Here is a 288358-nt window from a genome sequence, read left to right as displayed (position 1 = left end):
AGATCTTGAGGGCCATCGCAGCTGAAATTGGGAGCCATTACCCGAAGACATTCGAGGACACCCTAAATGGGGCAGTAATTGGCTCGGGTATTGAGACACTCTTATGGAAACTTGAAAACTGTGTTAACAACCAACGAAGGCCAAGCTCTGAGCAGCCACATCAGTTCGAACCGGACGATGAACTGGACTTGCGCGTCAAACGAGTGAAGATTCAGAGAGACTCGTATGGGTGTGTGGCATGGCAACCAAAGCGCCCATCTGACGAGACCGCTGACTCACAGGAGAAGAAAAAAGACGACTTGCTGTCGCAGTTCAGGCTTGCGTTTCCAGAAGAGACCATGGTTGCACAGCTCATGTCAGAGACTTATGCACCACAACGTCAGCTTATCAATGCATCCAAAAATATTCGAGACATTGAGCGAAGCTGGCCATTTCTGTTTCAGGCAAAGCACCTGACCAACCACGTACATCTTGCTAGGCTCAAATGTTGCACAGACTTTCGATGACTGACTAAAGACTGCTGGACGGCAAGTTTTTCGTTACGCACACAGCCAAGTAAAAAAGAGTGTGCGAAGTCTTGTCTCCAAGAAATAGAAGCTGCCAAAACTAACAGGAAGTCAATGGCAGTTGAATACGAAGCCATGCCACTACTACTGCTCGCAATCTTCGGAGAAGACAGAGCTGTTCTACATGCTAACAGAGGTAAAAACTGACAAATTTAGTTTGCATCATTTCCTTGCAGTCGTCGCACGTTAATGCACAATGTGAAGTGCCCCATTAATTTATTCCTCCCAATAACCAAGTCAGCACTGCCTTTTATAACAGTAGTGCAGTGAATGTTTTACCCACGTCTCAAACATTTGTACTGAGATAACAGAAAAATCTGGAAGTTTTATGTCAACCTTGCCCATAAACAAAAATTTATCCTCCAAGCCAGCAGACTTGCTGCCGTGTGTTTTAGCATGCGACGCAATGGTAGCTCATATTAAGTGAAATGGCGTCTGTGTTGAGGACTTAAGGCGAAATTTTTCTTTTATTACATGCCATTGACTGATCCTAACTCTAATGCACATGTGAATTGGATTTTTCATATAAGGAGACGGCCAGCGACGATGACTTGGGGGATCTGCTTAGCTGTCCTTTCATCTGCGCGATAGGTAAGATACTGATGACTGACTAAAGAGGCAGTTCATAAAAAAATTGCTGAAAAATGCACTAAATGATGCTACCTTGTCCAAAATGCAAATCTTTATTATATTAGACAAATGTATGCAATTTATTAAAAGACACTTCCCGCTGATTGAAATGCTTAATGAGTATTGCTGGCTCGATGTGCCTATCATATATAGGCCAATGCAATCTTCGTCGTTATCCCTTCCTCGTTTTTCACTTATCCTCCTAAACCAAATGGTGATGGACCCACCCCTCTGAATAAAGAGACTTTACATGTAACTGAAAGACATAATGAAAACAGAGGGACAAAGCGAATAATAATTTTTCCTTCCAATTCTTTTCCAGGATGGACTTTTCTCACTGCTAATTCATACACAATCTGCGTGGACACCCATCCAGTGCTTCATGCATCGAAGCCAGACGAGGCCTTCAAGCTGCTGTTCTTTGCCCATTTTGCTTTTAACATCCAGTACCAGAAGGGGACGAGCCTGTGCTTGGAATTCCCACAGAGGTAAGAACTGAAGCCAATGTTCACTCACTTGTACACTTGCCTGACGTCACAGCACGCCCTGTGCAAATGCATACTGCAGTCTGCCAATCTTCCAAAACTTTATTTAGAAAAGCGGTTACTACGCTGCTAAACTGAGTGTACGCGAAGAAAATGCACTTGAAGTCTAGAGTCTGACGGAAACCCGTCTGGTCGGGATGGTACATGACGAAAGAAGAAGGCGCGGACCAAAAGAAAAGATGGGATGACGTTTCAGCTCCCCCACGAGAGCCTTGTCAACAAAATTTGTGAACAAGGCTCCCGTGGGGGAGCCGAAACGTCATCCCATCTTTTCTTTTGGTCGGCGCCTTCTTCTTTTGTCAGAAAATGCACTTCAACTGAAAAGCTTTTTGAACAATGTGCGTGTTCATCGTGAATATCATGCGGTCAATGAAGTTTGCTTAAAGAGGTGAAAGTTGGCATTTCTTCAGTTTGGCATTGAACTAGCACTGGGACGCAATAACGCTAAAGATATTTGGTAGTGTGCTGTAGTATAGGAGCAGCAGCGAAGAAAATTTAAGGTAGGGAGTTTTAGCAACATTGTAGTACAAGAAATTAATAATTGATTTACCATTGACTGACGTAATAACATGCCCTCATTATCCAGTCTCATTTTTGAAAATATGTGTCAAACAGCGAGACGTCATAAAGAAACCTTTTATCTCTATAGTTAACAGTACAGCAGCAGCTTGGGATCACGCCTGTGTGCTGTCTATTAGTTCTGCTGGGAGGCTAATGCAAGAGCATACAGACAAGGATGCATTCTAGTAAAAGTGAAGGTCTGAGATCAGGTATTTGGTTTGTTTTGTTATAATAAAGCGCAACACCAAAAACAAAGCAAGTGACAAGCACGCAACTGTATTATAAACGTTAATTTTTTTTAACCTTTGCAGCCTTCTATTTTAAAAAGTGTGAGAAATGCGCCGGTGCTTTCTATTGTGCTGGATTGTACTGCAAAGTGAACATTATGTACCTCATAAGGATGCATAATTAGACGATTAAACAGCTTAAATTAGCTAACAAACTTTACTATTTCTGCTTTAAAGGGAAGGTTGTATTGCAAAATTTATCTGTCAACATCGAATGTTAGGCTTATTTTTAAATTTTGTTACTCGGCAATGTATTTCGAAGTATCGAAGGAAAGCTTGTTCAATTGGCTGGCCCACTTTACCTAACTATACAATGCCGTAACCGCACATCGTATTCCCGCCAAAATCTAGTTAACTTATACATCATAAAAATACACTAACTGCGCCAGTACTTGCTGCATGCATTAGAAGTGCGAGAAGCAATTTTTCTATGAGTATGCAATGGTGGAAAGCTGACTCAACCAGCTTTCGTATGTGTATTTTTGTTGGTCGATGTCTGGAATGACTGCCATTAAGGAGTATTTAAAAACAGCTCATATTCAAAGTTGACGACCATCAATTTTGCAACATAACCTTCCTTGCTTCTGAGATGAAAAATAGAAAAGTCAGTCAAAGTTAATTATGTAACTACAGATACATTTGAGGTACCTAATGTCTGCCTTGCTGTACAGTCCAGCTCAGAAGACCACACCGACGTAGCTAAGTATTTAAAACAAATATCTTCAAAAGTGACAAAAATCACCCTGTATATAAAATATCAATCGGAAGGAAAAAAATGTCTCTCCCGCTCTTTTTCTGCCGCATCTCACACACACACACTTAATGTAATGGAATCGGGGTACGGATTTCAGGCTGTTTTTTTATGAGAGACGGGTGCGTCCTGACATGGCAAACCGTTGTAGCAAGGTAGGCAAAAGAGACCTAACATTTTATTAAAGCACGTTTCTCCTTGTTTTATCCGTTCAATCCTCCTCATTCATAGGGCCACATGTACTGTAGTGGCTATGAGTTCCTAAGGCGCATAAGCTACGAACGAGTCCGACACTTTTATCATTACCCACTGGATCAAAGCCTCACTTGTGGAGATGAAAGTCGATCTCAAGTAATTCAATATGTGGTAGTAAAATGAGGTGATCACTGAGAAGCAAGGTACTTAAATGACTTCAGTAGCATCCTAGATACTTGTGTTTCCAATGGTACCTGTATGACCGGAAACTCCAACACATGCCTCGTAAACAATGACATTGTAGAAGCATCGTATGCTCTTTCCACCCAGCACTGCCTGTGAGTCATGCTGATGTGTGGTTGTTGATAAAACGGATCTTGCTGCTTTATCGCTATGAGGAGCTTGAAAAGAAGGTTTGAGCAGCAAAGTGACGCCTCACAAAGCTAGAGTTTTATTTCTGGGTAGGAACAGGTAAGATATTAGTGCTTTTTTTACTTAGCTTTTACCCCTCTTACGTAGCGGATCATATATGAGACCTGATTTTTTTAACACATCCGCCCTTGTCAGAGTGGTTGTGCAAGTGCAGAACGAATATATTTTTGTCTTTCAACTATAAAAATTAAGTTTTTGTGCCTGGTCGTTAGTGATAGCTCGTGGCTCTTTGTTTCTGGGCTATTGCAGGTATTAATCCTGCAAGAGGATCCCAAGGTGCAAAAGAATGGCGGGAAGCAGCACTGCCTGTCATCAAGAGTGGCGGCACTCGTAACGGCTTTGAAAGATTATGACTTTTAGATTTTTAGTTTCTGTTGCTTGTGTTGTATAACATTTTATTATGTCGGGCTCAGAAGTAGTTTTCGAGCTATAGAAGACTGCTGATGTGACTTTCGATTTAATAAAGTGTTCATTCATATCAAGCTGCTTGGCTTTTGGTTCTCAGGCAATGCTATACTGATGAAAATCAGTGTGTTGTGCAAACGTTTCATATTTAGATATTCTGAAATTACTACACGCAACTTCCCTCGAGCAACGCATTATGTAATATCACACTTTCATTGGTATAACCGACGCAAAGATCGTATTTGTAATTTAATGAGCCCTTGTGCTTGCACAGAAACCGTATTTTGTGCGGGGAAAAAATGGAATAAAAGAACAACTAATAGGAAACAGAACTTTGCAGGAATGTCAAATATATTTTCTGCAAACCAAAAAGAAAATTGTGTGTAAATTAACAGAGCAGCCAAAAACAGACAACTAAACTCAATTTCCAGTCAGATTTTCTGGTTGGTTGGTTTTTTGGGGGGAAAGGAAATGGCGCAGTATCTGTCTCATATATCGTTGGACACCTGAACCGCGCCGTAAGGGAAGGGTAAAGGAGGGAGTGAAAGAAGAAAAGAAGAGAGAGGTGCCGTAGTGGAGGGCTCCGGAATAATTTCGACCACCTGGGGATCTTTAACGTGCACTGACATCGCACAGCACACGGGCGTCTTAGCGTTTTTCCTCCATAAAAACACAGCCGCCGCGGTCGGGTTCGAACCCGGGAACTCCGGATCAGTAGTCGAGCGCCCTAACCACTGAGCCACCGCGGCGGGTTCAGATTTTCTGTACATGATAGAAAATAAACACTGTAAAATAACAGAATAACTGAAAACAGAAAAGTGAATTTCACAGATTTTCTGTACATGACAGAAAAGAAACACTGTAAAATAACAATCACTGAAAACAGAAAAGTGAATTTCAAAGACATTATACAAGCTTTCAGTAAATAATGAGAAAGAAAAAACCTGAAAATCACAGACTTGCTTCGAAACAGAAAATGAAATTTCACAGAAATTTTACAGGGATTTTCGGTAAATGATAAAAAATATACATTGTAAAATAACCGAAAAACGGAAAACAGAACTGTACAGACATTTTCTGGCAGGACAGCTGCCAGAATGTCTTTTTTTCGAAAAAAAATTTTTACAGTGTAGGGGGAAGCCCTTTACAGGAAAGTATCAAGTGTTCAGCCGTTTCCTCCTCCTCTCCACACGCAACGCCCAACGTGTCTATCGGTCTATCTCGGGGTACCTGACTCTATATGTCTTCGCAAAACTCCCGCCCTGGCCTCAAACAACAAAGACCTTCCCTACAATTATCATAGATATTTTCTTTGCCAATTTCCTGCTTAAAAATCCTGTCTGTTCCCAGTGCTGATTTCGTCAGCATCCCTGTTTTCCACAAAGCTCTCTGTTTCTATAACCTTTTTCTTAAGCGATAATTGCTGGTTTGCCCCCTACAGCTGTCCAGGTATTTGCTTGTGAATTTTCTAGTCCGCTTTCTCCATTTCGTATCAACATTCCTTATATACAGGTATCTGAAAACTTTCCTAGCCCACTGCTTTCCCCCATTTTTCTCAATCGCTCCTCAAATGCGATCTTACTGCAAGCTTCTCTGCTCTCGAACGACTCCCATCCCATATCACCCTGTACCCCGATTTGGTGTACTGCCATGTGCTCCCAAAGCTAGCCTCCCTACGCCACATTGTTTAATTTCTAACCTTCCTTGAACATCTGGTCTCATGCACAGGACCGCATTACCGAAAGTCAGGCTAGGAACCATCACCCCTTTCCAGATCCCTCTAACCACTTCATACCTATTGTAATTCCACAGTGCCCTATGTTTCATGACAGCTGCATTCCTACTAGCTTTATTAATTACATACTTTCATTCATTCATTACATAGAGGGTCATCTGACAGCGCCGCCATACGGCGGACGCGCGTTCTACGGTGGACAGAAATACCCCTGACGCTTCAGGCATGTTCTTCAGTAGGCATGGCCAAGCCAAAGCCACCTAGAATTTTATCAAGGCCTGCGCGCTCTGTCCGTGACGTCACGTACCTTGCCCGACCCCGCCGGAGTGCGCCTGCTTGCTTCCGTCCGTTCGCCTTTGAACCGAAGTGAAATGGGAGCGTCGAAAAATTTCAATGCATGCCCAGTATTTAGTGTCAATTTCTTTCTGATAGCAGCACGAAGTTTTCTTTAAAGGTATGCGGTCAAAAACCAATATTTAATGGAGTCATGCCGTCATGCAAGCAACAAGAGAGTGGGCGACAGCAGCATTAAGGAAAAAATGTTTATTTTCCAATACTAGCACTGTTTAAAAAAAACACTGAACAATACACTGACAGATTTCCTTCAAATGCACACTGAAGAACGAAAAGGGAGTCCTCACAAACACTAAAGGCACACACTACAACACACTGACTACAAACAATAAAAACAAACTCTTGAACCAACCAACCTGTCTGTATTACGAAAGCATTTTGAGCCTTCTTTGCTGTTTCTTTTTTGATAGTTCAGTGTTTAAGAGGTCTGTCATCATTTGGACATAGTTTTTAAGCAATGTGTTCGCTGCTGCCCACAGTATATTGTGATAGACAACATCAGGATGATGACCTTGAGAACAGATATCGAATTTTTCATCGTCTATTACTTCTTGTGTCAAACTAATCAGCAATTCCCTCTGATGTCTGGAAGCGTGAAACTGCAGAAAACTTTCTTGTGCAGTCAATTTCTCAAGAACTAGCTGCATTCGCAGCCCGGCATCCATGACTACAGGCCTCGGGAACTTCAAGCCACCCCTGGAGAAGTTCTCAATTATTATGTTGCGATCCAGCTCCATTTCTCTTTCCTGGGCAGTAAGGTTTTCTGCGCAAGCTGTGCAAGGAACCTTTTTTAGAGCTACATGTGCACAAACTCCTGCTATGTATGCAATAGCTGGCAAGCTCGACTCTTTGCTTTTAATGTCTTCTTGTGTTATTTTTATTTTGCAGTCTTCTATGAGGCGGCTGGCATCTAATGTTTTGTTGCTAGATTTCCACAGGTCTCTCATTTCAGGGAAGATAAGCGTGTTTTGCAGCCTTAGCTTCGTTTCAGCCTCATATATTTGCTGTATGGAGAAATGATAGTTTGTCCCACAAAGGCGACGGTATCTTCCAAACCTTTCTTCGGGGCTGTCAGTTTGGAATTTTCCAAGCAAGACATCCTCCAAGTGAAGCTCGTCAAAGCAATAGCGGCAGATCTCAATTAGGGAATAAGCTGTGAGCCTGAGTGCAGCATGCGTATCAGTTGTCAGCGCTCCGGTGTCCATTCTCACCTCTTTCCATACATCTAACCAGCTGACAAAAGAACTTCGGAACTGCACTTGAACGCCAGACAAGCTCGTCACTGGTTCTTGATAGGGATCTCTTAGCCGACGGCCTTTCTTAGGCGTTTTTACGTTGACAATGTGCCACCACTTGAGTATCACACTGATAAAGTGTGCCGTTCCTTCAGCATAGGACCGGCTAAGTTTCGCTCTGAGTGACTTCAGGGCTTCAATAACGAATGGACTGAAAACTTTCAGTGCTAGTTTTACGTTCTGTCTTTCTATGTTGGATGGGTGGAGAGCTTTGTATGTGAGCCCATAGCCAAACTTTGAGAGACTTTTTCTTTCAAATTCGTGTATGTCGCGCAGTGCCTGAAAAGAAGCTCCATTAATGCGAACTAATGATGATGCACTTGAAAACTCCGGATAGAAAATGCATGTTCCAGGATTTTGCTCATTAAGCCAATTGTTCCTCACACATTTCAATAAATGAACAGGATCCACTACATAAAATAGGGGCCAAGATTTGTAAGCAGGGTGAGGGTAAACTATATCCAACCTGTTATTTGGTGAAAACATGGACATCACTTTTCAGTTTATTGCAGTGTTGTCTGTTTATGACAGCAATAACTGTTAGTCCTGCCTTCTCAAGCTCCAAGATCACTTTTTTGAGTACACCGTGCAACTGCCTCGTTTCGATACTAAAAACCGGCAAGATATGTGCAACATCCTTGTGCCCTGACAGCAAACTCTGAGTCATGAAAAGATGAGCAGTTTTTGCTGCATCAGAACAGTTTGCTGCTGTACCAGTCCATGAGCCACCTTTGTAATCGAAGTACTGCGTCAAGTGAATTTCGTCCATCATGAGAATGACTTTTTCATGTTGCTTTAGATAATTTGTCCTTCTTTTGATGTAGCTTAAGAAATGTTTATCTGTATGTTCGTGTGCAGGACTAGCTTGATACTCGCCACAAATCCTCATCACTCTAGAAGGGTGTGGCAAAGTTATTTTGCTAGTAGTGCAGACGAACCTATAGGCATGTGGGGAAATGGTATAAACGATGCTTGAAAATATCATAAGCTCTGCTGGATACCTCAAAGCACTTTTATCCTTAAGGAGCAAGCGCAACTGTTTCGTTAAAAATTTAGCTGTTTCTAACTTTTCTTGTGGCAAAAGATCATCGTTCGCAATGTCATCAAGAAGTGAGCACAGTAGCTGAGAAGACGCCTTCACTTTTTCATCTGCGTGACAAACAGATGGTGCTTTGAACATTTTTACGCTTTCTAACAGAGACTCAAGAGTGCACGTAATATCTAGCTTGCTAGACATAGTTACATCATCAGAAGAGAGTTTTGCCTTACTCCAGAAGGCCATAATCTCCATAAGGTCACTCACTATAACAAAGCATTCCACCTCTGGTTCTCCTAAATCCCCTGCAATGTGCGCCGCGGTGGCTCTGTGGTTAGGGCGCTCGACTACTGATCCGGAGTTCCCGGGTTCGAACCCGACCGCGGCGGCTGCGTTTTTATGGAAGAAAAACGCTAAGGCGCCCGTGTGCTGTGCGATGTCAGTGCACGTTAAAGATCCCCAGGTGGTCGAAATTATTCCGGAGCCCTCCACTATGGCACCTCATTCTTCCTTTTTTCTTTCACTCCCTCCTTTATCCCTTCCCTTACGGCGTGGTTCAGGTGTCCAACGATATAAGAGACAGATACTGCGCCATTTCCTTTCCAAAAAACCAATTATTATTATGTGCACGAAAAACACAGCGTTTTGAAGTCTTCACCATCCAGAAATCGCACACCTGAATATCTGGAAGCCGTGAAAGCAGATTATCATATGATGCCAGCTTGTTCCTGTGCTCTTCTTCAGCATGTGCTAACTGCAGGCTTCCAGTGATAACTGCACGGCTTCCTCCAGATGGGATGCTTCAAGGCGCCTTCGTTTTTCTTCTGGTGCCTCACGCACTGGAGCAAAGTGTGATAGGTAGGCAGGGCTATTAGGCAAAATGGTTGGCACAGCCGCTTTTGCCAGACGTGTAAGTCCCATCGGTGCTTCCACTGTCCTCCCATAAGAAGCTGTATAGCTAGAGGTGGTCTTGAGAAACTCTGGCTTGAAATGTAGCTCGCAAACCTTCACAGCAAAAGAAAAGTTCAATTATTAAGATTTGGGTTCGTTCACAATCTCCACCGGTATTTTTGTTTTCATAGATAACGCGCAGTATAGATTCGTCAGCAAATTGTAATCAAGCATGGCAGTGTCAAGTGTGAGATCAGAGGTTCGGCATCAAGAAGCACTCCAGACAAGTACAGAAGGCACAAGTTGCTCACCAAAACTTTAAATTCGAAAGTTCAATATTTCTGCCAGAAATGCAGACAGTAGCGAACTCTAATTAATATGCGACTAGCTCAATCGATTTCAGCACGAAGCTAGCAGGCAGCACAGGAACCAAAGGAAATCTTTTTCGCCATTTTTACACAGTAAACAAAATGTCCCCGTAAAAAAAAAAGATGCATTGATTCAAGAAACGATAGACATTGCTTTAAAACTTGACGCCTACGGAAGAGAACATGTGGGCGTATACATACCTTGGGATCGCGTAAGGTGCCGATGTCGACGTCACGACGGATGGCTCTCACCCACTGCTCTTTGCGGGCAGCGTCACGCGGCAACGAAAACAGCCTAACTTTGGGACCGTTGTCGTAATTTCCGCGGCAGTTGGGTACGCAGAAGCGACCCATCGCTGCTCTCAACGCACGCAGAACCTTGCAGATCGTCGTCCGACACCGCAGGCGTAGGCATAACTGATTCCTGTCTGGTCGTCAGCTTTACGACCAGTGTCAACGTTATTTGGAAACTTCCCCACACCAACACTCCACTTAAAAGACTATATATTCGTGCAGTCTGCACGCGATGTGCTGCACTGTAATCACAAAACAGTTCAAGAAATACAACATTCAAGCGTAAGTGTGCGCATCCGCCGGTCAACAAAGGTAAAAAGAAAAAAAACGCGCTGTTGACCGGCAGTGCCACCTATCGGAAAGCCGAGAAAGCTAGGCCCACTTCGGCTAGGGCCATTACCCCATGAAATGCTAGGGCCAGGTGTAGTGACGTCACACCCGCGAAAGACGGGAGTGCGGTGAAAAATTCTAGATGGCGCTGGCCAAACTCGTGAGGCTATTGAGCTAAGATACGTGGTGATGGAAGTCAACTGGGAAGTGTACGAGGTTAGGCCCCACCGTTTTGCACAGGATGGCATCCACTACGGTGGTGCCACTGGCTAGAGGGTGGGTAGTAGGATAGGTCGCCAGGCAACAGCTTTTTTGGGGGGACCCAGAGCTCTGAAGGAACCAGTGTAGATAAGGAAGAATTAAGATCAAATGGACAATGGAACCATAGGGGAAGAAAGAGACGCAAGCGCCAGGGCCAAGTTAATTCAGATATAGGTTTCATTAACATGCAAGGTGGCAGAAATAGACTGAAATGGTAGGAAATAAAAGAACAGTTAAGGCAGGAGGAATTAATGGTATATGGTTTAATGGAAACACATCTTAGAGACATGGAGCAACCACCCTGTAACCCAGACTACGCATGGGAATATTGCAATAGAATAGAGGGCAGCAGAAAGGGAGGTGGAATTGGGGCATTCATTCATAAAAGTATGAATTTTCAAAGGGTTAGACTGGGATGCAAGGAACATATATGGCTAAAAGGAACAGTGGCAGGCAAGCAAACACTCCTTGGCTTTGTATACCTGTGGACAGGGGCTAATGCCAAAGCGAAAAACAGGAAAATGTTAGAATGTATTGCAAGCGACATTGATGAGCTAGGAGGGCAGGGCGAGATAATTATATTAGGCGACATGAATGCACACGTAGCAGACCTGGACGGGTACACGGATTCGACAGGAAGCATGCTGTAGGACATGTGTGACAGGCATGATTTAGTTGTATGCAACAGCACCGAGAAGTGTGAAGGGCTCATAACATGGGAGGCGGGTAGTCTGCACTCGACGATATATTATGCACTAATGCCACAGAGGATGTATAATAGATTAGGGGTAATGAACATAGATGAAGATGGTTCCAGAAGTCTAGGTAGTGACCACAAGCGTATCAAGTTGAGCTTCAGAAGAAAAAGCAAAGTAGGTCTGAAGCGAGATGAACAATCAGAGGGGAATTTTTACTCAGGAAAGCAATTGGAAGCAGCAGCCAAACAAATCGAGAAAGTAATTTTTGAGGATAGTGAAACAGAATGGACTTATACCAAATTAACTCGATTACTGGAGCTAGAGCTAGCTAAGGTGCGAGTAAAGCTAAAAGGGAAAAGATGCAAACCCAAGAGTTGGTGGGATGAGGAGGTCAAGAGGGCAATAGAGAAGCGCCAGGAAGCGTCCAGGGAACACAGATATTCCAAGCAGAGGGGGGAACCAAAATCCGAAGTAGACAGAAAATGGGTTACCTTCATAAAGTGTAGAAGGGAAGCATCCTATTTGATTAATGAGAAAATTAGAAGAAAGGGTGCCCAATGGATGTTAAAAGTAAATAAAAAGAATAGAAAAGCAGCCCAAAAGTTCTGGAAACATCTAAATGCAATGAGTAATAAGACTAGGCTAGAACAAAGGTTTATTGTTACAGATGAGGGTATTCGACTAGAAGGGGATGAAGTAATAAAACACATAGGAACAAGGATGACGGAAAAATTTATAGCAAAGCACGTGGTACATAATTTATCGAAGGAGGATAGACCGGTTACAGCAATAGCTTCACTTGAGCAAGGAGAGTGGGAAAGGGCAGAGAAAAAGGTTCCTAGTGGCCCATCAACAAGACCAGATGGTATCCCGATTATGTTGATAAAGAAGTTAGGACCAAAATCTAAGCAAACATTAATACAGGCAGTGAACAAAATGATAGTGGATGAGAAAGTCCCCGATGAATGGCGATGAAGTAGAATGAACATGATATATAAGGGAAAGGAGGACAAAGCAGACGTAAGTAACTATCGTCCCATAACAGTGACATCTGTGGTTTACAGGGTGGTGATGCAGATTATAAAGGATAGACTGCAGGCTTGGGTGGAGAACGAGGGGGTGTTAGGGGAACTACAGAATGGGTTCTGGAAACGAAGGAGGTTGGAGGACAATCTATTTTTATTGACACAGTGTATAGAAATTGCGGAAAAGGAACACAGGCCCTTATGGCTAGCATTTCTGGATATTAGAGGACCCTATAACAACGTTACTCAGGAGAATTTGTGGGACATACTGGGCACATTGGATGTGGAAAATGGAGTAATTAATCTTTTAAAAGATATATATAGAGGTAACAGAGTGCTCATAAAATGGGAAAATAAGTATCGTATCAGGACCGGTAGAGATACAGCGGGGGCTTAGGCAAGGATGTCCTCTGTCCCCTTTGTTGTTCATGTTGTACCTGCAATGGTTGGAGACACAGCTAGAGGGAAGCGGACTAGGCTTCAACCTGTCTTTTTTCAAGCAAGGGGAATAGATTAAACAGACATTACCGGGACTAATATACGCGGACGAAATAGTGATAATGGCTGACAACAAGGAAGACCTGCAGCAGTTGTTAGACATATGCAGTACAGAGGGAGATAGATTAGGCTTCAAATATAGTAAGGAAAAATCTGCAGTCATGATATTTAATAAAGAGGGCGGCGAGCATAGAATACAGGAGTTCGTGCTAAATGTAGTGAATGAGTACAAGTATCTTGGGGTGTGGATAAATAACAGTGCGGAGTATCTGACAGAGCATGAAAAATATGTAATGAATAAAGCTAGTAGGAATGCAGCTGTCATGAAAAATAGGGCACTGTGGAATTACAATAGGTATGAAGTGGTAAGAGGGATCTGGAAAGGGGTGATGGTCCCTAGCCTGACCTTCGGTAATGCGGTCCTGTGTATGAGGCCAGATGTTCAAGCAAGGCTAGAAATTAAACAACGGGGAGTAGGGAGGTTAGCTTTGGGAGCACATGGCAATACACCAGATCAGGGGGTACAGGATGATATGAGATGGGCGTCTTTCGAGAGCAGAGAGGCTAGCAGTAAGATAGCATTTGAGGAACGATTGAGAAAAATGGAGGAAAAGCAGTGGGCTAGGAAAGTGTTCAGATACCTGTATATAAAGAATGTTGACACGAAATGCAGAAAGCGAACTAGAAAATTGACAAGCAAATATCTGGACAGCAGTAAGGGGGCAAATCAGCAATTATCGGTTAATAAAAAGGTTAAAGAAACAGGTAGAGCTCTGTGGAAAACAGGGATGCTGACGGAATCAGCACTGTGAACATATGGTGTCTTCGGCTGAGCCGCACTGCCTCCTTGCGGTTCTTAGGAAGTGACGTCAAATACTACACGATCGGCACGTCCACTTGCACCTCAGCCGAACGTGCAAAACATTCTCAGAGTGCCGTTACTCTTATTTCTGCGCTCTGTTCACCGTGGCCTCTATCTCAGAGGCCATTTTTACGAGCGGCCGACGCCAACGACTGCAGTCAGCAATTTGTACAGTTAGCAACAACCTCTTCAGTAACAGCGCGCAGGACCGGCGTTCATAGCGACGGTGGGCAATGCAGGAACCACGACCATGCTCATGAAATACTGCGACTGTGCTTGTGCAGGTTTGTCAGACCCACCACGGCGTTATGCTTGCTGGTTTTGATGCATACGCTTTAGAGCAGCTAGAGTGACTTCCGAAAATATCTGCCGACGATTATCAATCCTATCTCAGCTGCCCACATTGTCACTGTATTGGTATATCTTTTAACCTAAGCTCACGTTGACAAATAGTATGATAAAGTGCAGGCTTGCCAGATGAACCGCATTTGCCGTTCGCCGCACTAAAAATATTGACGAACCTTTAATTTTTTCAAACGGTCAAGGCACAGCGCTCGCCGGCCGGTGGCCGCATGATTGCAGCGCGAATAAATGCATATTGCAGCCGCTACAATATTCAACGTTTCTTTAAAATATGCCCACTTGTGATGCTTCGTGTTTTTTACTCTTCGTCGATGCTTCCTATCGGCCACTGGTCTGCGCCTACAGCATCGTCCGCCCGCGACGTCTGCTAGCGCGAGCTGCACGACGGGATTGCACCGCGCTCCACCACAGTCGGTCTCCACGGTGGCGTGGCGCGCTCTCGTGTCGTGCTCGTCCCAGCCAAACATAAGGCACTGCACGAGTGGCATCCCACCGAACGTGGGGCACCGCACGAGTCCGTGGAAAACACCACGAGTGCCGTCAGCCGAAGACACCAACACAGAATTTTAAGCAGGAAATTTCCAAAGAAAATATCTATGATAATTGTAGGGGAAGCTCTTTGTTGTTTGAGGCCAGGGCGGGAGTTTTGCGGACTAAGACATATACATGGTTTGCATGTAACGTCACGTCCGGCGGCGCGCGCTGCGGCGGACATGTTGGTGCAGTCTGTGCGGAGTCGGTGGAGTGCGGGTCGCACGCGTTTCCTCGCTAGTGGTAACACGTGCAATTTTGTTGCCTTTTGTGTGGCATGCCGCCGCTTCTCAGTAAGCAGCCTTTAGACGCTACCTACCGCTTAGATCTTACGGGGTCGGAGCGCGTTCGGTATGCGGAAAAAGTGCGTCTCTGCGATAATATCGACCCCTTCATGCTGCGGCCCGAAACAGACACAACAAGCGATGTCGACATATTTCCAGAGATTTGTTGCGGTGACATCGTCAATTACCTTGTTTTTTCTGCAAGCTTTCTGACCCTTGAAGAAATGAAGGCGCATAATTATTTCACTAGCGGCTGGGTGAAGGGACTGTCGGCAAAACAGCTGCAAGGGGACAAGGTGCTTCTACTTGGAGAGGTAAGCCACAGGACATTGATCTTTGTAAGGATTAGAGTAATGAAATAACGGTTATTAAATCCACAAGTGACTGAGTGTAAGCAATCACTCAGTAAAGTTTTAAAAAGAACTGTTTACAAACTGTCAGACTAGTGATTCATTTCTTCATATGTACTGAACCTGGACGACTTCAGATTAAATCACGAGTTATTCTATTTTTATGGGCATATGAAAGGAACCGTTGCTGGTTTATCTTAGTTTGGAAACCCAACAAGGTATTGCGCAAAAAAGAAACGGTCATGCGTGGAGAGATTGTTATCGCTCGCTACAGATTTGTCGACCAACAATTTAGGTCTCGCCTGTCGCGTCGCGCATTATGGCCCGCATTAACTGATCAAGCTCATCGCTGTTGCCGTTTTCGACGGTCCGGTAGCGCGACAAGATCGACAGGGACGTGCGCCTGTGCAGAGATGTGCCCAATGTTAATTTGGACTTTGCCATATTTTCCTTGCAGGTGAACCATTCGCAAATGTTGCGAGACCAGCCTCTACGTGTATGGATTCTCTGTAAAAAAAGTGGGGCTGTGCTCACAGCCCACTGCACGTGTATGGCAGGAGCAGGAGAGGCCTGTTCTCATGTTGGAGCCTGCCTTTATGCAGTTGAGACCGGTGTCATAATGAAAAACGCCACCAGCTGCACCTCACAGAGCAACATCTGGCTTCCTGCCTACGTCGAGAAGGTACAATTCAAGAGGCTGAAAGATATCGACTTCACTTCGTCCAGGGACAAAAAGCGAAAGCTGAATGATGCAATCTGCAGCAGCACTTCAACTGAGACTAAAGCAAAGAAACGAATGGATATCCCACCACCAACAGAAGAAGAACTTGGAGAACTTTACAGCGCTTTCGAAAACACAGACGTTGTACCTGCGCTATTTTCTGTGCTGCCAGAATATTTCGAACGTTTTCAGGAGCCCGTACGTACACAACCTGCTCATTTAAGAAAGTTATACTCTCAGGAGAACTTGGCTAATGATTTTGATGTGCTTTTGGAGAAGGCCAACAACTTTCTGTCCACATTTTCAGTCGGAGAGGACACAGTTAAATAAGTTGAGGGTGCAACAAGACACCAGAGCAACTCACCGGACTGGTTCCTCTACAGAGCTGGCAGAGTGACAGCTTCAGTAATGAAAAGGTTGTGTCAAACAAGTGTTGACAGCCCCAGCGTGTCATTGCTGAAGTTGATATGTTACCCTGAACAAAATTCTGTCAATGTGCCTGCTGTTATGTGGGGTCGGAAACATGAGCAGGATGCTTTTGAGGCTTACAAAACTAAAGAAGCCATAAAGCACCACGACTTCCAATGCCGAAGGTCAGGGCTGCACCTGAGCACTGCTTACCCATTTGTTGGCGCATCACCGGATGCCATAGTCTCATGCAGCTGCTGTGGGAGAGGTGTTGTAGAGTTTAAGTGCCCATTTTCGTTGAAATATGGTGAGGAGATCACCACCAAGTGTTTGAGTAATATTAAAGGAACACTTAAGCTTGACACAAGTCATGCTTACTACTACCAAATCCAGACTCAGATGAAAGTGTGCCAGGTTGAATTCTGTGACTTCGTGGTGTGGGGAGGGAATGTGATACACATTGAGAGATTAAGGTGTGATGAGCAGTTTTGCACTGACATATTTGCTCGTGCAAGGCAGTTTTTTCAGAAAGCAATTTTACCTGAACTGTTCAACAGCTATTACACAAGGCTTTTAACAAAACAGTCTAGAGGACAAGCCGTCCGACGGTGCAGAATACTGTTTCTACCGTGGACCGGACACTGGAAAAATGGTTGCTTGTGACAGTGCGTCATGCCAGTACAAGTGGTTCCACTTCTCCTGTGTTGGACTGAAACGCAAGCCGAGAGCAAAAAAAATGGTTTTGCCCTGAGTGCAAAGAAAACAAGACTGATTAGTCTTTTTTTCTCACTCTTTATTCTTAAGTGCTGCTCAGGCTTCCAGTTTTTGTTGCCAATACAAAGAAAATATACCCTGTGTAAGACTGGACACGGGCTTTAGAATCTTCAGACGCTGGTGCTCAGCGAAGAAGACGACGAGAAGCGCCGAACACTCCGAAGCTCGAGCGCCGAACGCTCGTGCGTGCTCTGGACTGAACGCGGTCTCTGATCTGTGCCTGTACGGTTCCGCTGGTTGTTCGTGACGCTGTGCTTATTACTGTGCTGTGGTGTGCTGTATTAGTAGTGTGCTGTGTTCTTATTACAAGTGGTGGAGGTGCGAACGATCCCTCGCCCTGGAGCTTCGCACCCGCGCATTGCCTACCACCTCTGCAATGCCCGAGACCGTCACCCAAACCACTTCACAGCTTCCGTTGGCTGTCTTCTGTTCCGGCGCCGCGTGGCAGCGTGACCCGAACATCTTCAGCGCCACAGATGACATGGATGTGGAGGATTGGTTGGCCTCCTATGAACGCGTAAGCGCATACAACAAGTGGGACGATAGCGTCAAGCTCACCAACGTTATCTTTTATCTGAGCGACGTAGCCAATCTCTGGTTTCGAAACCATGAGGCTGACATCTCAACCTGGGCAGCTCTAAAAACCAGTCCGACAGAAGTCTTTGGCCGTCCCACAGTGAGAAAGCTTCGCGCCGAGCAAACGCTTGCGAAGTCGGGCCCAGCAAACCGGTGAAAACTTCACCAGTTATATAGAAGATGTCGTCGACCTCTGAAAGCGTGTCAACCCTTCTATGAGCGAGGCCGACAAGATCATACACATTATGAAAGGCATTGAGGATGATGCCTTCCAGATGCTCGTCGCCAAAGATCCCCAGACTGTCTCCGGTGTCATCGGCTACTGCCAAAGCTTCGATGAGCTGCGCAAACAGTGCCTTTCTACCCGGCGTGCAGGCTTTCAGGAGGCCGCACTTTGCAGCTTGGCTCTCCCAGGGGACGGTGCTCTGGACCAACAGTCGCTCCTCCAGAGCATCCAGCAGTTTGTACGTGAGGAAGTCGCACGCCAGCTATCTTTGTCTACCTGCCCGCCTACGCCTGCGCCGTCGCTCACTCCCAACCTACAGCGTATTATCGAGGAGCAGGTCGCTGAAGTCCTGCCACCTCCTTCTCAGCCACCCCTGATCGCGGCTCCTCTGACGTACGCCGATGCCGTGGTGCGGTCGCGGCTCTCACCTGCTGCCCCTGTCTACAGGCCACCTACCCGGCAGTTAGAACCCCAGCGACCTGCAACCCCGCCTTACCGTCCGGTTGCCCGCCCCTGATCACAGCCGCAGCCACTCAACCACTGGCGCACAAAAGACAACCGCCTTATTTGCTACGCCTGTGGCGTCGCTGGTCACGTGGCTCGTTTGTGTCGCAGTCGTGACCACCGTCCCTACGATTATAGGCGTGAGCCGACGTACGACCTTCCGCCGTCGTCCTCGCCTGCGTCACACTTGCCGCCTCCGGATTCTTCTCCTAGTTACCAACCCTGCACCCACCGCTCGCCGTCTCCTTGCCATCGTTCCCGTTCTCCAATGCTCTGTCGCCAACCCGCCGTCCACGCGGAAAACTAACCACCGCAGTTCCGGAGGCAAGAACTGCGTCACCAGCGGCTCACTCAAGACCTGTTTCTGCGCCTGCCAATATTATTACCATTTTCTTTGAAGGAGTCGCCGTCGAAGCACTTGTTGACACTGGCGCAGCCGTTTCGGTTCTCAGTCACACCCTCTGTCGCAGTCTCAAAAAAGTGACGACGCCCCTTCCTCCCGTTTCTCTCTGCACCGCCAGCGCTTAGGACATTCGACCGTTAGCCGCCTGCACCGCCCGCCTGCTCATCGGGAACGTTCCCTACACGATCGAGTTTATCGTCCTCGCCCACTCCTCTCACGACGTTATCCTTGGTTGGGAGGACTTCCTCTCCTCACATCACGCCGTTATTGACTGCGCCCGTGCTCAGCTTGACTTGTAGCCCTACAGTGACGCCCCCTTGGACGTAACCGGTGCTGCTGCCGCTACTGTGGTCGTCTCAGAGGACACAGACGTTCCACCTTTCTCTTCAGTGCAGGTGCCTCTTTCTTGTGCTGCTCTCAGATGCAACTGTCACTTATACCCCCACTTTACGATGCGCTGACCAGAAGTCTGTTTTGCTGCCTCATGCTGTGCTGACAATTGTTCGTGGCTCCAGCACTATTTATGTGGCCAGCCCGTTCTCCTGCCCTACCACTTTACTCCGTGGCCAATCGCTTGGTAACGTTGCCGTTCTCGATCCCGCCTCCGCATACCCCCTCGTCGATAGCGCGGCCGGCCTTCACGTCAGCGCCATTACGCCTGTTCCCATCACGAATCAGTCGTCTGTAGATATTTTTCACCCTTCCGTCGACGCCGCCCTGAAGTCTACCCAACGAGACTAGCTTGTAGCCGTTCTGCAGCGTTTTCAAGCTTCGTTTGACTACCAGCAACTTTCCTTGGGCCGCGCCACCACCGTTACCCACTGTATTGACACTGGAACCCATGCCCCTTTGCGCCAACGTCCGTACCGCGTGTCAGCCGCTGAGCGCAGCATCATTGACGCCCAGGTGATTGACATGCTCCAGCGTCACGTGATACAACCGTCGCACAGCCCGTGGGCGTCGAGAGTGGTTCTGGTCAAGAAAAAAAAGACGGTTCCATTCGTTCCTGCGTGGACTACCGTCGTCTGATTAAGATTACACGCAAGGACGACTACCCTCTCCGCCGTATCGACGATGCCCTTGACTGCCTGCAGGGCTCTGAGTTCTTTTCTTCATTGGACTTGCGCTCCGGTTACTGGCAGGTGCCGATGGCGGAGGCCGATCGCCCAAAAACTGCATTCGTCACACCCGACGGGCTCTATGAATTTAATGTCATGCCCTTCGGCCTCTGCAATGCACCCGCCACATTCGAGAGCATGATGGACAACATACTCCGAGGGCTCAAATGGCACACATGCCTTTCTTATCTAGACGACGTTGTAATCTTTTCCCCGGACTTTCCGTCTCACCTCCAGTGCCTTGAGACATTTCTTCGCTGCCTGGCCGACGCTGGCCTCCAACTTAATTTGAAAAAGTGCCGCTTTGGAGCTCGGCAGCTCACCATTCTCGGACATGTCGTGTCGAAGGATGGCGTTCTTCCGGACCCGGCCAAGTTGCGAGCTGTGGCCGAATTTCCAAAGCCCACTTCTGTAAAAGACCTCCGCAGCTTCGTCGGCCCCTGCTCCTACTTCCGCCGCTTTGTCCGCAATTTTGCCACTATCGCTGACCCCCTGAACAAGCACCTTTCCAGCCACGACCTTTCGGCCTAGTAGCCAGCCTGTGATGAAGCGTTTACGACACTCCGTCGCCTCCTCACCACTCCACCAATTCTGCGTCTCTTCGACCCTCGTTCTCCGACGGAACTCCACACCAATGCCAGCGGCGTCGGCCTCGGTGCAGTACTCGCTCAACGCAAGCAAGGCTTTGACGAATACGTTATCGCTTATGCTAGCCGGACACTCACAAAAGCTGAAGCCAACTATTCTGTCACCGAGAAGGAGTGTTCAGCCATCCTTTATGAGATCGTCAAATTTCGCCCCTACCTGTACGGGCGCCATTTTGACGTTGTCATCGATTACCACGCCCTCTGCTGGCTGTCCTCATTGAAAGATTCCTCTCGTCGACTGGCGCGATGGGCTCTGTGACTCCAAGAGTACGACATTCGCGCTATCTATCGTTCCGGCCACAAACATGCCGATGCTGATGCCCTCTCACGTTCGCCTGTACCATCTGAGGCAGCGCCTTGTATATCCGCCCTGCTTTCTTTGAAGTTTGAGTTCGCTGATATGGCTTCCGAGCAACGCAAAGACCCGTGGATCACTTGCCTTTTTGATCTCCTATCTGGCCAATCGTCTCGACCTCCTTCCCGTGCTCTCCGTCGTCAGTCCCACCATTTCGCCTTCCGAGACAAGCTCCTTTACCGCCGCAACTATCTCCCGGATGGTCGGAAGTGGCTTCTCGTCATTCCGACACATCTGCACTCCTTCATTTGCTCTTCCTACCACGATGATCCCCAGTGTGCCCATGCCGGATTCTTGAAGAATTTCACCCGCCTACGACAGCGGTACTACTGGCGTGGGATGGCCCGTTACGTCCGCCAGTTCGTTCAGAGCACCGCATGCCAGCGACGAAAACATCCACCTCGCCGACCCGCCGCTCCTATGCAGCCGCTGCCTTGCGCAGTACAGCCCTTCGAGCGTGTTGGCATCGACCTCCACGGCCCTCTTCCCAGCACATCAACCGGGAACCGCTGGATCATCGTTGTCATCGACCACCTTACACGTTACGCTGAAACATCGCCTTTACCATCCGCTACAGCCCACGACATTGCATCCTTCATTCTCCATCGCATCATTCTTCGCCATGGTGCGCCCAAAGAGCTACTTAGTGATAGAGGTCCGCCTTCCTCTCAGAAGTTGTAGAAGCTCTAATTCAGGAATGCAACGTTGTTCACCGCACCAGCTCCGCCTACCATCCCCAGACAAATGGCATGGTTGAGCGTTTTAATGGCACCCTCGGCGACATGCTGGCCATGTATGTTGCTTCCGACCATTGTAACTGGGACTGCGTTCTCCCTATTGTCACATACTCTTATAACTCTGCTGCTCAAGCCACCACCGGATTGTCTCCGTACTTCCTCCTGTACGGCCGTGAGCCTTCTTGCAAAATGGACACCATTCTACTTTACCGCCCTGATGCTTCCGAATTTACAACTATTTCTCAAGTCGCAACTTATGCCGAAGCATGCCGACAGCTTGCCCGGTCCTTCACTTCTCACGCCCAGCAGCAGCAGAAAAGCACCCGTGATCCCCCTGCACTTCCTCCCGCTTACCTTCCTGACTCTGTGGTCTGGCTCTGGGTACCCTCCTCAGGTCCCGGCCTTTCCTCCAAACTTGTTAGCAAGTACCAGGGACCCTACCATATTCTTCAGCAGACATACCACGTAAATTACCTCATCGAACCCCTTACACCATCTCCTGATCATCGCCGCCGAGGCCGCGAAATTGTCCACACGACCCGCCTCAAACCTTACTACGACCCCGCCGTCGTCACATCGCCCTAGGCCGCGAGGATGGCGCCCTTTCGCCCGGGGGGAATTGTAAGACTGGACACATGCTTTAGAATCTTCAGAGGCTGGCGCTCAACGAAGACGACGAGAAGCGCCGAACACTACGAAGCTCGAGCGCCGAACGCTCGGTCGCTCGTGCGTGCTCTGGACTGAAAGCCGTCTCTGATCTGTGCCTGGACGATTCCGCTGGTTGTTCGTGACGCTATGCTCTTATTACTGTGGTGTGCTGTGTGTGCTGTATTAGTAGTGTGCTGTGTTCTTATTACACCTGGCTTCTTCAATCCCTCTGTGTCATGGTGCTATGCATCTTTACACATTTGCATCAATGACAACAATGAACAAAACATACAACTGACAATTGCAGGAATACAAAAATGTGTTGAAGTTGCATTGTAAAAGCACTTTATTGGCATCCATCTACGACCCTAATCAAATCCGAAAAATGTATACATCTCAGCTAGAGATACAACTAGATACAATTAGAGATATGGCAGTGGAATTGCCGGAGCTACAGGCGTAAGCAAGGGCTCTTACAGCAATTCATTAACACTAGACGGAACCCACCAGATCTAATACTTCTACAAGAGACAAATTGCACCCCAATTCTAAAAGGATACTCATGTCAGGAGAACGGGAGAACAGCAACTCTCAATAGCAACAAAATCACAACCATAGCTCATAAGGAGTTTGAAGACACACAGCTAGAACACATAATAACTGAAGTGATTCCCAAGAGAAAAAAAGCTAAATGCACTTTTATAGTAAATTTGTACAGCCTACCTAAAAATAAAGGAGACTTCATTAAGCTTTTTGCGGAAGCAAAGAAGCTTGCAGGGCAGAATACCCTAATAAGAGCAGGGGATTTTAATGCGAAAAGCCCACAATGGGGCATCAGGTTCGAAGATAAAAAGGGGCGCGGCATCTGCACAGCAGCTGAAAACATAGGCTGCGATTTACTCACAGATGAAAGTCAGCCTACTAGACAGGGTAATAACGTAAGCGTGGACACATGTCCCGACCTAACCTTTGTCAGGGGCGCTAAGCAAGTCGAATGGGAGAACCTGCAAGAAAATCTCGACAGCGACCACTACATCATTAGGGTCAGCACAGAGGCAGAAAGCATCAAAAGAAAGATCGGCAAGACAAACCTAACTGACTGGGATGCCTTCCGCACCCACTGCAAACAACTTAAGGAAGACATAACTTCGGCAGAAGATTGGAGCCAACAGCTTAGCCAAATCAGGGATTTCTACACTAAAGAAGTAGATCGAACAGAACAAGCACCAGAAGTGGACAAGCGACTCCTCAGGCTCTGGGAGGCAAGACGAGGCCTGACCAAGCGGTGGAAGCGCCAAAAGCTAAACAGAAAGCTAAAGAAGATTGCCGAAATCACCAGGCAAGCAGAGGAATATGCAACGCAGCTGGCAAGACAAGAGTGGCAGCAGTTTAGTACCTCGCTGAATGGCACCCTCAGCACGGCTAGAACGTGGCAGATCCTCAGAACACTCATGGATCCAAGCAAAAGCAAGGCGGAAAGTAGCAAATCCATCCAAAGGCTAATTCATCAGTACGAAGGTACAGAAGAACAGCTGCTCCAGGCAGTACGAGAGAAATGCTACGGGAAGGACCAGGTAGCCGGCTACCAAGGCGACTACCAGGGCGAAGAAAACCCAACCACGGACTGACCCATCACAAGAGAAGAGGTCGTCGAGGCCATAAGGGCGACATCGAAAAATACAGCAGCAGGGGCGGGCAAGATTCATAACTCGTTAATCCGAAATTTAAGCGACGAAGCAATCAGCCAACTCACTCTATATCTAAACAAACAATGGGAAGAAGGGACGGTCCCAGCGGAGTGGAAACACGCCGTAGTCGTCACGATCCCTAAGCCCGGCAAGAAACTCCAAATTTAAAACCTCAGACCGATTTCGATAACATCATGCCTAGGCAAGCGGTACGAGAGAATAGTTACCCGACGAATACAAACGCATCTAGAAGACGGAGAATGGTACCCCAACACCATATTCGGATTCAGGGCAAATTTATCAACCCAAGACATCTTGCTACAACTAAAAGAAGAGGTACTCGAAACAATGCAAAAGAACGGGGAGAACGTTGTCATGGCCATCGATATTAAAAGGGCCTTTGACAACGTATCCCATGCCGCCATTATGGAAGGACTTAACACAACCAACTGCGGGAAGAAGGTCCATGACTACGTTAGAAGCATCCTCACGGACAGCACAGCGACGGTAGGCCTAGGAGACCTGCGGAGTGACACCTTTCAAACGCCATGCAAGGGCACTCCGAAAGGCTCAGTAATCTCGCTAATACTCTTTAACATAGCGATGGTCAACCTCGCCAAGAAACTCAGCCAAGTCCAGGGGATTAGTCATGCAATGTATGCAGACGATATCACCATCTGGACCACCCAAGGCTCACTGGGGGAGAAGTAGGAGGCGCTACAAGAGGCTGCCACCTGCATTGAAGAATACACAAAACGAAGAGGACTTAAATGCTCCACGGAGTGGGTAGGAACCCTACGGATACTCCACTCGAAATAAAACTAGAGGGCCAGAACATCCCGGAACAAAAGATGATCAGAATCCTCGGCATGTGGCTGCAAGGAAGCCGGAAGTGCAGTCATACACTCAGCCTGCTAAGCAAAGCGGCAGGACAAGTAGGCTGGATGATCAGCAGAGTAGCGCACAAGAGGTACGGCATGAAAGAGGAGGACACACTCAGGCTAGTCAACAGCCTAGTGATCAGCCGGGTAACATATTCATTACTGTACCATGTGACTATCAAAGCAGAGAAGGAGCAAGCGGAGACAATACTCCGGAAGGCATACAAAACAGCTCTTCATATCCCAATTAATACATCCAACGACAAGCTCAAGCAACTCGGAATCAGCAACACCTTCGAAGAATTAAGAGAATGCCAGCTCAAGGCACAAATACGAAGACTTAGCAACACAACGACTGGAAGGGCGCTCCTGACAAAGCTAGGTCGGGAAATAGAAAAGCCACAAAATAGTAGGGCCGCAATACCAGACCCGCTAAGAAAGAAGCTATGCATACAACCTATCCCCCGAAACATGGATCCCAACCTCCATGCTAACAGGAGACAGGTTAGGGCAGAATTTAATGAGAGGAACATGGTGCATCAGTCTACACTGATGCCTCCCTATACCCCAAACACACAAAAATAGCGCGGTAGCAGTAGTTGTAAATTACCACGGAGAACACATCACAAGCTTCACAGCCGAAGTAACTCACATAACGGAGGCAGAGAAGATTGCTGTCGCCCTGGCAGCGAATGAAGGATATAGGACAGGGATATCCCTTAACATCTTAATAGATTCACAAGAGGCGTGCCGGAACTATACTAAAGGCAGAATTAGCAGCACGGCACTCAAGATCCTCAGTAGAGCTCTGCTCCCTGAGGGACGACCAGTACACAACATAACCTGGATACCCAGTCACGCAGGGATCACGGGCCACGAAGGGGCAGACAACCTAGCTCGAGGAATGACCAGCCGAGCAGGAACGGTCATTAACCCCGGAGGGGCCCCAGATTAATTGCGGGGACAGCTATTCAGAATTATTAAACCTATATAAGGGGCTAAGATTCGAATACCCCCACCACATAAAGCATTATCCAAGGAGGAAGCCACAGGATGGCGAAGACTGCAAACAGGCTCCTTCCCAAATTTATACATATTAAACAAGATGTTCCCCACATAGTATAGCGCCAACTGTCCGTGGTGCGGAGCAGAACCAACACTATATCATGGCACATGGGAGTGCGGAAGAAATCAAGCATTCCAAAAACACAAAACACCAAGTGCGGAGCAATGGGAGAGCCGGCTCACCAGCTGCGAGCTAGGGGTCCAAAGGGCCCTCATAGCACACGCAAGCGAGGTGGCCCGACTCAGTGGAGCCCTGGACTAGGGGCCCACCCACGGCCAAGGAGGACCCAAGCTTCAAGACGAAGACTTCGTCCTCTACCGCTACTACTTCCTAAAGCAACCAATAAAGTTTTTCATTCATTCATTCATACATCTCAAGATGTTACAATACGTGTAGTGGTAAAAGCATAACACAGATTCCTATGTGCAAGAGGTGTATATATTCAATGCAGGCCACAGAGCATGGTGTACCTAAGACAAGATAGGAAGAAAGGGACAATGTCGATTGTGCCCCTTTTCTTTACTGTTGCTGGTTAACGGGAATATTTCATCTTTGCCATGCTGAGACTGCAAATGTACCCATTCCAAAGACAAATGGAGCAGAAACAGCGCAACATTGACAAAAATCTGAGGGGCAACCACACTGATGGTACAAAGCTATGCAAGACATATAGTGCCGTGGATAGCTTTGCACCTAAATAATCTGCGATTCGCTGATGACATTGCCTTGCTGAGTCCCTCAGGAGGTGAACTGCAAATCACGATCAATGAGTTAGACAGGCAGAGCAGAACGGTGGATCTAATAATTAGCATGCAGAAAACCAAAGTAATGTTCAACAGTTCAACAGTCGAGCAAGGGAACAGCTGTTCACATTTGGCACCGAGGTGCTGGATGCGTTAAAGGTCTACTTAGGGCAGGTAGCGACTGCTGATCTGGATCATGAGCGGGAAGTAACTAGAAGGATAAGAATGGGGTGGAGCTCATATGGCAGGTTCTCTCAGATCATGAATGGCAGTTTACTAATATCCCTCAAGAGAAAAGCATACAACTTCATCTTACCGGCACTCACCTGCGGGGCAGAAACGCGGAGGCTAACGAGAAGGGTTCAGCTTAAGTTAAGGACAACGCAGCGAACCATAGAAAGAAAAATGATAGGTGTAACGTTAAGATACCGGAAGCGGGCAGAGTGGGTTAGGGAACAAACACGAGTTAATGACATTCTAGTCGAAATGAAGAGGAAGAAATGGGCTTGGGCAGGGCATGCAATGCGAAGGCAAGATAACTGCTGCTCCTTAAGTGTAATGGAGTAGATTCCAAGAGAAGGCAAGAGCAGCAGGGGGTGGCAGAAGGTTAGGTGGGCGGACAAAATTAAAAAGTTTACAGGCACAGCGTGGGCGCAGATGGCAAAGGACAGGGATAATTGGAGAGACATGGGAGAAGCCTTTGACCTGCTGTGGGTGCAGTCAGGCTGATGATGGCGAAAGACTAATGCAGCACACTTACTTGAATGCAGCCCCTAAGGTGAAATTACATGTAAAAAAAAGTTTCTTGGTGGGATTGAAACCTAAAAATTCCATTATCATTCCCCAGCCAAGAGAGGCACCTGTTCTTCATTGTACTGTTTTAGTGATGCTACTATTGAAGGACATAGGTTAGAAAGGGCACAGCAGACAGTAACAATCTTGTCGAGAGGTGTGAAATCATCTCCAGATCTGCAAACAACATAGTCAATAGGCAGTGTCGCTTTCATAATAACATACTTATTTCTGATAAGCCCGATAACTCTCTCAACGTGGATCCTTACATTTGCTAGTTTCCTTGTGGTCAGAACGTCTGCTGCGGACAGTTGCTTCTTTCCTTTTGTGTATGCCGGTACATGAACTCTAGCGCAGTAAAACCCGACACTTTCAGACACATTGAACCCTCGGTCTGCAAAGACTACATCACCTGGAAGTAAGTTATCTAGAAGTCCACAGTGCTCGGTTATGTGCCTGTCGGTACAGCGCCCTCCCCAGCCTTCGGAGATGAAGTTGACAATTCCTTGTGGTGCAATGCCAATTAAATACTTTGCTGTATTGCTGCCTTTATACTGACACCATGTCTCACTTCTGGGCAAATACGAAGATGGTCTCTCTATCTTCATTTCAAAGCAGTCGATTATCACGGCATTTTCCCCAAAAGAATCATAAAATGCTTGTGGCATTGTCCGGTGCAGAACACTTCGTTCTGGCCACAGTATTTGAGACTTTAGACGGGAGTAGGCAGTATGCAGCCATTTGTCGAATATGCGTGACACTGTGGCATCCGACACAGTAAACCTGAAAGCGAGGTCAGTGACGTGCAGATTCAGTTTCAACTTCATCATGAATAGCAGGAACTCCTGGAACTTCAGCAAACAGTTGTTTGTATTGTGTGATACAAACCTCTCTAGAACGTTGAAGAGTGCATACAGAATTCTGAAGTTTGCCATGCCAGTGTAGAACACAACCTTAGCGTCGCTACATTTGAGGGCATCTTCTGTCAACTCCAGAAGCTTATTTTCATTCCTTGAAGCGTAGAGATGCTCATTGAGTGTCACACATTCGTTCTCCAGTGCTTCAATGTCGCCCATTTTAAGGTCAGTCTGGACTGCAATCCCTGCAACAAAATTAATTTTGTTATGTAGATCATGTGCTGCAAAAAAAAATTAACCTGAGATGTTGGGGGAGGGGGGCAGCATTGTAGTAGAGCGTGGGGGATAGGAGGCTAGCAAAGAAGCAGGAGGGTGACATCTGGGGCGCCCCACATAAGTGAAAAGAAAAACTAAGTCCCTTCTCCACTCCAATTTTGTGCTTAGCCGCACCCGGCCCCAAACGCACAAAATAAAAAAGACGTTCACCTGTTTCGAAGCCTTCTACGCCGACGTTGGGCTCAGCTCGCGGCGAGGACCACGGAGAAGCGGAAACGACGTCCGGATTCGTAGCCTCCATTGTTCCCGACTCCTCAGCCTGACACTCCGCTTGAGCCGCGCGTTTCTGGGTCCGTCGTCTTACCGCGCGAGCGTGGCGACCGGGATCACCATGTTTTGCGCTGTAGCCGAGCAAAAGCGTAGGGGCCCAGTCCGGGTCCGTCTCCTCCCACAGTTTTGATGGTCTGCCTACAAAATGCAAGAAAAATTTGTTTAAAATGAGATTTTCCGCTATGCTTGTACGTCACGCACCTAAATAAACATTGTGCGTATGCAACGGACTTACCTTTTACGAAGTGGGCGCCGCAAACACGTACGCCCGTCCTTTCGGTGTTGAGATCGGTACGTTTTATACGAGCCAGCCACACCTCCCGTCGCTTCGCGCATAAAGCTTTCGTACGGTCACCTTGATGCTCGATGACCTTTGGAAGACGAAAAAAGTTAGTGTTTGTTGATTTCGCCCAACAAGTGCGGTTGGAGCATCCAATAACAGCGCAGATAACCATCGCAACGCCGTCAAAGTACACCGTACGCGCGAATTGCATCAAGTGCACCACGGCCGCTGCGACTGCACCAACATGGCGGAACAGTATCCCAGGGTTCCCAGCTACGACGTCAGTGCAAGCCATGTATAACATGGTTTGCATGTGACGTCACGTCCGCCGGCGCGCGCTGCGGCGGACATGTTGGTGCAGTCTGTGCGGAGTCGGTGGAGTGCGGGTCGCACGCGTTTCCTCGCTAGTGGTAACACGTGCAATTTTGTTGCCTTTTGTGTGGCATGCTGCCGCTTCTCAGCAAGCAGCCTTTAGACGCTACCTACCGCTTAGATCTTACGGGGTCGGAGCGCGTTCGGTATGCGGAAAAAGTGCGTCTCTGCGATAATGTCGACCCGTTCATGCTGCGGCCCGGAACAGACACAACAAGCGATGTCGACATATTTCCAGAGATTTGTTACGGTGACATCGTCAATTACCTTGTTTTTTCTGCAAGCTTTCTGACCCTTGAAGAAATGAGGCGCATAATTATTTCACTAGCGGCTGGGTGAAGGGACTGTCGGCAAAACAGCTGCAAGGGGACTAGGTGCTTCTACTTGGAGAGGTAAGCCACAGGACATTGATCTTTGTAAGGATTAGAGTAAAGAAATAACGGTTATTATATCCACAAGTGACTGAGTGTAAGCAATCGCTCAGTAAAGTTTTAAAAAGAACTGTTTACAAACTGTCAGGCTCGTGATTCATTTCTTCATATGTACTGAACCTGGACGACTTCAGATTAAATCACGAGTTATTCTATTTTTATGGGCATATGAAAGGAACCGTTGCTGGTTTATCATAGTTTGGAAACCCAACAAGGTATTGCGCCAAAAAGAAACGGTCATGCGTGGAGAGATTGTTATCGCTCGCTACAGATTTGTCGACCAACAATTTAGGTCTCGCCTGTCGCGTCGCGCATTATGGCCCGCATTAACTGATCAAGCTCATCGCTGTTGCCGTTTTCGACGGTCCGGTAGCGCGACAAGATCGACAGTGACGTGCGCCTGTGCAGAGATGTGCCCAATGTTAATTTGGACTTTGCCATATTTTCCTTGCAGGTGAACCATTCACAAAGGTTGCGAGACCAGCCTCTACGTGTATGGATTCTCTGTAAAAAAAGTGGGGCTGTGCTCACAGCCCACTGCACGTGTATGGCAGGAGCTGGAGAGGCCTGTTCTCATGTTGGAGCCTGCCTTTATGCAGTTGAGACCGGTGTCATAATGAAAAACGCCACCAGCTGCACCTCACAGAGCAACATCTGGTTTCCTGCCTACGTCGAGAAGGTACAATTCAAGAGGCTGAAAGATATCGACTTCACTTCGTCCAGCGTGAAAAAGCGAAAGCTGGATGATGCAATCTGCAGCAGCAGTTCAACTCAGACTAAAGCAAAGAAACGAATGGATATCCCACCATCAACAGAAGAACTTGGAGAACTTTACAGCGCTTTCGAAAACACAGACGTTGTACCTGCGCTATTTTCTGTGCTGCCAGAATATTTCGAACGTTTTCAGGAGCCCGTACGGACACAACCTGCCCATTTAAGAAAGTTATACTCTCAGGAGAACTTGGCTAATGATTTTGATGTGCTTTTGGAGAAGGCCAACAACTTTCTGTCCACATTTTCAGTCGGAGAGGACACAGTTAAATCAGTTGAGGCTGCAACAAGACACCAGAGCAACTCACCGGACTGGTTCCTCTACAGAGCTGGCAGAGTGACAGCTTCAGTAATGAAAAGGGTGTGTCAAACCCACACACCCCACAGTGCGAAAGCTTCGCGCCGAGCAAACGCTTGCGAAGTCGGGCCCAGCAAACCGGTGAAAACTTCACCAGTTATATAGAAGATGTCGTCGACCTCTGCAAGCGTGTCAACCCTTCTATGAGCGAGGCCGACAAGATCATACACATTATGAAAGGCATTGAGGATGATGCCTTCCAGATGCTCGTCGCCAAAGATCCCCAGACTGTCTCCGGTGTCATCGGCTACTGCCAAAGCTTCGATGAGCAGCGCAAACAGTGCCTTTCTACCCGGCGTGCAGTCTTTCAGGAGGCCGCACTTTGCAGCTTGGCTCTCCCAGGGGACGGTGCTCTGGACCAACAGTCGCTCCTCCAGAGCATCCAGCAGTTTGTACGTGAGGAAGTCGCACGCCAGCTATCTTTGTCTACCTGCCCGCCTACGCCTGCGCCATCGCTCACTCCCAACCTACAGCGTATTATCGAGGAGCAGGTCGCTGAAGTCCTGCCACCTCCTTCTCAGCCACCCCTGATCGCGGCTCCTCTGACGTACGCCGATGCCGTGGTGCGGTCGCGGCCCTCACCTGCTGCCCCTGTCTACAGGCCACCTACCCGGCAGTTAGAACCCCAGCGACCTGCAACCCCGCCTTACCGTCCGGTTGCCCGCCCCCGATCACAGCCGCAGCCACTCAACCCCTGGCGCACAAAAGACAACCGCCCTATTTGCTACGCCTGTGGCGTCGCTGGTCACGTGGCTCGTTTGTGTCGCAGTCGTGACCACCGTCCCTATGATTATAGGCGTGAGCCGACGTACGACCTTCCGCCGTCGTCCTCGCCTGCGTCACACTTGCCGCCTCCGGATTCTTCTCCTAGTTACCATCCCTGCACCCACCGCTCGCCGTCTCCTGGCCATCGTTCCCGTTCTCCAATGCTCTGTCACCAACCCGCCGTCCACGCGGAAAACTAACCACCGCAGTTCCGGAGGCAAGAACTGCGTCACCAGCGGCTCACTCAAGACCTGTTTCTGCGCCTGCCAATATTATTACCATTTTCGTTGAAGGAGTCGCCGTCGAAGCACTTGTTGACACTGGCGCAGCCGTTTCGGTTCTCAGTCACACCCTCTGTCGCAGTCTCAAAAAAGTGACGACGCCCCTTCCTCCCGTTTCTCTCCGCACCGCCAGCGCTTAGGACATTCGACCGTTAGCCGCCTGCACCGCCCGCCTGCTCATCGGGAACGTTCCCTACACGATCGAGTTCATCGTCCTCGCCCACTCCTCTCACGACGTTATCCTTGGTTGGGAGGACTTCCTCTCCTCACATCACGCCGTTATTGACTGCGCCCGTGCTCAGCTTGACTTGTAGCCCTACAGTGACGCCCCCTTGGACGTAACCGGTGCTGCTGCCGCTACTGTGGTCGTCTCAGAGGACACAGACGTTCCACCTTTCTCTTCAGTGCAGGTGCCTCTTTCTTGTGCTGCTCTCAGATGCAACTGTCACTTATACCCCCACTTTACGATGCGCTGACCAGAAGTCTGTTTTGCTGCCTCATGCTGTGCTGACAATTGTTCGTGGCTCCAGCACTATTTATGTGGCCAACCCGTTCTCCTGCCCTACCACTTTACTCCGTGGCCAATCGCTTGGTAACGTTGCCGTTCTCGATCCCGCCTCCGCATACCCCCTCGTCGATAGCGCGGCCGGCCTTCACGTCAGCGCCATTACGCCTGTTCCCATCACGAATCAGTCGTCTGTAGATATTTTTCACCCTTCCATCGACGCCGCCCTGAAGTCTACCCAACGAGACTAGCTTGTAGCCGTTCTGCAGCGTTTTCAAGCTTCGTTTGACTACCAGCAACTTTCCTTGGGCCGCGCCACCACCGTTACCCACTGTATTGACACTGGAACCCATGCCCCTTTGCGCCAACGTCCGTACCGCGTGTCAGCCGCTGAGCGCAGCATCATTGACGCCCAGGTGATTGACATGCTCCAGCGTCACGTGATACAACCGTCGCACAGCCCGTGGGCGTCGAGAGTGGTTCTGGTCAAGAAAAAAAAGACGGTTCCATTCGTTCCTGCGTGGACTACCGTCGTCTGATTAAGATTACACGCAAGGACGACTACCCTCTCCGCCGTATCGACGATGCCCTTGACTGCCTGCAGGGCTCTGAGTTCTTTTCTTCATTGGACTTGCGCTCCGGTTACTGGCAGGTGCCGATGGCGGAGGCCGATCGCCCAAAAACTGCATTCGTCACACCCGACGGGCTCTATGAATTTAATGTCATGCCCTTCGGCCTCTGCAATGCACCCGCCACATTCGAGAGCATGATGGACAACATACTCCGAGGGCTCAAATGGCACACATGCCTTTCTTATCTAGACGACGTTGTAATCTTTTCCCCGGACTTTCCGTCTCACCTCCAGTGCCTTGAGACATTTCTTCGCTGCCTGGCCGACGCTGGCCTCCAACTTAATTTGAAAAAGTGCCGCTTTGGAGCTCGGCAGCTCACCATTCTCGGACATGTCGTGTCGAAGGATGGCGTTCTTCCGGACCCGGCCAAGTTGCGAGCTGTGGCCGAATTTCCAAAGCCCACTTCTGTAAAAGACCTCCGCAGCTTCGTCGGCCCCTGCTCCTACTTCCGCCGCTTTGTCCGCAATTTTGCCACTATCGCTGACCCCCTGAACAAGCACCTTTCCAGCCACGACCTTTCGGCCTAGTCGCCAGCCTGTGATGAAGCGTTTACGACACTCCGTCGCCTCCTCACCACTCCACCAATTCTGCGTCTCTTCGACCCTCGTTCTCCGACGGAACTCCACACCAATGCCAGCGGCGTCGGCCTCGGTGCAGTACTCGCTCAACGCAAGCAAGGCTTTGACGAATACGTTATCGCTTATGCTAGCCGGACACTCACAAAAGCTGAAGCCAACTATTCTGTCACCGAGAAGGAGTGTTCAGCCATCCTTTATGAGATCGTCAAATTTCGCCCCTACCTGTACGGGCGCCATTTTGACGTTGTCATCGATTACCACGCCCTCTGCTGGCTGTCCTCATTGAAAGATTCCTCTCGTCGACTGGCGCGATGGGCTCTGTGACTCCAAGAGTACGACATTCGCGCTATCTATCGTTCCGGCCACAAACATGCCGATGCTGATGCCCTCTCACGTTCGCCTGTACCATCTGAGGCAGCGCCTTGTATATCCGCCCTGCTTTCTTTGAAGTTTGAGTTCGCTGATATGGCTTCCGAGCAACGCAAAGACCCGTGGATCACTTGCCTTTTTGATCTCCTATCTGGCCAATCGTCTCGACCTCCTTCCCGTGCTCTCCGTCGTCAGTCCCACCATTTCGCCATCCGCGACAAGCTCCTTTACCGCCGCAACTATCTCCCGAATGGTCGGAAGTGGCTTCTCGTCATTCCGACACATCTGCACTCCTTCATTTGCTCTTCCTACCACGATGATCCCCAGTGTGCCCATGCCGGATTCTTGAAGAATTTCACCCGCCTACGACAGCGGTACTACTGGCGTGGCATCGCCCGTTACGTCCGCCAGTTCGTTCAGAGCACCGCATGCCAGCGACGAAAACATCCACCTCGCCGACCCGCCGCTCCTATGCAGCCGCTGCCTTGCGCAGTACAGCCCTTCGAGCGTGTTGGCATCGACCTCCACGGCCCTCTTCCCAGCACATCAACCGGGAACCGCTGGATCATCGTTGTCATCGACCACCTTACACGTTACGCTGAAACATCGCCTTTACCATCCGCTACAGCCCACGACATTGCATCCTTCATTCTCCATCGCATCATTCTTCGCCATGGTGCGCCCAAAGAGCTACTTAGTGATAGAGGTCCGCCTTCCTCTCAGAAGTTGTAGAAGCTCTAATTCAGGAATGCAACGTTGTTCACCGCACCAGCTCCGCCTACCATCCCCAGACAAATGGCATGGTTGAGCGTTTTAATGGCACCCTCGGCGACATGCTGGCCATGTATGTTGCTTCCGACCATTGTAACTGGGACTGCGTTCTCCCTTTTGTCACATACTCTTATAACTCTGCTGCTCAAGCCACCACCGGATTGTCTCCGTACTTCCTCCTGTACGGCCGTGAGCCTTCTTGCAAAATGGACACCATTCTACTTTACCGCCCTGATGCTTCCGAATTTACAACTATTTCTCAAGTCGCAACTTATGCCGAAGCATGCCGACAGCTTGCCCGGTCCTTCACTTCTCACGCCCAGCAGCAGCAGAAAAGCACCCGTGATCCCCCTGCACTTCCTCCCGCTTACCTTCCTGACTCTGTGGTCTGGCTCTGGGTACCCTCCTCAGGTCCCGGCCTTTCCTCCAAACTTGTTAGCAAGTACCAGGGACCCTACCATATTCTTCAGCAGACATACCACGTAAATTACCTCATCGAACCCCTTACACCATCTCCTGATCATCGCCGCCGAGGCCGCGAAATTGTCCACACGACCCGCCTCAAACCTTACTACGACCCCGCCGTCGTCACATCGCCCTAGGCCGCGAGGATGGCGCCCTTTCGCCCGGGGGGAATTGTAAGACTGGACACATGCTTTAGAATCTTCAGAGGCTGGCGCTCAACGAAGACGACGAGAAGCGCCGAACACTACGAAGCTCAAGCGCCGAACGCTCGGTCGCTCGTGCGTGCTCTGGACTGAAAGCCGTCTCTGATCTGTGCCTGGACGATTCCGCTGGTTGTTCGTGACGCTATGCTCTTATTACTGTGGTGTGCTGTGTGTGCTGTATTAGTAGTGTGCTGTGTTCTTATTACACCTGGCTTCTTCAATCCCTCTGTGCCATGGTGCTATGCATCTTTACACATTTGCATCAATGACAACAATGAACAAAACATACAACTGACAATTGCAGGAATACAAAAATGTGTTGAAGTTGCATTGTAAAAGCACTTTATTGGCATCCATCTACGACCCTAATCAAATCAGAAAAATGTATACATCTCAGCTAGAGATACAACTAGATACAATTAGAGATATGGCAGTGGAATTGCCGGAGCTACAGGCGTAAGCAAGGGCTCTTACAGCAATTCATTAACACTAGACGGAACCCACCAGATCTAATACTTCTACAAGAGACAAATTGCACCCCAACCCCAAAAAGGATACTCGTGTCAGGAGAACGGAAGAACAGCAACTCTCATTAGCAACAAAATCACAACCATAGCTCATAAGGAGTTTGAAGACACACAGCTAAAACACATAATAACTGAAGTGATTCCCAAGAGAAAAAGAAAAGCTAAATGTACTTTTATAGTAAATTTGTACAGCCTACCTAAAAATAAAGGAGACTTCATTAAGCTTTTTGCGGAAGCAAAGAAGCTTTCAGGGCAGAATACCCTAATAATAGCAGGCGATTTTAATGCGAAAAGCCCACAATGGGGCATCAGGATCGAAGATAAAAAGGGACGCGGCATCTGCACAGCAGCTGAAAACATAGGCTGCGATTTACTCACAGATGAAAGTCAGCCTACTAGACAGGGTAATAGCGTAAGCGTGGACACATGTCCCGACCTAACCTTTGTCAGGGGCGCTAAGCAAGTCGAATGGGAGAACCTGCAAGAAAATCTCGACAGCGACCACTACATCATTAGGGTCAGCACAGAGGCAGAAAGCATCAAAAGAAAGATCGGCAAGACAAACCTAACTGACTGGGATGCCTTCCGCACCCACTGCAAACAACTTAAGGAAGACATAACTTCGGCAGAAGATTGGAGCCAACAGCTTAGACAAATCAGGGATCTCTACACTATAGAAGTGGATCGAACAGAACAAGCACCGGAAGTGGACAAGCGACTCCTCAGGCTCTGGGAGGCAAGACGAGGCCTGACCAAGCGGTGGAAGCGCCAAAAGCTAAACAGAAAGCTAAAGAAGAAGATTGCCGAAATCACCAGGCAAGCAGAGGAATATGCAACGCAGCTGGCAAGACAAAGGTGGCAGCAGTTTAGTACCTCGCTGAGTGGCACCCTCAGCACGGCTAGAACGTGGCAGATCCTCAGAACACTCATGGATCCAAGCAAAAGCAAGGCGGAAAGCAGCAAATCCATCCAAAGGCTAATTCATCACTACGAAGGTACAGAAGAACAGCTGCTCCAGGCAGTACGAGAGAAATGCTACGGGAAGGACCAGGTAGACGGCTACCAAGGCGACTACCAGGGCGAAGAAAACCCAAACACGGACTGACCCATCACAAGAGAAGAGGTCGTCGAGGCCGTAAGGGCAACAACGAAAAATACGGCAGCAGGGGCGGACAAGATTCATAACTCGTTAATCCGAAATTTAAGCGACGAAGCAATTAGCCTACTCACCCTATATCTAAACAAACAATGGGAAGAACGGACGGTCCCAGCGGAGTGGTAACACGCCGTAGTCGTCATGATCCCTAAGCCCGGCAAGAAACTCCAAATTGAAAACCTCAGACCGATCTCGCTAACATCATGCCTAGGCAAGCTGTACGAGAGAATAGTTACCCGACGAATACAAACGCATCTAGAAGACGGAGAATGGCACCCCAACACCATGTTCGGATTCAGGGCAAATTTATCACCCCAAGACATCTTGCTACAACTAAAAGAAGAGTTACTCGAAACAATGCCAAAGAACGGGGAGAACGTTGTCATGGCCATCGATATTAAAGGGGCCTTTGACAACATATCCCATGCCGCCATTATGGAAGGACTTAACACAACCAACTGCGGGAAGAAGGTCCATGACTACGTTAGAAGCTTCCTCACGGACAGCACAGCGACGGTAGGCCTAGGAGACCTGCGGAGTGACACCTTTCAAACGCCATGCAAGGGCACTCCGAAAGGCTCAGTAATCTCGCTAATACTCTTTAACATAGCGATGGTCAACCTCGCCAAGAAACTCAGCCAAGTCCAGAGGATTAGTCATGCAATGTATGCAGACGATATCACCATCTGGACCACCCAAGGCTCACTGGGGGAGAAGTAGGAGGTGCTACAAGAGGTTGCCACCTGCATTGAAGAATACACAAAACAAAGAGGACTTAAATGCTCCACGGAGTGGAAAGGAACCCTACGGATGTTCCACTCGAAAAAAAACTAGAGGGCCAGAACATCCCGGAACAAAAGATGATCAGAATCCTCGGCATGTGGCTGCAAGGAAGCCGGAAGTGCAGTCATACACTCAGCCTGCTAAGCAAAGCGGCAGGACAAGTAGGCCGGATGATCAGCAGAGTAGCGCACAAGAGGTACGGTATGAAGGAGGAGGACACACTCAGGCTAGTCAACAGCCTAGTGATCAGCCGGGTAACGTATTCATTACCGTACCATGTGACTATCAAAGCAGAGAAGGAGCAAGCGGAGACACTACTCCGGAAGGCATACAAAACAGCTCTTCATATCCCAATTAATACATCCAACGACAAGCTCATGCAACTCGGAATCAGCAAAACCTTCGAAGAATTAAGAGAATGCCAGCTCAAGGCACAAATACGAAGACTTAGCAACACAACGACTTGAAGGGCGCTCCTGACAAAGCTAGGTCGGGAAATAGAAAAGCCACAAAATAGCAGGGCCGCAATACAAGACAAGCTAAGAAAGAAGCTATGCATACAACCTATCCCCTGAAACATGGATCCAAACCTCCATGCTAACAGGAGATAGGTTAGGGCAGAATTTTATGAGAGGAACATGGTGCATCAGTCTACACCGATGCCACCCTATACCCCCAAACACACAAAAATAGCGTGGTAGCAGTAGTTGTAAATTACCACGGAGAACACATCACAAGCCTCACAGCCGAAGTATCTCACATAACGGAGGCAGAGGAGATTGCTGTCGCCCTGGCAGCGAATGAAGGATATAGGACAGGGAGATCCCTTAACATCTTAACAGATTCACAAGAGGCGTGCCGGAACTATACTAAAGGCAGAATTAGCAGCACGGCACTCAAGATCCTCAGTAGAGCTCTGCTCCCTGAGGGACGACCAGTACACAACATAACCTGGATACCGAATCACGCAGGGATCAGGGGCAACGAAGGGGCAGACAACCTAGCTCGAGGAATGACCAGCCGAGCAGGAACGGTCATTAACCCCGGAGGGGCCCCAGATTAATTGCGGGGACAGCTATTCAGAATTATTAAACCTATATAAGGGGCTAAGATTCGAATACCCCCACCACATAAAGAATTTTCCAAGGAGGAAGCCACAGGATGGCGAATACTGCAAACAGGCTCCTTCCCAAATTTATACATATTAAACAAGATGTTCCCCACATAGTATAGCGCCAACTGTCCGTGGTGCGGAGCAAAACCAACACTATATCATGTCACATGAGAGTGCGGAAGAAATCAAGCATTCCACAAACACAAAACACCAAGTGCGGAGCAATGGCAGAGCCGGCTCACCAGCTGCGAGCTAGAGGTCCAAAGGGCCCTCATAGCACACGCAAGCAAGGTGGCCCGACTCAGTAGAGCCCTGGACTAGGGGCCCACCCACGGCCAAGGAGGACTCAAGCTTCAAGACGAAGACTTCGTCCTCTACCGCTACTACTTCCTAAAGGAACCAATAAAGTTTTTCATTCATTCATTCATACATCTAGAGATGTTACAATATGTGTAGTGGTAAAGGCCTAACACAGATTCGTATGTGCAAGAGGTGTATATATTCAATGCAGGCCACAGAGCATGGTGTACCTAAGACAAGATAGGAAGAAAGGGACAATGTCGATTGTGCCCCTTTTATTTACTGTTGCTGGTTAACGGGAATATTTTATCTTTGCCATGCTGAGACTGCAAATGTACCCATTCCAAAGACAAATGGAGCAGAAACAGCGCAACATTGACAAAAATCTGAGGGGCAACCACACTGATGGTACAAAGGTATGCAAGACATAGTGCCGTGGATAGCTTTGCACCTAAATAATCTGCGATTCGCTGATGACATTGCCTTGCTGAGTCACTCAGGAGGTGAACTGCAAATCACAATCAATGAGTTAGACAGGCAGAGCAGAACGGTGGGTCTAATAATTAGCATGCAGAAAACCAAAGTAATGTTCAACAGTCGAGCAAGGGAACAGCTGTTCACATTTGGCACAGAGGTGCTGGATGTGTTAAAGGTCTACTTAGGGCAGGTAGCGACTGCTGATCTGGATCATGAGCGGGAAGTAACTAGAAGGATAAGAATAGGGTGGAGCGCATATGGCAGGTTCTCTCAGATCATGAATGGCAGTTTACTAATATCCCTCAAGAGAAAAGCATACAACTTCATCTTACCGGCACTCACCTGCGGGGCAGAAACGCGGAGGCTAACGAGAAGGGTTCAGCTTAAGTTAAGGACAACACAGCGAACCATAGAAAGAAAAATGATAGGTGTAACGTTAAGATACCGGAAGCGGGCAGAGTGGGTTAGGGAACAAACACGAGTTAATGACATTCTAGTCGAAATGAAGAGGAAGAAATGGGCTTGGGCAGGGCATGCAATGCGAAGGCAAGATAACTGCTGCTCCTTAAGTGTAATGGAGTAGATTCCAAGAGAAGGCAAGAGCAGCAGGGGGTGGCAGAAGGTTAGGTGGGCGGACAAAATTAAAAAGTTTACAGGCACAGCGTGGGCGCAGATGGCAAAGGACAGGGATAATTGGAGAGACATGGGAGAAGCCTTTGACCTGCTGTGGGTGCAGTCAGGCTGATGATGGCGAAAGACTAATGCAGCACACTTACTTGAATGCAGCCCCTAAGGTGAAATTACATGTAAAAAAAAGTTTCTTGGTGGGATTGAAACCTAAAAATTCCATTATCATTCCCCAGCCAAGAGAGGCACCTGTTCTTCATTGTACTGTTTTAGTGATGCTACTATTGAAGGACATAGGTTAGAAAGGGCACAGCAGACAGTAACAATCTTGTCGAGAGGTGTGAAATCATCTCCAGATCTGCAAACAACATAGTCAATAGGCAGTGTCGCTTTCATAATAACATACTTATTTCTGATAAGCCCGATAACTCTCTCAACGTGGATCCTTACATTTGCTAGTTTCTTCGTGGTCAGAACGTCTGCTGCGGACAGTTGCTTCTTTCCTTTTGTGAATGCCGGTACATGAAGTCTAGCGCAGTAAAACCCGACACTTTCAGACACATTGAACCCTCGGTCTGCAAGGACTACATCACCTGGAAGTAAGTTATCTAGAAGTCCACAGTGCTCGGTTATGTGCTTGTTGCTACAGCGCCCTCCCCAGCCTTCGGAGATGAAGTTGACAATTCCTTGTGGTGCAATGCCAATTAAATACTTTGCTGTATTGCTGCCTTTATACTGAAACCATGTCTCACTTCTGGGCAAATACGAAGATGGTCTCTCTATCTTTATTTCAAGGCAGTCGATTATCACGGCAACATTTTCCCCAAAAGAATCATAAAATGCTTGTGGCATTGTCCGGTGCAGAACACTTCGTTGTGGCCACAATATTTGAGACTTTAGACGGGAGTAGGCAGTATGCAGCCATTTGTCGAATATGCGTGACACTGTGGCATCCGACACAGTAAACCTGAAAGCGAGGTCAGTGACGTGCAGATTCAGTTTCAACTTCATCATGAATAGCAGGAACTCCTGCAACTTCAGCAAACAGTTGTTTGTATTGTGTGATACAAACCTCTCTAGAACATTGAAGAGTGCATACAGAATTCTGAAGTTTGCCATGCCAGTGTAGAACACAACCTTAGCGTCGCTACATTTGAGGGCATCTTCTGTCAACTCCAGAAGCTTATTTTCATTCCTTGAAGCGTAGAGACGCTCATTGAGTGCCACACATTCGTTCTCCAGTGCTTCAATGTCGCCCATTTTAAGGTCAGTCTGGACTGCAATCCCTGAAACAAAATGAATTTTGTTATGTAGTTCATGTGCTGCAAAAAAAATTAACTTGAGATGTTGGGGGGGGGGGGGCAGCATTGTAGTAGAGCGTGGGGGATAGGAGGCTAGCAAAGAAGCAGGAGGGTGGCATCTGGGGCGCCCCACATAAATGAAAAAAAACTAAGTCCCTTCTCCACTCCAATTTTGTGCTTGGCCGCACCCGGCCCCAAACGCACAAAATAAAAAAGACGTTCACCTGTTTCGCAGTCTTCTACGCCGACGTTGTGCTCAGCTCGCGGCGAGGACGACGGAGAAGCGGGAACGACGTCCGGATTCGTAGCCTCCATTGTTCCCGACTCCTCAGCCTGACACTCCACTTGAGCCGCGCGTTTCTGGGTCCGTCGTCTTGCCGCGCGAGCGTGGCGACCGGGATCACCATGTTTTGCGCTGCAGCCGAGCAAAAGCGTAGGGGCCCAGTCCGGGTCCGTCTCCTCCCACAGTTTTGACGGTCTGCCTACAAAATGCAAGAAAATTTTGTTTGAAATGAGATTTTCCGCTATGCTTGTACGTCGTGCACCTAAATAAACATTGTGCATATGCAACGGACTTACCTTTTACGAAGTGGGCGCCGCAAACACGTATGCCCGTCCCTTCGGTGTTGAGATCGGCACGTTTTATACGAGCCAGCCACACCTCCCGTCGCTTCGCGCATAAAGCTTTCGTACGGTCACCTTGATGCTCGATGACCTTTGGAAGACGAAAAAAGTTTGTTTTTGTTGATTTCGCCCAACAAGTGCGGTTGGAGCATCCAACAACAGCGCAGATAACCATCGCAACGCCGTCGAAGCACACCGTACGCGCGAATTGCATCAATTGCACCACGGCCGCTGCGACTGCACCAACATGGCGGAACAGTATCCCAGGGTTCCCAGCTACGACGTCATTGCAAGCCGTGTATGGACCTCCTGCATGTTTGTAAACAAACGAGGTGGCGCTGCAGTCGCTAGCGAGCTCGTGGTAGGCAAAAGGTCGGGGAGTGGCGTCGCGGATAGGTGTTGAGCGCGGGTTTTCAAGGCTTGTAGGCGCGTTTCCAGTTTCTGCGAATCATAGCAATGGTCGATGCTTCCAACTTAGTAATTTGTCGAAGTACACGAGCTGGCGTTGGCCACGTGCGGCCTATAAAGAGAAATAGTTTGCCACTGTGTATTGTATATATGGTTAGTAGTAAACATGTAGAAAGCGTTCCTGCCTTTTTTTTATGCGCTAGGCATTGAATAAAACAAGTTTTGACACTCTGCACTAGCCGGAATGATTTTACTTCGGGACAGTAGTGAGGGGAAGTGCTGGCGTTGTTTCGTCGGAGCAGACATGCGCTCATCGTCTGCTGACATACGTACGTGTCGCGCTGCGCGAAAAGTGGGGACAGCGTCGTGTCCCCGATCTCCTGTCTCGCTTAGCGCTGTTTTTAGCCGCATGACCACGCACCAGCCAGGCCGACTTGTCCTCTTGTTAAGCTGGTCGATTTGGTGAAAATTTTTGATTTCTAGAATTATTTTCTTTCCTAGCCCTGAAGTCTAGTTTCGTGACGAAAAATTATGGCAAAATATTCAGTACAAATTTATAAATTACGCTTTTTAGAAGTGTGGTCGTCAAAAATTGTGAGGTAATTTCTTTGATTTCAGTGCCGCATTTCTTTGACCAAAGCGAAAGCGAAGATGCCATAAACGAGGGAATAAACTTTAAGGTTTTTCTGACCTCTCACATTTTCTGCGACTGGATCACTCACCTTCGTAATTCGCATGAAAATCAAATGATTCAATTTGTCGCAATCTATTCCTGAGACGTTGAGGAGCGTAATAAATCTCTCGATTTTTTTCCCTACAGGTGCAGTATTGTGTTAGTTATTTTTTGTAAGAAACGTTTTCATGTAACTATGCATGCATAAGTACTGATCATATAGAAAAAGAACTAATCGCGTCATCATACAGAACAGGGCTTTATGTACATGCTGGCATAAAAAACTGCGCACTATCTACTCAATTATTTGAGACCTTGTGGGGACTTGACGACGGTGTCAATTATAATTGCCCAGAACTGCACCAGGTATAGCTATAAATAAAAGGAATGACTGAAACTAGCGTAGGAATTTTATATTTGCACCAAGTTTAGTTACATATCGCATGCATGAATAACGAAAATACTTTTCATGCCGCGTCCCCTCTCAATCTCGCCACGTGTCTGTTAGTAGCACGCCTGCGGCTGCTTCTTTCCAAACAAGCTTCGCGATCATGTATTACCTCATGAAACATGACACATGCATGATACAATGAAAAAGCATATGGCGTTTAGCACACTTAAGGTACGTGCTATTCTAAGCACACCAACGCGACCGCGCTAGATTGCCACAACTTACCAGACTTCTTTCTACTCGAATTAAATAATTACGTCGTCATATCAAGAAACAGTTTGAAGCAAATATTAAATGTCACAAAACGCGCCATTAAAACATGGTATGCTATTAACAAAAAAAATTGGAGGCTTATCAAGGTTAAGCCCAGTGGATGCGAAGCATGTTAAGCAGCTGCCTCAGTGTGGATGGGGCTAAGTAACGGAGACGTGGTTTTAGGTTAATCGTCGTACTTTATTCTTTGCAGCCCGATAAACACACTCTTATGGTCCGTAAATGCATGACTCTTGGTTTGCACGTCGCACCGACAAAAGAATGTTAGTCTGCACGGGAGACTTCAATATGGTTTCCATGGCACGTCTCTGCCGTTTAGTGGCATTCCAGCGCTCCGAACTGGTAGAAATGCTGACGGAGTCGCCGATTCCGCTAGTTGAATCACTGGTTGAGGCTTCACTTACACCCTCGGAGCGTTGTCGTCGAGCCGCATATTGAGCGCGCCGCTTGGCTAGGCGTTCTTCGCGTTCTTCATCGGTTTCCGTAGCACGCTGCAGCCTTCGTTTTGCATTCCTATTATTAACGTCGTTAGCGTTTGGAGGCATCTTGACCGCATACACGCCCGGCGCAAAGACGCTGGCGCGGGCACAGAGACTGACGCGACGGCGGGCGCGCGCCGCTTCATCCCTGGCGTGACGTCACATATCACGTGATGCAGCGATGGTGGCGCCGCCGCCGCGTCGCGCGCGACGGCGCGAACCGAAGCGTGGAGGCCTCCGCCGGGCGACGTCCGACGGCGCGATATGAGGCAACACCCTCTCAATGCTAAGGCCTCTCCACCGGCCGCGTGACGTCACGCCAAGGGACCGTGCAGGCCCCGCGCTCCGCGATTTCAGCGCGCCGCGCCCGTCTGCACTATTCGGGTACTGCCGTACGTAGCTGCCTTATAAGTGATTCCTTCATTTTCATTTTTGTCGTTGCTGCAGAAAAGAAATTCGCTAGTTTGTGCGCGCCTTAGGCTATCATTTTATCTGCTTTATATATTTTTTTTATTGCAGAACACCTTATTGTCAAGAAAGTTCGAGCTGCTAATACAGTTTTTTATAATAAACAATTTAGCATACGGCCGCCAATTTCGCATTATTGGTCATTATAATAAAAAATTGATTAGTTAATTTCAATTAATCATCTAATTATTAGGTTCTATCACGTACATGATGTCTGCCGTGCGGTAAAATCCATCCGCACAGACCGCACATGCGTATATCTAGTTGTTAAAGTAGAAGTTCGTGAACATTGAAAAAAAAAACACCGTCTACTGCGCATTGTGTTAGTTTTATTCTGTATTGTGTTTTGCTTAAAGCTTTCACACACAGCAATAATGACACTCACAATAATGTTGCGCTGTTGAGTATTTGTACAGCTAATCTGACCCTTACAATAAAAAACGACGAGACACCAGCAATGAAGTGTGCGCAAAGCATTTTTATTGCTTGGGAATAAAACTTACTTCTTCTTAAGCGTTGCTGCTTTCCGGGCTGCGGCCTTCTGCTGCGCATTGTCTTGTATGGCATCATTTCTTAGTTTGCAAAAGTTGTTTAGAACAACGTTGGTTGCAACGCGTACTACCAAGCGCAGGAGAGTTTGTGCAGTGTGGCCATTTTCACATGTCTCAATGTCGTGTTCGTCCAGGAGGGAAATCGTCTGTGAAATCACGACACCACGTTGATTTCTACAGGAGAGAAAATCTTCCGCGGTTGCTCCAAAAGACAACTTCTCTGCAACTAGTTTAGTCATCAGTACCATGTGAACTGTGCATGGCTGGGGAAACTTCAGCCCTCCTCTCGACAGGTTAGCTATCATGGCAGTATTTTCCGCTTCGATCTCTCGATTTTCAATCACCAATGTGCTGAAGCAAGCAGAACATGAAAGCTTCTTTAAAGCAGCATGAGCAGCGTATCCTGCAATGTAGACAATAGCATCCATGTCAGAGTGGGCGTGTGTAATATCGTCGTCGCTGACAGCCACAGAAAAGTTGCATGGGACAAGATCCTCACTTACGTCTTCAAACTCTGTTTCCTCGCGTGGAAATGTCAAAAGTTTTTGAAGACGAAGCTTCTTCTCACATTCGTAGAGCTGACGCACGGAAATGTGGTACTGTGATCCTGCCAGCTGGCGGTAACGGCCGAACCGGTCTTCTAGCGCATCCGTCTGAAATTTGCCCAGCAGTACGTACTTGAAGTGAAGTTCTTCTAAGCAGTAGCGCGAGAGTTCTACCAGAGAATAGCATGTCAGTCGCAAAGCACTGTGAGTCTCTTTCGTCAGCGAGCCACTGGTGATGTTTATTCTTGCCCAAGCGTCCAACCAGTCCACAACGCCGCTCAGGAAAGCTAACTGTGTGTCATCAACAGACCTTACAGGGTCTTGCATGCTGTCCCTTAGCCTCTGGCCTTTGCAAGGGGTCTTAACATTGACTATTTGCCACCATGTGAGGATAACGTCAATGAAAAGAGCAGTCGACTCAGCTTGAGGAATCTTGAACGCGGAACCATGTGTCCTGAGGGCATTTGAAACAAACTGATTAATGACGTCGAGAGCGAGCTTTACATTTTGCCGCTCCATTGAGGTTGGATTCACGGCTTTTGCGTTCAGTCTGTAAGCAGCCTTCACAAGCGACGTCTTCTCTGAAGAATAAAGCTGCCGCACAGCTGCGAAAGAAGCAGCTTTCATACGAGGAGGCCCTTCGGGCATTGCTCCACTCAAGTCCATTTCAGGGAAATAGAGGCATGTTCCAGGGTTTTTCTGGTTAATCCAATTGTTCCTAATGCACTTCAAGAGATGCACAGGATCGACCACGTAGAAAAGAGGGCGAGCGTTATCGGCTGGATGGGGATAGACAATGCTCACCTGAGGACTTGTAGCAAATAACGACATCATCTTGCGGTTCAGAGCATTGTTGTCCGTTATCACAGCGATAATTTTGAGCCCCATTTTCTCAACATTAATGATTATGTTCTTAGCATGCTCGTGCAAAATTTCTGCGCTCAGTTTGCTCACAGGTAATATGTGAATGACGTCCTTGTTTGCAGAAAGGAGTGATTGTACCATGAACACATGGGCTGTTGTTGCTGGTTCCGTTGAATGAACCGACGATCCTACTATTGTGCCCCCTTTGTAGTCGAAGTATGGTTTTATGTGGATCTCATCGATCATCAGGGTCACTGTCTTCTCGTGGTCTTTCATTGATTTGACTCGTTCTCGGATGTAGGAGAGACAGTGCGGTTGATTTTGCTCCACAAGAGGGTCAGCTTTGTAATTTGAGCAAACACGGCGCAGTGTGGAAGGATGGGGCAGAATGATTCTTGATGCAGCTCTTGTGAAGTGATATGCGTGAGGAGAAATTGAATTCAAAATACTGGCGAATACCAGCAGCTCTGCGCTATACACATGCTGTTTCGCGAGGAGAAGCTCTATCTGCTCAACCAGAAATTTCAGCAAAGAAGACTGTTCTTTCGTCGTATCACTGTCCTCAATGAGGTCTGCAAGCAGTGAACCGACAAACTGCAATACTTTAGTATGTTTCGACTCTTTCGTCACCTCAGGTATATTATGCAAGCCTATCTCGAGTTCTTCTAGCAGCAAGGACAGGCTGGAGGTGTCGCATACTTGAGCTGGCAGAATCCTGCCTGAAGGAAGCGACAGAAGCTTCACTCCATTCAAGAAAACAGAAAGTGACAGATCAGGGAGAACTACCAAGGCGCATTTCACATTAGGTGAAGGATCATTCTCGATGAGAAGGAACCTAACGCACTGCTCATCGACAGAAACGGTCCAGAATTTCGTGTTGCAGATTCCAGGCAACTTAGATTTGAACTCCTCGTAAGATGAAACTTTGTTTCTTTTCTGTTCAAGCTCATTAGACTGAAGTGACTTCCTCATAGCCTCCTGCAAAGCAGCGTTTTCCCTTCTTGCTTTTTTCGTCTCTGGCGATTCACTCCGTCCAGGCGTTGAGGACAAGTATTTTGGGCAGTTTGGAAAAACAGAAGGCGCAGCATCAATCTTCAACTGTAGCCTGTCACGCTTCACCTCTATTATTTTCCCTGTCAGTTCATCTTGGTGTGACAACGTCGTAATGAAGTCGCCTGCGTGGAAGTGCAGTTCACACACCTGCACGAGAAAATGAAGCAAGGCCATTCGCCATGACTCTCCATTGCCTAAAACACTAAGTAAAAAGAGTCTGAATAGTGAACAGCTTTTACATATTTACACAGCTTTTACACAAGCCTTATGCACATCCACAGAACTAAATGCTTCCTGGACAATTCATACATAAGTGTAAGAAGTGATATCATTGCCTACAAAGACAGCATGCCTTTCCGGGAGCGACAGCTCACAACTAAGATAATTACCAGCGCCTATTAAGCAATATTTCAGAGTCTTACCCTCGAATGCTCTGTAGGTGTGAAATCCTTCCGTGGAATGGCTCGCAACCAGGCTTTTCTTCGTACTTCGTCTCTTGGGAAGCAATAAACACGTACTTTGGGACCATTCTGGTAGTTCCCGCGGCACCCGGGAACACAGCACCGGCCCATGTTTCACGAAGTTGCACTCGCTACACGGCAGGCAATCAGTTTCCCATTCGTGCGCTAGCACAGGTACGCACGCCACACAAGAAACGGCCACACGAAACAGACACAGCCGTGCGAGGAGCGAACGGAAATGCACCCAACGCCAGGCTGAAAGACTCAAGCAGCAGCTAGACGCTCACTGCAAGACTGCGTTCGTGTCTGTGCTTGCCCGGGCAAGCGCGAGCACATCGAGGGAGACAACCGAGCGGAGCGGAGCCGCGCTTGGTGAGCAGCCTGACCGGACACTTGGCGTGACGTAGCGCGTGTGGAAAGGAGGGCCTGGAGAGGCCTGAAGAAAGTATTTAGAGGGTGTTGTATGAGGCCCCATCTGCAGCCGGTGTGACGTCATCACGTGACGTCACATCATGTGATCTCACTTCAGGGTCAATGGTGGCCACCGCCGGGAGGCGACCGACGGCGCGATATGAGGCCCCATCTGCAGCCGGTGTGACGTCATCACGTGACGCCATGTCACGTGACCTACTTGAAGGTCACTTGAAGGTCAATGGTGGCCACCGCCGGGAGGCGACCGACGGCGCGATATGAGGCCCCATCTGCAGCCTGTGTGACGTCATCACGTGACGTCACGTGACCCCACTTCAGGGTCAATGGTGGCCACCGCCGGGCGTCGCGCGAAGGCCCGAAACCTACGTTAATATGCTTCGCATAAAAAACGCATTCCTTGGGGGCGAGTGAACCTGTCGGCGCCCCGTGCAACCCGGCTCAAGGTGATAAGTATGTGTGCAGCTACATATGTCTTTTTTTCCTTGAGCAATTATCAGCCTATACTATCCTGAAGTTCAGGTGAATGAACGCAGTAACTTGCATGCTATTAAGTGCATTGAGTGGCAGTGCCTATCGACTCCCAGACTTCGCGTTTTACTACCGTGGCCCAATGCCTGTTAGCCAGTTTCCGAATGCGGCATTTATGCGCGAGAAACCTATCGAGGCTAATTTAATATTTTTTATGCTACTACGCGGATCCAGCAGTGACGCAGCTGGTCAATACATGCTGCTTCTGCAGTGCACAGGCTTGAAGCAGCCGCCGGTAGCTGCGGTAGGCACGGGCAAGCGGAACCTGTTTTGCCTACCATGCGAAAGTCGCTGCTAACATCAGCGCCACCGCATCTTCGTGACGTCGCGGGGTGAAGGAGGTCCATAGAGTCAGGTAGCGTATTTCCGTTTGCTAGCCGTTGCAGACAAGCCCAATGTTGCCCATGCCCGTTCCCGACAAGTGCAATGTTGCCATAACAGACGCTGCAGCTAAGTTCAGTGTTGCCTACGCCCGTTCCCGACAAGTGCAATGTTGCCAAAACAGACGCTGCAGCCAAGTGCAGTGTTGCCCACGTCCGTTCCCGACAAATGCAAGCGTCTGCCAGGCCCAAGTTGTATTGCAGTAACGCTAGCCTGGCCTGCATTTGTGCGAATAGGTGAGTGTCACAGGCAGTGTGTAAAATTCCTGGCCTTTCACAATAAGAAAGCCAACATTCTTTCTGGCACTTTTGTTTCATTGTCGGTGATTTTTCTGCGTAACCGTCGCTTTGTTGAGTCTTTTCTCTTAGCGGGGCTGCTGTAATGTCCCTGCTGGAGTGGTTTTTGTATGATGTAGGTTTTCAGCGTATATTTTCGTGGTTTACTGCAAAAATCGTCACTACAGTCCATACTCATTTTGCCCATTCTTCGTCTTGGGTTGTGGCACATTTTTTTCAAATTGCTGAATCGTCAAACGTTCATATCTATCTCACACCTCTCATGAAAGCTGCGCGCGGTTACGGGTGACGTTGTCGCATGATTGATTAGGCGAAACTGAAATAAAGGAGCTTGTGTCAATTGTGTCAGGTAACCTAGAACAGTGTATTGGGCTGTAAGATCATTTCCTTAATTTAGACATTGTTGGAAACAGTTTCATGATGGCATACTTATCTTAACATTGGGCACAGGAAGGGAAAAATCCCACTAAGCACAACCTCCCCTAAATAAACTGTGCAAACAGTAGTCATTATTAATATTGCATCCACTGCTCTGTGTCTAATCTGAGCTCGATGTGGCATCCACATATCTTCTGCAATCTATGATCTGGTAGGTCCTAAACATAAGTGATATTGCTTCTGAAAGTGCAAGCTTCTCTCACTTAGAGACCTGCTTTCCATGCGTGGTTTATGTGCTTGCTCCTTTTATCCAATGCATAACGACTCTTTTGATGTTGTGTAGTGAGCCCCCCTTTGATGGCTAGGAGCTTATCTAGTGTCCTCAGAATAATAAAAAAAAACGGTGGCTACTTCTCTGAACATCAATATATTTTTTTAATAGTTACTTGTACCACCCCATAGCATCCAAGGAGTTAAAAATGTTGAAAAAGAAAACAGTCTACTCATTGAAATCATGGAAGAAAGCACCATTGGATAATATATGAACAGTACTTGACACTAAGATGTTCTACTCTAGGATAGGTAAAAAACAGAAGAATGGAAAACATCACCCTTTAAGGAAAGCTCTTTTACCTTGAAATTCTTGAATATGTAATTAAGTTGTTGGTTGAGTATATTTCTCACAGTTTACAGCAGTTTTAGCAAGTAAATATTGTAGAAAGATTTTAATCAAACATTTTTCCCGTGGTCGTTGTGCTCCTGTTTCTATTTCAGTTTGCATTTGCTCTGTCATTCTGAGTTACTGTCTTTAATTTCCCGGTGGAAATCAAGCAGCACTGTTGTGAATTTTTTTCAATTTACTTATAAGTGGCCATGTATGCAAGTCCCAACAAACAAATCCATACTCAAGTATAGGTCAGACTTGAGTATCAGCTGTATTCTGAAATCACTTTGCAAATGACCGAATCTCTACTGTAATAAACCCGGAGCTGATGGCTGCCTCGTTCCAAATGTAATTCACATGCTTAATCCAATGCCTGAGATAAAAAGCACTCCTAAACATAAATTTCTTGCTTGTTCTTAAAGTAATAAGATTAACTCTGTACCTATCGAAGTGGTTACAACACTTTCTTGTAAAGGTGATGTGGACAGTTTGCAAAGCTTTTAGCAAAGTAGGTGAATCATACACAATTTGTGAATTACACTGGAGGAATATCATCAGGACCAAATACCTTGGCCTAATTAACATCTTGGAATAATATACCAATCCCTTTAACTCAAAATCTGACCTTCAGCATGCGATCTAGCTTAGCAGGCGGTGTGAATCTAACAGTATGTGAGCAAGGCGGCATACAGGTGACGAATAACCACTGCAAAGTTTTGTTTGACATACATTATTGTTTATTCAAGAACTAGTGCAGGCATGAGGTAAATAAATTAGTAGAGGAGGAGGCCCTGAGTAGAAACTGTCAGGGGGACCTCCTGTTATTAATTGTATATATGACACATATTAAACATATGGCAGATAGCAACTACATATCGGAAAACAGGTGCAGCAGGAATTAACAACCACAACAAAAAATTAGATTAAGCATGCTCAATTTTGCAAACTCATTAAGGAACATGGCAAAAAGAGAACACAATACTATACAAAAGCACTCAAGCAATAAAAGCCATACACAATAAATACAGGGTTCATTGGCATGGCAAATGAAGGTAATTAAAAAGTATACACTTTTTCAACCTTTTATAGAATGATGCTTCTGTACTAGATGATGTGATGATTGTTAGTAGAGAGTTGCAGACAGTGATTGCTGAGAACAATGAATAAAAACGAAACTCTAGAATATCATCACTTTTCAAGCCAGGTAGAGAGCTGTTGTGCGCACCAAAAAAAAATTTCCGGGCGTAGTGTACAGTATACCGTGCAGAGACTGTAAAACCATGTGCATGTGGGTGAAAGTGGAAACTTCGTTGAAAGGTTGAAACAACACCAGTATGATGTTGCAAACAAGAAAGCTTCGTCAAATGCACTCGTCGAAAATTCTGAAAGCAAGCAGCATCATATAGATTGAGCCACGCGTGCATTTTGAAAACAGAAAAGAATCTCCAGAGCTGTCTATATCTAGAATCCTTAATGATTCAGACAACCAAACACACTCTTAATCGCACTGACGGGGCACTTCCTAGTGCATACGCCCGCTGCCTAGGGCACATTTTCAAGCTTAAATAGCCAGCCTTACACGTCTGCACCTGTTTGTGAACAAGGCTCCCGTGTGGGAGCTGAAACATCATTTAGGAGTTCATTTTATTTTGCTCGGTGTTCTGCCTTTTCAACGTACAGCCCCGACCAGACAGGTTTCCGTCCAACCCTCGACTTCATGCAGCAAGGATATAGTTTCTAGAAAGCCCAACAGGGAACCTAAACTCAAACGTCAGCATGTGTTAGTTCATGCTCTAGGTCATCCTGCTAGGCTTGCAGCCACGGCAAAAAAAATGTGAAGTTGATTCCATGCATGTTGCACAAAGCATTATCTAACATTGTCTCTAATCCTAAGTTTCAGTGTGCTCCAAAAATGCAGAAAGATGACCCTGAGAAACTGCCAGAAAGCACATGTTAGGTCCAACAGGTTTGCAGCATAAGAATCCAGTTGTCTAAAAGCTTCCTGCTACATTTTATTCCATTGCAAGGAATGTAACTTCAAACACTCTGTGGACTGCAGTTACTAGCCTGCTAAATATACCTATTAACTGAAACAGGTGCAATCAGACTCCACAGCCTTGGCAAAAGAAGAATAGGAAATTGGAAAGGGGTAGGTAATGCAGGCAGCACTGCAGCAAAAACACTCTTATAACCAAAGAGTAGACATGAAGGTTCATCGTGACAGGCACTGAATGGAACTGTAAAGTGAGAGTGCGATTGATTTTTGTCCCAAGTCTGTGTACACAATGCTGTATCAAAAACATCATTACAATAGGATGCATATATTCTTAAATACTGAATAGAAAATTCCTGTTGACAGTGTCAGCATGGAGCCTCTTGTTTTGTTTTGAGTTTCAGATTGCTAACTGTTTTAGGGCAAGGATAATATTGGGGAATGGAAGATGCTCTTGGAATGCACATTCAGAATGTAGTCCAAAGTGTTTAAGGGAAACACTGGAGGTGAAATGCATTTCAATTAGGCTGTAATTACTCATGAGTTTCTACTTGATCGCAGTTATACGGTTGCAGAGCAAAGCTAGACAGCTTTCTCAGAAGCTTTGCAGCTGAAGGAAAATTCGTCTTAGTCTGGGGATAAAACCAGAGACCACTGCTGCTTGCCTGGGCAGTCACTCTACATTTAAGCTAACCAGGATGCCTAGCAGATGTCATGGTGAGGTCAAATTGATCAACAACCTGAAACAAGAACGGTGTTAGTCTCGCTCTGAGCTGTTGATCAATTAGCTCTCTTTACCTAAATGGTTTGAAGCTTCTGACACCATGAGACACTACGCAGGAAATAGTTCGGGATAGCTCTTGGCCTTTTGCTTCTGACATGCTTGAAATTAATCCGGAGCCCTCCACTAAGGCGATCCTTCTAGCCGGCGGGTTGTTTTTGGATGTTAAACCCTACAATTTACAAATTTTCCACGTGCGGTACGCTGGTGCCGTAGATGGGGCAGAGAGAAAGTCAAGAAGAGAGGCAGTCCAGTGATCTTTACGCTGCTCAGAAGTCATGTCGCAGGTGTTGAACAAAGGCGCAGCGGATTCGAGGGCAGAGAGGCTGGCAAGCTCGGCCAGTAGCGGCGAGCGGGACAAGGCATCAGCATCATGGTGCTTGCGGCCCGACCGATATACGACACGTATGTTATATTCTTGTAGATGGAGAGTCCATCGAGCCATGGCAGGCGACTGGAGGGATCTTTTAGCGAAGAAAGCCTGCATAGGGCGTGGTGGTTGGTGACCACATCAAAAGGACGGCCATTATGATAAAGTCGAAACTTGCCAAGGCCCCAGACAATGGCCAAGCTAGGCCACTTTAGCCAAGCACTCTTTAGTATACTTCATACATTATCTGGCGACTGACTAGCGAGGTGGAGCTGCAATAAACGTTTTTCCATGAACTCTCGTCCCGCAAACTTTTGTGTCCGATAGTACATATGTGAATAGTGGCGTGTCGCGTCCGCGAAATATGGGGTGCGGCACTGCTGTATTCTTGTAAAGGCGGCTTATCTCAGCCTAAAATCTTTACCTGTCCAATTGTGAAACGAGATATGACGCCTCGAGAAAAGGGGTTGAGACTGCATAATTATAATAGCTTCGCCATATCTTCCATGTACCTCCATGAATGCCAGCACCTCCGTTCAGCCGCTGCTGTGGTTATTGTGCTCGGTTCCTGACCCGAAAGACGCGGGTTCGATCCCGCGGCGGCTGTCGCATTTCGATGGAGGCGTTAATGCTAGAGGCCCGTGTACTGTCTGATGGCAGTGCACGCTATTGAACCGAAACCAATGTTGTTTCGGTTACGAGAGAGCATTTGATTCGCGAAAGAGTATCTAGACCTACGGTGTACATATGTAGCTTGTAAATTTCTGCTTGAAATACTTCTCATGCCTGGCAGATCTGCCGCTGCCGTGACGCAGGCGCTGTCGCGACTCTGACAGGAAAAAAATGGTGCCGGTTTTAGGAATAACATTTTCACGCCTCAAAATTGAGACTCAAGTTGGTGCAGCTGTAGGTCAACACGCTTCGATGACAAAAAAAAATGGTGAAGTTGCCTTCCGAGTGCATTCCTTGCAGAGTTTCGGTTTTGATTTTACGGTTGGCAGTTTTGTCTAAAATCTGTACTTTCATTATTTTTGCTGTCAGCTTTCATTGTTTTTATGGTGCTATTGTGGTGTCATTTCTTAAAAATCGTGAGCCATGTTTCCAGCGCATTTCGTATCAGTTGCAGAAAAAGTTCATTTCGTAGGTCGCGTTGTAGCGCCATCTGCCTGGGACGACCTGCCCATCGACATCAGCATCGTCCTGCGTGCCGCGGGTCGTTTGTATCTGTGGCTGGATTGGTGCTGTTCTTGCGTTTTTTGTAACACTGAGTGCATCTTTAAGCGCAAGCAAAAAAGTTATGCTGCAGTGTTCAAGTATGACACGTTGGAGCCAGTTCAGGTGAGCTTTCCGTGCTGCGCGGCTACCTACACGGCCTTCGTTAGTACTGTACTAATTTTTGGGAAAACAGTAGTTGAGGTACCTTATGGTCACTTTTCTTTTCGGAGGCTTTTACTGCTGCGTAATCCTATCGGACAGAGTCGAGTTCATACCGCGTAAATGTATGTACCACCAGCAGCAAAAGTTATTGGGGTGCGTGTTCTCTGGGAAGAAAAGTTATTGTGGGGCTTCATCGCGACCTAGTGCTTTAAAAATGCTACCAGCGTGTGGCGAATGAAAGTCCCCTCGTTCAGACATTTCGAGCGATTGGCTTGGGTGGCGCTTGGCTACTGTGCCAGAGTTCCCGGGTTTGAATCCGACTGCGGCGGCCGCGTTATCGATGGAGGCCAAACGCAAAGACGCCCGTGTGCTGTGCGATGTGAGTGCACGTTATACATCCCTAGGCGGTCGAAATTATTCCGGAGCCATATATTACGGCACATCTTTCTTCCTTTCTTCTCTCAGTCCCTCCTTTACCCCTTCCCTTACGGCACGGTTCAGTTGTCCGCCAAGATGCGAGACAGATACTGCGCCATTTCTTTTCCCCAAAAACCAATCTTCTTCTTCCCCGTACACTCCCACCTCGTAAATGTTGCCTGCCGATAGTACCTCCGTGTGACGTGATTCGAAATTGGTCACTTCAGGCCTGACCTGTTCAATTAAGCGAGTTCACACAGTTAATTTTCTTAGAAATACTGAGCGCAGTGCGCGAGCTTAGCCACTGTGACCCTGTATAGTAAACGGGTACCGCACAAGGGGAGGGGGGGGGGGGGAATGGTAGGGTTTTATCGTAGTTAAACCGAGTGTATGTGTGAAAGCACGTGTTTAGCCTGGTTGTCTCATGATTTTGCTTTGCTAGGTCGTCGGCACTTCTGGCGACGTGATTAGTTCTAGAGTAGTTTTAGTTGATGGAAGATGACGACATGCAATGCACAGCGCGAGCGTGTGTTTCAGTTTAACGCGAGCCGAGGTCGTCTGCGGCAGCAGCATAGTGCTCTCGTGCACAGGCCAGCGAAATTGATCTGCTCGCGCCGCCGCGGGCTCGAATCCCAGTTGCGGCAATATTTATTTTATTATGTTTGCCAAGGTCATCCTCAAGGTCAAGCTTCACACTAACTCTGTGAGCCAGTTAGACCTCGTGAAGTAGTACTTTCACACTAAAATATTAGTCCTCCTGAGCCAAAATGACAGTGACAATGTTTACAATTGCTGTACAGTTGATGCCTTCATAACCGTATAAAGACACTCCATAAGCACATTTCTGACCAGTCCAGCTCGATTCAGCACCTCAAATGAGTGTGAACGCGGCTACCAGTTCAGATTTACATAACTAGTGTTAACAAAGGTCATCAACATGCTTCATCAAAGCATCTGTATTTGATAGCCTCTTCTCTCTCTTTTTTTTTACTGTGAGTGTTTTTCACTACCACTGCCTGTTCATAATGACAAATGCTACAACTGGTTAACATGCCTTGTATTTGGCAACAGCATGGCAAGACAGCCTAATACATTTGTAGCGGAGTCTGCCAAACAAGTTTTGGTACTATGTATTGCTGAACTTGGCATGACTGTATGCTGATATTGTGAAATAACATTGAGTGGCCATTATGTCTTGCGTTTTTCTCAGATCTGTCTGCTGTAGGCCAAAGTTTGGGCACGAGCGCAAAACAGATTTGTTGAAAATACTTTTCATGAAAACAGTTACTTATGGTACTGAGTACTGTGTAACAAGAAAGTATCTGCTGAGACTATGTTCAACTGTAAAAAATGTCTGAACAGTGAATCATTCATAGTGTCGTGGCACAGGGGTTCACTCGAACCCGGGCTCCGTTGGGTAACGTGTCCGCGCCTTCGGGTTGAAGAAATATGGAACTTCAAGCTTGGGAAAACGAAAAACAAACCGGTTTACTGGCACTTTTCATGAAACTTGATTACATAATTTAAAAGGAAAGAGAAAGAGCAAACAGTCAAGAATTAAAAGTTAATAGCGTCGAGCAACTGGATGAGCCTTGTCGTCAGGGCCCAGAGCGATCGTTCGTACTCGGGACACTCGTTAAATACACTGAGGCTCCGCCGCTTTCACCACACGATTCACAGATCGGAAGAGTCGCCGCACATAGCACGCTGAGCCCTGTGGGAATGGGCGATGAGGATACGGAGGTCCGCTGCTACTTAGTCCTCGGGAATGCGCTTCTGCCCGCTTCCTTTCGTCATCTTGTCTATCGTCGGTCGCGTCTCACGGTCCGACACAAGGGGAGCGTGCGTGGGAGATTCCACGGGTAGTTTCCCCGATACATCTTTTTTCTTTTTCGTAAGGTCAACGAGGGGTCAAACAACGTGTCCCTAGGAGGGTTGTAACAATAGTTAACAGCAAATTGAGAATAATAAAAGGAGCATTACAAAAAACCTGTTTACTTATAAGAACAGATAACACAGTGTACCCAAAAATATCTGGGAGGAATGTATGCAAAAGGACCTAGCAAACATGTTTGAAGTTTTCTGCCAGCATCTCGCCTCCCCCCCCCCCCTCTTCCCAGAAAAAACAAACTTGAAGCATGTTAAGAATGTTAAGCATGTTAAGAATGGGTAGAAGTGTTTAAGATCATTCTAAATATAGATTTTTTAAAGTATTTGCAAGATACCAAGTTTTCATGAGAAGCACTGAATATAGAATATTCAATCTGTGGTAGAAGAAGCACCAAAAGATATTGACAGAAGAACTAGGGGGTTGTGCTGATCCTGTGTCATTGTCTTGTGGTGCTGCTGTTGCCATGGTATACCAACAACTCACCAATGTACGGTTCTCCTCTGTTGTATGTTAGCTATGTGCATGTTTGACAGAGTTTTCCATGGCCACTTTTGTTAAATCCTATCATCCAGAAATCTTGAGTCATAGTCATGACCTTGTGCTGCACTGCTATCTTCTGTTTTGTCAGCCTCAAAGGTTAGCAGAATGTGGCTGTGTAGGAAAAACTTCGTTGGTGTGCTGGTGCCTTGTGTACCAGTTGCCTGGCATTATGCCAGTGAATGGAGCGTGCATGTTCCCTCATGATTGCCTTGGAAATGTTGCTATGGGTTATGGCACATGTATATGGGTTTTTCTGCGCACCCAAATTTCGTTGAGTTTTGTCAAGATCATACATGTCAGAAGGGCTAGTAGTTATTATATCAGAGCAGTGTGAATGTGAAAAAACATACTGCAGTGGGTAAATGAAAACTAAAAAGACTGGTACGATGTAAAGCTGCTGAAACCGCTCACCAGTTCTTGAAAAAGTGAACATATCACCACTAAATTAAAGCTTCTGTTTGGGCGAGTTTGTAATGATCCATTTGCTTCAGTGGTTTTGTTGCTTGTCTTCCTTTCATGTGTCCCATCTTCCTGCACTCTTTAACAATCACATCACTACTACGATTCACAATTTTTTACCTAATGTGTTTGTCTTTGGTGGCTTGCAAAAATGGCTCAAGCTTGCAGATCTGCAATGTCAACAGGACGGCATATCAAGGTCCACAGAATGTTAAATTACTGAATAACTTGGACGGTGATCTGCGTGCATTGCTAAATAATCAATTTCAAAAAACACTGCCTAACTATGTTATTGACATTGTTGTAATGAATCGCTGTGTAGCCCACCCCTGTTATGCCTCTAAGAGAAGAGACAGCAGTATGTGTAAATAAATAAAAAATACTTGAATGCTTCCTTCCCAAAAAATTGATGCCATGCAATGACACCATTTTTTAGACATCAACTGATAATCCTTATCGCATGCTTTGTAGCATTTCCAGCCTTTGTAGCGTTTCCAGCAGTTAGCCTGTCTGTAAAGGCGTTTTTTGTTATTGTTTCAGCAATGTAGGTGCTGATTAAACCAAGGTGCATTGTTAGTGCATGAATCTGTCAATAAGAACAGCATGTTTATTACTGTTTATCAACGTGTACTGTACGCGTTAAGTTGCATATGAACCAAGTCACTCACACATGGATAATCTAGTCCGCAGAAAATGTTCCTTATTTCGCACGAAACGCGACCACAGAATGGAAAAAGCCAATTCAGCAGCAAGAAAAGGTAATCGATGTGTTGCGAGTGTGAAAAATGAGATCTATGCATGGGGACAGAATGCCGAAAAAAACTCCGGACCATAATCAGCTCGGCATTCTTTCCGGCTTTCCTCAGCAGCGCCTCGCGGAAAGTCAACTTCACGCGACCGCATGTTCCTTTAACAGTGTACCATACTGTACAGAAAACTAACATCCACATCAGTGTGACGCTGCATGTGACCGAAGGTGTGGTTTGACTGCCAATTTATGTGAACTGGAAGGAATACATCACTCGTCTGACATCCGCACTGTGCAGAAAGTTGTGTGGACTCTGTTGTGCAGCTCCTTAACTTATGTTTCGAAGAGAAAACTCGCAGTGCCTTGGTGCGAAGTACACTGTAGGAAATGGCTTGTTTGATGAGAAGGGGCCTGGTCTTGCAGCGTCAGTAATCATAATTTTTATTTTTGGTTAAGTACACAGACAATGAATACAGGGGAAAGGATGATGCACTGCTGCTGCTGCTTGCCATTTACTGTTCGCACTCTTGCACAGACTTATGCAGTAAAGAGTGCTGGCACTGTGAATGAATGAGAATCACCATCATGACGGCAGGTTTCTGCAGTAAAATGTCGGCCGGAGTCGATGTGCAGTTTTCTCTTTTCAGACTATGTATTATTTCTGTTCAGACAATTTCTCAGGTTATCAGATATGCTTCTTCCCGTTACAATATGTCAAAGATATGTTGGCATCTGCATACTCTGCAATGAAAGCTGAGGAAACCACCTTTCTCTGACTTTTACATTTTTGCAATGCTCGTGAAAACAATCATTCAAACGTACCCCAGTCTGCAGTTAAAGAAACCGTACCTAAGACAGCGGGGTCCAATGTACAATTAATCCTGTGCACTGAAAAAATCCGATGTTATGTTGTTGTTTTTTTTCGCATTCTATTCGTGCAAGAAATGGTTGGCCTAGTCATCTGGCAGAACGATTGCAGCTCGTTTGGCACAGAAAACAACCACTTTGACATTGAATCATTGAATCGCTGTCCGATTTTCTCTTGGCTATATATATGGCAGTTTGGTTGCTCTGAAGAGCAATGAGGAGACAGTGCCTTTGTTAAAGGACTGCTTCCATACAATTCATTCCACCGTAAACTTGTCAAGACAGCTATCGTGAAAACATCTCTTCAATGTCATGTTCACACAATGTTGGCATCAGGTCCTTAAAGAATGCACATTTAGCAGAAGCACAGTATGTCAACTGTGTTTTGGCATATGTTGCTGAAGGGTTATGGGGGCTTAACGTCCCAAAGCGACTCAGGCTATGAGGGACGCCGTAGTGAAGGTCTCCGGAAATTTCGACCACCTAGGGTTCTTTAACGTGCACTGACATCGCACAGTACACTTGCCTCTAGAATTTCGCATCCATCGAAATTCAGCCGCCACGGCCGGGATTGAACCCGCGTCTTTCGGGCCAGCAGCCGAGCGCCATAACCACTGAGCCACCGCGGCGGGTGTTGCTGAAGGCTTCATGGTATAGTCTCCAGGGCATTTCAGCTGTTGCATAGCTTGAAAATCAGGCAGCAAACTAATGTGAGTGTTTTTTTTCTTCACAGCACTTGTTGCATTACTTTGTAGGATGAGGGCAACCACTTCTGGGAAAAAAGTGTACAAAGAAATATGTAAGGAAAAAATTCCACTGCACAATATTCAGTGTATTAGACCCTGCTGTCATCGGGCAGGTGTTCAGAAGGGCACACTGGGGTACATATGTTTCCCGCTCCTCACGCCACAGTTTCATCTGAGGCTGCAGGATGTGAAAATAAATAAATATTCAAATGACCACCTCCATAAGCATTTCAACATTGTAAAGAAAAGAATGGAAGCTCCGTCAACCTTTGTTGCGCCAACCTGCGCCTGCAAAGAGAACAAAGCCACTCAAAAAATAATGAAAACAAAGCTGTTCACTTGCATTGTGATGACCACTCGGGAAAAAAAGCACACAAGAAAAACAGTTGCGGTGAAAATTAAGCGGTATTTGGTCTTGAGATATGACTGCGTAAGTGCAGAGGAACTGAGCTTAACAGCAGTTCAAAGCTCTAAATTTACAAGTATAAGCAGCAAGAACAATTTAATTTAGTCCAACCAGTGAGGAATGAAACCGAAATTAAACTTTGGGAGTTAGACAGGTTCAACACTGTACCTCAGCTTTGACGCACAGACTCTAGCATCGATACTGCCAGATTCGGGAACGGCTCAACTCAGCAGTGCAGTGTCTGCCATTGTGGAGACATCCTGCACAAGAATTAGAATTTCGTTAGGGAACATGCAAATGGTGCTAACATGAACACAGAAACATATGCAAACAGATAGGTGAACCAGGGAACCTATAACTCCAGTACAAAAGGTGCAAACGCACACAGAGACCTGGAAGGATTCTGCATAGCCAACAAAGCCCACATATACATTGGCTTACCATCGTTGCTACAGAGAAGCCAAGAAACCGCATTCCTCACAGGGAGGTCACAGGCAAATGAATGTGCGCATCAATGACATCCTCCTCGTGAGTCTTCAGGAATGCCTGCAGCTGATGCAGTAGACCAGGAAGTGATGAACAACTGGTGAACAAGCAAGTCGTCTACAGGGCCACTGTGGATACAACAGCAAACACAGAATCGGACACCCAGTGCGAATCTTGCCATCATGTCTGTCACGGCCTGTGAGGCATTTCGCACCGCAGTATAACTTTTGCGACCGGAAAAATGTTTAAGTTTCTAAGATTATAATTTGCTATTCACTGCTTGTTGTTATGCAGAAAAGCGCACTGTAATCTCAGTGTATATATCTGAATAAATGTCTTCTTTTTATTTTGCTTCCCAATTTGTTATGGACAGTTTTGACGGGGGACGAAAGTACCATATTAACGAGGCATGCCTCTATAACCATGCAGTATTCGAAAAACACCACCTGGCTTCGCATGATATGCATGGCCTTCCTAAAGAACGTCCCTCATCCCTGCTACGACAAAAAAAAATACAGAAATGGTAGGGCAGTAAGTTGAGCACACAGAAAAGGTATTATGCAAAACTTTCTGAAGTAAACAGCAGCCAGCCAAACAAGCTTCAGTGTTCATTTTGAGAGTCCTTTCAATGTTCCTGTTATGAGGAAGCCCACTAACTTTGCATGCATCTTCTAATGTGGCTGTATCAAAGGACAAACAGCATGATAAACACTGCCAGTATAGTGGGAGTGATGCATAGGGAGACTCTTTGGATACAAATGATGGCAGGGGGTCACCTTTATCTCGGCCATGGAAGAACAGATGTGGTAACTTGCAGACAGTGGCTACATACAGAGTGCTACAACATGGAGTTTCTGGAGTGCACCCATGGCAATAAACAGTCTCACAGTATAAAGTATTCCTGCATCATGGTCGGCTGCTGAAGTGTCAAGCAAGAGTGATTTCTGCATATTTCCAACCAGTCTGCTGGCACTCAGTGATTGCCAAATGGCCATTACTTCAAACAACATTTCTGGTCATGTGCCACTCTGTGTCAAAAAGAGGTGGCACCTTGCCCATTTTCAAAGTTCACTCGCACTTGACAAGTAAATGCGAGAACCAGTCAGAAAGGCAATGCAGCAAGCAATACGGCACTTGATGAAAACAATAGGATTCCAAGTCAGCATGATATGTCCGGCAGTCTGTCCCCCACCTCCATTTCAGAAGGGACGCAACTTTCAACAAAATTTAGTTTATTTCTAGCTGTATTTACATGACATTTCTTGAGCAATTTAAAAATAATTTTATGACTGCTCTCATCAAATGTCACTGTTTTATGTGCAGAACTTTATTTTCCGATATATATTTTTCTTGAAACCTGCAAAGCTAAGAAAATATGGCAGAAGGCTAGTTCAACATTCATTGTTCTTGCAGGGTGAAGTCATTCTTGTAATTCTTTTTGTTTTGTAAAGCTCAAATTTTTATTTTGAATTTTTGAGATTCAGTGTTCGTTGACATATTAAAGTGAGAAGACAATTTCAGACAAGAAATTTAAAATTCATAACTTTGAAAAAAAACAGTTTTCTAGACCTGCGCTGCGGTTCTAGGAGTGCAACGAAACAAGTGGTCCAGAAAACATAAAACTGTTGGGGACAAGTATGCTCCATAAGGCATGTATCTAGGCAGAAAACCTTAAGAGAAAATTGCCCGTTTCTTGAATGTTTCGTCACTATTCACAGCCGCCGAGGTTCATGAAAATTTTTTTACAGTACTTCCCAGTCGATTTAAAGAATTAAATTTGGGGACAGCAGAGTCATTCCACGCGAAAAAAGATGCACCGAATTCTTGGTATTTTAGATTTTGCTCAGAAAATTCATAGAAGACCAGTCCCAACAGAAGTGTAGAGACCTTCTTTCAAAGAAAAAAATTTTTGCTCCATATATCATGCTCCAAAGTGTAAGACATCACCTTCATCTGGGCATTTTGCAAGAATTATTGTTCAGGAACTGGTCCTTGTTGGCAAAGTTTATCTCCGCATGTAGTCAGGTATCGAGGTGCCCTGTCATGCCTCAAAAAATAAACTGCGGATGATGCCATTTTGGTTTAAAATGGAAGTGCTTAACAGGAGAAAAATTTGAAGATTTCCGCATTTTTTAAACTAAACTTGGAGTCTAAATTTAAGCAAACTTTTTTGGAGTTTTGCCTGAAACCTTGATCTAGCACTGTTTGAATTAAACTTGAACCTTGCATTGTTCTGTAATTTAATAAAAAGTACATAGATTTCTGCGGAAACGGCCACATTGAGGACCAGAAAATGCTATGTGGGCAACGGTGCTAGACAAAAAAATTTGCCAAATGGTCAACCCATTTAGTTTCGCATATTAAAAAAACTACAAAAATATTTTTGTTGGCGAGAAATAAATTTTTATAAAGGAGTTCCAGTGATGTGGTGCCAGCACCTGTTATGGTGCGTCCGGTAAAACGCTGCTTTTATTTCCGGCCTTGCTAAACTCTAGCAATTGCCATTATCATTGGACATATTGTGAGAAGATGGCGCAACGGAGCCATTTCAGTGTTTTCATTTATTCTTAAAGAATATGTTTGGGTGGAATACTCAAGGTATACAGTGTGTGCCATGTTATTCCCTATAGATACGACCTAAACGCAGGATTTAAAAAGCCAATCTGAAAGTGTTAGTTGTATAAGCATTTATTATTTACATTGCACTTGACTGAGGCATCAGCCTCACTGATTATTCAACTTCCAAAGCTGTGGTGTACATCAAATGCAATGTTTAATAAACCATTTGTATTGAATTAAATCGGACACGTTGCATATGCACAAAGTATGAAGGGAGACTGCATACTACAGCAAAAAAGGGCTATAACATCATGTGGCCTGAATTGAGAACAGCTGGGGATAAGAGTTAATGGAGAATACCTAAATAATCTGTGATTTGCTGATGACATTGTCTTGCTGAGTCACTCACGAGATGAATTGCAAAGCATGATCAATGATTTAGACAGGCAGAGCAGAACGGTGGGTCTAAATATTAAAATGCAGAAAGCCAAAGTAATGTTCAATAGCCTAGCAAGGGAACAGCAGTTCACAATTGGAAGTGAGATGCTGGAAGTGGTAAGGGAATATGTCTACTTAGGGCAGGCAGAGACCTGATCCGGATCATTTGAGGGATATACCTAGAAGGATAAGAAGGGTGGAGCGTATATGGCAGGTTCTCTCAGATCATGAATAGCAGTTTACCAATGTCCCTCAACAGAAAAGTGCACAACAGCTGTATCTTGCCGGTACTCGCCTATGGGGCAGAAACGTAGAGGCTAACGAAAAGGGTTCAGTTTAAGTTAAGGACAACACAACGAGCCATGGAAAGAAAAATGTTAGGTGTAACGTTATGAGACCGGAAGCGGGCAGAGTGGGTGAGGGAACAAACACGGGTTAATGGCATCCTAGTCGAAATTAAGAGGAAGAAATGGGTTTGGGCAGGGCATGTAATGCGAAGGCAAAACAACCATAGGTCCTTAGGGGTAACGGAGTGGATTCCAAGAGAAGGCAACAGTAGCAGGGGACAGCAGAAAGTTTAGTGGGCGGATGAGATTAGGAAGTTTACGGGGATATGGTGGCTGCAGCTGGCAAAGGACAGGGCTAATGGGAGGGACATGGGAGAGGCCTTTGCCCTGCAGTGGGCGCAGTCATGCTGATGATGATAATGATGAAGATAGATGGCGGGCTCATATACTTTTGTCGGCATTCTTAGCGATATGAAAGCCTCAGTTACCTTCCTTTCAGCTTTACCTCTTGCCTTTGCAAAGAACACTGTGTTTTCAAGGGCAGGGCAGCAGCCATATGTTTCTTGCATTTACAGGCCGCCATTGGAATCTGAACTTGGCAACGTTTAACGCTAGAACTTTAGCTAGTGAGGCTAGCCTAGCAGTGCTGTTTGAGGAACTAGCGGGAATTAAATGGGATGTGATAGGGCTTAGCGAAGTTAGGAGGACAGGTGAGGCGTATACAGTACTAAAGGACGGACACATACTGTGCTATCGCGGGTTAGAGGATAGACGAGAACTAGGTGTGGGATTCCTCATTAATAAGGATATAGCTGGCAACGTAGAGGAGTTCTACAGTATTAACGAGAGGGTAGCAGCTATAGTAATTAGGCTGAATAGGAGGTACAAGCTGAAAGTGGTGCAGGCCTACGCACCCACATCCAGCCATGATGACCAGACCGTTGAAAGTTTCTATGAGGACGTAGAATCGGCAATGAATAAAGTAAAATCGCAGTACACTGTATTGATGGGCGACTTCAATGCGAAGGTGGGCAAGAAGCATGCTGACGACCACGCGGTAGGTGACTATGGGATAGGCTCTAGAAATAGCAGGGGAGAGTTATTAGTCGAATTCGCGGATAGAAATAATTTACGGATCATGAATACCTTCTTCCGCAAACGAGAAAGCAGGAAATGGACCTGGAAGAGCCCCAATGGTGAGATTAAAAATGAAATCGACTTCATACTATGCGCTAAACCTGGCATCATTCAGGATGTGGCCGTCCTCGGAAAGGTGCGCTGTAGCGACCACAGAATGGTAAGGTCTAGAATAAGCTTAGACTTGAAGAGGGAACGGAAGAAGCTAGTGAAGAGGAAGACCATTAACGAGTTAGCCGTAAGAGGGAAAGCACAGGAGTTTAGGATAGCGCTGCAAAACCGATATTCGGCTTTAACTGAGGAAGATGATCTTGATGTTCATTCAATGCATGATAATCTGACATCAATAATTACGGAGTGCGCAGTAGAAGTAGGCGGCAGGACAGTTCGAAAGGATACCGGGAAGCTATCTCAGGTGACGAAAGATCTGATTAAGAAGCGCCAAAACATGAAGGCATCTAACCCTACCGATAGAATAGAACTAAAGGAGATATCAAAGTTAATAAATAAGCGCAAGGTAGCCGACATAAGGAAGTTTAATATGGAGAGAATCGAGCATGCTATAAAGAGCGGAGGTAGCCTAAAAACAGTGAGGAGGAAACTAGGCATAGGTAAAAACCAGATGTATGCATTAAGAGACAAGCAGGGCAATGTCATTAACAATATGGATAAGATAGTTAACGTAGCCGAAGAGTTCTACACAGACCTGTACAATAGCCAATGTAATCAGAGCGCTAATGAGAAAGACAGCAGTGCACAGCAATGCGTCATCCCGCCAGTAACGAAAGATGAAGTAAAGAAAGCCTTAGAAGCAATGAAAAGGGGAAAAGCAGCTGGGGAAGATCAGGTAACAGCAGATCTGTTGAAGGATGGAGGGGACGTGCTTGAAAAACTAGCCACCCTGTATATGCAATGCCTTATGACCTCGACTGTACCAGAAGCTTGGAAGAATGCAAACATTATCTTAATTCATAAGAAGGGAGACGCCAAGGACTTGAAAAATTACAGGCCGATCAGCTTACTATCCGTTGCCTACAAAGTATTTACTAAGGTAATCGCTAATAGAGTCAGGGCAACGTTAGACTTTAATCAACCAAATGATCAGGCAGGCTTTCGTAAAAGATATTCCACAATAGATCATATTCACACTATCAATCAGGTGATAGAGAAATGCGCAGAATATACCGAACCTCTATATATAGCTTTCATTGATTACGAGAAAGCATTCGACTCAGTGGAAACCTCAGCAGTCATACAGGCATTGCGTAATCAGGGGGTAGAAGAGCCTTATGTCCAAATACTGGAAGATATATATAGCAACTGCACAGCTACTATAGTCCTCCATAAAGTCAGCAATAAAATTCCAATAAGGAAAGGCGTCAGGCAAGGAGACACGATCTCGCCAATGCTGTTCACCGCATGTTTACAGGAGGTATTTCGAGGCCTGAATTGGGAACAGTTGGGAATAAGAATAAATGGAGAATACCTAAATAATCTGCGATTTGCTGATGACATTGCCTTGCTGAGTCACTCAGGAGGTGAACTGCAAATCATGATCAATGAGTTAGACAGGCAGAGCAGATCGATGGGTCTAAAAATTAACATGCAGAAAACCAAGGTAATGTTCAACAGCCTAGCAAGGGAACAACAGTTTACAATTGGCAGCGAGAGCCTAGAAATAGTGACGGAATACGTCTACTTAGGGCAGGTAGTGACAGCTGATCCGGATCATGAGAGGGAGATAACTAGAAGGATAAGAATGGGGTGGAGCGCATATGGCAAATTCTCGCAGATCATGAGTGGCAGTTTACCAATTTCCCTCAAGAGGAAAGTGTACAACAGCATAATCTTACCGGTATTCACCTACGGGGCAGAAACGTGGAGGCTAACGAAAAGAGTTCAGCTTAAGTTAAGGACAACGCAGCGAGCCATGGAAAGAAAAATGATAGATGTAACGTTAAGAGATCGGAAGCGGGCAGAGTGGGTGAGGGAACAAACACGAGTTAATGACATTCTAGTCGAAATGAAGAGGAAGAAATGGGCTTGGGCAGGGCATGCAATGCGAAGGCAAGATAACCGCTGGTCCTTAAGGGTAACGGAGTGGATTCCAAGAGAAAGTAAGCGTAGCAGGGGGCGGCAGAAAGTTAGGTGGGCGGATGAGATTAAGAAGTTCGCAGGCAAAGGGTGGATGCAGCTGGCAAAGGATAGGGTTAATTGGAGAGACATGGGAGAGGCCTTTGCCCTGCAGTGGATGTAGTAAGGCTGATGATGATGATAATGATTGCCAAATGGACATACTCCCACACGGTAGGCGAATCTCGGCCTGTATTCCAATTTGTGTCCCTGTTGAAAATGTCCCTTTCAGCGACACCTAATTGGCCAAAATGCCAGAAGCAGATGTGCATCTACTTCCGCTATTTGGGGCAGTCAGGTGTCACCGAATGGAATTTTGAAAAAAGACTGCGCAAAACCAACAACACAGGAGAAAGACAGACGAAACGACTGCAACTCTGCAACTGTGTATTCACTTGGAAAGCGAGTGAATAGATCAGCAAAAAGGCAAGACCAGGCTTCAACAAGCTGGCTATCCTACTCTGCTCAGTTGCCAAAGTGTTACTGAAAAAGGTTAAAAAAAGAAAAGTGTAATAACAGAGCAAAAAACGATGTTGCCAAACAGAAAACTAAACCTGTGATAATTCCTTATATTCATAAGATGGCACACAGTCTGAAACATGTTGAGGCAAAGTTTAAAGTTCGTGTAGTTTTTCCACCCCCAAGAAGCTGTTCTCCTTGTGTGGCAAAATGGATTCAAACAAACCGAATAAAGCAGAATGCCAGAAAAAGCATGTGACGCCGTTTGTGAAATGTGCAGTGGGCGTAGTTTATCAGGTCCCGCTGACGTGTGGGAAATCTTACATTGACCAAACGGGCTGATGTATTAATGATAGCCTTGCTGACCATAATCACGCATTAAAGAACAGCACGGGTTCTTTCTTACCACATTACTGTAAAGCCTGCAGGGAAAAAGAAGAAAAAATGCCAGGCGAAGCTGAAGGAAACAAAAATCCTAAGCAGGGGCAAAGATACTACAGCCCGTGAACTTATAAAGGCGTTCTACATCAACAAAGGCAGAAGAGATTATGTAAGCACACCCTCGCTTACAATTGACAGAAAAGAAAGTGTCTCTTAGATATGTGCTGTGACACATTTTTTTTCTATAGCCATTTGTTACCTTATTGTTTCTGCTTGTGCGCATGTGTAGGTCCCTCTCCGCTCTTGCCTTTTTGTCTATATATTCACTTGCTTCAATAGGTGAATAAACAGTTGCACTTGTTTCGTCTGTCTTCCCCCAGCGTTGTCTGCTTTGCGCGTCTGTTTTCAAAACCATGCACCAACTTAGCCCCCAGAGAGTATTACCGAATGGGATGTTTTTGAATGAGCCGCAAGTTGGAATAAAGGGCCGTGTTGATGGCCTTGAGGCGCATTGTGGTTGCTTATGTCTTTTTTTATTAACTCTTTCAGCTCTTAATCTTTTGCTCAACCTTGGGTACACCTTGGCAAGCTTACGAGAGGAGGTCTAAAATTTGTGGCCGTTAGTTGATGGAACGAAAGACAAAGGTTGTACCAAAAGAGTATTCATTCAAACATCTCTCAACATATTTGCCATTGATGTCAGTGTGTTTCTTGTTCTGGCAGATTTGTTTTTCCTAATATGCTTTGAAATTATTCCTTTGTAGCTTTTGCAATTCACTGTTCCGAGTGGCAGTGGTCTCATTTCTGGAAATAAACAGTGGTCCTAGATGAATCTTCATTAACAAAATGCTGTTGGAACTCAACAAATCAATAGGTGGGTCTGAGCTCATAGTGAAAATGGTGCAGTATCCGTGTTCATTTTTGTTCTTTCAAGAATGTCGCCGTTGTCTTTACACCATCTCCACATTTTTCTCATATTTATAGTCAGTATGTGTATTTGGAAAAGCACCATGAAGCAGTTATGCCTCTAAAACGACATAGGAACGCCACTCTAAGCTTGACAAGACAGAACATTCATGCAGCAAAATGTATTGCCAAAGTCCACAAAAATTTGGAGCTCCTCGCATAAATGGCACCAAAAACATAGGCTTACTCGTTACCTGCCTGCAGCTTTCTTGACGTGAAAAACATAATGCAGGTAAGGCAAGGAACACACTCGCTACCTCTCTTCATTGCTCTTCAAATTCTGTGTGTGTGTGTGTGTGTGTAGTTCTCATTCCTCCTCCTTCCTTTCTTGCTTTTTCACTTTTTTTTACAGGACTATACCCACACCAAATCTTTGCTTGCGTGTTTTCTTGTTTGAAACGATGCTTTAGACATTAGTATATATGGATCACCCCATACACATCAGTGGCTAAATAATTTACAATCGAATTTCCTCTTGATGCTGTTTTGATTCCAGCAGCTAGGAGATGGTTGTGATATCAAAGGTCGGTGCACGCCACATGCGGCATAAAATAAACTACAATATAACTGCTCCTTCTTTGTCTTCATTAACTGCAATGCTAAAACCAGCCTGTCTCAAGAGTGAGAATGACTACAAATGAAGAAGCAGTGACCTATACTGACCTTTGATGTCATAGCCATTGTCTGGCTGTCTAAACCGAAACAGCATGAGAAAATAAATTGAATTTTAAATCACATAGCAGGCCTAGCTAAATACCATGTGGTGATCCATGTATTCTAATATCCTATGCTTCACTGCAGAGAAGACAAGATGTAACTAAAATTAGGTGTCATTTTCGAAATTGAGTGACAGTATGACATTTACTGTGGCCTCCCTTTATTCTTGTTTAACCATGTTCACAATACATCAACCGTTTCATGCAGTTCAAATTATAGTAACTGCATGAAGCTTATCTATGTAATAAAGTACACTACTTCCGCAATGTATGAAAGAACTCTGACTGGCACCTACAAAATGTGCCAACTTTCTTATTCTGTCATGAGCATGTTTGCAATTCGTAACGGTTGGAGAAAGCTTAGCTAGCAGCACAAGCGGCCACCTCAGCAAGAATGAAACTATTAATGACCTCACTGACGCCATGTCTGGCCTCTTTTTTTAAATGCATATAATTTCATACATGTAGAATTGCAAGGGAAATTAAAATTAGCACAGCTCAAAACGGGACTAAGCCTTTGCAAGTTTGTTCAGCATTACACTATGTGTATGACCCTTTGAAATGTTGAGAACTGGAAGTGATTTCCTCACTAAATTCCCTTCAGATATAGTTTCATGCACCTACATTTCGAGCAATCTATCTCGAGTCAACATACACTGAAGCTGGGTGCAACACTAATGAGGTGTATATTTCAGTGTTTGCCGTTCAGAAACTTTGTGCGCCACAGCTCTCTGGAATATAAAATTGCACATATGAAAGATCTGTTTTTAGATGGACCAGCTTATTATTAGTCATTATACAACCTCACACAGCTTTAGACCCTTTATCTAAAAGCAATCTTTGTACAACGTACAGTTATGAGCAGGTTTTATTGCTCTCTCAGTGCATAGCAATCGTGAACCTCATGTTAACTAAATTATTTAAGGATGAAGTGCACTTTTGAGAGTAATTTTAAAGTTTTCTGAAAAATTTCAGCCCCCAAATGAATGCTGGATAACTACACACAATATAAGCTTCAGTTATGACTGGGCACAAATTAAACAAAACTTAAAAGAACATTGAGGATAAATTAAAGTTGACCTGCTACTCGACAGACTATGATATTCTAATGTCAAAGGAACTGCTGTCACCGAAAACTGAGCTTTAATAAGAACGAAAACACCAAAAGGTGAACTATAGGTGTTGTCATCACCAGCTGATTTTGCAAGTAAACTGCGTGCTTGCGTAGGCACCAAATTTTGGGCATATACAAAAAAAAAAGCCAGAAAATACCAGAAGTTTCTAAAACATTTACATGATTGAACAAGATGAAAATAGCCCACGTTGTGACAAATTTCTAACAAAAAAAAAGCATTACCTAGAATATTTACCTGTACCATTCACGGCTTTTAAAGCCAGAAAATACCAGGAGGTTCTAAAACATTTGCATGATTGAACAAGATGAATATAGCCCAAGTTGTGGAAAATTTCTGATAAAAAAGAACATTACCTAGAATATTTACCTGTACCATTCACGGTACCTTGTTCTTCACAACTTCTTTCTGTTCCTCTCTAAGAAGAAAGTCCACGGGGTAAACTGTTCCGTGGTCGTGGAACGCAGCCATTTGCACATACATTGAATTAAGCTTGCCCAAACGGCACTCTTTTACGCCATGTATTCATGCAGTCTCTTACGCACTAAAAAAAAAAACTGGGACAGCCCAATGCCCCAGATAAATTGGCCAAACGGCACTCTTTTACGCAATGTATTCATTTAGTCTCTTACGCGCTAAGAAAAACTGGGACAGCACAGTTGTTCCAGATAAATTGCTCACCTTCATTAAACTTATCCCATACCACCCCTACGGCAAAAATCGTTGCTTCACCGCCTCACCGGCGTCGATGCAAAGAATGAAAGCGAACAAAATACCCACCTTGCATTAAGCTTGTCCAAACGGCACTCTCATAGTCTGATAGTCGCCGCAAGCGGCAGTCATCGTTGCTGTCATCGAAAAGCACGAACACCCAGAGGCGGCAGGGTGCCGCCATTTGCAATCCGCCTTTTTCATTTTCCTGTGCTGCCACCTCGCGTACAACGCTGGAAGCTCACTGGTAGGGTACTGCGCGCCCAACCCGGCCGAACTGAGTGCCGCTGCGGAGCACGTTTTGTTGGAATCTATCAACGATGGCGTGTCCTGGGCAGCACCTGGTACCTGGAGGATTTCTAGGGTTGACTGATGGCTTGGTGCGAAGTCCGAGGCAGGCTGTAGTGCCCACCGAAGAGCAAATTCTTCAGTATCTCCGATCATCTGGCATGCGATGCGAACACCAGCTAGCAAGGGCCGCCGCTTCAGAGATGAAGGCTACATTAGGAACATAATGTTCAATGAAATATCCCCGATCAGTGAGGTTGGCGTTTTCCGCTGTATATGCCTGCCATTCATGAAAGGTGGATACTACATCGTGCACGCCGTAGTACAGAAAACGACTGGGGACAACAGTTTCCACAAGCAATCGTTGTGCTCAAGCGCTGCCGAATAGCTACACGAGCTATAAAAGCCCAAGCGTACTCGCAACAAAGCAGCTCTGCAAGCATTTCACTGTATTTTCCCACAACACACCGCTGCATAGGTTAAACAAGCATGCGCGTCCATAAAGACGAGCGCGAGAGGTGCACATTAATCCATTCCGGCGATACCACGCAGAGCTCTTCATCATGGATATGATTCGAACACACGCATAACGCACCTTCTTCTTCTGCTTCTTAATACATGGCACATGGCCACACGGGGGGATTGGCCAGGGTGTAGTGGCATAAACAAGGAAATTTCCATAGGAGACTATGACATGAGGATTCATAGCGCACAGAATACACAGGACACAACACAAGCGCTTACTTCCACTGAATGGTCTTTATTTGGCGCTGACAGCCTTATAAAGGTCAGGTATTGCGCACGTACAAACAACTAACAATGATTATCTTGTCAAGGTCATGATGTGTCAAGGAAAGAAGAAAACCAAAACAATAAAAATATTTAAAAAATAAAAATAAAAAATACAAAACAATAAAAACCTACCAAACAGTGCACAAGTTTCACACTTTCGCCCTCTGCCTTGCACCTAAGAAAGCTAAGTCTTTCATTGATAAAAACACCGAAGGATCACTGATACAATTGTATCAGTGATCCTTCGGTGTTTTTATCAATGAAGGACTTAGCTTTCTTAGGTGCAAGGCAGAGGGCGAAAGTGTGAAACTTGTGCACTGTTTGGTAGGTTTTTATTGTTTTGTATTTTTTATTTTTTTTAAATGTTTTTTATTGTTTTGGTTTTCTTCTTTCCTTGACACATCACGACCTTGACAAGATAATCATTGTTAGTTGTTTGTACGTGCGCAATACCTGACCTTTATAAGGCTGTCAGTGCCAAATAAAGACCATTCAGTGGAAGTAAGCGCTTGTGTTGTGTCCTGTGTATTCTGTGCGCTATGAATCCTCATGCTGATTACCCACTAGCCCGAACCCTGACCCTTCTACGAGATTATGACAAAATTTTAGCACCATGCGTGAATGCTCTCGTAGCTTCTTTTTCGTTGCCCGCTCCATCGCGCGTTGAAAGCGGCTCACAGCATGCACTTGCCCATTCGGCCTTCTTGCTTGAGAAAGCAAAAAGCGTCGGAACGAAGTCTGGGTGCCGCGGTGACATTCGAGGCCTTCCTGCCCATGAATAAAACACTTCGTGATAGACTGCACACGCATTTAAACACAGTACCTCGTCCGCACCTGTCACAAAGGGATTCCCGCACAGTCTTGACGTGCTTGACGGTGCCCCAGGGCGGCACGATCGTCGAGCCGGCGAACTGCTTTTATCCACGCTTCGCGTCGAAGGCTGTCCCGGGAAGCGCTCGGAAAGCGAAAAAATCCGAGTTTACTTCCCTTTACATATTGGGCATTGCTGCCGTATGCAACACATTTCGTAGGTATCGCCAAATGCGTCGCGCTGAACGCCCGACGGCTGCAGCAACGCACCCCGCGTAGGAAGCCGGTTTGTTTACACTTCCACGACCGGTCTCGAGTGGAGCGAGCGACCCTTCCAATATGTTTCGCGACACCGCCGCCAGGGGATGGGCGCGTGCGCACTCGCGTCGTGAAAAAGGCGGATTCATCCAGACGCGGCGGCGCTGCTGTCGGCTCCGAGACGCTCCCCGCGCGCGCGCGCGCCCGTAGCAGCCGCTTTCTGTCGTAGCTATTTCAGGATACCGCGCGGATTACAACAAAGGCTAGTTGGCACACTTTTCTGACGGCTCGAAGCAAAGCGGGTGTAGGCGCTGAAAACCATGTTTGAACTTGCTTCCCTGTATATTCGCTGCGTGCGCCGCTGGCAACCCGAAGCGCTGGAAGGTGGCGAATCGAATGACTTGCCATGAGTTTGTCACCGAAACAACGTCCGTGCAGTTTCGATTTGATGCTGCAGTGTTATCCATGACGTCTCAATTCAAGTAGAAGCATTAGAAACCATACTTGAACGCTTTATTTTGATGACTTCATCGAAAAGCAAGGTCTAGCAAGACATTTATTTTGACACACACAATTAAACGTCAAAAACACCATCAAAAGAAAATGAACAGAAAATACGCATCAATGTAGGTGATAACTGCAAGTTATACAAAAACTGAGCTAAAAAGTAAACAAGGCAAGTAAAAAGAAGTCAATATGCAATGCTAAAATAGGCATACACACATGGCATTCAGATTTGATTGGCAAACACAGATGCAGTCATAAACCAGCTTACAAAAATTGATTTCTACCTGTGTCAAACACAGCCAAATTGTGACATCAAATTTACTAATGGGACCTTTGTAACAATGCGAATAAGACATTACTAAAAAGTCACAACAGAGGACACAATGTGGGTAATGTACAATACCATGAAAAAAGAAAACTTGTTGGCTGTGTTAACATTATGAAAGTTATGTAGTACATCTCAACTTCAAGAACTTCATCTTTTCTCTCTTTTTTTGGTTGCACGCATTTTCTCCAGCAACAAGAAAATGCATCCTTGTCAATGTGAAGAAGCGAATGATTTGATTCGTCACTTCCACTTTGTGCTGCTCACAGCCGACCATAGTTAACCTCTTCACAGACAGGCAAGAGATGAGGTCCATGATGCTATCAGTTTTCAACTTGTTGAAACTGAAGCAGTAAGTAAAAGCATCCTCCATAGCTTTGACCAGGTCTGCTAGGGACTCAGACGGGTACAGGAGGCCACCCCTATTAATGTAACGTGCGAGGCACTACTCTGCCGGAAGCAAGCTCGAGTCCTCCGTGTGAAGCAACAGCCTGCTACATTCGCTGCACTTCGTCTTTTTCAACATCTTCCGGGCCACATAGCCACTGACGTAATAAGTGATTCGGGGGTCACTTTTGCGTCCAACGATTTCAGCGTGCTCAGGGAGTGCTTCACATGCCACAATCATTTCATGAACTTCGTTGAGACGTCCCACATCTAGGAGCTCATCCAGCTTATTCTGTAGTTTCATGGGATTAGTGTGAGCGCCCGGACTTAGAAGGCTGCTCAGGACTGCTGAAGGAATGTTGCCACTGGAGGGTGACTGCGCTAAGCTGTAAAAACTGAGGCAATTCAGAGATATCAAAAATTATGTCGGTGCAGGGTGATCGTTAGAGCCAGACATTTGCCTCAGTATCCCGAAGAGGTTTTCAAGCGCGTCTTGGCTCAAACGAGAAGTCATCAAGTACTTAAACCCCACGGTTTTCGTGACATAGAGCAGGATGGAAAGTGTGCTGGTACGAGTAACACGGAGTCCTTCGGCTGTTGATTCGCTCAAGAACCCACCCTGCTTAGGCAAAGTTTTTTCCCAGGTCGCTAAAAACTCCAGAAAGCATTTGATGCTTGCTACTTCTTTACTGTCTGGTCTTAAACCTCGCTTTGAGTATCTCGATGTCATGGCATCGATGAAGTCTCTCACCATAGAGACAAATGCAGAAGTAGCCTTGGTACAGCCATTGCCATAGCAGTGTTCCACTTGGCTGTTGTAGACATACAGGCCCCTTAAAACTTCATCACTGAAGAAGGTGAACGCCAAGTTGACCCGCATTTTTTTGAAGCCATTAGGCTGACAAACAGCCATGGTGACGTGTGGCATTGCCCTGAGTGTCACTGAACTTGAAGTGTCGCATTTGCAGGCCTCCTTTACATATTCGTTGCCAACTCGACCATCTGGTGTTAACAGCCCTTTGGAGGTTACAGCGTTACGCACACATTTCACCAGGTGGGGGAAATCTGACAAAAAATGCAAATACCGGCTTGGATCCACTGGGTGCTTTACTTTGCACACTGTCTTTTCGAGCTTCCCACTTACGCCAATAATTTTCCACATGCTGCGGTTCCACACAGCCCCGTCGCATGCCACAAAATCCACGAAGAGCCCCGATTTCTCGGCACAAATCACAGCGTCAACAATGATTTTGGCCAGAACATCTGCCTTTACATTGCTTCGTGCACCAAACGCACCGAGAATTTGTTTCCATGTGCCTGTGAATGGCTGAAAGAAAATTACAAGGCCATGGTCACATTGAGCACCTTCTTGCCCTGGTGAGGTGTACTTGCCGAGGTCAACGAACCCTTGGACTTGCCCTTTGCTGTCTACAGTCAAGTTTTCAGACAGTTTCATTTCATCCACGAGTATGCCGCCGTGTCGGTGATACAGATCAATAGTGCGTGCTTTCTCTGCAACAGCCGTGAGCACTTCTTCATTAAAGCCAAAACCACTTCTATATTTGCGGACATAAGTACGCAGGCACGAAGGGCTTGGCACAACCATGATCTTGAGCTTACGAATGTGCTCGTAAAGACGGGGGCTTTTCATATTCATCACAATGCATTCAAGGATCCACTCTTGCTGAAATACCATTCCATTGGTTTTTCTCCTTTTAGATGCTTCAAAGCATTCACGTACCTGCACTTGCTGCTTTTTTGGCAGGCTTTGCAACTTCTCTTCAAAACTAGAGCTGCTTATAGCTTCGTTGTCCTGCTTCATCTTTTCCATGGTCTCACTCAACTTTGCAATGCTGCGCTTTTGCCATCACAGCTGCGCATTTTTTCGCGTTAGCTTCTGTGTGAGGTTACCTCTTGCCTTTCTCGCTCTTGTACGCTTATAGTATGCCTGATTTATCAACAGCTTACGAAGGTATTTGCACTGCAAGCATCGGCTTCTATTTTGCACTGTCCCACAACACGTGAGGCTGTGCAGCTTGCCTCCATGGAGTCTGTGCTTTGTTTTTATTTGCCCACTTTGCATTCCTGTTTCCATTTCAAACCCCTCGCAAGGAATCATGGCATCCATTTCGAACAGGAGGTCCTTAACATCACTAATGCTGTCGACATCCACTGTTTTTACAAGAACACCCTGTACATATGCCGAGCAATGAAAGGTTGAGGCATTACTTGAACACAAAAGTAACTTTTCAAAGCACAGAGTTCCACCACTTGAAGCACACACTGAGAACGCCACAACGTCCGTATCGTTTGGGATTACGTGTTTCGCCCAGTACTTACTTGGAAGGTCGTCTTGCGTCATACCCTCCAAGATATTGTAGCCGCCGCTACAGTTCGAACTTGACAGAACGTCGGTTTCAGCACTCAGCGGTTCGTCGTGAATGGAGTCAACCTTTCTTCGCTTTGAAGTTGCCCGTCCATTGGACGACACTGTCTTTCTTTTTAGAGGCAGCTTTTTTGTGAGGTAAGCAGGCACATTTGGAAATATCGTGGGAATCGCATCGTCTGCCAGTGTTCCACAGACTCGCCGTTGACGACATGCTTGAAGCTACGGACGATGAATCTCTCGTTGAAATGAGCCTCGCACACAACGCAGTTCTTCTCCAACGGCTTCTCAGCTTGAGGAATTGCGCGCTCCCAGGCCCTGCGTCGTTCATCGTCGACGGGAACAGCGAAGAGAGACGCCTTCTTCCCTTGTTTGCGGGCCGAAACATACCCTGCTTTGCATCCAGGTGCGAAACAGTGTCTTTGTTGTTTGGACATCACTGTGGCATGGCCACGTCGGTGCGTAGCAATCCCAAACAATTTAAAACCAGCACACCGCAGACGCTGCGGGAACACGTGCCTGTACCTGCCTGTAGGCGACGAAACGTGCGGCGACGGTGGCTGGCGGGTGCTCTCGACGGATCTGGATGGATGGATGGATGGATGGATGGATGGATGGATGGATGGATGGATGGATGGATGGATGGATGGATGGATGGATGGATGGATGGATGGATGGATGGATGGATGGATGGATGGATGGATGGATGGATGGATGGATGGATACGGCTGAACCCTTTACATCGGGCGGTGGCTCAAGCCACCTAGCCATGTCTTGTGAAATTTTACTCCTGTCTTGCTTTTAGCCACCAATCAGATAACCTTCGCTTGGTTACTTCTAACCTCTTAAAATCCACTTTCCCTTCACTATCCCTAAACCCCAATGCCTTGGGTAAGTCAGCCCCGCTGCCTTCCACTGTAGGGCGAAGCCCTTTACAGAAAAGTATCAAGTGTTCAGCTGTTTCCTCCTCCTCTCCGCACGCAATGCACAAAGTGTCTATCTCCTGGTACCTGACTCTATACGTCTTCTATACGTCTCTCCTTCTAGCCACCATAATACCGCTGCAGACAAGCCGAATGTATGGTGGTTAGAAGGAGAGGTTTCACAAGCGATTGCGGGTCGGTAGGCTGGAAACGCTGATTGGCCCAAAAAAGTGACGTCACGCCTCTAACGTCATGGTCACGTGATTTTTAATGACGTCATGTCCGGTTGGGGACCGACACATTTTCCCTAGAATTTTCTCAGAATTCCCCACGTTTGTGACAACGTGCGCGGGATAAAGAAGCGCATCTTTACCTCCACCCCACCCAGTTCGACCACTTTGCCGAGCGGGGTGCAGTTGAAGAACCCTTGCCTAATTGCTCCCGCCATTCACGTTTACCCCCCGCCTCCCCCCCCCCCGACACTTTCCCGAACTCGGATGTTTTGTCGCCTTTTTTATTTTTATTTTTTGTGTTTGCATGCAGAGTGCACATGTCTCTACCTAAGCTAACTGCGCCGCTGATTCCGCATTGACTATTCCTGCCGAAGATGCTCCAGGGAAGTGTCCTGCCATGTCTGCGCTTTATTCTGTTTTTTTTTTACTCGATTTGGCCAGGGGCACGCGAGTACACGCATCTCCGCGAATCCGCCACCGTGTGTTTCTGTACTCGCCGCCGCTCTGCCTTGAGGGGCGACCATTCTTCCCTCCCGCTCCTCGTTTTCCTTTAATTCTTTCTCTTTTTTTTCTGCACGCTCCCAGCGGCTTTTCGGTGGACAGGGAGCGACAGCGCGTATTCTCTTTCTATTTGTTACTCTTTCTCCCTTTTCTAGTATTTTTCTATTCTGTCCATCTTCTTTCCAGCACCCGCTTGCTTGTTGCTATTTTCATGTGGCGGACATGTGTGCCAATTACAACTCCTCAAGAACGGGAGGAAGATCGCTGTAACTTCAGTCTTGAGAAAGGACAGCCTCTGTCCGAAATGTCGACTCCAAATAAATCTGTCTAAATGAAGCGTCTCTCAACTTTGCATATATATATTTAGTTACCCTTGATGTAGTGTCTCTGTACACAAACATACCGTATGATGATGGCATCCGATTCTGGTCGCATCCTATGGAAAACACAAAAATGATGATGCTCCTAGCCAAAGTACCATCGCTGCACTTACTGATCTGGTCCTCAAGCTCCACTTTATTGAATTCAACAACTCCTTTTACCTACAAACGAGTGGTACCGCTATGGGAACGAAAATGGCCCCAAACTATGCCAACATATATATGCATAGCATTGAATCGGAGTTTATCCGCTCATACCCAACAAAAACGGCTTTTTACAAACGCTTCCTAGACAACATATTCATGGTATGGACGAAAACAGAAGACCAATTCATCCAGTTTATTTCAGCATTTAACAACGTACATCCAAACATCTGTTTCACACACCCTTACTCCACCAGTCCAATTAATTTCTTGCTTGGACGTCTCAATTCGAATGGAGAAGGGTACCTTAATCACCAGTGTCTATAGAAAGCCCACGGCTAGGCAACAGTACCTTCATTAGAAGAGCTGCCACCCACGCCACTTCAAAACTTCAATTCCATATTCCCAAGCCATCAGATTCAAACGGATCTGCTCACGACCAGAAGACTTCGAAAAAAATTCTAGCCGTATGCGGGAGGTTCTGAGGGACCAATGCTATCCGGCCTCCATTATTGATGATGCCGTTACGAAAGCGGGAGCAACAGATCGTAATGAAATGTTTGGGGATCCCCCATCAGCAACCGCAAATGAACACCGCTCTAATCTCGTCTTAACCTTCGCAAACAACCTTCCTAATGTCAACAAAACTCTAAAAAAACATTTCAACATAATCGAACAAAACGATCGACTGTCAAAAAAATTTTCCAACAGTTCTACAGGTTACCTACAGACTACCAAAAAACATGCAGAATTATGTAGTTCACTCTACTGTCAATAAGTAAAACCCTGTGGTTTGCCTACCTTGCAGGAAGAATCGCTGTCAAGTTTGCCAGCACATGCGGACAACAACACTAGCTCAAAGCACACACTCTAACTTCAAACACTCCATCCGTGAAAACTTGAACTGTGACAGTAGTAACGTAGTATGCATGCTCGAGTGTGGCGATTGTCAGATGCAATACATTGGCCAAACAGAGAATTCCTTCCGAATTAGATTCAACAACCACCGCGCGCACACCAGATCTCTTTCTCTCCTCCCCCTGTCGAAACATCTTTCCCAGGAAGGTCACGAGTTTCACAAACTAAAAGTTACGCTGCTACAGAGCGGCTTCCAAAATACCCGTGAGCGTGAGCAACGAGAGTCATACTTTATATATCAGTTTAATACTGTGCAGGCCGGTATAAATGAAAACCCTGGTACTCTCTCCACACTTCAGAGATAATAGTCCTAGCCCTACTGAAATTCACAGCACCCGGACTGCATCGCCTGAGGTCATGCCAATTTGCGTGCTTGCTTCCACACGCCGCCCTTCTCCTCCCCCGTGCCAGTCTTTCTTGCTCATGACCAGAGAAAACAGTTATGAGAGCAAAGCATATTGCCTATTCCCCCCCCCCCAACTTTTTATATTTTTATATATTTTATTTATTTATTTTTTCCTGCTTTGCAGATAATAGAGCGTGATGCTCCTTATAGGGCAGTAACCCATTGCAATAACACACTTGGGAGATTTCGCGCCTTCGTTCCCCATTTTCTTTCTGTTTCCCCTCTCTCTCAGTTTTTAGGAAGGAGCCCTCTTTTTGTCTCCGCGACGGAAGGCGGGCGGAGGCACCTTCGACGCATCTTCGCGTTTCGTAACTTCACTTAATTGAGGTCTCCTTCGTTTTAAAATTGCGCTCGTGGCGGGAGGCGTTCCGGAACGACGCTGACCTCCGACGCCGCGCGATTGCAGAAGCATCTATAGCTTTGTGCCGGAATGCAGGAAACTCAGGCGCCAGACGCCTCTAAGTAGGTAGAAAACAGTGCCTTCCACTGGTTCCATGGTATTGGTGGCTGATCCGGGGTTTTCAGGAATGTACGAGGGGGCGTAAGATCCCTTGAAACTCATAGTAAAGATTTACCTCGTCGGCACGTTGTTGTATTGTAGATGCAAGATCGAACGACACACCGGAGCGAGCGATGTCATGCTGACGCCAAGGTTCCTCCGACCCCCCCCCCCCTCTACTTTTCCTGCGTCACGTATACGCGGTGTCAAGCAACATGCATGTGACTGAAACTGAAACTCTGAAGAAGAGAAACTGAAAGTAAGAGAATTGAAATTGAAAATAAGAGAAGAGAAACTGAAACTGCCGCACAGTTCATTACCTGATGGACACAACAGTATCACGTATTGCTTAACGTCTTCATAAAACCACTGTTTGTTCGTCTATAACATTAGCAGCATTAGCATATGTTTGCTATTAATGACACCCAGGTAAAGAACGTGATTTACCAACTTAAGTACTGTTGGTTCTGGTGTAACGCACGAATAATTTATATACATGCCTTTGTGTATACGCCAGAAATTAAATTGTGAAGCAAGCCTTGAAACTGCCTACCTGATGGACACAACAGTATCACGTATTACTTACCGTCTTCATAAAACCGCTGTTTGTTCGTCTATAACATTAGCAGCATTATCATATGTTTGCTATTAAAGACACCCAGGTCATGAACATGATTTACCAACTTAAGTAGTGCTGGTTCTGGTGTAACGCACGAATTATTTATAGACATGATTTTGTGTATACGCCAGAAATTAAATTGTGAAGCAAGCCTTGAAACTGCCTGTGCATTTCTCATAAAAAAGGAAAAAAAAATTATCTTGCTTTCATAGCATGCGTGCCATCTATATCAGATGTGATTGTAATCTTGAGCTATAACTTGAAATGACCCATGCTGGCTGCCATGAAAAATCACTTTTTTAATTGTTCAACAAACCACATAACTCGTTTATGTCACGAAAGGAATGAAATGCTTCACTTATGTCTCATTGCTTTGGTACAGTCATGGTTCATTATGCAATGTAAAATCTGATTTAGGAATATTTTTGTTACTTGTTGCACGGTTTGTTCCTGAAATTCAGCACATCCACCAGTGTTGCGTTACCGCGTGGTTTTCTTTTTTGTTAATTGAGTACAGATGAATAGCCACCCGATTCTTCGCCGATCGCCCAGTGTGGGTATGTGCGATCTTTTGATAGGCTAACAACAACAGCAACATTGGCCAGGCTATCAGCTTCCGCAAGTTAGGTTCACGCAAGCTCCGCTTCAGGTTGATCTGATCTCCTTGCAACGAGTTGCTGATACGCAGGCTGACCCCGTTTTCTATTACGACCATATTTACCCGTTCCATGCGAAACATATGCCCGCAAATATCCTAAATGGTCTTCTTTCTGAACACCTACACAATTTTCCTCATCATACTGTTCTCTCCACTGATGCCTCCGGCAGCTGTCAGAAGGCGGCGATTGGGATATATTCGCAGGATCTGGCTTGGAGCTATTCCGTTCGTATCCCTGATTATACTTCTAAATTCTTCGTAGAGTTTTTGGCTATTGGTTTGGTTCTTCTCAAAATTCCCAGACATGTAGCACGGGTTCTTATTCTTGCAGACTGCCTTTCAGTTTTAGGCTCTCTCCAAAACTCCGGAAAATCTTTATTGAATCGGCCGCTTAGGTTTTTTGTTCCGTGCACAGTGCGTGAGATCCGCTTGATCCGGGTACTTGCAGGCATTCGGGTGTCTATTTTAACGAGGTGGGTGATTTATTGGCAAGGTCAGCTCTCAGCGCTCCTGTAATCTTAATCTATCCCGTCCCTCACCTAATTCTGTTGGAAACTTCACGTTTCCAGTGGTTCCAACATATTTCAGCCAGCTTGAGTGATCCGTTGCTCAATACCGTGGATTTTCACCACTTAAAGTACCCATGGGATGTCCGGTGGTGTAAATCAAGGCGTTTTGAGGTGTCAATGACGCTTCTGCGATGCAGAATCCCTCACTTAAATTTGTACTTACGCAGATACGGGTTCCCAGCGACAAACCTTTGTGTCTCATGTGGGCAAGTTGAAACATTAGACCATTTTCTCCTCTCTTGCCGGCGGTTGTTCAAGGAAATCAGTATTTGGAGGTCCCTCTTCCAGTCTCTTCCAGTTCTTCTCTCTTTCGGTGCGAGCGCCAAGGAATTCCCGTTAAGCAGTGTTTGTGGCTACCTTCATGATTACATAAGTGCAACTGATCGGTTACCTTGTTAGCTGTATACAAAATTCTGTCCGAAATGCTTGTTTCTATTCCTGGTAATTCATATTTCTTAAATTTAATTGAATTTTCCTATCTTTATCTTGATTCAGTCTTCTACGCCGCCGCCTCGCGTCTTTTTTCCGGTGCAGATACTTCATTGGCAAATCTCCACTGTACCTTGGCCAATCCCCCCGCGTGGGTATGTGCCATATTTACTGAGGTGAAGAAGAAGAGTGTGGACTACAAATACTATCTGTACTTGTGCTCAGTTGAGTTTCCCCTTCCGGTGGCGATGAGAGGAAACTACTTGATGATGAAATCGGGGTTTCTTGATGACCCGGTGGTTCTACTCGCAATCATTCACATTACTCAAGGAAAGGAGAAGGTTAACTATTTATTTGCAACATAGGTAAAAAACGAGAAGAAACAAAGCAAGGAGAAAACTATTTACATGACTAAATCGTGGATCAGACGAATTCAGCCCCCGCTCAACCCAGAGCGCTTGGTTTTAAACCCTGTGTCTCCGCCCTTAGCGGGGACAGCAACCAATAAGATGACAAACGACCCATCTCGCCAATGAGTGGTTAGGGAAAGGAAAATAAGGTCCGCCCACTGATCAGAGATTAGGGAAAAAGTTCTGATTAAAACATTTGGGAAGGAGGTTTCAAATAACCACACAAACAACACAAATGCGACTTCCGTTCCCCACGCCACCCACGGCACCACAGATGCTAGAAACATGTGCCGACGAGGCGATGACTCAGGTTGTTGACAGCAACAAAGAGAATACAGTCGTTAAGGGAAGTAGACAGTCGTTACAGGAATAGTGGGTTTCCGGTCACCCGGCTAATACTCAGCCGTATCACGTGCGCCCTCGAAACCTCGTTGGCTTCAGGCCTCTTAAGACAAGCTATGCCCGTGACGGCGCGGAGAAAACAAGGACGTCCGCCGCACGAAGGGGAGGCAGGAACGGGACGGGCCCCTTTGTTGGGGACTTCCGACCCCACTGGAACGGCCTTCCTTGCGAACACAAGATCAACGAGTTCGCGGAAAGGTCAGCGAACTCCACACCTCCCAACCAAGAATGTCACGCGGACACTTGCTGTCAGTGTGACATCAAAGTTCAGTCACAATTTGCCGGAACACAAAAAAATCACACAACCGTGCACACACACACGCATATTGTGGTTAATTCAATCCGCACACAGGGGTAGAACACCAGTCTGCACATTCCAGAACCTGCCATGTCCGTTCTCTGAAGGCTAACTGCCAAACTGGTCCCTAGCCTCCACTTCCCACATTACATCTACTGGTTACTTGCGCATGCAAACATTGAGCACTCGGAGAGCTCGCATGCTTTAAACTCTTCAGCCGCGCCTGGCTGGAACGCTGTCTCACTGGTGCCGACCGGTCACAAAAAAGGACAACTCCCGCACCCCCTTTGCAAGCGGTTCTGCGTTTCGGTAATAAACCTATAAAGGCCCGGCAGCGTGGGGATGGTCGAACGGTCCGGCCGTACAAAGACTCTGAAATGACAGCGCCGTTGCGTGTCAAGTTTTTCCCCTTTGGCAGCAATCGGCATTCTGGCGCGCCCGATGAGCATTTTTGCTTTCTAATGCGTGGCGCGCGACCAGTTAGCCCTGACTGTCGCCTGCCAGGTACTCTCCGTTTGGGGCGGCGCTCCAGCCTTTTCTGAAATCTCTTACGTCGTGATTTCGCTCGCCCCTCTTTTTCCGTGCAAACTGCTGTTCCCACTGAATAATGTGCTACGCCACTTCCCGCCTGCCGCTGCCTATCCCCAACGGGAACGCCTCTTGCGGCCGAGAAGCACGCCTTCACCTTGCCCTTCCTATTGCTACCGTCCGAGCCACCCGCAGGCGTAGTCCGAGAGGACTCGGCTTTCTTGCGCTTAGGGTACACTTGGCGGCGAGGACTCTTTTTAGGTGTCCGATGGTTTTCTGCGTGCGCTTCCTTTATTCCAGGATCATAAATAGGAACCATCGCTGAATCCTCACGCAGCTCTTTGCTGTCGCCCGGCGCGCTCAACGTGTCTGCCAATACCACTGTCCTAGTTAGCGCAACCTGCGTTCTTTGTATCGACAGCTCGACCGACACGAGCGGCGCGTCCTCAGCTGCCGGTGATGGCCCACAGGACACCTCGGCGACATTTTCATTAGAACCTGCTGTCACCTTTAAAGTTTGTCGTGCGCTTTCGCAGTTCTGGGGAACTAATCTGCCAGGGACAGCTATGTCAGACTCAGAATTAACATCTCTTAATTCCGGCCTCGCTCTCTGTGTTTCCAGTACCTGTGCTTTTTCTGTCTCGCTGGCTTTTTGTCGTGCTATACGCTCCGAACGAAGACGAAACGTTTCGCGCCTCAGTTCTAGCGATTCCCTCTCTACTTCTGCGATCTCCAACCGCAGTTGCAGTATCGCTAACCGCGTCGATGTCGCCTCTAGTGCGGCGCTCTTCTGACCTCCGCCCGTATGGCCCGCGGGCGCCAATGGGTCCTTTTCTGGCATAGGAGCCAGTACCGTTTTCAACTCATTTGCATAATCGCCCAACCGATCTTGATGTGCATCCGCCAGTGGCGGAAGCTGCATTTGCATTAATTTTATTTCTTTAAGCTCAATTTGGAGCTTCAACTTTTCCATTTCAAATATTTGAGCCCTGCGCTCCTTTTCTTTCCACAAAGCTTGCGTCATGTTTCCTAGTGCCTGCTCTGTTGACGCGAGTTGCTCGATAGGCTATAGAACATTCCACCCTGCGGCATCCATCCCCGCATCAGCCACTTCAATGCTACCGTATAGCGTACGACTATTACACAGACATGGCAAATTCGGAGAAAGCAGGAAGGTGTCCTACCTCTTTCGATGCTCCGACGACCGCAGCACTGTCGATCTCAGCGTGATGACAGCTGGCTCCCGGCAAGGTAGACGCCCACGAGTTGATCCTGGTTCCTCAGCAGATCAGCGCTTCGGACCTCGCTTCACCTGGTCGCCTGGTTACTTTTCAGCAGCTAGCTGACTCGAACCCTTTCGAGGTGGACGCCTGGTTCTTTTTCAGCAGTTCGCTGACTCGAACCCTCGATGGCTTGTCGTTGCCCGGCTCCTTCAGCTCCTCGCTGACTTGAGCCTCCGACGTCCTCTCGAACTCGACCCGTGATCCTGAAGCTCTCGACGTCGTCTTTCGACGCAGCTTCACGTTTTCTCCTTTAGGACAAACAGCTTGTCCACCGACTTGTTCTTCTCACCTTCCGTCTAATGCCTTGGGTAGAAAGAAGTTGCGATCCTGTGTCGACTGCGCCAGTTGAGTTTCCCCTTCCGGTGGCGATGAGAGGAAACTACTTGATGATGAAATCGGGGTTTCTTGATGACCCGGTGGTTCTACTCGCAAGCATTCACATTACTCAAGGAAAGGAGAAGGTTAACTATTTATTTGCAACATAGGTAAAAAACGAGAAGAAACAAAGCAAGGAGAAAACTATTTACATGACTAAATCGTGGATCAGACGAATTCAGCCCCCGCTCAACCCAGAGCGCTTGGTTTTAAACCCTCTGTCTCCACCCTTAGCGGGGACAGCAACCAATAAGATAACAAACGACCCATCTCGCCAATCAGTGGTTAGGGAAAGGAAAATAAGGTCCGCCCACTGATCAGAGATTGGGGAAAAAGTTCTGATTAAAACATTTGGGAAGGAGGTTTCAAATAACCACACAAACAACACAAATGCGACTTCCGTTCCCCACGCCACCCACGGCACCACAGATGCTAGAAACATGTGCCGACGAGGCGATGACTCAGGTTGTTGACAGCAACAAAGAGAATACAGTCGTTAAGGGAAGTAGACAGTCGTTACAGGAATAGTGGGTTTCCGGTCACCCGGCTAATACTCAGCCGTATCACGTGCGCCCTCGAAACCTCGTTGGCTTCAGGCCTCTTAAGACGGGCTATGCCCGTGACGGCGCGGAGAAAACAAGGACGTCCGCCGCACGAAGGGGAGGCAGGAACGGGACGGGCCCCTTTGTTGGGGACTTCCGACCCCACTGGAGCGGCCTTCCTTGCGAACACAAGATCAACGAGTTCGCGGAAAGGTCAGCGAACTCCACATGCTCTATGTGTTTTTTTTTGTCTGTTTGCAATGTAAGTCATTACTAGGGGGAAAGGCATGCACGTAATGGACATACCCTGTGCATATGAATGCGGAAAGCTGGCCATGGTTGTCCAAGCATTGCCAACAAAGCAACGGGACCTTCAAGAAACAGGATAGGGTTGTGACCCCTCACATGCAATGATTTTCATACAAATTGAAAATGTGGCAATTTACAGCAGTCCCGTGGTTATATTGTTGCAAAACAAGCCAGCACATTTAGGCGGAAACATTTTTAGTCTGCCAAAAAGGAACATGTCAAAAAGTTACACATAGCATCCTGTTTCATTGATGTTGTTTATATGTGTGGTAAACGATATGAACAAGCATCTCTTTGTTGGTTAACTGCATGCTTTGCTATCCACGCACTATCATGAAGTACATACACAATCACAGTTCAGTGACTGCAGAGCGGTCTGCAACCAGTAACTTGCAACTATACTATGCAGCAAGCTTCTTTGCACGGTACTAGGTGGAAAGGCATGCACGTAATGGACATACCCTATGCACATGAATGCGGAAAGCTGGCCATGGTTGGCCAAGCATTGCCAACAAAGCAACGGGACCTTCAAGAAACAGGATAGGGTTGTCACCCCTCACATGCAATGATTTTCATACAATTTGAAAATGTGGCAATTTACAGCAGTCCCGTGGTTATATTGTTGCAAAACAAGCCAGCTCATTTAGGCGGAAACATTTTTAGAGGCTGCCAAAAAGGAACATGTCAAAAAGTTACACATAGCATCCTGTTTCATTGATGTTGTTTATATGTGTGGTAAACGATATGAACAAGCATCTCTTTGTTGGTTAACTGCATGCTTTGCTATCCACGCACTGTCATGCATTACATACACAATCACAGTTCAGTGACTGCAGAGCGGTCTGCAACCAGTAACTTGCAACTATACTATGCAGCAAGCTTCTTTGCACGGTATTTGTTATATTTATCGAACGATGAGATGGAATTGGTATGGCTATTTATACACAGTGCATTTCCTAAAGACTCCTCTCTGCCATACTGTACTTTTTACCCAAAAAGCATCCTACAGAGTCATTTAAATTGCTACGTATAAAGATGTTTGTAGCAGGTGTGTGAGCCCGAACAAAAAAATGTTTTAATTTTCCTTAATTCTTCAGTATTCCTGATTATCACGACATGGGCATCTATATGTTGGTACAACTTTTTTCAGGCATTACAACTGATGTACCGATGTGTTTGGTACAAATTCATCTTCAGACCTTTCATGTCTGTTGGGTAAAAAAAATACGAAATAATAGTTGGCTGCAATAGTTTTCACTGAGATAACTAGCATCACACAGCATGCTCTTGAAATTCCTCTAGCTGTCTGTAATTGGCTTCATTGTATAGCTTCATACTTGTTTAATTTAAACTCTGCACACTGCTCTTTTCACCGCACATGGCGACATGGCACGCGGAGCCCCGTGGGAATGGGCGAGGAGGATTCAGAGGTCGGCTGCTACTTCCCTGGAATCCAAACACAGCTATAGGCACCTGCAAGTCACAGTTAATTTCGGAAAGGCAGCTTTCCCCGCTCCCTTTCGTCGTCTTGTCCGTCGCGTGTCGCGGCGAACCCGACAAAGGGGAGGCCATCAACCCCCTTCCCCTCCCCCTCCCCTCCTGAAGCAGAGGAAAGATCCCGCAAATAGTTTCCTAGAGAGGTCCTTTTTTTTCCGTGCGGTCAACGAGGGGTCAAACGACAGGCCCAAGCAGTGTGAGGCAACGTTCTCTGTTCATTCTAGAGACGCAAGCTTACACTGCAAAATGAAACCTTGTCTTTCTCTTCCAAATGCAATTTCATTTCATTTTTACAAAATGCAAGTTACATACTACAGAGATGCAAGGGCTAAAAGCTGCTAAAAAGCAGCTTGACTGGGCCCAAGCGCCTCTGAAATGGCAGTACACGACAAACGCACTTCAAGCAAAAAAAAAATGTTTACATATACGTATAAAAAGCATTAAAAAATGTTTACGTGCTCTTAACGCAGCGCTATCCACGTTCTTTTATTGATGACGCCATAAGCAGAGCTTCAAATCTGAACCGTAGTCAAATACTCCAGGGGCACCGAAGAGATAACCGAAATGATTACACTACAAACCTTATTCTCACATTTAACAGTAATGCACCGAACTTAAACAGAATTCTTAATAAGCACTTTAATATTCTCCAGCAAAGTCAACGACTATCGAAAATATTTGCATGCGCACCCCGCGTGATTTACAGGCGTGCCAAAAACATTCAGAACCATCTAGTCCACTCCAAGGAACACAAAACCCCAAAATATGGATGCCAGCCCTGTAGTAAAGATCGCTGCAAAGTTTGCAAGCACATGAAGACTACGTGTTCCGCCACTAGTACGAGGTCAGTTTTCCAGCATTCAAACAACGGCAAGTTTGACTGCGACTCATCAAACATTATTTACCTTCTTGAATGCACTGTGTGTAACCAGCAATACATAGGAGAGACAAACACTGCATTCCGCATTCGATTCAACAACCACCGAGCACACACCAAGTCTCTCCCCAATCTTCCCCTATCCAAGCATGTAAACTCAGAAGGACACCCATTTGACCAACTAAAAGTAACAATTATTCAAGGGGGCTTCAAAAACAGGCGAGAACGTGAACAACGTGAATTCTATTTTATCCACAAGTTTAATACTATTCAAGAATGTCTTAACGAAAAGCCTGGTATCCTTTCTTTTATTCACGACCTCCAAACAAAATAATACTGCACCTCTCGTTAATTGGCTAACTCAGATATACCCTTTATAACTCCTAGTGTATATCCCAGGCAATCATACCCCTCCTTACTTACACTATCCTGCCTCGTGCAGTATTAATAAGCTTTGACGTTCTTTCCTTACTTTTTTCCGACAATTTGAAATCTTTGTACACAGCTAGCCCAGCCCTCCTCCACTACAACCAAGTATTCCCGACGAAGTCGGTTCAACGACCCGCCCAGGGAGAGGGGTGCACCGTTCAGTGAAACCCAGACCTCCTGAGTAAGTTCTTACACATGTGCTCGTTAACGTAGCCCACTCCTTCCTTAACGTTCTAGCCCTCGGCTCACCGGAAATTAGTGAGACCCCCCACAAGGCGCCTGGTTTGGCCTGTTCGTCGCTGCCAGTGTCATTTGCGCAGCGGCGCCTCTTTGGCCACGCATCTGCAGCGGCGCCCATCTTTGTGTTTGTGCAGTTTGTTTGTGTCTTGTTTGCACGTTTTGCTTTCGTACGCCTGTAGTTGCCGCGCTGCCCATATCGCGGGCACCGTCTTCCTCTCCCTTTCTCTCGTTTCGCCATCTCCTTTTTTTACCCCGTCCTTCCTTACTAGAATAGTTCCCCCCTTTTTTTTCTTTTCTTTCTATTCTTTGCTTCCTCCCCCAATCTTGTCCCTGTCTGCTCCCCACACCCCTATCTTTATTTTTTTTACTTTTTTGTTCAATTTTTTGAACTGCAATGAAAACAATGAGCATGTATGTTCACTAACAATAGTTTACAGACGCATGAAAACAAAGAGAAGACCCGAGAAAAATATAGAGAAAAGAAACACTCAATAGGCATACATGGCACCGGCAGACAACAAAGGAACATTAAATGCAACCTGGCTATATATTAACAAAATACATTTTTAACTCGCTTGGTTTAACACTATCCAAAACTTTGTGCTTATTAGGAGTGGTCGGTAAATTGTGTTCAAGCGTTTGTAGTTTATAATTAATTAGAAAATATGGAATATACCAGAGATCGGTATTTCAGGTGTAGAGTCGATTCGAAGCGGTCCTTAAATGTGTAGTACGTATTAAGAAATCTCTATAAGCAGGAGAAGAATGGTAAAAGAACCTCAAAATGCGAAAAACATATATATGTTCAAAACGAATGATGTTATAATTTCTAAAAGCAGTTTGCGTTGGAGAGACAGATAAGGAAGGTTTGCAATGTACCGGATCATTTTCTTCTGCAGAACCTGTATTTTTATCACATTTGTTTTTGTGGTGTTGCCCAAACAGAGTTACGGAACCGAAAAGAGCATGATAAATTTGAATTTTCACGTGAGTGGGAAGGAGCCATCGACATCGTGTTAGAACACCTGCTACTGAAGAGAGCTTTTTGCGAATATTTTCCACATGTCGATCCTACCTGAGATGCGACGAGAAAGTAACTTCAAGGATTTTGTGGCTGTCTACAATTTGAATTTCTTGACCTGCGTATTTAGGAGCGCGTTGTAGTTCGACTGGGTTGTTCTTTGCACGGAAAATCATTACCTTAGTCTTTGTAGGGTTTATTTGTAGGCAATTAGAAGAGGACCAGTTCTCTAGTTTCGTAAGGATTACGTTGCACTCTTCAATTAACTTGTTTATGTCGTGACCAGGGATTAGTAAACTGCTATCATCGGCGTATATAAAATATCGCTTTGTCATAAATATGACCAATGTCATTTATATAGATGTTAAAAAGCATCGGGCCCAGAATGCTGCCTTGAGGCACACCATTTCGTACCGCCAGAAAAAAAGACTGATGGTTGTGGATATAGACAGATTGTTTTCGATTTTGCAGGTATGATTTCATGAGGTCTAAAGGTGTTCCACGAACTCCGTTTTGAGAAAGTTTATGAGTTAAAATTTGATGGTTTAGGGAATGGAAAGCCTTACTAAAATCAATGAATAGTCCGACAGTGAGAATACCTGCTTCAGTGTTTTGCAGGATACATTCCTTAAGTGATAACAAAGCCGTTTCCGTCGACTTTCCCCTTCGGAAGCCAAATTGAGCATCAGACAGGATTTGTTTTGCATTAAAAAAGTTCACTACACGGGAAAAGATTACTTTTTCCAAGCCCTTTGAAAAGACTGGAATCACAGATATTGGTCTATAATTGGACACTACATCTTTATCTCCCCCTTTAAACACAACTGTCACTCTTGCTTTCTTCATTTATTCCGGGTAAACTCCCGTTTCAATTAACAAATTGAAGATGTATGCAAGCACAGGTGCTATATATGATAGTACATATTTGACTGGTTTTATCTGAATATTGTCAACATCTAAGGCTTTGCTATTATTCAAATTCATAAAGGTCTCATTGGTGGGCTCAAGGAAAAGGCTTTCGAAAGGGCTACAAGGTGAAGGAACTTCAGGTAGATGCATCATAGGTAAATGGGTAGTTAAAAAATTGCTGTTTAAATGGCCAGCACGAGCCTGACCGGATAATTCAGAGCCCATATAGATTATTCGTTCAGCTGGCGCATTTTTCGTATTGCGACATAACAAGTTATCTACAACTTTCCACACAGTGTGAATTTTTCATTCTAACATCAGAGAACAGTTTTTGATGGTACACAGTCTTAGCACGCTTAAGCTCAGCATTTAGATTATTTCTTGTTTTTTTTTTTAATAAGAGATTCAGGAGAGCGATTATTTAAAAAGGCATGGTACTTGTTTTTGCTCTTTATCATTCTTCTGAGCTCTGGCGTGATTCATGGTTCTCTTATTCGTTTAGACTGCTTAATGTTCTTTATATATTTCTACAAAAACCTTGATAAACGCTGAATATGCATTATTTGAGTCCTATATAGAATAACTAGGACTCCCGCCCAAAACCATTTCAGCCTATCTGGGTACCTCCAACCTTTTTTATTTGCGTGTAACTCCAGCCCCTCTTCATCTTTGTTATTGTAGCCGCTATTGTTTCTCAAGTACCATCTTGATATTAGCGGTTCCTAATTCAAGCCTTCTGCAGGGTTTGAAGGACCTATTTAATTGGAAATGAGAACACGTGCACAGGGTGGAAAGCGTGTGATCTGCCAGGAAACACTGAGGCGGCCCCGAGAAGGGCCTTTATTAAGGTTGACAGCCGTTTTGTGCCTCTTCACTTGTCAGCGACGACACAGCGTGTGCGGTCCCCATGGTTTTGCCCCAGCTGTCGAAGCAAACCTCGGGCACGACCTTCGACATCTGATGTTTTTATTTAAAAAACACATGGACCAAAGTCGTGCTGTATGCAGTGCGATCGCCATGTGGTTCCACTGAAGGCGAACAATCATCCACCTAGCCCGGCTCTTTGGACAGATTCAGGAAACGACTGAAAGGAACAAAAGTAACGAGCAAACAAGTTAGAACGCAAAGAAACGAAGGCGCTCTGCGCTAATGCTGTAGCGAGGCCTAATATGTAAAATTTTACGGCTGGCGTCGATTTCTACAAAGCGCGGGTAGTCGCTACGGAAATAAACAAAGGCGCACTGGAGCTGGGTAAGTCTGCAGCTACAAGCACGAGTTTTTTGTCTCTACCGCCGATTTCCACACCGCGCGATCGTCATAACTTTTCTTGGACTTGCTGTTGAAGCTGACAGCGATCATAAAAATTAAGGCCGCCGACTGTAGTGACAGAGGCTTGCCATTGAAAGGAACAAAGCCGTGCACTTTGTCAACCAGGCAACGAGGCCTAGCACGAGTTTTAGATCCGACTTGGACAAAGCGCGAGACGGCGAGCGCTTCTAACGCTTGCCGACGCAAAGAAACAAAGGCGCGCTGCGCTGGGATAATGCTGTAGCGAGGTCTAATATGTAAATTTTCACGGCTGCCGTCGATTTCGACAAAGCGCGAGAAGTCTCTAAGGAATTAAACAAAGCTGCACTGCACTGGGTGAATGCTGGACACTTAGGCCAGGCGCGATTTCCACAATGCGCGAGTCGGAACTTCTGGACTTACCGTTACAGCTGATAGCGATCCTAAAGGGCAGATTGTAGTGGCAGAATTATCGTGGCCACTTTTACCCTGGACTTGCCACTGCAAAGGAACAAAGGCGCACTGGGGTCGATGTCCTGACGTCTCGCCACGTGGTATCGGTCCGCGGCAAATAAGGACAGCATCGGCTCGCCAGAAGCATCCAGGAAACGATGCTGCAAAAAAAAGTTACAAGCGCCGCAATTTGGCGAGTTCTGCACGAGAAAACTTGCGAAAACGTTGTTCAACCCTTACCTCGTGATTGAGAACGTGCACGCCCGACAAGCGCTTCATCGTGGCTGTCAGACGGCGGTTCAGATGGCGACGCCGGCGGTCCTCAAACCGCACCTTATGTGGGTCGTCGTAATGGAGTTGCAAAATTTTGAACACCAGCACGACGTGCTCCTGCAGCAGGAAAACGAGGTCCTGGAATGCGTAAGGCATGTAGGTAAGCGGTACAGCACTTCATGAAGCGAAATTTGAGATAAAATGCGTACCTTTATGTCGCTGGCGATTTCTCGCGGGTCAGCGCCTTTTGGGGGTCGTCGCAATGTCGTGGAAGCAAGAACTGTACAGAAATTTCAGCTGGCTGCGCCGACGAGCGCACCACGCAAAAAAAAAAAAAAAGCCATACCTGGACAGCTTCCAAAACACGCGCGCCGCCCCCTACGCTCACGAAGAGAATGCCCGCAGACCACGCACGCCCGGCGGCCGGCCGGCCGGCCCTAGCGATTCCCTAGGCACTCTAGGGACAGGCCGAGACATGCGTGGCGACCCCACATCCGGTTGAGAATGAGGGCGAAGCGAAAAAACGTCACGCAGAAACGCATCCCACCGACCAATCGGCGTTTCCAGCCCACCGACCCGCAAACGCTTCTGAGGTTTCAGTAGTTTCAGCATCGTTGCGGTCGCGCCGTGTTCGGAGGCGCGCTGGTACTTCATGCCGCGGCGGGGCGGCGCGCCCGTCGCTACCGAGATCCGACGAGAGCACCCGCCAGCCACCATACCGCCGTCGCCGCACGTTTCGTCACCCTAGGGATTTATCTCCAGATCTAGAGATTTTCTCTTCGCTTTAGGGATTTAGCATCTTTTTGTAAAATCTAGGGATTTTGAGGCCTTATAATTCGTATCTGATTATACTGCGCTTCGAACAGTAAAAACTATGTAAAATCCTAGTTACTGCTCCTCTATTTTTGGTGTTGTGCCAAGCCGATAGATGGCGACAGCAGTTCTGCAACGCGAAATAATCGGCTGCTGCACAGAGAGGAGAAACGAAACCCCGCCGCGGTGGCTCAGTGGTTAGGGCGCTCGACTACTGATCCGGAGTTCCCGCGTTCGAACCCGACCGCGGCGGCTGCGTTTTTATGGAGGAAAAACGCTAAGGCGCCCGTGTGCTGTGCGATGTCAGTGCACGTTAAAGATCCGGAGCCCTCCACTACGGCACCTATTCTTCCTTTCTTCTTTCACTCCCTCCTTTATCCCATCCCTTACGGCGCGGTTCAGGTGTCCAAAGATATATGAGACAGATACTGCGCCATTTCCTTTCCCCCAAAAACCAATTATTATTATTATAAACCATATGACTTTCAATCTGTTCAATCGTGCGTGTCATCACTGGAGCTACGAGTGACTGCTGCTCTACGAAAGAAAAAAGTTGAGTTTTGACTTGTGTTGTCTGGATAAACGCGCTACGTTTACACTCACCGCGTACCTTATCCGTTCAAACGTGCTGCATGTCAGATGGCAACTTCTGGACCGGGAGACTTTGAGGAAGGTGAGCCAAGCAAAAATAAACCGAAAGCATACGACCAAAAATATTTGACAAAATGGGAGGCGGATCCAAAGTTCGGAGGCTGGTTGTCAGCCAGTAAAAAAGGGCCCTTGTTCTTTTCCTGCAAAGCATGCATATCCGATTACAAAGGGGGAAAATCCGAAGTTGACCGCCACCTTGCGAGCTCCAAACACAAAAAAAGCGCTGCGTGCTTGCAATCGACCCGCGCGCTGACTTCCATGCCTTCAATAAGTGGGCAAACTCAAGTAGACAAATCTGTCAAAGAGGCTGAAATAAGACTTGCGGCGTTTATCACGGAACACAATCTACCCTTTAATGCCATGGGGCATTTAGTTGATGTTGTCAAAGCGTCGTGTGACGACTCGCAGATTGCAAAGAACTTAAGTTGCCGCCGGACAAAGTGCGCTGCCATCATAAAGAATGTGCTTGGAGAGGTGAGTCGCGAAGCGCTCTGTGAGCTTTTGCGCAAACAGAAGTTTTCCCTTCTAGTCGACGAATCCACTGACAAGGCAACGGTGAAGCATCTGTCCCTCGTCTCCCGAGTAATGAACGTCGACGGCGGCATAATGGATGCGTTTTTGGACTTAGTACCACTCAGTGATGCGACTGCCAGCTCTCTCTGCACTAGCCTGAAGGCAGTGTTCTGTGCTGCTAAAATTCCGTAGGACAAAAATTTGATTGATTCTGCAGCCGACGGTGCGAACGTGATGATGGGTGCACATCATTCCGTCGCGTCGCTGCTACAGGCAGAAATTCCAGGCCTCTTAATTCATTATGAATTGCGTTTGTCTTTAGTTCCATCTGTGCGCCTCGTATGCATGTAAAACACTTCCGAGAGGAGTTGAGGATCTGGCACGCGATGTTTTCAACTATTTTTTGTCGCCGAAGCAGACATCTGCCTTCCAAGAATTCCAGAAGCTTGCAGATCGAGGTGAAACCACACAAGCTGTTGAACCCAACCCCAACCAGGTGGCTGACTCTACAAGTTGTTGTGACACGCTTACTTGAGCAGATGCCTGCCCTGATTTTGTTTTTCAAAAAAGCCGCCACTGACGACCGCCTGCTTGCTGCAGAAGCCATTCTGGAAAAACTGATTGACCCGTCAACGAAACTGTGCCTCGAGTTCTTTGAGTATTTCCTGCCTTTTTTCACTAACCTAAATAAGGAAATGCAGTCGGAAGAAACTAGAATCCACTTGCTCCATGAAAAAGTTTCGGCCATGCTGAAATGCATACTTGAATGCTACATCAAGCGGGACTACTTGGAGGCCACAGCGTTGTCCGATGTGCGGTACAAAGACCCAGCCAAGTTCCTGCCATTGGAAGAAATTTACCTGGGAGCAAAGCCAACTGCCGCACAAGCCGGTAACACGCACGGCTTAAACGATAATCAGGATCACAACTTTCGGCTGCGGTGTTTAGAGTTTTTTATTGAAGCAGCTCATCAGATCTACCTGTGGTTCCTCTAAAAAGTGAACAGATGAAACACCTTCGAGTCGTAGACCCGAAAGTTGTCCTGGGAAAGACAGTGCCATCATCGCGTCGCTTGCGGTCTCCTTTCCTCTGATAGTGAAAGAAAACGAAGTGAATGAACTGGACAGGGAATGGCGACTTCTCCGCAACATGGAGCTGAGCGACTACGCTGACTTGACTGCGAGCCAGTTCTGGCACAAATTTCTCAAATGAAAAAAGGAGACGGTTCACAAGAGTACCCCCTGCTGTCAAGTTTTATGAAGAACCTTTTGTGCCTGCCACACTCCATCGCCGCTGTCGAACGCGTGTTTTCGCAAGTCAACTTGCTGAAAACCAAGCAGAGAAACAGATTGTCAACAGAAGCGTTGTGCGGTTTGCTGCACGCAAAAAGAGCCTTGATGGACAGCTGCTGTTACAAGTTCAAGATCACTCCTTCTCATTTGAAGAGGATGAACAAAGATATGTACGATGATTAAGAATTTAAGATTGTGTGCGCGTCTAATTCCTTGTTCGTGTGCCATATAATAATTCTAGAGAGTTAAGAAAGATATATCTTAAAGCGTCAGCATCGACACTGCACGCGCGATTACGTTATTTCTGAATACAGTATCATCTGCATCGTACGTGTTTTTATGTTATTGAAGAAAGTGCTTCGATCTGTGCAGCTTGTTTTTTTAAAGAAAAGCATTCTCCACGTTTGCTAGACAGCTTCGTTTCAACGTGCTGCTAAATTCCAAAACAACATATATATTCTCAGTTTTAAGGAATCATTTTCTGATTTTGTAATTACCAACTCTACGTCTGAATCACTGCTATCACTACTTGCAAGACTACATTTTTGAGGATGTCAAGTCATCGTGATGTCATTTCTTAGTCGCTCCAACTATACTGTTTGACAATCTTTGATTGAAACTTTGATAAATAAAGTACTGGGCGGTGAGGTACGCCATTTCACCGCTTCTGAGTGTTCTGTTTGAGGCGAGAAGGGAACTTTCACGAAGTCAAACGTGTTCGTCTTTCTGTCTGCATCTTAAAAAGACTGTTAATGTTGTCTGAACAAAATACTTTGATGCGTTAAGGGGGCTTAGCAAACAATGCCAGCTCTTTCAACTTGGGATGAACTCTATGCTATTTACAAAGGGCTGCAAGCGTTCTGTGCGCGTAAAGATGAGTCTGCTGAAGGAACAGCTCAAAAGGCGGTGCGGTGAAACAGGAGTCGTTTGCTCGAATTTTACTTCAGATAGAGGGGGAGTCAGGAGAGCGTCGTTGCTGACTCCCCCTTTAGGGAGCCTACATACATGCCGCCTGCCGCCTGGCTTAGGGTGGTGACATCTCTCCCAGTGTTGCCGAAAACGGCCGCTAAACATGACGGGCAGCCATGTTGTTCCCCTTGAAGAGAGCATCCCCGGCTTTCAGTGGCGTGGTCGCTGGGGCGATCTACAACATTAGTTTATATTCTAGTTTATCGGCGTTTCTTTCGAAGTTAGTACCAACAGATGACGCCGTTCCGACGACATAGAGCAGTTCTCAGCGACGGTGCATTACACTCCGAACGGGTCTCTCCTCTGCGCGCGTCATCGCGCCAAAAGGCAGCGCTTATCAATTACGTAAAAAGGGTTCCTCCTCACGATGAGCACTAACCGAGCTTAGGTGTTGGGCGTTCAGAATTTAATGTTATGACGGTAATCAAAAGATTACGCAGGCCCACTTTTTAATGCTTATCAATTACTTGGTTCATGCGCGGCCTGTACAGAATGTGGCCGTAGTGGCTGTGTAGCTTATGTCGGGCATAATCGCCGCAAGTGTTCTATCGTTGGATAGCTTATGTCGAGTATAATTGCACCGGACTATTTGTAGGTCTCAATTAATTACCGGTAAATAGTTAATTATAATGTAATTGAAATTTACGCTACATCACTAAGTCGCTGGATAGCTTATGTTGAGTACAATTGCACTGAACTAATCTTGTCTTACCGACCATTAATTAGATAACCGTGATTAAAAATCAATCGTTATGCTCCATCATCAAGCTATATATCGTTGGATAGCTTATGTCGAGTATAATTCCACCGGAGTAATCGCAGGTCTTAATTACCATTAATTATTTATTTGATTTAAAATTGAACCTAATGCTATAGCATCGTCATATATCGTTGAAAGGTCTCGATGAGTAGAATCGAAAATGTAACGGTAAACCGAGCTAACGCTGGTCTATGTAGGTTCAAAATAAAACCACGCAACAGAAGCAAAACAGTAGCACCTAATGCTTATGCATTCACAGCACTGGAAGAGACTTAAGTGCCCCAGTAGTTCTATTACCGACATCACAATGGCATTTGCGTGTGCAATGTACCATTAGTTTGTGCATTTTGCTCTTCTGTGAGCAATTACACATGCTCTACGCAATGAGCTATGCAACCCCATACTAGCACACTGTAGCTTCAGCAAAAGGTATAAACATACTTAAAAAAATTTAGGGAATCTTGAGGCTGATGTTAACAAATTAAGATCGAGTGTTGTAAGCGTCTTAGTTTTGTACAGATTGCCATTGAGTTAACATTAAAGCAGTGCTTCATTTCACATTGCCTACTATTTTTCCACGTGTGCTGAGAAACTAACTTACACAGGGTGTTCAGTAGGAGGCTCAAATGTTCAGAGTGTAACATGAGACTTGCTGGAATGGAATCAGAGAAAGAGGAGCAATACAAACAATGGGACAAGTGAGAAAACCTAAAATCAAGAAACCAAATGACATTTTCAGATGCCTTCGTGTAAACATTCAAGAAGCTTCTTTTATTGCCGACACACTTCTGGCAACTGTCAATTAAAGGGAAGGTGCTCATATTCTTTCTCAAGCAAACTGACAGAATATATAAGCATCCGCAGCCAGCTAAAGTGCATATGAAATTACATTCTTCCATTATCAGCATCTGTGAAACCAGTGAAATTTTTGTACACATATCAGTCACTCCTGTAAAACATATCTGGTGCGCACACTGATGGTGTAATTGCAAACAGGCTTATTATTTTTAAACATTGACAGAAGTAAAGCAGCTTCGTTGCTCAATGAACACTTCTACATAAAACAAAATATACTGATAGCCATGAACAAATTGCATGAGTGCAGTACAGAGGACACAATAAATGGGCTAAATTAGCAGGACTAGTAATGCAAACAACTCAAATGATAATGAGAAACACCACGGCAACTCTGTGGGAGCGTATGTTTTACAGCCCCTAAATAATGCAAGGCATGGTAGTGATGCTCCAGCCACAAAAATAAGACTGTTACGCACTTCACAAAAGACTTGAAACAGTGGTTTACACATTTGCATCTAGTTCCAACACTTGCTCTAAAAAAACTTCACCTTTGATGAACACACTAGTGGCACGCACTGTAAATCAGTTTGCTATTTCCAAATGCTGACTGAAGCAAAGCAGCTTCATTGGTTAGTGCACACAATCTGCAAGCAACAGCTTGCTACAGAGAGGTGACATAAAAATATGCTGAAAGATGTGAACAATTTACAGGCGAGCAAAGTACACACGACATACACAGTGAAAGTGTCAGAGTGCTATATTCGGGTACAACCCAAGGAAGTAGTGGCAGATGCCCCCCGACCGTTTCCCTCCAGCCAATAGCAGTGACCGATTTTCATGACAACGCGGTCAATCCGATTAAGCCACGGTTAACTGCCGTTCATCTGCCACTCCCAGCGATGCAACTTCCCAGCATTAAACATGGTGTCATGAAAATCGGTTGGCGCCATTGGCTGGATAGAATTCTTTAAGGACATCTCCCCTATTTTCTTGAGTTGTGTCAAACTATAGAAAAACAACGAAAGCAAGGCCAAATCATTAACTAGCTGACTGCAAGCATCTAAGCATATGATGTTACCATCCTTCTCAGAGTTCAGACCAGGTTTGTTGCGGCACATGTTTTGCTAGACATTCCATCCACCCTCTGTGCATGCTGCTGTCGTAGATGGATCCTCAGTCTTGTCCTCACATATTTTGTCAGGAGGACCTTCCCTGCCTGAGCATGATGTGTTTCACAGCAACCTAAGTTCAACTTGACAGCCTGGCACAGGGCATTCAGAATGCTAGCAAATGGGGTTTTGAGCACCATGATTTCCTTCATATCTGCAAAAGTCTTAAACTGCTCCTCACATTCTATAAGGACATTAATCACTGCTTGCGTTGGATAAATGAGGTTCTCAGAATTTTTCACGTACTCTTTAAGCTTAATAAGATTGCTATACTGATTTGTAGCATCTCCAACAAGGGCATTTTTGCAGTCACTACAGTTACCAATGGACTTCATGACAGACTTTACCAGGAATCCTCCTAGATAAGCAAGAATGTCACATTCTGCTTCTGTGAGAGCACACACAAACAGGTTTTCTAGCTCTTCAGGCTCTTGGTTTTGTCCTTCATGTCTCTGGATAGTTGGGTCAAGGAGGTCAGCTAGATGCAAGCTGTCATCAACCTCGTAGCTAGAATTTGTAGGTGTGTGCATGAACTGTCCAACACAAATCAGCTTCAGTGCACACTTAACGTCGTATGCACTAGGGACCGGCTTCTTGAGTCTCAACACAGAGAATATGTTTTCGAGACAATCTTGTACGAGCCGGCCAAGAAGCACATACTTGTAGCTTTGGTTGTCCAAGAGGTCTTGCGACAGGCTGAGAGCAACAGTGGTCGATGCCAGAAGGCCAGCTTGTGAAGGCTTCCAATGTGCCGTTGCTCCCATTTTCATTTGACGGAAAGTGCTGCACGTCAGTTCCAAAAGCGCAGTGGCCTCTTTATGCTTTGAAGGATCTATATCGCTCAGAGCAACAACCGGATGTCTGGCCGACATAAGGGTGTACCACCTGCTCACGAGGTTAAAAAACCACGCTGTAGCCTCTGCTTCGGGGGGCAAAATTTTTTGTTGGATTAAATATCGGATAGCAGCAGGAGCCTCACGGAACAATTGCACAGCAATGTTCACTTTCATGGTAGTGAAATGTCCACTGCTGATGTGGATTTCCGACAGCCTATTTGCAATCTTCAGCTCACTTTGACAGTCGTACTTCAACACTGCTTCAACATGCTCCACCTTGACAGTGCCAGAAGGAAGACTTTGTTCCTAAACAGTTTCTTCATCCAGAGTGAATTCTCCCACTCGGAGTAGTTGGGCACGGATGTTCTTCAAGACGTGGGCGGGGTCAGCCATAAAGAATAGTTGCCTGCCACGGAGGTGCGGGTGCGGAATACAGCAGACAGTCTGTGAGTTTCTGTGGTTGGACAAGCCAAGCAGGCGCCAAACTGCACGGTTGGCAGCTCCCATGTCACTTGTGACAACAAGCACTCTAAGCGAGATTTGAAAACAAAGCTCAATCAAGTGGAACACAATGTCCTTCAAAATAGAGCCATCTATCGACCTTCCAGTGAAGTGATAGGCGATAACCTGTTTCCATCTCGTGTTCACGCCACCAACCATGAACACAAGAGCATGGTTGGCAACATCTGTAGCGGACTCCGGCAATGTAGTGCTCCCAAAAAAGCAATCAAGCGAGCGATCGTGGTCAAATCCTTGGGAGATTTCCATCTCATCCATGAAGAGCACACAGTCTTTTTCTATGTCTTGCATTGTGGCTACTTTGGATTTCAGGACATTAAAAACTTCATGAAGAACTCCAGGCAAAAATTTAATATTTTGAAGCCTTCGTATTAATGTCCTATTGCATGGCAGTGGATATGATAATGATCTTAATAATTCATAGCCTGCTGTTCCACATGCGTGCTTTATTTGAAGGGCCTCTCGAATAGTCTTCTCAGACCACTTAAGGCCCTTCGTAGTTTTCACCGTCAAAGCCCTTCTCTGGTCGTGTTTGAGGAACGGTAATTGTTCCAAGGTTATCATTTTTTGTTGTGGCGACTGTGACTTCTTTACAAGACTGCGCAGTTTTCTCTTTGTTTGCTCGTGAAGCCTCTGTAGGTTTCTGTACTTTTGGGCCAAGTCCTTATTTCTCTTTCTCAGCTCAGCATTCTGTCTTTGAAGAGACAAGTCAGTTGAAGCCGTACTTGAACCAAGTGTGAATGCAGCTTGAGGTATTTCTTTACTTGATCGCTCATTACTATGCTGTGACCTTTCAGCGCTTAAGGATTCGGCCTCCATGGGTGAAGCTGCGGGCAGAGGAAGTCGACTTGCATCAGTGGAATCTTCCCCACTGGCTTTATCTGTTCTCAGAAAGGAATGGGCAACGCTGTCTGCATAGATAACAGTGTCGACAGCTTTGGGCGGCAGCAAGGTGGTTGTTAAAGGTAGATCATACCCTGGTACCTGAGCACATTGTAGTGGACTGACAGTGTCCTGGGAACTCATGCTGTCACTCACAGCCGAGTCTTGTGTTTGTTTGGCTGTTGATGCGAAGACAGGCTCTAGAGCAGCACTACCACATGGTTCATTTCCGGTGGGGTCAAGTACTGGGCTTTGCGTTGGCGTGGCCGGACGAAAGCAAGACTGCTTCTTCGGAGGCTTCCGGTGTTTCGGGATGGCTGAAATAAAAAATTCAGTCAATAGGGTAGCACTACACTCAAGAACTGCAGAAATTCTGCATTTACAGAAGAGCAACCTAGTACCTGCATAAAACTTCCAAATAAACTTCAGGAGTAGTAATATCAGTTGGGTTTTAAGATCCCAAAGCTGTACTGGGGGGCTTTAGATTTCTTACCGCCAGTGCATATTTAACAGCGTCGGAAAGCATGCTACAACTGGCAATGATTCAGTCGTGCAAAATTGTGCTCAACAGCAGGTTGTGTTAGCAGCTGAGGTACCATTGATGCAACTAGAATTACTAATCGTCCTGAATTTTGCCATTTTAGCTTCTGTGCCAGGTGACATAGAACAAATGAGACAGCACAGTATGCAGTCTGCTTTAGGATATTTGTTTGATTCTAGACGCCCCCTTTCTCGCAGGCGTCGGGTGAATTATAAAGAAAAAACGATGCTATACAAAGTATAAACACACTATAGGTGGCCTTGTGCTCTTTGAATACAAGGCTATATCTGTGTGTTACGTTTTGGATCTTAGTATCATATATATGAGTGCATTCAATGTGTAGAGAAGATAAACAGTAGTCCCTTAGGGAAGCAGTGGGTGTTCAAGAAAAGCAAATATAGTAGGGGTAGGCAGAGAGTTAGGTGGCAAAAGTTTTGTTTAGTGCCATACTTTATACCTTTATGGCTTACACGAAAGATTTCAATTGTCATTCATTCATTTTTTTTTCAATCTACAGTGAAAAATGAGCCAGAGGTAATGCAGAAGCCGTTAATACACGGCTTAAGGTGATTTTATGTTTGAAGGTGCTGTTCGAATGCATGATCCTACAATAACGTGCAATATACATATTTTTTTATGCCCGCGATTTAGTTTTACAAGAAATGAATTGCATGGATCCCAACAAATTTCTAGCTAGGGATCTAGATGCTGATGCAAACATGTGCTGTAGGAATGCTTGGATATAAAAGCCATATCAATAGACCAAGAAGTTTGTGTGGATAATGTGGCCACAGATGGCACAGGAACCGGTTAAAGGGAAGTCAGTAGGATAGGCTTCGTCCTGCTATGGACCTTGAAATGCTGATGGTGATGAACCTTTCTTTGCAGCCTTCTAAAAGCAGATGAGCGCACATTTTTGAGCTTGCACAAAGCAACCACAGCACTACCGTAGACGTGTAGACAAATTTCTTTGCAAACATTTCATATGAATGAGGCAGAGTTGTATTTAAGAGATGGATCAAAATTAGAAGCTTACCTCGATAAGTAAAAAGTGTGGGAACCGCATCTGGCCTTAGCTTCTTTAAGCCATCCTGTCTGTTTTGCTCGAAACTTGTTTCTTCAAAATGTGCCTGAAATGAATGGCAGCAAGTACTTCATAAGCATCAAGAAGTATATTCATACCTGCACATAACTGTGACAAATGCTGCAAACCGGAACATGACTAGCGTTACAACTACAGAGCTGTTTCTACCTGCTGTAATGTTTTCACATGCTGTCTTTTACCAGGCTATAGTGCCAAGCTAAAAAAACTGGATAAGGGCTTCCTAAAGGCTTCATATGCATGCCAGTAACCGGGCATATACAAAATGTGTTCTTTTAGTCTGATCTTGGGTTTCCAATCTTTTTCTACCGAATAGCGTCGTACAGCAGAACGGTGCCTAGATAACCAGACCTGACTGAAAATAAGTTCCTCCGACCACAGCGCTCACGAAACAGCGAACGCGTACAATGTCAGAGAGATGTAGAAATTTATTTTCACTACCTCAGTCATGTTCTCTGACATGAGTCTTGGCGCATGTATTACAGCGCAAACAAGGAAGCGGGCGCCAATATATCGTGAGTGCACTCGCGTGAGAATTACAGTCAGCGAGGGCGAATGCGAACCGTTGCTTCTCGCCCTTGGTGCTCGAGACACGCCGCCAGCGCATCTAAAAACTAACGAGAAGATTGCACCCACGCCCGCAATGCGTAGCCTGTTATCAAACCCACGCCGCGCACGCCGTTCGAGGCGGCCGTGGTTTAATTATCGTAAACGTGAAGCACAGTACACCAAACATAACAAGCGAGCAGGTAACAAAAGAGAAAAAGGTACGGTACTCACAGAACATATGCGAGAAGCAGCAGTGGGTTCCCAGCAGTCTCGCTTTACTTGTGCCAGCCAACGTTTTCTTCGGTTGGAGTCAGCCGGGAAACGAAACATCCGTGTGCCCTTCCTGCAGTGGCTCGAGCACTGCGGAACGCAACACCCGGGCATTGCTGCTGCGTAAGCTTCCTGGCGCACTTAGTGCAACAACCGACAACATATGACTGTCCCACTCAACGATGAACGGCGATGAAGACGCAACTGCTGCAGCAGCTAATGCGCGCCTATGCACGGCGGGGAACAAGATGGCGCGGCGTCTTCCCGTAACCATGACAACACACGCGCTGGCAACATGGGTCTTAGCGGGAGGCGGCATGTGCTGTGTCAAAGGAAGTCACCACCCTAAGCCGGGAGGGGGCGCGACATGTAGGCTCCCTAGCTGCAGCAGCTAATGCGCGCCTATGCACGGCGGGGAACAAGATGGCGCGGCGTCTTCCCGTAACCATGACAACACACGCGCTGGCAACATGGGTCTTAGCGGGAGGCGGCATGTGCTGTGTCAAAGGAAGTCACCACCCTAAGCCGGGAGGGGGCGCGACATGTAGGCTCCCTACTCCCCCTTTATCTGGTGGTGCCTTCTGTGGACCTTCTATGCAAGGTAACTCTACAAAAAATTAAGAACAAAGCGACAGTTGCGGCTAACACACAGTTATTTATCTCTGATGAAATGTACAAGACATGTAATAAAGCGTGAACAGCGTGGAGACTTTGTTAAAGCTGTAATCGCCACATTAACGTTCTAAAAGCTAGGGATTTTTCTTCAATCTAGAGATTTTTCGGGGTTCATTTTAGGGATAAAACGTTGACCTGAGTTGGCATCACTGCGTCGCCTACAGGCAGGTACAGGCACGTGTTCCCGCAGCGTCTGTGGTGTGCTGGTTTTAAATTGTTTGGGATTGCTACGCACCGACGTGGCCATGCCACAGTGATGTCCAAACAACAAAGACACTGTTTCGCACCTGGATGCAAAGCAGGGTATGTTTCGGCCCGCAAACAAGGGAAGAAGGCGTCTCTCTTCGCTGTTCCCGTCGACGATGAACGACGCAGGGCCTGGGAGCGCGCAATTCCTCGTGCTGAGAAGCCGTTGGAGAAGAACTGCGTTGTGTGCGAGGCTCATTTCAACGAGAGATTCATCGTCCGTAGCTTCAAGCATGTCGTCAACGGCGAGTCTGTGGAACACTGGCAGACGATGCGATTCCCACGATATTTCCAAATGTGCCTGCTTACCTCACAAAAAAGCTGCCTCTAAAAAGAAAGACAGTGTCGTCCAATGGACGGGCAACTTCAAAGCGAAGAAAGGTTGACTCCATTCACGACGAACCGCTGAGTGCTGAAACCGACGTTCTGTCAAGTTCGAACTGTAGCGGCGGCTACAATATCTTGGAGGGTATGACGCAAGACGACCTTCCAAGTAAGTACTGGGCGAAACACGTAATCCCAAACGATACGGACGTTGTGGCGTTCTCAGTGTGTGCTTCAAGTGGTGGAACTCTGTGCTTTGAAAAGTTACTTTTGTGTTCAAGTAATGCCTCAACCTTTCATTGCTCGGCATATGTACAGGGTGTTCTTGTAAAAACAGTGGATGTCGACAGCATTAGTGATGTTAAGGACCTCCTGTTCGAAATGGATGCCATGATTCCTTGCGAGGGGTTTGAAATGGAAACAGGAATGCAAAGTGGGCAAATAAAAACAAAGCACAGACTCCATGGAGGCAAGCTGCACAGCCTCACGTGTTGTGGGACAGTGCAAAATAGAAGCCGATGCTTGCAGTGCAAATACCTTCGTAAGCTGTTGATAAATCAGGCATACTATAAGCGTACAAGAGCGAGAAAGGCAAGAGGTAACCTCACACAGAAGCTAACGCGAAAAAATGCGCAGCTGTGATGGCAAAAGCGCAGCATTGCAAAGTTGAGTGAGACCATGGAAAAGATGAAGCAGGACAACGAAGCTATAAGCAGCTCTAGTTTTGAAGAGAAGTTGCAAAGCCTGCCAAAAAAGCAGCAAGTGCAGGTACGTGAATGCTTTGAAGCATCTAAAAGGAGAAAAACCAATGGAATGGTATTTCAGCAAGAGTGGATCCTTGAATGCATTGTGATGAATATGAAAAGCCCCCGTCTTTACGAGCACATTCGTAAGCTCAAGATCATGGTTGTGCCAAGCCCTTCGTGCCTGCGTACTTATGTCCGCAAATATAGAAGTGGTTTTGGCTTTAATGAAGAAGTGCTCACGGCTGTTGCAGAGAAAGCACGCACTATTGATCTGTATCACCGACACGGCGGCATACTCGTGGATGAAATGAAACTGTCTGAAAACTTGACTGTAGACAGCAAAGGGCAAGTCCAAGGGTTCGTTGACCTCGGCAAGTACACCTCACCAGGGCAAGAAGGTGCTCAATGTGACCATGGCCTTGTAATTTTCTTTCAGCCATTCACAGGCACATGGAAACAAATTCTCGGTGCGTTTGGTGCACGAAGCAATGTAAAGGCAGATGTTCTGGCCAAAATCATTGTTGACGCTGTGATTTGTGCCGAGAAATCGGGGCTCTTCGTGGATTTTGTGACATGCGACGGGCCTGTGTGGAACCGCAGCATGTGGAAAATTTTTGGCGTAAGTGGGAAGCTCGAAAAGACAGTGTGCAAAGTAAAGCACCCAGTGGATCCAAGCCGGTATTTGCATTTTTTGTCAGATTTCCCCCACCTGGTGAAATGTGTGCGTAACGCTGTAACCTCCAAAGGGCTGTTAACACCAGATGGTCGAGTTGGCAACGAATATGTAAAGGAGGCCTGCAAATGCGACACTTCAAGTTCAGTGACACTCAGGGCAATGCCACACGTCACCATGGCTGTTTGTCAGCCTAATGGCTTCAAAAAAATGCGGGTCAACTTGGCATTCACCTTCTTCAGTGATGAAGTTTTAAGGGGCCTGTATGTCTACAACCGCCAAGTGGAACACTGCTATGGCAATGGCTGTACCAAGGCTACTTCTGCATTTGTCTCTATGGTGAGAGACTTCATCGATGCCATGACATCGAGATACTCAAAGCGAGGTTTAAGACCAGACAGTAAAGAAGTAGCAAGCATCAAATGCTTTCTGGAGTTTTTAGCGACCTGGGAAAAAACTTTGCCTAAGCAGGGTGGGTTCTTGAGCGAATCAACAGCCGAAGGACTCCGTGTTACTCGTACCAGCACACTTTCCATCCTGCTCTATGTCACGAAAACCGTGGGGTTTAAGTACTTGATGACTTCTCGTTTGAGCCAAGACGCGCTTGAAAACCTCTTCGGGATACTGAGGCAAATGTCTGGCTCTAACGATCACCCTGCACCGACATAATTTTTGATATCTCTGAATTGCCTCAGTTTTTACAGCATAGCGCAGTCACCCTCCAGTGGCAACATTCCTTCAGCAGTCCTGAGCAGCCTTCTAAGTCCGGGCGCTCACACTAATCCCATGAAACTACAGAATAAGCTGGATGAGCTCCTAGATGTGGGACGTCTCAACGAAGTTCATGAAATGATTGTGGCATGTGAAGCACTCCCTGAGCACGCTGAAATCGTTGGACGCAAAAGTGACCCCCGAATCACTTATTACGTCAGTGGCTATGTGGCCCGGAAGATGTTGAAAAAGACGAAGTGCAGCGAATGTAGCAGGCTGTTGCTTCACACGGAGGACTCGAGCTTGCTTCCGGCAGAGTCGTGCCTCGCACGTTACATTAATAGGGGTGGCCTCCTGTACCCGTCTGAGTCCCTAGCAGACCTGGTCAAAACTATGGAGGATGCTTTTACTTACTGCTTCAGTTTCAACAAGTTGAAAACTGATAGCATCATGGACCTCATCTCTTGCCTGTCTGTGAAGAGGTTAAATATGGTCGGCTGTGAGCAGCACAAAGTGGAAGTGACGAATCAAATCATTCGCTTCTTCACATTGACAAGGATGCATTTTCTTGTTGCTGGAGAAAATGCGTGCAACCAAAAAAAGAGAGAAAAGATGAAGTTCTTGAAGTTGAGATGTACTACATAACTTTCATAATGTTAACACAGCCAACAAGGTTTTCTTTTTTCATGGTATTGTACATTACCCACATTGTGTCCTCTGTTGTGACTTTTTAGTAATGTCTTATTCGCATTGTTACAAAGGTCCCATTAGTAAATTTGGTGTCACAATTTGGCTGTGTTTGACACAGGTAGAAATCAATTTTTGTAAGCTGGTTTATGACTGCATCTGTGTTTGCCAATCAAATCTGAATGCCATGTGTGTATGCCTATTTTAGCATTGCATATTGACTTCTTTTTACTTGCCTTGTTTACTTTTTAGCTCAGTTTTTGTATAACTTGCAGTTATCACCTACATTGATGCGTATTTTCTGTTCATTTTCTTTTGATGGTGTTTTTGACGTTTAATTGTGTGTGTCAAAATAAATGTCTTGCTAGACCTTGCTTTTCGATGAAGTCATCAAAATAAAGCGTTCAAGTATGGTTTCTAATGCTTCTACTTGAATTGAGACGTCATGGATAACACTGCAGCATCAAATCGAAACTGCACGGACGTTGTTTCGGTGACAAACTCGTGGCAAGTCATTCGATTCGCCACCTTCCAGCGCTTCGGGGTGCCAGCGGCGCACGCAGCGAATATACAGGGAAGCAAGTTCAAACATGGTTTTCAGCGCCTACACCCGCTTTGCTTCGAGCCGTCAGAAAAGTGTGCCAACTAGCCTTTGTTGTAATCCGCGCGGTATCCTGAAATAGCTGCGACAGAAAGCGGCTGCTACGGGCGCGCGCGGGGAGCGTCTCGGAGCCGACAGCAGCGCCGCCGCGTCTGGATGAATTCTCGCTCCTCCTCCGGCGCGCCGATGCTGACACCTCTTCCTTCTAGAAAACGGAGGAGGAAACGGCTGAACACTTCATACTTTTCTGTATAGGGCTTCACCGTACAGTGGAAAGCAGCGGGACTGATTTATCCAAGGCATTGTGTTTAAGGACAGTGAAGGGAAAGTAGATTTTCAGCGGGTAGAAGTAACCAAGCGAAGGTGATCTGATTGGTGGCTAAAATCAAGAGAAGAGTAAAATTTCATAAGTCATGGCTAGGTGGCTTGAGCCACCGCCCGATTTCCCGATTTAAAGGGGGCCGGCGTTATTTCGACCAGGTAAAAATAACGGAAAGCCAAGCCAAATCGTTATTCCGACCTGGTTAGGGTGGCTACTCTAGTCACCCTAGCCGCGGTCTTCACACCTCCCCAGTCTAGCCACCCTAACCTGGTCGTAATAACGAAAGGGCCCGCGTTATTTCGACCGGCCGGCGTTATTTCGACCAAGTGAAAATAACGGAAAGCCAAGCCAAATCGTTATTCCGGCCTGGTCGTTATAAGGAAAGCGTTATTTTCTTTATTTTCACCCATGGATTATCGATTGGCTTGGCGCCATTTGTGATTTGTGGATCGCGGTCGTGCGGGTGTTTTGCATCGCTTGCTTGTTTGGTCGGCCTCTGGGTGCTCTGGACGTGTGGTGTGGTACATTGGTTGTGAAAGGACGGTTGTGTGCTTGCGTGGTTTGTGTGCTCGCACTTGTGTACTGCTTGTGCCTTCGAAGGCGCTCCAGAAAAATGAGTCTTTTCGAAGCTTTCTCAAGAAAATCTTGTAATTAATTGCCCGTATGAAAATATGCTTTCATTTCACGTAATTTATGGGTTGGTCGAGTGGGCATATGTGCGCTCATACGTTCCGAGCTTTCATCCTGATTTGCGCAGAGTATAGGCAAGTTAGTAATGTGAATTCTTTACAACGTGATCAGGCACGGTGGTTCCGCAGTCCCAGAGGCATCCGTCGGTCGAAGCGAGCAGCGGTCCCATACGTACAGGGTCATCCACCCTGAACACGCGAGTGCGTTGCTGCACTCTCTGGAGGGCCACTGCGTCCGACACGGCCACACATCGCAGTCGAGTGGCGCAGAAGTTGGACCTGGGCGTGGCGCTTCGCGTCATCTGCCACTTCGCTTCGATGCGCGGCCATGCCGGACGCAGTGGCCCTCCAGAGAGGGCAACCATGCGCTCGCGTTACGACAAGAAGGCTGCTAGTGGTACGTCCACAGGAACAGATGGTAATCCGATTATGTTAATAAAGAAGCTAGGACCAAAATCCAAGCAAACATTAATAGAGTTAGTGAACAAAATGATAGCGGATGAATGGCGATCAAGTAGAATGAACATGATATATTGGGGGAAGGGGGACAAAGCTGACATAAGCAAATACCGTCCCATAACAGTGAGGTGTGTGGTTTATAGGGTGGTGATGCAGATTATAAAGGACAGACTGCAGGCTTGGGTGGAGAACGAGGGGGTGCTAGGGGAGCTACACAATGGGTTCCGGAAACAGAGGAGGTTGGAGCTAGGACAATCTGTTTTCATTGATGCATTATATAGAGATTGCGGAAAAGGAACACAGGTCCCTATGGCTAGCATTTCTGGATATTAGGTGAGCCTACGGCAACGTTATTCAAGAGGATTTGTGGGACATACTGGGCACATTGGATGTGCCCAGTATAACACCCAATGGCGATCAAGTAGAATGAACACGATATATATAGGGGAAAGGGAGACAAAGCTGACAAAAGCAAATACCGTCCTTCAGAAACGCACTGCGATGAGTCTCGGTTAGCCTGAGCAGCTGTGGAAGGTATTTAGCAATGAAGAGGGAGCATACCTGGAGCGTTCGAAGATGCGGTACGCGTGCGCTTCCTCGCTGCTATCGCGGTGGATACATTAATCCCCGAGAATCATTGCTATAATGGAATCTAGAAATTGTGTATTTTAAGGTGCAGGCGACAATAATAAAGCGGATGGCAGAAGCAAAACTGTCGGAGCGAACCCACGCAAGCGTATTTCGTACAGCGCTGTTTGTGCCGTCTGCTGCGGCATAGTTTCGTTTTTGTGCTGTCGTTTGCGCTAGCGTCGATGTAACTGTGCCAACGGACGCACAAAAAATCACATGGTCTGTAAGTGTGTTGGCGTTGGCCTGGGTGCTTCCAGAAGTCGCCGAACGCAGCGGCGAACAAGTGCCTTTATAGAGTACGTGTATAGTATCGCTTTTTCTGGCCGGCGTCTCCATTACGCGCGCAATGAACGAATTCCGGGACGGTGTAAACTAGCATCGTGAGATGACTTTCGCGACGTACGAGAAGGGAATTATGCAACAATTGCATTATGTAACAGATATAGGCGATCGAGTTTCAGTTGTAGGGGCCTCTGTGGCAGCTGGACTATCTGGTTCATATGAAAAAAAAACGTATCGAGAAAAACGCAGCAACCGCAAACGTAACAGCGGGTTCTACTAGATGTTTGTTTTGCAAAGGGAAAAATTAATCCTTCCTCTTTTCATTGCGAGGGCTAGAAGCGCCAGATGCGGAATTCCATCTCATATCGATGTCACCGTTACGTTGTGCCGCATGCAAGCACTATGTTCAGTGCGTTTAGTGGTAAAACCTTTTGTGCGCGATCCTTCCTCAAACACACGCTCACAATGAATTCTCGTTGTTTCGTGCTCGCTTTAATAGCTCAAACTTTCGGTCAATCTATTGGAACTGAATTAAGAGTGCCAAGAGTGAACGCGTGTGTGTGACGGTGGTTTTGTAGCTGTGCTCTCTTTGAGCAGTCTTATATATAAATTTGTCGCTATAATAAACTTTTGAGATTTTCGACAAGTCTTTTGAAGATGAAGACAATATATCCAACGGTCATTACGTTTAGGGGCAAATTGTGCGCGCGCCATGGGTACCAATGGTCAGGCATTCGACGCCTCGATACTTCAAACTATTAAGTGACCGAAAATTTGTTCAAACTATGCTGATTAGAAACAAATGGTAAGGGGACAGAAACATAGTTATTCACGCAGAGTTCGGAATGAGAGCCCGACCAGGGGGGTTGGTACGGGTCTTTTCATTCTTATGCGACCGCTCATCAGCACTGTCAGCGGCCCCTCATTGCTTCCACTCGATAGGCCCCGCTTACGCTAAAATAAACTGGTCGCACGTCGTGGCAGGAACAGGAGCGCAGCTGGGGAGAGAAACTGCACTTCGAAAGCACCGTGTGACAGATGTAGTAGACGAGTGGTTCTCCACGATGGCCGCATGCAGCGCGCTGCATTGCCATGCTTTATCGGTCAGGACAGGTAACCTGTACGGCCGTTGCGTATGCTTATATTACCGACAGCTTTGTCGCACTGAAATACGCGATTTTGACGGGAGCGAAGTGCCAGTTTGTAAATACCGTCAGTTTGAATTAAGCGATTTCCCTGTTTCTACAGTACACACCTTACATACCCCTCTGGCAATAATGGCCCTCAGCAGCTGAGAAAAGAAAAAAATTAATGTGGCATTAACAGGTGATGCGAATTCACTCAGCCACGTAGCTCAGGCCACTGTTTTGCTTGAGGAAAGATAGGTTACAACAGTAAGAGAAGACTACAAATCAAATTTAGCGAATATTTAGGGCCTCTTGTTAGCAGTTAAAGCCTGATATCACCCAGTTTGTGCACCCAAAACATAAATCACGAAAACCTGGGTAAACCCAATTCCTGCTCAAAAAGTGCCTTCAAGAGAAATGTAATTTTCCAGTGCAACAGTCTGAAGCAACCGTATAGAAAGTGGCAGATGTCTTGAACCTGAAGGCCATGGATAAACTGGCCATGTGATGGTTTCCATGTCTTGTTGCATGGCATGAATTACCGAGGAAGACATCGTTTTCTTTATGCTCTCTTACAGTGCAGTTTCGGGTCATGCAAATTTCAAAAACTGCCAGCAAGAGCCCAGTGCTACAGAATCCGCCTCGTTTGCAGTGGGTTGCAATCCCAGTAGCACTGCTAGGACTGTTATCTCGCCTTTCTAAAATACCTGCAAAGAACATTCAATTCAAAGGGCCTCAATTACAATGTTCAGTGGGCTTCAGCACCCGTTTAGCAGTTGTCTCAAAGCAGTACGTTGGCGAAATTTCTTTTTTTCATTGGCTTTGTGGAAAATTTTCTGCTGTAATTGCATAAACAGGAAGGCAATATGCAGTTCTGCAGCAACACTTCAGACTGTGATGTGAAACACGGCAAGCACTTACCTCAAAGATGAGTAGGCTACTCAGACAAAACAATGTGGTGGCTGGATACGGCCTTAAAAAAAAACGCTTTGTAACACAGTTCTTCTATACGGCCAACGAAGTTGTTACTCATTTATTCATACGCTTCATCAATTACTGACAAGGCGTGTCGGCAGGAATACTTTATTTGGCAAGGAAGTCCTGGCTGATGTGGGTCTAATGCGACCCTGCCTGTAGGTCAAGGTTCAGACTTGTAGGCACAATCTTGAGCCAGTAGTCTGGAACTGGGAATAGGTGCCTTGGACCAGAGACTGCCGCGCCATGCAAGGTCGGCTGCTGCAGTCCCTCCACTAGTGTCAGTCATACACAGGGTTGGATGCCATGAAAAGAGAAAAAAGTACGCAAGCTCAGAACAATAACATGCAACTAATAAACCCCTAAGAGAAACCCACCAACAAATACACAAAAAATGGAATGCACATGAGGGAAAAAAGATAAGGACATCTCCCAACAGGCTACAGCAGCAGCCCACGCACTCCTGTAGTGGCTTTGCGTATGGACATTAGAAAGGCCATAAAAAAAAGGATAAAAGGAACATTGTTCAAGATGTGCCAGAGAAACCACATACAAAATGATGTGTGTACAAGGCAGAGACCAAGAATGAATAAAAATAGTCAAAGCAAACAACGAAAGGGTTTCTGAAAGGCTTCCGACGCTGGCACAAAGGAGATCACAAGCTCCATATGCTAAACCCAAAACCTTAAAGGGGCGGAGACATCAAAGTTTTGGTTGGAGTGTTCTAAGTTTCAAACATTGCATACTCCCACCCGATGCGTAATACATGCTCCGCAATTCAAATATGCACATTAAATATTACCGCATTATTTATACTGAGCGATTTTGGTTCCTGAGTGTCGGGGTGCATTATGACATCACTCCCGAGGAAGAGCAGCAACCCTGGTCATGTGGGCTCCAAAAGTATTGACACAGGGACCGCTGCATCGTCTGCTCTAGTACACATGCTGTGCATATCAGGGCCTTTCAAAATGCCGGCCAGTACTGTGATATGCTTTATTTTAGAGTAGTTCAAATTATAAAATATATTTGATATTACAATACAAACATGTTTCCACAAAATGCAGTGATGAAAAGAAACACTTCACACAAATATTTTATTCCTCTTCATAATTTATCGCAACCTAAATCTTATTGAGCACCTCAATGAATGAGGGAAAATCATGTAGAAAGGTACAATTAGTCTAAGCCATAACTGTGTTCAGGAAAAAACATGACAGCTTGACTTTGTAAGCTGCCGAACGGCAATCTTACGGCTTTTCACTTCTCGGCCTTTTGGCGAAGATTATAGCACCGAAGCCCGGCCTTGTGGTAGAGCATCCGCCTCACAATCGGGAGGTGCTGTGTTCGATTCCCAGTGCCGCTGGGTACCCACCGGTTTTAAGATTTCCCCGCCACGGTGCTCGGCTCATCTAGGGTGAGATGCTTGGGAGAAGGGTGTTCGACCAAACCGTTGCCTTGATGGATCAGAGATAAGTTCCGCCGTCAAGAAACCCTAAATCCAACTCGTGCGGTAGAAGCCCATCTTTTTTTTTTAACCCGTCATGCACACCTGCCGATGCGTGTGAGCCAGCCACAACGGCAGCAAGCAAATACCGCTGCACTTTGCTCGATGGGGGTTTGTGAGCGGAGAGAGCTATGGCACATCTCTCTTGAGGCTAGAGAAGTGAACGTTGTAAGTTTTGTAACTGGCACAAAGCAAGAGTTTTGGACTGCGGGTTTTAACCATGTGGAGACGTTTTTGTGCCCGCATTTGACAGGAATTTTGAGGTGCAGGCTATCCTTCCCATGCAGTGCACCCCTGGAGAGCCGAGCACTAGGCCGGGGGACCGCCTGTTCCCATTGGATTAATTGGCTGGAGGACTGGAGGCCGCGGGAATCGTACCCACGACCTCCCATAGCCGAGGCGAGCACTCAAGCATGAGGCCACGGCTGCGGTGGAGATGCTCTTGTCACAGTTCAGACACTGAAAAGGCGTATGACGTGATGTGGCATTGTTGAGAAACATTAATGACATAAAATATCGATGAACAGCAGCTTAAGCTACAACAAGAGTGAGAGCATTAACAAGACGACCTCTTCCACACTCCCTTGTGACACCTCCAGCCGTGGAATGCTGCCCAGGTACAGCATTCTTGATGGGACATGGCCCGCTTAACTCTTGTGCATGGGTTTCACCACACTGAAATCCCTGGCCGCAATGGACCCACAGATGCTGGCACATTTCAACTAGGACTCTGTGCAGGAATTTCAGCAGCTGTTTCCCTCCTCACTGGACGAAAAGTGCCTGACTGATCCGGACTCTTAGATTTGGAAGTTTGTTAAAATTATGCTTACAAGTTTTTGCTTTCTTTTAATGGTTCATAAGATTGGTGGCCATATGTGCTGACATTACATGTGCTTTCACAAAAGAAACAAACAACTTTACTTTGAGAAAATTCTGGAAAATTTCTAAACTGAACACTCTGCATGCTTTCAGGGGCTCCATACGCTGCTCATTGTACTGCAAAAGAATATTTCAGGCTTTCAAGAAGGAACCCTTGAACAAGAGGGCTGACAAAGATTGGTTTGCTCGCCACTTTTACTGCCCTTCTAATGAAGGCACACTCTGGCATCTCTTTCAAAAGCAGCAATGCCACAGGACAAGCACCAAGCATTTCCACAATAAGTAACAGCTTTTTATGACCTCGTCATCACAGCTCGAACAGCAGAGAAACTAGCCTCTATTTGTTTGTTTCTGCAATAGCCTACAAGATTGACGAGGCCTGAGAGCAAGATTTACAGATCGATTTTGATGCCACACTGTGGTGGCGTGGCACCTCACATCAGTATACTTAAAGTGCATGAATTCTGCACATTACTATGACTATGACTTATTCCACAGAAAATACTTTTGAACGTAGCTGTGTCTATTCACATGCACCAGACCAAATTTAATGAGGAGTTTGTCAACCTGTACAGAACCAACCAGTATATACAATGCTCACTTAATTGAAGTCAAGAAAAAGACAGCTAAAACCGACAGGCTGCCATGCCTAATACTCATTAGAAGCAAAAATATATCATGCCAATAAGAACCAACCGTGTGCTGGACACTCACAGTATCGTTAAAACTCTCAGCAGACCACTGCGTTAATTTCAGTCCGTCCTTTTCCGATACTTGACCACTTTCTTGATGGTATCCCTCACAGCTCCCCGATTTTTCCAGGTAAACGAAATTCCTCTTGACAATTCTAGGTTGCTAGACACCCTTTAAAATCGTCACAGCCCTTCAAAGAAATACAGTAGAACCTTGCTGTTCTGTTCTTGGTTCGTGTAATCTGCAGTATCACAAAACGAAAAATTATGCGTGTTGTGCTATTTTTATTCACAATACAAATCCTGGATAACTTTTTGAAACGATTCCCTGGTATACATGTCCATAATTTTGCCAAATTCTGACCATATGATGCATTCAGAGACCAAGAGAAAATGCCAGCCAAGCTGGTCATCATTTTTGGATGCTTTGCCCACATGCACTTGAGCACTGTGAAGAAGACGCTGCTGCTGCCCTGCACAAAGGCAAGGACACAAAGCATCTTAAGAGCAGCTGCGGCTCTTCCACAATGCACAAGTGTAACAGGACAAAGTATCTGAGAACGGTAAGAAATAGTTGACGGACTGGACATGCCATGAAACTTCACCCCCCTGGAAAACAAAAATATGGAAACAACTTGCAAGCGCTAGCAAAGGAACTTTTCAAAATTTATGCCAGCACATTCACAAAAGTTTTATTGAAGTGAAAGTGCCAATAAATGCCAGGGACTAGGAAATGGCGCAAAACCTGGACGTAGAGACAGTCACGTGCAGACCAGCAAAAAAATTTTTCATAGGGGCTAATTCAAGCTTGTTGCTAAGACATTGCATTCATAACATTAAAAAAACATATGAAGGGGGAAAGGGGGGGAGACAAAAATAAAAGGGAAGGTGGCACAAACCTTTGCCTTAAAAATGCAAAAGGCCTTGTTTCGTACCATTTGCAGAAGCTATCATGTCAGGATTTCGCATTCATTGAAAAGCAGTGTGCAATCACCTTGAAATCAGTGTGTGGCAGACTAGCCAGTAATTAAATTACTGTAATATGGTTACAGTAATTAATTTTGTGGACTGGTAATTTAGTAATGTAATGAACTATTTTCAAGCAGTAATTTCACGGAAAAATAATTAATTACTAGCAATATTACATTTGCTGCATACCGAGTCCATGCTTCTCTTCGTATCTGCCATGCTTCGGCCTCGAGTTTGTGGAGATGAGCATATACAAAGAAAAGATGCAGTTTATGGGGGTATAACGTCCCAAAGCAATCGACTATGGCTATGAGGGATGCCATAGTGAAGGGCTCTGGGAATTTCGACCACCTGGGGTTCTTTAACCTGCGCTGACATCGCAAAGTACAAGGGCCTATAGCATTTCGCCTCCACCGAAATGAGACTGCCGCCGACGGGATTGAACCCATGTCTTTCCTGTCAGCAGCAGAGCACCATATAACCAATGAGCCACCGCGGTGACTTCCAAAGCAAGAATAAATTATGGAGGGCACTAGAGACGACTTCCATGCTGTGAAGGCAAAAAACATTCACTTTTTAATTTATATTGTTTCCTTCCTTTCTAGTGACACACCTACTCATTGGCTTATAGTCATAGCTAGGGCAACACATACATTAAATGGATCATTACTTGCCAAGGAGCAACGCGGTTTTGTGGCCCATGGGTTGCGTGATCAGCTCGCAATCTGAAGGCCCTTGGTTCAATTCTCTGCACCCTCGGAAGAAATTTTTCTCTTTGCTGATGATGTCACTGGGGTTGTGGACCACTTTTCCTGGGCATCGACGACGCCAGGTATCGACGTTAATGTGCCACTTAAGGCTCTTGCCTTAAAAACGCGCAAGCAGTAATAGCCAGCACCCAAGGGAAGCGGCGCACGCAGACGAGAGGTGATGTGCGCGCAGGCGTCAGCACTACCTTTGTGAAGATTCTACATATCAGTCACAGGACTGCTACGCATCTTCCTGCACTGCATATGGTCACACACAAACACACTGCATGGCCACCAGAAGAGCTCTATAACCAAGGCATGCCATATGGCACCTTCAGGCAGACGCACTACGAGTGCTTGAGCAAGTACTTTGACGTCGCCGCACTGACAAGAAGTCTCGACTGACACGTCTAAGAAAGTTGGTCATGAGTTGTCGGTTTTTTGTGGCCTCATATTTGAGGCCCTATTTCTAACACAAGGGCAACACAGGCAACAGCGTCCCAGCGACATGCAATTTACTTCCACCAACTTGCCTACAGAACAAACCAATTGAACATCAGCAGAATTGGCAGCTTCTCTGCGCCCCTGTGCACTTCTGGGACGATGCGTGGATAAGCAGTCAATGTACTCCCGCTGTTTACGCGGATGACAAATTCTTCAAAATCAGGATGGTGGGACCATTTACACATTGAATGATGTACTTCTGCTTGAAGAGTGATATGAGAAAGACCACCTACAACAGCAAAGTGGCTCTTCAAATTGACTAAAGAGGGGCAAAATTTCCAACACCCATTTTCAAGCTCAGTGGCGGTTCAAACAAAAAACTAGAAATTTTGCACAAACTATGACCAATGCGCAACATTTTAGCATCAAAACTAAGAAGTAATTTTCATTACTTAAGGCAGGTAATTGTAATGTCATGTCATTACTTTTTGATAGCAGTAATTTTTAATGTAATTTAATTACTGCTGTGAGATTTATAGTAAAGTAATTATTAATGAAATTTAATTCAATTTCAAAAGTAATTTTGCCATGTATGGTGTGTGGTCAGCGGCTGCCTAGGGAACTCGCCTGTGTCCTTAAGTTCTTACGCAAAAAAATGATACACCACCCAGTTTCCTAGATGTGACAATGTTCATGAGAAAAAATGAATATTGTGATGAAGACGACAAAGCTGGCAGTGGTGCGGTACAGAGTACTCGGCCATTCCCTCCATGCAAATCATATCTCTGCCATCGTTCATCGCACCTCACTCTTTGGCTGGCCACCACGTAATAATATTATACCCCACACAGCATTTGCATGGAGGGAATGGCCAAGAGCATTTTCCATTTGGATTTCTTCATGCTAAAGGGGTATAGGCGCGTAATTTTGGTGGCATGTTTTCTTCTCTTCAATGATGCAGAAAATACTACTACGCATGAATCACCATGTAATATTTGCTCACGGCCGCTAAATAATTTATAATTTTTTCTGTCATGCTGTTTCGGCTTCAACAGCCGAACAATGGCTATGACGTCAAAGAGTACTTTTGTGTCACGTGAGGCATAAAAAAACGCCCATATAATCGCTGCTTCATCGTTATAATTTACTGCAGTGCTGAAGCCAGCCTTCCTCAAGAGCCGGAATGACAACTAATGAGGAAGCAGCGATTATATTGCAGTTTTTTCATGCCTCACGTGACCTGTAGGCACACGTTGGCGTCACAGTCCTCATTCGGCTGTTGAAACTCAGACCGAAACAGCACGAGAAAGAAATGCGATTATAAATTATTTAGTGGTTATAGAAGAGTACCAGGTGGTAATCCATGTTTAACAATGCCTTACGCATCACTACAAACAAAAAACAAGCACCCGAAAGTTAGGTGTCTATACTCCTTTAATTCTTTAGACCCACCATTCTGCTCACTGATCTTGCTTTGCAGTTCATCTCCTGAGTGACTTAGTGATATCACCCATGAATCGCAGATTACTAAGGTGTTCTCCGTTAACTCTTATCCCCAACTGTTCCCAATCCAGGCCTCGGAATAGAGCAGGTATTCCTAAATACCTCCTGTCTACAGGAGGCATTTTGTTGCAGAGGAGGCATTGTGGAGACTCATTTTTTTGCATGATTTGGTGATGTATTAGACACTACGGTCCAAGACTTCTTTAGCACAGTTTGGTATTGACACTGTTGCTTCCATCATTGGCAAAACGCCATCCAATGAAAGTAACGCCTACATGGAAGCTGAAGACAGCTAAACCCGTACTGTTGGAAAAAACTGCATGCGTGCTAGACACTTGCTTGTTTACTCAAATACGGCCTAATAAATCAGCTGGGGAACGGGACCTGGCTTACATGCCTTCGAGGCTGCACTTGTAGCTATGTGATTAAAAGGTTTCACCTGCGCATTCTTTGAAATGCCCCAGGTATCATCTTTTACCAGGTCAATGGATATACTCAGGCTGCTTTCAGTTTGGGCATATTATTACATGGCGATCAGCCAAATAATAAGCGGTGATGAACGATGGCAGTGGGATAATTTTAATGGCCGCTCGCCTATAGCACGACCTTTCTGTTCCCACACCACTGCCAGCTTCTTCGTCTTCGTGACAATACTGCCGCTTTGCACATAGTTTTTCCGCAGTGCCACGAGGTACGCCTTAACGAGGTTCTACTGTACCTGTGAGCACTAAGGTTGCTGAATTTGATGCGTCTCAATGTGAAATCTGAACCTATTCATACACCTCCTGCATTCATACGCCCATGAGCCAGCTATAAAATTGAAGTTCTGATCTACTGCTATGCGATGCGTTCAGAACAGGTGCTGCCCTTGATGGTCTCACAGATAACTGACCACAATGGCAACACAGGCATCAAAGGTTGCCTCCAAACTATAGCTCTCCACCATTCATGGCATGTTTTCCGCTGCTCTACTGTCTTTTTCCACAGTGGCCCACTCATAACTCACCTCAGTTCTGACTGCGGGGCCAATCCAGCAAAAAAGCCTTATGCAGTGCTGTTTGGATGCACCTTATGGCCATGCCACTGCTCTAATTGCACCCCACCACTTTCGCTCGACCCCATGGCGACATTCCTAACAGAGGTGGGGGAAGGAGGAAGTTGGAGCACCACGAAAGCCAAATATACAACAAGGACTTAGTGCAGTGGCCTCACTCAAACCTCTTGCCCTGAGCTCAAACAGCACAGGTACTTCTGGTTGAGCTTACGACTTTGTCATGCCCGAGCTGACAGCTCACCAGCCACACTCATCGAAACAAATTTTTAATTACACATGCCAACAATGCCACATCTGTTAAGATAAGGAAGATGATGTTAAGCTATCTATGCTCTAACCAACCCAAAATCCTTACCACTGTCAAGTATATGACCTTGATTCTCTTCGGCAATGCATCCAGCTCATTACTGTTCACAGCTATAGTAAATTGTCATTTTTACCTCTCAGATTTTCTCGTCAAGAGGCACAAGGGCAATTGGTTAACTCTCTGGTTCTTGGGACTAAGTGACATTAAGCAATCACTACAAGTTCTGTGCAAACACTCCTTGAACGGGCCACCGAAAATCTTGCACCAAAGTTGCAAATTATACTGCTTGAAAGGGCACTACTTTTTTTATTTATTAACACTGCATAAGACTTGTTAGCTGGATTGGCCCCGCAGTCAAAACTGAGGTGAGTTATGAGTGGGCCACTGTGGAAAAAGACAGCAGACATGCATTAAAACCTCCTGCCACAGAATTTTTTCAGAAAAGGGAAACTGAAGAGTTAAAAACATAATAGAGCAGAAAACAGGGACTTCAAGGGTAGAAAACACAGGACAAGCGCTTGTCCTGTGTTTTCTACCATTGAAGTCCCTGTTTTCCGCGCTTGTCCTGTGTTTTCTACCCTTGAAGTTCCCGTTTTCCGTGCTGTTAATTTTTTAAATATGTATCACCAACTCGCCCGCCTTGCTATCATGTTGAAGAGCTACACTATTCATCCACATCCTTGAGGTTTTTTTCTCCCATAATTCCTACTGCACTAAAAGCCGGGTGTTCGTGCTTGAATCTGAATGCCACACACCCATATGCATGCAGCACACATCTTTTACCAGCATAGCACCACGTAAGATCATGTCAATGCCCCATTTGGGGACAAGGGGTGCAAACACATAGAACAGTAGGAACAAAACGCAAACACTAATGTTGTGTGAGTTACTCCTGTGCTCTGTCTTTTGGGCTGCATGTCTCAAGATGAACAACCCCTTCCCCATTTTCCTCAAAAAGTGAAACTACAACAAATATATACTCCTAACTTGTGAAAACAAAACGACAAACATAGAAGGAAGAACATAAACATGCCTCGTCCTTGTCTTTCCTTGTGTTCTTCAATTATGGAAACTACTTCCTCGTTCAGCTACCTGTCCTACCTACATTCGTCTGTGACTTCTCGCCACTACTTGTCTCTAGGGGCACAAACGCTGCCAGTTTCACAGCAGGAGGCCTACTTTCAAAATTATAATTTGCTAGATCCGTGGCAGCCTAGTTTCTTTGTTCAGTATACAGGCAGGCTTTGTTCATTTGGGGTCTGCAGGTGAAAGCTGTTGTCTTAATAGTGAATGTTCCCACGTTTCCTTTGCCCACCCAATGCAAAGGAAGTAGCCACATAATCATAAGGTCTCTTCCATTTTGCTGCACTTTCTGCACTAGTTCAAGAAGTGCAGCACGAGTTCTAGGCTGGCTTGCACTCGCCGAAATGGAAGTGCAGCTGCGGTGCAGCAATATGGCGGTGCCCATGTGTAGGTCGAAGATGCAGAGAAGGTATGGCACTAGTTATTTAAAGAAATGATGACAGTTCTTTGTTGAAAGGTTTATGGCTTATGGGGGTTTAACGTCCCGAAGCGACTCAGGCTATGAGGGACGCCATAGTGAAGGGCTCTGGAAATTTCGACCACCTGGGGTTCTTTACCATGCACTGACATCACAGTACACGGGCCTCTAGAATTTTGATGGAGGCAAAATTCTAGGGGCCTGTGTACTGTGCGATGTCAGTGCACGTTAAGGGAGCATAGAGACCTAATTTTGGTGGCATATTTTCTTCTTTATAATGAAGCGGAAGACACTACAATGCATGAATGTACGATGTGGTATTAGCCTACGACCGCTAAATAATTTATAATCGAATTTTTCTGTCATGCTGTTTCAGTTTAAACAGCCGAATGAGAGCTGTGACGACAAAGAGAGGTTTTAGGTCATTAGAGGCACAGAAAAAACTGCGATATAATTGCTGCTTTATCGTTTTAATTTACTGCACTGCCGAAGCCAGCCTTCCTCGAGAGGAAGAATGACAACAAATGTAGAAGCACCAATTATATGGCAGTTTTTCACGCCTCACATGACCTACAATCTCGCTTTAAGGTCACAGTCATCGTTCAGCTGTTGAAACTGAAACAGCACGAGAAAGAAATTCAGTTCTAAATTATTTAGTAGCCGTAGGAGCATACCACGTGGTAATCCGTGTATAATAATGCCTTACACCTCATTACAAAAAAGATTGGTTTGGTTTATGGGGGTTTAATGTCCGAAAGCGACTCAGGATATGAGGAACACTGTAGTGAAGGGCTCCGGAAATTTCGGCCACCTGGGGTTCTTTAACGTGCACTGACATCGCACAGTACACGGGCCTCGGAATTTCACCATCTACCTTGATTTCACCTCCATCAAAATTCGACCCCCGCTCGAAAGCTCGCAGCGCCACAAGCGGAAAATACCCTTTTTAATCTCAGTTTCGATACACAGGCTAGTTCACTCCACTACTGTTATATTTCAGTGCGCAGGTTCGTAAACATTGCCGATTTCCTATGCTGCACCGCCGACGACGTGTAGTCCATCATTAGATGCCAGTGCCGGTTCTGCAGGTCGCACAGCTGAAACGATATCCGTTTACGTGGACGTCGGTGGGTGTTTTCGCGGTAGGTATCGGTTTTCCAGCCGCATGACTTGTAGTGGGGGCCAGCGTGTCTCCGGCGGTCTTACCAACCTGCAAAAGCGGGCGTCGTAGCCGAGTCCGCACCGGGCGCCACTCTGTCGAGGTGCGAAAACATAAGCGAAGGAAGCACTTGCAGTCTTCTGTAATCCACGTTCGTGCACGATGTTTCGCTTCAGCTCGCAGGTATGCGCGCTTCGTATGGATTTCGAACCTTTCAAGCGCCATTTCTTGCGTGTTCTGCCGCAGAACACTTCTCTCGGCGAAACCGGTGAAATATTCGAGCTCGAATTTCGCACAGAAACGGCATTTGGTCGGCAGTAGTGTTTTATACCACCTTTGTTTTCGGTACTTGCCTGATTGGACCAGAGGAAGATATTCGCATCGTCTGCGGCAATCAAGCAAGTACCCAAACAAATGTGGTATAAAGCAATACTGCCGACCAAATGCCATTTCTCTGCGAAATTCGAGCTCGAATATTTCACCGGCTTAGCTGAGAGAAGCATTCTACGGCGCGCGCGTGAAATTGGTGAACGTACTTTTCCAAGCGGCGGTACTGGAGCGCTGCGTTCAGCGCCAACACCGGCGCCGAGTGCTTTTCCTTTTTGTTAACTGCGTTCAGGTGAATAGCCACCCGATTCCTGGCCGATCCCCCAGTGTGGGTATGTGCCATCTTTTGATAGGCTAACAACAACAACAACAAGGCCATTAAGGGACCGTTTTCAGCCACCGATATTGCCTGGAGGACGCCGCTTGTTTAAAAACGGCCACATATAAAACATGCAAAAAAATTGACAAGGGCCTCACGGAAAAGGGCCTATTTCAACGAAATACGCATGCGTGAGACGCTGAACTTAACGGAGTATTGCATTTACGCTTGCTTACGTGCACGCTGTATGTCTGTAGCCTCGGTAGATCGATGTTTGTGGTGTTTGCCTGACAGAATGTTGAAAGTGAGAGCAAAGTTGAAAGGATATCAACTGCTTCTTGTTCTCTTTTCCAGCAGCATGCACAGAGGTCCCTTGTAATTTCAAGTTTGAATTTGCCACTTGCAGCTCGCGACAACACTGAGAAGGTCAGAGGCAGACAAGCGCAGCTGCCGGCGCGACTGCCTTGGTGATTGTAATTACAGCTTGGAAGTATGTAGAGTGCTATGTTAATAAACTCAAGTGGGTGCCTTGAACCAGCGCGAAGCAAGTGTGGGGACGCCGGCGGGTAAGCCAGCGCTTAATGATAAAGTGACAATCAGCTGTTTGAAGATACGATGCTCATGCTTGAACTATCCAATGCACTACCGCCCACAGCCAGCCACTCTAGAATCTTACCTCTAGTGATGCTCCGTGCCCCACATCTAGTTGTGTGCCGCATTTTCTTGTTGCATCATGTCGCCTGGTTGTGTCATGCCTATGTTTGCCTCGTCATCAAATTTAAGTAGTACCTAACCACTCGCAGCGCACCTGAATTCTGTTGCCGTCAGTGTGTGAGTTTGCAAAACCATGCCTAACTAAAATTCACTATGAAAGCGTGATGCGGATGCTAATGCTAAATTCCTCATACCACAGTAGATCAGCTGATGTATTATTGCCTAATGCCCCTTTATTATCAGTTTCTTCCTCGCTTTAGAAGAGAGCACTGTTTTTCGTTGACATAAGAAAAGCAGATGAATTCTTGCTGTGTGATCTGCTGAACAGCTGTAAGGGTATTTAGCCTTCCTTCACAACTGTGTACAAACACAAAGCAAGAAGTGAGTAAAATGTAGCCCTCCAGGAAAAGGACGCATAGCCGTAATCCACATCTGTCGCCAGCACGTTCATTGAAATCACGGCCTTGTCGTCATTATTCAGGACAGTGCATCCCAGCACCACACGCCAGGCACGTAGCCAGAAATTTTTTTCGTGGGGGGGGGGCGGGGGTGCCTAACAAGAAAACTGCTGGAGGGGGGGGGTGGGGGGGGGTGAGCACGATGAGGGGCCCGGGCCTCCCCTTGGATGCGTCCCTGCCACATGCTGCTACTGCCACCACCTCCCCCGCACCCCATGACTGGTTACTGCTCCTGGATATTCCAAACCTTTCAGCAAAGCTCATTTTCTAGCTAAGGCATACAAGTGCAGCGGCACAGATGCAACACATATCCACACCCCTGCATCAAGTCACTATACTCCATTTCACATATCAGGTGCAATGCTGTGATAAGTATGGAAGTAGTCTGCATGAGAAAATAAAGGGAGGCGCATTATTCCATGCTTGTTTCGTGGCTGAGTGGTCTGAGGCAGGAGAAAGCAACAGTGTGTTGTTAGCAACAAGAGCGCATTTAATAAAGGTCATGGCAAATGTATCATGTATTAAGCTCTCAGGCAAAGCATTTATTTTCTGCTCACCACAATGAATGCACTGCTTTTTCATTGTGGATGCAGGCAGCCCAAATAAAAGTGCTAACTTTGACAACATTGCATCTGATGTATGAAACAGAATATAGACGCTGCTAGTGGCACAAGCAAGAGGTATTGAGAGGCCTGGGTTGGGAACAGTTGGGGATAAGAGTAAATGGAGAATGCCTTAGTAATCTACAATTCACTGATGGCATTGCCTTGCTAAGTCACTCAGGAGGTGATCTGCAAAGCATGATCAAAGAGTTAGGCAGAGCAGTAAGGGGGTTCAGAAAACCAAAGTAATGTTCAACAGTGTCGGAAGGGAACAGCAGTTTACAATTGGTAGCGAGGTGCTGGAAGTGGTAAGGGAATACGTCTACTTAGGGCAGGTGGTGATCTCTGATCTGGGTCAAGAGAGGGAAATGATTAGAATAAGAATGGGGTGGAGAACATTTTGTAGGTTCTCTCAGGTAATGAATGGCAGTTTACTAGTATCCCTCAAGAGAAAACAGCATAACAGCTGTATTTTATCGCTACTCACCTATGGGGCAGAAACGTGGAGGCTAACGAAAAGGGTTCAGGTTAAGTTGAGGTCATGTAAGTTGAGCCATGGAAAGAAAAATGATAGGTCTAGCGTTAAGACACCGGAAAACAAATGCTGGTTGATGGCATTTTTAACGAAATCAAGAGGAAGAAATGGGCGTGGGCAGGGCACGTAATGCGAAGGCATGATAACCGCTGGTCTTTAAGGGCAACGGAGTGGGTTCTAAAAGAAGGCAAGTGTAGCAGGGGACGGCAGAAGGTTAGGTGGGCGGATGAGATTAAGCAGTTTGAGGGGATAGGAGGGCCGCAGCTGGCACAGGACAGAGTTAATTGGAGAGACCTTTGTCCTGCAGTGGATGTAGTCGGGCTGATGATGATTACTCGCACAAGCACTTCGTGCCAACCCAGCTGTTGCTGAAAGTCGCATCTGCCCAAGGGTAAATGGTAAACATCTGGTGAAGTTTTTCCGCAGTCTCGACGGCATGCAGTGCCTGGGTCTCCCTTGCTAGCATGGCAGTCATGTTGCACAGCAGTACCGGCAATTATTCTTTCCCTTCGGATCCATGGCAGTTGAAGCATCGCAAAAGGCCAATGAAACCAGTTAAGGTGTGGCAGTAGTCCAATTCAGTGCAAATGCTCACTTTCTAAGTGAAACAGAGGCAGCATTAGTCCCGCTTCTATTGGTCGATATTTCTGCCAGTCCGTATCGATCAATAGGATTTTGGACTGTTTTTCTCAGCCTTCTGTGTGCTGTTTATTTAATCAAAATTCATTCTACCAAAATGCAATATTGAATATGGGTAGGATATCGGATAGTTTACCTAGTAAGCAAAGAATGAAGTAGTTTCCTAATTCATTCTGATGCATGGTGGGAAGGTTAGCACTATTTTTTGTATACATATACTTAATCAAATGGTGCAAGGATGCCCGGTTATGAGATTTATCAGTGGGAACTCGTGACTTCATGCCTCTTGGTATAGTCTTTGCAGCCTAGTAAGATGGCATTTTGCACATTGAGCTCATTTGGCTTTTCCTTATCTGCAGGCATGTGTCATCTTCCTCTCTTGCTTCTAGCAGATGGATCAGTGCCTGAAAAATAGTATGGGGCTTGCCAGAGCAACGGAATGAAGTGCTGTCTTGGAGCTATTGACCATTCTTATTGTTACTTCAGTTGAAGGCCTGCAGTAGGGTATAACTATAGTGAAAGTGGTGGTGACTTGTTATCATTGCACTTGCCTGTTTGATGGCTCAAGGATGGTGTCATATTCCAGTTGCATGCATGCACAGCAGAGCAGTTGGAGCCTTGTCCTTGTCAGCTCACCATTTAGACATGCGCACTGCCCGTGCATGTTTTTTATGAAAGCCTAGCAGTATGCCACCTGTTGCTGCTATGCTTTGTGCAAGTCCCCTCATAAATTGTGCACGTGAGCTGAGCAAGTGGGAGGGTAAAGTGAGCGGTTGGTGGTAGGTGATTACTTGTATCTTGAAGGGTGCTGGGCTGTGACGTTAAGTGAGGTCTGAAATCATCATTTGTGGGTGTCTGGAATGGGGATTAAATCTTGGATAGGAGTGAGTGTGAATTTCGAGTGAAAATCAAAGTGACGAGATCTTGCAGCTCGCTTGGGTAGCTTGTTTGCAGGGATTACTCACACTGTGTATTTTTTTCTCGTGCTATCTGTCTTTTCTTGGCCAGGAAGGGGTGTTGTTTTTGATGTCGGTTCCCATTCCAGAGGCCTCCAGATGATGCAATTATTAGGGAAAAATAGCAGCCTCGTATAGCAGCCTCAGTCAGATGTGTTGTTAATGTGTGCATCTTTCTGCCTTTCCAGCATGAAAAGAATTCAGTGTTGCCATAATAAGCATATTTGAAGAGAGCATTGTGGTACTCTGCGATAATTTAGTGGGCTGACATGCTAGGTAGCAAACTGTTGCTTGGAATCTGCAGCTAGTTTGGTAGAAGGCAATGTACAGGGGAAGGCTGAATTGCACCTGGAGAGGTCAAAGAAACATAGGTATGATAATTCACCACCATGCTGCGTGATTGTATAAGAAAGAATACAGAAACAGCGGAAGGAATAACCTTTTTTTTAGGCTATTGCTAATGGTTAAGGTGTTGTCAAAGTGTTGCTAGTACCAATGAATTAAATTTCATGACTGCAATAAGGCGTTGCCTACAGCTTTTTGTCAGCATAGTCGGCATGCTAACTGTTGCTGTCTGTGGAATAATGCCCCGAGAATAGTCTCCGGGCTTGTTTTGCAGGGGCAGTGGGCACCTGTCACGATAATGCTGGCTTGCAAGTGATCCTTTTCATATTGAACTTTTTCATCTTCACACATTTCCCAGGTTGTCTTCCTTGCGTTGTTGATGCACCAAGGCCTGCTGCCTTTGCTTGCTCGCCGGGCCCTTGCGTCCATGGCAGGAGTTGGTACTCTTGGAAACTTCTCTGGAACTTTTTCAGTCTCCTATGTGACAGCACCCAACCAGGATGTTGCCAAGAAGCTGGCCACGTGAGCATCTTGTGCCTTGTTAGCTTCTTCTTCGTAGTGAGGGTTAGGTTGCAAGGGCCACTCTTGTTCATGCCGTGAGGGGGTGCTTGGTCTCAACCGAGTTACGGCCAAAGCCAGCTCATGCAACAACTCAGGCCAACACATTTATTTTTATTTATTTAACCATACTGCAGGCCAATGCTTTGGCCTGCTACTGGCTTGCTAATATTTGTATTTTACAGGCATATCCCAGTGCTGGTGACTCCTGTCGGTTTTGTAGCGATAGCTACATTACGGTACCATTTCGAGCCTTCAGCCTGGCAGCGCACCACCCTGTGGCTGCGCCGCCACGCTGCCACGCTGTCACGGGGTTGGTCATGTGGTGCGGAGCAGCCGCCGGCGCCGTGGCTGATCACGTGGTTGATCACGTGGTTCGTCACATGACCAAGTTCCACTCAGCCAGCTGTAGCTATCGCGTCACTCCAGGTTTAACCATGGGTAAACCACCGCCAGTTTTTTCTCAACCCTTTAACCACCATCCTCGAGCTGCACTCATCACGGGAGATTGTACTAATATCGGCAATGATGACTCACACTAGTCCGGCCTGATGTTGCGCTGCTGTCACCGCCAAAGACAAGTTACGGTTGGCAGTTGTGTTGGTTTCAATTTTGAGAACTAGAGGGTGGTAGTTGTCCATGAAAAAATGCGTTTCCCACCTTTAGCATGCGATTTTAGCTTTTTGGAAAAACTGCACCCTTAAGACACGGACGATCTCTTAAGGGTGCGCTGTTTTTTCCAGAAATGAATTACCAACTAGACCATTCGGCCACCCTTCCATGTGATTTTAGCTTGACAGCAATCATTTTCACCAAAATTTGCCAGTAGGATTTGGCAATTTTGTAGGGGTGCGCAAATATTCGAAATTTCGAATACGAATTGAATATGTTTCATATTTGGTTCATATTCGTATTCGAGAAATGATATTCGTGAATTTCCGAATATTCGAAAATTCCCGAATATTCGGCAGCAATCGTATACCGCGAAGACTTTCGTAAATTTGTTTGTGGCAGAAGCGCAATATCTGGGCAAGTTATCTGAATATAAAGTTTAAATTTCCAGGAAAACAATATAAAGGCCCTGTTCTCTTTTTTCTCCATCGTTTATTGCGTGGACCGATCACATTCCGATGCTGCTAGACTTGACCTTGTGCGCAATTCCGCAAGTGGGCTTTCCCACATACGACACGTGCTGCGAACGAGATGAGGGACAACCCGCTTCTAACAATTGCAACGCGAAAACGCGTTCACTTTTTATCCTTCCGTAATATGTTACCTAATTAATGCCCACACCAATGGCATTCGTTCTGTCACCTTAACTCTCTAAGCGTGACCACCGCCATCTTATTTTGGTCAACTGCGCTATGCGGTAAAGCCTACTTGCAGAATTTCGTGTGAGGCTCCCGAATGGGCGAGTCGAGGTGTCGCTACAGGGCAAGCGATCCTGTAAAAATCACGCCTATTGCATGGTGTAACTCATGCACCTCCTAAGTGGGCGTAATGGCAGGCGTGACAGCGTTCGGAGGGCCCCTGTCACTAGGTCAAAAAAATAACCTGGCCGCGTAGTGTTTGTTTCTGAGTTTCGCCACTCGCCCGTGGCAATGGCAACTGTCGGCCCGCGCATTTGCCAGTAGTCCAATCACAGCACTGTGCCGCTTTCAGACGCTGACTGACGCGTCGCTGGTCATTTTTTTTTTTTCCTTTTTAGAAGCAGTCTCGCCATTCCGACGTCAATGTGCGTTCCCATCTCGCTTACGTTCACGATGTCTTCCAGCATGCAGAAACTCTGTGCTCGTCACGGGATTACAGGTGTTTGCACAATAGAGCCGCCTCATAAGACTGCCGCATTTTCAGTAGTTTTTCTTTTCGGGGCCGCGGGGCATTTTATAAATCGACCTTCGAATAACCTGGGCATTTGTCGGTTCTTAGAACTCGGAATTAATGAGGTTTTACTAGCCATCATGATATTTTTGTTTCCAGTCTTGTCATGTTATGGATTTCATTTTGCCTGACCACATTACAGGTTGGATACTGTTATGCTGTTCAATAGGGTAGTCTACATTTCTGCGCATATCATGTTTATTTTTTTTTATACGGTGCTCAGGCAGTCTAGTTTTGTTTATTTCAGTTGCAAAGGCCATACACTATTTTAAAAAAAATATGAGCAACAATGTTTGCTTGTTTATCTTTTCTGAATTTATTTTTTGTGCTGACCAGATATTCGATATTCGAAGCCATTTTTTCTTCATATTCGTAATCGATTGGTATTCGAAAATTTCAATATTTGCACACCCCTACAATTTTGGTACGTTTCTTGGGAATTCATTTAGCGGTTAAAGGGTTGATGTAGTTAGGCAGTCAGAGCCAAATAATACAGGGCATGCTTCAGTATTCTAACTATTCTCACACGTTATATAAAAGAAACAGGAAGCTTTTTGCTCATGCGCAAGCATAATATTCAGCTTATGTATTAAGTGCCACCTAATTTTTGCAGGGTAAGGCCTGAAAGGAGATCGATTGCTGAAACAAGCTATGTATTATTACGGCTGTGGCTCCTTTTGACTGGTTGCAAAAGAACAGATGCAAGAGGCACCCTGCGTATTTTTGCTGGGCCCAATAGATTGACTTCACAAGGAGTCGCGCTACGCCACCGCAATGCACCCTGGGAGTTGTGGCACTGTACTCGGCTAGCCCTGTTTTTGGCGTTGCAGCCCGGTTCTTGGCTGTATGTATTCAGGTTATATATCACGAGTGGCTTCAGCTGATTGCCACCATATGCTGTGACAGGTGCACTGAGCAGACAGCACCAGACCTTGCGTAGCCTGGAAAAGAAGAGCACTTGGAAGTGAGCAAGAGAAGTTCTTTTAAACTTCTGAACTTGCTCCACGGAACTTGCTGTTTCCCAAAATGAAGAAACATTTGAAGGGCATGAGCTTTGTGTCTAACACTGCATTGTTAGTGTTGTCAGGAGCTGCCCTCATTCTTCTAGAGTGGCACACAAAGACTAGTGCATCGGTGGCAGAAGTGCATTGCCGTTGGTGAGGGCAGCGTCAAAAAAATTCCCGGAACAATTACCACCTGTAATGCAAATTTCAGTGTCGGCTTTGGCTGAGTGTTAGTGCTGAGTGTTAGTGACTGCATTGTTTTTCCCTCGTTGTCGGTAGTGTGTGCATTTGGATCTTGTGATCTGCGGGATCTTGTCTCACAATGCGTTTGCGGCCAGCGTTCAGTCATTTTCTATTCCACCTGCCACACGTTTGTGGGCTCTGGCCTCCCACTGACGTGCGACGTCCCGAACGTACATTTCCTCTTGAGTGCATCCATACGTATGTTCTCTTTTTCAAGTGTCTCATTGTGAGCCATGCCGTGTGGCTCATTATGCATTTCTTGTATCTGTTTATTTGTTCATGCATACTGCAGACCCTATATGAGGCTATTGCAGGAGTGAGGTAAAGAAATCAATTATAAATCACAGACAAAAAAAGTTGGCAGTGGTTTAGCTCTGGTTAAACCTGGAGTGATGCGATAGCTACTGCTGGCCGAGTGGAACTTGGTCACCTGACGAACCACGTGATCAGCCACGTGATCAGCCACGGTGGCAGTGCCACCACGCTGGAGGCTCGAAATGCTACCGTTATGTAGCTGTCGCTACAAAACAACAAAAACGGAATTGAAATGAAATAGAGCGGAGCACAAGAAATGAATATAAAATTGTGTCAAATATGCAGTAACATGAAATAAAGCGAATAAATGCACTTTAAACACAACAAATTACATAAAATCATGTGGTGTTAATTTCTTTTAGGAATGAGTTTAATGGGATAGGCCTTATTGTTCCGAGGATTAGGTTACATTGTTCAACTGTGCGTGGAAAAAAAAACTTTTTGAAATTACCAGTACGGTTGTATTATGCCTTAATAATGTTCAGGTTGTGGGGACTTTGCTTCATCAGGCAGTACCTCGAAAAATATCTGAAGATTGTGTGAGACGTGATCAGAAGAAATGATGATGCAGTAATGCAGGAACTTCAGTGACTCATTATGACAGTGCATGGATGCAGGGGTTAGATTCATAGAAGAGGGTGAGAAATGTTGATCATAGCAGTAACATATAAACCTGATTCATTTTCTTTGAATGCTGTCAGTGAAGTTAATGTCACAATATTTATGAGGGTTCCAGACACCAGATGCATAATCTAGTATGGGAAAAATTAAAGATTTATACATTATACATTAGTCTCTTTTGGAGCATTAGTGAAGCTGCGTTTCAACTACCCAAGCTTTCTAAGTGCTTCAGTGCAAATGAAATTTGTATGTTTCAACCACGACATCTTAGTGGTAAATTTGATGCCAAGATACTTATATTCTGAAACCCTGAGTAGTGATGAGTCATTGAAAGCGTAATTGAACAGTTAGGGAAGAGTGCCATTAGTGAAAGACATAAGTTCAATTTTAGTAAAACCTATTTTCATGTGCCATGTATTGCACCAGGTATAAAACTAGCAAATGAGGCATTTAGTGGCGGGTGATCTTCTGCCATGTTAATTATGTAATACGCTCGTCTGCATAAAGGCATATGTGTGAGGAGATATTGTGAGGTAAGTCATTAATGTAGTATATTAAGAATAATAAAGGACCGAGTAGTGACCCTTGATGGACTCCAGAGGACACGTCAGCAGAACGAGAGGTAGTTTAATTACAAGATACGAACCGTGACCAGTGCGAAAGAAAACTAGCAATGCAAATAACCAAGTGAGGATTTCTCAAATTGGCATTGAGCTTCCATGCAAGACAGGAATGTAATACAGGTGAGAGCAGCTCCCGTCCTCGCCACTAGGGGCTTCCACGGATGCTGTCGCAAGAGGCGACTTGGCAGCAGCTTTTCTCCTGACAGAAGCTGCTGTGCATAGAGGCAGTGGTCTTTATTGCTGCTGCAGTGTTCCTCTCCACACAGCACTTTCACTCAGTGCTGCTTCTCCCCCACCCTCAATGACGTCTTTTGCTCTGTGTGGACACCACGCAGTGATGCTGCAAGTTGGGGTTGCTGCCATTATCGGTGTAAAACGATGCGCTCCTGGGAAACAGGACATTTCTTACCAAATCACAGAGGCTGCTTTAATTGAAAATGGAACTTTTATAACCTAGAATAGTTAATAATGAGCATATTTTTGCAAACAACCTGTGGCAGCATCAAGGCAATTTTTTGGCCTGTACCTCTGAGGCTAGGCTATGCACCTGTTCACCCCAGTCATCACAAAGTTCTTATTGGACTTAGCATAGGTAGCAAAACACCATGCATGTATGCCGTAGTAAGGGCTGTCACTACCGAGGCAGTGTACCAAACTGTTCACCTATGTCCAGTGATGTGTGTTAGCAAACAGTGCCTTGTCCATCTTGTGCTAACAAATCGTCTTTCTAGAAATAAGCTTGGACTGTGCAGTCATGATGCATGCCAGTGTAATGTTCACTTGCCAAAGTTGAGGCAGCTCCAATGTGAAAGTACAAATGATCTTGTTACTTCCAGACTGAAGATGCCTCATGTACAGTAGGTGTCCAAAGGAAAACTACTTAGAAAAAAAAACAGTTTTCACTTCAGGAGTAATGGTTGGTAAGGGAATGTGTTCCCTTTTATGTTCAAGCTGCTTGTGCTTATGGCTATTAGGATACTGTGGTGGTTAGGCTTCTGGCACATGGGATTTTTTAATGGCAAGTGAAATAGCAGTACACAACAGTTTTTATAGCTTGCATGCATTGTGTTGTGGCCTCCATGGCTAAAATCGAGCCCCTGACGTCATGTTCGGTGTAAGTGCGTGTTAGTTATTGAGCCAGCATGGTGCCTGTGACTGGAGAAAAGAAAAACAGATCAATTCAGTTGTCATTGAATTAATTGACTGTACCGAACGCACATAACTGGGAATGAAAAAGGTGGGGACGTAACTCGCTGGCACGCAGCACACACATCCGATAAGGTTGTTTTAACTAGTGATTTCTTATTATGCGATGCCATTTAGGCTTTCCTCTCGGAAAGCTTTTGACTTCTCTGTCGAGAAATTCTATGACTGGTCAAGAGAGGTGACGTGACCTTGTGACGTTGTCACAACCTGGCCACCATGGCAGGTGAAAACCTGGTGGAAAATCCGAGGATGCCTAAAATTTCAAACTGAGCTCGCCCTCAGAAATTCCAAAGGATTCTCAAAAGTTTGGAAGTTGGCCCACCCCAGAGTATGGATTAAGGGGGGTGGATTATTGGTAGGAATAGCATAATCTCATGCTAATTCAGTGGAAGGGTCTCTTTAACATTCTAGAAGGTGATGACTTATGCATACTGTATAAGTGCAATGGAACCGATTCCAACTGGAGTTTTGGCAGGAAAATTGCAAGATTAGACACTCATTGTAGAGACCATAGGAGGCAGCTTAAATACTGTTGCATTTTATTCTTTAACAGTGTAGTTAAGAATTACCCCAATTTTTTTTTACTGGCATTGAATGTTTCTGTAAGGTCTTATTATGTATGGTATGTGCTTGCCCTTGCTGGTAATCAAGGGCATCCTGTCAACTGTAATAGCGTCGCAAAAAGTGGAAGTAGTGCTCAGTAAAACACCAGTAATGAACCTGATTGTTTGGCGGGATAGAGCCTTTAAAGGAACCCTGACATGATTTTAACGCGAGAAGGTTCCTGTTCAGGGGAAAACCCGGTGTAGACATGGCTGGCAAATCTTTACTGGTCGAAAGAGTAGTGACGTAGAAAAGCAGTTTTGCTGAAAAGAAAAAAGGTGGTCAAGTGGAATCGAACTGCTGTTCTTTGGGTCGGTAGCTGGGCCTGCTATCTCCACACCAGTGAGGAATATTCATTCAGTGGGATTAATGGCGGCCTTGAACGAGCACCTTACACCGCACAGTAGGCGAATTACAATACAGGAACACTTAGTTTATTAGGGTCGCTTATTAGTGTTACCAATTATTGTCGGATATTAGCATCACTGACACAATACATACTGAGAGCGTGCCAGTGTCCGTGAAAGGGTGTACCAGCGGACCCCCTGTAACACTATTGCAGTCACACTCTTAAGGTGAGCTTAAGTGTCCACCGAGTTCTTGATGGTCACATTATAATGCAACAAATCTGTACAGGTGCTCATTGTAAGTATTCATGTGAAATTTAAATGCCTTACGTGAGCTCTGTAATTAACAAATAATTTTTAAAAATGGTTGCTCGTAACTGATGAGGGCGACAACCCCTACCCTGGGCAATCTGGGCGGGATGGGACATGATGGTTGCAGTCCGACCTGTATGAGTTCAGGGTGGAGAGGGGGCATCATTTGTTACCTTCTGTGTTAACGTAACTAGGTTTCAAATTTTTTCACTGCATTTATGGAATACTGATTGCCCGTGCGCTTTCCTTAATGTCAGTAAATACCATTTCATGGTCCCTTTAAGCAAAGCAATCTGCATTGAGGTATTATGAAAATCCTGAAAGCATTCCACACTGAGATTATACAGCTGATGCAGTAATACTCAGTAGGTCTTCTATTTTGTTGTCATGCATATTTAATTGCTTTTAGAATTCCTGTGACAAAAATGGATGAATGCGCCCACGAACCTCTCATGCAATGGAGCAAATGATGCAGTTTCACCTGCCCCGATCCTCCATAGACTAGTTTGCTGTGTTGGCTCAAGGTGGCCTGAAAATTGCCTATAACATGTATCATCTTTTGACGATTGTTTCAGCGGCCTGGTGGAAAAGAAGCTGGCTGCGTGCGTCAACTTAGTTCCTGGCATTGTCTCTGTGTGAGTAGTGCATACATTCTTGCCACCTTTAACCCTTCTGGAATGAGGAAGAACACCCCTTTCGTAATGTCCACAGAGGCATGAGCTCCCAGTGATGCCAGTGGCTTTTCTTGGAGTGCCATATTCTGACACTCTTGATTTGCCCATAACCCTTTCAGATTATGTTCTGCTATTGAGAAAAACCTGAAAATTTATGCGTCTGTATTGGCAACCCCCCAGTTAGTGACAAGAATGGCTCAAGAACTTTAAAAATTCGTGCACGGCACACACTTCCCCACTCGTAGAACTGCAGCCATATGATGTAAAAAAATGCATTTACGCCCAATTAATTGATGAAGCTGTTTCCGCAGTGAAAAATCAGCTGCACAGTCTTTTGCTAAAACATGCTGCAGTGTTAGGGTGGAAAGAAGTTACAGCAGTTTCCAGGTGATGTCCATCTCTATTTATTGGTTTGGAAGAACGGTTATGTTTTCTAGACACAAAATGGCCTTGCCATTGTGTCCAGGAAGCATTTTAAATGGAGGAGGCGTCACTGACTTTAGAATGCCACGCGGGACACTTCGGGAAAAATTGTGAAAAGTCATGTGCTCAAATGTAAACGCTGTGCTGCAGTTATTACTAATGATTGTGCAACAAACCAAGAACTTGGTAAAATTAATTAAAAACTGCCAAAGTGTACTTGTGATTCCCGTGATAAGCTTACAATAAAAGATTATGTTCACATACGGTAAGTATTTACATCTTGAATAAACAGCGCGAACAAAGACGAGCACAAAAGACAAGAAAGCGAACGACACGGCGCTGGCTAACAACTGAGGGTTTATTGCTGATCACACAAGTATAAATACATAGATGTCGGCAATGAGGGAAAGGTTTACAAAGTGCAAAAAACCAAAAACAAAACATAAATGTGACAACAGCAACATAAGCACGCTAGAAATCAGCAGAGATTATCAACCCCCAGGAGTGACACTTCTGCAAAAAGAGCTGTCACTCCTGGGGGTTGATAATCTCTGCTGATTTCTAGCGTGCTTATGTTGCTGTTGTCACATTTATGTTTTGTTTTTGGTTTTTTGCACTTTGTAAACCTTTCCCTCATTGCAGACATCTATGTATTTATACTTGTGTGATCAGCAATAAACCCTCAGTTGTTAGTCAGCGCCGTGTCGTTCGCTTTCTTGTCTTTTGTGCTCGTCTTTGTTTGCGCTGTTTATTCAAGATGCTTAACCAACTAGCCCGCCAAAACGTGTTAACGCAAGTATTTACAGTGAATTTAGGTGCTGTACTGCTAGAACTAACTCTACACAAATACATTATTTAGCTGCCGCAGTGGCTCAGTGGTTATGGTGCTCGGCCGCTGACTTGAAAGACGCGGGTTCAATCCCAGCTGCGGCAGTCGCATTTCGACAAAGGTGAAATTCTAGAGGCCCATGTACTTTGCGATGTCAGTGCACATTAAAGAACTCCAGGGGGTCGAAATTTCCGGAGCCCTTCACTACGGCGTCCCTCATAGCCTTAGTCGCTTTGGGACGTTAAACCCCTATAAACCTAAACCAAACAGGTACGTTATTAGCAGCTTTTGTAAAATATTATGGAAACATCAAGAATTATCTGGTTTCCACTAATAAGAATTTTGAATTGAAACCTTACTGTCCAGCCATGCATGATTAGATATTTTGGTTATTTGGGGGTAAAAGGACTGCTGCAGTCTTGGAACTTAATTTTTTTTCACAGTCAGTGCAAGATTTAGTACAGAAGAAGACAATGCATCGGGAGGCTTTAGTTGAACATATCACGCATTAAGAAAAGCCGAGTTGACTTTGGGACATTGAAACCCATTTTTAAAGACTTGGCAGAGGTTGAATCAAGGTATTATTGGGATGAGGGCCTGCTAAAATTGTTAAACAGTAATTCTTATTCTAAAGTGTTCAATTTGCTGGTTTTAATGATTGTGTGCTGTTTGATTTTTCATCCTGTTCATCATTATTTTTGCCTATTGTGTTCAAGCGTATGGAATCTAGAAGTTCAATATTTCGAGAGCCTTAAATAATAGTATTCATAGTCACCTTGCTACAAGACTCCTGTATTATACCCAACCCAGTGCAGATTTGTAGGAGCTCTGGTTTCATTAGTGTGCATGGCACAGTGCAGCTAATCCCACTTTGCACATGCATTAGCCACAGCTATTGCAAACATTTGATGCTTGTTTATTTGCACATACTGTCGGCCCAATCTGGACAAACATAGTAGTTGGTTCAAGCATCAAATTGAGGTGAATGCAGGCTGATGTGATAAAACAGTCAGTACAGTCAATACAGTCAATAAAATAATGCAATCTGTATGCACTACTGCTTTAAATATTATCAAACCATGGTGTCAGCCACCAAGTTCACCTTTGCACCGAATCTTTTGTTGCAATAGCATGTTGCAATAGGATGTGCTGATGGAAAGGAAAAATGTGCTAATGGTTGCTCTCTGGATTCTATGGTGGTGGTGGCAACTGGCAGGATACGAGAGGTGGCCAAAATGACATTGGTTACTGAAACGGTGGTAAATTAGGTACCCGTATATGCTTAAATTGCACATACGAAAGACCGCCAAAGCTGTTGTGTTTGCCCTCTGTCTCTTTGTGCTAGTATTAGCTTCCTTGCTGAAGTTCGCACCGACACATGTGTGAACGTATTATCTTTCTTGACAACACTACCAACAAGGAAATTGATTTCTCCCCTTCTCTTTTGCCATTTCTCCATCACATGTCACTCGCTGTTCTAACCCGCTTAATGTCTTGCCGTTTGTCAGTTTTGGACTGCTTTAAATTTTCATTTTTTTTTATTTTTACAGTTAAATCATGGAATAATTTAGATGGCACTTTACGTCAACTGTCCGGCTATTAGCTTCTGTGACAGTTACCTATTCATGTACTTTCTTAACGTTTATGTTGTGTTTCTTATGTGAAAATTTCTGTGCCCACTCCTACAATGTCCCAATGTCATGGGATATCAGTATTTGCTAATAAATAAAAAATAAATGTTCTCTGCCAGGTATGAATGGAAGAATGAAATTCAGACTGACCCTGAGGTGCTCATGGTAAGGTGCTGCTTTATCTGTCTTTCAAAGTTTCAAGGAAATGTGTAATCTCTTTTTGATGGGTTTGTTGGTGTACCAGTGATCCTTTAGTGCTTTGCAATGGTTTACAGTAGAACCTCGATATAGCGAAGTCCTACTTGCAGCTGAAAATTACGTTACATCGCGAATTTCGCTACCTCGAGGTTCCCATGTTTCAGCTGTCCAAATAAAGTATAACTGGTTCGTGGAACAGTGCTAGTTGATGGGAAGTTCTAAATCACTTATTGAGGAAACACGCAAGAAAATCTAGTAATAGTAGCGCTAATGAGGGCACCGGATGTTTTTTTCTATATTAGGGGCATAATGAGTGATAGCAAACTGATGCGACAGCATCATTTTGCTCCGTGTGCACATAGCAAAGAACGTGCGAAGCACCTAGTTCTCAAAGCCGCCTCAAGATGTCACCACTGGTATGATCATCATCAGCAGCATTAAACATTTGCAGAGAAAAAAAAAACAACATTCACATCACTCAAGCCAGCGCGGCTACCTTGGGCGTGGCAATCGTGGCTCGTTCTTGCAGATGGTGGGTTTGTGCTCGCGACGAAGCGCTTGGTGAACACTTGTGTGACGGTTAAGTGAACAGTTTCTATCAGTGCTTAATTATGTCGCTTTTCCTGCTCTGCACTTTATTTTATTCACTGTATCAACCAGGGCACGTTTTTTTCTTTTTCGCCGCTCACCTGCTTTAAACGGACAGCCACACTAGCTCCATTAAAGTTCGTCAACACTAAAGACATATTTTTCTACGAGGACATTGCACGCAAAAAAACGGATGCTGCAAGAAAATTCGGCTTATTAACTCAATGGTCGTGTTATTCATGGAATTACGACGCTGTTTCATGAATGCAAAAAATGTTTATTGGAACTTTGCGGAGTACATGCAGTCGATCCAGTTCATGTGGCAGCAAAGAACTCCGTCAATTTCATTTGCCGCTTTTTAATAAACGTCGGCGTTATAAGGCGCTCCTATGTTGACAGGGCACCAAAGCCTGCTCATGTGACTGCGCGCCCACGTACGCACGCAGGACATCCAGCGCATCCATGACTTGCGTCAGTGTAGGCGCGTTGCTTGCCACATGGGCGTCTTGGTCAGAGTCGTCGACCTCCATTCCCGTGTCGGTGACACTTTGAATTATTGTCTCATCATCCAGCTCTTTGGTTGTAAGAGCACAAGCGTCACTGAAAACAAAGTCCTCAAGCGTCACGTCGCTAGGAGCACCACCCTGATCGCAGAGCAGCTGCCACGAGTCACCGAGGTCTGTGCTGGATGTGGATGGCATGCTTTCGTAGTCATCATTCGCTTCGCAACCCAGTTCTTGGTTTGAGTTCATGATATCCTTGAAGCCCGCCTTTTTGAAGCAGTTCGTTATAATCTCGCTGCTCATCGACTCCCATGGCCGCGATAGCATCTGCAAGGCTATGAACAGGTCGATTTTAGTCTCTCTTTTGAGCTCAATGTTGAGCAGCAGCCTTTCAATGACCCGCTTTCGGTACGAGCACTTGACGCTGTTAATAATACCCGGGTCTAGTGGTTGTATCAGGGAGGTGCAGGAAAATATTCGAGCTGATTGTTAGGGAGCGCACAGTCTTGAACATGATGCGCGGAGCCATTGTCCACAAGTAGGCAGACGCATCTTTCCTGCTTGCGCATTTCACCATCCATGTCCTTTAGCCATTTCGTGAGCAAATCCCACGTCATCCACGCCTTCGTGTTTGACGTGTATTTCACCGGCATTGTTTTCTTGCCGCTAAAGCAGCGTGGCTTCTCACTTGTTCCAATTACGAATGGCACGCGTTTATCGCTACTATTCACGTTGGCTGCTTTGCCACCATGGCACTTTTCATTTCGTGGAGCCAATGTTTTCTTTGGCACCAGCCGATAGAAAAATGCTGTCTTGTCGGCATTGTAAATGTCGGCGACATCGAAACGTGCCAATATGCCCGGGACATGATAGCGCAGCCAGTCGTCTGCTCCAATCTCGTTCGCTTCTGCCGACTCGCCGCTGGCCACCTTTCCAACAATGTTGTGGCTCTCCTTAAATCATTGCAGCCACCCGCTCCTGGCCTTGAAGTTGTCGCACCCAAGAATGCAAGCGAAGTTCAGGGCCTTCTGTTGTAGAATGGCACCGCTAAACGGCATGTTTTTGGCACGCATATCCAAAAACCATGTGAAGAGGGCTTTTTCTACGTCGATGTAGCTTGCCTCCTTTAATCTTTTCTGCTGCAGGCCTGAGCCACTTGCACTAGCGGCAGTCATAATGCTGCCTGTCTTTCAATTTCAAAATCATAGACAGTGAACTCTGCGGAAGTCCATACCTTTCGGCAACAGTCTTCTTTTCGTGGTTCATTACTTCAGTGATGACCTTGGCTTTCATGTCCATAGACAAAACTTTTCTCTTGCGAGGAGCGCTCATCTTGAACAGAAAACACTCTGCACGATGAACGAAGCCAAATCGAAAAAACGCTGCTGCTGTTCATAGGCTTTAGTAAAGCGAGCTCACTCAACAACAAAGTGACTCGCTTTGGCAGCCTCCTCAGGCCTCACGCACACGTATTTCCGGTTTGTGCTTCACGTTCCGAGTCTTCGACTGGCCAGTGGCGTCATGGCATGACGCTTCCTGAAACTTCCATGCTGCGGGTTTTGTATGCGCACGACAGATGGCGCGGCAGTAAGTTCCTATCATCATCATTTTGTTTCGCTCTCAGATTCCCGTGACTGCCGGCAAAATTAATGCGTAAAAGGGCAAATACAAAATGCGTTTTGTATCGGCTGAAATTTTAGCTCTCATCCGATTGTCAAGGTCGCTGCTGGCACATGCATGCGATGAGCAAGGACTTCATTACATCGAAAGTGCGGCACAAAATTACTTTGTTAAATTGCAAAAAAAAATACATGGTTTTCAATGGGGAAGTGATTGGGAAATTAAAAAAATGCGTTACATTATGAATTTGGTTACATTGAGGTTCGTTATATCGAGGTTCGACTGTATTGCTTTTGGGTTCAGAGGTTTTGATGACCTGAAGGCTAGGTCAGGCACTGCACGAGTTTTATCATTTGGGAGTTGTCACTGTAAGCATGATTGGCAGGGCATGTTGTTCTGGAAAGTAGTCTGCTGGTATAATCTTTCTTTTTGTGCTCCTGTGTGGTCTGTTTGCAACGTAAACAGTTCCATCTTATAGCTTTTGTTATTTTTAATCTGGTCTTGCTCATATGTAAAGTGATGGGTAGTGGTCATACCTAGTTGTGCATGTGTACACAAGTATGAAGCACATGTTTGCAGCATGGCAGTTCATTTCATGTTCTAGTGCACCTTTGGGGCTTTTGGTACAAGGCATCAATGTTGGAGTTTAGAGTCTTTTCTCTGGCTGATGATGCCTGCCACTTCATCAGGGCTAAAAGAAGTGTTAGAGTCGTCGGTCATCCTTGAACATGGAACAGATTTGTTCACTTTCAATAAAGAGAAGAGATGCTCGCACAAGTATGTGCTCCCAAACATGGCAATGATCTTTGTTGCTTGGTGCCGCAGCGTTGAAAAAATTTTCTTATCTAAAAAAGTGTAAAACTCTGGGACACCTATGTCTTCTTCAAACTTCTGTCGTAATGTGGTGCTTGCTTGAATTTAGAGCTCTGTTTCCAACTTGGGCTCAACATCGTCGACTCTCACAGCGAAGAAAATTTTGAACTGTTTGGAGACACTGCGAATGTCTTGAAACTGAATTTTGAATTTTCTTTTTGCAGAGAAAATCGGCGAAAACATCCCAAGATTTTTGGGGCAGCATGTCCTAGTGACTTGCGAGTTGGAAAGTGGTTCAGTTTATTCACTTTTATCTGGCGCTGCCAGAGTTGAATTTGGCGTCAAATGTACGAAACGAACGCCCTCCCTCATTTTTGTTACGATTTTTTGTTTTCCCTGAGGTTTTACATTCAAGATGTTTAGGTGATCACTTATGTCTGTGAGAAATGCAAGAGAACGAAGCCACTTCTCAACTGACAGCTGAGCAATCAAGTTATTTTTCTCCTTCAAGAAGTTGTCGATTTCTTCTCTGGGGTCAAAAAATCTCTTCAGCACTTTTCTGTGGCTCAACCAGTTCACGTTCATGTGGTATAGGATCTCCTTATGATTGCATTCTTCCTCTTGTAACAGGGAGGTGAACGGATGGTGGTTGAGCGCTCTTGAACCTGTGGAGGTCACCCAAGAAGGCGACCGCAGCCACATTTATTGAAGGCTGCCAGAACGGAGGTAGCTGTGGAGCGGCGGCGGCAGCGTCCGGCCCTGGCCAAGGTTTCAAGCGTTCTATCCAGTGCGTGCTGAAGGCACTTCGTCTTTTTTGGCATTTTGCTATTACTGGCTGCGCGGGTCGCTACAGGGCTCCCCTCCTATACAATCAGTCGGTATGTGTCAGGAGTCGTGGAGGCTGTCCGGGGTCCGAAGGCGTGACTCAGGCATGCGACTCTGGCTGTGGCGCTGTGGCCGAGGTTTCAGGGGGCGTCAAGGGACGTGGAGTACCTAGTTGTACGTGTACACAAGTATGAAGCACATGTTTGAGTATGGCAGTGCTGGCGGGTCTGGTGCAGCAATTAACAGCTGGCGCATGAGAAACTGCGCAGCAGAGGGAGTCAGGTGTGCTGCGGGTCCCGAGATTCCAGCAGCGGTTGCCGGGCCGAGCTGCCCGATACCCAGGCGGGCGGCTATGGGAGGTGCAGCGAGTTGCGAGGCAGGGAAATGGCCGGGGTGGCCTGCATGTGGCTGCTGGGACACGCTCACAGCCAGCCACAAACTGATTGCCTTGAACGCGTCGGGCGGACGCATGAGCAGCGGCCGTGCCACTGGCGCAGAGCAGGTCATGAAGGGGAACGCCGGCGAGGTAGCGGCAATCGGAGGCGCCCTCAGTGCCGCGACAGCAACCGGAAGAATGTCCGCTGGCCAGGTCAGCCTAGGCATTGTGCTTGATGGCTGCTGATGAAGCTGCAGCGTGGTTGCAACCTGTATGTGCTATAGCCGAGAGGGTGTGGGCGATGGTCTTCCGTTGAACTTGCATTTGGCGGCGGCCGAGCCAGTATTGTCACGCTGCTTTGAAGATGCTAACACCGGTGGGGAGCAAGAAGGGTCACATCACTGGCCTGATTGGGCTTGAGGAGAGGCACAGGCATCGGTTCAGTGTCCTTTTCAGGCTAAGTAAGGCGGGTGGTAATCGCCGTGCTTGGCACTGCTGTCACCGGTTTGGCCTTTTCATCCAGCTTCTTGTGACTGTAAGTGCACTGTGGACTTTGGCAGGAGCTGGAAGTGCGGCTAGCAGGTGTGGATTTGGCCGAGACCTCTTTAGCATCTGCTGGCCGCGTCTTCGACATCTGTGCAGAGGCCTGAAGAGGTGTTGGCTGTTGTGACGAGGCAGATGGAGATGCTGAAAAACGCAACACGCATATGGCCGCAGAGCATTCCTTGTCGTCAGGAGGCTGTGGCGACAATGGCAGTGGTGGGTACTGGGCCAAATGTGTCTCTGGGTGGGAACTCTTGCAATGAGGCGTAGCAGAGGCATCATTCGACGAGGTAGCAGGCAGACACGAAGAAGTGCAAGGAGGCAGGTCCAAAGAAGCGCAGAGGGCAATTGTGGGTGCAGGACATGCGGCCAAGCTTGTGCTGAGCCCACCTGCTTTGTCGTGGAGAGGGACCAGCGGGCCAGAGATGCCGGGCAGGAGTGGTGGGTAGGCGGCCCGGGGCAGCCGAGGCGGGCGAGGTTCTGACGAAGGCTGCGTGAGCGAGGCTGGTGCTGGGCCAGCTACTGAGGGCGGCGAAAGTGGGTCTGCAGCGTCGTAGAACGGCAGTGGGACGTAGCAGACGCCGAAGTCCGCCAAGACGGCCGCGCGCATCTCATCGCATGGCCGGCAGCACAAGGCAGGGCAGGCGAGTCGGCACAGCAGGTTGGACTGGAGGATATCACTAAGGACTGCGTGTTTGAATGGCTGGATGGTGATACCAATCAGGTACAGCGGATCCTCGAAATGAGCAAACCACTCGCCGACACCTTGAGGCTGGATCCTGCCAGCCCGCCATCCTGGAATGCAGCTGAGGAGGAAAGTGCGGCTCGATGGGTCACCACAATGTGGAGGTCGCCCAGGAAGCCGACTGCGGTTGCATTTATTGAGGGCTGCCGGAGAGGAGATAGCTGTGGAGTGGCAATGGCAGCGTCCGGCCCTGGCCAAGGTCCCGAGCATTCTATCCAGCGCTTGCTGGGAACACTTCGTCCTTTTTGGCATTTCGCCACTGCCGGCCGCGTGGGTCGCTACAAACTGATGAAGTTCACTGTGACGTACACAATGTCCATGACAGATTTCATATTCAATGTCTTGCTTCATACTGCTTCTTGGTGTAAGATTAGGTGCACTGCCACAAACTGTGCAGTGACTCCGAGCCCTTCAAGCTTTGTTCGTTAACGTCTTACACGACTGCTCCTGCTTCCGATTATTGGTGCAGCACTGTCGGTTGTCATACACACTATCCACTCTCATTGCAAGCTGACGCATTCAACTCCAAGCATCAAAATGATGTCCGCCTCTGTAATCGTGCATTTCATTGGGACAATGTCTAGTAGTCTTTCTGTCACATTGAGATTTTTGTATATATGCCCCTAATGATGATGATACACTGGGCATCATATGTAATGTCAGTGCTTTTTTCAGTGGCGAGAGAAAAGGCTTCGAAGTCCCAACATTGGTTCATTAAGGTGTTTTCAATGTCGTGGCCTATCTCAGTAATTCTCTCCGCAACCGTATTGGAAGAAAGGCTTATCTTTTCGAATTCCTGTTTCATGCTGGAACAGATAGCACCTGTGGCTTCAAGCAAAGAGTTTTTTGCAAATAGCCCATCGGCGAAAGGTTTTCCAGGTTTTGCAATTAGATGGGAAATAATGAAGCTTGCTGTCACCTTTTCCGCTGTTTTGGCAGGTTGTTGGAAAAAAACTGGCTCTTTTCAGAGTGACGACTTCAGTTGATTGATTTTGTCATCACGGACCTTTCCAGTTAATACACCATACTTGTCATGATGACAGGTCGCACGTTGTACTCCTTCGGCGCAGACACAGTCTGACGGCAGATTAAGCACACCACCTTGTCCCTCTACTCAGTTAAGAAACACGGCTGCTCCCATTGAGGTTGCGAACACCGCCTTTCACCGTCAACTTTTTGTTTCTTTAAAAGCTTTCGCCAGCAGCATTTCAGCACTGAACTTTCACTGCAAAAAGCCTATGTTTTTACTGCCACAAGGGCTGTAGAAAATATTGAAATAGATGTGGCAGAAGTGAAGCACAATTTAGAGCAGGCTATTGCCGACAGAAAGAGTTGTACAGCGCCTCGCTCCTTAAGCCCTCTTGAAGGCAGCTGACGTCTGCCTGAAGGTAATGCAGATAAAGGGGCCCTGCCTCTTTTCCTTTCTGCAAAGTAGTAGTACTAAAATAAAGAATGAGTGCCGTCTGCATATGTAACTTTTTGGCCAATTTCAGTTGTAAAACTACTCTATTGGTGAAGCTGCTTCGTGAAGCTGGCACTAAAAGGTGAAACTGGGAGAGTGTTTTGAGACCCTGATCAAGAACGTCTTGGAGCAAGAGACATGCAACAGCATAATCTCGAGGTTAACAGTCAGCTGCAGTGCAACGGTGCTCTTTGAGATGGCTTAACCACCATTCTCATGATTGCAAGGAGAAGCCAGCCTTTGAAGGCCTTGGGGTCGTGAGGCAATGCGGTGTGCACAAAGAAAAGCTAGCTATGAACGTGGAAAGAAGGCAGCACGGGCCGCTGAGAAAGGAAAGGCAGCAAAAAAGCAGTGAGGTGTACGGAAAGAAAAAAAAATTGGCAGTGGCTTAGCTCGCCTATGCCAGAATATACGTAGTGAGAGGTATGTTTCCCTGGCTGAGCTTGTTGTGGTCACTGTATGTTTAGCAATGAGAGACATTGGGCTCCATCTCGGCAGCTATGCGCCGTCTATTACACTCGGCAGTCTGGCATCTCCGTTTGGCAAGGCGTTCCTCTCTCTGTTCGGGCACCTCCGCTGTTCTCTTCGCCTTCTGGGGCTCAGTCTCTCTTTGTTGAGTAGCCAAGTGCCAGGCGACGACCTCTGGATCGGAAGAGTTAATCTTCTCTTGTCTATACCGCCATTTAGCAGCGGCTGGACTGTCCTTTTGTGCATCCATGTCAAACGTTGTGATGATACAGCTGCCCATTACATCTCCGCCTTTTATGCAATGCTGCGCATGGGATGCGCGGTTCGGGTGATAGAGCGGTGTGTGGCAACGAAGCGTACAGTGCACCTGCTGCTCCTCTGCAGCTGCCATGGTAACGGTGCGTGCGCACAACTTTCCTCTCCCAGCCATCACGAAATGCTCGAGTGGTAGCCCAGCGTACCTCTCGCTACAAAAGTGGGATTAACGTTAGCAGCACCAGACTGCGTGAAGCACAAAGCAGCAGTGGTGGCAAGCAGCAGGGGGTTTAGCTGCGCATGCTTCTTAATTATTGCCTCTTAAATGACACTGAGGCCATGGAAGATAGCCCCATGTTCACGCAGCGCTTTCATTTTCATTGGAGTCAAATTTCCCCTTCACGTTATATTCGTGGCTGGGTGTATAGATATGGTAATTCTACAACTTGGATGAAACCAAAAATCGTGCTAACATGAAATGTGATACCTGAAAATAAACAATTAGCACTTAACCCATGTATGCCAGAACTTAGAAATTTGAAAGAATTAAAATATTTTGCGATATAAAATGTTTATTTCACGTCACAATTCAAAATCTTCTTTTTATCGGTGGTAATATTTTTCTCAACACTGACTTTTGAGCCATCCTGCAATGTAGGATACTGGGCAAATTCACCACCTGTTACGTGTGGTAAAGCTTCAAAAATTTTACACCGACTTTAAAATCACATTTCTCATCACGCATGGTACTTTTCTTATGACAGTGCCCAAAAATTATTTGTTTCTCTTGCAGAAATATAATGTAGTCAATGGGATCGAATTTCAGAAATTGCACAAGAAAAGTTTAGATACTCTGGAACCTACGCTAGCTGGGGCAAGCTTTTAAACGTTTAGAGTTACTGCGCAAAAAGACAGCGTCCTACATATAGGACGTATATCGGTCAATATATAGGTTAATGTAATGTAGGGCATCTATAGGTTAATTGGATGAGTGGAGCAGGATGGGAGATATTTCCAAGTTGCATGTTGGAAAAATAGTGCAAAAAGGATGGCAATGAAAGAAAGGGGGCACAAACGAGCGCTTTCTCTCAACTGAACTTTATTTGAATCGCTACAGAATGTATAGTCGAAACAGGCAACAAAAAAATATAAAAAGGAAGAGGAATCTATTACCTTGACAAAAATAAGATTGCTTACCTTGAGTCATTTGTCAAAGAGTAATGCTTCCATACACGTGTTTTGTATGCTTTTTTCAGACTTGCTTTTTCCACAATTCATTGTCTCTTCAATTTTTTTTACCTTTCTCTTCCTTTTTATGTTTTTTGTTGCCTGTTTTCATAGTGTATATTCTGTAGCCTTCCCAATAATATCAAGCTGTGAGAAAGCGGTCTTGTGGTCCCATTTGTTTTGTTGTCCTTTTTGCGCTATTTTTCCAACATGCAACTACTCTAACTCGTCCAATTTTCCATCCTAGTGTATTTCCAAGCGCTTGTTTTTCTAGATCATCACAAGTTTACTAAGTGGCCAAATTACCAGACTGCATCCTTGCCGAGAGCGATGTCGTTACCAACAACTGATATTATAAAGACACTGATATAGGAAGAATTTTTGCTGGTCGAGCAGCCTTGCCACTATAGAGAGGTTCTACTTAGTATGAAAGCTGTGGAGTAAGGCTGGAAGGTCTGATAGTGCTTTGCACAGCTTGTTTTATAACATAATAGCCATCATAAAGACTTACTCTTTTGCGCTTTTAAAAAGCTTGGCATTATGTGGTCATTAACTGTTCTTTGAAAATGTTTAACAATGGAGGAGAGTTTGTTCATGCTTTCACAAATCTTGTGTGCTGTGCTCTCCCTTTGAGGTAGTGCAAAATATGCACCTGGCTGGTATTGTTTATCACTCTGTTAGGGAATGACGAAGTTGCTGCCGCATATCAGGTACAGGGCTTGTATTCAGTGTCTCCCTGTTTTGTTGTATGCATCCAGTTTTTTACAAGACTTTTGTTAATAGGCTTATTTCTTAATGCAGTACTTTTTGGCCTCCTGCATTTCAGGTGATCAAATCAAGGACATCGCGGCTAGATGAAATGACGAAGTTTGTTCGGTAAGAGCTTTGTTGGGAGTATGCCTGCTTGGCTTCAAGGTTTTAAATCGTATTGGAGTACCTTCAGAGTCCTTGCCCTGTTTCAGCTAAAAGGGGACACTACAGGCAACAAGTTGGTCGGAGGAAAGCATAAATGAGAGAGAGCCATTCTGCCCCGTTACTTTCATATTTATTTTTTTCTCTCGTCATGTACCAGCATTTCCTCCTTGCAAGAACTGTCGTGTGTTGTGCAAGGTGCTGCACCTCTTTTGCACCAATTTCAAACATCCAGAACTTCCAAACATCCCCCTAGAAACCCCCAGTAATTTTGCCCTCAAATGTAGGTCATCTGTCTAATTCCTGCAGGTGCATTAATTTTGAGTCGATTAGGGCATTGCTTGCATAGCATGGTCATACATTATGCGTGGGCCTCACAGGTGCAAGGAATTACATTAACACTTGAAAGCACTATTTACACAGTTGTGTACAAACCAATCTGGCAGCTTTTTCTGGGTGTGCTGCAGCTAGCAGTAATTTCTTTGTTTCTGGTGAATTTAGCATCCGTCATGTCGCATACAGGGTGGTTTTTATGCCAACTAGTGAATGCAGTAAATAATATTTGCCAAAACAGTGAGCTTGATAGCACATAATGATTTCCGTCTGGGCTAGTAGGTGCACAGTTTGTACACAGTTTGTGCATAGTTCAGTGCCAATTCTGTCTTGTGTGTTTCTTCTTGTCTTCATTCTTTTCGCGCTGTGGTCTCCATCAATTGGTAGCACATCCACTGCCTTTTTCTTGACCATAAATTTTGCAATGCAGTTATCTGTACTTTAGTGCGAAAGCATTACAATTCCCATTAGCACAAAAGCTGGCGTTCGTCACTGTCCTTGGCATGCACGAAATTCCTCAGTGACGTCATCATGCTCTCGCATGACATCAACAGCAGGTCGTAATATAGTGATGTCTACAGCAAGGAAAACAAGTGCAGCGAATTAAACTGAGAACCTTCAGATTGCTGGGCAAGCACACAACCCATAGGCCACAATACCGTGTTACGTCTTGGCAAATAAAGGTGCACCTAGTGTAAGCGTTTCCTTCAATTGTATGCTAATGAGTTGGTGTGTCATTAAAAAGGAAGGAATCTATAATTAACATTGCAGCAAAGCTCACTATGAGATAATGCGTTCGCATTCAAAACACTTAAACAGTCTTAAGTGCCCTCCGTAATTTTAGTGCGTAGCGCTTCTAGCTGCAGTCGCGAACTTCACCGATTGGATGGCAGTCCGAAGCCTGGGCCGGCGTGCACCTCTCTCGGTAAAAGCTTGGTAACTCATAGTTTTATGTGGTGTCCGTGGCGCGCTTGAGGTGTCCACGAACAAAGTGAACTAGCTGTGCGCCTTTCCTTTTCTCAAAACCGAGAGAGAATTTACACTGCGAATAAGATAAGACTGGGAATAAGACTTATTTGCTTCATGCAAGCCGCCCCTACACCTCGTCCCGCGCCTTAGCCGCTGATAAGGCGGAGCGGCCTCGTAGAACGTCAGTGCACTTTGCATCACTTATAAAAGTATAGCAGGGGTAAGCAGTACTAGTGCACCTACTTTGCATTTGATTAACTACGCAAATTGGCAGTAATTTTTTTTCTGAATTTTTAGCGCAGCATGCATCTTCAAAACAAAGTCATTCCACGATACCTCGGCAGTTCATTTGACAAATTTTCAACCATTGAGGCACTTTGTGTGAAATTTTGTATGTGCCTGTAAAAAAATAACAGAATTTTTGTCCATATTCTATAAATGTGCGAATGCAGAATTTCGTGAACAATAACGATGATGAAAACAGAGAATTCTCTGTCTTCACACCACAGATGGAAGTTGATGACGACGATGGCCTAGCTCTCTGGAGCACTGGCCAGCGAAGCTGATCCGTTTGCACCTCCACGGGTTTGACTCCCAGTCACGGCAATGTTTGTTTGATTTATTTTTATTTATTTATTTCTCTTGGCACAAACATCGGAAGATACTTGAAACAAACTGACGAACATGGCAAGATCTACTAAAAAACTAGCGAATTGGCCTTCTTGAAGCTTGCATATTCTGTTTAGGTTGAATGTCCTGTTCAGGTGGAAATAACAAGCTGCGCCTGAAAGTATAAAGTGCTGGACTTCTTCACATGTTCACCGGTGGGTCAACGTCATGTGTGCAAGCTCTGCGGCCACAAATATTGAGTGACGTGGTGAACCTGTAGAGCAGCTCGGATTCTTCAAAGGGTCCACGACAAGCACACATGCCATATTACTATTGCCATCTGTTGGCAGTTCAAAGAAGCTGGCTTCACCAGTGGCTCACTGGTGGGTCATGCCACATGGTTGCGAAATATTTAGTATGAAGAGCTATCTTTTATTTCAGTTATCAACGGTCTAAAATGGTCTGTCAGTGCTTCCAAGGTCTCTTACAATTTCCACTGCACTGTACTGCATTACACAGTGCAATACATAGCACATCTATCGGCTGTTGGGGACAAAAGTGTCCAGGTGCATGAGCTCCAGCTGAAGTGTATCGTTGCGTTTACTGGTGGCTTGGCATGTGCTGCATCCGTTCTTGCTCGATGGGCTGGTCTGCGCTGGTACGCAAAGCAACGCTTCAGTAATACGTAGCAGTGTACTGCTAGGAATATCCAAAGATGTTGCTTATCTGGTGGCATGCTCTTGCCAGTTGCCTTATCAGAATAGTGGTATACATGTCACTTTCTCAACTCATCATGAAGGTTCGTCTTGCACCATGCGAAGCAAAGCAGATGCTTCCAGATGGGCACCCCTAGTCATGCGAAATTAACGTGTTTTGTGCAGTGGCAATTGCAAAGTTCGAGGCCATCAAGTGATGTGCCGATAAAATTTGTGCGGCACTCGTGCTTCCTGGAGAATTTTTTCTTGATTATGCAAAGTGGAGTGGCTGCAGTTTGTGCATGCTTTCTCCTGGTGTGTGTAATGTAATTAATGCTAGCAGAGATGAGTAGGCCTGTCTGGCCTGTTTATTTCCTGCGATGTTCATGTCCGCACCTGCTGTTCGTGCACTAAACGAATCCATCCAGCTAAAAGCTGCTCTTCATGCCATGAGCTCTTAGAAGTGTAAATGACACCACATGCTGGTGGGAACATGAAGGCTGGGGTACGGTGGCTAGACGGTCAACTAGCATGGTTACCTGCTTCTCTGCTTCATGATCCCAAATTGGCGCCGCATTCAGAACTCTTTTGGTGCGGCGCGTGTCGTCTCCTATTTGGGTCATTCTGTAGCAAGCCTGCAAGAGCTAGCTCAAATAGATTATTTTCCTTGCAGAAATAAAGTTTTACATGAAGGTTAATTGTCGAAATGCACACTAACCACGATATGTTTGTTGCATCAGCAAAACAAGAAAATGTTGCATTTACATCGTCTGCTAACATGTACGTGATAAGGTCTGCTCACTCACAACAGTGATGTTTTTGTTCTTGCGATTTTGTGGCAGTGAGTAAGAAATGAAAGAGAGACTGGGCATAGTCCCGCACAAGCACAAGCTCCGCTTGATCCTGAACCAAGTGCCACTCTGAGTAAACAGGTGAAAAGCAGGAGAGATATTACTTCCTTTGCACCAAACCGCAAGTCCAGGTCTAACATGCAAGGCAAGGGTTGAAGATTTCACTGTTTTCAGCACCACGGGATTCAGAATTGTTCTATAAATCGCACCTTGCTCTTCACTGTACTGATAGCAAGCTACAACTCTACTCAGTGGCCTCTGAGTGGCACTGCTAGGAGCGTTTTATCAAACGTCTCTTCACTTGTAATGAGCAGGGAGGTGGTGAAGAACTGACAATAGGAGCTGTGCTACCCAACGAGCTTCTTTACTCTATAAATTCACGCAGAGAGAACGAAGAAAATTTCGGCTAGATGTCAGCCAGCAAAATTCCGAAATGGAAAGCGCCTTTAGAAGGGGCAGAAATGTTCAAATCGGTTGGTACTGACAATGCTGCAACTCGGTAGAGACCTCCTGCTTGTTTGCAAACGAGATAACGCTGCAGCTGCTAGTGGGCTCGCAGTAGGCAAAAGCTGTGGAACAGAAGGGCGGAGAGGTCTTGAGTGCAGGTTTTGGAGGCTTGTTGGCCCGTTTTTAGTTTCTTTGAATCACAAGAGTGGTTGGTGCTTTCAGCTTAATAATTCCGCTCGGAGTGAACGGTCTCGTGTTAGCGACGTACGGCGTATTCCAGAAAAATATTTTGCCACTGTGTATTGTATATGTGACTGGTGGTAAGCAGAAAGCGCTGTAGTCGCTGATCTCTGCGTGATACATTGAATAAACTCGCCAGTCTGTGACAGTGTGTACTAGCCGACGTGATCTTATGTCAGGAAAATAGGAGAAGCATTGGCATTGTCTCGGCCGAGCAGATATAATCTCGCCATCTGTTGACACACCTGCTGTACAGCATGTAGCCAGCTAATGTTGCACTGCTTAACCCTCGTTATCTCGCTAGTATTTTATCCGACAGTTTGTTAGTTTACCCCCATAATGAATCGGCTGACAAGCAACTTAAGTGGATGAAAGACGCAGTGGCTCAAGACGAAAAATAATACTCACCTCCAAAACTATGTGCGGTGGACGCAGCTAGATGTGTTGATTCTTGTTTCCGCGTGATTTATAATATCCTTTGCTTGCCACTGTCATGCGACGGTAAAAACAAAATTTAAGTACGCTGCAATTTGGGCAATGCCCGCCTGTGAATATTTCCTTGCAAACAGTTAGGTTCGCAATCACGTGCCATTTAATGAAACAGACTATGACAAATCATGCAAGAAAAAGAGCTAAACATGCTTACGTTGCTTTTCGCACTCAATAAAGTACGCTATTCTAACCATACTAGCAACCGCTCAAGAATGACACAATTTAGCACACTCCTCTCTACATGAACCAATGACGTCTATCATATTAAGAAATAGTGCCAAGTAAAGAATAAATGCCATGAACGCGGCTTGTAAGTTCGTATAACTTCCACACACGTTAAAATGGGCTGTGCTATCAGCAAAATAAAGCTTTCGTTGACTGCGAGTGAGCTGGCTGGTGCCCCGTCCGCACCAAAACAGCTCCAGGTGATGATTACATGTGCAGGTAAACGTTTTTTCTTTTATGCCACTATTTTAAGCACGCTACTCTAATGTATTGACGAATGACCATAACAGCTTCCCTGCTACGAAAACTTTGCTGCATATAGCCAGTGACAGCATCGAGACTCAAGCTTTGTGCTTTTGCGCTGTGGCCAGCTTTTCTGCAACAGACCTATCAAGGGCCACCTAATTCCCCTTTTTCTGCTGCTACGTGCATCCCACAGTGACGCAGCTGCTCAATACACACTGCTTCTGCAGCACGCTGCGCGCGATGCAGACGTGCAGCTCCGCCAGTAGCTGCAGCAGCTGCGGTAGGCACGGTCAGGCGGAACCTGTTTAGTCTACCGTACGAAAGTCGCTGCTGACATCAGTGGCACCATGCTTTTTTTGACATCACGGCATGAACGAGGTGTGTAGCATTGAAGGAGGCCACTCTGTCGCCAGGGTTGAAGAAACTGTCCACATGATTGTGTGCGCTTTGCCCTCCAATCTATGGCCCATGCATTCACTGAATGATTCAGCTGTACCATTTCATGTTTGTTCAAGGGATGGACAAATCATCACACTGGAAGAAGTTGTCCTAATAGAGCCCTCGGGCTCAGAAATCTAAGCAGCTGTTTCTGTTGAAGGAACAATCATAACTGAAAATGAACTTGGACACAGTGGAAGGAGTACGTTAGTGTGCTTTTGACGGATGACCAAACGATCCCATGTTTAAACAAAGCGAGAGACATGATGGAAACAAAACTTAAAGCACATATCTTCTTGAAGTTTACCAGCCTCCCTTCACAAGAAAACGATTATTGTGTGGTCTGCTACTATACGCGCAAGGAAACACTTCATGCAGACATAGAATGGCAACTCAGAGGCTGAAAACAATGACGAACAAAAGTTCTCTGGCATGTCAATTTTCATTTAAAGGAAAAAAACTCATCCTGTAGCTTCCTTTAATGCGATTGGAACCGAACTAAGGTTGAAGTGTAGCCCCTACATCGTACTTTCACCTTGTGTTCTTGTCTGATCATGGCCTTGGCTGACAAACCTTGTGGTCTTGACAGCTCAGTTAAAGAGCCACTGAAAGGGGTGTTTGAGCTTGGCTTTAAAATGCTTGCACTATGTAGAGTACAGGCCACCGAGCGTCCATGCTGTGCACGAGACCTCAAAGGAAAGCGAGAAATTTACAATACATTTTTAAAAATTCCCGCTTTCGCACCTCGCGGCAACGTGCAGTGCTGGGCTTTCGCACGAAAACCTGGCATACGACGTCACGTCGTGCAAGTGACGCCAGCAGCTGGGGGTTATCATTCGTTCACGGCGCCAAATTCGTTCAGATGTCACGCGCTACCGTGGCGGTGGTAGGCGAGGGGAGGTAGGCGAGGGGCCGGGTTGGTGGGGCCGGTTGAAGAGCGTCGCAGTTTTGGCGTGAGAGTAGAGGGAAAGTCGCAAGCTTTTTCTGAAAGTGGGTTGCACCTCGCAGTGATTTCTTTGTTTTAGGTGAATTTCGCATCCATCTCGCATATAAGCTGTTTTTTATGCCATATAGCGTAGGCAGTAAATAATATTTTGTGAAACAGTGAGTGGGGTAACATTTCATCCACCATTTTTGTGCATACGTATTTTAACACCACTAGTAACAATATTTTTTTAACAATTTCAAGCATTATGTGCACCTCTGAAATAAATTATTTCCACGATTCTTCAGGTGTTTACTTGGTAAGGCACAGCATTTCGATGTTGCTATTTTTCTCAGTTATGACCCTTTGTATGAAATTTTGCACATCTCGGAAAAAAATCAGCTGCCAGTATTTTGTTATGAAAAACTAACAAATTGTCTTCTTTTATGGCCTGAATATACTAGTTAAGCAGGAAAGAATTTCATTTTCATGGAAGCAAAAATGTCTTGTCAAAGGGTAAACTCTTTATTATCCGGAACCATGAGGACACTTAATTTCTGCCTGCTTGTGTCCGTAAATTAAAAGCCGATGGATGACATAAGTCCACCAATTTCTGAGTTCCAAAGGTCTCAAGTTGGAAAAGTTGGATTAGCTTAGTTATGTGTGCCTTTTTTTATGTTAATGATCATTTCTAAGTACTACTTAATAATAAATGGGGCACGCAGGATAGTCAGAACATAGAGCTTTAGGCCAGTTCGTAGCTTATTTCTAAATATTCAATTGCACTAAGAACTGATTGATTGTAGTCAATTGCACTAAGAACTGATTGATTGTTCATTAAAGCGACTCTAAACACACCTTTCTATGAAGATTTTGTTTTTTAATGCAGTTGATGACTTGCACTTCTCGCTAGCATCTTTGTTTGGTGCAAAAGCTGTTTTAGCCAGAAAATTTTCAGTTTAGTGAACAACTTTTTGTATCACTCTGCAGTGGTTGAATTCATGACTTTAGCCACAAGCTACTACAATTGGAGCACTAACCTGTGACATGTTGCTAGCACCTTATATTTCATCGTTTTAATGTTTTTTGTGCCTCACAAGCATATTCGATGAGCAATCGTGGGAAACAAGGAAGCGCTGCTTTGCAGCTATAGCTGTATCTGGTAAACGACTCAACACTGATCTCCATTTAGCGGGTCGCAACACAAAGTCAGTGTATTAACTTTATCATTGACATGTTATACCCACCGAAAACGTACCTTTTGCTGTTGATAACAGAAAATAATAAACTAGCACCTCATGTCAGTGCATGAGATGGACGAGAGCTACTTATGAGGCATGGCCTCCAAATTCAGGCATAAAGGCTTGGTTTGCTGAACCTTCCTGGACCCTGCCTTGTCATCCAGTCTGTGAGGCAATGTATGAGCATTATGAACATTGCCACATGAATGGGCCGCACCACAGCGCTGAACCCTCCATCCTGCACATACTGATCACGGCAGCATGATACCATGTATGGTCCCTGCTTTTGGAATGGTCGTGGAAGAAAAATACGGTATTCTTTATTCATGCGCCAATTATATTTGAAAATTATTAGAAAACTTGAGGACGTATTAGATTTGTTTAGAATAATTTTGAACACACCACACTTTTACTTGTTTGCATAATCGAATGATTAGTAATGAGAAACAGGGAATCGCTGCTTTCACAGTTACAGGTGTATCGGTTAAAGGCGGAGTGGGTGAGGGAACAAACACGAGTTAGTGACATCCTAGTCGAAATCAAGAGGAAGCAATGGGCTTGGGCAGGGCATGTAATGCGAAGGAAAGGCAACCGCTGGTCCTTAAAGATAACGGACTGGATTCTAAGAAAAGGCAAGCGTATCAGGAGGCAGCAGAAAGTTAGGTGGACGGATGAGGTTAAGAAGTTTGTAGGCATAGGGTGGGGGCACAGCTGGCAAAGGACAGGGTTAATTGGAGAGACATGGGAGAGGCCTTTGCCCTGCAGTAGGCGTAGTAAGGCTGATGATGATGATGATGATGAATCAAATAGGACGATATTTGGTTCGATATTCGAAATTTCTGAATATCTGCACGCCCCAAATTATTGGCCATTGTGTACAGTGATGTCGGTTGAATTCCTACTGGCAGTTGCTGTTAACACTGTTTTCTCCTGAAGCCTGTGACCTGGCACATTCCAGAAACTTTGGTTGGACAGAAGCAACACACTCATGTAAAAATTAAAATGATCTATTTGCAGGGAGAACCATCCGTACGAAGTGTGTGAAGTCATATCGACACCGGTAAGTGCTCTGCTCTGCGATCCCAAACATTGAACAGTAGCATCATGTTCGAGCCTGAAGAAATCAAATGGCATGTGTAGTATTTTTGGCTTGAAATACTGTGCGTGGCATATGAGGCCAATGACTACGTCAAAGCCGGCAGCTGTGAAGAATGAACAAACACTGCAAAGATTCACAGCATTACTCCCCTCTCAAAGAAGCATCGACCTGATGCATTAAAACAAACAACAATGCCGCAAATATTTGCAGTGTTTCTTCATTCTTCAAAGCGGCTGGCACGCCGCTTTATCGCTTTGTTTTCGATGCAACACGCAACCAGATTTATCTCGATTGATCGCAGCCAGGCAGAGCTGATTCTGCATTGTTCCAGAATGTTCTAGTAACTTTGCACGCTTTATCTCGAAAGTTTGCTATCGGCTTTACATTGAGCACGGCAGGCAGCGGCGGCATTCTGTTCGGCGACCGCCGAGCACGCTTGTTGCTACGCCGCCGCTGGGTGATTCAGTCCACTGTGGGCGCAAGTCTGCCCAAATAAAGAGTTTTGTTTAGACGGCATTTTCCCTGTCGTTCTGCTCCCCGGATTGCAGTCACCGCTTAGTGACAATATATATGTAATGGTAATACAAATATTCTAGACTGTAAATATCATGTCTATAAGAACTGCACCGTGATCAGTTTTCAGTAAAAACAGGAGGAAATACCAAACAAAAGGAGTATCACGCAAGGCAACATAACTGTTGCATTGTCGTTCAGTACATATCTGCTTAGCCATTCAGAGGGTTGAATCGGGAAGAACTAGGTATGCAAAAGTTTATTTATTTATTTATTTACATTACCCCTCAGGGCCAGTGGCATTACAGAGGGGGAGTGGTAAATATACAAAAACAGTGAGAAAATACAGTTGTTTACAAGAATATTTAAAAAGCATCTGAATATACAATGTTAGCTATTGCTATGCGGAACTGCTCATAATTTACAATGCCAGCAACTTCTGCGGGAAGGTGGTTCCAGTCACGTGAGGTGCGCGGCAGGAATGACTGCGAGAAGCATTTCGTGTTGCATGACACAATTCCAACTTTGAGATCATGATCAATACGACTGGATACATAAATTGGCTGGGGGATGAGGTGATCACGTAAAGCAGGATGATGAAACAGCTTGTGGAACAGGGCGAGACGAAACACTTTTCTACGCGATGTTAGCGTAGGGAGGCAGAGATTAGATTTCATAGCAGTTATACTCGCTGTGCGGTTGTAGTTAACAAGGATGAAACGTACAGAGTTATTTTGAACCATCTCAAGATCATTAATTAAGTTGCCATGGGCAGGGTCCCATACAGGTGTTGCATACTCAAGTTTAGATCGTATTAGTGTTTTATAAAGCAATAGTTTCAAATTCGAAGCGACATTAAGAAAGTTACGACGTAAGTAGCCTAGCACGCGATTAGCATTTTTAATTATGTTCTCGGTATGAAGAGACCAATTAAGATTTGAAGAAATGTGAACGCCTAGGTATTTATATGACGAGACTGATTCCAATGAGATGTTATCAATGTAGTAGTGAGCCGGGCAGAAGTTTTTCTAGATACAGGCATGACTTTGCATTTGTTAATATTTAGCTGCATCAACCAATCTTTGCACCAGTGCCCTATTGTGTTGAGGTCTGACTGAAGTAATGTAACGTCGTTAGCGCTGGTTATTCTCTAAAAATGACGCAATCATCAGCGAATAGGTGAATATGAGAGTTAACAAGAGAGGGAAGATCATTAATGTAAATTAGAAACAGTAGGGGTCCAAGAACTGAACCTTGTGGAACCCCGGAAGACACCTTGGTAAAACTGGAGTTGAAACTGTTAGCAAAAACAAATTGTGAGCGATTAAGTAGAAAACATTCAATCCATTTCAATAAGTTACAGTCAATATTCAGTTGTTTTAGTTTGTGAAGTAAAAGTTTGGGACATACCTTGTCGAAAGCCTTTGAAAAGTCTAGAAATATACAGTCAGCTAATGATGATAGGTCTAGAATATGATGCAATGCATGTGTAAACGATATTAACTGTGTTTCGCAAGAGTAAAATTTTCGAAAGCCGTGTTGCGCAGACGTAAAAAAGGAGTTAGATTCGAGGAAGTTAACAAGGTTGGTGAATATTATATGTTCAAGCATTTTGCAACAAGTACTGGTAAGGGATATGGGACGATAATTATTAGGGGAAGCTTTGCTGCCGGATTTGTAGACTGGAACCACCTTTCCAATTTTTCACACGGTAGGCAGCGTTGATTGGTCAAGTGATTGCTGGAAAAGTTTGGTTAGTATAATGGAAGAATAAGCTGAAGTGCTTTTTAAGAACTTTGGGTTAATGCAGTCGTAACCTGGAGCAGAATGAACATTGAGTGCATCAATAAGCTTATCGACACCAGGAATAGCAACAGCTGTAGGTGGCATGGATACATAGTTGAAGTGGTGAGTTGGTGGCATATGTACATCAGACATGGCTGTAAAGTCGTCAGTGAATGCGTGGTTCAGAATCGTGGCACAAATATCAGAAGGAATGGGGTTGCCTAACGGGTCGGATAAAGCGATGCTATCATCAGTGGAAGGATTAATGACCCGCCAGAATTTTTTCACATTGGTCGTTAACATAGAGGGCAGAACATGCGAATGGAAGCGCTTTTTAGCGTCTTTGAGCGCCTGAACATACGTGTTGGAAGCTGCCGTATACGAAGACCAACGCTCACTAGTTCGGGAGAGCTTTGCGATGCGATAGAGGCATTTCTTTTTGTTAGATCAGTGCTTAATGTGATTATTGTACCAGGGAGCGTTTGAGTGGGTGGTAACAGTGCGCTGAGGAATGTATTGTTCAGTGAGTTGGGAGACTTTAGTTGTGAACATGCTCCAGTTAGTTTCAACACTACGGTTATCAAAGCTATCAAGGAAAACATTGATAAAAAGAGACAGCTCATTATTTATCGCATGAAAATTTGCTTTGTTGTAGTCGCGTATAATTTTTTTCTTTCGATTAGAATTCGGAGGGGCTAGGTTAATGTCTAATTGCATTAGCAAGTGGTCACTGATGCCCGGCAGGTATAAAATAGGCGGGGCTATGTCAGATCGATTTGTCAAGATTAAATCTAGTGTATTCGACGCGCTGTCAGTTAATCTAGTTGCTTGTGTGCACAATTGCACTAGCGAGAATACTGAGCACACATCTAAAAATTCGCGACCTTGAGAAGAGAACTGGGACATTAAAGGGGAGTCTGTATTCCATGTTATGTTCGAAAAATTTAAATCGCCGAATAAGAATAGTGGGGATGAAGGAAAGCGTGTTGCGACGATATTAATAGCATCGTAAAGTTCGTTACTAAACGTAGGCGACGAGGAAGGTGGACGGTAGCGTACTCCTATTACTACCCTCAGGTGATTAAGAGTGAGCGCAGCCCATACTATTTCTAGATTAGTCTGAACATGTATACATGATGACGGAATATCGTTTGAAATAGCGAGAAGCACCCCGCTGCCTCTCTGCGTGCCCCGATCACAGCGGAAGAACGAAAAGCGATGAGCATCGAAAAAGATATCAGTGTCGCGAACATGCGCAGTGAGCCAAGTTTCTGTTAACGCGATGATTTTAGCGGAACAAGTGTCGATAGCTGATGATAGAGAGTTATACTTGTTAAGAACGCTTCTGATGTTAGTAAAAAGAACCGATACTGATGCTGTGGATGCCTGACCACTACCCCTCGCTTAATGGGGAACACCCGAGTGATCTCTTGACATTGTACTTCCGACATTGTGCTTATAAATACTTCAAGGCTTGAATCGCAGTGCACATTAGAGGACCTCAATAGGAAAAGTGCGCGATGATAGGCTTGAGAAGAGATGTGAGGAAAACCCCATGTAATGCTATGCAGTTTGTGAAAGAAGCAGCACTTTATGATAGCAAGATGACGAGTTGTACATTATTCATCTCAGAAGAGAAGCGCGAACTTGTAACTTTTTCCTTGTTTATGGCCTTGTTAGATTTTGCTTTTATCGTTTTTTTTTCTTGAGGTCCTTGCTTTACTTTTTGTTGTTTGTTTCATGACATGGTATAAAAGTGAGTTTTTTCAATACTGTAGTTGGGCAATAGCACTTTTGTCATCATCTTCATTCCTTTCTGTGGTCATCTGGTTCACGCTTCCCTTTTGAGATGACTTTCTTATAGGCAGTGACGTGCTGGAACTAGTGGAGGAGTACATCTATCTTGGATATGTAGTGGGTGCAGAACTTTACCATGTGGAAGAAATCATCTGGAGAATAAGTATGGTTTGGATTGTCAGATTATGAACCGCAGTTTACAAATATTTGTCAAAAGAAAAGTAAACAACCAGTATGTCTTACTGGTAACTCACTGTGCATCTGTTAATTGGAGGATTAACAATTAACAGATGCACAGTGAGTTACCAGTAAGACATACTGGTTGTTTACTTTTTTTTTGACAAATATTTGTAAACTGCGGTTCATAATCTGACAATCCAAACCATACTTATTCTCCAGATGATTTCTTCCACATGGTAAAGTTCTGTGCCCACTACATATCCAAGATAGATGTACTCCTCCACTAGTTCCAGCACGTCACTGCCTATAAGAAAGTCATCTCAAAAGGGAAGCGTGAAACAATGAAAAAACTTTCAAGGCAGATCAAGGGCACCACAGTTGGCTACATGATAGGCAAGGTTATAGGAAGACAAAATAAGAACAATGTGGATTAGCAGTGTGCATTTCTGTATTAAAAAGAAATCAGGTGGAGTGGTGAGATTGACAAATATTCTGAAATGGGGTGGCCACAGACAGCACGGCTGAGTCTAATTGGAGATTGAAGGGAAAAGCCTTTGTCTCGCAGTGGACTCAATTTGGCTCTTGACAAAGGTGGGAACTGTGTACTACAGAGTACTGCAAGAATTCTTGAGGACACTTTGCCGTCAAGCAGAGGCAGCAGAATAATGCTTGAATGTGGAGCACAGAGACAAATAGCCTGCCCATCACTAAAATAGGCTTAAAAATCCTGCAAGCATTCACACTCTTTTCCCCAGTGCTATGAGCCTCATCATTTATCAGAGGTTTGGTGGCCTGGAAATTGCACCTCTGGCTGACAACTTCATTAAGGAGGGATTGAAAGATCTCGAACTGATTTCGATATTCAGTAATGTGTTATTACAGCGCAGCAGCTGTTGTGATTTCTGCAGTTTAGTGATTTTCTGTGGTTACTGATTTTGCCTTTAGTGTCCTTTTAAGGTGCACACTAGGTTATCTGCCTAACATGAGGAAATATTTCAGCATTGTATAGCTGAAGGCAGAATGTGAGTAGCTTTCACCTCTACATGCTGGGATAACTTGGAGATCGTTGTAGTCGCCAAAATAGCGCTGGGTTTTGGGGTTATACCTTTATCTAGCATGTTTGACAGACTCAGCCCTTCTGTTGTATTGGAGAGTTCATGAGCCTTTTGCATATGCTTATTTTCAGATTCAGCATGGAAACCCACCCTATTTAAAGTGGATCTCTGAGGTCGTGCCTGAAGCTGGCGACGGGGGCATCACATCTGAAACAACCCCAACCCAGTCAAATTGAATGAAAAAAGGGCCCTTTTTCCTTTTTTGAGTACAGTTTGTGAGATTCCTGAAAATGTGAGCAAGTGAACAATTCTTTTTTCAAGACTAAAAAGTTTGATACTGTGCGCATAGGCGGTGTTATATATATTTACGGCTGTGACACAGCAGCCTCAGTAGCCCACTGCCATTTCCTAGAGAGCACCCACAGGCTGTTCACAACCATGAAGGTGTAATGTTTGCAGGCGCTTCATTCAACAGCTCTAGCTTTCAGTGTTGGGTAATGACTGGATTGAATAAATTTTATATCTTTCCTGCGGAATCTTTTGAAGCGTGTGGCCTTGTTTGTGAAGAAAGTGGAGTTGCAAAAGGGGGTGTGCGTGCTTCCCGAGCTGGCACACAATGCACCCCTCGGCACAGGTTGAGGACAAAAGCAAATGACACTTGAAGACTCCATTGGTGTTTGTTACTGTTGTGAACAATAAAAAAAATTGTAAATTAACCTGAAGCAACACATTGGCTATGAGAAACGCCGTAGTGGAGGGCTGTGGATTAATTTGTTCTTTAATGTGCGCCGACACTGCACAGCACACAGGTGCCTTTTGCGTTTCACCTTCGCTGGGTCCACTGGCTCAGTTGCCGAGCAGTCTAGCTAATGTTTTGAACAGTAACGCTGAATAGAAAAACCTTTCTTTCAGGAACATTGCGATAAGGAATCGAGAACTTTCCACCCTAAAAGAAAGACTCTCCTAGGGTCCATGGGTTGCACTCGTGGGCAGCACTGTCGCAAGGCGATGTTTCGCAGGCGAAGGGGCGTACATTGAATACGCTTGCGCATTGTTAAATCTGGCCCCTGCTTTGCCTCCGTGAGCTCAGCTAGGCCGAAGTGTGGCGATAAGGAGGGACAAGCTTCGAGGAGAGACGTTCACAAGGAGTTCGTTTTGCATATTTTACAAGAGTTTAGGTCAAGCACGTGAGAAAGACGTAAGCATGCTCTACACAGGTCATCTGGCTGTTGAATAGAGCTCGATGTCCCCAAATTCCTAGGTGGGCAAGTGTAGTTCATTAAGCACATTCCAGTGAGTGGGACACTTGTATAGTCCAAGGGAGCCGCCCACCACAGGAGACATCACCAGAGCACCCTCGCAGCTATTCTGGCGGCGAGGGACAGCTTCCCAATAGCAGTGATGTCGCTGCTGGTACATTAGCACAGGGAAGACAGCTCCCAGTATTGTTGACTGAGGTCGTCTCGAAGGAAGCGTCTTCACTTCTTGCAAAGTGCCGCCGCTTTGGCTCAGTGGTTATGGTGTTCTGCTGCTGACCCGAAAGATGCAGATGCAATCCAGCTGCGACGGTCGAATATTGATGGAGGCAAAATTATAGAGGCCTGTGTGCTGTGCGATGTCAGTGCACGTTAAACAACCCCAGGTGGTCAAAATCACAGGAGCCCTCCACTACGGCGTCCCTCATAGCCTGAGTCTCTTTGGGACGTTAAACCTCCATAAACCATAAACCAAACAAGTAAAGAAGCCAAAAAAGTGTGAAAACCCTGGTTAACATGATAGTTACTAAATATGATTAAGCATAAAAAAAAAGTGTTTGCCAAATTCATGAAAACGAAAGATTTAACAATAGTTGCATAGTTTAAGCCCTATGGAAATAAACTTGCGTCTAAACTTAAGCAGGCTAAAGATGCTTACTTACCTAATGAATGTTCCATGATGAACATGCACAATGTCCGGATATAGTTTGGCGCAAACTGAACTCATTGTTGCATCCCGACAGTCATGCTTCAACTCTTGATGTCGTTACACATGAGGGAAAACTGCTATCTGGTGCTTAATTGGCAGATACTTTTAACTGCTTCATTATTGAGCAAACTAAACACAGCGTATCTACCGAAACTATGCTCAGTATGTGCGAAAAAATGATAGCGCGCAGTCCCTCTTTTTAGCCCCAACTGATCAAGTTGAAGTCTTTGCTTGTATAAATAATATCAAGAACAGCAAGTTGCAGGACTCAGTATGCAGATTTTGCTTGTAAAATATGTTCTTGATACTTTGTGCCCTGTTATCACCCATATTTACAACCTTATATTATCCACTGGGGTTTTTCCCTAAGGAAATGCAGATCGCCCGGGTAATCCCAATATTTAAGCATGGAGATAAAAATTATTTAATAACTATCGACGAATTTCCATATTGCCTGTATTTTCTAAGGGCATTGAGAAAATAATACATATTCGACTGAGCTCATATTTTGATTACAATGACTTATTTTCTTGATATTCAGCATGTCTTTAAGAAGCATAGGTCTACTGAAACGGCACTTCTAACACAAAGAAATTATAATAAACGCATTAAGAGAAAATAATCTTGCTGTAGGGATTTATACTGGTTTTATCAAGGCGTATGACCTTGTGGAGGTTGCCCAGGAAGGCGACCGCGACCACATTTATTGAGGTCTGTCGAAGACGAGATAGCTACGGGTGGAGCGGCGTTGGCAGCATCCGGCCCTGGCCAAGGTCCCGAGCGTTCTCTCCAGCGCATGCTGGGGACACTTTATCCTTTTTGGCATTTCGCCACTGCCAGCCGCGTGGGTTGCTGCAATCTCATTAATCATATTCTACTTCTTTAATTAAATAGGTGTGGGGTCCGTGGCGTTGTGCTAACTTTAATAGAATCCTATTTTTCACATAGAGCTCAGTACATAGATATAAATAAGGCCACTTCTCTCCCTATTACATCCAGAGTGCCCAAGGAAGCATACTTGCACCATTATTGTTTTTAATTTGCATAGATGATATCTTCTACAGCTTGAATAGCCCTCATATTGTGCCATATGCTGATGACATGTCTTTTTTCTTGTCACAGGTTCTTCAGAAGCAGACGTCGAAAAACAAACAAACAATGTTCTTATTCAGCTTAGTTTATGGGCAGGAGCAAATTACATGCGAATAAATCTAGTAAAGACAAATTGTGTTGTACCAGACTAAGGGAAAAAGCTACCAAGACCTGTTGAAGTCATATTCAATAATCAACCTGTAGAGCTCGTTGAGTCGGTGAAAACACTGGGAGTTACCTTTTCTAACAATTTAACATGGAATGCTCATGTAGAGTACATTCATTCAAAGGTCGTTTCAGCTGTCTGTATAATTGCACGGTTTAGACACATTCTTCCAGTAAGAGTAAAAATAATGTTTTATAACGTGTTAGACTTTTCTCATTTTCAATATTGTACTATAGATTGGGGCACAACGGGCATTACAAAACTTTGTATGTTATATTTGCTTCAGAAAAAAGCTGTGCGATGCATTGCAAATGTACCATTCACTTCTACCAGAAATATTTTAACGACGTTTGATATTCTTCCATTATTTGCATTATATTCGTATAGGCTTCTGTTATGCTATAAATCTCATTTCAAGCCCCCCAATCATCCCTTCATTTTGCTTGCACACCTTAAAGAAAACAGCAGCTGTCAGGACACAAGACACAGAGATATTTGCTTTACCCCAACACCGAGAGCTTACTTATATGGATCAACCCTTATGTCATAACCTTCCATTTCTGCCAAACAGATCAAGCCAGGATAATTTTGATATAACCTACAAACCGAAATCCGTTATTTAGGATTTCTGTCGGGAAAACTTTTGTTTTTTAGTTTTCTGTATGGCGTTTTTCGGTTCATTGCTTGCGCCATTATTTTCTTCATTCTCTTATCCCTTTGGCTTCTGTGGCCTCTAGCTCACTTCACAGATTATATGTATATATATATAGTTCTCTATTATTTCATGGTGCGCACATGCGGCCTGTAAATTGCACAATTATTTACATTTATGAAATGCTGTATAACCATTAGTCAAGCAGGTTCCTTCCTCCCTCCTCTATTTTGTTTTCCTCTCCTCCCGATTCAGCCAGACCACACCGAACATTCCGATTACACAGTGCCTAATTTATTTACATCTATTCACAATTGCGGTGACACCACTCTCCCGTCGGGATGCGGCCTCTCGTCTCGGCATCCACCACCCGTCGGTCCAGTCCTTCTTGGTCGTCCCTCCTCTCTTTCCGGTCCTCCTTTCCAGCATGCCCTTTCTCGTCCTTGCTTCTCCACTGCTCCCTTCGGTCGACTCCCTGGGAAGACATCTTGAGCTGGTTCCCGTCGTTACGGAGGCGGCACGCAGACCTTGGTCTTATCGGATGATGCCCCCGTAACTGCTGTTCGGGGGGGTCTCTCATCCGTCGGCGCTGAGCGGCAAGCACACACACAGAAACACAAAGCGCCGGCTGTTTCTTGGGCACGCCGAATCGCCCGCGCGTACACGCACATAACCGCGGCGGCCGTTTCTTCCGACTACGTTCGGATGCGATAAGGCCGCGCGCCCGACACCTCCACCGCCACTGTGCTGCGTGCCTCCACGGAACGCATCACACTTCACACCACAACCGCGTGCGGCTGGTGTCCCGCGATCCTCCCCCAGGCACTACGACACCATTAAAACAAAGGGCTAGGGAACAGCGTTACCCCTTTTACCCCGCTCCCCTTACCAATGGAGCTGGTGCTATAAGCCTCGGCAGCTTATCAGCGTTGGCGTCGCTATCTCCTGCGCACAATTCTCATCTCGAACGTCACGGTGCGCTCTAAACCTCCTGCAGCGGAGGGCGGTCACTCGGTTCTATGTAATCGCCCTTACTGGTCATCTGCCACGGCGCGTACCTCCTGACGATTAGTGCAATTGGCCGTCCCCTGTCGTACGGCCTGTGACAGGGTGCCATCTGACACTCGTTACAATTTTGACCGCGTGTTCTCTCCATAGACCTTTCTGCGAAGCACAGCTTAGTCTTTCCGCCGCCCTGGTGACTTGCCCATTCAGGCTCATTCGCCAGTCACGTCGTTTTCATTTGTTGCGACTCCCGCGATGCCATTTGCACACACGGTCGGCCCACGATCTCGCCTCCACTGTCAAGCAAAACTTCACCTGCTACCGCATCATGAGCGCGGACTCTCGCGCGTTCTCCACTCTCTCTCGACGTAGCGCCGCCAGTTTGCTCACGCCTGGGATTTTCGCGCTCTGGGGCACTTGTCTGCCTGCGGTACCCTCTTTCTGCATCAGCGCTACTGGTCTGGTCTACTGCGGTGACCGTCACAGCCGCAGCTGTGTCTGCGCGCTCCTCTTTGTTGTCACTATCCTCCTTCAGTGCAGTCACCACTTCTGACACGGCGGTTGCCCCTTCCCACCACTCCAGAGGTCTGACATCCTCTATGACAGCATCATCCCCGGATACCAGCCTGCTCGCTTCAGCACAGAGAGTTCCACTGCCAAACTTTTCATCAGTTTCCTTCAAATCATCAGAGCGTTCCTCTGACACGTTGACACCTGCCTCCTGTTTCTCGATCGCGGCCGCCTTGTCACCACTCAAGCTTTCCAGTATCGCTCTCTGGCCTACCTCCTCTCTCACAGCTGCAACCTCAGTGTCGCCACTCGAGCCTTCCAGTCTGCAGTCTGCCTTTACCGCTCTCTGGCCTACCTCGAAATGCTCCGCGACGCCCGCCACATTCCCCAGATGCACTCCCTCTTGTATTACACCGTCTACCGCCTCCCCGACCTCTCTCTCGTACCGCAATATTTCAGTTGCCAATTCTACTTCTGAAATTTTCAATTTTAATTTCAACAACGCCATCTCATCGGCGAAAGACAACATTGACCCTCCGCTGACGCGTGCTACCTCGGCCTTCGCAACCAGCTCCATCTGCCTCCCTCCTACTCGTCTGTTCCTGTCCTCCCCGCTCACACGACTGTCACAGTGCCCAGCGGAAGGACCTACAAGACACCAACCTGCCTCACTGTAGGAGATGGCTTGGCCTGCTGGTCCACGCCCGAGATGGTCGCTCAGCCCTGGGTCCTTTGTTGCCGTCTTGATGAGTCCCATGGCCGGTCCGCTTTCTGTCGGGAGATCCTGCCGACTGCGCCAGTCAGGCAGGTTCCTTCCTCCCTCCTCTATTTTGTTTTCCTCTCCTCCCGATTCAGCCAGACCACACCGAGCATTCCGATTACACAGTGCCTAATTTATTTACATCTATTCACAATTGCGGTGACACCACTCTCCCGTCGGGATGCGGCCTCTCATCTCGGCATCCACCACCCGTCTGTCCAGTCCTTCTTGGTCGTCCCTCCTCTCTTCCCGGTCCTCCTTTCCAGCATGCCCTCTCTCGTCCTTGCTTCTCCGCTGCTCCCTTCGGTCGACTCCCCGTAACTGCTGTTCGGGGGGGGTGGGGGGTGGGGGGGGTCTCTCGTCCGTCGCCGCTGAGCGGCAAGCATTTACACAGAAACACAAAGCGTCGGCTGTTTCTTGGGCGCACCGAATCGCCCGCGCTTACACGCACATAACCACGGCGGCCGTTTCTTCCGGCTATGTTCAGATGCGGTAAGGCTGCGTGCCCGACACCATTGTTGTCCTTATTTTATAATCTTATGTAATACTATGTAACTGCCATCTTCCTCCTATGCTGTCAGTTATTTAAAGGTGCCGGGACCTTTTTTCAAGCTGTTGCCACAGTTTTTAGTCCCGGCTCCTCCTTTGTAGGAAAGGAAACAAACTTTGACTTCAAATTCTATCTTGATGCTAGCTTCTCTGCTCTCCAACGACACCCATCTAATATCACCCTGTACCCCCTGATTTAGGGTATTGCCATGTGCTCCCAAAGCTAGCCTCCCCACGCCGCATTGTTTGATTTCTAACCTTGCTTGAACACCTGGTCTCATGCACAGGACTGCATTGCCGTAAGTCAGACTAGGAACCATCACCTCATTCCAGATCCCTCTTAACACTTCATACCTATTGTAATTCCACAGTGCCCTATTTTTCATGACAGCTGCATTCCTACTAACTTTAGTCATTGCGTATTTTTCATGCTCTGTCAGATACTCGGCAACATTATTTATCCGCATCCCATGATACTTGTACTTATCCACTACCTCTAGCGTGATCTCCTGTATTCTATGCTCGCCGCCCTCATCATTCAGTGTCATGACTACAGATTTTTCCTTACTAAACTTGAAACCTAATCTATCTCCCTCTGTACTGCAGATGTCTATCAGCTTCTGCAAATCTTCCTTGTTGTCAGCCATTAGCACTATATCATACGAGTACATTAGTCCCGGTAATGAATGCTTAATCCATTCGCCTTGTTGATTGAAACTTAGTCCGCTCCTCTTTAGCTTGGTCTCCAACCCTTGCAGGAACAACATGAACAACAAAGGAGACAGAGGACATCCTTGCCTAAGCCCCCGCTGTATCTCTACAGGCCCTGATGCATTTTTTTCTCATTTTATGAGCACTCTGTTACCTTTATATATATCTTTTAAAAGATTAATTACTCCATCTTCCACATCCAATGTGCCCAGCTGTCCCACAGATACTCTTGAATAACGTTGCCGTAGGCTTCCCTGATATCCAGAAGTGCTAGCCATAGGGGCCTGTGTTCCTTTTCAGCAGTCTCTATACACTGCGTCAATGAAAACAGATTGTCCTCCAACCTCCTTTGTTTCCGGAACCAATTTTGTAGCACCCCTAGCACCCCCTCGTTCTCCACCCAAGCCTGCAGTCTGCCCTTTTTAATCTGCATCACCACCCTGTAAACCACTGATGTCACTGTTTTAGGAGGGTAGCTTATGTCATCTTTCTCCCCATTTCCCTTATATATCATGTTCATTCTACTCAATCGCCATTCATCAGGGCCTTTGCCATCCACTATACTTTTATTCACTACCTGTATTAATGTTTTGTTGGATTTTGGTCCTAGCTTCTTTATTAGCATAATCGGAATACCATCTGGTCCTGTCAACGTACCACTAGGAAACTGCTTCTTTCCCACTCTCTCCAAGCGAAACAACTGTGGTGACTTGTCTATAATCCTTCGATAAATTATGTGCAACATTTCTTTGTTTTAATTTTTTCTGTCATCCTTGTTTCTATAAGTTCCATTGCTTCATCCCATTTTAGCCCAATACCCTGATCTGTAACTGTAAATCTTTGCTCTAGCCTAGTCTTACTACTCATGGAGTTGAGATGTTTCTGAAATTTCTGAGCTCCTTTTCTATCCTTTTTATTTACTTTTGAAATCCATTGGGCACCCTTTCTGCTAATTTTATAATTGACTAAATAGGATGCTTCCCTTCTGCACTTTATGAAGGTATCCCATTTTGTGTCTACTTCAGCTTCTGGTTCCCCCCTCTTGGAATGTCTAGGTTCCCTGGATGCTTCATGACGATTCTCTATGGCCTTCTCGACCTCCTCATCCCACCAAATCTTGGGCTTGCATGTTCTTTTCCCTTTTGGCACGACGCACACCTTAGCTAGCTCTAGCTCAAGTAATCGAGTTAATTTTGCATAAGTCCATTCTGTTTCATTATCCTCAAAAATTACTTTCTCAGTTTGTTTGGCTGCTGCTTCCAATGTCTTTTCTGAGTAAAAGATCCCATGTGATCCCATTCATCTGACCTTAGTCCTACATTGGTCTCTTCTGAAACTCAGCTTGGTACCTCTGTGGTCACTACCTAGACTTCTGGAGCCATATTCATCTATGCTCATTACCCCTAACCTATTATACATCCTTTGTGACATTAGTGCATAATCTATTGTCGAGTGCAGACTCCCTGCCTCCCATGTTATCAGCCCTTCACACTTCTCGGTACTGCTGCATAAAACTAAATCATGCCTGTCACGCATATCCAGCAGCATGCTTCCTGTCGAATCTGTGTACCCGCCCACATCTTCAGTGTGTGCATTCATGTCGCCTAGTATAGTTATCTCACTTTCTCCTCCTAGCTCATCATTATCGCTTACGATACATTCTACCGTTTTTTTGTTTTCCTCTTTGGCATTAGCTCCTGTCCACAGATATACAAAACCAAGGAGTGTTTGCTCCCCTGCCACTTTTCCTATTAGCCATAAATATTCCTTGCATTCCTGTTTGACCCTGTGCCACTTCATAATTTTATGAATAAATGCCCCAATTGGGTGGCTTCTCCATGTCCCTAAGATGTGTTTCTAGTAAGCGATATGCCATTCATTTGTCTTGTCTTAACTGTTCTTGTGTTTTCTCCCATTTCAGCCTATTCCTGCTGCCTTGCATGTTAATGTACCCTATTTCTGAATTAACTTTGCACTGTGTCTATTTCTTATCCCATGGGTCCATTATTTCCTTGATCTTGGCACCTTCCTTGGTTCGTCCTTGTCTGCACTGGATACCTCAGAGCTCTGGGTACCCCCAAAAAAGCTGTTGCCTGGCGACCTATCCTACCCCCTACCCTCTTGCCACCGGCACCACTGAGTGAATGCCATCCTGTGCAAAAGGGTGGGAGCTGGCCTTGTACATGTACCTGTTAGCGTCCATTACCCCGTATTCTAGTCATCGACTCATTAACCTAATTACACGGTTAGTCTCAACGACCCTGCTTTCCGTCCCGCTAGACTGCCTCTTGACCTCTGGGACTGTGCATATGGTCACATGTACACTCTCGGAGGCCTTTCTAAGCCTATGCATCCCCACTTCTGTCTTTCGAGGTTCTGGCTCCTCCCCTTCAGCACATTGTTGAGACCAGCATGGATAATGACAAAGTGTTCATTATCCATGTTGTCCCCTACCACCTCCTGGGCTTTGGCCACTGCATCTACAGTACACTTCTCTGACTGGGCCTCCACTTGCACCCGCCTGTCTGCCTTCACTGTTGTTAAAATGCCTTCCTCAACCCTTGCTACGTTCAATTCACTCACTACTAGTACCCTTCAGCGCTATAACCATTCGCTTCCTGCCTGCGACTTGCCCTCCGGATTGCGCTAGCTGTCTCTCCCGCCGCCATGCGCTACTGTCACCCTTCACCGTGCCCGTCGTTACCTTTCCATCTTCTCCACTAAAAGCCTGCTGCGCTGCCATGCTCTAGGGACGACGAGCCTCTGTGTTACTGCTGCGTTCTGCCGGAGGGACATATATTAGTGTGGGCAGAGAAAAAATAAAAAATAATGTTGCCCAGCCTGCACGGTCTTAAGGTGTACTACGCTGTCCTCGTCCATCACGTGACGCTGCCCCGAACTGGGGTGACCTGCCGGCCGCGACCTGAGCGCCTCCACCTGCTCTTCTAGCTGGGCCCGCTTTTCCCGCTCTTCTTTCAGCTCGCCCACAATTCGCTCCAACAGGTCGGCCTTAGCACCCTCCCTCTTAAGCGACTCGGTGACCTGACTTTCTAGCTTAACCCGTAGCTCTTGCTCCACCTTCAGGTCTCCTTTGAGTTCCTTAATTCTAGCTGCCCGTTCCCCTTCCATTCCAAATGGCCTCCTCAAATTGCTGACACAGCCTGCACGCGAAGCTAGCCCCTCTCTGCCTCGGCTACGCTCCCGAAAACCGTCTTGTCTAAATAGCACCAACGCTTGCACTCCTCGCACTGCACTAGCTCCCCGTCCACCCTGTCTTTCCTAACTTGCCACAGGTGCCAACGTAGTAATCGAAGTAGCCAAAAAAGCCGGACTGGCCTACTCTCCTTCCAAATCTGAGCTGCTCATCATCCCCCCCCCCCCCCCCCCCCATGGGCAGAGAAAGTCATCAAAACAAAATCGAACTCAGGATAGACAATCTTGGCATACCAATGGTCAAAGAAGTCAGGATCTTGGGAATGCGACTGCAAAGCAATAGGTAAAACTCTACCTTCATCAGAAATATGACTAACTACGTTGACCACACAGCCAGGCTCATCAAGAGAGTCACCAGCAAAAACAAAGGACTAAAGGAAAAGGAAACGTTCAGGCTAGCGCAAGCCTTTGTGCTAAGCCGCATATGCTACGCACTCCCATATCTCAGACTCACGCAAAAGGAAAGAAATAGAATAGACGCTCTAAAGAGCAGGGCATACGAAATGGCTTTGAGACTACCACCCAACACCCCATAGCTAGGCTCAAGGGTCTAAGCATAACAAATACGGCAGAAGAACTCATTGAGGCGCAGTTGACAGGGCAGATAATACGACTCTCCAAAACTGCAGCCGGTAGAAAAATTCCAGAAATTGCCAACGTAAAATGCAGGCAAAACTCACCTTGAATCATGGATCTCGATAGGGAAATAAGGGGATGTATCTTAAGATTCATAATACCACCCCTCCCAAAAAACATGCACCCCTCTCACATCAGCAGAAGGAAAGCTCGAGTGGCAAATATGCACAATAAACATCATGCCCCGCAGTACTAGCCAAAATTCACCCAGATACATACTATATACGTCTGTTTTTGTTTTTTGTTTTTCTTTGGTCGGCGCTCCTTCTTCTTCGTCAATATATACTATCCATGGATAAGACGACAAGTCAGTGCTGTATGTCGACGCTGCCGAGTACAGGCACAAAGAGTCATATGTTGTGGCTATAGCTGACCACAAAAGAGAACGCGTAGCAGCTGTGACCATGCCAGCAAAAAGTCTAGAAGAAGCAGAAGCAGCAGCACCATGTGCCTAAAAGTCTCACAAGAAAATAGCACAATAAGCGACTCAAAAACTGCTGTAAATGACTTCATAAAAGGCAGAGTCAAAAGAGCTACAACTGGGGCTAGTTGGAAATGCATCCTTGAAGGTATTGGTGAGCGCTACCAAAATATGGTAAGGGACGAACACACAGGACAAGCGCTTTCTAACAACTGTTTATTCTCTGAAGAAGCATGACTATATACACATATTAACGCCAAATCATACACAGAAGAGGGAAGAGCACACGGCGCTGACAAGAGCGATATGAAGGAAAAAATAGCGCTTGAAAGCGCTTGTCCTGTGTGTTCGTCCCTTTCCATATTTAGGTAGCGCTCACCAATACCTTCAAAGGCAGAGTACACCCCCCCGGCCGCAACACTAATTAGCAAATGCTGCCCAGAAACTCGAATCAAACTAATGTGGACCCCTGTACTCTCAGGCCTCCTAGGAAATGAAAAGGTCAACAACATAGCCTGAGAACTAGCTATCCGGGCAGGACCACGCGTGTTCCCAAACCACGGGGCCAGATCAGCGAGGGACCATCTACTCACCTTTGGTGAAATCACCACTTTCTATCAAAGGAGCAGAAGGGAATTTCCGCTCCCAGCCCCATGCTCACGCTAGAGCAAGCAACCACTCTCAGGCAGCTCCAAACACACACATTCCCATGCCCCGCAAAACTAGCCAAAATTCACCCAGATATATACTCTGCAGAATGCAAAAGCATATCTTTTGCCAGCAACATTGCTTTTCATAGCGGTTGGAAACGTGCAGCGGCGACACATTTGAAACGAAAGCTTGCGAAACACTTCGCAGCGCCATGCATGAGACCAGATGTTCAAGGAAGGTTAGAAATTAAACAACGTGGCGTAGGGAGGCTATAGCTTTGGGAGCACATGGCAATACACCAAATCAGGGGGTACAGGGTGATATGGGATGGGCGTCTTTCGAGAGCAGAGAGGCTAGCAGTAAGATAGCATTTGAGGAACGATTGAGAAAAATGGAGGAAAAGCAGTGGGCTAGGAAAGTTTTCAGATACCTGTATATAAAGAATGTTGACACGAAATGGAGAAAGCGAACTAGAAAATTGACAAGCAAATATCTGGACAGCAGTAAGGGGGCAAATAAGCAATTATCGGTTAATAAAAAGGTTAAAGAAACAGAGAGAGCTCTGTGGAAAATAGGGATGCTGACGAAATCGGCACTACCGGACCTTTAAAAAGGAAATTGCCAAAGAAAATATCTATGATAATTGCAGGGGAAGCTTTTTGTTGTTTGAGGCCAGGACTGGAGTTTTGCGGACTAAGACGTATAGAGTCAGGTACCACGAGATAGACACGTTGTGCATTGCGTGCGGAGAGCAGGAGGAAACGGCTGAACACTTGATACTTTTCTGTAAAAGGCTTCACCCTACAGTGGAAAGCAGCGGGGCTGATTTACCCAGGGTATTGGGGTTTAAGGACAGTGAAGGGAAAGTAGATTAAGCGGGTAGAAGTAACCAAGCGAAGGTTATCAGATTAGTGGCTAGAATCAAGACAAGAGTAAAATTTCATAAGTCATGGCTAGGGCGGCTTGAGCCACCGCCCAATTTAAAGGGTTTAGCCTTATCCATCCATCCATCCATTGAGCAGGAGCAGCGCGTCGTCATTACGCGTGGTGCGTGGCTACGAGGGGCTGATAGGACAGTCGGGCTGTTTGTTATGGCGTTATTCCATAAATATCCCATCTTTTAATGCATCACCGCTTGGCTGGCAATGAAGATGCACAAAACGAATGGATAATTATTTTTAACCTTTCAAAGTGAAATCAGTGGCTGTGTTTCACTGACTGCGCCCACGGGAGGCAAGGGATGGCGGCCGCTACCTCGAAAATTTGCCCGGCGCTTCTTTCTGTCCCTTGAGGAATTGAGTTTGTTCGCTCACAAGCACCTAAGCTGCTTAATCTTTGTGTTGCTGTGCGAAACCAATATATCGCTGTCTCTATGCCGCAATTTGTTCTTTTTATTTTGCCTTGAAGAGGAACAATGCACAAAAATTAACTCCCCCTTCGACGTACGCCACCCCGTAGGATAACCTGGGCAACCCTCCTTGGAATGGTAAAACAATAACCTACAACATTTGGCTGCAAGTTTGTTGTATTTGAAAAAAGGCAACTGCCAATCTTGGTTTTCCAGGGTTTTGTTTCGCTATTTTTTTCCCCAAGAAGGTCAGGTAGAATATCTTCCTTAGGATATATAGGAATATTCTATCCTATAGGAATAGAATAGCTCTTGAACGATGAGTCCGCAAGTGCCTTCAACTATTTCGCTGCACTCGTTGAGGTTCAGAACACAACACCGGATCCTTGGTATTTATTTTCCTATGCAATAATCTGGCTGTAGTTTTATTCGTGAAAATTTTATAATGCTATAAAATATCATGCGCTCAAGGCGTTCTTATAATGCTACTATGAAATTTTATAGCTACCCTTCCATAGTTGGACATTTCATGGCTGATGGAATGGGCGGATATGTAGCATCAGCTGCATGGGAGTACGACGTCAACTATTTTCAAAATGAAGGCTATTCATGCAATTCACCTGACAGGGCGTGATTTTCTACCCATGGTATCAGTGCTTATTCTTTGTTCAAGTTCGCTTAAGTTGGTTGCATCATTAATTATAATGGCTGACCCATAATCTTACTGGTTCTTCTAATACTTGCTTCTCAAAGCTTTGGTTTTCACTACCAATTAATTAATACAGACCTTATAATTGAGTTCCATGTCGCTTCTGCCTGGTATTACAAATGACTGTTTTTCAATTTCAGTTTAACGTTAATGTAACCACAAGCCAAATAAATGCAATTTGAAAATTATAAAATACTAATTTTTATGCAGTTAACAACACAACATACTTCTGCTTTTAATAAAGCATTCATTTCGGGCTTGGACGTACATTCTCAGGTGGGACATATTCACTAATAAAATAACACCTGTTATGTTCACATGATACATATATGCAGAAAACTGCCCCATTACCACTTTGTACTGATGCTCAAGCGATGGAAAGAGTGATTTAGAGGGACCATGGCGGATGCCTTAAAGGGGTTGGGACATCAAATTTTGAGGCTATAGTAAGCTTGTTATAGGCTTCGTCTGTATGTAAGGTCACCTATGGCGAAGTATTGGATGCAACAAGCGCTTAAAATATATTTTAATTTAGCTCCAAAGAGTCCCTAAGTGCTCGTTCTCTCAATCGATGCCCATCGCTAGCGCTATAGGAAGTAACATAGAGCCCTGGGAACGATATCAGTGAATAGCAGTGACATCACAACAGAGTAACGTGACATGCTATGGACGGCGACACGCGACATCAGCGAGGCGCTGCTTCGGCGACTCAGCGGTCGGTATGCTGATCGGCATATATGCCGTTGCTGACACACCAGCCAGCACCTTATATCGGCGGCCGAGCGAACCCTTCACGTCGATGAGACGATGACTCTCTTGTTTGCACCTTCTCCGTTATACGAATAAGCGAAACGAGCGACTACATTTCTTATGTTCACCCTTCGGCGCGGCTGTAGTACGAATATATATATAGGCCTAGCGAGTCCGCCGGGTTCGTATGTGCGATGTCAGCGATTGTGGAGAGCGAGTTCAAAAGTTTTAGCAGATAGGTATGGTCATCGAGCGTGGTTTTGACAACAGTGACCTTAAATCGAGGATTGTTTACATCTTAGGACGCAAATACATCAAGCGGGAAGCGCCGCTGCTAGGCGGTGTGACCCAGTCTGTCGGTCAATGCTGCAGGCGCCCACGGCGGGAGCTACATCGGCGTCGCTTGAGGGCAACAAATTAAGCCATTTTGTTTATCTCAAATGGGTGCCGAACATACCTCTAGATAAACCAATTTAAATTCAAGTACTGGACACATCGGAAAAAGCAAAAAAAAAAGCAGCTACAACGAGTTAGAAACGCCGGTTTTACGTGTTATCAACAACCTGGCTATGAAGCATTCCCTATGGGCTGGCACTCGCATTCTTCGTCGATTCTAGAAAAGTTATCGCACTGCACAAACAAGTATAAAGCCGCAGCCAGCGCAAAAGAGATGAGCTTGCTTAACATAAGTGAAACTCAGCTTGCAATTCCTGCCGAAATAACGCGCAATTGCTGCCTGTATGCAGATGCAGATATGTAAACAAAAGTAGCGCCGAGATGCAGTCGTCGTCATGGGCGCATTCCTGTAGGAGTTACGTATCCGTGCGGTAAATGCTGAATCCTGTACAATTGTCTGAAAGGATTCATTTAGCCAATACATAGACTGTCTGCTAAACAACCATCAGATATCGTGATCAGCAGCCACGGGACCCTGAGCAGTCTCGCAGCGCGGCTGCGCGGGCGGCGCGAAGTGAAGACAGAGACGGGTGTAGGTCAGTAGGAAAAGTGAGGCATCGTGTCACTGTAATATGACCAGGGTCAGCTACAGGCCACTGACAGACGTCCGCTGAGCATCGGCGTGGCAAAGCGAAATAGAACGCTGAAACCGCGTTGGCATACGCGGTATGGTGATTGAGATCGGCCGCAGCGAGCCGCTTGGTTTCAGGAGTCAGTGTCGTTACTCGCTCGCTTGGTTTTTTTTAGCATATCGCAGATTCGCAGTACCGACCAAGTTTGTTGCTTATGATTTCTAAGTGGTGCCGGTGGCAAGCAAGAAGGTAGAGGGTAGGATAGGCCGCCAGGCAACAGCTTTTTTTGGGGGGAACGCAGAGCTCTGAGGGAGCCAGTGCAGACAAGGACGAACCAAGGAAGGTGCCAAGATGAAGGAAATAATGGACCCATGGGATAATAAATAGACACAGTGCAAAGTTAATTCAGAAATAGGGTACATTAACATGCAAGGCAGCAGGAATAGGCTGAAATGGGAGAAAACACAAGAACAGTTAAGACAAGACAAATGAATGGCATATCGCTTACTAGAAACACATCTTAGGGACATGGAGAAGGCACCCAATTGGGGCATTCATTCATAAATTTATTATGTGGCACAGGGTCAAACAGGAATGCAAGGAATATTTATGGCTAATAGGAAAAGTGGCAGGGGAGCAAACACTCCTTGGCTTTGTATATCTGTGGACAGGAGCTAATGCCAAAGAGGAAAACAAAAAAATGGTAGAATGTATCGTAAGCGATAATGATGAGCTAGGAGGAGAAAGTGAGATAACTATACTAGGCAACATGAATGCACACACTGAAGATGTGGGCGGGTACACAGATTCGACAGGAAGCATGCTGCTGGATATGCGTGACAGGCATGAGTAAGTTGTATGCAACAGTAGCGAGAAGTGTTAAGGACTCATAACATGGGAAGCAGGGAGTCTGCACACGACGATAGATTATGCACTAATGTCACAGAAAATGTATAATAGATTAGGGGTAATGAGCATAGATGAACATGGTTCCAGAAGCCTAGGTAGTGAGCACAAGCATAACAAGTTGAGTTTCAGAAGAGAAACCCATGTAGGACTGAAGCGAGATGAACAATCAGAGGAGAATTTTTACTCAGAAAAGCAATTGGAAGCAGCAGCCAAACAAATTGAGAAAGTAATTTTTGAGGATAGTGAAACAGAATGGACTTATACCAAATTAACTCGATTTCTGGAGCTAGAGCTAGCTAAGGTGCGAGTAAAGCTAAAAGGGAAAAGACGCAAACCCAAGAGTTGGTGGGATGAGGAGGTCAAGAGGGTGATAGAGAAACGTCAGGAAGCGTCCAGAGAACACAGATATTCCAAGAAGAGGGGGAACCCGAGGTTGAAGTAGACAGAAAATGGGATACCTTCATAAAGTGTAGAAGGGAAGCATCCTATTTCTTTTAATTAATGAGAAAATTAGAAGAAAGGGTGCTCAATGGATGTGAAAAGTAAATAAAAAGGATAGAAAAGCAGCTCAAAAATTCTGGAAGCATCTAAATGCAATGAGTAATGAGACTAGGCTAGAACAAAGGTTTATTGTTACAGATCAGGGTATTCGACTAAAAGGGGATGAAGCGATAAAACACATAGGAACAAGGATGACAGAAAAATTTAAAGAAAGAAATGTTGCACATAATTTATCAAAGGAGGATAGACAGGTTACTGCAATAGCTTCACCTGAGCAAAGAGAGTGGGAAAGGGCAGAGAAGGTTCCTTGTGGCACATCAACAGGACCAGATGGTGTTCCAATTATGTTAATAAAGAAGCTAAACCAACGGCAAAAAATTTTAAAAATGTAAAAAAAAAACGAGTGGCAAGGCACACAATGAGTTCGAGGCGAGCCATTAAGAAGAAGCTGACTGGGGATCTAAAGAACAAATTTCAAGCTTCTAATTTACGCTTTGTTAAAAACTGCGGAAAGCGGGATGGGGCTCACCTTTAGGGATAGTGAAGCAGGCCTATTGAGCCTGTTGTCCTTGACGCCGGGATACAGGTGTTCCAGGCGTACGATTGCACGGCTGTTTCCAATGTGCTCCAGTGTCAGGAGGTGTAGGTTTGCTGGCAGCGGGTACTGCAGCCCGCTTGCCTGCGTCACAGTGTATGCGCAGGAAGTTAACGTTGGGGCACACAGTGTTCTAATACTCGCCAAAGTCATAAAGGAAAAAAAAAAAATCGTAAGAGAATTTTTTTTTTTTTCCTTTATGACTTTGGCGAGTGTTCGTTTAAAAGGATATGCTGAATTTCCCTCGCCAGACGGGTTTCCGTCGAACCCTCAACTAAGTGTTCTAATACCTTCAACTAATTTCGGCATGCTTCTCGGGATGATGGCTGGCTCATTCGAGCCTTTGTTATAGGGTAAAATGAAGTGAATCGCAGTCACTGGCTAAGTCTGATGAAATATCGACGTTTCGGAACCGCGTACGGATTTCTTGTTCGATGACCAAATTTGATGCAGTATCGATAGTTCTGAACCGCGCACGGGTTCTTTGTTCACTGAACAAGGAACCCGTAAGCAGTTCCAAACCGTCAATACTTCAACAAACTTGGCCAGTGACCGTGATTCACTTCACCTCATGCCTGATCAAATGAGCTATCGTCGAACTTAGGTTATGCTGTATAGGCTAACAGCGAGACTCACCAGCAGACCCCTTCAAACGGCTTTGCAAAGCACAGCTTTTGACTCGGAAGAAAATAAGAGCGGAAGCTGCGACCCCGCCATACCAGTGCGTACATGAAGCGTTTTTGAAGGCACCGTATATTTCCGCGCATGACCATGCGAAGCGGCAAATATGTAAGCGAATGGAAAGCATTTCGTACATGCTTGATGCTTGGTGCCACCATGTATGAGGAAACGGACAAATCGATGAGGGTAGTGCTGGTGTATCGAGGGTATCGAGAGCACTAGCAAAATACGCTAGCAGGAAAACAGTATCGACACTTCCAGCACCCCAAAACATTTAGTCTGTTCAGCATGTTGACAGTCCATATAAATTCATGGAAACAGCCAGGTGTTGCAGTCAATTGAGCAGTCCAAGGCGCCATTTCTCAGTAGTTATCAATTGAAAGATGCAGGATGCCGCAAAAGTGAACCTGTAAAATTACCATGTGCGCTACATCCTGGAGTGACATGAAGGTGACAGGTTGCGTATCGGCATTTCCTATAGTGCGGCAGAGACTCGTTTTCTAACAAAACTGAACGTGCAGGCTCGATGATAAATGCCGATTTGAGCAAGGTACGTCACTGGGCGGGTTGGGTGGCTTTTCTTATTGTTAAAAAGGTAGCGCTGGAGGACGACAGAGGAAGACAAGAAGTGGATGCAACTACGCAGTTGTGTCCACTTTTTAATTGTCCTTGTCCGTCGTATGCCAGCACTGCCTTTGTATAAATGACGACTCTTTTTCCTGCCTCCACTCAAGAATGAGCTGCGACGAAGCACTTTAGTTGGCTTAGGCTGAGCCCGAGGTGATCACTTCCGGATGGGCGAGTAATTGAGTGCACCCGTGGCACAGGGATGTCCAGCAGCTGTCGGTCGCGCGTGTGGAAGGTGAACTGGGGCCCGAGCACCATCCGGTTGGCCATGGTGCGCAGCATCCGGTCAGAGTCCGACGGAGCCCAAGAAAACGCGATGCGTGCCGCGGGCCACCAGGCTCCGCTTGTCCACGCCAATCTCGTTCAGGGGTTCCTCGACGCTGAACGAGTCGTCATACTGCAGCCGCCGGTGAAGCTGCGTCGAGGCAGTTTATTATTGCTACTGTCTGGTGCGATAAACGTGAGGAACAAGGAAATGGAAAAGGAAGCAGAACAGCCCCCCGAAGAGGCGCAACGCCCCGTCTGCTCCACAAGGGGAATGATGTAGAAGTAGAATGACAATAATAAGGCGGCACTCTGAACACGACAAAAACAGGAAAACAAGAAACTTAGGATAGACAAAAAAGACCCAAACATAAAAAATAAACTAAATTAAGGCACACAGAACAAACAAACGACGGGCACGGTACCGGCACAGAGAATAAATCGAAGCGCACAGGTTGGTGATTACCGAAGTTTGTCAGCAATTCGCAAAACAATAACAAAACACTACCGCGTTTCGCTATGCCACGTACAGTGTTGGCAGTATGCAAAATGGCCAAGACGTTGGTTAAAGACAAACACTGCCAACAGTACATCCACAACATGCTTTGCAGAAATCACAGATGCAAGGAAGCGATGAAGCGCCACTAAGTATTGAAACTGCATTCCTTTCGGCAACAGTGTGGCCTGGCGCAACTGTTCTTTTTCAACAGCGCTCATACTTCCGGGCAGCTGCGGTGCCGGTAGCGTAGTAAATAATTAAAAAAAATGATAACTATCACAGCCTTCTCTAATTGAAATGCTAATCGTAAAGAAACAGCTCGTGACAGACTGATGACGAACTGAAGTGCCAACTACGGACCGCGAATCTAAACATCAAAACAAACCGTTTACACCTATCCTTCACCTTTAGCGATTATGCATGCTGCCACTTTTAGATGTAATTCCGAATGCATTAGGTACGATTTCATGCTTAACTGAGGCTTATAAAGCATCTGATACGACCCTTACTTAACGTTGCAGCGCAAAGGTCGTTCGCGATTCCTATGGGTGAGTTGATTGTAAAAAGCACACAATAAAAGGGGCCAGTATTCAAGCTTATCAGGTTTAGCATGCCGACGTGTACCTCTCAGCGAAATATGAAGTTGCTTCTTCATAAGCAAATACTAAACATATAGTTCTTACGTCAAAAACTAGCCCACTCCAATTCATTCGAGCGAACAAGGTGGGAAGCTATACGCGAACATGTGCCACTCATTTAGTGGAGCTCGGAGGGCGCGGGAAGCACCAAGAAACACTATAAAATGCCATACGGTGGCGCGCTATAGCTCTGCCAGCGCTTCAGGCTAGTAGTCCAAAAACGTCAGTTCGTACTGCTGTTTACGCCTCTGTTCATAAGTGGCGCTTTCAAGAAACTCCTTTTATATATTGTCATGAGAGTGCTTCACCATTTCCAAGGATTTTTTTTTAGGTTCGAACTAACAGTGTCTGTAAGCTACTTTAAATTTCCTGTGTGAAGCTGTCTCCAACAAATGCCCCACAAATGGAGGATGCAGCATTCTTGCTGTTCACAGTGCTCAGCACAGACCACTTACCATTAATTCCAGTTCGCCCTCATGCAAGCTGCTTCCACCTTGTGATCTGTCGGGGAACGCTGTCAAGTGGAGGTTGTGCGACTCATTCTAAAAAAATGCGAATGAAGACTGGTGAGCTTCTTTTCAGCACTGCTGCGTAAGTTATATCTTGCATAGTGCATGAGATCACTGTTAATTCGCGAGAAGCCTTTACGAAGTTCGCAAGTTGAGAACACGGTCGCATTTTATTTTCACTCTATCAGGCGCCGCGACTCAGACATTGTGTTCACGTTTAAGCGATGAATGCATACATACACGCGACGGGACATGATGCGCTCCCTGCAGTGGCGATTATCAATGCTCTATAAAAAGCGAAGTTCTTCGCAGAGTGTCGTGTCCTTTCAAGGTGCGTTCGTGCAAATAATAATAAGTACGGAACAGCCCGTGTCGCAGCTGGGCTTTATGAAGGGGGGGGGTCATTGACGATCTCCAAACCAGCCATCAAAAAACACTCACAAATATTAAATTGTCTTCGCCCGGTTGTCTATCTTCTGCTCCTATCGATTGCCTTTTTTCGTGTTTGTCGCCATATTTCGCGGTAAGTGTACGCAAAATCGGGACTCGCTCATTAGGAAATTGTCAATAGCCGCTCATTGGCAGCTCTGGCCGCCGCGTGAACCCAGCAGCTGCACGCACCCTGAGATAAATCCAGGAGACCACAGGGTAGTAGTACGTAGTTGGCTCCACGATGGCCTTGGTCCAAGGCCGCTGAGCATTCCTCCTGCGCGAGGCCAATGGGACACTGTGAAGTAGCGCGGGGGTGCCGTGTATACATATGCGGCACAGTTTTCCGGCTCTACGCATCAACGTCCTGAAGTCGCGACCAGGGGGCGACTATCTGCTGTAGCGGAGCAGCGAGCAGTTAAAACGAAGCTGCCGCCAACAAGGATGCAAGGAGTACGCTCATAGGCTCAGGCCTAAAAACGTACAGATGCAAGAACGAAAAGACCAGTGGGAAATGCGTTGCTCGTTCAGTAAGCGAACAAAAGAGGTCAACAATCACACATGCGGGGATAAGCAGATTCCAGTGCGTTGCGAGGAAAAATCCAAAAGGACGTAGGCCTGCTAGTAGAAAACGGGGGTGTCAAAATCCTAGTCCCCCTTCTGTCCTCCCCTACGCAGTCTGGTTAGTCATGTAATTTAGAAGTATACATAGTTTTCATGTGACGTCACGCCAGCCACTTCCGCCGGATGTCCGCCATTGCCAGGCACAAAAGATGGCTGGGCTAGACTGGCTGGGCTCGCGGCGCCTGCGCGTTTGTTCGCTGCTCTGTTCTATGCAAGACCATAGCAAACTCCGACCGGCGTGAGTTTTGCCGCTCCTATTTCGACGAGCTTGTGGAGCCTACGCGGGCTCGGTATGAATGCAAGGTGGAAATGTGTGGCGGCGTGGACCCCTACACACTACGCGTTGGGACGGACCCCGCTCCCGATGCCGACTTGCTGCCAAGCACGACGCACGCTGGTACCATCAATTACTTAGTGTTATCAACTAGCTACGTGTTTCTTAAGCAGATGAAGGCATACAAGTCTCTTGAGGCCCATAATCACTTCACCAGTGGATGGGTAAATGTGTGACTGCCATGCGAGTGCCATCGAAGCATGTCGTCGTTCTGAACGAGGTGAGCTTCCTTAACGTCGAAGCATGTATGCGCGGTAGCGCACGTTTGTGTGTCCGTGTATTTAAAATATCGATTTGTACTCTAATATTTGAGGCTAACGTGCCGCCCGCAGCACGCATTAGACTGCAGTCGCATTTTTCAAATGGCAGGTACAAGTTCGTGTATGTAGGGTACGTGCGAGTGCAAAATGATTGCAATTGAAAAGAAATGGAGCTATCGGCATACGCTTACAGCCTCGGATTAAGTGCTTCAATTCACTGTAGCCTTAAATTATCGATGAAATTCGTAGTTGGGTGTTTGACGTGCTCATGCTGCAGCTGGGCGACTAGTCATGCCATGGAGTCACGCATGCCACTGACCTGAAATGTCCGAGAGAGAGTATGAACGCGCATGCTTCATCAGCTGGTAACATTACCAGGCAACTGGGTCGCGAGGCAGTGGAGTTCAGCATTTTTTTCCCCGAGGACACGCATCCCGATAACTTTTTCGGGCGATAGAATTTTTCTGCATTTTGTTCCAATCGAAATGCGGCTGCCGGGGCCGGAATCGTACTAGCAATCCTCAGACCAGTGACATCTTATGAAGGATGTAGATTGCTGTCAGCACCTAATTACTGGTAATTTTTTCTCAGGTCACCAATTCACAAAGCCTAAGGGAGGCACTACTGAAGGTGTGGGTTCTGGCTGAGCCTGATGGAGCCATCGTGACAGCGCACTGCGCTTGCATGGCCGGTGCAGGCGAAGCCTGCTCTCACATTGGTGCTACATTGTTCACTGTTGAGATGGCAGTACGTCTCAGAGACTCACGAGTGTGCACAGACAACACCGTCTCAGCAAACACATAGGCGACAGCGAGGCTCGTGTACCACAGTTCATTACCAGCTGCCGCGGTAAACATCTCCGACAGCGACCGTATGTAGGCTTATGTCAATCAATAAAGTTTACTTTTTCTTACCTGTGCTAAAGTGCCGACCGCATATGCGAACGTTGTCCAGGTTTTTCAAATCTTTCCAGTTGATCCGTGCGAGCCAAAGGCTTCGGCGCTCCTCCGAAAGGAGCTTCGTGCACTCGCACTGCCAGCTAATCAGTTTCGGTAAACAGTGAAGTCCAACACCCAGCTCGGTGTTTGTTTTCTGTGCAGAAGACTTGCTTTTGCTTGCGCAGCCGAACATGGCACACATCGACACGATGACACCGCGCAGAACCAGAAATACGAATGCACGGACGGACCGCGTCCCCTGTAGGTTTGCGTGGCTTGGCGCCCTGCGCCCGCGGTTCCGCTAAGTACCTAAAGATGGTGGCACGTATCCCAGAAGCTCTCGTTTGTGACGTCCGTGAAAACTATGTATAATTCCCTCTCCGTTTAGCGCTTTCACAGTCTTTAAACATCTCTTAACACCCCCCCCCCCCTAGTATAAAGTCTCTTCCTTCGCTGATACTAATTACTTAGGTGAAAAATCACAATCAAGGATTAGCGTTAAGCATAGAACATAGAAAAAAGTACAGCACGCTATGAGCTGGACCTTTCATCGAGCGCCTCAGCGGTAGATGGCCCCCTTCATGCCCTGCATCCCCCATTTTTTTCTGCCTTTTACGCAGTTGTGCGGACCGCAGCAAACGAAGACCACAGGCGCCCTCTACCAGTCTTCGCGTTCATTTATGTACAAAAACGTATCCACCGTTGTGGTCCTCGCTTGTTTTTTTTTTGAGCGCCTAAATTTAATCTTACTACTTTATTGTCTCCGGGGGATCACTTTACAAGCTAACTGGATTGCGCTGCAGGCTGAAGCGCCGAAATTAATCTAATTCAACATGTGTTCAGCAGCGCAGGTTTTCACCAGCATCCAAGGGTTTAAATTGGAATCTGGCATTAAACGAGCTCGCCTCACGGTATGCTCGCTGCATGGATCTTCTCTGCTGGTGAAAAGTAATTCTGTTAAAGACCTCGCCATCGCGCGTCAGATGCTCGTCTCGCCGTGCACGGGATGACAGCCCAACACTGAACTAAAAAAGCCCTCTTAACTATACGACTGCGCGCAAATTCCGTCACTTAAAACTAAAAACGATGTGCCCGAGCAGCAAGTGCAATATGTGGACGGTGACATCTCAAAGTACGGAGCGATTACAGGCGATGCTATGAAGGGTTAAAGATTTCTGCAGGGTTCGTTAATGGTCTTTGTTATTTTAATTTTCCGTGCTTCTGTACTTCTGGCGGCCGCGCTGAGATCCACGATGAAATTTCGCCCTCTCCTGTCGCATTTAAAGTGCGGATCGCTAAAGGAAAAACTTAAAAAAAGTGGTTCGTCATTGTCACAAAGTTCATGCCTGCCCTGTCCAGCTTTGACCTTTGTTTCCCAGAAACATGTCGTGGAGCGGCATCGGCGACTTTTTCCCCCTCCCCTGCGGGGTAACGGCATTCTCACCATAGCGCTGGAGGGGTCACTCAAAACTACTCCCCCCCTCCTAGCATTGTTTCCATACAGGTGGCAAGCGCTTGCACGTGTTGGGAACAGCAGAAGCGGATTGAATGCCCCAGCACTGTTCGTGGCCCCCAATGACTCCTCGTGGGATTAAGGCATTGTGCCAAATTCTTTCGACATTCCTTCATGTGTTCTTTTTTTCTTTTTGGGAGCTGCATTCCTCTGTGCGTGGCTCCTGAAGAGTTTTTTTTCCCTGTGTTGTTTTTTTTCATTCTTTGCCATGCGAAGGGGGCGACGGGAACGCCGCGCGCTGGCAGTTGGTCTGGAGATTTTGGTGCGTGCGGTCGTGAGTGAGGTCAGCCAGGGAAGTGGTCGGCAAGGAGCCTAGGCGGAGATCTGACGCGTAGAGCGCGGCGACGGTAGTCCCGAAGACACGAGGCCCAAGTTCGCCCGTATCCGCAAGCCCCCATCAGCCCCGCGACGAGCAACCGCAGCCTGACGCTCCCTGCGACCGGACCTTGCCACTCCGCAGCTAAGCCATCGTTTCTCACCACTCCAACTCTTTTATCTTTGTATTTTTGCTTTCTGTGTTTCTCGTTGTAATCCTTTGTACTGTATTTCCGTCTCGTAACATTTTTGTATAGCAATCGCCCTGATGTTTCTTTCTTTCTGTTAATTGTTGTGTTAACGTGTTCAGTTGGTGCTTGTGTTATTTGCGTCACGTCAGTGTACGGCGCTACCTTGTCGGGCATATTGTAATACTTGGTTGTTGTTTGCGTAATTAAATTAATTCGCTACGGAACTTGCCTACGCCTCATGCCTCCGGTCAACGACTAATCAGGCGTGGCCCCTATCGCCGGTCAGCAGTCGAATCACAATCTTTCGCACGCGGGGTGGAGAAGTTTGTCGCTCCTCCACCTCCGAACTTACGGAGAGTGCAGTGGTGGGCAGGTTGGCCCGATTAATTGTAACTTCGGCGCCAACCAACACCACAGCCGTCCACGATATCTTGACAGTCATTAACAGGAAGAAAAAAGATACGTCTGCAGATCAGAAAGAGTTAGAATCGGTAATAATCCTTACAGCCTGCGAAAGGAAAAATCCATCTAAGCGATTACGGTCGAGGGGATTGGGCGAACGAGCTTCAGTGCTCCAACCCGTCAAAAATGTCGATCTTATAAGCGCCACATTGAAGAGTGAAACGGGACGGGAAAATATGGCAACGTATAGCGTTCACAATTTAACCAAAAGATAAAAATTGACTTATAAAATGGAAGCCGCTGTTTTTCGGTCCGCCTGCGCATAATTTTTAATGCTTTTCTTCTTTTTTCCTTTGCGCTTTCGGACTTGCCTGTGTAGAGCCTGTGCGCCAATGAGCGTCAGCACAAAAAATTAACAACGCAACAATTTTCCTCACGCGTCGGCCCTTCTGGGCGTTCCAACGCGAATATCACCGCCAATAAACGCTACTCGATATGGAAAAAAGTCTGCCTTTATCAGCAGTAAGTCGCAATTTTGTTAGCGCCGGGTGCTGAAAGATTTACCAGGGCACGAGTTTCACGTTGTAACTGCCCGAACAAAGCGCTGAGCCGCGCCGATCACACGAAACGCGTGCAGTGACTGAAAGCAGAGTTTTATTTTTGTTCTCCGTCTCTCACACTTGCTTCCGATTGTAGAATCCACTAATCACGTATTACATCCGTTAGAAAAGCCAGCAAAGTAAACACCAAAAAAATCTACATGTTTCCATGTCCGCATGGCAGTTTTAGCATTCCAGCCATGTCGCCTAACCTTCACTGGGCAGAAACACTCTAAGAAAAGCCAGAAAATCCGATAGCCTATAAAAAGCCCTCAAGTTCTCTTGATGTTCTGGCATCCGTTGGAACGGTGTAGAAGGTTTCGTTGTTCCATATGGACGTTTGGAAGCGGGAAATGATCTCCTTGCCACCGCTGGGTTTTCTGCCTTCACTGCAGGGAGAAATCGGTAGCAAAGTGGAGAAAAAAAATGTACTAAAGAAACCAATGCAATGCCAAGGATCATTATTTCCGAAACGAAAACAGTTGTTCAAATAAACGATGGCTGCGGCTCACGCATAGGCGCCAATTTTCAACTCTCTCACTCGTTAGTGCCTTCGCGGGAAATTTTCACGAATAGATTTACTCCCAGCTGAGCCTATTTTATTTTCAAAATTTTCTTCTACTTCAGAGTCATTTAATTATTTTTCTTGCAGAAGGGCTTAAAGAAAACGTGCACAGCTAGTTCTACCATAATTTCTGTAGTCAAAGCTGTAGCTTCGGAGTTATTGTCAGTCACGTAACAGCATATGATAACGCGACTTTAATTAATTTTATAGTCTTAGCGCGCTTAAGTCTCGTACACGAGTGCTGCAATAATTGTTCAAATGTAGAAAAAATAAATTTTCCCACCTTACAAGCAAAGGGAGAATGGCCAGTAACGCCCCTCCCAAGAGCCGGCAGCCCAGCCCGAGGAATGGTGGCACAGCAAACAAGAGCGTCTGTCACACACAGCTCAAGCCCTTGACATCGGTTGCAAAGCAACGCTGGCACCAAGAAACAGCGGAAAATTCAGTTATCTGCACGAACCCGCGGGCAGTTCAAAGAACGCCCGCCACGCGCAGCAGTGACGGCGAAGAGCATACCCAATGGAGGTCACGCAAATAACTCCCGAAAGAAGGCTCGGGTAATAAAATAGAAGGGGAGGGAGGAGTCAACATAAGGGCAAACACGCTGCAGTATGGCTGGAGTACTTTACGCGGAACTTAGGGCCTGTCCGTGCAGCGCGATTCTCAGATTACTGCAGCGTGGCACGAACCGCATACAAAGAAGAGACAACTGGGGATGAACGAAGGGGATTGTACTGCGAATGTGGCGCACATTGAACTGCGAACACTTCGTTGCAAGATAGCACGTGCCCTCCGAGCTCTGCTGTTTTGTGCCCCCGTTCGTAATCGCTATGATCATCTAGGATTCCGGGAACGATACGTCTCAGTCTCGGTGAACGTTTTCTAATTAACAGGCGAGTGTAAAGCTATACTCTCGTTTTCTTCACCAGCCGCAGCTCCAGGCAGCACAATTACGTGCACGTTATAAATCTGTGCCAAGGCCAAAAGGGGCAGTTTTGGTGCGCATGAATTTTCCGCAAATACACGTTCATCAAAGAAGTCACAAGAAACTGTGCATAACTTTTCCGCGTATGCGCCTTCAGTGCGTTCAACTGTTTATTAGAAGCGTTAATATTTGGGGTCATATATGGCCCCGCCTCGTGTGTGACATTTGTCCACTTTGGCTTTTGCTCATTTGTACCTTTTCGTCTCACAAGTATAGCTGGTTTACTAAAGATCGTTACTTTGACGTCACCGGACCAAAACAGGCCCAGGCAGAAATCGTGCAACTGAAGCAGTTTTTGGAAAACGTCCGGGGTTGTGCCCTCTCCACTTGTATTTGTTATGCCGGAATATCTCACGATTTCACCAGAACTAATGTTCAGTCGCGAGAAGACAGTTGTCCCACTGATCCATGAACACAAGATCATATGTACCGGAACGTGTACGTCAGCGGCGCAGAGTGTGGACGTTGGTTGTAAAGAGTTTCGCAAAAGCTTATTGCTGCCATTTTACCCAGCATATGTGCGTACCTGACAGAGTCGTTAATGCGATCATGAAAACTCCGACACATCGCAGCTATAAGCACGGTTCAGTGCATGTGTATGGGCGGTGTGTTCCAAAGCACTGTGCTGGTACGCCCACATGAACGGGATAGGTCTGATGACCCAGTCAAACTCGATGAGATCTTCGTCCTTGTAGGGCAGGATGACTAGAGAGGCCCAATCATTGAACGTCTGATGAATCTCTTGAACCAGGGGACCCTGTGGCGGTGAAAAATCAAGACGACCAAATGACGCTGCGGTGCCTTGCGCGCTGAGCATCACTAACAGTGCACGGTCATTTTCAAAATAAAAACAGAGCAATTACTTGACGCAAATACTCATCGTAGCCACTGCGATGCTCCATGCAAAGTTGAAATTCGCCTGAAATACACTTAACTGCCTTCGCCTCCTCTATCCACTGGAACTCGTGAGCAGTGCCCATGGCATAAGCAGCGTTCCTCGCATATTTTCTTAGCATTGCCAGGAACAGAATCATAACCTGGGTTTCCGAAGCAGCGTAAAATGCTGATTTGCCGTGCATTGCTGATAAAGATGAAAAGCCGCTTGCTGGAATTAAGTCGTTCAGCCCTTATCGGCGTTCCAAATAAGCTAATAAATCACGCATCCTCGAAAACTGGCGCACTGTTCGCAACCTCATTTTGCCAGGTCGGACGTTGTAACACCCAACATTATGCACCGGCTATCCGAAAATTACAAGAAAGTTCATTGAAAAACTATCACCTTCCGGGCTGGTTCAGAACTTTAGTTAGTTCCCATCGCACTGAGATCAAAACCAGTATATGACCGTATATCGAAGAATTAGCGCCGTCATGCGTACTCGCTTCTAAGTTTGGTCCCGGCAACAGCCTCTTCAACTCCCGGCTGCAGCATATACTCGTATAAGGCGCTACAAGTTCGACATCAACGCGTTATCACGAACAGAGATGCCGCGAGCAGTCCTAATCGGTGCAGAAGTCGCGAGATTGCATCGTATGGTGGGAAAATTAAAATTTTAATTGATTTTCTCAGAAATGTATGCGCCTTTTGCAGCCGGGCAAATGTCACCATGCCAAGAAAGAGGCATAGACTCTATTTTTACTACGAGCAATAATTTAACGGAGTTGTCCTCAGTGACACTTTCATGTACGGGGTTGCCCTCGACAGCCACACATCGGGAAAGTGAAATGGTAGCGGATGGCACGCGTATCTCGGGATATGCGTTTCTTATATTCAGCGCACCGAGATCGATGGCAGGGCCAGAAGCGCAGGTGAAGATCTCATTTCTGTAAGCGCATAAGGGGCAGATGTGACGTACTTGAGTGCAGCAGGTGGGGGCAGACGCAAAGAAAAGACCCAATTAATGGAAATATCTACCAAATAAATTACAAAAATAATAGCAGAATATGTATTACACAGCCATGAAGAATAAAATACGCGAATGATACAACGCAAACAATCTCAACCGTGAAGTTGGAGAAACGAAAATATCTTAGGCTTGTGCCGAGGAACAATTGCAGATGCGAGCACGAGCGCACTTTAAATTCAGTGCTGAGTGTACAGCCACGATTGTAGCAGCCCTGTGGCTGTGACAGCGCACAGCATTTCTTTAGCATGGTGTCGAGGCGGCACCGTCGTAGTACGGATACGGATGGCACTGAAATCCGCCACAGCTGTTTTTGAAGACGTCCGACTCTGCGAGCCGAGTGGCGTACCTTGACGAGTGTGTAGTTGACTTTGCGGCCTAGGTCGACGGGCTGATCGTCTGCAGGGTTGAAACAGTAGGCGCCCGAGGGCTCTCCACTACGCCCTCGTAGGCCATGTACACGAACAGCGACTGGCGGAAGGGCACCTCCAGGCCCGTGTTGAGCAGCATCACGCTGCTCAGCAGGCCCGTCACGGGGTCCACGAACAGCCGGCACTTCTGCTCGGGCGCCAAAGGGCGCGCGCAGTCATTGCGTGAACAACACAAGCAGTCGTCTTTTCTACACATCTCTGGCGAGGCCATAAAAGAACGCCTTCCATCGGTGATTATTCCATCGCTTCCCTCCTCCACACAATCACAGCACCCCTCCCCCTCACATTCTTTCCTTTGTTTCAAGGACTATCAGTTTCTTTCGGGTACCCTATCTACGACAGGGGTATCTCATAATCTGACCAGCTTTACAATTTTCAAGTACATCTGTCTATGGTGCATGGGTGGCTCTGCGTTCAAGCTTGCAATTTCCCCACCTCGCGCGTCACCATCAGGGCTGTTCGAAAAGCTCAAATGACAAGTTCAAAATACGTCTCACTTCATGTCCCGGCTACTTCGTCCATTAGGCCAATGTTCAACGTCGTGTGCTTGTTGCGTATACTCCTAAACAAATTCGCCAAACAGCATGTCTTTAGGAAATCTCTACAACTCTTTACGCCAAAACGCACAATCAACGAAGTTGCTTCGGACATCACGAAAGGTCACCTATACCACCGCAGAGACACTTGCTTTCTTTGTACCACACACACACACACACACGTGCATGCACACACGCACATGCACACACGCGCACACACACAAAATACTTTGAAGCTTATTATGTATTAGGAAGATGGTTTCTGGCACTGCCTCTTGCACTAATGACAGTGCGACCTGTACAGCCAACCAAGTTATATCCAGTGGATATTCATATAATATCCTCCACAAGATATCTGATGTCCTTACAAAGTTCACAAATGCTGATATTACGTCCATGTAATGTCCATACAATGTTCATTTTGATCATAGTGGACGTCCATATAATACTCATATTGTGCCCACATGTGACGATTCCTAGACATTCAGAGGATGTTAACCAGATATTCTGCCAATCTATTTTCAGGTTGGGGGCTGGATGCTGTGGCATTTATTTTGTGTGGTGTACATCTTACAACAAAACAAATATGATGCAAGATATGACAGAGAGATGCAGAGCAAAAACCAACAGTTGCTCATTACTCAGGAAACTTCAATATTTTGTACATGATCTGGGAATAGCATTTCAAATAACAGGTGCATTATGAGAAAATTACACACTGGGCTCTGATCAATGCAATAACATAAACATGTCACAAAGAAGTGTCATTTTCAGTATGTGCAAGATAGAACATTCATGTGTAGTGAAGTGATTAGTTTGCATTCTCTGTGACTTTGTGATCTTTCATCATACTCATTCTGTTCTTGTAAGCTGTACAGCGCATAAAATAACAGGCTAATTAAACAGCTGCAGTTCTAGTTTCTTCAGAATATTGCACCTAGCGGCAGTACGCGGGCAAGGAATATGCACAGGCACAGGCTTCGAGTATGGAAGAATGTCAATGAATTCATTCACTTGTTTTGCCCTCAGCCATATTCTATTGCCCAGTAGCCATAATGATCAGCTTCTGTTGCTGTCCATTCGTGCACGCACAACAACTTTTTCTTCATCATTCTTTCCCCGGACTGCTAGCGACTGGAACGGCCTTCCCCATGAACTTGCTGCCATCACATGCCAAACTATGTTTCTTAACCAAATTGCACGTTTGCTTGCATCATGATAATCATTTTTCTTTGTATAACTCGTTCAAGTTTTGTGTACTTTTTCTGTTGTTAATCTATATGTGTCCCACCCCTTATGTAATACCCTCACACGAGGGTCTTTAAGGAAATGAAGTGAAGTGAAGTTTACTCCAGGTCCTCGGAGGCCTGTGAATATAACAGTGCATTGTGTTGAACAGTAGTAATGACACAGCAGGAAATACGGACAAAAAACGGGTGCACAAGAATATGCAAAAGCTACTGTTTCACCCAACTGGCTTAGTATCTTTTCTGAAAAGTAATGAGGAAAAAAGCATGCGATAGAAGCCAAGTACACAAACGTGCATCCACTGTAACCTTCAGCCTTACCAGAGGTAAAACTAAATCCAGACAAGGGTTTTAGAGTACAAAGATCACATGCAATAGCCTGAATGCCTAACATGAAGATAGAAACCCAAGCCTCAGCAAACAAACACAAGGACGACAACCAAGAATTTCAAGTACATATATGCAACCATACTTTTGCAATGAAGTTAGAATGTGCAGAGCAATAGTGAATAATGTTGGCTGGTGACTGCATACGGATAAAGCTCAAGAATGAAGTGGCAAATGCCTTCTCAAAGCAGGCCCTCCATCCACTAGCATCAACAGATTCTCATGACGTGGGTGTTACCCCATTTGCGCCAGCTAGTGTGACGTCGTTGATGAACGGGGATTAACCGCTGTGGCATGATAATCGATCCCCGCCTTTGGATGGAGGGACATCTGTCGCTTCGTTCTTAAGCCGTATCCAAAAAATAATGCAGTGGGACAGTGGTGCCAATCGCAGCAGGAATGAGCATGCGTATACCACCATATTGGGTGACGTATGCTGACTTCAGGAGGGTGGTTGGTGCATGCAGGTATGAAGTAGCAGCTAGGACAAAGTGCAATGAGAGCCAGTTGTGGTGTATTGAAAAAGACAGAAGACACCTTATGGCAAAGAGTGAGGGAGGATATTTGGTTTTTTCATGTCTATGATGTTTGCAGTAAGAAGGCAGGCTGAAATGCATTGAGCAAGTGTGCACATTCTTGAGGGATTTTATAAGGAGACCAGCCATGGCCCACATAGGACAGGCATATCGTAGATTAAGCCGGGTATAGGTAGGCCTTTTCAGTTTCACTGGAAAAATTGTGTAATAAATGCATAGCATGCAACTAGATTTTCATGTTAGGTAGTCAATATTAGACCCATGAATTTTTGTTAAAGGTTGTAATATCTATGTCAAAGTACTTGTATGCTAGGGAGAAGTCAAGGTGACTATATTTTGAAAATAATAGGGACAGGGTGACAGGTTATGAGAAATGCTCAAATTTAAAAAGTAAGGCTCCACACTCAAGCGAAACCATTACACAATGTTATTGAATTCAGTCTGAAGTGATGCAATGTCAGAACTATCAGAACAATTAGCAGCATAAATAGTAGAACCAGAAACAACACTGAATGAACTGCTAATGCAGGTCAGAAACAATAAACATGCTAAGGCACATTATTGACGCATGCCTGAAAGGGTGGGAAAACCATGAGCTGGTTGCATTAGCAGTCATATGTTGTGTAGTTAAAAAGGAAGTCCGTGATCCTGTAGAGATCCAAGTAGTGAATGTTGCGGTGCTTTAGTTTTATTATAGAAACCTGGAGCTTAACAGTGAGAAATGCCTTGAAGACATCTAAGAACAAAGCTCTTTCCAAACCCAGACGCTCCAAATGTATGTTAATCATTGTTGAACATTAGAAATTGGTTTTCATGAAATAATTTACGGAATCGAAGTTGGAACAAGTGGGGAAAACAGGTTTAAATGAAGCGAGTCAATGAGGCCAAAGAAAAGTGATTGATTGAATTTTTTGTGTGTAATGGGAGGAAGAAAGATGTGGCAGTAGTTTGTAATTGGCCTGTAATTAATGAAGAACTAGAAAATATTCGGTGAAAGCTATTTGCTTTCCGTAGTCATGAATATAACTACCTAAAAATGAATTACGAAAAACAGTTTCATACCAGCTGTTTGTCTTCATGACGCAAAATGCATCTACTGAGTGACAAGATGCATGAGACTGTTTCTCTGAACATGTTCTCCAAAGTATCTGAACAGGAACAGCAAAGAAAAATGGTCATGCCCTGCTGCACTATACGAGGTTTGCAACCAGCAACTCTCATTGTATACATAAGATGTAAACCCTTGCTGGGGCACACAACCTGTAGCAAGAATTTTCACAGCACAAATTTCATTCTACACACTGTAATAAAATAGAAAATTTCAGAAAAAGCAGTCAAAGACACGAGCTGAAACAAAGAGTATTCAATAGCCAATTATCTTGAAATGTGCTATTGAAATAAAAGGAATTTACAAGAAGCGAGAACGTGCCAAGTTCCCACAAAAGTTCAAAAGCACGAAGATGGAAAAAAATTCCGGGTACAAAAAATGCAAAGTTAGACACAAGGGCTTGACTAAACGAAGGCAGATAAGAGCGTATTTGGCACTGTTAGCAAATTTTACAGCAAGCTAAAACGTACACGTACGTACACAGCGCTACCTTTGCTGTCACGGAGCGTGAAACCTGCATGAAAAAAAAGAAAAAAGAAATCAACGTCGTAGTAGAAAACAGCTAAAAGCCAGTCGCAAGAACGGCATATAAATTTCAAAGCTGCTCAATATAAACGCGACAGAGCGTGACACGTAATGTGCTAAAATTAAAATTTAATTTACGAGAAACACGCTTGCTATGGAAAATTTGGCGATAACTGCTAGCAGAAGACTCATAAAATAGGTACATACGTAATCAAGCCTGAATAAGTGTAAAAACTGAGCTATGATAGCGACGCTTTCTATACAGCAACTAATCTGCTCTTGGAGCACGCGCAGCTTGAAGCATGGCGGTAGAGTGCTTAGTGGCTGTATTTTGTAATGCGTCTTTCTCCAATTCATTTTTTGTTGCCCTTCCCATCGGTAGCTACTCCCTGTGACGTCACGGCTGATAGCTCTTGCGCAATGTCATTCGCAGGCCGTTGTGAGAGGCGATGCTGACCGGTGGTTACAGAAGAAAGAATGAATCGTGAAAAGAACCCCTGTAAAATAATGCCTTTGGTTTCGGCTCTTTGGGATTAAAGACCCAAAGCGACTGAGGTTATGAGGGACGCCGTAGTGGAGTGCTGTGGATAATTTCGACTACCTGGATTTCTTTAATGTGCACTTACATCGCACAGTATACGAGCCTCCAACATTTCGCCTCCATCGAAAAGCGACCGCTGTGGCCGGGATCGAACGGCGTCCTTCGGGTCAGCAGCCGGGCACCATAACCAGTGAGCCACCGCGGAGGCCCTTTTATGTCATTGGAGTACGTTTAAAGTGCAGGCTGCCATGCCGGAAAGTGCCAGAAACTAAACAAGTAACGCTTGGTGCGCATTCAAGCAGCCTTAAATTAAAAAGACTTCCCTGCAATGCCTGCGTGTAATGAATAACATATGTCTACAGTGGACTAGCGTTGGCTCCAGGAGCAGTAGAGCACCTGTTGGCAACGGATTACTTCCTCAGTAACTGCGGGCCGCAGGAAGACGCCGATAAGGTTGCCACTTATACATTGATTTGATCCCAAAGGCAGAAGGCGAACCTCTTACCAGCGCCTCCAGGACCTATTCCGGCAGTTCTTTGACTTCGTAGCCGTCGCCCGAAATTGGTAGCCGCGCATAGGTTCTCACAGGCGTCGACAGCGGGTTGTACACGAACAGAGGGGGACAAAAGAGCGAATTGAGAGGCGCCATCCAATACTATGACAGATAAGCCGGAAGGGTGTGTTATTAAGCATTCCTTGCGGGAGTCATGCCGGCGCCCTCCTCGCGCCTCTTGAAATTATAACAGCCTTTTACGTTGTTTTTTGTTGTTTATAACCCTTACAAAAATGGTCTACAAACAGTCTATAGACTTCTTGTAGGCTTTATTGGCTTCCTATAGATATTACTTTGTGTATATTCATAGTCTATAGACTCTCAATAGATAAAAGTCTGCTAAAAGTATATGGCCATAAATCTATAGATTATCTATAGGATCTCTATAGGATTTGTATTGCCTATAGAGTGTCCTCTAAGATTTGTCTGCAGCGAGTCTACAGACGTTATAGACAGAAGTCTATGGACAGTCTATAGACTGTCAAAAGAAATTTTTGTAAGGGACCGTTGTTTATAAATGCCTTTCACGCTGTTCTTTGTTGTTTATATCGTTGTTTATAAATGCCTTTTACTTTGTTTCTACGCTGGTCTTTATCGTATGAACAACTTTCCATTGTTAGATTTTACCTCCAGCTATGAAAATGCCATTCAATATTTAAAAAAGAACACTTCACTGAGATGCATTGAAGCACGCATTTAAATAGCTGTGGAAATTATGCGCTATCCCATACTGCGTCTGCTCCGGTGCTTTAGCAGCTGCTGATGTTGAGAAGCGGGCAGAAAGTCAAGCAGATGTCTTGCTGGAAGGCGGTCCCGCCTCTGCTCGACAGCAGCAGTCGTCGGTGCGCCTTGTTGAACACGTCCTGCACACGTCCCTCGTTGCCGACAAAATACATGGTATCCAGGGCAGCAGACGTTCTTAAAAGCCTCATATGATATGTGTTCTCTTCGTAAAACATGGACCACAAATTTTATAGTTATGGCGCAGAACGGCGACTGGCTGCTTGCAGCCACAAAAGGCGAAATTCGGTTAGAATATAACCGAGGAAAATCTACGCGGCTCGCTTATTAGATAATGTGACGCGGTGGTCCTTAGTTCGTTCTCCGCGTGACGGCTTTCGTCGTTAAAGAGATGCAACGACAAGTAATTCATCGTGCCCCAATTTTCCTTTTTGCTCCGGCTTTAAATGGTGTCTTATTAAATAATCATTCGAATGAATGACGCATTGCGTCGTTTCGCGACAGAACGGCACTAGAAAGTTTTTTTTCCTTGGAAGCGGTACTGCGCACAGACAGATCTTGCACTGCAGCACCGTCACTTGTGCTCATATTTGAGAAGCCTGTGAATGTGTGGCGTCGTGGCACAGGCAGTCTCTGTCACATTCTACCGGCGCCGTGATATTGCAGAGGATAAGGTGCAGAAAGCGCTATGCATAAGAAAGCACGCACTGAGCGGACGAGAATGAAAATGAGCTCCTGGCGCACCTCACATTGCCTGATTCCCATGTCAGTCATGTAGACGTAGTCATCAGCCACATGCTGCTTCTGAGTGCCCCTGCAATGAAGACGCACATTCTTGCAATGGGCGAACAGAAGGGGGCTCTAGTATCTTCCTTTTAAGAATAGCGATAACAAGATTGCCTAGAAGCATGAGAAAATAGGAATCCATCGAACTGCCGGCTAATTACAGACGCGTCACTTGGTTTGTTCATATCTCTTTAGTTCATTCGATTATTGCAGTTAGCCCAAGCAAAGCTCCATTTGTCCTCCCGCATATGTGTTCAAATTTCACATCCTCGGTAGCTGCTACTACAGTAGATGTGGATTCAGTCTTTCTCGTAAGGCTGCTTGGCCGCAGGTGACACCATTTTCTGACTTTTTTTCACGTAAATTCCCTGAGAGAAATTGGGCAACCAAGGGGATAGGCGTATAAACTTTGTCCATATGGCGTTCATCCCGTTCATCCCGCCTATACGATAAAAATGCAGCATGTTATTACCTCCCAACGCGTGTTTGGCTCGTTTTAGTTTCTTAAAATAAAATAGTTACATAATCCTCCACATAAACTGCAATAGAGCAATATTTCGAGCTATGGTGCATCCTGCGCAGCCAAGTGCTTGTGCAATTTAATTGGAAAACGTTTTCTGTTGCATGTCAAAAATGAATGCGTACTTACGATATTGCGTCATGGTGCTGCAATACAGCCACGGCCCTTGCTGCATAGGGACGCGAGAGCAAGAAATTGTAAGCATTCCAACATACTTCACCCAAAAAGTCAGCACATATTTTAAGAGGAATACGATTATCGCTTATCCTTTCATTTCTTGATATTTGTGAAATCTTTTGTGGCCGTTAGCTGGAAGGGACGTGAAACGCTCCCATAAAACGTTAGTGATATGCGGTAAAGCACTTCTAAAATAATGAGCCGGCAGTGCTGCTTCAAATGGCGATAAAATAGTATAGTGGGGGCTGACCTAAGCGATCATTCACCTACAATCACTATTAAAAGCATCACTATACGGCTGGAATATACACCGTGCGCGGAGAACGTCGAAAACGCCACCTCAGCGGTCATAACAGCACTGGAGTATGGAGATTTTCTGAAAATCGAAAGCACTTATCTTTGCACTTTCTACGTCATAGTAATTTCTAAGGCGCATTAATTGCTTGCCGCCTTAAAACACGTGGCACATGATGGTGCATGGTGGCGGTGTGACACGTTATCAAAACAGCCTTTATGTGAGTCATTTAACAGGTCCTGGGCCAAGGTGACAATGGCGCGTCGCAGGGTCAAGTCCCTGGAGGCGATTCAGGTGGGCCACAGTGAAGTGTGGAGAAAGAATTGGCGGGGACTGGTAGGTTGAGTAGCACTGTGTAAGGCAGTGTTGTATATATGCGTATGTGTGAACAGTTTGAGCACTGAACTGTGGAAGTGTACCGGTGCAAATAAAGTTTGGCTGGTGTATGCAGCAGATTAAGTTTTATTCGGCGAAGGATGCGAGCTTCACGGATCGATAAGGCTGGGTGTGGCGGTAGTAAATTAGCTAAGTACAATCTTTGCTGCGTGTAGTATTCGTGGAAAGTGAGTTTGTAAGCCCCGACTGCGCTCACCGTCGGTGGGCTCGTCCATAGGGTCCCCGGCTCCCGGTTGTATGTATAGTATTGTAGGCAAGCTGTTGAGCCAGCTCATTGCCGCGAATACCCATGTGACCACGAATCCATGGAATGGTCAATGGAAATGAGTCTTAAGCTTTTGAGAGGCCATCTCTACGGCACCAGCCACGGTTGTCCCGGTCCTGGACTGAAAGATACGTCATCGCCCAAAGGCTGCACTGCACGCGTTGCTTGTGACAAGTGAACAGCACCGCACATATCAATGGGGCAACGCAGATTCCAACCCTTCGGCCTGGAATGTTTTGTGCCTGCTCTGGCGACGGAACCTGCGCTCACGGAGAAGGACGACCACTGCTCACCGAGAGTGTCCACATCCGCAGAATCATCGAGCTGCCCGATGGCCTTGAGCTGCTTGCACGCCTGTTCAGGTAGGGAAGGTGACAGGACATGCGAAGCGCAATGTAGTAATGCTGCGTGCAGGTTACACTTGGTAAAAACGCATTAAAAACTCGCGATGGAACAGCGGAAATGCCAGACAATTAATGGAACACAGGATTACCCCTGAGTTTGCAGGTGCATTTAAGTAACAATAGCAGGGGGAAAAAAAGCTCCGACTGACTTACCGTGCGTGATTTTCTGAGATCGCGCGTGTAATAAAGGACACTCACAAGACCAGTGGATATCAGCTGTCTCCTTTCGCCTTTACGCGCTCTCGTCTAGCTACTTCTTTTTTTTAGGTTAGCCACAGTCACAAAAGCGGTGTAGGCATTAAACTCCGTGAATAATTGTGTCAGCAAATTGAGATTGATGGATACACATGGAGTAAGCGGCGTTGCTCGTAGTTCATTTCCTGGACGGATCGCTGTAGCTAGTATGCATCCGGGCCACACAGAGCAATTAAGGGAGAGGAGACATTGCACCATGTGTGTGCATATGTATATAGTAGCCAACCGTATTTTCGACAAGGGGAGCGAAGGCCACAGATTGGCTACAGATTACGAGCCTTAATCGATGAGCCCGAAATGGGAACGATGTTAGTACAACGTGTTCAGGGGAATTCCCCGAGAAGCTTCCGTGTAGCCGATCGGCTTCGACCATGCGGATGCTAACAAGCAATTACTACTTGATTGGCTATTTCCTTGTGTGCGCTGCCCATGCCGGCCCCGGGTCACTCGTATTGTGCACACGCGTACAGGAAGCGGAACAAAAGCGACTCGGCGCGCGTGAACGTGCCTGGAGAATGCCGTTGGCTTGGCGCGCGAAGTACTTGAAGTTTGGCCTGCTGGTGTAGTAGCCGGTCCAGTAGGCGTGTTCCTGGTCGGCGTACGGGAAGAAGTCGGCCGAGAACTCTGGCCACCCCACACCGCTGTCGTGCAGCGCCTTCAGGTAGCAGGCGAGTAGAAGGCGTGCGCGCGGCACCCGTTCGCTTGCTTCGCGCCAAGCAAACCTGGGCTCAGCCAACTGCTGCGAATGTTTCTTCTCGAGCATTGTTAACGTCGCATAGCCAAAGCTTACTTAATAGTAGGCGTAACAAACACAAAAGGTAGAAACATATTTTTATTATCATTTATTTAGATATAACTTGCAGGCCTCAAGAGGCATTGTGTAAGAGGAACCGAATACAAAAGCCCGCGTAAAAAAGATTAGAAATCAAAAGCATGATGGCAAGTACAGCAGAACAGACCCAAAACTAGTGAGCTCAGGTTACAAGTTATCGCAGTTCACGAGAAGTGATATAAGCACAAGCCAACAGCTGTGCTTCATGTAACACAACACAATGAGGGAAATGCACAAAGTATTCTACATGCGAAAAAAAAAAAACATCGCACGTATGCGCGAGTATAACTGGGCATAAACAGAACCCAACCAAGCATCAGGCGGCTAAACTGGTTGAAAACACTGTTATATTAATCATGAGTACAGAAATCACGTGCTAAGCGTTATCAACGAAGTAGATGTTCGCGAATTAGCTGTTGGGTGATTGAGCTGCAGAGCGATACAGTCCGGAAGATCGTTCCACAGGCTGATGGCATGCGGGAGTGGCGAGAAGTTAAAAACATGTGTACGGCCGTAAATGTGGGTACATTCTCCAATACACGTTCGGCAGGAAAGCCCTAAAAGGAAAGCATTAAAATGCGCTGTGAACCGTTGTAGAAGTTGGCGCACGGGGGAGGTTTTAAAAAAGTGTCACTAAAATGCAGTCCAATCAAACCACTTAGAATTTTGATTTTGAAGTTGGACACGCTTAAATTGCCAGTCATGTATGGACGTACTGTTCGTCCTGTAATGTTGGGCCGTGGCCGCAGACACATGAACGCGCCGCACGAAATAACCTTATATGCCTTTCGCTTTTGTTCATACGGCATGCTTCTGTCTATAGGATAGGCCCTGTAACGTTCAGCAACGCCACTGTACGTAGTCTCAACTTTGACTTCCCCCTAAACGTGGCCACAGTGAAACAAACATGCTCCCTCGACAGCCAGATAAGTTTACTGGAGCGCTACGCGGTTCAATGTCACTGGCGTCGCTAATGGTAAGAAAGCCGTTGCCGAACCCGGCTCACCTCGGCGTTGATGTAGTAGATGAGGCTGTCAGGTTGCGAAACCACTTGGACGCGTCCCTGTAGTGGAAGTCCATCCCCATGGTGACCACTGTGTGGTTCGTGGCGTAGTACTTTGCCTAAGCACGTGGATAACAAACAGAAACAAAACATAAAACCCAGCGGGATAACCGTTAGTTAGAAAGGCCACCCGAGGGGTCTGGGATTAGAGCTTCAAATGCTTTTTTTTAATTTCGTTTTTAACGCAGAATGCATGCGCGTTTGGCCCGAAGGTCCCATGATTAATTACGATGAAATAGGAATACATTGTTCAAGCTTCGTAAAGACACCAGAAACACGTGGAAGGCATGTTTCTGATAATACGGGTGCTTTATGTACTTATGCAGCTGCTTCGTTTTACCTCGCACGCCGCATTTCATGACGTCACTAGAAGGCACGATAAAGTAAGCTCCGTTCATTCTCTCTAACGCCACACTTTTATCCAATAATATAAGGAAACACGCGTTGAACGCCTTATTAGCATTGTGACGACCCCCCATAATGCGCAGGTCCACACGGGACGGAGAGGCAAAGAGACACCGTATGGCTCAGTTTAAACAAACAGATATATTCAATAATTATACATTATTATGAGTATACATCAGAGGCTGGGGTGTCCGAGCTTACGTGCCGACGACTTCATGGGGACGATGGAGGGGCTCCGGAGTTGAGCTCGAACGGTTGCTGGCAGAAGCTGCACGCCGTCGGGCTTCGGCGCTGAAGGCCCCCTTGGCGAACAATGTCGTCCTCAGAGTGTTTTCTTCCGTACTCCTTGTCGATTTTTATATCCTTCTTATTCCCCACATTCCCTAGGTTGAGGACGCCCACGCCGGAGTGGGAGGGGCCTAGGGCTTTCCCTTGGGCGCACAAACACACCACCGCACTTATGGTCTCGCCCCCGTCACGTGTTGAGTCCGAGGGAAAGAAGGTTGTCGTCGAGGTAGCGTCGGCTGTGGTAGACGGTCTCTGGCCCGCTGACGGTTCCCGCGGGTCACCGACCTCCGTTCTCCATCAAATGACACTCGCCACTCAAGGCCGGAACGCGAGGTCACTAAAAGGCCGGGAAAGTGGTCCCTTGTCCTAGGATGTGCTCGGGAGTGTTGGTGATGATGCCCGCCGTCTTGTCACGGGGCCAGGCCCGCCGAAACGAGGCCTTTGTCCCCGGCACGGTCACGGCAATTGGGGAAGGTAACGCCCGTCTCCCCGCGGCGGCGGCGGCGGCGTTCGACACGTGCCGACACTATGGAAAGGGGGTCCGGTTGTGCTTAAACCCCTTCGTTTTGGTCGTTCACTCTCAACGAGTATGGCTCGGTAATTGGACGCAGCTGTCACCTGGGTCTTCTCCGTGCGGTCCATGGCGGCAGGCCCGAAAGCAATCCCACTCAAGTTGCTTGCAGCCATATACAGTAGAAACATGTGTGCTGGCTGCTTCCAAAACGAGACCGGCTGTCGCCGATCTCCTCTCTTCCAGCTGAATTGCTTTCCCTTGAGTGCTTTTGCCGCCACTGGGGGCTCCGTCTACGCCGCGCCGTCGAACGCGGACCCTCGTAGCACACACAAGGAACGTCACAGCATAAAAGACTGCAAAGAGCTGAGAAGAAAAGCTGTAAAAAGTCATAATGAATTCGTTTTGCAATGAATGCTTGGCGAGCCACGAGCTGCCGCGGCAGGACGACAAACTCATGAAAATACAATAACAGGCCGTTCTCTTTAGCGAAACGAAATGCCCTACCTCTTGAAAGCAGTTTTCTTCCGTGACAGCAGCCCGCTACTGTTCGAAAAATTATTTGAGAAGCTTTATTTTTTTTTAATCAAAGAGAACTTGAAATGGTTACAGAATAAGTGAACAACGCAAGGCAATCAGAAATGAACCATCACATTATCAAGGATTAGGCAGATTTCTTCGAGATTATTTAGACAGCAGCGCGAATAAAATTCACCAGTCGCACATACCCCGCGTTATCCCAGCGAGCGGAGACGGTCTGCACTCATGAAGAGGAAAACTAAGAGCGGAGAAAGAGGAGGAGAAGAAGAAGAAGAAGAAAGCTGGCGAAAATTGCGAAATTGCGTGTTTCTCCGGAGGACCCCACCAAACGCGATTGATAGCCGCCGCGGTGGCTGAGTGGTTATGGCGCTCGGCTGCCGGCCCGAAAGACGCGGGTTCGATCCCGACCGCGGCGGTCTAATTTCGATGGAGGCGAAATTCTAGAGGCCCGTGTACTGTGCGATGTCAGTGCACGTAAAAGAACCCCAGGTGGTCGAAATTTCCGGAGCCCTTCACTACGGCGTCCCTCATAGCCTGAGTCGCTTCGGGACGTTAAACCCCCATAAACCAAACCAAACCAAACGCGATTGCTCTCCGAGTCTTTCTCTGCGAGTTTATTTGTCGCTTGCCGTCGCTGACTATTTTTTCGTTCCTTGCGCTTATATTGGACGGTCTACACGGGCTTGCAGTCGCTATAAGGAATGAGGGAAATGGCGCTGTTGGTGCAGTCACTATAGCTTTCCGGGCGGCGTACGACTTTACGAATAGCGCTCGCAGCGATGGTCTTTTCAGTAGGGTTGTCGCAAGTGACGCGACGTTCCTTGTGAGTTTGTAGCCTGGCTAACTACTGTGGAGCGTCGGCAGACTCTTCCGCGCCAAGTTTTCCTTTTACTCTTGCAAAGCTGGTACAAATTGGTCTCCCTCCAAAGCGCAAACAAGTGCCGGCGAACCGCTTAAGGAAGAATACGGCAGCCGTCGGCCGCTGTCGACGTCATATAGGTTGCTGCTGCTTGACTTTCTTAAATTTTCTCTTAGTAAGGAAAAAATTCAGGGGGGGGGGGGGGGGGCTTTGTTGACCTAAAGTGCGGCGAGGCGAATGCATTTAGCACGGTGTTGCTGCTGTGTCACTGATGTGCGGTTAGGATATTGATTAAGTACACAATTGTTTGTGAATCTTATATGCTGGAGACACGGGAGGGCATTTGCGAGGCATCCGTCTGATTCGACGCATTTCCACAAACACTCTCCAGCATCCTAACCAAGGAGAACTACATATGCGTTGGCAGGATGTAGCGTAGTTAGCACGCTCGGCTGCGGAACGGAAGGATGGTGGTTCCAATCCCAACATGCACAAAGATTTTCTTTCTTATCGCGTTGCTGGAAGTAACGAACGCCGGACAGATCCATGGCCGTGAGTATGAGCCATTAAAGGCTTTCGTCTTACTATTGCTATGTAGTGGACAGCTGCAATGAAAAGAACAGATTAAAAGCGCTCCATGAGCAGTGTGACATTCTCGGACCGTTTCTGCAGCAGCGATTGTCATCGGGCATGGTGTCTAAGGGGACAGTTGCGTTCCTTTTACCCCTTTCTCTTCTTTGATGTCAGCCCGAAGGGGAAAGGTAGAAGTTGTTGGATGCCGACGTCTTGAGGTTCTAAACTTGCTCAGTCACATTACTCGAGGAACTTCAGGAAGTAAACTGTTTAATCACATATAAAATAGTTAAGACAGAACGGAAGGTACAACAAGGAGAACAACTATGTACATACTGATTGATCCGCAGAATCACCAGAGGAAATCAACCCCCGGTCCCACCAAAACGTCTTCTTTTAATCCCTAAGTCCCCGCCCTCAGTGGGGACACCAACCAATTAGGTCAAAACACAAGGAGACAGAGGAGAGTAAAGCACGCCCCAATCAAAGATTAGGGAGAGGGGACTGGTCATTGTCACGAATACTAACCGTAATTCCCCTCTCGGATCACACCATCCTCCCCCTCGGGGCGGCATGTTTACTCGCTTAAAGAGCATGCGAGGACCGCACAGATTGTCGAAAGCCGTCCCCGAGGGGCCACATAAGGCGCCACCGCTCCCCAATTCTTCCTGACGCCCCCGCATGCACAGGAAGTGCCTGGCAGTCATATGGAGCTGATAAGCGCTCACAGTGAGCATGAGGAACGCGTCTCCAAAATTGCCTCCTGGCCACACGCTCAACGACACAAGCGATTGCGGGTCGGTAGGCTGGAAACGCTGATTGGCCCCAAAAAATGACGTCACGCCTCCAACGTCATGGTCACGTGACTTTTAATGACGTCATGCCCGGTCGGGGACAGACACATCTTCCCTAGAGTTTTCTCAGAATTCCCCACGTTTGTGACAGCGTGCGCGGGATAAAGAAGCGCATCTTTATCTCCACCCCACCCAGTTCGACCACTTTGCCGAGCGGGGTGCAGTTGAAGAACCCTTGCCTAAATGCTCCCGCCATTCACGTTTACTCCCCGCCTCCCCCCCCCCCCCCCCCCACGACACTTTCCCGAACTCGGATGTTTTGTCGCCTTTTTTTTTATTTTGTGTGTTTGTGTTTGCATGCACAGTGCACGTGTCTCTACTTAAGCAAACTGAGCCGCTGATTCCGCATTGACTATTCCTGCCGAAGAGGCTCCAGGGAATTGTCCTGCCATGTCTGCGCTTTATTCTGTTTTTTTTTACTCGTTTTGGCCAGGGGCAACGCGAGTACACGCATCTCCACGAATCCGCCACCGTCTGTTTCTGTACTCGCTGCCGCTCTGCCTTGAAGGGCGACCATTCTCTCCTCCCGCTCCTCGTTTTCCTTTTTTCTTTCTCTTTTTTTTCTGCACGCTCCCAGCGGCTTTTACGTGGACAGGGTGCGACAGCGCGTTTTCTTTTTCTATTTATTACTCTTCCTCCCTTTTCTAGTATTTTTCTTTTCTGTCCATCTTCTTTCCAGCACCCGATTGCTTGTTGCTATTTTCATGTGGCGGACATGTGTGCCAATTACAACTCCTCAAGAACGGGAGGAAGATCGCTGTAATTCAGTCTTGAGAAAGGACAGGCTCTGTCCGAAACGTCGACTCAAAATAAATCTGTCTCAATGAAGCGTCTCTCAACTTTGCATATATATATATTTAGTTACCGTTAATGTAGTGTCTCTGTACACAAACATACCGCATGATGATGGCATCCGATTATGGTCGCATCCTATGGAAAACACAAAAACGATGATGCTCCTAGCCAAAGTACCATCGCTGCACTTACTGATCTGGTCCTCAACCTCCACTTTTTTTAATTCAACAACTCCTTTTACCTACAAACGAGTGGTACCCGCTATGGAAACGAAAATGGCGCCAAACTATGCCAACATATATATGCATAGCATTGAATCGGAATTTATCCGCTGATACCCAACAAAAATGGCTTTTTACAAACGCTTTCTAGACAACATATTCATGGTATGAACGAAAACAGAGGACCAATTCATCCAGTTTATTTCAGCATTTAACAACGTACATCCAAGCATCTGTTTCACACACCCTTACTCCACCAGTCAAATTAATTTCTTGGACGTCTCAATTCGAATGGAGAAGGGTACCTTAATCACCAGTGTCTATAGAAAGCCCACGGATAGGCAACAGTACCTTCATTAGAAGAGCTGCCACCCACGCCACTGCAAAACTTCAATTCCATATTCCCAAGCCATCAGATTCAAAGGGATCTGCTCACGACCAGAAGACTTCGAAAAAAATTCTAGCCGTATGCGGGAGGTTCTGAGGGACCAATGCTATCCGGCCTCCATTATTGATGATGCCGTTACGAAAGCGGAAGCAACAGATCGTAATGAAATGTTTGGGGATCCCCCATCAGCAACCGCAAATGAACACCGCTCTAATCTCGTCTTAACCTTCGCAAACAACCTTCCTAATGTCAACAAAACTCTAAAAAAAACATTTCAACATAATCGAACAAAACGATCGACTGTCAAAAATTATTCCAACAGTTCTACAGGTTACCTACACACTACCAAAAAACATGCAGAATTATGTAGTTCACTCTACTGTCAATAAGTAAAACCCTGTGGTTTGCCTACCTTGCAGGAAGAATCGCTGTCAAGTTTGCCAGCACATGCGGACAACAACACTAGCTCAAAGCACACACTCTAACTTCAAACACTCCATCCGTGAAAACTTGAACTGTGACTGTAGTAACGTAGTATGCATGCTCGAGTGTGGCGATTGTCAGATGCAATACATTGGCCAAACAGAGAATTCCTTCCGAATTAGATTCAACAACCACCGCGCGCACACCAGATCTCTTACTCTCCTCCCCCTGTCGAAACATCTTTCCCAGGAAGGTCACGAGTTTCACAAACTAAAAGTTACGCTGCTACAGAGCGGCTTCCAAAATACCCGTGAGCGTGAGCAACGAGAGTCATACTTTATATATCAGTTTAATACTGTGCAGGCCGGTATAAATGAAAACCCTGGTACTCTCTCCACATTTCGGAGATCATAGTCCTAGCCCTACTGAAATTCACAGCACCCGGACTGCATCGCCTGAGGTCATGCCAATTTGCGTGCTTGCTTCCACATGCCGCCCTTCTCCTCCCCCTGCCATTCTTTCTTGCTCATGACCAGAGAAAACAGTTCTGAGAGCAAAGCATATTGCCTATTCCCCCCTCAACTTTTTATATTTTTATATATTTTATTTATTTATTTTTTCCTGCTTTGCAGATAATAGAGCGTGATGCTCCTTATAGGGCAGTAACCCATTGCAATAACGCACACTTGGGCGATTTCGCGCCTTCGTTCCCCATTTTCTTTCTGTTACTCTCCCCTCTCTTTCAGTTTTTAGGAAGGAGCCCTCTTTTTGTCTCCGCGACGGAAGGCGGGCGGGGGCACCTTCGACGCATCTTCGCGTTTCGTAACTTCACTTAATTGAGGTCTCCTTCGTTTTAAAATTGCGCTCGTGGCGGGAGGCGTTCCGGAACGACGCTAACCTCCGACTTCGCGCGATTGCAGAAGCATCTATAGCTTTGTGCCGGGATGCAGCAAACTCAGGCGCCAGACGCCTCTAAGTAGGTAGAAAACAGTGCCTTCCACTGGTTCCATGGTATTGGTGGCTGATCCGGGGTTTTCAGGAATGTACGAGGGGGCGTAAGATCCCTTGAAACTCATAGTAAAGATTTACCTCGTCGGCACGTTGTTGTATTGTAGATGCAAGATCGAACGACACACCGGAGCGAGCGATGTCATGCTGACGCCAAGGTTCCTCCGACCCCCCCCCCCCCCCCCCCTCTACTTTTCCTGCGTCACGTATACGCGGTGTCAAGCAACATGCATGTGACTGAAACTGAAACTCTGAAGAAGAGAAACTGAAAGTAAGAGAATTGAATTTGAAAATAAGAGAAGAGAAACTGAAACTGCCGCACATTTCATTACCTGATGGACACAACAGTATCACGTATTACTTAACGTCTTCATAAAACCACTGTTTGTTCGTCTATAACATTAGCAGCATTAGCATATGTTTGCTATTAATGACACCCAGGTAATGAACATGATTTACCAACTTAAGTAGTGTTGGTACTGGTGTAACGCACGAATAATTTATAGACATGCCTTTGTGTATACGCCAGAAATTAAATTGTGAAGCAAGCCTTGAAACTGCCTACCTGATGGACACAACAGTATCACGTATTACTTAACGTCTTCATAAAACCGCAGTTTGTTCGTCTATAACATTAGCAGCATTAGCATATGTTTGCTATTAATGACACCTAGGTAATGAACAAGATTTACCAACTTAGGTAGTGTTGGTTCTGGTGTAACGCACGAATAATTTATAGACATGCCTTTGTGTATACGTCAGATATTAAAATGTGAAGCAAGCCTTGAAACTGCCTGTGCATTTCTCATAAAAAAAGGAAAAAAATTATCTTGCTTTCATAGCATGCGTGTAATCTATATCAGATGTGATTGTAATCTTGAGCTATAACTTGAAATGACCCATGCTGGCTGCCATGAAAAATCACTTTTTTAATTGTTCAACAAACCTCATAACTCATTTATGTCACGAAAGGAATGAAATGCTTCACTTTTGTCTCATTGCTTTGGTACAGTCGTGGTTCATTATGCAATGTAAAACCTGATTTAGGAATATTTTGTTACTTGTTGCATGGTTTGTCCCTGAAATTCAGCACATCCGCTAGTGTTACGTTCCCGCGTGGTTTTCTTTTTTGTTAATTGAGTACAGATGAATAGCCACCGGATTCTTCGCCGATCGCCCAGTGTGGGTATGTGCGATCTTTTGATAGGCTAACAACAACAGCAACATTGGCCAGGCTATCAGCTTCCGCAAGTTAGGTTCACGCAAGCTCCGCTTCAGGTTGATCTGATCTCCTTGCAACGAGTTGCTGATACGCAGGCTGACCCCGTCTTCTATTACGACCATATTTACCCGTTCCATGCGAAACATATGCCCCACAAATATCTTAAATGGTCTTCTTTCTGAACACCTACACAATTTTCCTCATCATACTGTTCTCTCCACTGATGCCTCCGGCCGCTGTGAGAAGGCGGCGATTGGGATATATTCGCAGGATCTGGCTTGGAGCTATTCCGTTCGTATCCCTGATTATATTTCTAAATTCTTCGTGGAGATTTTGGCTATTGGTTTGGTTCTTCTCAAAATTCCCAGACATGTAGCACGGGTTCTTATTCTTGCAGACTGCCTTTCAGTTTTAGGCTCTCTCCAAAACTGCGGAAAATCTTTATTGAATCGGCCGCTTAGGTATTTTGTTCCGTGCACAGTGCGTGAGATCCGCTTTGTCCGGGTACCTGCAGGCATTCGGGTGTCTATTTTAACGAAGTGGCTGATTTATTGTCAAAGTCAGCTCTCAGCGCTCCTGTAATCTTAATCTATCCCGTCCCTCACCTCATTCTGTTGGAAACTTCACGTTTCCAGTGGTTCCAACATATTTCAGCCAGCTTGAGTGATCCGTTGCTCAATACCGTGGATTTTCACCACTTAAAGTACCCATGGGATGTCCGGTGGTGTAAATCAAGCGTTTTGAGGTGTCAATGACGCTTCTGCGATGCAGAATCCCTCACTTAAATTTGTACTTACGCAGATACGGGTTCCCTGCGACAAACCTTTGTGTCTCATGTGGGCAAGTTGAAACATTAGACCATTTTCTCCTCTCTTGCCGGCGGTTGTTCAAGGAAATCAGTATTTGGAGGTCCCTCTTCCAGTCTCTTCCAGTTCTTCTCTCGTTCGGTGCGAGCGCCAAGGAATTCCCGTTAAGCAGTGTTTGTGGCTACCTTCATGATTACATAAGCGCAACTGATCGGTTACCTTGTTAGCTGTATACAAAATTCTGTCTCATGTCTGAAATGCTTGGTTCTATTCCTGGTAATTCATATTTCTTAAATTTAATTGAATTTTCCTATCTTTATCTTGATTCAGTCTTCTACGCCGCCGCCTCACGTCTTTTTTTTTCCCCGTGCAAATACTTCATTGGCAAATCTCCACTGTACCTTGGCCAATCCCCCCGCGTGGGTATGTGCCATATTTACTGAGTTGAAGAAGAAGAGTGTGGACTACAAACACTATCTGTACTTGTGCTCTATGTGTTTTTTTTTTGTCTGTTTGCAATGTAAGCCATTACTAGGTGGAAAGGCATGCACTTAATGGGCATTCCCTGTGCACATGAATGCGGAAAGCTGGCCATGGTTGTCCAAGCATTGCCAGCAAAGCAACGGGACCTTCAAGAAACAGGATAGGGATTGTGACCACTCACATGCAATGATTTTCATACAATTTGAAAATGTGGCAATTTACAGCAGTCCCGTGGTTATATTGTTGCAAAACAAGCCAGCTCATTTAGGCGGAAACATTTTTAGAGGCTGTCAAAAAGGAACATGTCAAAAAGTTACACATAGCATCCTGTTTCATTGATGATGTTTATATGTGTGGTAAACGATATGAACAAGCATCTCTTTGTTGGTTAACTGCTTTGCTATCCACGCACTGTCATGCAGTACATACACAATCACAGTCCAGTGACTGCAGAGCGGTCTGCAACCAGTAACTTGCAACTATACTATGCAGCAAGCTTCTTTGCACGGTATTTGTTACATTTATCGAACGATGAAATGGAATTGGTATGGCTATTTCTACACAGTGCATTTCCTAAAGACTCCTTTCTGCCACACTGTACTTTTTACCCAAAAAGCTTCCTACAGAGTCATTTAAATTGCTACGTATAAAGATGTTTGTAGCAGGTGTGTGAGCCCGAACAAAAAAAAATGTTTTAATTTTCCTTAATACTTCAGTATTCCTGATTATCCCGACATGGATGTTTGTAGCAGGTGTGTGAGCCCGAACAAAAAAAATGTTTTAATTTTCCTTAATTCTTCAGTATTTCTGATTATCCTGACATGGGCATCTATATGTTGGTACAACTTTTTTCAGGCATCACAACTGATGCACCGATGTGTTTGGTACTAATTCATCTTCAGACCTTTCATGTCTGTTCGGTAAAAAAAAAACGAAATAATAGTTGGCTGCATTAGTTTTCACTGAGATAACTAGCATCACACAGCATGCTCTTGAAATTCCTCTAGCTGTCTGTAATTGGCTTCATTGTATAGCTTCATACTTGTTTAATTTAAACTCTGCACACTGCTCTTTTCACCGCACATGGCGACATGGCACGCGGAGCCCCGTGGGAATGGGCGAGGAGGATTCAGCTGCTACTTCCCTGGAATCCAAACACAGCTATAGGCACCTGCAAGTGACGGTTAATTTCGGAAAGGCAGCTCTGCCCGCTTCCTTTCGTAGTCTTGTCCGTCGTGCGTCGCGTGTCGCGGCGAACCCGACAAAGTGGAGGCCATCAACCCCCCTCCCCCTCCCCTCCTGAAGCAGAGGAAAGATCCCGCAAATAGTTTCCTAGAGAGATCCTTTTTTTTCCCGTGCGGTCAACGAGGGGTCACACGACAGGCCCAAGCAGTGTGAGGCAACGTTCTCTGTTCATTATAGAGACGCAAGCTTACACTGCAAAATGAAACCTTGTCTTTCTCTTCCAAATGCAATTTCATTTCATTTTTACAAAATGTAAGTTACATACTACAGAGATGCAAGGGCTAAAAACTGCGAGACGCGAGACCACTACAGTCCTGAAGAAGACCGCACCGCGGTCGAAACGTTGATAAATAAATGTGTCGCTGTAGAAGTGCCCACTTCTCTTAAATCTCTCTCTCTCTCTCTCTCTCTCTCTCTCTCTCTCTATATATATATATATATATATATATATATATATATATATATATATATATATATATATATATATATATATATATATATATATATATATATATTAGAACAAACACAAAAACAACGAAGCAAGTAACATATAGATTAAATGCAATGAAAACAATGAGCATGTATGTTCACTAACAATAGTTTACAGACGCATGAAAACAAAGAGAAGACCCGAGAAAAATAAAGAGAAAAGAAACACTCAATAGGCATACATGGCACCGGCAGACAACAAAGGAACATTAAATGCAACCTGGCTATATATTAACAAAATACATTTTTAACTCGCTTGGTTTAACACTATCCAAAACTTTGTGCTTATTAAGTGTGGTCGGTAAATTGTATGGTGTAGGAACAGCGCTAAAAACAGGACAGAAGTCACTACATCTTTATCTCCCCCTTTAAACACAACTGTCACTCTTGCTTTCTTCATTTATTCCGGGTAAACTCCCGTTTCAATTAACAAATTGAAGGTGTATGCAAGCACAGGTGCAATATATGATAGTACATATTTGACTGGTTTTATCTGAATATTGTCAACATCTAAGGCTTTGCTATTATTCAAATTCAGAAAGGTCTCATTGGTGGGCTCAAGGAAAAGGCTTTCGAAAGGGCTACAAGATGATGGAACTTCAGGTAGATGCATCATAGATAAATGGGTAGTTAAAAAATCGCTCTTTAAATGGCCAGCAAGAGCCTGACCGGATAATTCAGAGCTCTTATAGATTACTCGTTGAGCTGGCGCATTTTTCGTAATGCGACGTAACAAGTTATCGACAACTTTCCACACATTGTGTGAATTTTTCATTCTAACATCAGAGAACAGTTTTTGATGATACACAATCTTAGCAAGCTTAAGCTCAGCATTTAGATTATTTCTTGTTTTTTTTTAATAAGAGATTCTAGAGAGCGATTATTTAAAAAGGCATGGCACTTGTTTTTGCTCTTTATCATTCTTCTGAGCTCTGGCGTGATCTATGGTTCTCTTATTCGTTTAGACTGCTTAATGTTCTTTATATATTTCTACAAAAACCTTGATAAACACCTGAATATGCGTTGAGTCTTATATAGAATAACTAGGACTCCCGCCCAAAACCATTTCAGCTTATCTGGGTACCTCCAAACGTTTTTATTTGCGTGTAACTCCAGCCACTCCTCATCTTTGTTATTGTAGCCGCTATTGTTTCTCAAATACCATCTTGATATTAGCAGTTCCTAATTGAAGCCTTCAGCAGGGTTTGAAGGACCTATTTAATTGGAAATGAGGAGAACACGTGCACAGGGTGGAAAGCGTGCTATCTGCCAGGAAACACTGAGGCGGCCCCGAGAAGGGCCTTTATTAAGGTTGACAGCCGTTTTGTGCCTCTTCACTTGGCAGCGACGACACAGCGTGTGCGGTCCCCATGGTTTTGCCCCAGCTGTCGAAGCAATCCTCGGGCACGACCTTCGACATCTGATGTTTTTATTTAAAAAACACATGGACCAAAGTCGTGCTGTATGCAGTGCGATGGCCATGTGGTTCCACTGACGGCGAACAATCATCCACCTAGCCCGGCTCTTTGGACAGATTCAGGAAACGACTGAAAAGAACAAGGAAACGACTGAAAAGAACAAAAGTAACGAGCAAACGAGTTAGAACGCAAAGAAACGAAGGCGCTCTGCGCTAATGCTGTAGCGAGGTCTAATATGTAAATTTTCACGGCTGGCGTCGATTTCTACAAAGCGCGGGTAGTCGCTACGGAAATAAACAAAGGCGCACTGGAGCTGGGTAAGTCTGCAGCTACAAGCGCGATTTTTTTGTCTCTACCGCCGATTTCCACACCGCGCGATCGTCATAACTTTTCTTGGACTTGCTGTTGAAGCTGACAGCGATCATAAAAATTAAGGCCGCAAACTGTAGTGACAGAGGCTTGTCATTGAAAGGAGCAAAGCCGTGCACTTTGTCAACCAGGCAACGAGGCCTAGCGCGAGTTTTAGAGCCGACTTGGACAAAGCGCGAGACGGCGCGCGCTTCTAACGCTTGCCGACGCAAAGAAACAAAGGCGCCCTGCGCTGGGGTGACGCCGTAGCGAGGTCTAATATGTAAATTTTCACGGCTGACGTCGATTTCGACAAAGCGCGAGAAGTCTCTAAGGAATTAAACAAAGCTGCACTGCACTGGGTGAATGCTGGATACTTAGGCCAGGCGCGATTTCCACAATGCGCGAGTCGGAACTTCTGGACTTACCGTTGCAGCTGATAGCGATCCTAAAGGGCAGATTGTAGTGGCAGAATTATCGTGGCCACTTTTACCCTGGACTTGCCACTGCAAAGGAACAAAGGCGCACTGGGGTCGATGCCCTGGCGTCTCGCCACGTGGTATCGGTCCGTGGCAAATAAGGACAGCATCGGCTCGCAAGAAGCATCCAGGAAACGATGCTGCAAAAAAAGTTACGTTACAAGCGCCGCAATTTGGCGAGTTCTGCACGAGAAAACTTGCGAAAACGTTGTTCAACCCTTACCTCGTGATTGAGAACGTGCACGCCCGACAAGCGCTTCATCGTGACTGTCAGACGGCGGTTCAGATGGCGACGCCGGCTGTCCTCAAACCGCACCTTATGTGGGTCGTCGTAATGGAGTTGTAAAATTTTGAACACCAGCACGACACTAGCCACGTGCTCCTGCAGCAGGAAAACGAGGTCCTGGAATGCGCAAGGCATGTAGGTAAGCGGTACAGCACTTCATGAAGCGAAATTTGAGATAAAATGCGTACCTTTATGTCGCTGGCGATTTCTCGCGGGTCAGCGCCTTTTGGGGGTGGTCGCAATGTCGTGGAAGCAAGAACTGTACAGAAATTTCAGCTGGCTGTCGCCGACGAGCGCACCGCGCAAAAAAAGCCATACCTGGACAGCTCCCGAAACGCGCGCGTCGCCGCCACGCTCACGAAGAGAATGCCCGCAGACCACGCACGCCCGGCGGCCGGTCGGCCGGCCCTAGTGATTCCCTAGGCACTCTAGGGACAGGCCGAGAGAGGCGCGGCGACACCACATCCGGTTGAGAACAAGGGCGAAGCGGAAAAACGTCACGCAGACACGCATCCCACCACAAGCGATTGCGGGTCGGTAGGCTGGAAATGCTGATTGGTTTTTAAAATGTGACGTCACCTTTAAACGTATTGGTCACGTGACTTTTGATGACGTCATGACCGGTTGGAGAGAGACACATTTTTCTTAGGCTTTTCTCGGAATTCCCCACGTTTTTCCAACGCGCGCGGGATAAAAAAAAAGCGCATCTTGCACGTGTCTCTAGTTAAGCTAACTGCGCCCTTGATTCCGCATCGACTATTCCTGCCGAAGAGGCTCCAAGGAAGTCTGCCCTGTCTGCGTTTGATTCTGTTTATTTGTTTACTCGTTTTGGCCAGCGGCACGCGAGTACATGCATCTATAATTCTTATCTGTTCCGCGAATCCGCCACCGTCTGTTTCTGTACTAGACGCCGCTCTGCCTTGAGGGCGCCTATTCTCCACTCCTGCTCCTCGTTTTCCTTTTTTTCATTTCTCTTTTTTTTTCTGCCCGCTCCCTGCGTCTGCTCGGTGGACAGGGGGCGACAGCGCGTTTTTCTTTTTCTCTTTATTTCTCATTCTCCTTTGAGAAACGCTCTCCTTCGAGCAAACAAACAGATCACACAAGAGACAAACAGCGAGCGACCAGCGCCTCTCTCGACTGAGGGAAAGGTGAGGGTGGTTAAAGGAACAGACGAAAAAAAAAGGGGGGGGGGGGGGGGGGGGAAATAGAAAGCAGAGGTTAGAGACAGCGGGCGCGGAGAGGGGAGAATTGTCCGCATGGAAAATAGGGGGGGGGGGGGGGGGGCGCCGACAAGAATTATCATGGGGGGAAGCTTCCTTCGGCGGAAGCGAGAGGTTCAAAAACGAGGAATGAAAATATAATAAACAAGAAAACAGCAACAAAAGAACAAAGAAACGGAAAACTACACTGCGCGCATATGCCTCAGAGCGCGATGCGCTCCCCGCGGGTGCGGCTGTTAACAGTTAAAATGTAACTTACGGCGGTGTTGCGGCCGGCCAAACGCACCGCAGAAACCCGATCCCGCAGCCGGGCGGCGCAAAGCGCAAATGTCTCCGCGCTGCCTCGCGTCAGAAGGGCGCCTCCGCCCCGCGTTCCGTCACGGAGACAAAAAGAGGGCTCCTTCCTAGAAATTGAGAGAGAGAGAAGATAGAAAATGGGGAACGAAGGCGCGAAATCGCCCAAGTGTCCGTTATTGCAATGGGTTACTGTCCTATATGGAGCATCGCGCTCTACTATCTGCGAATCAGGAAAAAAAAGAAAGAGAAATAAAACATATAAAAAATATAAAAAGTTGTGGGGGGACTAGGCAATATGCTTTGCTCTCAGAACTGTTTTCTCTGGTCATGAGCAAGAAAGAATGGCTGGGGGAGGAGAAGGGCGGCATGTGGAAGCAAGCACGTAAATTGGCATGACCTCAGGCGATGCAGTCGGGGTGCTGTGAATTTCAGTAGGGCTAGTGCTATGATCTCTGAAGTGTGGAGAGAGTACCAGGGTTTTCATTCATACCGGCCTGCACAGTATTAAACAGATATATAAAGTATGATTCTCGTTGCTCACGCTCACGGGTATTTTGGAAGTCGCTCTGTAGCAGCGTAACTTTTTGTTTGTGAAACTCGTGACCTTCCTGGGAAAGATGTTTCGACAGGGGGAGGAGAGGAAGAGATCTGGTGTGCGCGCGGTGGTAGTTGAATCTAATTCGGAAGGAATTCTCGGTTTGGCCAATGTATTGCATCTGACAATCACCACACTCGAGCGTCTACACTACGTTACCACTGTCACAATTCAATTCAAGGTTTCACGGATGGAGTGTTTGAAGTTTAGAGTGCGTGCTTTGAGCTAGTGTTGTCCGCATATGCTGGCGAACTTGACACCGATTCTTCCTGCAAGGTAGGCAACCAACAGGCTTTCCCTTATAGACAGTAGAGTGAACTACATAACCATATATGTTTTTTGGTAGCCTGTAGGTAACGTGTGGAACTGTTGGAAAATTTTTGACAGTCTGTCGTTTTGTTCGATTGTGTTGAAATGTTTTTTTTTTAATTTTGTTGAAATTAGGAAGGTTTCTTGCGATGGTTAAGACGAGATTAGAGCGGTGTCATTTGCGGTTGCTGATGGGGGATCCCCAAACATTTCGTTACGACTTTTTGCTTCCGCATTCCTAATGGCATCATCAAAAATAGAGGCCGCGGATAGCATTGGTCCCTCAGAACCTCCCGCATACGGTTAGAATTTTCTTTGAAGTCTTCTGGTCGTGAGCAGATCCGTTTAAATCTGATGGCTTGGGAATATGGAATTGAACTTTTGCAGTGGCGTGGGTGGCAGCTCTTGTAATGAAGGTACTGTTGTCTATCCGTGGGCTTTTTGTAGACACAGGTGATTAAGCTACCCTTCTCCACTCGAACTGAGACGTCCAAGAAAATAATTTGACTGGTGGAGTAAGTGTGTGTGAAACAGAGGTTTGGATGTATGTCGTTAAATGGTGAAATAAACTGGATGAATTGGTCCTCGGTTTTCGTCCATACCATTAATATGTCGTCTAGGAAGCGTTTGTAAAAAGCCGGTTTTGTTGGGTATGAGCGGATAAACTCCGATTCAATGCTATGCATATATATGTTGGCATAATTTGGCGCCATTTTAATTCCCATAGTGGTACCACTCGTCTGTAGGTAAAAGGAGCTGTAGAACTTTCGAAAGAGTTGATTTTGAGGACCAGATTAGTAAGTGCAGCGATGGTACCTTGGCTAGGAGCATCAGCGCTTGTTTGTTTTCCATAGGATGTGACCAGAGCTCGAATGCCATCATCATGCGTTATGTTGGTGTACAGAGACACTACATCAAGGGTAACTAATATATATATATATATATATATATATATATATATATAGTAGCTGTGAAAACATGAGGTACTTGACTGCTTAAAATAATATACATCGAAGTATACGCTTCATTTAAGGAAACATTTTTATTTGACTCGACGTTTCGATCGGAGGACCGATGTTTCTCAAGAGTGACCATACAGGTCACTGTATGGTCACTCTTGAAAAAGATCGGTCCTCCGATCACTGTATGGTCACTCTTGAGAAAGATCGGTCCTCCGATCGAAACGTCGAGTCAAATAAAAATGTTTCCTTAAATGAAGCGTATACTTCGATGTGTATATATATATATATATATATATATATATATATATATATATATATATATATATATATATATATATATATATATATATATATATATATATATATATATATATATATCTGCGTGTGCGTGTGTGTGTGTGTGTGTGTGTGTGTGTGTGTGTGTGTGTGTGCGTGCGTGCGCGCGCGCGCGCGCAAAGTTGAGAAACGCTTTATTTAGACATTTATTTTGAGTCCACGTTTCGGACAGAGCCTGTCCTTTCTCAAGACTGAAGTTACAGCGATCTTCCTCCCCTTCTTAAGGAGTTGGAATTGGCACACATGTCCGCCACATGAAAATAGCAACAAACAATCAGATGCTGAAAAGAAGATGGGCACAAAAGAGAAATACTAGAAAAGGAAGAAAGAGAAATAAAGAGAGAGAGAAAAACGCGCTGTCGCCCCCTGTCCACCGAGCAGTCGCGGGGAGCGGCAGGAATTGTAGAAGTCGCAATTCTTCGCAAGTTCGCGTAACTGAGCAATATAAACATCTGACAGGCTCACCAGGGTTCTGTAAACATCTTGAACCACGTTGGCGTTCCGTTGTGGCTGAGAACAGACGGTCGCAAGTGTTTAGCGCGGTTTGAAACGCATCTTCGCCTTTCGTATATTCATTTAATTGAGGTCCCTGCTCCTTCGTTTTAAAATTGCGCCCGTGGCGGGAGGCGCTCTGCTACGACGCTGACCTTCGACGCCGCGCGAATGCAGAAGCATAGCTTTGCGCCGGGATGCAGCAAACTCCGGCGCCAGACGCCTCTAAGTAGGTAGAAAACAGTGCCTTCCACTGGTTCCATGGTACTGGTGGCTGGCCCGGGGTTCCCAGGAATGTACGAGGGGGCGTAAGATCCCGTGAAACTCATAGTAATGGTTTACCTCGTCGGGACGTTGTTGTATTGTAGATGCAAGTTCGAATGAGACACCGGAGCGAACGATGTCATGCTGACGCCAAGTTTCCGCCCCCCCCCCCCCCCTTTACTTTTCCTGCGTCACGTATACGTGGTGTCAAGCAACATGCATGTGACTGAAACTGAAACTCTGAAGAAGATAAACTGAAAGTAAGAGAACTAAAACTGAAAATAAGAGAAGAGAAACTGAAACTGCCGCACAGTTCATTACCTGATGGACACAACGGTATCACGTATTACTTAACTTCTTCATAAAACCGCTGTTTGTTCTTCTGTAGGATTAGCAGCATTAGTATACGTTTGCTATTAATGACACCCAGGTAATGAACATGACTTACCAACTTAGGTAGTGTTGGTTCTCGTGTAACACACGAATAATTTATAGGCATGCCTTTGTGTATACGTCAGAAATCAAATTGTAAAGCATGCCTTGAAACTGCCTGTGCATTTCTCATAAAAAAAGGAAAAAATTATCTTGCTTTCATAGCATGCGTGTCATCTATATCAGATGTGATTTTAATCTTGAGCTATAACTTGAAATGACCCATGCTGGCTGCCATGAAAAATCACTTAAATTATTCAACAAACCTCATAACTCATTTATGTCACGAAAGGAATGAAATGCTTCACTTTGCCTCATTGCTTTGGTACAGTCATGGTTCATTATGCAATGTAAAATCTGATTTAGGAATATTTTGTTACTTGTTGCATGGTTTGTTCCTGAAATTCAGCACATCCGCCAGTGTTGCGTTCCCGCGTGGTTTTCTTTTTTGTTAATTGAGTACAGATGAATAGCCACCGGATTCTTCGCCGATCGCCCAGTGTGGGTATGTGCCATCTTTTGATAGGCTAACAACAACAGCAACATTGGCCACGCTATCAGCTTCCGCAAGTTAGGTTCACGCAAGCTACGCTTCAGGTTGATCTGATCTCCTTGCAACGAGTTGCTGATACGCAAGCTGACCCCGTCTTCTATTACGACCATATTTACCCGTCCCATGCGAAACATATGCCCGCAAATATCCTAAATGGTCTTCTTTCTGAACACCTACACAATTTTCCTCATCATACTGTTCTCTCCACTGATGCCTCCGGCCGCTGTGAGAAGGCGGCGATTGTGATATATTCGCAGGATCGGGCTTGGAGCTATTCCGTTCGTATCCCTGATTATACTTCTATATTCTTCGTAGAGTTTTTGGCTATTGGTTTGGTTCTTCTCAAAATTCCCAGACATGTAGCACGGGTTCTTATTCTTGCAGACTGCCTTTCAGTTTTAGGCTCTCTCCAAAACTCCGGAAAATTTTTATTGAATCGGCCGCTTAGGTTTTTTGTTCCGTGCACAGTGCGTGAGATCCGCTTGATCCGGGTACCTGCAGGCATCCGGGTGTCTATTTTAACGAGGTGGCTGATTTATTGGCAAGGTCAGTTCTCAGCGCTCCTGTAATCTTAATCTGTCCCGTCCCTCACCTCATTCTGTTGGAAACTTCACGATTCCAGTGGTTCCAAAATATTTCAGCCAGCTTGAGTGATGCGTTGCTCAATACCGTGGATTTTCACCACTTAAAGTACCCATGGGATGTCCGGTGGTGTAAATCAAGGCGTTTTGATGTGTCAATGACGCTTCTGCGATGCAGAATCCCTCACTTAAATTTGTACTTACGCAGATACGGGTTCCCTGCGACAAACCTTTGTGTCTCATGTGGGCAAGTTGAAACATCAGACCATTTTCTCCTCTCTTGCCGGCGGTTGTTCAAGGAAATCAGTATTTGGAGGTCCCTCTTCCAGTCTCTTCCAGTTCTTCTCTCGTTCGGTGCGAGCGCCAAGGATTTCCCGTTAAGCAGTGTTTGTGGCTACCTTCATGATTACATAAGCGTAACTGATCGGTTACCTTGTTAGCTGTAAACAAAATTCTGCCTCATGTCTGAAATGCTTGGTTCTATTCCTGGTAATTCATATTTCTTAAATTTAATTGAATTTTCCTATCTTTATCTTGATTCAGTCTTCTACGCCGCCGCCTCACGTCTTTTTTTTTTCCCGTGCAAATATTTCATTGGGAAATCTCCACTGTACCTTGGCCAATCCACCCGCGTGGGTATGTGCCATATTTACTGAGTTGAAGAAGAAGAGTGTGGACTACAAACACTATCTGCACTTGTGCTCTATGTGTTTTTTTTTGTCTGTTTGCAATGTAAGCCATTACTAGGTGGAAAGGCATGCACGTAATGGGCATACCCTGTGCACATGAATGCGGAAAGCTGGCCATGGTTGTCCAAGCATTGCCAACAAAGCAACGGGACCTTCAAGAAACAGGATAGGGTTGTGACCACTCACATGCAATGATTTTCATACAATTTGAAAATGTGGCAATTTACAGCAGTCCCGTGGTTATATTGTTGCAAAACAAGCCAGCTCATTTAGGCGGAAACATTTTTGGAGGCTGCCAAAAAGGAATATGTCAAAAAGTTACACATAGCATCCTGTTTCATTGATGATGTTTATATGTGTGGTAAACGATATGAACAAGCTTCTCTTTGTTGGTTAACTGCTTTGCTATCAACGCACTGTCATGCAGTACAAACACAATCACAGTCCAGTGACTGCGGAGCGGTCTGCAACCAGTAACTAGCAACTATACTATGCAGCAAGCTTCTTTGCACGGTATTTGTTACATTTATCGAACGATGAGATGGAATTGGTACGGCGATTTCTACACAGTGCATTTCCTAAAGACTCCTCTCTTCCATACTGTACTTTTTACCCAAAAAGCACCCTACAGAGTCATTTAAATTGCTACGTATAAAGATGTTTGTAGCAGGTGCGTGAGCCCGAGCAAAAAAAATGTTTTAATTTTCCTTATTTCTTCAGTATTCCTGATTATCACGACATGGGCATCTATATGTTGGTACAACTTTTTTCAGGCATCACAACTGATGCACCGATGTGTTTGGTACTAATTCATCTTCAGACCTTTCATGCCTGTTCGGTAAAAAAAATACGAAATAATAGTTGGCTGCATTAGTTTTCACTGAGATAACTAGCATCACACAGCATGCTCTTGAAATTCCTCTAGCTGTCTGTAATTGGCTTCATTGTATAGCTTCATACTTGTTTAATTTAAACTCTGCACACTGCTCTTTTCACCGCACATGGCGACATGGCACGCGGAGCCCCGTGGGAATGTGCGAGGAGGATTCAGCTGCTACTTCCCTGGAATCCAAACACAGCTATAGGCACCTGCAAGTGACGGTTAATTTTGGAAAGGCAGCTTTCCCCGCTTCCTTTCGTCGTCTTGTCCGTCGTGCGTCGCGTGTCGCGGCGAACCCGACAAAGGGGAGGCCATCAACCCCCCTTCCCCGCCCCCTCCCCTCCTGAAGCAGAGGAAAGATCCCGCAAATAGTATCCTAGAGAGGTCCTTTTTTTTCCGTGCAGTCAACGAGGGGTCATACGACAGGCCCAAGCAGTGTGAGGCAACGTTCTCTGTTCATTCTAGAGACGCAAGCTTACACTGCAAAATGAAACCTTGTCTTTCTCTTCCAAATGCAATTTCATTTCGTTTTTACAAAATGCAAGTTACATACTACAGAGATGCAAGGGCTAAAAGCTGCTAAAAAGCAGCTTGACTGGGCCCAAGTGCCTCTGAAATGGCAGTACACGACAAACGCAATTCAAGCAAAAAAAAAAAAATGTTTACATATACGTAAAAAAAATCATTAAAAATGTTTACGTGCTCTTAAAGCAGCGCTATCCACGTTCTTTTATTGATGACGCCATAAGCAGAGCTTCAAATCTTAACCGTAGTCAAATACTCCAGGCGCACCGTAGAGATAACGAGATAACCGAAATCATTACACTACAAACCTTATTCTCACATTTAACAGTAACGCACCGAACATAAACAGAATTCTTAATAAGCACTTTAATATTCTCCAGCAAAGTCAACGACTATCGAAAATATTTACATGAGCACGCCGCGTGATTTACAGGCGTGCCAAAAACATTCAGAACCATCTAGTCCACTCCAAGGAACACAAAACCCCAAAATATGGATGCCAGCCCTGTGGTAAAGGTCGCTGCAAAGTTTGCAAGCACATGAAGACTCCGTGTTCCGCAACTAGTACGAGGTCAGTTTTCCAGCATTCAATCAACGGCAAGTTTGACGGCGCCTCATCAAACATTATTTGCCTTCTTGAATGCACTGTAACCGAAATGATTACACTACAAACCTTATTCTCACATTTAACAGTAACGCACCGAACATAAACAGAATTCTTAGTAAGCACTTTAATATTCTCCAGCAAAGTCAACGACTATCAAAAATATTTACATGCGCACCCCGCGTGATTTACAGGCGTGCCAAAAACATTCAGAACCATCTAGTCCACTCCAAGGAACACAAAGCCCCAAAATATGGATGCCAGCCCTGTGGTAAAGGTCGCTGCAAAGTTTGCGCCCGGCGGCCGGCCGACCGGCCGCCGGGCGTGCGTGGTCTGCGGGCATTCTCTTCGTGAGCGTAGGCGGCGACGCGCGCGTTTCGGGAGCTGTCCAGGTATGGCTTTTTTTGCGCGGTGCGCTCGTCGGCGACAGCCAGCTGAAATTTCTGTACAGTTCTTGCTTCCACGACATTGCGACGACCCCCAAAAGGCGCTGACCCGCGAGAAATCGCCAGCGACATAAAGGTACGCATTTTATCTCAAATTTCGCTTCATGAAGTGCTGTACCGCTTACCTACATGCCTTGCGCATTCCAGGACCTCGTTTTCCTGCTGCAGGAGCACGTCGTGCTGGTGTTCAAAATTTTGCAACTCCATTGCGACGACCCACATAAGGTGCGGTTTGAGGACCGCCGGCGTCGCCATCTGAACCGCCGTCTGACAGCCACGATGAAGCGCTTGTCGGGCGTGCAAGTTCTCAATCACAAGGTAAGGGTTGAACAACGTTTTCGCAAGTTTTCTCGTGCAGAACTCGCCAAATTGCGGCGCTTGTAACGTAACTTTTTTTGCAGCATCGTTTCCTGGATGCTTCTGGCGAGCCGATGCTGTCCTTATTTGCCACGGACCGATACCACGTGGCGAGACGCCGGGGCATCGACCCCAGTGCGCCTTTGTTCCTTTGCAGTGGCAAGTCCAGGGTAAAAGTGGCCACGATAATTCTGCCACTACAATCTGCCCTTTAGGATCGCTATCAGCTGCAACGGTAAGTCCAGAAGTTCCGACTCGCGCATTGTGGAAATCGCGCCTGGCCTAAGTGTCCAGCATTCACCCTGTGCAGTGCAGCTTTGTTTAATTCCTTAGAGACTTCTCGCGCTTTGTCGAAATCGACGGCAGCCGTGAAAATTTACATATTAGACCTCGCTACGGCGTCATCCCAGCGAAGCGCGCCTTTGTTTCTTTGCGTTGGCAAGCGTTAGAAGCGCGCGCCGTCTCGCGCTTTGTCCAAGTCGGCTCTAAAACTCGCGCTAGGCCTCGTTGCCTGGTTGACAAAGTGCACGGCTTTGTTCCTTTCAATGGCAAGCCTCTGTCACTACAGTCTGGGCCTTAATTTTTATGATCGCTGTCAGCTTCAACAGCAAGTCCAAGAAAAGTTATGACGATCGCGCGGTGTGGAAATCGGCGGTAGAGACAAAAAACTCGTGCTTGTAGCTGCAGACTTACCCAGCTCCAGTGCGCCTTTGTTTATTTCCGTACCGACTACCCGCGCTTTGTAGAAATCGACGCCAGCCGTGAAAATTTACATATTAGACCTCGCTACAGCATTAGCGCAGAGCGCCTTCGTTTCTTTGCGTTCTAACTCGTTTGCTCGTTACTTTTGTTGTTTTCAGTCGTTTCCTGAATCTGTCCAAAGAGCCGGGCTAGGTGGATGATTGTTCGCCGTCAGTGGAACCACATGGCCATCGCACTGCATACAGCACGACTTTGGTCCATGTGTTTTTTAAATAAAAACATCAGATGTCGAAGGTCGTGCCCGAGGATTGCTTCGACAGCTGAGGCAAAACCATGGGGACCGCACACGCTGTGTCGTCGCTGCCAAGTGAAGAGGCACAAAACGGCTGTCAACCTTAACAAAGGCCCTTCTCGGGGCCGCCTCAGTGTTTCCTGGCAGATCACACGGTTTCCACCCTGTGCACGTGTTCTCCTCATTTCCAATTAAACAGGTCCTTTAAACCCTGCAGAAGGCTTGAATTAGGAATTAGGTACTTGAGAAACAATAGCGGCTACAATAACAAAGATGAAGAGGGGCTGGAGTTACACGCAAATAAAAAAGTTTGGCGGTACCCAGATAAGCTGAAATGGTTTTGGGCGGGAGTCCTAGTTATTCTATATAAGACTCAAATAATGCATATTCAGCGTTTATCAAGGTTTTTGTAGAAATATATAAAGAACATTAAGCAGTCTAAATGAATAAGAGAACCATGGATCACGCCAGAGCTCAGAAGAATGATATAGAGCAAAAACAAGTACCATGCCTTTTTAAATAATCGCTCTCTAGAATCTCTTATTCAAAAAAAAAACAAGAAATAATCTAAATGCTGAGCTTAAGCGTGCTGAGTTGTGTATCATCAAAAACTGTTCTCTGATGTTAGAATGAAAAATTCACGCAATGTGTGGAAAGTTGTAGATAACTTGATACGTCGCAATACGAAAAATGCGCCAGCTCAACGAATAATCTGTAAGGGCTCTGAATTATCCGGTCAGGCTCTTGCTGGCCATTTAAACAGCAATTTTTTAACTACCCATTTACCTATGATGCATCTACCTGAAGTTCCATCATCTTGTAGCCCTTTCGAAAGCCTTTTCCTTGAGCCCACCAATGAGACCTTGATGAATTTGAATAATAGCAAAGCCAGAGATGATGACAATATTCAGATAAAACCAGTCAAATATGTACAATCATATATTGCACCTGTGCTTGCATACATGTTCAATTTGTTAATTGAAACGGGAGTTTACCCGGAAGAAATGAAGAAAGCAAGAGTGACAGTTGTGTTTAGATGTAGTGTCCAATTATACACCAATATCTGTGATTCCAGTCTTTTCAAAGGGCTTGGAAAAAGTAATTTTTTCCCGTTCCTGTCTGATGCTCAGTTTGGCTTCCGAAGGGGAAAGTCGACGAAACGGCTTTGTTATCACTTAAGGAATGTATCCTGCAAAACACTGAAGCAGGTATTCTCACTGTCGGACTCTTCATTGATTTTAGTAAGGCTTTCGATTCCCTAAACCATCAAATTTTAACTCATAAACTTTCTCAAAACGGAGTTAGTGGAATACCTTTAGACCTCAAGAAATCATACCTGCAAAATCGAAAACAATCTGTCTATATCCCCAACCATCAGTCTTCTTTTCTGGCGGTATGAAATGGTGTACCTCAAGGCAGCATTCTGGGCCCGATGCTTTTTAAAATCTATATAAATGACATTGTGCATATTTATGACAAAGCGAAATTTATAATATACGCCGATGATAGCAGTTTACTAATCCCTGGTCACGACATAAACAAGTTAATTGAAGAGTGCAATGTAATCCTTACGAAACTAGAGAACTGGTCCTCTTCTAATTGCCTCCAAATAAACCCTACAAAGACTAAGGTAATAATTTTCCGTGCAAGGAACAAGCCAGTCGAACTACAACGCGCTCCTAAATACGCATGTCATGAAATTCGATTTGTAGACAGCCAAAGAATCCTTGAAGTTACTTTCTCCTCGCATCTCAGGTGGGATCGACATGTGGAAAATATTTGCAAAAAGCTCTCTTCAGTACCAGGTGTTCTAACACGATGTCGATGGCTCCTTCAGACTCACGTGAAAATTCAAATTTATCATGCTCTTTTCGGTTCCGTAACTCTGTTTGGGCAACCACCACAAAAACAAATGTGATAAAAATACAGGTTCTGCAGAAGAAAATGATCCATCAAACCTTCCTTATCTGTCTCTCCAACGCAAACTGCTTTTAGAAATTATAACATAATTCGTTTTGAACATATATATGTTTTTCGCATTTTGAGGTTCTTTTACCATTCTTCTCCTGCTTATAGAGATTTCTTAATACGTACAACACATTTAAGGACCGCTTCGAATCGACTCTGCACCTGAAATACCGATCTCTGGTATATTCGATATTTTCGAATTAATTATAAACTACAAACGCTTGAACACAATTTACCGACCACTCTTAATAAGTACCAAGTTTTGGATAGTGTTAAACCAAGCGAGTTAAAAATGTATTTTGTGAATATATAGCCAGGTTGCATTTTATGTTCCTCTGTTGTCTGCCGGTGCCATGTAAGCCTATTGAGTGTTTCTTTTCTCTTTATTTTTCTCGGGTCTTCTCTTTGTTTTCCTGCGTCTGTAAACTATTGTTAGTGAACATACATTCTCATTGTTTTCATTGCATTTAATCTATATGTCACTTGCTTCGTTGTTTTTGTGTTTGTTCTAATATATATATATATATATATATATATATATATATATATATATATATATATATATATATATATATATATATATATATATATATATATATATATATATATATATATATATAGAGAGAGAGAGAGAGAGAGAGAGAGAGATTTAAGAGAAGTGGGCACTTCTACAGGGACACATTTATTTATCAACGTTTCGACCACGGTGCGGTCTTCTTCAGGACTGTAGTGGTCTCGCGTCAAATGAACGTTTTAAGTTTGTGAGCTGCAGAGGAGGGCCAAAGGAGTGTAACAAGCAAATAGCAACAACAGTTCAAAAAATTCAACAAAAAAGTTAAAAAAAATAAAGATAGGGTGTGGGGAGCAGACAGGGACAAGATTGGGGGAGGAAGCAAAAAATAGAAAGAAAAGAAAAAAAGGGGGGGAACTATTATAGTAACCAAGGACGGGGTAAAAAGGAGATGGCGAAACGAGAGAAAGGGAGAGGAAGACGGTGCGGGGGACATGGGCAGCGCGGCAACCACAGGCGTACGAAAGCAAAACGTGCAAACAAGACACAAACAAAATGCACAAAGATAGATGCGTGGCCAAAGAGGCGCCGCTGCGCAAATGACACTGGCAGGGACGAACAGGCCAAACCAGGCGCCTTTTGGGGGGTCTCACTAATTTCCGGTGAGCCGAGGGCTAGAACGCTAAAGAAGGAGTGGGCTACGTTAACGAGCACATGTGTAAGAACTTACTCAGGGGGTCTGGGTTTCACTGAACGGTGCACCCCTCTCCCTAGGCGGGTCGTTGAACCGAATTCGTCGGGAATACTTGGTTGTAGTGGAGGAGGGCCGGGCTAGCTGTGTACAAAGATTTCAAATTGTCGGAAAAAAGTGAGGAAAGAACGTCAAAGCTTATCAATACTGCACGAGGCAAGATAGTGTAAGTAAGGAAGGGTATGATTGCCTCGGATATACACTAGGAGTTATAAAGGGTATATCTGAGTTAGCCAATTAATGAGAGGTGCAGTATTATTTTGTTTGGAGGTCGTGAATAAAAGAAAGGATACCAGGCTTTTCGTTAAGACATTCGAATAGTATTAAACTTGTGGATAAAATAGAATTCACGTTGTTCACGTTCTCGCCTGTTTTTGATGCCCCCTTGAATAATTGTTACTTTTAGTTGGTCAAATGGGTGTCCTGAGTTTACATGCTTGGATAGGGGAAGATTGGGGAGAGACTTGGTGTGTGCTCGGTGGTTGTTAAATCGAATGCGGAACCCAGTGTTTGTCTCTCCTATGTATTGCTGGTTACACACAGTGCATTCAAGAAGGTAAATAATGTTTGATGAGTCGCAGTCAAACTTGCCGTTGATTGAATGCTGGAAAACTGACCTCGTACTAGTTGCGGAACACGTAGTCTTCATGTGCTTGCAAAATTTGCAGCGGCCTTTACCACAGGGCTGGCATCCATATTTTGGGGTTTTGTGTTCCTTGGAGTGAAACTAGATGGTTCTGAATGTTTTTGGCACGCCTGTAAATCACGCGGGGTGCGCATGTAAATATTTTCGATAGTCGTTGACTTTGCTGGAGAATATTAAATTGCTTATTAAGAATTCTGTTTATGTTCGGTGCGTTACTGTTAAATGTGAGAATAAGGTTTGTAGTGTAATCATTTCGGTTATCTCTTCGGTGCCCCTGGAGTATTTGACTACGGTTCAGATTTTAAGCTCTGCTTATGGCGTCATCAATAAAAGAACGTGGATAGCGCTGCGTTAAGAGCACGTAAACATTTTTAATGCTTTTTTATACGTATATGTAAACATTTTTTTTTTGCTTGGAATGCGTTTGTCGTGTACTACCGATTCAGAGGCGCTTGAGCCCAGTCAAGCTGCTTTTTAGCAGCTTTTAGCCCTTGCATCTCTGTAGTATGTAACTTGCATTTTGTAAAAATGAAATGAAATTGCATTTGGAAGAGAAAGACAAGGTTTCATTTTGCAGTGTAAGCTTGCGTCTCTAGTATGAACAGAGAACGTTGCCTCACATTGCTTGGGCCTGTCGTTTGACCCCTCGTTGACCGCACGAAAAAAAAGGACCTCTTTAGGAAACTATTTGCGGGATCTTTCCTCTGCTTCAGGAGGGCAGGGGGAGGGGAAGGGGGGTTGATGGCCTCCCCATTGTCGGGTTCGCCGCGACACGCGACGCTCGACGGACAAGACGAAAGGAAGCGGGCAAAGCTGCCTTTCCGAAATTAACCGTGAATTGCAGGTGCCTATAGCTGTGTTTGGATTCCAGGGAAGTAGCAGCCGACCTCTGAATCCTCCTCGCCCATTCCCACGGGGCTCCGCGTGCCATGTCGCCATGTGCGGTGAAAAGAGCAGTGTGCAGAGTTTAAATTAAACAAGTATGAAGGTATACAATGAAGCCAATTACAGACAGCTAGAGGAATTTCAAGAGCATACTGTGTGATGCTAGTTATCTCAGTGAAAACTAATGCAGCCAACTATTATTTCGTATTTTTTTTACCTAACAGACATGACAGGTCTGAAGATGAATTAGTACCAAACACATCGGTGCATCAGTTGTGATGCCTGAAAAAAGTTGTACCAACATATAGATGCCCATGTCGTGATAATCAGGAATACTGAAGAAATAAGGAAAATTAAAACATTTTTTTTGCTCGGGCTCACGCACCTGCTACAAACATCTTTATACGTAGCAATGTAAATGACTCTGTAGGAAGCTTTTTGGGTAAAAAGTACAGTATGGCATTAAGGAGTCTTTAGGAAATGCACTGTGTAGAAATAGCCATACCAATTCCATCTCATCGTTCGATAAATGTAACAAATACCGTGCAAAGAAGCTTGCTGCATTGTAAAGTTGCAAGTTACTAATTGCAGACCGCTCTGCAATCACTGGACTGTGATTGTGTATGTAGTGCATGACAGTGCGTGGATAGCAAAGCAGTTAACCAACAAAGAGATGCTTGTTCATATCGTTTACCACACATATAAACATCATCAATGAAACAGGTTGCTATGTGTAACTTTTTGACATGTTCCTTTTTGGCAGCCTCTAAAAATGTTTCCGCCTAAATGAGTTGGCTTGTTTTGCAGCAATATAACCACGGGACTGCTGTAAATTGCCACATTTTCAAATTGTATGAAAATCATTGCATGTGAGTGGTCACAACTCTATCCTGTTTCTTGAAGGTCCCAGTTGAGTTTCCCCTTCCGGTGGCGATGAGAGGAAACTACTTGATGATGAAATCGGGGTTTCTTGATGACCCGGTGGTTCTACTCGCAAGCAATCACATTACTCAAGGAAAGGAGAAGGTTAACTATTTATTTACAACATAGGTAAAAAAACGAGAAGAAACAAAGCAAGGAGAAAACTATTGACATGACTAAATCGTGGATCAGACGAATTCAGCCCCCGCTCAACCCAGAGCGCTTGGTTTTAAACCCTCTGTCTCCGCCCTTAGCGGGAACAGCAACCAATAAGATAACAAACGACCCATCTCGCCAATCAGTGGTTAGGGAAAGGAAAATAAGGATTTCCGCCAACTAATCACAGATTGGGGAAAGAGTGCTGATTAAACATTTGGGAAAGGAGAGGTTGCAATCAAATAGACAAACAGCACAAACGCGACCACCCTCTCCCACGGCACCCACGGCCCAGCCGTTACCAGTTTCCTATCTCTTTCGCACACGTGACAAAACGATCCCTAAAGTGTTTACAGAATACACCGCGCGAGACGAACACAGTCGTTACGGGAATAGTGGGTTTCCGGTCACTCGGCTAATACTCAGCCGTATCTCGTGCGCCCCCGAAACCTCGTCAACCCCTTAACAACCACATGTCGACAGCTGTACATGGTTAGCGTTTTTGCCGGCGGGTCATCCCCGTGACGGCGCGGCGTAAACGAGGACGTCCGCCGCACGAAGGGGAGGCAGGGACGGGACGGGCCCCTTTGTTGGGGACTTCCGACCCCACTGGAGCGGCCTTCCCTGCGGACACAATATCAACGAGTTCGCGGAAAGGTCAGCGAACACCACACCTCGCAACCAAGAATGTCACGCGGACACTTGCTGTCAGTGTGACATAAAAGTTCAGTCACAATTTGCCGGAACACACAAAAAAATCACACAACCGTGCACACACACACGCATATTGTGGTTAATTCAATCCGCACACAGGGGTAGAACACCAGTCTGCACATTCCAGAACTTGCCATGTCCGTTCTCCGTACGCCAACTGCCAAGCTGGTCCCTAGCCTCCACTTCCCACATTACTTCTACTGGTTACTTACGCATGCAAACATTGAGCACTCGGAGAGCTCGCATGCTTTAATCTCTTCAGCCGTGCCCGGCTGGGACGCAGTCTCACTGATACCGACCGGTCACAAAAAGGGACAACTCCCACGCCCCCTTTGCAAGCGCCTCTGCGTTCCGGTAATAAAACTACAAAGGCCCGGTAGGGAGGTGATTTTCGAACGGTCCGGCCGTACAAAGACTCCGAAATAGCGCCCTTGACTGTCAAGCTTGCCCCCCCTTGGCAGAAATCGGCAATCTGGCGCGCCCGATGAGTGTTTTTGCTTTCTAATGCGTGGCGTGCGACCAGTTAGCTCTGACTGTCGCCTGCCAGGTACTCTCAGTTTCGGGCGGCGCTCAAGCCTTTTCTGAAATCTTTTACGTCGTGATTTCGCTCGCCCCTCTTTTTCCGCGCACACTGCTGTTCCCACTGAATAACGTGCTATGCCACTTCCCGCCTGCCGCTGCCTATCCACAACGTAAACGCCTCTTGCGGCCGATAAGCACGCCTTCACCTTGCCCTTCCTGTTGATACCGTCTGAGTAACCCATAGGAGTAGTCTGAGGGGACTCGGCTTTCTTGCGTTTAGGGTACACTCGGCGGCGACGACTCTTTTTAGGTGTCCGTTGGTTTTCTGCGTGCGCTTCCTTTATTCCAGGATCATAAATGGGAACCATCGCTGAATCCTCACGCAGCTCTTTGCTGTCGCCCGGCGCGCTCAACGTGTCTGCCAATACGACTGTCCTAGTTAGCGCAACCTGCGTTCTTTGTATCAACAGCTCGACCGACACGAGCGGCGCGTCCTCAGCTGACAGTGATGGCCTACAGGACACCTCGGCGACAACTTCATCAGAACCTGCTGTTACCCTTAAAATTTGTCGTGCAGTTTCGCAGTTCTGGGGAACTAATCTGCCAGGGACAGCGACGTCAGACTCAGAATTAACATCTCTTAATTCCGGCCTCGCTCACTGTGTTTCCAGCACTTGCACTTTTTCTGTCTCGCTGGCCTGTTCTCGTGCTATACGCTCCGAACTAAGACGAAACGTTTCGCGCCTCAGTTTCAGCGATTCCCTCTCTACTTCTGCGATCTCCAACCGCAGTTGCAGTATCGCTAACCGCGTCGATGTCGCCTATGGTGCGGCGCTCTTCTGACCTCCGCCCGTATGGCCCGCGGGCGCCAATGGGTCCTTTTCTGGCATAGGAGCCAGTACCGTTTTCAATTCATTTGCATCATCGCCCAACCGCTCTTGATGTTGTGCATCCGCCAGAGGCGGAAGCTGCATTTGCATTAATTTTATTTCTTTAAGCTCAATTTGGAGCTTCAACTTTTCCATTTCAAATATTTGAGCCCTGCGCTCCTTTTCTTTCCACAAAGCTTGCGTCATGTTTCCTAGTGCCTGCTCTGTTGACACGAGTTGCTCGATATGCTATAGACCATTCCCCCTCGCGGCATCCATCCCTGCATCAGTCATTTCAATGCTACCGTATAGCGTACGACTATTACACAGACAGGGCAAATTCGGAGAAAGCAAGAAGGTGTCCTACCTCTTTCGATGCTCCGACGACCGCAGCACTGTCGATCTCAGCGTGATGACAGCGGGCTCCCGGGAAGGTAGACACCCACGAGTTGATCCTGGTCCCTCAGCAGCTCATCGCTTCGGACCTCGCTTCACTTGGTCGCCTGGTTACTTTTCAGCAGCTCGCTGACTCGAACCCTTTCGAGGTGGACGCCTGGTTCTTTTCAGCAGTTCGCTGACTCGAACCCTCGATGGCTTGTCGTTGCCCGGCTCCTTCAGCTCCTCGCTGACTTGAGCCTCCGACGTCCTCTCGAACTCGACCCGTGATCCTGAAGCTTTCGACGTCAGTCTTTCGACGCAGCTTCACGTTTTATCCTTTAGGACAAACAGCTTGTCCACAGACTTGTTCTTCTCACCTTCCGTCCAATGCCTTGAGTAGAAAGAAGTTGCGATCCTGTGACGACTGCGCCAGTTGAGATTCTGTGTCGACTGCGCCAGTTGAGTTTCCCCTTCCGGTGGCGATGAGAGGAAACTACTTGATGATGAAATCGGGGTTTCTTGATGACCCGGTGGTTCTACTCGCAAGCAATCACATTACTCAAGGAAAGGAGAAGGTTAACTATTTATTTACAACATAGGTAAAAAAACGAGAAGAAACAAAGCAAGGAGAAAACTATTGACATGACTAAATCGTGGATCAGACGAATTCAGCCCCCGCTCAACCCAGAGCGCTTGGTTTTAAACCCTCTGTCTCCGCCCTTAGCGGGAACAGCAACCAATAAGATAACAAACGACCCATCTCGCCAATCAGTGGTTAGGGAAAGGAAAATAAGGATTTCCGCCAACTAATCACAGATTGGGGAAAGAGTGCTGATTAAACATTTGGGAAAGGAGAGGTTGCAATCAAATAGACAAACAGCACAAACGCGACCACCCTCTCCCACGGCACCCACGGCCCAGCCGTTACCACTTTCCTATCTCTTTCGCACACGCGACAAAACGATCCCTAAAGTGTTTACAGAATACACCGCGCGAGACGAACACAGTCGTTACGGGAATAGTGGGTTTCCGGTCACTCGGCTAATACTCAGCCGTATCTCGTGCGCCCCCGAAACCTCGTCAACCCCTTAATAACCACATGTCGACAGCTGTACATGGTCAGCGTTTTTCCCGGCGGGTCATCCCCGTGACGGCGCGGCGTAAACGAGGACGTCCGCCGCACGAAGGGGAGGCAGGGACGGGACGGGCTACTTTGTTGGGGACTTCCGACCCCACTGGAGCGGCCTTCCCTGCGGACAAAATATCAACGAGTTCGCGGAAAGGTCAGCGAACTCCACAGTCCCGTTGCTTTGTTGGCAATGCTTGGACAACCATGCTCAGCTTTCCGCATTCATGTGCACAGGGTATGCCCATTACGTGCATGGCTTTCCACCTAGTAATGGCTTACATTGCAAACAGACAAAAAAACACATAGAGCACAAGTACAGATAGTGTTTGTAGTCCACACTCTTCTTCACCTCAGTAAATATGGCACATACCCACGCGGGGGGATTGGCCAAGGTACAGTGGAGATTTGCCAGTGAAGTATTTGCACGGGGAAAAAGACGTGAGGCGGCGGCGTAGAAGACTGAATCAAGATAAAGATAGGAAAATTCAATGAAATTTAAGAAATATGAATTACCAGGAATAGAACCAAGCATTTCGGACATGAGACAGAATTTTGTATACAGCTAACAAGGTAACCGATCAGTTGCACTTATGTAATCATGAAGTTAGCCACAAACACTCCTTAACGGGAATTGGCGCTCGCACCGAACGAGAGAAGAACTGGAAGAGACTGGAAGAGGGACCTCCAAATACTGATTTCCTTGAACAACCGCCGGCAAGAGAGGAGAAAATGGTCTAATGTTTCAACTTGCCCACATGAGACACAAAGGCTTGTCGCAGGGAACCCGTATCTGCGTAAGTACAAATTTAAGTGAGGGATTCTGCATCGCAGAAGCGTCATTGACACCTCAAAACGCTTGATTTACACCACCGGACATCCCATGGGTACTTTAAGTGGTGAAAATCCACGGTATTGAGCAACGGATCACTCAAGCTGGCTGAAATATGTTGGAACCACTGGAAACGTGAAGTTTCCAACAGAATGAGGTGAGGGACGGGGTAGATTAAGATTACAGGAGCGCTGAGAGCTGACCTTGACAATAAATCAGCCACCTCGTTAAAATAGACACCCGAATGCCTGCAGGTACCCGGACAAAGCGGATCTCACGCACTGTGCACGGAAGAAAATACCTAAGCGGCAGATTCAATAAAGATTTTCCGGAGTTTTGGAGAGAGCCTAGAACTGAAAGGCAGTCCGCAAGAATAAGAACCCGTGCTACATGTCTGGGAATTTTGAGAAGAACCAAGCCAATAGCCAAAAACTCTACGAAGAATTTAGAAGTATAATCAGGGATACGAACGGAATAGCTCCAAGCCAGATCCTGCGAATATATCCCAATCGCCGCCTTCTGACAGCGGCCGGAGGCATCAGTGGAGAGAACAGTATGATGAGGAAAATTGTGTAGGTGTTCAGAAAGAAGACCATTTAAGATATTTGTGGGGCATATGTTTCGCATGGAACGGGTAAATATGGTCGTAATAGAAGACGGGGTCAGCCTGCGTATCAGCAACTCGTTGCAAGGAGATCAGATCAACCTGAAGCGGAGCTTGCGTGAACCTAACTTGCGGAAGCTGATAGCCTGGCCAATGTTGCTGTTGTTGTTAGCCTATCAAAAGATCGCACATACCCACACTGGGCGATCGGCGAAGAATCCGGTGGCTATTTTTCTGTACTCAATTAACAAAAAAGAAAACCACGCGGGAACACAACACTGGCGGATGTGCTGAATTTCAGGAACAAACCATGCAACAAGTAACAAAATATTCCTAAATCAGATTTTACATTGCATAATGAACCATGACTGTACCAAAGCAATGGGACATAAGTGAAGCATTTCATTCCTTTCGTCACTGCAACCCCGTCGTGACAATGTCAACTGATGTGCCACTATTTGTGCAGGTACTTACCGGATTCTTTTCCATCGCCTTGGGCCGTGCAGTAAGCGCAGACAGCGGCTTTAATCGTCACCCAGCTTCTGCCGATGCCTTTCGACTGCCGTGCGCTGGAGGCGTACATTTTTCACACTGCGAGCTGCTGTCGTGGCACGTGGATACTGCCTTCTGCGCACCCTCTTCGAGCACAGCGACGTCATCCACACTTCCAGCCCGGATTTTGCCTATAAAAGGGACGCCTGCGCCTTCCATCAGCAGTGGACACGGCAACCCCGTCGTGACAATGTCAACTGATGTGCCACTATTTGTGCAGGTACTTATCGGATTCTTTTCCATCGCCTTGGGCCGTGCAGTAAGCGCAGACAGCGGCTTCAATTGTCACCCAGCTTCTGCCGATGCCTTTCGACTGCCGCGCGCGGGGGGGCGTACATTTTTCACACTGCGAGCTGCTGTCGTGGCACGTGGATACTGCCTTCTGCGCACCCTCTTCGAGCACAGCGACGTCATCCACACTTCCAGCCCGGATTTTGCCTATAAAAGGGACGCCTGCGCCTTCCATCAGCAGTGGACACGGCAACCCCGTCGTGACAATGTCAACTGATGTGCCACTATTTGTGCAGGTTGGTGGACGAAAATATTGCTGCCGTAGCAACTGCCTTTTTTTGATCGTGTTGCCGTGTCCACGCACATTGCTGGTTTGCTTTAGTGATTGTATCTCAATTGTAGGCCTGTTGCTGAAGTTATCCGGTGATGTTGAGGAAAATCCTGGCCCGGATACAATGGAAATGATTCAACAAGTAATTGCTTCTCAAACTGAAATCCTCAGCAAATTAAGCGAAATACAGGAAAACCAAACATCGTCTGAAGCAAGAATTCTGGACATGCAATCCAGGCTGTCTCCTATAGAACAAAAGCTACAAACCTTTGACGAGTCTCGGGATAGGCTTTCGAAACTAGAAACTTTTGCTGAAAGATGTGAAATAGAAATGACTACAGTTTCAAGAAAACTTGATGAGTTGGAAAACCGCTCGCGGCGCAATAACTTGATTGTACGCGGAGTCAAGGAGGAGAAATCAGAGAGTGTAGAGGACCTACTGCAGAAAGTAAACGATGACATCTTTGATAAAATTCTGAAACAAAGGGTGGACACTATTGAAAGGATTCACCGACTTGGAAAGAGGGAACCAGGTAGAGACCGTCCGATTATTTTTAAACTTACTGACTTTAGGGATAAGATGAAAATAATGAGTAACTGTTTCAACCTAAAATGCACTCAATTTAGTGTAAATGAAGATTTTTCTAAAAGGGTTGTGGAAATACGAAAAAACCTTTGGAACTCCTGTGCCGATGAACGAAAGAACGGCGTGAAAGCTAAGTTAATTTTTGATAAGTTAAAAGTCAAGAATACCTTATACGCATGGAACGAGGAGACCAAGCAGCGGTTCAAATGCCAGGTTGCCACTAGCACTAGCAATGAGTGACTAAACAATCATAAGACGATCTGCTTTAAAATTATAAATATGAACGCTAGGAGCATGCTTAACAAGGTTGACGCCATAGAAAGTATATGCCTTGAACATGAACCCGATATTATGGTAATCACAGAGACATGGCTACATAAAGATATTAGAGACTGTGAAGTTGCTCCCCCAAACTACTCCATAGTACGAAAAGACCGTGAAAGGAGGGGTGGCGGTGTTGCAATACTGGTTAAGAGTAATATAGTATTCTCAGTTATAGAAGGGTTTGATGATTTAGAAACTGCATGGATTAAAACCAGACTGAATGGTCGTACTGTCTTAGCGGGTGCTTTCTACAGAACTCCCAATTCAACCATAGACGTGCTTGATAACCTAAAAAGGTTACTGGACCTAAATGTACACTTTGGTGACAATATTATGCTGACAGGTGATTTTAATTTGCCAGGAATTGATTGGATGTCGCTTTCTCCCGGCAGAGTTGATACAGCTAGCAGTGAACATCTGATCGAACTCGCCTATTGCTATGGCTTGACTCAGATTGTTGAAAAGAGTACGAGAGTATGTACGACAACATCCTCGATACTAGACCTTGTCTTTTTGTCATCTGGTCTACTAGAGTTTTTGCTGAGTTGTGATGTTGAAGAAGGATTGTCTGACCATAAAATGGTGATTATGTCGCTCAATATGACTCACGAAATATGTCACAAATCTTGCAGAAAGACTTGAATTTTGCGGCTGCCGATGATGTCGGATTACTGGACTACCTTGAAATCTCGTTTGATGAATTCATGTGTTTATATCAAGACGGACTTGGCACAGATAAGTTGTGGAATTTTTTTGCAAACATGACAGCGAAAGCAATTGAGATGTTCATTCCTAAAACCACGAAAATAACAAAAAGGAAGCATCCTTGGATTAATAGAGACATTATTCACAAAAAACGACAGCTCAAAAGGAAACGAAAAAGATGCTCACAATACCCAAGCCCTGAATTAAAAACCTCCATATGTCGTATGAGCCAAGAGTTAAAGCGACTCATCAAAGAAAGTAAAAATACCTTTTACAGTCAGACTCTCACCAGATTTCTTACTGAAGCGCCCAGTAAGTTCTGGCGATATATAAATGGCGGCGGTAAACCTCACCATTCTAATGAAGAAGAGAGCCCCCAAAGGGCTGAAAGTTTTAATTCATTTTTTGCATCTGTTTTCACTGAAGATGACGGCGAATCACCGTTTTTTGAGCCTCCAGGTTGCCCTCCTATACCCGATTTAGAAATAAGTGAAGAAGGAGTTCTGAAACTCCTTTTGAATATCAACACTAAAAAGAACTCAGGACCGGACGGTATCCCGAATGAATTCTTATATAGATATGCAGAGTGGAATTCTAAATTTCTTACCAAAATCTTTCAATCGTCTATCGACAGTAGTTGTGGTGTTCCCATTGCCTGGAAATGTGCGAAAATAGTGCCTGTGCATAAAAATGGTCCCACTTCTAACGTTGAAAATTATAGACCCATTTCCCTCATTAGCACGTGTTCCAAGTTACTCGAACATATTATGTACGCTCACTTATCAACTTTTCTTGAGAGTAACAATCACCTATTTGTAAACCAGCATGGCTTCCGCAAGGGGCTTTCTACCATCACACAACTCATGGAAACTGTACATGATCTTTCCCAGTCAATTAATTCCCGCATGCAAACAGACATCGTAATTTTGGACTTTGCAAAGGCGTTTGATAAGGTTTCGCACCCTAAGCTATTACTAAAAATCAGTGCCATATTTAAAAATGAAACTATAACTAAGTGGTTCAGGTCATATCTTTCGTCTAGAGTACAGTATGTTCAGGTTCAAGAGTATAAATCCAACATCATGCCAGTCGATTCCGGTGTTCCCCAGGGCAGCGTTCTGGGCCCTCTCTTGTTTTTGATCTTCATCAACGACTTGCCTGCTGGTTTGAGCGTTCCAGTTAGACTGTATGCAGATGACTGCATCGTTTATAAACAAATTAATACTCCAGAACATCAGGCAGAACTCAATCGGGGTTGGTGCGTCTGGAGTACACAGCTTTCGCGCTCGAATTTGGTGTCTATATATAGTCCTGCAAGAGTAGCGCGGAGAAATGAAATGAAGTGCCCACTAAACACAAATCAACCCAGATGGGTGTTTTTGGCTTGTCCTCTAGCGTCCATCCAAATCGAGGTTCGATATGCACCGTTAGACTTGGGGTAGATTTCAACCCCAAAAAATACGGAGGACTTACGGTTGGCGAAGGGAGCAGATTTGGTGTAGACTTTTACTCCAAAAAATATGAAGCCCTTGCGGTTGACAATGGGATCATATTTGGTGTAGATTTTTACACCAAAAAATACGAAGCACTTCCGGTTAGCAATGGGAGGTTTCAACCGCGGCGATACGCTGAGCGGTGGCTGCGGTGTCGTGTGTATGCAGGCGCCAAGATTTCGCAACGCCGGCATCCAGGAGGAGGAGGTGATGACAGCGGTCCGTTTTTCTTTATTGAATTTTTGCTCTTTCTTACAGGGCTACTAGAACTGCCAACTATATAGGAGGAACGGTGCTAATTTGTAACAGACTGACGCGTGAGTCACAATGCACAGAATCAAAAGCGCTTTATTCCAAGAACACGACTGCTTAAATAGCTGCGGCGGTGGCCCGTTATCAGCACAACCGGTGATAGCAACACAGGCACAGAACTGGCGCATGCTCTCTTGTGGCACACCTACGTCACAGTGCGTGACTGCACAATCTACCACATCCCTTCCCCCTTAGTCATCGATGCCGTAACGTCGCACTGGGTTACGTTGGCGAGTGGAACGCCGGAGCGGCTGAGACGTCTCGGGCTCCGGAGGTCCCAGTGCGCGGCTTGACATAGACGGCAGAGCGAACGAGGGACAGGTTTGCTGGTCTGTTGTCCGGGGATCAGAGCACCATGCTCTGCGAACGTGGTTGCGGTGGCGTCGGTGCACAGCTCCGTCTGCCGTACTCAGCTCGTACATGACGTGGCCTATCGGTCGCGACACGCGTGCAAACAACCACTTGGGCCCTGGCCGGAAGTTCCGCGCGTACACGGCGTCACCAGACTGGAAACCTCGTGGTGGCGGCTGCCGAAGGCAGCTTGCGTCACTCTCATCCGGGCGAAGGCTGGATAGGGCGGTCCTGAACTTCCGGCCCAGCATGACTTCGGCTGGAGATTTCCCGGTCTCGGCGTGCGGCGTAGAGTGCTGTTTGAATAGAAATCGTGCAACCTTGCATAATACGGTGCCCTGTCTCTGTTTCCGTAACGCACACTTCAGTTCTCGGACCATCCGCTCCACCCTTCCGTTGCTCGCCGGGTGGTACGGCGCCGCATACATATAGCGTATACCATTCAGTTTCAGGAAAGCCTGAGTTTCTCTGCTTGCAAAAGCGGTGCCATTATCCGACACAACCAAGTCGGGCAAACCATGTGTTGCAAACATTTTGCGAAACTTTTCAATTACTGCAGATGACTGGAGAGACGGCATCACTTCAATTTCGGCCCAGTTTGACAGGGCGTCTACGACCACCAAAAAAAAACACGCCCTGGACGGGTCCTGCGAAATCCACGTGTATTCTACTCCACGGTCGTTCAGGCTTAGTCCAGAAATGCGTTGGTGTCCTTGGTTCACTCTGCCTGTTTTCCTGGCATGGCGTGCAGTGCCTCACAAACTCGACGATCTTTTCGTCCATCTTCGGCCACCACACGTACGACCTAGCGATTGCCTTCATGGCCGTCACTCCTGGATGGTTAGCATGCATAAGGCTTAGAACTTGCTTCTGCAGTGCCTCTGGAATAACTACGCGGCTATCCAACAACCGATACAGCTTTTCCGCTACTTCGGTTCTTCCCTTCAAGAACCTATTATAGAAATTTATCATACCCAAAAAGGCTTGCAGTTCCTTTTTGTTCTTGGGTGCAGGAGCTTGGTGGATGGCCTCGACCTTGACCTTGGAGGGGTAGATGCCCTTTGCGTCAATCCGATGCCCTAGAAACTCAAGACTCTCCTTGAAAAATTCGCACTTTTCCGCTTGAACTCTGAGACCCGATTTGGCCAAGCGGCTGAGGACTTCAGCCAACATCCTTTCATGCTCCTCAATCGACTCGCTGGCAATCAGGATGTCGTCTAGGTATGTCGCTACGTGCGGCATTCCAGCCAACACGGTGTCCATGGTTCTTTGAAAAACACCAGGAGCAACGGACACGCCGAACGGCAGACGACAAACCTTGTATAGCCCCTGCACGGTGTTAATCGTGAGCAACTCTGCCGTTTCTTCATCTACCAACAGTTGCTGATAGGCCTGCGTCAGATCCAGCTTGGAAAAAACACGCCCCCTTCCTAACCTCGCAAAAAGTTCTTTGCTTGTCGGAAGTGGGTACACATTGCTTTTGACGGCCTGGTTCACAGTGCTTCGATAATCCCCGCATATTCTGAGGGAGCCGTTTTTTTTCCGCACCACGACGATTGGCGTTGCCCAGTCGGAATACTGAGTGGGTTGTAGAATTCCCAGCTCCACCAAGCGGTTAAGCTCTGCCACGACTTCCTCCCTCATCGCAAACGGAATGCTACGACATTTCAGGAACCTGGCTTGGGCGCCCTCCTTGAGTTCGATGTGGATGCGGGGTAGGGCAGCCCCTGGAAACGTGTCACTGAACACCTCTGGAAACCTTTCCAAAATGCCTTCTGCTCTGGCGTGGACGCTGTAAAGGCCAGCTATGCTGATTTCCAGTGGCTGGAACCAATCCCGGCCTAGAAGAGTGTTTCCCTCTTTTTTCACTACAAGTAGTGGCAACTTAAATTCTCTGCCTTTGAACTTCACGGGCACGGACGCTTTTCCCAGCACGTCGAGACCTTCCCTCGTCCAGGTAACGAGTTGCGTGTTGCAATCTTCCAGCTTGATCTGTTTCGCCACTTGCAGCTTTTGAAATTTGTTCACACTAATAATAGACCTGGCAGCTCCAGAATCTACTTCCATAGGCACGCTTTCCTTCCCAATCTCTACAGCGATGACGTACTTTGGCGTCCCACTTTTTACTTGGCTGATACTGAACGACTCGTCGTACTCGCTCTTCACAGCATGTTCCATATCATCCAGCTGCATTTCCACTTCTGCTTGCTTTTTTCGGCATGCTTTTGATAAGTGTCCCTTTCCACCGCAGCTGAAGCACACAGAATCTTTGTATCTGCACCGCCATCCTGAATGGGCTGCCAAACAGCGAAAACAACGCCGCTGTCTTTCTGGTTTCTTCATGCTCGCCACCCTTCCTACTTCCGCCGTCAACTCCTGCTGGAACTCGGGTTCTTGTGCATTGCTCCTCATTGCTTTTTGCTGCTTGGCAGTCGTTTCCGCCGTTACTGCTAACTCGTATGCCGTCTCAAACGTCAGATCCTTTTCCGCCAACAAACGCTGTTGAACCACACTGTCCGAAATTCCAAAAACCAGACGGTCACGCAACATTTCCTCTAACGGAATTTTTGTACCGCCAAATCCGCAGTTCTCGGATAACTTGCGCAAAGCAGTGACATAGTCAGCCACGCCCTCTCCGTCTTGTTGGTCGCGCTTCGAAAAGACGTACCTCGAGTATAGTTCAGATGGCTTCGGGTTGATATGCTTCTTCACTGCGTCGACGATGACTTGATAGCCCACGTTGGGTGGCCGCGAAGGCTTGACGAGGGTTGCTATGAGGGAGTACGTCTCTGGCCCACAGCAACTGAGCAACACAGCTCGTTTGTCGTCATCCGTTGTGAGCTTGTTAGCTGCGCACGATAACTCAATGCGCTCGACATAATCTACCCACGATGAATTTTCACTGAGGTCGAACTCTCGAATGCGACTGCCGAAAGCCATGTCGCCGACCAACAGGCCCTTGCACGGGTTCGACCGTGCCTCGTCGCCACTGTAACAGACTGACGCGTGAGTCACAATGCACAGAATCAAAAGCGCTTTATTCCAAGAACACGACTGCTTAAATAGCTGCGGCGGTGGCCCGTTATCAGCACAACCGGTGATAGCAACACAGGCACAGAACTGGCGCATGCTCTCTTGTGGCACACCTACGTCACAGTGCGTGACTGCACAATCTACCACATAATTCATTAATCACAATAATCAGGTTCGAATGCGCTTTGTAATCATGAACAAAGCCCAATCGAACTTCAATGTTGAGGTATAACTGGGCCCCGTTCCGTCCATGCCGTTACGAAGTAGTAGTGTAAGGAACAGGGCAAAAACGCTGGTTACAAAGTACATCGGACCGCTGTCTTCACCTCCTCCTGGATGCCTGCGTTGCACGATCGTGGCGCCATGCATACACAGGACGTCGCAGTCACGTCGCAGCGTACTGCCGTACATCGCGGAAATAAAACGAGACCAGCGGCGGCGGCAACGAAACGTCTTTAATTTGGCTCCGCTGCGTATACGGCACTTCTGCAAAAAATACACAAACCATGGCTCCGGCGCTAGCCGAAAGTATCTTGACAGGGTGGTTCGTAATGGGCAAGAAAAGCAGAGTTGGGGAGACGACAGGCAATGAAACTGAAAACAAGACCTTGGTAACGGATCTACGTGCCAAATTCCTGCAACACATTTTTTTCTTCTTCTCTTGAAGGTATACCATCTCTTCGCTGTGGTCCAAAAAAAACAACCGAATCCCTGAAGTTAAAGGGACACTGAGGAGAACTATATCAAAAATTTTTTGTTACCAAAATCGGATAGTTCGGCATTTCATGGCTTTGTTGCCGCTTGTCCGGGAGCGAAAGATGCATTTATTTCAATGAAATTTGGATTCGAAGTTTTTCCCGCCGCTCCGATTCAAACTCGAGAACTCTTATGACGTAGAACTCTTATGACGACACAGGCCGTAGTGACGTGCAACGTGACGTAAACGCAGACTCCGTGATTTCTGCTGGCTAGCGGTGGGCTCTAGCAATAGCCGAAATGAAGGCTACCGCTGATCTCATGTTGAAGGCATCTGCCGCCTGTCGGTACACCGTCGCTGCCGTCGCTTCGTTTGTTTACGTCGGCGTCTTGCCAGCGTTGCGATGGATCCCGAACCCGACAACGAGGTCCTCGCAAAGAACTTCGGCCTGCACTTCAGCGACCTCAGCCCCACAGAGCGTGCAATGCTTTTGAGGGCTGAAGCGGCTGGTGTGACCGGATATCAATTATGTCTGGGCTTCGAGGAGCCGGCACTGTCTGCAGCGAGTGCGGGAGCAGTCATCGCCGAACTACCGTCACGACTGATGAGTAGAGACTGGTACGTGCAGACGTATGAATTTTGTAATAGTCCTCGTAGATCGTAGTGCTGCCCAGCGTCTTGGTTTGCTAATATCGAAGGTCGTGCAGCATTAGCTAGCCATAGGCGTTTTCTTCTTCCTTCCCCGTAGCATATGACCGCATAGTGCACGAAAGCAACGTTTAAAATCTGGCAGCAGCTATGTCGCCTACCGTCACGACGTGCTGTGATGATAAATCCTCTTATTCATTTACCGGCTGAACGCTAGTCTCACGAGTGAAGTTTGCATTGCTGCTGTAGATAAGCGTACGCAGTCAGCTTTTTTTTCCTTCTTTTTGCACCGTAACTTTGCTGTTGTTTCAGGTGCAGTTGTGGACAGTGCCAAGTTCTCTCGAACTTTGCGGAGCTCGAGTGTGTGTGCTGCCGTGAGATAGACCGCGTCATCGAGGCTTATCCGGAGGGCTGCATCACGGAGCACCCGGAATTCAGTCTTTTATGCCTGAACATCGCCGTGCTACGCGTTGCTTACTTCGAGCTACGCGCACAGCGGGAAACTATGAGCGACGATATACACAAGTGAGCTTCGGTTCTCGTTTGATGCTGCGTTAGGCTGAGCATACGGTACAACTTTGTATTCCAGGGCGTTCGTCCCCAAATGTTATTTTACACTAGATTATAGTGCTGTTATTTTTTATGCGTAAACGTCTTATGCCACGCGCACAGTAAAAAAAGTCAATATCCGGTGCACTGCAATGCGTATGAAAAAAGTCTGCTTAGCATTCCAGGGCATTCATCCCTGAATGTTCTTCTTCTTTTACACTAGATTATAGTGAAGTTATATTTTTATGCATAAGCGTTTCATGCTACATGCACTGCAAGAAAAGTTAATTTCCAGTGCACTGCATTGCTTATGAATAAGTCTTGTAGCATATTCAGTTTTAACAACTATGTCACTTTATTCATCCTTGGGTGTCATCAAACATGCATGCACATGTGTATTGTCATCACAGTGCCTTTGTTGTTTATTCCCAGAAGATACCGGTACACAGCGTACAGACAGTTTGTTCGGTGGCTCTGGCGTCGCCTGGGGAAAAAACCGCCTCATCTTGCCAGCCTGTGTTGTGGCAGAGATAAGGGCATCATTCCCAGCAGACACACCGACAGGGTTCCGATATGCTGAATATTAGGAGGCAAGTACAGCCGATTTCTCAGCATCTTGTAGTGTGGTCTAGAATCCATGATCTTAAAGGTAAGAGCAGAGAAACATGGTTCTCCTTACATTTCAAGAGAGCTTCTTATTGGGTGAGTTGGTAGGTGCTCATTGTGACTATCTAAAGTTGCCAAAGCAACTACACATCCCACAATGGTGGACAAAGGGACAAAGCACCACTCAGAGCTGCTTTATTTCACAGTAAACACATGCACGTGTATCCTCAATTCATCATCATCATCAGCCTTACTTCGTCCACTGCTGGTCAAAGGCCCCTGCTATAATCTTCAATAAACCCTGGCCTGTGCCAGCTGCGGCCACCCTGCCCCCACAAACCTATTAAACTCATCCACCCACCCAACTTTATGTCCGCCTAGGAACAAATCTCTCCTTGTCTTTCAACCAAGAGAATGGCATACCCCAGGGTTGCATTCTAAGCATGACACTCTTCGTAGTAAAAATGAATTCGTTAGGCAAAGTAATACCCAAGTCAATAATGTATTCGGTTTATGTAGATGACCTACAGATAGCATGCAATTCCTCCAGCATATCGTCCTGCGAGAGACAAATACAAATCACACTAGGTAAACTGGCTGCTTGGGTAGAGAAAAATTAATTCAAGTTTTCTCCTCAAAAAACAGTAGCTGTTCTGTTCTCATTCCAACGAGGCCTACAAGTCAATCCCAACTTATACTTGAATCAAGCCACACTACCAACTAAACAAGAACATAAATTTTTAGGGGTCACTTTTGACAAGAAACTAACATTTCTACCACACATTAACCACCTTAAAAAGAAAGCATCCCAGGCCCTCAATGTATTAAAGGTGATCTTGAGAAAACTGGGGGTGCGATAGAGTATGTCTATTACAAATCTATCACTCTCTGGTGCGCTCTAAGCTGGACTATGGGCACATAGTACACGGTTCATCAAGAGCATCGTACTTGAAACAACTGGACCGTGTTCATAATCTTGGCCTGCGCCTATCAACTGGAGCATATAGAACATCCCCGGTAAACAGTCTGTACATTGAAGCTAATGAGCCTGCACTTGAGGATAGAAGAGTCACACATGCGCATACGTTCTAAAAACCTGTTCTCTTCCTGAACATCTCTGCCATCCCATTGTTACCAAATGCCCATCTAAAAGACTATTCAACTAACAGTAAACCACAATTCATCCTTCCACTATTAATGGGCTTTCAAGATAAATGGGAAGAGTTAGCTGTATTAGATGCCCTGCCGAATATTGCACAAAAACATGAATATTTGCCACCATGGTACAGCCTCCCTTCAGTATGTGGCTTCACACTGACACACTTGCATAAAAAGGAAATGCCACATGAGCTCATACTACAAGAATTCTTTGCACTACAAGAAAAATGTGACACCTTCACTGAATTTTACACTGATCGCTCAAAAATAGTCATGTTGCAAGTGCAATAATTCAAGAAAAAAATGATACGACTGCAACCGTATGCATCGGTTTTTACTGCCGAGTGTCATGCCATCTTTGTGCTGTAGAACAAATAGTAAAATAAAACATTAAAAATATCATCATTTACACTGATTCCCTGGGTATGCTCAAAGCACTGCACTCTAGAATTACTGCTGAACGCATAATAGGAGACACTATACATAACATGGTTAAAATCACAAAACAAAAACATAACATCATATTCTGCTGTGTGCCTAGCCATGTTGGAATTGTCGGTAATGAGAGAGCAGATACATGCGCAGCACAAGCTCAAATTTGTCAAATAAAACAAGTTAACATACCACACAGGGATTTTTTGAAATTAGTGCTCAGTAAACTCAGAAATAAGGGGCACGTTGCATGGGATGAACAGGCAAACAACTGCACTCTATAAAGCCCGTTTTAGGAGAATGGAAATTACGTAGACATCAAGAACGTTTCACTGAAGTTACTTTATGTCGGCTACACATACGACACACACACCTTACACACAAGTTCTTACTGACAAAACAAGGCAAACCACTTTGCGAAATGTGTGGCAATGAACTCACGGTAAACAACATTTTAATTTCATGTACAGAAGTGAAACACCTGAGGAAAAAATATTTTACAACATTCTACAATGAATACATTCCATTGCACCCCAAGTTGCTTTAGGAGATCAAGCACTGGTTGATTTTTCAAGTATTCTTAAGCTTCTTAGAGAAGCTAATGTTTAAAACAAACTCTACGTATAAAAAGCGCAAAATTTAATGAAAGCTCTAACCTTGTGTTTGGCGCATCTTAGCCTCAGTTGCTTTTGTGCCATTAAAATCAATATAACTAACTGAACCCAACTTTGTGCCGCTCCCTGGTGCACTTGCCTTCTCTTGGCATCCAGTCCATTACTATTGATGACCAACGATTATCTTCTCTTCATATTACTTGCCGTGCCCTAGCCTACTAGAATGTCATTAACCCATTTTGTTCTCTGACCCACTCTGCTCTCTTCCTGCCTGATCAGTTGGTTAATTGAAGTCTAAGGTTGTCCTGACTATTTTCTAAGGTTGTCCTGATCAAGTGCGATGTGGTAAAGGATGCTCAGAAAACTTCTTCTCGGCCTTATACAATGTTATAGGATTTTCACTGATGCACGAGCTGCCTTTCTGATGCAGAATGCTTCAATAGGTTCCCTGGCTATTGCATTCTTACTTCTGGCAAGAAATCGCATGCCAGCAAAGCATGGCTCACAATAGTGTGAAGGGCAAGCTCTGATGTGCTTTGTTAAATTTCGGCCCTCTTTAGTTTGTTCAATGTTTTGTTCATTTTCCCTGAAATTTGCTCATTTACACAGTGCCCGGTTTATCCTCTATAAGAAAAAGCCACTTGAGAAGGTGATTTCATATAGTACCCCTATGGTGCACCACATGAAAGGTCACTCACGCTTGGTTCCGCATCCCCCTTTTCTTTTTTCCTCCTTTTCTGAACCAAGAGCAAAAGCCTCTGAGCTTCCTACGGGCTGAAAATACGAGCGGTAACCCATGCTTGCTAGCAAAGTTTTTCAAATTGTGGGCCCAGTTGTGCACATATAGCACCACTGCCAGCCTCACCTCTTCTCGGGGGACTTCTGGCCCAGCTCTCATTACTGTTCTCTTATTTTCTGCATGAGGCTTTTGGCGACCCCTTTAATAAGATAATGACGAAACCCACCTAAACACAGCTTGTCCAATTGGTTTTCAAAGCTCAACTGCATCTTGTGGGTGCATGGCTTCCTGAGCAGAGATTCAAGGCAAAGTGAAGGAATTCCTTTTTTAACTAATTTTGAATGTATGTAAGGAGTCGAATGGCAGAAGCCCCCCCTTTTTTTAACACATAGCATAACACCGGTGCACCCAATTCATATAGAACTCAATGTTCATATCTAAAAACTAAAACGCTACCCTCAGGCAGGTCGCATGTAGAGTATGTGCCGTGTTGTTTACATATGGATAAAAAAACAATGCCCACAACTTTGTGAAAATAATTAAAATGTACAAAACTAAAATGAAGTCTTTTGAATAAAACTAGAAAGGACAACGAAAGGCGGGGGTGATTAGTGGTTGTTAGTGCATTGGTATGACTGTTCGTGTGTGCCGCTGTGTGATCGCACTGTTATGAGGGAAATATAGTTTCAAGCACACCAGAATTGCCTAACCGTCACCGTCTCCCTGAATTGTTTGAAAAAGCACTAAAGGCTGTGTGCTTTTTGCTTCTATCACATTATGTAAGTAGTCTGCACACATTGGTATAACATCATGCCAGGGCAACATAGAGCCCTATGTTGCTTACATAGCACTTCTCAAATAAACCAGCTTCAGGAAGTGCTGTGCATGCCCACTCTTACATGTGTCCTTTCCTGGCAGAGGTGCAGCCTCCATTTAACAGTTTGCCAGTTTGCCCACTAATTAGTTTTAAATTTTAGTTGTTAGAAAATGTGCAGCTGGTAACATTGATAAGCACAACAAAAATGTTTCAAACAAGGTTCTCTGCAGTGCATCAGGCCATTGCAATGTTACCGATATTGTGGCAAGGTATGAAATGTTGACTCACCTCATACTTCACTTTTCACAGAATAAGCAAGTTAGCAGATGAAGCTAACATTCATTTAAAGAAAGGTACGTTCAGGAATGCTAACGAACTAAAACCCTTAAAAATTGTTGACTGAGCTTACTCTGTGTTGCTTGCAGGATGTTCACTCTGGTAGTTGATGACAAAACCAATGCGGTGTTTGTTACCTCAGCAGTTGGCATTTATTTAATGTACGGGGCTGCTAGGGCATAGACTAAAGGAATTGCTTGTCAATAATAAAACATTGAAATGCAAGACAAGCTTACAGGAAATAAAAGTGCAAATTGCTAATGAGACACATTACTTTAGAATACTAACAAGTATAGGTTGCCATAAAACGTCAGACAAAAAGGCCAAAGAAGGTAAAGGAAGAAAACAAATATCACGACCAATGCACAAGGTAAATTCGTGGTATTTAAAATCTTCATTTTTGCGTGAAATGATTTATGGTAGCGAGGTGGATGGACTCTCGGTGAAAACTAGTGAAGTTGGATTAGCCGAGGAAGTGGCGATAGTGCTGGCAGCCACTCACTCCAATGCCACGCACATAATTTCTGATTCTCAACACGCCTGTCGAAATTATATAAGAGGAAGAATAGCTCCGCTTGCTAGCAGAATTTTAGCACACGCGCAACATTGCTCAATGCAGGAAACAAAGCAATTGGTATGAGTGCCTGGACAGCAGGGAATAGAAGGGAACGAGGCTGCTCACAAAGCCGCCCGAGCGTCTTTCCCCCGAAGTTTCACTGAATTCCCAGACTCTGTCGGGACTCCTGTACCGAATCCGCTTGCCACATATGCGGATATCACAACATATCTGCGTCTCAGTAGGCAGACGTTCTTAAAGGCCGCCAAGGGCCTAGATAGAACTGAGGAAGGACACCTCATAATGCAGGAAACGGGGTCGTTTCTAAACCCTGCGATTCTAAAACACATAGACCCATCTTTTTCGGGGTACAGTAACTTTTGTGAGATGTGGGAAGACACATATCATATGGTAGGAGCCTGCCAAAAAAAATCTGCAAATAAAGAGAGTAAATCTGCCAATGAGAGAGTACTGGGAGGCGACTTTGTCCGGCTGCTTGGACCTGGAGTCCCAGAGGGCTCTGGTCCAAAGAACGTGGGCAGCGGCTACCACCAATGGTGTCACGGAATGAGGACTACCACCCAGACTAGGGAGCGGTGAAACCCTCCACTCTTCGCTAAAACCCGCCTCAGTGCATCCAATAAAGTTTTACCACCACCACCCACAGCTTTCTCAGTGCAGCAGCCATTTCACGGCTTTGCAAAGCGCGCTTTGTGGGCTTCTACCAGGTATGCCTTAGATGGCCTGGACTGCACATTTTTTGCGTATGCTGGCCCAACTCTCGGTTCAGGGTGTTCCATGGCATCTTGGAAACTGGGATACAAACACAGCTCGATGACCTTGATTTGTAGGTCCTTTGCATACCCTGCAATAGACAAACCCTGCAATAGACAAAGGCATTGGTCTCTCAGTGATTGACTTCACGTGCTTTTTTTCCACAGTCTGTGGAAACTAGAGCCTGACTAGTTCTGCCATGTGGGACCCAACAAAGCTCCTGACCTAGTCGTGAATGCTGATGCCTTGCTTTGCTTTCTTGAAAACAGTGGTACTGTGCATTGTTTACAAGATGAAGACTGGTAATAGCTTTATTAAAGGCTTTGAACCAGCAACGGCTGCTTCCTATGCACTTTTACACACAATCACAAACTACACAGGAATATAATACTATACAAATTACAGCGACTTGCCAAATGTTGGCGCTGTCTTCTTTGGGGTGACAAATGTGGCACTGTGCCTGGCTTTTGAGGTCTTTATGTGCCACATTGGTGTGCCATCACTTGTAACCGCCTGGTCCGTGTCGCCATTCTCATTAAAATGAAGAGCCGCCAGGAGTGTGCTAGAAAGGTAAACAGATATCACCGGAGACTTTCAGACATCATTACTGCGTTGAAAAAAATGTTCATTTTGCTTTATGTGCTGCGTTGCTATGAAATGATGAGCAATATTCTGAATGTATCCTTATGTAGACTTACCGAGCCCTCATACCTTCATATGTAAATGCGGTAGATTTGGGGACGAACCCATTCAACACGCAATGGAACGACTCCAGGCCGTATGTCTGTACTCGTGGTGACAGCCGCTTAATATCCTTGAAAAGCAGTGCTGCTTTTACAATAGCTTCCACTTCCTTGTGTGGAAGCGAACCTGGAAATAAAGCATACGCAACATTTTGCACTGTTCTGCAACTGCACAAAAATATTCTGCATGATGTGCTAACTAATGGAGTAGTATGGGGTAACAGTGGCATTATTTTGTACTACCATTGGTAGGCGCACAAGATCTCTACTGGTGGACTAGTGTGGTTCTAAAAGCCCACTAAAGTCCTGAGAAAGCTGAGTAAAGGAGTTCACTGCACTTACCAACACTGAGCCATGCAAAGCTGCTCAAAGGCCCATGCAGACACCTCGGATAGAGTTGGTTGTTGTGCCCTTCGTGAATGTTGCTGACATGGTTCACGAGACTCTGCCATGCTGCCGCAAGCAGGTCGCCATCCCCACCACAAGCACAAGCACACCAGTACTAGTGATTGTTAATCGCTTGCTTCCATTTTTCTATATCGCTGCAGCCAGATTTTTTTGAAGCAGCGACCAGCTTCTTTGTGATCCCTGAAAAACCGTCCAAATTTCTCCTTAGTAGGCACATCAGCTGTATTTTTAGTTGCAGGATTCACTTAGTAGGAAGAACACAGTGCTGAAAACTTACCAAAAAAAGATTACGCAAGAATGAAAAGGAGCTCGTGATGAGTTTGGGTGTATCATGTATACAAGACAGTAAATATACAGAGCATATGCAATTTGTCAGTATTCTTCTTCCCACAGCCTGCCACCCTGTTCGCCACCACTGCTGCATGTTTCAGAGCTGTCCTGCGGCAGGCAATGCTCCTCTTTGTCATGAAATGGTATTGATTAGGTGCTTTTATGAGTATGATGTATGACATGTTTGTTTACAGTTGCTTGTAGAATAGCAGTTCATAGCTATTTTGGTGAGGGCAAGAAAAGGAAGCGTGCTGCTGGAAGCACACTTTTGGGCAAGTGTTACCTTTCCTGTAACACCAAAAAAAGCGATATTTCCCTCTGCCTTTCTTGGTTTCAGGAACTGATGGCTATTCTATCATGCATCCTAAAGAGCCCCTCATCTTCTCTTTTCTTGTCTCCACTACAACTGTCATTGATGGAGACAGCTGTGCATAGGACAGTCAGTGTCAATATGAAGATATCTATTGTCGCGGCTATACAAAAACATTTTTTTCCTGGCATAATGAATCCTCAATTTCTGAAAACAAGTGGTGGTAGAGGATGTGGGGTTGAAGGATTCAGCTATTCTAATCTATTTTGTTAGCTTTTCTCCTAAATAAAAACTGTGGTAGAGCACTTTGTCTATTCTGAGAGTGATCATCGTCGTATTGATTCCAGCTGTAAATGAGCATTAGTGCTTGGAAACTGTACATATTCAGTTTTGTTCACATTATAGGTTCACTTATTTCATGCCTAAAAACATTACGAATGCCCAAGTAAATCTAGCCAGCATCCAGTAAGGTTTGTATTGGGATATTTTTTGTGCTGTTGCTCCAAAAAATTGCAAGGCACAAATAAGCAGTTTCAATGCCACAAGAAAAGTATGATCAATTACAGAAGGTGATTAGTGAATTCCACATTACATGGTGTGCTCTACATTACATATTAATTTGAAGAAGGTGAAAATCTCTCCATACCTTTTGCTACATGCCAAACATCAAAGTAGTGCACAGTTGACTGGTACTGCTGCATGTGTTTCTTTATTCCTGGGTGCCTGTCTGTTGTCAGTAACTTGATGCGAGTTCCTAGATTTGAAAAGAAGGCAAGGCCTCTGATAAGGCCTTCCTTCTCCATGTGACCAATTGCCTGCACTGCATCTGTCTGAAAAGCATAGGAGTTGATATGACTGTAAACAGCTGCCATCACTGGTCTAAAGCCATCAATAAAAAAGGGAATAATAAAATTATTGCAATGTTCCTACACTGCATTCGCATGGACTCCGGCAATATTTTAATTAAAATGCGATTAAGCTTTAATGCTGGGCTTCACAGTACCATCATAAATTCTGCTCACTTTTCAGAGCAATGCATTTTTGCACTTACCTCTCCCACTTGCACTTGTTCAGTGTGTACTATTTTTCCCAAGCTAGAGAACAGAAATGAATATGTCAGGTATTTCGCACTGTAGCCAGGTGAGACGCAGCGTCCATCACCGCACAGTTCCACCTCACTGTCAGCTAGGGATGCCAGTAGTTTTTCTTGGTGCTCTTGCCAGACCTGTGGGAAATGCAGTGTTCAGCTTCAGTCGAAACTTTGTCATATTGTTCTCCATGTAATAGCAGTAGTAGTAAGACACTTTATTTCAAAGCACAAATCAAGTGCTCAAAGCATGTTCTTCCTGCCACGACAGGCCGAGCTTATTCTCTTCATGAGAAGCCAGCTTGGGCCAGCAGTGAGCTGCTGCCTGAATTGGATGTAGGACTGGGAGATGAATTACTTGGGCAGGAGACCCTTGCCACACAATAATGGGCTGGCCTAATGGACCACCAGAGCTCGGTTAAAAGTCTCGCATGACTGAACAATGTCAGTTCATTCTCTTTCACTGAACATTTTGCAAGTTTTGCCTACCCTGACTGGCTGTGCAGTTGGCTGTGAGGTGATGAACTGGTGCATGCATTGATATTCTACCCAACACCACCTGAAGCATAAGCCCAACAGCCTTTCTGTTTTGTACGAATTAGTTTGCCACAGTTGGTCGCAGCGACTATTATGAGCAATATTCAAATAATGTACCGTCTTTGCTAAAAGTAACAAGGCTACGTATACTGCTTCTTATGCTATCAGAAGACTTGCCATTCAGAGGAGGATTGTGATGACGCAGCTTCACACCGCACAGGTTATCCTCACAGTCAGTGAAGGCTGGCAACAGAAGTTTCAGTGCTTTGAGTCTAGCTTATTTTTCTGTAGTCACGGAAGCCTGATTAATTTTGATAAAGAAGTCACACCACAGTGGCTAGGAGTGCAGGAGCGTTTGTTCATTTAGACTTTTCTGATGAGTTAACTCGGAGAGCAGTGCACCTTATCCTTTGCTGAAATCCAGTCAATTAAAAAAGTATGTGCAGTGCCAGTGAATGCGATGAAATTAAGCAGTTGACAGCTCAGAACTTTGAAAGTGCTTGGAAAAATACGAATATTAGAAAGTAGTCCTGCATTGCACTGCCATTTGCAGACTCCTGAAAGAAGGTTGAGTGTGGGATTGATTGTTAACTTTTCTTTCTGTTGCACGTCGTAAATTGGGGGTTTTTCATAGTGAAATGTGGTAGCTTGCACACTTACCATGTGTACCGCAGGGAAGAGGTATGCCTTCCGGTAATCAAAGAACGTGTGTTCACTGATTGCCTTGATTTTCATTATCTGCATCAGTCTTAGGGTCTTTGCAGGGTTTGAACCAGAAAACAGCAAGGCAGTGGCAAGCTCAATGTTCCCCTTTGGCTTTCTTCCGATCAGTGGCTGGCTTGACCATGTGTACATATGCCCATTGGGGCATTCTGTTTGTGCACTGATGCACGTCCCAATGTAGCGCAGCTTCACTTTGCAGGAGCGGTCAAAGCAGGTCAGGCATATTTTCAGCAGCACCATGAGATAGGTATGGGCAACAATGTAGTAGATGCCCTTCTCTGTGTCTCCATTTTCATCGCTGTCCCTGCAAAAGGCCGTTTTGTCAAGTCTGTTAAATTGTGCAATAATGTGCCGTGTTGAACTATTTCTTTAGGAAAGATGGCATAGATTGATTGGCACTTTTAACATTGACAACTTGCCAGCAGAGCTCGGTTACAGCACTGTATGCAACGTTATAGTTTTGTAATGTAATTGAGAACATTGTTTCCTCTTAATGCGACTGCTTGGTGTTGACACCTATCAGTTTATCAGATGTGGCTCTAAAGTCAGGAAGCAGATTGTCTTTTCATTCCCAATTTTGCAGGAACACTTCAGAACTGCGACAAAGAATGAGAGGGAACACGCACACGGCATTTGTGTGTGCCTTTTCGTTCTCTGCCCTGGTTCTGAAGCACTGTTGGAAAATTATGAAGGAATACCAATTTGCGCATTCTGCCATTTTTCTTGTCTTTTCAGTAATTTTACTGAGGAACACGGAGAGGTATCTAAATGGTATATTCTTTTTTAGTTTCAAGCAGTCTACTATACTTACTCGTCTTCCAATGTCTCGTCTAATGTCCATGTTGAATCATTTGGCTCATACATGTCTTCGTTATCAGTTCTGACATGAACCGGTGACACATCAGGTGACACCAAAGGGCTGGACTCCTGCTGAATGTCCAGACGGAGACGTTTCACAGGAGTCGTTTCACTGTGGGCCTTGGGGACCACATAGAGGAGTCGTATTTCAGGCACATTTATATCTAAGTGCGCTTTGTGAGAAATGCTATGAAACAAATACAGTAGAACCCACATATAATGTTCTCGGTTATAACGAACGCTCGTGTTTACGAACGAGGTTGGGAATAATCGTCATTTAAAATATGTATTCGAGCAGTGCCACTGCGTCTCAGATCAACGAACGACCATAACAGTACAACTCGGTTAAAGCAAACTAGGAGACGCCGCATATTCGGCCTCGCAGTTGAAAAACGCGCCCTTCCCGCCGGCGTACATAGATACCGAAAAGCGTTTTCTAGCTTCCGTGACATGCCCGCCCTCTTCTAAAACCACATGTCGACCACAAAAAAAGCGATAGAAAGTCTACATCGAAACCGCCGGCCAAGCGCGCATCGACGTACGCGCTGCAGTGTAAGTCGGTGCTTATGCACCTGTGCTAGTTAGTCGAAGTGGAAACACAAGCAGTGCAATTGATACGTCCTTCGCGCGCGAGTTGCACGAGCTTCCTCGCTGCAAGTTTTGCCGAGTATATCGGAGAGCGAAGGCCGACCTACCACCAGTTGCCATGAACACCCACATCGTAATTATAGTATACATTGCGTTCCTAGAGCAGCTCGTTGGCAGAAATAATTTCGATGAGGAGCACTTATCACACTGAAGAGCTTGAAAAACACTTTCATAAGAGACGCAGATGTGCTTAACAGATATTTTCGAAAAATAAATGCCACCTTTGCCCAACTTTGCATTTTTCGCTGTGATAGGGGAATCTCTATTACTACGAACTTCGGATATAACGAAAACGTGCCCTGTGATCGTTAGTTATATAGCTTACCTCCTGCCCTTCAAAATATGTTCCAGCTCCTTCATCTGTTGTGTCAACACTGGCCTGAAAGCCGAATGAGCTGTTTTAAAAACACATTACACTGTGTGTGTGTGTCATTGCAAATTTTATGAATGACAGGAATATTTCTGCAGAGGAAACCTAGTCTATAAGTCAAAAGTCATCGGAGTGCTGGTGTTTTGACGCTCGTTATTTTACTTTCGGGCAAAGAATTTGAATACTCACAGAACTGCAGTCGTCGCACTGCAGCAAGGGCTGTTGTCCACTTGCTGCCGGAGGTGGACAACAGCCCTTGCTGCAGTGCGACGACTGCAGTTCTGTGAGTATTCAAATTCTTTGCCCGAAAGTAAAATAACGAGCGTCAAAACACCAGCACTCCGATGACTTTTGACTTATAGACTAGGTTTCCTCTGCAGAAATATTCCTGTCATTCATAAAATTTGCAATGACACACACACACAGTTTAATGTGTTTTTAAAACAGCTCATTCGGCTTTCAGGCCAGTGTTGACACAACAGATGAAGGAGCTGGAACATCTTTTGAAGGGCAGGAGGTAAGCTGATGGAACCGCGCCTTGGGATAGTTTACGGCGCTTCCATGGAATCCCGAAAGACTGACTCAAGGATTGATCCATCACGTAGTCTTCGGGGCGAAAATGCAGCGAACACACGTGCGCATACGACGGTACTCTGCCTTTCACCTTTCGTAGCGGCATATCACGCAACCAAGTGGTCCGCCGTGGCTCATCTCTCGGCACATTGTGGTACACAACCCCACTGCCACTGCCCTGGTGTGATGCGGCAAGGCAGTTTCGACAACTTATGACGTCGCATTGTCTGATATTTTGCTGTGCAGCAGCCTCCATCTGCGTTGCTATTACGGTGCCGAAGTGTTGATAAAAGACCGACGACGCAATACGTCCGCGTACGCTGGCTGTGAGCGCGGCCGCACGGAGGCACGAAGTCTATAGCGCGCACTGCTCCGGCGCAGGGTGAACTGCGGTACAGGCCAACAAATTGCTGCCCAGGAACAGCTTAGTCCGGGGGGCATGGTTAGGTTAGGCGCCGGCGGGTCGTTTACCCCTTCCGGCGTGGTCAGCCGTTGCTAATTAAATATATTAACCCCAGCCGCGAGGGGCGAGGACAAGGTCGGCGCGTCGAGCGCATCGGAGGCTGTCCGAGGCTTTGGGGCCAATAGATTGTGATTCCTTCAACGGCGCCGTTGCACGGTGCAGCAGGCGGCGTCGAGGAGTTTTCGCACGGTTGAAAAGGGCCAGACTTTTTTTCCACGAAAAAATAAATAAAAACAGACGGGTGCTCAAGGGCGCGCGCAATTAAAGTTGGCGGCTTGAAAGTAAAGCCGACGCAGGCCGCTTCAACGGGTACACGAAACCGCCCTGCGCGTTCCCGGAGGTACGGGGTCCACTGGATCGGGCTCTAGCGCCCACTTGCGCGTGTGCTATCAGCAAGAAATGAAACGCGAACAAGACATTTGAACCACAGACAGAGAAATACACAGCTCTTAGCCAGGGCAAGCTCAATACTGTAGTAGCTATTCTTTTACCTTCGAAGGCGGAAAGAGTCTTTTTCAGAAGAGTTAATCAACCTCGCTTGTGTTTCAACTCAAGGAGCTAATATGTTGGTGTTTTTGTATGACCACCTCAGTTTTCTTGTTCGCGTTTCATTCGTTACTGATAGTACCTTCATGTGTGCACGATGAATGGATTGAATCGGCCGAGAGCCCAAATAAGCTATTGAGTGGAACCGCAAACAAACGAGTTGGAGGAGCGCGCAGTCTCCGTATCGTCAGCTTCCAAATCTCTTTTTCTTAGCTGCCTTGTATCTTGTCTTCCGTCCCTAATAAACGCCGGGCGAGCTTACGAAGACACAAGTGCTCTTATACTGCTTACTGCCCTGTACGATCACCGACCATCGTGCTATCATAGTTTTTCATCGGCCGTGGCGATCAGCTGACCAGCCTTAACAGGCTACTTCAAAGATTGACTAGCTGCTGGATCGGCACTTGGAGTTCCGCTGCTGTTCCGCGCTTGTAAATCGAGGCGCTTCAAAAACGAAACCACGCGGGCACGCATACCGGCATACCGAAACTCACCCGGCCGCCTGTGGCGCCGCCAATTATCTTTTTTCTTTCAACATTCAGGTTGTCTGTTGTCTGCCTTCTTTGTGTTGTAAAAGTACACTATCGGTTTCAAAACAAAACTTCCTTCAATATTAAACCGCGCAACCTTTATTTGTCAGCCTCAGAGATTCGTGGCTCCATGTAGGAAAGAAAATTCCTCCAAGGTGGCGCCTCTTGTCCTATGACATAACCAGGCTTGTACTTGCGAGATTGGCCTGTGGCGGCGATACCTGTAATTTGGTTCTTGCTCTTTTCTACCTTACAAGAGCTTTTTTCCAGTAAGAGTGGCGTTTTTGTGATCAGGAGGCGATATTCTATTGATACAAGCCAACTTCAATTTCTCCTCAGTGTCCCTTTAAAGAACCTGAATGGTGCACACGCCACTTGCGGGCAGCTCCACATTGGACAAATATTGTTTGCTATCTCTCTGCCTTTAGAAGTTTTTAAAAAGAATACATTTGTATATTGTATCTTTAAAATCCGTTCATTACTGTCACCTATTTTTGCAGTCCAGAATGGACCTTTTTAGAGAACATTTTAAATTCCGTGCTCCACTCGCGCATTGAAAATATTTTTAGAGCACTATTTTCATCCAGTCTATAAGTCCTCAAAGTCGATAAAAGGAGAAGGATTCGCACTAAGGATTACACAAAAACATGGCATATAGCTTGTGCTCCGTGGTTTCATTTTCGAACAAAATTATAATTTTTGGATTTTACCTTTATAGTGCAACGTAGCTGTGTAAGTTTGTTAGACATTTTTTTTTCTGAGACTGCAGTTTTAAGCACTTTACAAAACATTGTTACTAGCACGTACTCAAAACACTCTTCGCAATTTAACTTGTGCATGCGACTTACATTCATTCCATTGGATGTTCGAAAACACTGAATTACACAGACCACCGTTACAAAAAGCACTGGATTATCACAAGTGTCAGTTACTAACCTACACACATATCTGAAATATTAACACCAGCAGCATTAAAAGGCTGTTTAACATGTCAAGCTTATTCAGTTGAAAAGAAATTGAAGAGCCTGCATAAAGTAAACAAAAGGTCACGAAGACCTGTAGATTACAATTTCACTTTTTAAATGGAGGACAATAAAGAACATTTGAAACCGCAACTATTGGACATGTATTAGAGATAGGGACTAACTTGAAATCAGCACCTAAAATTAATCAGAACGATACAATAGCAAATCTTGAAAAACAATGCGCAGTTGACTTGAAAACTTCTTCGCTACACTTTAGGCTAACTGGTGCTGTCAGATAAGATTAGCTAAAAAATGTTATGACCAGGCGATTCCCAGTGGCTAATTCCAAGTGGCTAACTTCAAGATGCAGATTACAAACTACAGTAAAAGGAATGCTAAACAGACATCCTAAAGCAGACCACTAAATCTACAGTAAAATATCACAGGTATCCAACCTCTAACATTTGTGTTTGTTCTTGAGAAACACATAGGACGAACATAACCTTAGAAAACGTGTAAAATACATTCAGTTTAACACACAATCACATAAAAACAACACAAAACAAAACTTTACACTCAATATATGGATGCCTATGCTCTAGAGAAAGTTTATGTGGCCCGAAAAATATGTTAGCCACCCACTTGAAGAAGCCTGTCGCAAATAAAATGCAGCACTCATAACTTATATGGAAAAAATTAGAATACAGAAGCACATGCACACATGCTTTTAAATCCAGCTAAAAAGTAATGACTAATGCTGAAACACAGAATTAGTCAATCTGGTATTACCTGACTGTGTGCACTACAAGCAAAGCAAAAACATATAGGTTAAGGTCAAAGCGATAAGGACACAGGCATTCTGTTTGATCGGGAGAAAGGCATTCATCACCTTCGCTTTAGGACGAAGTGAAGAAAAATTCCAGAAAAGTTCCCATGGCAACTGATCAGACTAAGGACTAGAAACTTTGTGATTAAATAAGTAACTGAATTTCTGCAGATCAGTGTCTAAGCACATATTTGCTTGAAAACTTAATTGTTCACCAAATCCATTATCACTATTATTTTTTTCTAATTAAAGGATATGTATAAATGCTAGCAAATGTGTCATCTGGCAGAACGGGAAGTCTATTAAAAAACATAAAAAATACAAAATGCTGACAGTGCTCCCAAGAAGCTGTCCGAGCTAGGTGCAAAAAGATAAAAACCATGATTAGCCCATGCAGGGACAAGAAATCAGTGGGGTGATGATTCTTAGGGTCAACGAAATGTTGCTGTTCCTGTTTGTCATGTCTTTCCATGCTGTCGCATAATGAGAGTACAGCATTTGTCAAAGTTTAGAGCCCAAGGAATTTGCTTCTGAGCCTTGTTGTGCATCGCTAGCATTCCTGATCTCTTAAAGGTACAGAAAATCTTGCCCTGACCACCGTGAATGTTGGACATCTATGGATGCTCAGAGGCCTATTACACGGCTTAGAAGCCAAACCCTTTGGCTCTGTACTTTTTGACAAAGGCTATACATCAGTTTTCTCACAGATTCATGCTGATATTGTTTTCCTTTTTCTTCACTCTGGCCAACTGTACCACGTTAACAATGATAAGTTATAGCAGCACAGTTTGTGTTCCACTACCAGTGTTCCAAACTGTACTAAAAAACTAGACATGTAAAACATGTACAGGCGGATAGAAGAGGCAGCTGTGAAGGAAAGACGAAGTGGTTTTTAAAAACTGATGAGCTCAAAACCATTGAAGCGTGGTTTATTTTAGGCCAAGTCTCTAAAAGCACTCTCAAGAAAGGTAAGCAGACAGAGTGCCTTCTTTAGATTTTCCAAACGGAACATCCAGAAGGCTGCAAACAGCAGAATCCCCACAGAAGCGATGAGGTTTTCATTACAAGGTGATGACCAATGAACAGGAAAACTGCGCCTTGATAGGTGAGGAGGCATGCTGTAAGTGATTGGTCCTGGAAAATTAAAAACGAAATATTACTGACATTTCTAACACTTGCAGAAGTGCAAAAAAATACTGTCGCATTTCAGTATAATGCACATTATGACTACACTATCCTAGAGATGAATTCATGAGGGGGTGGTCTCCCCTCCTCAAAGTGAGAAATTTTACATAGAAAAACCATGCTCAACCCAATTTTTTCAAGAATAAATTCAAAGAAACACAAGGTTCAAACATGTCACTGACGGATTTTTAAAGATGATGGTAACCAGGCTAATGTACTTGGAGCTATCATAACTGTCTAGCTTCCACTTCATTGCCCACCACTATGTGCAGGAGACCTTGGCGACAAGTTTTGTATCAGAACTTTTTCATTCATGATTCGTTAGTATGGATGAATCACTGCGAGAATTTTGCTCGGAAACCGAATTGTCCATATTACAGAGGCGCGACTGTACATATGATTTGTCCATTAGAGCCATGATCACATTTAGTGGGCTATCACAACTATGCAAAAGTTAAACAAAATGCTGCAATGGCCTCCCTACCAAAGATTTGAAAACCATATTCTAGCTATAAGACAACTGAGCTGCTCAATCTCATTTAATTGCAACCAGTGCAGCAACAGCCTAACTGTAATCGAACTAGAGGCTAAAGAAACAATGGTGAGCCACTGCTCATAAGGGAGCGTGATACAAAGTGCGTATTCGAAAGGTACAGCTGCACACGAAAATTACCACTCTTGCTTTTGCGTGACATTTGATACATATGGTGACTACAGGAATTTTTGCTGAGCATCGAAGAAGCAAATGTTCTCTAGGGAATCACATTTTGAGCACCTATAACAGCCGTGAAGCAACAATCAGTACTGTCCATGAATAATATTTGCGTGTGTATAATGAAGACCTAAAAGTACAAAACTGGTATGGTGTTGTTCAAAGTGTATTTCGCCATTATACACAGCTTATGAAGTAGCACTCCACAATGATTGGATGCCATCGAAGACTGCAACACAAAGCACTCTTTTCCAACTGAAAATAAAAAATAGCTACACCGTATCCAGACCTCATTACCATTTGTCAATAAAATGAAAAAACCACAGTCGCAAAAGCAAATAATGGTGATCGCCTCTCCATAGTTTCGTGCAAGTCAAAAGAAACCACAACCGTCTCAACATTGGATTATTGGTTATTTGAAAAGAGTGGTAGTGAACATGCGTGAAAATGAGACAGAAGCAATGCAAATCCCAAAATAGCAGCGTGTCAGTACGCTGCATCTGGTTTAGTCATGAAAGTACTCTATTTTCAGAACTGAGCATAGTTGCAGCAGTTACACTGGCTCCTTATTCCTACTATTGTCTTTTTTTTTTAATTGCACAAGTAACTACGCCTCAATTTTAAAGGGACACTAAGGAGAGCTCTATCAATTTTTTTTGTTAGCTAAATATGATAGTTCGGCATTTCATGGCTTCGTTGCTGCTTGTCCGGGCGCGAAAGATGCATTTATTTCAAAGAAATTTGGATTCGAAGATGAAAAAGTTTTTCCCGCCGCTCTGATTCAAACTCAGGGAACTCTTATGACGTCTCAAAACGGAGTGACGTGCCACGTGACGTAAACGCAGACTCCGTGATTTCTGCCGGCTAGCGGTGCGGCGCGCAACCTTCCTTTGCCAGGTTCGCGACATCCATGAAGTAAGGCAAATTCCTCCAAGGTGGCGCCTCTTGTCCTAGGAAGTCATCACGCTTGTACTTGCGAGATTGACCTGTGGCGGCGATACCTGTATTTTGGTTCTTGCTATTTTCTACATTACAAGAGCTTTGTTTTCAGTAAGAGTGGCGTTTTTGTGATCAGGAGCTGCTTTTCTATCGATACACGCCAACTTCAATTTCTCCTCAGTGTCCCTTTAAAGAAAATCCCTTGGGGGTCAGCAGCTCCTAACTGTCACTGTTTGCATTCTGCCTCTTTGCAAGATAACGAAACACCAGGGCTTTATGCCAGCCCCATTCTAAAATAAATAATCGCAAAACCCAAGCTTTGCTAAAGCTCGTGACATCAATGCCTAAATTCGAGTAAATTCTGCGCCTAAAAGGTAGTCATTACATGCTCAGATAAATACTGAGCTGATATTTTCATACAAAAATTTCAGTTCCTGTCTATGTTTACCAATCATTTGCACAAAAATACCTACAAGTGTTGCAGGGGGCATCTTTCTTTGCGACTTAACTCTGAACTGTTTGGTACTGCTTGTAGATTAAACTGATGCAACCTTGGAGTTCTTCATAGATTAGAACCTGGATAGAACGATGTCCAGTCAGGTTTGATACCAAACAAATCATTATGAATAAAATGTATGTCGTTCGAATTACTGACTCCAATAGTGATAGGTGAACAAGGCAATGAAGTATGTGATGCTTTGAAATTAAAGCAGCTGTTATATTTTCACAAATAGTGACAGCACGTTTATACTGCACCCATCGAAGTTATGCCGCAACGAACCGCAAAACATAAGGCAAGAACTGACAGCCGTTGCTTTCTCGCTTTCACTCGTGTTCCAGTGACAAAGAGGTTGCGCCATTGCGCTGAAAGCAACAAATAATCAGATTGGAATTCTAAATGTGGCAGCCGAATCTATGACAGCAGAATACAAGTATGCACTCCAGAAGCTTTGAGCACATTCATTTGCTGCGACGCGCACGATAAGCAAAATTATATTTTTTGTGGGGAACCGTGGCATTTTAGAAAAATCAACCTGATTTTTTTATGTTAATAGTGATGCCGCATACCTCGTTCTGCGAACATGCATGAAATTAAGAGTGGCCAAAATGCTGCACATTTCCAAACTAAAATGACACAAATGCTTCGGAGAGCACTAAAATAAAAATGCCGAAAACCTACAGCCGCTTGCAAGGTGTACTTCAGTGCAGACGCAAGCAGACTTGTACAGAGCGCTCGTGCGGTGCTTTGAGGAATGAAGGCGAACTTATAACGCTGGCAGTGGGATTGACTGACAATGCAGGCGCTCAAGCGCTGGCGCTTAGTCATATAAAACAACCCATACACTAGCAGCGCGTCGTTAAGAAAACTGCGCTAATGTTTTGCTCCATTCCGCAGCACAGTGCTCCAGCGCTCCACACAAGCCTGCTCACGTCTTTATCGTACAACGATAAGACGCAAAATCACTTACCATGACGGCGAGACGGATGTAAGACCGCAGGGATTCAAGAATATCCTTCCGGGCAGCAGTGTCGAGGTAGAAATTTCCCGCTGGCCAAGGGCGCGGCAAAGCCAGCGCTTGTCTCAATTCGCTCACAACGGCGCCATACCGCCATTCGCAAACCAGACCGAGGGGCAAGCTGAGCCGTCGTTTACGATATCCACTTCAGTGAACTCGGTTAAGCATCCATCTTTCCTTTCTCCGTCACGCATCAAAAAACAGCAGTGTCAAGCGCGAAGTCGCCGCTCACGATATCCGTTCCAAGAGAGACTCCAGACAACCCGCAGTGCCCACTTCTACGACGCAATCCGAGACGGCCCCACTGGCGCTGCTAGGCCTAGCGCCTACGCTGCTCGCACTTGCAGCGTCCGCACTCACGTGATACTGACTCTCTCGCCGTCTTCGGATCCTTTGTGCCGAGAGAGAGAGAGATAAAAACTTTATTGTTGGAGAGGAAGTCGGGGCACGACCCCACTGCACTCAAGTGTTTATGTCCCTAAGGTCCATAACACTGGCAGCCCGGCCGGTGGCGATTGTCTGCACGGCCGGGTCCCCTGCTGCCGATTGCATCTCGACCGAAACCAAAACTTGCTGCTTCGTTCCGGAACTAAGCGAAACAGGTAAAGGTACACAGTTCCACTGGCGCGTTCTTTTGAACAGCAGCAGCAATTCGTCCTCGCTCCGTCTCAGTTGCGTGCGGTGTTTTTTTTTTCTACACCGTTCGGAAGGTTCGGAATGGCGACAACCACTCCGTTAGAGAGGGCTGATGAACGATTGAGGACCTCGTTAGCACACCGTCAGTTCTAGCTGGTGTTGCTTTGGTGTTTATGATATCATGTGCTCCGTTTTACCGGTGTTCTCGTCTGGCGATGCGTAGTTTTAAAACGGACGAACACCGATAAACCTCCCATCTCGTGTCATTCGTGTTTAGTGTGTGGTTGTTCCCTTACGTCGAGAGTCTCGTCCACGCACCAGGCGTCGAAGCAGAACCCGGTTGGCGGCCAGTACACATTTGGCAACACTCGTACTGGCGGTGCGAAATGGTGTGCCTCAAGGCGGCATTCTGGGCCCGATGCTTTTTAACATCTATATAAATGACATGTGCATATTTATGAGAAAGCGAAATTTATAATATACGCCGATGATAGCAGTATACTAATCTCTGCAGTATCTTTCTCATATATCGTTGGACACCTGAACCGCGCCGTAAGGGAAGGGATTAAGGAGGGAGTGAAAGAATAAAGGAAGGAAGAGTTGCCGTAATGGAGGGCTCCGGAATAATTTCGACCACCTGGGTATCTTTAACGTGCACTGACATCGCACAGCACACGGGCGCCTTATCGATTTGCCTCCATAAAAATGCAGCAGCCGCGGTCGGGTTCGAAACCGGGAACTCCGGATACAAAACCACTGAATCAATTTTCCATGTGCACATGATTCTTTCGGCGGCCTACGTCTCCTGAAATAATTTTATGATGAAACAAAAAATCGTGCAGTAAAGAGTTCCTGCGAAAGCATTATACGGCTTAGTTGTGTATGCAAATAAACTTGCCCTTCCAAATGTGTCCACACAATGATGTGTAAAGGTTTAGTGATAACGAGTAAAAAATTAATGGTGTTATGTACCATGATGAAGAATGATGTCGTCACACCGATAATTAGTAAAAGCAGTTATTAAATTAATTAGTAAAGTTTCACAAAATTAAAAACGGTAACATCATCACTATTTAATGATGGAAAGCGACGCGCGGCGCAAAACCGCGTCTGTCGAAGCTAGAGCGACGCTGGATCGTACTGAATAACAGATATCGCAGGATCATATGAAATCCCCGCCATATCATCACTGCTGGACTCCAATGTGGTGACAGTATTCCCGACTACATGCCCCTAAATTTTGATCAACCGTTCGTCGTACAGCATTTTGGGTGGTGTCATAGCATTTCTCTTTGCATATAGCTTACATGTTTTAGTCAAGTTGGAGGCTAGCTACCGACAGGAGATCGTGCCAGTGACATACGCACCTTCAATTGCATGCTTTAGGGCGCGGTAAGGTGTCCACCGAGATGTCGAGATCTGAGAGCTACTGCGTCCTTTCCTCAAAACACATGCTTTAGCATTCCTCCATCAGGTTTTTTCTTAGTGCAAAACTATATAACGCGAACCATTTGGAACACGGGTTACAGCACCCTACTTTTATTTAGAGCGCTCGCTAACCGCTCCTGGTTTCAGATACTTTATTAAGGCCCATATAGCAGCGGTAGACGACAATTCCCCCGGTCACGAGCCCGCTGCATTGCTATGCGTATGGACCTCCTGCATGTTTGTAAACAAACGAGGTGGCGCTGCAGTCGCTAGCGAGCTCGTGGTAGGCAAAAGGTCGGGGAGTGGCGTCGCGGATAGGTGTTGAGCGCGGGTTTTCAAGGCTTGTAGGCGCGTTTCCAGTTTCTGCGAATCATAGCAATGGTCGATGCTTCCAACTTGGTAATTCGTTGAAGTACACGAGCTCGCGTTGGCCACGTGCGGCCTATAAAGAGAAATAGTTTGCCACTGTATTGTATATATGGTTAGTAGTAAACATGTAGAAAGCGTTCCTGCCGTTTATTTATGCGCTAGGCATTGAATAAAACAAGTTTTGACACTCTGCACTAGCCGGAATGATTTTACTTCGGGACAATAGTGAGGGAAAGTGCTGGTTGTTTCGTCGGAGCAGACGTGCGCTCATCATCTGTTGGCATGCGTGTCGCGCTGTGCGAAAAGTGGGGACAGCGTCGTGTCTCTGATCTCCTGTCTCGCTTCCACGCACCAGCCAAGCCGACTTGTCCTCTTGTTAAGCTGGTCGATTTGGTGAAAATTTTTTATTTCTAGAATTATTTCTTTCCTAGCCCTGAAGTCTAGTTTCGTGACGAAAAATTATAGCAAAATATTGAGTACAAATTTATAAATTACGCTTTTTAGAAGTGTGGTCGTCCAAAATTGTGAGGTAATTTATTTGATTTCAGTGCCGCATTTCTTTGACCAAAGCGAAAGCGAAGATGCCATAAACTTTAAGGTATGTTTTGTGACCTCTCACATTTTCTGCGACTGGATCACTCACCTTCGTAATTCGCATGAAAATCAAATGATTCCATTTGTCGCAAACTATTCCTGAGACGTTGAGGAGCATAATAAATCTCGATTTTTTTCCCTACACGTGCAGTACTGTGTTAGTTATTTCTTGTAAGAAACGCTTTCATGTAACTATGCATGCATAAGTACTGTCATATAGCAAAAGAACTAATCGCGTCATCGTACAGAACAGGGCTTTATGTACATGCTGGCATAAAAAAAACTGCCGCACTATCTACTCAATTATTTGAGACCTTGGGGGGACTTGACGACGGTGTTAATTATAATTACCCAGAACTGCACCAGGTATAGCTATAAATAAAAGTAAGTACTGAAACTAGCGTAGGAATTTCATATTTGCACCAAGTTTAGTTACATATCGCATGCATGAATAACGAAAACACTTTTCATTGTCACGTCCCCTCTCAATCTTGCCACGTGTATGTTAGTAGCACGCCTGCGGCTGCTTCTTTCCAAACAAGCTTCGCGATCATGTACTACCTCATGAAACATGACACATGCATGATGCAATGAAAAAGCATATGGCGTTTAGCACACTTAAGGTACGCTATTCTAAGCACACCAACGCAACCACGCAAGATTGACACAACTTACCAGACTTCTTTCTACTCGAATGAAATAATTACGTCGTCATATCAAGAAACAGTTTCAAGTAAATATTAAATGTCATAAAACGCGCCATTAAAACATGGGGTGCTATTAACAAAAAAAACGCATTCCTTGGGGGTGAGTGAACCTGTCGGCGCCCCGTGCACTCCGGCTCAAGGTGATAAGTACGTGTGCAGCTGCATATGTCTTTTTTTTTTCCTTGAGCAATTATCAGCCTACTATCCTGAAGTTCAGGTGAATGAACGCAGTAACTTACATGCTATTAAGTGCATTGAGCGGCAGGGCCTATCGACTCCCAGACTTCGCGCTTTACTACCGTGGCCCAATGTCTGTTAGCCAGTTTCCGAATGCGGCATTTATGCGCGAGAAACCTATCGAGGCTAATTTAATATTTTTTATGCTACTGCGCGGATCCAGCAGTGACGCAGCTGGTCAATACATGCTGCTTCTGCAGTGCACAGGCTTGAAGCAGCCGCCGGTAGCTGCGGCAGCTGCGGTAGGCACGGGCAAGCGGAACCTGTTTTGCCTACCATGCGAAAGTCGCTGCTAACATCAGCGCCTAGGAGCACTTGCTGCTGGGCTAGTTGGTTTTGGCGCACCGAGCCGCAGGGATCTTCCGAGAGTTATACGCACGCCCGCGGCGGCCGTTTCAGCTAACCGCGGGGCTTGCCCCAAACGATCATTCCTTCCGACGAGAGCGACAACAATGCAGGCCCGCACTGCAGCGAGGCGGCGCCAAATATACGACCGGCGCCGCGTGCGCGGAGGCCTTCGCGTATCAGAGTGCGACGCCGTTCCTTACTCCTCGCTCGCTTCCTTTATTTTGCCCGCGGCGCGTTCTTTATTTGCATGGGGAACAAGCCTTTGTTCCCGCCGTCTCGGGGCTCCCTGGAGCGGGGCTTCTTCTTCTGTTGTTTCCAGGAAGAATGACAAGGAAAGTGCACAGGCTTGCCCACTGGCTCAAGCTGAGCCACAATCGCTACCACGTGCTGAAAGTAGGAGAGAACATGCTAGGAAAGTAGGGAAACATGCTGGTGTCGAAGTTGTCTTCTCGGCGCCTAAGCGACTGTCTAGCATGGTCAAAAAAGTAAATTCAGTAGGAAGGGAACCACGCAGCTGCTTGATAAGGCACGCGAAACAATTCGTGCCTTGCCGGGAAGGGGTCATCTACTCTCTACCTCTGTCATGTGGCAAATGTTACATCGGCCAAACTGGCCGATGTGTTAACGAAAGATTAAAGGAGCACCAATATAATGTCTGTCGTGTCGCTATCACAGGCCACGTAGCAAAACATTGCAGAAACTGCAAAGACAACGAAGATGACGATGACGAGGAAGACAACGACGACTCAAAAACTTGTTTTCCTCTTTACAAGGAATGCTCTGTATTAGGTAAGAACCGCGACTCGCTAACCAGGGAAATAATAGAAGCCCACCTGATAGCTAGGACTTCAGATCAGTGTATCAGCGCTCCCTCTGTAGCCTTGTCGGATAAGGAAACCCGCTACCTTGATTGTGAATGAAAACTTGTGCCTGCTGTAGGGGTGATATTTTGCACAGATGACTCTTGTATGTTGACACGTGCCTGATGAACTGGCGATGTTTTGATATCACGCAAGTCAAGCGTGCTTGTATTTTTTTCCCGGCCACCAGGCCAGTATTTATACTGGCTGGCAGCCAATAAACGTTTTAGTTGTGAGTCAGCGCTGTGTGTTGTGTCTCCTCTTCTTTGTCCCGTCTGTCGCGCTGTTATGGATCATCGTCAGCACCAACTCGCCCAACAACTGGTTTTGTTAAAGAGATTAAAGATAGGATAGAAAAGACGCGCGCTATAATTTCCCAGCCCGATCCCGAGGGCAGTGCAATACCGGGCCAACCGGTGGCGGAAGTGAAGCAACCTTCCAGCACCAGCCACATTTCCAAAAATAAGTTCAATATGTTGGGTTCAAATGGGACCCGTATCAGATACCCGTATCATGAGCGGGGCGCAGGCGGTCGTCCAGATTTATGGCGGCCGCTGAGTGGTCAGTCGCGTCGCAAGGGCTCCCCCGCGGCCGTCGAGGCGCGCAGGATCGCTGCTGCGACGCGGAACACCGCAAAGACGACGTGCGGCGGCGGCGGCGCGGGCACCGCACTTGTAAATCAATCAGCCGAGTAACGCGTCGGTGCTTGAGCCGCCTGGTCTGCGCTCCGCTTGTCTTCCCCCTTCTTTCTGTTCTCGGTTGTACGTCTTTAAGCCTGGACTCCATGTACGCGAAAACTCACGCGAACGCGACGGCGGCAAGCGACGAGCGACGCCGTCGCGCGAAGCAAAATGCATGTGTCGCTTGCCGTGTCGCTCGGATCTGCACCCACAGAAAATTTCGCTCGTCGCCCGGAAGTTGCTTACGCGATTAGCCAATAGCAGCTAAGGCAGCGTACGTCACTGCCGGTAATTTCGCGCGCTGTCTCGAAAGTGCCGCATTGTTGGCAAGTTTTTTCGAGTGCTCGTAGGTGTATCACATTTACGCTACCATGGCACACGCTCAAGCCCAAGCCTTCAATGAGAAACTCATCGACGCCGTGGAGTGCGAGCGGGTCCTTTGGGACATGCAGCAAAAAAACTATAAGGCCCGCAACGTTTCGGAAGCGGCGTGGCGCCGAGTAGCCGAAGCCGTCGGTGCAACAGGTGAGGTTTTGTAAACAAATCACTCTGTCGGTGCCATTGACTATACGAAATGCTGACCGTACGCCGAGTGCCACGTTTCGCAATTGCTGTGTTTTACGACGTGGCAAGTTGTGTAACGTCGAGCGATCGTTATCGTTCGCTAGAAAATGCACTCCGCCGGGCAGCAGATTTGCATGCCAAATCGATACAGGCTTTCACCTGATAGCCGATTATTATTGCGCTTTTCATGCCTCCGCAGTTCCTGACGTGAAGCACCGTTGGAAAAATCTGCGCGACACATTCAGGAGGGTTTTTAAAGGGCTCCGCCAATCGAAAAAGAGCGGGACTGGGGCAGACGAGGTTGAAGAGACAACCTGGCCTTTCTTCGAAAGGCTGCTCTTCCTGCGGGACACGATGCTCAGCAGACCGTAAGTCCATTTGGAGGTTATCATTACATTTCACTGAATGTATGCTGTTTTATGTGCAGTTTCGCCGCTGATTTACCGTTTTGCACAGAACAAGAAAACCAAGGCCCAATATTATTTCCTGCCTGCCGTGTTGAAAATTATTGTAGCAAATTATTTGTATTTGCTGCCTCCTAAATAATTCGTGCAGACCATTGTCTTCAAGTGCATTAAGCTTTAAAGGGCCTCATTTTCCCGATTGAAACTGGAGGTACTTACTTATCTTTTACCTTACTGTAGGACCTCTGGCAACTTGCAACCGCTGCCGCATGCGGAAGCGGTATATATTGTGCCCGAAGAAAACATCAGCGACACGCCACAGGGAAGTGCAGAGGCGATTTTTCAACAAATGTTTGCCGAGTCTGCCTCTTTGCCATCAAGTCCTGGGACAAGCGCAGCACCAACACCAAATGCCCCAAGTGCCAGTGTTGAGCTTGTGGCTGAAATGCCCAGCACAGGCTCACATAAAAAAAGGAGCAGAATAGAGAAGTCTGATAGTCAGATTGATATGCTTGGAGATGTGCTCAGAAAAAAAAAACCGGACAGCCTCGATCATTTCGGAGCATACTTAGTCGACAAAATGAGGGAAGTGCCAGAGAGGCTGCAGAATGAAATGCAGATGAAGTTATTGCAGTGTGTATTTGAATTCATACTGGAGAAGTAATTTACTTGATTTATCCTGTGAACTGCTGGAAGCAATATGAGGGGGAACACAGGAGCATGGGGCCTCCGTTCTTTGCAAAGTGCAGCCACCAACAGACTACAACAGGTGGCATCAGGGTCATGCTCGGGAAGGATAGGCGGCCATGCTTACTTTGCGTGCGCCTTACACTGACAATTCTCGCCTTCTGTCGCTGGCAGTACTTTGCAAAGCAAGGAGGCCACACGCTCCCATGTTCCCTCTTATATTGCTTCTAGCTATACATCATGCATGGGAGATCATATGAAGGGAGCTAACAGTCACTGAAAGCATAGGGAACTAGATGCATATACATTTCTTCATATTGTGGTATTGCTCATGGAGAAATTATTACTGTAATATGGTTATGCCTAAAAGATAACAGATTACAAATTGGTTTGGTTTGGTTTATGGGGGTTTAACGTCCCAAAGCGATTAAGGCTATGAGAGACGCCGTAGTGAAGGGCTCCCTAAAAGGACCACCAGGGGGTTCTTTAACGTGCATTGACACTGCGCAGTGCATCGAAATTGCACAGTACATGGGCCTCTAGAATTTCGCCTTCATTGAAATTCGACCGCCGCGTCCGGGATCGAACCCGCATCTTTCGGGCCGGCAGTCGAGCGTCATAACCACTCAGCCACCGTGGCGGCTGGATTACAATTTGGGACAAAGGCAAGCAATTGCCACCATTGCGATCCGAACCCACTACCTCCATGTCGTGTACGGTCGCGAGTTTGGTTCCCATTGCTGGCATATTCATGTTTTTGATCCGACTTGTAATCAGTTACCTTTCAGGCATAACGAGATTACAGTACTAATTTCCAAGCGAGCAGCACCACAATACGAAAAAATGGAGAACAGTATATGTATACAAACTCACTATGCTTTCATTGCTTTCGGTGACTGTTGGTGTCACACGTTTTGAACTGTACTATAGTGATGCTGGGATAACTCTGAATACTGTAGCTTTTACACGTTTGTGCAATAATCGAAATTATATTCCTTTATGGTTTCTTTATTTTATTTTAAAGTAAACTCTGTAATTGCAGTTGCAATGATTGGTTTGATTACTTAGGAGTCTGCATTTTTGTGAAATACAAGTTTTCTCATTTTAGTGTATGATTAGTAATACCCGACTATAGTGATGCTGTGATAACTCTGATTACTGCAGCTTTTACACTTTTGCGCAGTAATCAGTTACGTTTCTGTACTTATTTCTTATTTTGAAGTCAACTCTGTAATTGCAGTTGTAATGATTGGTTTGATTACTTAGGAGTCTGCATTTTTGTGAAGTACAAGTTTTCTCATTTTAGTGTATATTAGTAATACCCGATTATAGTGATGCTGTGATAACTCTGATTACTGCAGCATTTGCACAGTAATCAGTTACGTTTCTGTACTTATTTCTTATTTTAAAGTCAACTCTGAAATTGCAGTAGCAATGATTGGTTTGATTACTTAGGAGTCTGCATTTTTGTGAAGTACAAGTTTTCTCATTTTAGTGTATGATTAGTAATACCCGACTATAGTGATGCTGTGATAACTCTGATTACTGCAGCTTTTGTACAGTAATCAGTTACGTTTCTGTACTTATTTCTTATTTTAAAGTCAACTCTGAAATTGCAGTAGCAATGATTGGTTCGATTACTTAGGAGTCTGCATTTTTGTGAAGTACAAGTTTTCTCATTTTAGTGTATGATTAGTAATACCCGACTATAGTGATGCTGTGATAACTCTGATTACTGCAGCTTTTGTACAGTAATCAGTTACGTTTCTGTACTTATTTCTTATTTTGAAGTCAACTCTGAAATTGCAGTTGCAATGATTGGTTTGATTACTTAGGAGTCTGCATTTTTGTGAAGTACAAGTTTTCTCATTTTAGTGTATATTAGTAATACCCGATTATAGTGATGCTGTGATAACTCTGATTACTGCAGCTTTTGCACAGTAATCAGTTACGTTTCTGTACTTATTTCTTATTTTGAAGTCAACTCTGTAATTGCAGTTGTAATGATTGGTTTGATTACTTAGGAGTCTGCATTTTTGTGAAGTACAAGTTTTCTCATTTTAGTGTATATTAGTAATACCCGATTATAGTGATGCTGTGATAACTCTGATTACTGCAGCTTTTGTACAGTAATCAGTTACGTTTCTGTACTTATTTCTTATTTTGAAGTCAACTCTGTAATTGCAGTAGCAATGATTGGTTTGATTACTTAGGAGTCTGCATTTTTGTGAAGTACAAGTTTTCTCATTTTAGTGTATGATTAGTAATACCCGACTATAGTGATGCTGTGATAACTCTGATTACTGCAGCTTTTGTACAGTAATCAGTTACGTTTCTGTACTTATTTCTTATTTTGAAGTCAACTCTGTAATTGCAGTTGCAATGATTGGTTTGATTACTTAGGAGTCTGCATTTTTGTGAAGTACAAGTTTTCTCATTTTAGTGTATATTAGTAATACCCGATTATAGTGATGCTGTGATAACTCTGATTACTGCAGCATTTGCACAGTAATCAGTTACGTTTCTGTACTTATTTCTTATTTTAAAGTCAACTCTGAAATTGCAGTAGCAATGATTGGTTCGATTACTTAGGAGTCTGCATTTTTGTGAAGTACAAGTTTTCTCATTTTAGTGTATGATTAGTAATACCCGAATATAGTGATGCTGTGATAACTCTGATTACTGCAGCTTTTGCACAGTAATCAGTTACGTTTCTGTACTTATTTCTTATTTTGAAGTAAACACTGTAATTGCAGTTGCAATGATTGGTTTGATTACTTAGGAGTCTGCATTTTTGTGAAGTACAAGTTTTCTCATTTTAGTGTATATTAGTAATACCCGATTATAGTGATGCTGTGATAACTCTGATTACTGCAGCTTTTGCACAGTAATCAGTTACGTTTCTGTACTTATTTCTTATTTTAAAGTCAACTCTGAAATTGCAGTAGCAATGATTGGTTCGATTACTTAGGAGTCTGCATTTTTGTGAAGTACAAGTTTTCTCATTTTAGTGTATGATTAGTAATACCCGAATATAGTGATGCTGTGATAACTCTGATTACTGCAGCTTTTGTACAGTAATCAGTTACGTTTCTGTACTTATTTCTTATTTTGAAGTCAACTCTGAAATTGCAGTTGCAATGATTGGTTTGATTACTTAGGAGTCTGCATTTTTGTGAAGTACAAGTTTTCTCATTTTAGTGTATATTAGTAATACCCGATTATAGTGATGCTGTGATAACTCTGATTACTGCAGCTTTTGTACAGTAATCAGTTACGTTTCTGTACTTATTTCTTATTTTGAAGTCAACTCTGAAATTGCAGTTGCAATGATTGGTTTGATTACTTAGGAGTCTGCATTTTTGTGAAGTACAAGTTTTCTCATTTTAGTGTATGATTAGTAATACCCGAATATAGTGATGCTGTGATAACTCTGATTACTGCAGCTTTTGCACAGTAATCAGTTACGTTTCTGTACTTATTTCTTATTTTGAAGTAAACACTGTAATTGCAGTTGCAATGATTGGTTTGATTACTTAGGAGTCTGCATTTTTGTGAAGTACAAGTTTTCTCATTTTAGTGTATATTAGTAATACCCGATTATAGTGATGCTGTGATAACTCTGATTACTGCAGCTTTTGCACAGTAATCAGTTACGTTTCTGTACTTATTTCTTATTTTGAAGTCAACTCTGTAATTGCAGTTGTAATGATTGGTTTGATTACTTAGGAGTCTGCATTTTTGTGAAGTACAAGTTTTCTCATTTTAGTGTATATTAGTAATACCCGATTATAGTGATGCTGTGATAACTCTGATTACTGCAGCTTTTGTACAGTAATCAGTTACGTTTCTGTACTTATTTCTTATTTTAAAGTCAACTCTGAAATTGCAGTAGCAATGATTGGTTTGATTACTTAGGAGTCTGCATTTTTGTGAAGTACAAGTTTTCTCATTTTAGTGTATATTAGTAATACCCGATTATAGTGATGCTGTGATAACTCTGATTACTGCAGCATTTGCACAGTAATCAGTTACGTTTCTGTACTTATTTCTTATTTTAAAGTCAACTCTGAAATTGCAGTAGCAATGATTGGTTCGATTACTTAGGAGTCTGCATTTTTGTGAAGTACAAGTTTTCTCGTTTTAGTGTA

General features: G+C 45.7%; 1 protein-coding gene, 2 long non-coding RNA genes and 2 pseudogenes across 6 annotated transcripts; 1 reads left to right on the top strand and 4 right to left on the bottom strand.

Moving 5' to 3' along the window:
* Window positions 1–58301: 58301 nt before the first annotated feature.
* Window positions 58302–59874, bottom strand: LOC144116155 (uncharacterized). The gene is made up of 2 exons (XR_013311761.1): window positions 59676–59874; window positions 58302–58759 (listed from the first exon to the last, which is right to left on the bottom strand). It is a non-coding gene; the product is annotated as an uncharacterized LOC144116155 (long non-coding RNA).
* Window positions 59875–96888: 37014 nt separating this feature from the next.
* On the bottom strand, window positions 96889–97413 carry LOC144106624 (uncharacterized). Its single transcript, XR_013309071.1, has 3 exons — window positions 97271–97413; window positions 97029–97199; window positions 96889–96949 (listed from the first exon to the last, which is right to left on the bottom strand). It is a non-coding gene; the product is annotated as an uncharacterized LOC144106624 (long non-coding RNA).
* Window positions 97414–128419: 31006 nt separating this feature from the next.
* Window positions 128420–170012, top strand: LOC144116154 (protein CutA homolog). Of its 4 annotated transcripts, XM_077650862.1 has the most exons (8): window positions 128424–128619; window positions 129689–129848; window positions 133890–134053; window positions 141820–141879; window positions 144921–144966; window positions 155251–155300; window positions 164065–164107; window positions 169608–170012. In XM_077650862.1, exons 3-8 carry the CDS (start codon window positions 133911–133913, stop codon window positions 169710–169712), a joined length of 447 nt encoding a protein of 148 aa, XP_077506988.1. In that variant the 5' UTR covers window positions 128424–128619; window positions 129689–129848; window positions 133890–133910; the 3' UTR covers window positions 169713–170012. The 4 variants fall into 4 exon arrangements, with proteins under 4 accessions (XP_077506986.1, XP_077506988.1, XP_077506987.1 ...); XM_077650860.1 differs by lacking the exon at window positions 129689–129848 and having other exon boundaries at window positions 128420–128619; XM_077650861.1 differs by lacking the exons at window positions 128424–128619; window positions 129689–129848 and adding an exon at window positions 128666–128819.
* An 8862-nt stretch (window positions 170013–178874) lies between these two features.
* On the bottom strand, window positions 178875–180017 carry LOC144128201 (uncharacterized; annotated as a pseudogene).
* A 6943-nt stretch (window positions 180018–186960) lies between these two features.
* LOC144128198 (lysosomal alpha-mannosidase-like) lies at window positions 186961–278708 on the bottom strand (annotated as a pseudogene).
* Window positions 278709–288358: the final 9650 nt, after the last annotated feature.

This window comes from Amblyomma americanum, chromosome 1, assembly GCF_052857255.1.
Source record: "Amblyomma americanum isolate KBUSLIRL-KWMA chromosome 1, ASM5285725v1, whole genome shotgun sequence".
NCBI classification, from domain to species: domain Eukaryota; kingdom Metazoa; phylum Arthropoda; class Arachnida; order Ixodida; family Ixodidae; genus Amblyomma; species Amblyomma americanum.
Note: the sequence above shows the minus strand (reverse complement) of the source record. Positions and strands in the feature narration are given on the sequence as shown.

What these genes read in the sequence shown, in the direction of transcription:
- LOC144116154 (XM_077650860.1), top strand. Translation starts at nt 128,545, where the DNA reads ATGCCAGTGCCGGTTCTGCAGGTCGCACAGCTGAAACGATATCCGTTT. An exon ending in CGTCGGTGGGTGTTTTCGCG is followed by an intron (nt 128,620 to 133,889) that starts GTAGGTATCGGT and finishes CACATTTCCCAG; the next exon opens with GTTGTCTTCCTTGCGTTGTT. An exon ending in GTGAAGTCATATCGACACCG is followed by an intron (nt 164,108 to 169,607) that starts GTAAGTGCTCTG and finishes GCTTATTTTCAG; the next exon opens with ATTCAGCATGGAAACCCACC.